Source organism: Melozone crissalis, unplaced genomic scaffold (genome assembly GCF_028551555.1).
Source record: "Melozone crissalis strain CALT ecotype California unplaced genomic scaffold, PUWL_Pcris_2 ptg000034l_1, whole genome shotgun sequence".
Lineage (NCBI taxonomy): Eukaryota > Metazoa > Chordata > Aves > Passeriformes > Passerellidae > Melozone > Melozone crissalis.
The window spans coordinates 9,834,709-10,123,066 of record NW_026535812.1 but is presented as its reverse complement, the minus strand read 5'-3'; the positions used below and the strand labels follow the sequence as shown (position 1 = coordinate 10,123,066).

Here is a 288,358-nt window from a genome sequence, read left to right as displayed (position 1 = left end):
TACCATCACAGAATGCATTAGCTAGCAAAGGCAGCCATGTCAGAAATAGTGACAGAAAATAGATAGCTTCTGAGAAAGTGAAATGTGTTTAAGTTCTTTCAAATAATAGGGGATTTGCTTTCAGCTCTGTGGGAAATAGAAGGCTTGTTAAACATCAGATATGAGCTGAAGCTACAGTAGAATCTGTTTGCATTTCTGTATTTGGATGTCAAAAAAAATTCCAGAGAGTTTGTAACTAGGGACTTCTATCAACTTGTTGTTAATGTGTGACACTTATATATAAACACAGGATAAGAAATGGAACTAAAAATGAATTTAGATTCTGCAAATTGACAAGATACCATGTATCATCCAAGTTACAATATTTATTTCTGGATGTTTTAAGTAAAAGCAGCAAAGGCAAGAGAATAAAAATTTGGATAACCCTCTTTAATAGCAGGCTAAGTTAGATTGAATTAAACTTTCAGTAGGCTGGTGAATATATCCACAGTTACTGTGGCTCAGCCAATTTGCAGTAGCTTGAATTCCTTGCATCATCTGGCACGTGTAACTTTTTTGTTTTGGGTAGCAGGAAGCTGTTGGCTGCACAAATCACAGATATCTCAATTTTCACAGACTAATGGTATTTCTGGACTCGTCTCTACAAAAGATAGAATGTGATATTCCTTCATGGAGATTTTGGCTTATAAAGATACAGCTGTAGAAGTATCACTTATACTTTCTTAAAAGTTAGTATAAGCTTAAAAGGACCCAATTCTGCAAATCATGTTCTGTTAGTTCTTTTCCAAGATATCTCATTGACATTTCTTGTTGTGTTTTTCCACACAAAAAATTTTACTCCAAATCTCAGCCCTGTTCTGCACAAAAGCTATGCATTGAGCTGGCACATCTTTCTTTTGAAAGCATTTGTAATTTCATTTTTGCACGGTAAGGAACATTGCTGCTATGAAAAACAACATCTTCTCCAAATGTAGTTCTCACCACAGCATAATAACTATAATCCCAGCATCAGATTTATCATGTTTTAATTTGACCAGATATGTCAGTAGTTTAGAGGGTTTTGCACTAATAAATTGCTTTAGGTTAATGTGAAGTACCTTCAAATCATTGGAGATTTCATTGTGGAAAATGTTTTGCAAAGCTGCATATCCTAAATGGCTGCACTCCAGAGTCTGGAATTCAAATCTCATTTACCGTAAATGACTGGAAATCAGAAGATGTAGAAGGTTTTTCTAACATACTTAATAGAATATAGGGGAAAGGGGCTGATTTTTCAATTCCTGTGTAATGCAAAGGGGTTTATTCAAGAAATTAGCTGTAAATAAAGGAAATACTTGTCAGATATTAATTGGGAAATGTGCACAATAATTGAAGGCAATACTGTGAGATTTGACATTTTCTTAAGTAGTAGCAGGATATAGAGCTCATGTTGTTGCTTCTGTGTCATTTGGCAATCCCTTTCAGGTGTGATTGCAGAAGGGCTCCATGCTGGTCTGAAACCTCAAGTTACAGAAGCCCAGTGGGAAGAGAGGAAGAGTTAAATGGATGGTGAGTGCTTTTCAAAGCCCACATATGGGCCCCTAATGGGACTTGTGTGCATGTGGGTGGGCTCTAACCTAGGAGTTTAATGTTCAGCTGGAAAATCGATGCTCATTATCCATGGTCCTCCCTACCCTAAGCCACCACCTGGGAATCAAGCAAGTACCTAAAAAAAGAAATTTGGAGTCTAAATATGGGCTCTTGTTTTCAAAACTATGTATTGACTTAGATAACATCTGTTTGAGTGGACTAATAGGCTCTGTTTAGCTCTACACACTTTCAGTCTGCAATTAAAAACACAGTAGCTTCCATCCTAATTTTGGTAACTGACAGTTACAATTATGAACATTGAGAGGAATAATATTTTGCAATAAAGAAGTTTTTCTTTATTGCTTTGGGGGGAGTTATTTATCCATCTGCTACATCCCGTGGCAGTCATTACTTCCCCCATTCATACAAAGGAGCTCCTTCCAGTTTCCTCCAAAGAAAAAGTTTCTATTTTGAGGAAAAAGAAAGCAAGCAAAATAGAACAGAGAACAAATGATGTCTCTAAATATTAATGAAGGACTTGTAGTAGGTCTTGCCAAATACTGTGGACTAATCAGGCTCTTGATGGGCCACAGAGTTCCCATTGCCACAAGTAGTAGACTAAGAAACTTGGATTCTATTTCTGTCTTTGCCATTGACTGGCTGGTGTAACCCTTGGCCAGACATTTAATTCCCCTGTGGTTTTGTTTTCCCTATTACACATAGCCTGTTTTGTCTGTTTGGTTTGTAAGCTTGCCTGGACAAGGATTGTCTCTGGTGATGTTTGTATAATGCCAAGCTGACAGGGCTTCAGTCTTGGCTGGACCTTTGATGTGCTATCTGGGTATAAAATTATTGTCATGTTAGTACAGTTAGCAGTTATGCCAGTTCATGTTGCACTGACAGTTTGCTTCTTTGACTCTTGGTAGTGTAGCGGAACTCAGAATGGGTCTCTGTGTATTCCCACAGCAGGCATTATTGAGCTATAGAAATAAAATAATCATAACAAAGAATTAGTTGGAGCCTTCTGTGCAATCCTGGCACCATTTGGGTTATAAAAACTCTTCCTTTCTTTGGGCTGAGTCAGTTTTGGGTAGAGATTGTCATGCTTGGAATGGAAGCCAATCTCTGCAAGAATATCGAGTGACTGTGGCAGGTCACATCCCTTGGGCTAAACACCTCTTTTCAGAGCCATGGCACTTGCTGGCACTGTGGGGGTGTCATGGGCTGGGTGTGCTCAGACACTGAATTACCCCGGGTCTCACCAGTTCTCCTCTGGGCACAAGAGGAATCCCACTCCCTTTGCATGGGAATGTAAAGGGGGTGGAGATAAACTAGATGTCACACTGTTAGATTGGCTACAGGTAAGAGGTTTCTAGGATCAAAGACACTTGTGGCAATTTTATGAATACAAATAAAGTCAGAGGAATATTCCTAGAAAGACTCAATGTGCTTAACTGTGTTCTAAATGGCTTTGTCCATATCCCTCTCAACTTTTCAAATGCTGCCCTACGTGGGATTGCTTTCACAGGCCCTCTGAATTCAGCCTTGCTGGTACTCACTTGTACTGCTGCTGCTGTGCAGTGTGGCAACCAAGCATGAGACCATCCTTTTGGGCTGTGAGCAGGAGATGTTCTTTTCTGCCCTGAGACATGAACAGGCAGGTCTCTTCACCCACTGCATTTTAAGGTGTGCCTTCGAGAGCTTTCAGAAAGGGAATGGGAATAAAACTTAACCCATAAATGGAAACCCCCAAAACTTTGGCCTAGGGGAGAAGCTGGCACTGTTTGTAAGTAGAAGATTCTGAGGTGTGACTTTAGAGATTGGAGCAATGTCTGTGGCATACTTTTCACTAAGGCAAGTGGTGAGCTGTCCTGGCTGTAGCAGAAGCAATTTCACAATACTCATGGAACAGGAATAGCACCAGGGGGAACAGTGTAGCAGGTAAGAAAATTGCCTTTGTTTTTAAGTAAGTCTCACTTTGATAAATATATTCTTGAGCAGCTCAGACCTTACACATTAAATAAATTATCATGATCAGTTTGGCATGTTCCAGCAAACAGGTACCATGCACTATTGATAAGAACAGTTGTAATCTGGGGAGTAATGGATCGTGTCTGAGTAAGAGATTATTATGGTCATCTTTTGGGAATATGTAAAATCAGGAAATTTGAGAAATGCATATTTGTTCAAACTGTTACAAATGGTGGCTTTTGCTAAGTATGAGGCAATTCCTGTTGCTAAAATGTGTATTTATACTTGAAGTTTTTCCATAGCAGCATGGAGAATTAAATCTCTTATGGATTATATTGACTTAAATTACATTCATTTAGGTAAAAAGTATAGGCCTTTACTTGTTCCATAAAAGTTTGAAACCCCTTGTAGCACCCCATGAAATCCAGCAGCTACTCATGACACTTTCCCCTTTAACTCAGCAGTGTGTGACTGCTGAAGACATGGATCTGTGATCACCTGTTTGCTTATGATGATCTGTTTTGATTCTTCTTGGAGGTGTGTACAAAATATTTGTTTTAGCTGGGATGGCCACAGTGTCCCCTGTTTATACAGCAACCAGAACACTTGTTTTGTGGTTGGGCCTCTGAGGAGCTTGTGCCATTGAAAAAAGAGGGTACAGTAAAGAAAGAAATTGTTCTGCTGATGGATTTAGTGTGGCTTTCAGTGCAAACATACATTAAATGAAATTTGGGCAGAAGTTTGGTTCTTTGGTCTTACTGTTAATTTCCGAATGTGTCCAAAAAACCTGCTTAGGGCTTTGGGAACTCTAGATGTTGCTCAACACTGAACACAAGTTCTTTTAAAAGAAATGGTTGCACTTTGAACAGAGGCAGCTTGGAGTTCCCTGAAATGGCAAATTTTTTGGAAGAGGCATAAATTACTGTTGGCTTTTGCAACACTGGGCTCTTTGGGAACATTCCCCTTGAATAATATTAAAAGCAATTCCAACTTATGTAATTGAGCTCATCCCTATCATCAGCACCAATAAAAAAACCATTTACAGATTCCAGGCTCACCAGGACCTTTCCAAGAGCTGGCATACTCAGAGCCAAGTAACTTATAAACAATGACTATTGATCTCAACAAGTGTGTCTGTTCTTGCAGGATGTTTGTGTGTGCTGAACTGGCACCACAGATGAAGAGCTTCTGTTGCTGTTGTTATTGCTTCATTGCTATCTATCAGAATCAGTACCAAAGTTGCTCTGGCAGAAAAAATCATGCAGTGTCTGAGAGGTTACCCAGGTGTGGTCTATTAATTCCTGCACAATTTATATCTATTAAGTTGTATTTTAGCTTAGGGGCTGTGAAAGTACTAAGAGTTTTATTTGTATTTTTTTGGCCTCTACGTACACCATGTTTTGTTGTACTACTGTATACCTTAGAAGAATTGCCTTTGTGTTACTTGCACATCAGAAGATTTGGTGTGAAGGGAACTATAGCCATGATTTTACAAGGGTAACAAGACCCTTATTTTATAAGGTTTTACCTATATGCAACACAGTCCCTACTGCAGTTTGAGCTCATTCAACTCCACCTTGTAATCTCACTAAATTTCTGTGATCCTATGGTGGACTTCCTAGGCTATTTTTCAATCCTCATGCTATTCCAAAATATGTTCCACCTGCCTCACAACAGTGGTTTGAGATTATGAGATGCCTTTAGTTTCCCTGTCAGGATGGAGGATAGATCTAAGCCACACCATAAAAAGTCTGCCTTTTTTTTAATCTACTCCTAGTTTTTTCCATTCACATAATTGAAGCCTTTGGCTTTTGTACCAGTGGCCAACTTAAAAATATTAAATGTCCCATCTGCTTTCAGGCTGATAGCACATTCATCTTCTGTAGCAGAGCTGTCCCTGTCGTGGTTTGACCGGAAATGGGACATCTGGGATATTTTGTTTTGCTGTGATTACCAATGGGTAATTGGAATTTAAGATGGGCACTTAGTTTGACCAGTGGGACATTTGGATCCGCCTCTTGAGACTACGAACTCAAGGGGTTAAAAGCAGGGCTCTTGGCCTTCGGAGCCCTCTTGGGATTTCCGGCGTGAAGAAGTCTCTCCCCCGGCCCAGTTTCTGGCTGGGCTGGGGGAGGGGAGAGCCACGTGGGCCATCTACGGTAGGCCCGGGTTCGGAGGAAGGGTGGCAGACCCTTGAGCGACCAGTTTATTCCCCCCCCCCCAGAGAATGCAGCCCGTGCTCGAACTGTATATCTTGAAACTTGATATCATGTGCCGGCAGGCAGCACGGCTGGGAGGAGAAAGGGGGGGGGGGGGGGGGGCAGCGGGCAGCGGGCCGCCTGGGAGACCTTTTAACCCTTTGGGGAATGAAGGCTTCGCAGAACATTGCCTTTCCTGGGAAAGGGACAGGAGTGGAAGATGAAGGAAGAAAATTAGGCCAGTAAGGAGGGTCTGGCAAAGGGAGAAGAGAGATGTTGAAGGAATGGAGGAAGATGGAGTGGCAGTTTTTGCTGGACTCTTTTTTGTTGTATTTCCATGGACTGTTTCCTGGTGAGGCAGAGGCTGTATTGCAGGGGGAAGCGGAGGCTCGGCGTCAAGAGAGTTTGGTTTTGAGACCCCTCGGCCCCAGGGGGTATAGAAGACATGGGGGGGACAGAGGTCCCAGGATTGTGACTGTACTCTGCTTGGAACGAGACGAGGCATTCTTAAAAGGCCCTGAAGGCAGGCCCCTGCCCCATCCCATGCCAGGTGGTGAGAGCACCTCGGCATGGAAAGGAGATGTCACGAGGTAGCAAGATACCGGGCGGATTGCTGATTGTGACAAGAAGTCCGTGGCACAAGGAAGGACTCCGTCTATCCCTTATGAGCTGAAGATTTGATTTTTTTTTCCAAAGGGTGGTGCCAGACCGAGTGTGGATAATTTTTTGGGAAATGTAAATGTGTTTGGGAATTTGGTGGGAGGAGGATAAGGAAGTGTTTCTGTGTAGTTTCCATTCTCCTTGTTTTTTTTCCCTGTGTGTGTGTAGGTTAGTAATTGTGTGTGTAGTTTAGTAATTGTGTGTGTAGTTTAGTTAATAAACTTCTCTTTATGTTTAAGTTGGAGCCTGCTTTGCTTATTTCCTGGCCACATCTCACAGCAGATATCAGGTAAAAGGTATATTTATGGGGGCCTTGGCTTTGCCAGGCCTAAACCGTAACAGTCCCCTTGCCCTGTGTCTGTGCTGGCAGGTACAAACTCTTTGCAAGTGGCACAGACCAGGCCTGGCCTTGGCCTGTGCTTGTGTTTGCACCTGCAGGCTGCTTGGAGGGCTGTCCTCATTCCCCTCGGTCCTGTGTATTGCTTAAGGACTCCTGTCACATCTTGGTGACACAGTCATGTCCACTCTTCATGGCTTTCACTCCGGCTGCAGGACAAGTGTCTGTCAAATTGAAATAGCATATAAAGACTTATTGTGAGGTCCTTCTGTGCTTTCTCTCTAGGTTCTTTTCCTGGATCCAAGTCATCTGCTCATCCCAACACGCATTGGACCTTGCTGCTCAGCTTTAGCTGAGAATGGCTCTTCTGCTTCCTTGTGCTTTTTGTTTATTTAGAGCTTTGTTTATTAGAGCTTGTTGTTGTTTCATTTCTGAGTGTGCAATACTCAGATGGCTGCAATCCCACTGCCTAATTGACAACAAAATATCAAGAACATTGCAGTGCTTCTGAATCAACCCTTTCTCTGCATTGTTCTGTCGTGTGACTGGTTTCTCTTTGCAGACACCCATTGCTTGCAGGTGGAGGGTGAACATCACTCAGTTGTCTGAATTAAGGGCCTAAAGAGTTTAGGGAATAGTGGAAGACACTGCAGCGGTATGTAAATACCCTTAAGATGTAAACTCAAAGTAATTTTCTCATTTTCTGAAAGCTGCAGCTTCTATGAAGCTTCAGAATCTCCATTCTCCCAGGCAAAAGACAACAAATAGATTCTTTTACACTGAGCACCATGTGCTGTATTCAGTGAGGTTGTGCAGGGCTTTAAACTTCTTGCAAGAGATCTGCATCTGTGTAAAACTAAAAAAAATCTTCCCTGTACCCTTAATAGCCTTCTAGACTCTAGGAAACATCTTCCTTAAAGACAGAACTAGGAGAAGAAACAACTTGTACAACTATGGAGAAGGAAAAGAAAGGTACCCAGCCTTTGTAATACCCATGCAATATGAATTCATCCTGCCTCAGAAGGGTAAAAAATTGCAAGTGAGAGAAGAGCAAAGATGCTTGTTCTGGGCTTTTAAGTTGATATTTGCCCTTTTTGCATGTTTGCAGGATCACCATCTGCATAATTGAATTGGCAAATGCATAAAGCTGTAGTCAAAGTCTTTGTTTTGTATTGCACAATGAAATATTGTATTTCATTTCTCCTGTAAGATGCTTTATACTATTCCAGAGTGCCTTAGCCAGCTTTTTCTGGCTTGAAGCAAATACTTTTAATAACAGAGACTGACCAAAAGGATGTTGTCTTCTTCTGTAGTTTAGGCATGAGGTATGATAGCTCACTTTGTTACTGTCAAAGAATGGATTTTTTCACTCCATTGGCAACATGTTTAATTCTGGATCTTGTTATTCTGCTCTGCCTCTGCTGCCATTCGCCAGGACAGAAAGAGGAGAGGGAAGAGGAATTTTGCCTTTGAATGTTCTGCTGAAGTCACTAATTTTCATTGAGAGGCAAGAAATATTTGGTCCTATTTGGAAATTAGTTCTGCAAATTGACTGACACATTGCTGGAAGAATAAATAGTAAAATACAGGTCTGCTTGTCTGTATCTGACAATGTTGATTTCTTGTGAAAAATTGAAGTACTGGATAGCACCCAAATGTAAAATCTTGAGCTGGCTAAAAACTGAAGTGTTCTTAAAATCAGCTTCATCTGATTTTGGCTGTAGGCTGAAAGGGCTAGAAGTTCAGACTCATTCCAACAATCACTTGGTGAGATTGCACCTCCTCACCTTTCTGGTGAAACCATCCTGTTCGATTAGGGCTTGATTATCTTTTCAAATCAGTTTTATGTGAAGAAAATACCACTGATTTCATCCAGTGGTTCATGCAGCATTGAGAATGGCCCACGCTGAGAGTCCCTGCAGTGTGCAATTCACAGGCCTGGAGGATTTTGTCAATAGGTCTTTCTTTGCCTGAATACCTGTTGCACAGTGTCATTCTGGGAGCAAAATGTTGCTGGCAGATCCCTGTGCTGCCGTTCCTGCCCTGCTCCACACGGCCCTGCCATGCCAAGGAGCTGTGGCTGTGCTGTCACTGCATCTCTGGGGTCCTGCCTTCCCATTCAGGAGATTTTTCATTTGCGTTCTGGCTGAAATGTCCTGAGCAATGTCTTTGGGAACAAGGGCTTGGTGTGGTCATGGCTTTTCACTTGAGGTCTGTTTTTCAGGGTGTGTGTCCTCTGTGGCTAACGATGGGATGGCACCTGTGGGGATGGAACAGAGATGCACTAAACTGCCTGGGCACACAGGGATCACTGGGATTCTGCTAATGAGGGATTCTTAGTCCCTCAGCCAGGGCTTTCTCACCTTGTCAGCTTGTGTGCTGTCACAGCTACAGTGTGATGCGTGCCTGTGTTGGCTAGATGTGCTCCTGTCCCTGGGAGAACTACAGCACCTCAGGCAATCAGAAATCCCACCTGGAGATGCAGGCTCTCAGACCAGCAAGGTGGGTACTCCATGAGCAGGGCAGCATCCAGTACCTTTGCATAGGTTGCTGATTACCAAAACCCCTCTGTCAAGAAGACTGAGTAAGATTTTGAGACAGGTTAGATCCAATTCATTTTATTTGGGAGTAATGCAATGCTGCCTTTTGGTAGCAATAGTCAGTTTCATGTAACTGTTTGGGAAGGATGGACTTGTCCTGATGGCAGGTGTCACCAGTTCCAGAGGCACTTGGATTCCAAAGCCAGGCTTGGACTACACCCCTCAAATTGCTGAGAAAGTCTCAGATCCAAACATATCCCACCAAGGAAGTGTTTGAAGACTAGGATGTGAATTTTCCAGTTCTGGCCTACTGCAACCAAATTTTGCAATGAATCCAGAGCAGGAGTTGCTGTACATTTTTTCAGATTCTGCTTAGACTGTATGCTTAGACTACAGTGTGTCACTATTCTAAATGGGAAGTCTATGATTCCACAATTTTTGGCTGTGTAAGCCACCTCCAGCTCTGTGCAACAGGATGGTGGGCTCTCTTTGGTGTGTTGATATGCACATATGGTACAGAGACAGTTGGTGAATTCTAAGGGAATGACCTTCAGGACTGACATTCTTCTATATTTTCATGATTTTGGCATGCTGTGGTGGGTTTGTTCATTCCTCTTTCATCTCCTCTGAGTGAAAAACTCTGCGATCTTCCAGACAGCGTCTCTCTCTGTCTCTCTTTCTCTCACTCACTCCGACCATCTGTTCCCAGATTACAGATTTCTCTGCATGAGTACCAGGTAACAGACGTGACTTCGCCCAATAACTACAGCAAAAAAGGCTTTCACACACTCTCCACAATCTGTGAACATATGATCAGTCTAGGATAACATGTCGTGCCAAACACACACCAGAGACATTTCTATGCAGTAACAGAATGAACCCTGAAATCAGGTACTTGGCAACCCCAAACCTGACGTTTCCTTTGCGTGGTTTGAGAAGAGCCCTCTGTGCCCTGTCTGCGTTGAAAGTCTGTGTTCCTGCCCTGGTGCCTTTTACTCAGGGGTAGAAGAATAAAATCCTTCTCTCAGGTTTTGCTTAAAAAGAAGCTGGTAATAGCTCACTGCCCCATGTCAGTCCTTGAGGCTGGTGTGGGAATGAGTCTCTGTTCTCTACTGGCAGCTCCATAATGAGCATTTGCCAAGTGATGAGAGACATCATCATTTTATCCATCTTTTGTCATCTTCACTGGATTCCTGCTCATTCTGGGTGGGAGTAGGATATAGAGACAGACTGATATCCTATACATAAATGTGTGTATGTAATAAATCTTCAGTTGTATATCTGAGCACTTTTATCCCCTCTCCCATTGTCACAGCAGCCCTCAAAGGACCCTAATGAGACTGAATATTAAAGAAGGGGTTTTTTAACTTGAGGAAGCTGCTGCTCACTTACTCAATGGCCATTGAACCCTGAATTGCCTGAACCCTATATTGCTCTTTTAAAATTTATTTTCTGTAATGGTTGAAAAGTTAGGGAACTGGCTTGAAACTAAGGAACCATGTGTGGGTACCAAAGATAGATAAAGCACAAAGCAATGGTTTGTTGAGCTATCACATGATCCGTGGGCCAAGGTTAGTCTTTATCTCTGCTGCAGGTTCCAACAAACTGGTTCCAACAAACTGGTAATATATTTATTTTTTGATAAGTAGATGTGTATGTTAAATGTCTCATGTTAGTCTTGTCTACTCCAGTGACTTGAAATAAGAAAAAGATCTTAGACAAATTAATACTCAAGAGAAACCGTTACAGAAGCTAGAAGGGAATTTGCTAGCAAATATTCCTTTTAAATGCCTTTTACAATATTATTTACTATCCCTTATATTTCTGATGAGAAAAATAATTGGTCATCTGCTACACAGCATTACAGGAAAAAATACTTTGAACAACTCAAGACCTGAGTGCACAAAGTTTTCTCAAAAGTGAGAGAACTTCAATAGGTTGTATCTATGTGCACTGGCAACCACAGAAACAAAACTATAAAATAATGTTCAGAGAGTTGGGATACACATGATGTATTCATGTATTTTTAACCTGCCTCATATGGCTCTGCCTGAGTCTTGTTTCCCAAGAGCCAACATCCATTTTCACAGTTACAATGTGAAAAACACGAGTGGTAGAACAGTAATTTGACAAGTCTCAGTTGGAAAAAGAATGCTTCCTCCTAAATGTGGTGCAAACACAGGGCCCAGAGATGCTGTGAGTGTCTGATGGGTGGGATCCAGGACAAAAGACAGTGAGTGTGTACAATTTACAAGCTGTGAGTGTGTGAGCTATTGCTGTGCGCTTACCTGGGATCCCATACTTGCTGCTCTATGCTTAATTGAGGGGTGTGCTGCTTTTGGGATGAGCTTACATGTCTTTTGACTTCTGTCTACAAAAAAAATTGTTTATGTATTTAACAGACATCAGCATTTTCTGTGCTGCTTTGTGTCTCAAGTACACAAATCTAATGAGGCATTGTTGGTGTTAAGGTTTCATTTTATATTCCATAGTACAGGTGACTTTTATCATATAGTACAGAAGTTACCAGCAAGCTCCCGGTTAAAACACAACCTTGGTCTGATGCTTGACAGACACTTGCCACACTGAAAGAGTTTCTCTTCTGGTTTTGCCCTGTTTGCTAACAGCTCCTATTGGGTCCTAAAGAGGATTTCACACATGCAGGAGATGCAGTAGGGTGATTAAGTGGAGGTTGACCTTACATTTCCTCAAAGTGTAAAAATATTTTAGCCAGTCAGTAGTGCTTGGGATTCATTGAGAAACTGGAGAAGGCTGTTCTCAGAGCTGGGCAGGGGCCCTGGGCTGTGTCTGTGGGGCTGGGTGATGATGTGAGTGCATTGGGTGTGCAGGGCTGAGCTTGGGACACAGTAGTGCCCTGTCTCTCCATGGGTGCACCAAAGGAAGGGCTTTCTCCACTTCCCTCTCTTCAAAGCAGGCATCATTTTCCCAGGGAGTTTGGAATTGTTTCTAGAGACTAGAGGTAAAAATGCAGAGTGCTTCTGGTACATAGCACAGGAAAACTTGTCTATTCCAGGTTTTGTCCAAGGCAATTCTCTTGTGCAGTCAGAGCAGCAAACAGTTGAGGAGCATAAAGATACACAAATATTTGAAAGTGAAACATAGTTATAGACTAATACAAAAGAAGATTTTCACTGTAAACAAATCATTCATTGCTATTCTTTCCTGAAGATTAGCTCTCAATTTGGAAGAAATCTCCATTTATCCAAGGCACCCTCCTGCCTCTGCATTGGAGAAAAGAGGAAAAGCAATTATTTAAGCTAGGTAATATCTTTGTCAGAAGAATTGCTATGTTCTGAAAATCAAACTGATCTGGGTGTGATTACCTCTGTGAAGAGGTTTATGTTTTCAGCATTACGTAGAAGGTGTTAAATAAGTGTTGACTCAGGCTTCTGCCTTTTCTCTCTAATTTCCCACATCTTAATTCTTTACTTTGGGCAACTGCTTCTGAAACTTGAAACTAAATCTTCATTTTAATGTTCTTTTTTGTGCTTCTTTCACTACTTCATCCACATCTTTCTGCTTTAATGCCACAATAGTGTGTAGGAGGATTAGTTACACTGATTAAAAAAAATAAAAACCAGAACAAGAATGAATTAATCTACAAGCCTGACACCTTCATTAAGTAAAGTAGGGAGAATAATATATATAATTAGCAAGACTTCTGCTTACTGTATGCTCTAATGTATTAGCCATCTCATTATTTTAAAATATTAATTGCCTTGAAATTGGTAGCTACTGTTGTTAATAGCTAATTAGGGCTACTCTTAAAAGGGAGCTATTTACTGATAATAATTAAATCTTGGAAAATTGGGGTACTTAGCCACATTTGCTTTCATACTCTTTGTTTATTCCTTTTCAGAATCTATAATTTAATGTTTCTCCCTTTAAACAGAAGGGCAAAGAGAGACAAACTCATGTACTATAAAAAGTATTTACATTAGAAAAAAATAGAGCAAAAAACCTTTTATTCTCCTTTTTGTTAATATAAGTGTCCAAATACTCAGTAAAGCATGTGGTGGAGTGGAAGCCCATCTGTTTACTGCTCTCTGCAGTGCTCTTTGCATTGTACCTGTGCTCCACAGCAACATGATTGATACCAGCACAGCCTCTGCCTTATTCCTGGAAGTATTTTTCTCATTTAATGGTTATGTTCTCAGAACAGAGATCACATTCCTGTTCACCAAGCTCCAGTTCTGCAAAATCTGTTCTCCTGTTTCACTCAACACTTTTGCATCTATTTCCTTCCATATTATCATAAATTGTTATTTATTATAAAATAATAATAAATATATGTTATATATTATATTATTACATGCAGCTTATTGCATGGTGGGTAGGGAGAGGGACTAGAGAAAGCTAATTTTTTTGGCATTTAATTCTGCATAGAGAAAGGGATATACAGAAGTGCCCAACTGTGACTGAGAGCTTTGGCAGCTACGAAGGCTGTAGATAGTTTTCTTTTCTGCTGTCATAGCTGGACATTTACAGAACCTACAGAGAAGACAGTGGCAAAAATTCTCTGAAAAACAGAATTATGGGTTGTTCTGTCATTTTTCCCTCGCTGGTATGCTTGTCCTGAGCAGCAGGATGTGACATTTCCCTGAAACAAGGATATGATGGATACAGGAAATTCAGCACTCCCCAGTCCTCCCTCTCAGTGGGATCCTAATTTAGTATCTCCTATCAATAACTAGTTTGGATGAAATTTCTAAGGAAACTTAGAGAATTAGGGGCTGCTAATGAGCTTCTAACCCTCTTTAGGCCTTTTACAGCCCCCTTGCTCTCATTTCCAATGGCAGTCACTGTCACACAGTGAGCAGTGGCTCTCAGGGTCCCCAGTGAGCAAATCAGACTCCGAAGAAACTCACCAGCAGCTGGCACTTCAGTGGCCCAGTGTTGCCTTGGTTAAAATAGGCCCAATCTGTTAAGCAGAGAGGTTTCCACTTACATTTAATCTGGTTGTTATCTATTGACTGTTCTCTGGTTATGACTAAAATGAAAAGGAAAACTCTTCATACCAGGACAGACTTTGATGGAACATGAACTTTGCTTTGCAAATCTATCAGAGGTCTTTGAAGAGGTCAATAAGAAAGTGAATAAGGGTGAGCTGTTTGTTACACTTGTATTTCTGAAAGGCTTTCCATGAAGTCCTGTGCCAAAGAACGTTAAGGGAAACTAAGAAAAAATGTTATGGTTTCTTCATGCAGCAGGCAGTAGATGTGTACCTTTTTTCAAAGGATGTGGGGGCTGCTCTAACTTTACACGGATTCAAGGAGAGACTGCAAAACCCTCTGGATGAAAAATCAGGTAACTATTACATTGCAGAACTTTGAAACCAGTCAGAAAATCCCTGCAGCTAAAAATAGTTGTTCTGTGGGACAACCTGTGTGAACTGCCATACATACATGCCCTCTTCCTGCTTTTCCCAGCTCAGCTCCTTGGAAACCCTGCTGGGGATTAAACCTGGACTCAGTGGGCATTTGATGTAATCCACTGTGGCTCTCAATATTTTAACAACACTTGTCTTGTGCCTTGCTGGTGTCAGGAGAGGTTTGGGCTGTGTGTGAATGGCTGGGGGATAATGAGACACTTTTCTTTCTTTCCCATCATTGCATGCTGTGATAGATAATCTGTCGTTTAGCCAGCAGATGATCACCTGGTCCTTAACTGACCAAACCTGCCTTGCCAGAAAAAGCACAATTTTAAACTATGCTCTAAAAATGATACACCTCTGCTGTATGGGGCAAAGCTGCAGCAAGTAGGTGTAAGCTGACAGACCTGAGAGACCCAGAGTCTTGTTAGATACCCAGAACAAATCAAAAGTCTTTCATATTGCCCATGAGGAAAAGCTATTAGAAACTGTGATAGTATTTCCTTCATTGTGAATTTATTTCTCATATTTCATAGATAGACCAAAGCAGGATAAAAATCTGGCTTTTGCAGAAATTATATTACAAAATAAGTTGTACAAAGCCATAGGAAGATGAGCTCTGATTGCTCATTCCTAATTTATAGCAATATACTGCTATTGCAGAATGAAAATGTACCTTAGTAAATCTGTACTTTTAAAGCACAAATCCAAAGGAAGGACAGTGTGTAAACTGTACCAATGGTGCAGGACCTGTGCAGGCAGTGATGGGAGCAGTGCTGTTCTTGGGGCTCAGAGAAACCAGCCCTGATATGGCTGTGCATTAGCAAAAAATTAAAACTTGTTTTAGAATCCAGAATGTTAACTTGGGGTGAAATAACATGAAAAATACTGCTGTTATGTTCCAGTTCATCATTAAATCAGTTTGGAAGATTTGGGTAGATTAGGTATTTTGGACCAGGTAATACAGAATTCATGTTTGTTAAATTCTTCATTTTTACTGGTTTAAAATCTCAACCTCAGCAATTTTAGTTGTGTTATCAATGTAAAGTCCATAGATAGAAACAAGGGAAGGTTTATGGTAAGAGATGCTGGTTTTTATGGAGTGTGTTGAGAAATGTTTTGAAAAAAAAAAGGACACTTGAATTACAAAACCCCACAATCAAGTAGAATGAAATTATTTGAATTTCTAAGTGTGATTCCTTACATTTTGAAGACAGAAATGAAAAATGTCCAAACATACCCAGTGGAAGGAAAAAACCAAACAACAAAAATAATTAAACTATACAAAATAAAAAAAGGCAACTTGACTTATGGCACTCCAGTTGCAAAATGTCTGTCTTGAGGGAAGACATATCTGCCATGATAAAAACCACATTATTGGAGGGGGTGTTCCTTAAGAAAAGACAGAGGGAACTTCCATTAGGTTCTGATTGTCATTGTGTTAAGAAAATTACAGATTACTGAGATATTTTATTAAAAAGAATTCTGTCGCTTGAAACATTGATTTCTTGGCTAGTTTAAGGTGTTCTGCTTTTGAGACAGAAGAGGTGACTATAATAATTTTCTCTGACCCTATAAATAAAATGGGCCATAGAAATTCACAACATTATTCAAGCCACAAGTTGAAGTGTGGCTTTTGGAAAAGTGCCCAGTCCTGAAAAGTAAAGAGTGTCTCAAAATACCAATAAAATAATGTCTGGACAATATTTGACACTTATATTTGAGGTGTTAAGGAGAGGCTAAAAGGTCTTGAAGAGGCCCAATCAATTCTTGTAGTTTTGGTTTTTCTTTTTTAATGGTGGTGTCAGTTGGCTGTAGTTGATGTCAATAATGTGTTACCATACAAGACAAATACAGGGAACATTACAAGCATCTTCCCAAAGTTTCCTTAACTCCCAACTTCCTTCACCTCCATGATGTATTACCTGGAGTTGCCTTGGCCCTGGCACCTCTTACCCTTTTTTTGAAATGTGCTTTTTTTAAGTGCAGGGACCCCCTGGAGAATGGAGCTCAGACTATGTATCCCAAACCTGAAATCAGTTGTAGGGAAAGTGAACACGAAGTTCACTCCTGTGCTTAATTCAGAAATCAAAATGGATTTGAATAACTTAATAAAGGAGTTAAGGAAACTGAAATAGCACAGAGCTCTTATGAAACACTTAAACAAAGGTTTACAGACTTTCTCCAGAGATAGAACTAAGGTGGGCACTGTAAATAGGAGTTTGTTTATGAAATGGCTTAAGGGATAAAACTGTAAAACAAATTATGAACTCCTTCCACCCATACCCAAATTTTCATGTGAAAAGGTGCATCAATACAGTTCCTTCTTTCTTATTATGGTATTTATCTTGTCTGTTTTATGATTTCTTCCCCCATAAAGTTGAATTTGGATATTTGGATTATTATTTCCTTTAGGAAAATGCTGTAGCTGTTGTTATACCATCTCACAGGAGAGACATTCATGCAAATAAAGACAAATCGTCTTAAATGTCTTTGCTGTACTCTATGCTTTGTACTTTTGAACAAGTAAAGATTTTTCTAGAGTTTGATCCTGTAATGGCTCATCTCCTGCCTTCCAGGCTCCTAAATTTTAGTATGAAATTTGGGCTTGCATCCTCTCTTTCTCTCCCTGCCCTAAGTACCCACCCTAACTCACTTTGCAATACCTGCTAGAAAACAGGGGTATTACTATGTGAGCAAAGTACTTGGAAAAACGAAAAAAAAAAAACCCCACATTCCCCAAGCTACCAGTATCCAATGAAACCAGTAATTTTTTTACAGAACTAGGACAGTGGAAACCACAAAACATTTCAGTTCCCATTCAGCTCCAGCCCACAAACACACAGCTCAATGCAAGTCCTCAAGTGAATACAACTTACTCTCTTTGACCTTTACATATTGGAAAACCTACTCTTAAATACCAAAATGAATAACCTTTCCAGCCATTTTCACTGACAAAAAAACCACACATGTCTTTTATATGTTCTCCTAGGAGAGAGAAACACCATTTCAGGAATCTACCTGCCTATAATTAGAAAAGATTGCTGGTGTCCAAGATGGAGATAACAAGTAGAATAATGACATGTTATGTTGTACTGAACTGAGGCTATGTGACAGGAACTTAAACTGTGATGGAGTGGCAAAGCTCCTTTTCATCCTTATTGTTAGTGAGAGTACAGCACTATGCTGAAAAGGCTTACTCCTGTTTTGCATTGAAGTGAGGGGGAACCCTAAGGAGCACAAGTTCTCTTTAGAAGATATTACTAATGTTCCTAATGTTTCCAGTTACTGAAATCCAGATTTTTATGTTGTGCCTGCAGCTTGTTGTAGTCGTTATAAATTGTACAGAGCTTCTTGGTCCAAGGTGTGTGTAAACAATATCTGAGCAGCAGTCATGATCCCTGTGCACCCTGGAAGGTGAGCGAAGCAAAGCTGGGGCTCCCACAGACCTGGTCTCCTAGCTGAGCGTTCCTGGGTGGGAGGGCTCCTGCAGGAGCTCACTGGGGAGGGCCTGTGGGGTGCTGTGTGTGCACATCACTGCTCTGCTCCCTGTGTGACACAGGGAATGGCTGATATGGCCATGGTCTCAAACACCACCCCCTCCAACCACCCAACCCCCCCAGCACCAAACCTTGAGAGATGGCTCTTCCTGGTGTACTTGTGACATACAGAGGTGCACAGTGCAGTGGCAGAGGATTGTTGTGCAGCTCCTTCAGTTTTACCTTCCGTACAAGTTCTCTGAAGGACCCTGTGAATTACATGAGGATGGATATTTTTAGGATACTATAGATATCAGGCGACTTAACCCTGATTTATGCTGAAATAAGTGATTTCTCCACTTTACAGTGTGCTGAGCTTGAATTTAATTTGCAGTGAGGCAAGAGCCTTTCAGTAAGCCAGTCCTGCCTTGAAGAGAATATGTCTTAGCTTTTGAGCTTTTGTCACAAAACTGAATTTCCTGAACCATTACAGGGAAGGAAATGCTGTTTTGTAAAAAAGCAGCACTTGCTGAATAAGGAACTGACAGATCTCTCACCTACACGTTTCTTATTTACTCTAAAATCAGTCTTGTTTTGACTTGTATTTCCAAAGACATTTAGAGAGGGAAATAAAATGTAATTTTGCATGTTACACATGTACAAAAATCTTCACATAGAGTAATGTAAGTGCTTCAGCTCACCCAAAAGTAAGAAGAACCTTTCTGAAGACCTGATGTAGAGCTGTTTGCTGTCTGGTATGGTTCCCTGAGGACATGGTCCTAGGCATGGCCCTGGTACACCTCTGTCATTCTTAGCAATAATTACAGATGAGCTGGGGAGTGGGGAGTTGGTGGTGTTTGTGAGTCAGACTTGAGGATCAAACACTGCAGTTTTGCAGCAGGCTTCTAGATTTTGTTGGGAAGGAATGGTACAACTTGCAGCATTTATTGTCCATGCACAGGTCACAGTGTAGCTGAAGCTGAATATTTAAGTGGAGTACATGTATTGTCACTTCATGCTGTGGCAGCTGCTGCTGCAGTGAGAGGCTGGGAGGCCTTTGCTGGGGATGGAGGGATGAACCTTTGCACAGGCTGCATCCAACAGAGCATGTACTGCCCACTTCCAAGGGCACACCTTCTTTCCTGACACTTAAGACTGGTGAAGCCCATGTCCAAGTGTGCTATTTATTACCTAAAATTATATTCTAAGTGGCTTTTAAGCCTGTTGCCAGGCTTCAAATTACAAATTATCTTGGGCACCTAGTGCATTATTACAATGTTTTTGTCTGTCAACAAAGCAAGCAGATTTCAAATCAGCATCAAAGACACATGATTTTGAGATACCAAATAGTTTTTTCATGGTCCTGCTGATGCAAGAGATCACATTTAGCATGTGGAAAGATTAATATAGATATCATGTGACATCTTCTCTGTGACCACTGCTAAAGCACAGTGCTTTGTTGTGTCATCCCTCACCCATTTGTCAGCCATACCTAATTGATTAGGCTACTGTAACATTTTTATTCTGCATGTGAAGTTCCCTCCTCAGCAATCTCTCCCTCCCAAAATTTACATTCATCATTAATTACAAAATCAATCGGAGAGATGGTCTGGACATATACAATTGATAGCTTCCCTCTTCAGATTAGCATAACCTCCCAATTCATTACGTGGAGTGAATAATACAGTTGCTGCCACCATGAAAACGGGCAGGTCACCTGCTGTAAATTTCTTAACAAAACATGGTGTCAGGAGCCTTTTCATTTGCTGAGTGTTTACTATGTGTTTGGAGGAGTCCATGCTCTTTCTGAGCTTCTCTCTTGGCAAAGAAACAATCATAAATTTAGATAAATAAATGCTTAAATGTTGAAAGACTGAGAAGTTCCATCTGAAAGCTCCAGTGCTTAAAGTGAATCCTGCTGACACTGCAACTATGAATAAGATATTAAAAAAAGATGAAAGGATCAAAAAAATTTGGTCCCTATGAACCCAGTAATGTTTCTTGCATGAGAAAGGTAATGGGAATTTAGGCCACAGTGTGCATACTTTCCTGTGTTTTAGCATATTAAAACATTGAAATCTCCCAGATTTTTTTTTATTTTTTTCTTTCTCTGTCCTATATTTGGATTAGAGTCTTCCATTCCCCTTTTCTCAAAGAAAATATGCTTCCAGTCACATTTTCCAAAATAGCCTCTCTGGTCTTTTAGTAGCTACTCACTTATAACTTTACAAGTCAGGTCAATTATGAAATAGATGCAACATTTCGTGTAAGAGTCAGAAATTTAGCCAACATTAAATAAGTATTCCCTTAATACAAGGATAAAAGAATAACACTTTTTTTAATGACAATTGATGATCAGGCTCTGATATTGTTCTCCATGTTGCACCTTACTTCAGTAGCTTCACTAAAATTAATTTGACACCTCGGGGAAAAAGGAGATGGACAACAAAGTCCTCCTGTCATTGCCAGGACACTGGAATCTTTATGCTGAATAAAGCTTATCACAAGATCTACCTATATATGAAGGACATATATCTTAAATGATAAGATAGGAAAGATGATTTAGCCATTTAGGTAAAGGGAATGTATGCTTTCAATTCCCATAAGCATTAACAGAGATTTTACTGGAGTTTTAGGGGGAGTAAAACATCATTCCAAATTAATTGACTGCGAGAGAGCCATTCACCTCAGCAGGATTTGGACCAGGTTTCAAGTGATTTAGTGACTTTAATGGACTTTATTCTAGGGATTATAAAATCAAGCCTTGTAATGTTTAAATTGGGGTTATAAAAAAAAGGTTGGAACTGAACTGAAGCATTATTAGAAAAATGTCATCTGTAATAAATAAATTAGGTACAATACCTGAAGCAAGACTAATACTAGTATTTACAACAAAATTCAGGCCAGGCTATGAATAAGAATATTGATAATTGTCTTCCTTGTTATTAAATGGTATTGTATTTATCTGTGTGTTAGAGGTTAATGGAATATACAGCTGTTTACAAACATGCCTTAACCCAGACATACCTAGTTTGGTGTGAACAGAAAGTTATGATCTGATTTTATTAGTACTTCTGGATTGTCCCTTGAACTAGTTTTGCAAAACTCCCAATGTGATTGCCATCCATGGGTTTTATTTAGATCTCAGTGAGGAAAATTACTGCAATCTTTTGCTCTTCAAATGTACATTCTGAGTCAGATATTCCTTTCCAATAGGATTCACTGGTAACAATCCAATTGCAAAATCAAAGTCTTTGTTAAAATAGTGATGTCTTTCAGCACACAAAATAAGGGCAGAGTGCATGGAATGATTGAAGCCATACTTCTAGTGGTACTTCCCTGTCAAATATGTATTTCTATTATTTGTTTCAGTGTTTCTCATGTTCCAAATCATGGGACTTTCCTGTATTTGTCAACTCCTCAGTCATCTGGCAGGTTTTCCTAGCTGTTGTTTTCCATTAACCAGAATTCAATGGTATTACCAAAATCCTTGCCAGAACCCCTTTGTCTCACTTCAAATGATTCTTGCACAGCATCCTGGGGTGCTCTGCAAACCTCAGCAGCCATGTGGCACCTTTCCTGCCTCACCCAAACTGGAAAGATGGATGAATCCCATCTGATTATTTCTGCAAGAGTAAGGTTTTCTTAGCTAAATAGAGGCCCTTTTCATGTGGAAAAAAATCCCTTGCAGACTATTTGCCTGTGTAACTACATTTATGAAGTTTTCTAAAAGCATGCTATTGCCTATTTGTGATGCATTGTTTCTACATTTTATTATATAAACATGTACTTAGGAGCCTTTATAAAAATGCAGATTATTGATCCAGTCCTATAAATATTTACTCAAAATTTTAAAACTCCAGTTATTTGACCTGATTGTATGGCTATTCATTCTTTAAAAAAAAAAAAGGAAAAGAAGCCCCTGTAGTATATCTGTATTGGGAATTAAAAAAAAGTTCACAATTACCTCAAAAAGCTGTTAATATTACTTTTGGGGCAATTTCAAAGTTCCCAAATTGTGTGTTTCTCTTATAGTCCAATGGCTTACAAAATTTTGTGTTTAAAATATGATTTTTTTAATAACAGGAAGAAAAAAATTAAATATGTTTCAGCTCTAGAACTTGTTTTCTAAGTTTCAGCCCAGAACAAAATTTTTATGGTTGAGCTACAAACCTCTGAAAATAGGGATTTACAATGGAAACACTGACACCACTTTAACTATGGCAGCGCTGGCAGAGCAGTGTAATATACACTAGAAATAGAAAGCAAGATTAGAGATGACATTTAGGACATGAGGCCTTCTCCAGGCTGTGGGAAAAATAACTGTGGTCTATTTTTTTCCACAGCCTGAAAAAGGCCTCCTGGTCTGAGTGTCATCTCCAATCTTATTTCCCATTCATACTATGCATTTAACTAACTCCTTTTTAAATTATTATTGGCAGCAATTTGTTGCAGTTTGAAGTACCAAGCCATGTCCAAATCAGAGCTTCCCTGGCTAGCACAGGTCAAGGTGCTGGGGAGGGTACCAAGGACACCAAGGACTTGGCTGATATTTTGGTCCCCACAATGTGCCACATCTGGCTGTGGGAGCCAGCCCTGCTGCTCTGGGTCAGGCAGGGCAGAGCCCCTGCCAGCTGTGCCAGAGCAGGGCACTGCAGCACTGGGCACGCTGCAAACTGCACCTTCTAAGGGCACAGAGAAGCCTGACAGGCAACTACACTTACCCTGGAGTGTGTGGAGCAGCAGCCAGGACAGGCAGGTACTCGGGTGCAGTGACTCCCACCACTACTTCTGGAGCAGGCCACGTTTCCCACCACCATTTAGCCTTGATCCAGGGTCCTGCGTACTCCAAAGTGAGAATGGCCAGAACACTAAGAAATAATTTGGTTAGATGTGACTCTGGACTAGGCTGTCTCCACCACAAAGCTGGAGTGTTAATATTGTCAGGCAGATCCCTCTACCAGTGGAGCCCCCATGAAAGGAGGGACCTGATACTGTCTCCAAAAGGTAGCTCAGCTCAAGGGATAAGTTTTAGATTTCTCCAGGTTAAACCCTTTTTCCAAATCATGGGACTTTCCTTTATTTGTCAGCTCCTCAGCCATCTGGCAGGTTTTCCTAGCTGTTGTTTTCCAGTAACCAAAATTCAATGATATTACCTTAGGCATCTTCTGGCTCATAGCTGCTCAGTTTTGTATTCACTGCATTAAATGATAATTCCCTGTATACATTTATGGCCTTTTAATACCTACTGTGCCACAGCATTGCTTTGCAGTGATCTTGCAATCTCCATTCTCAGTGTGGGGTAAAAAGGAGCAATAAGGAAAGAAAATGCCACTGCAGAACAAATGCAATTGTAATTACTTCTTGCTCCCACCAGAAGAATGCCAGTAGGAGATCCATATCCTGAGGGTGCTCAGACAGACAGAATGCATCTATCCTGTCTATATTGCTTGAATGGTCAAGGTAGAAACTTATTCTACATTTGAACTGCATTTTCAGTACTCATCTGATCAATTCTTTTTATTGCTGTACTCACAGTAGACAAAGATACTGGCAGCTACTGCCCATTCTCCAAAAAATGTATCCTGCAAAGCAATAATAGAGGCAAATTTATTGCTGAAGCAATTGCCTAGTGAAGGTGCTTCATTCCAGCAGTGTGGAAGCTGGTATTAGTGCAGGATAAACACGACCTGTTCTGTGTGTACGTGTAAGTAGGTGTATAATTTTGTTTGTAAGCATGGTGTCTTTTTGGCAGGTACTCTGCAGCCAGCAATTGCCAGCTGCTAAATGTTCAAAGAAACATGATTTGAATTGTTCTCCACATTGGGAGAGTAGCCAGGAAAATGCATTTAATATAATCAGTGGATTCAATTCTGACAGCAGAGATGTAGAAAAATTTGCTTACTTGCTTACTTAAATCTTTTGGATTTTAATTTTCAGAAAAAGCAGTTAATAACAACTATTCTCTTGCATAAATGATATATCACAAAGCCAGAAAAATTGAAATATTAATTATTTGGTAAAGTTGAGCTTTCATGTTCATTTTTCTACAAGATTTTGACATTGTTATTGGCTCAGTGTTTCATTCTACTTCGTGTTGTTTATAGATCCAGGAAAATGTCATATAGTTTCTTTAATGCTTATAAAATATAAACACTTTTTTAAAAATGTTCTTTTCTGTGGTTAGATCTCTGACTAAACAGTACTTTTTACACAAGCCAAATGCATGATATAGTCATTTGTCAAATAGTAGCACGAAGATTTGAAATGCCATTAATTACTGAAACTGCTGTGAAAGGCTGGTAACCACAGTTCTTGTGCACAGGCAACCACTGGCACACACAATGTTCTTCCAAAAGCACCTTCTTGGTCATACAGGGCTGGGAGTGTGGCACATGAAGAAGGGGTGGATCAAAAGTCTCTGCTGGGAAACCAAAGCCTGCACTTCAGGCTATACTGTGCTAATCCCTGAACATGGAGTGCTGCTCCTATCAGAACACTGTGTTACACCAGCCACTCTGTCTCACTTGTGACAGCCCCTAATCATATTTTTGGCCAGAAGAGCCAGACTGGAAGTTTCTGAGATAATTCTCTACCCACAGAAACTGTGAGGAATTAACTTGAAAGAACTCTGTTACAACAGTGCAGTGGTGTGAGCTGACACTGGTGATAATCTCACCTGGTCCAGCCCAGTGTGAGCCACCGTAACTCTGGTTTTAATCATTACATGGATTTCCATGCAAAATCCAATTTCACCAAGCACACAGTATTGCACCTTCTGTTACCCTGGCACAGCCCTGTGTCCAGGTGATTCTGTCCCACCCAACCTGAAAATTTGGGCTTGCTGTTTCATAGAGGGAAGGAATGTATTTACAAAACAAAGCTGATGGCTGGCAGGCATGGATCTGCAACTTTCAAGATCACACCAGCCATGCATGTCCTTGACCCAGAAAAAAAATTATATTCTCTTTCTAGGGATAGTAAGTGATCTTGGAAGGACTGAGGCAATGGGTGATATCAAGCCAACACTAGGTCTTTTCTCCTGTTTGCTCTTGAAATATTTTGTGTGATGATTCTGAACATACATGGTACTACTGTTTCTCCACATTATCAGTGAGCATATTAACTCTGAGCTGATAACAAGCAAGGGAAGAGAGAACGTGGCAGAATTTGCCTAGGTTTAGCACTAGCTCTGATTTTCCAGCACACAAAAATTTAAAATTCATTGTTGGAAAATTGAGCAAAGCAAACCAGCCTCCTGGCACGATTTGCTGAAGCAAAAGTAAACTAAAGTTCTGAGCTTCACACAACTCTGTGTCCAGCTCACCCAATTCCAGCAAAACTGCATGGCTTCATGCTGCATTTCTTCCTCTGAAAGACACTGTTGATATTTCCTGGTAGTTTATTTCCTTCTTGTGTGCCATAGAGGTGTGACAGTGAAAGCTTAGTTACAGTGTTCATGCACAGCATGGGAGTTATCTCCTCCCTTTATCACTTTGTTCATAGGAAGCATTAGGAAGAATGTTAAAATGCTAAATTGTGAAGATTTACAGCAATATTTTTCTATGATAACCTTATATTTATGCTAATGGGAAACTACTTGGAGTATCATGCTGGTCTTATAGCACTACTACACATAATCCATTTTTGTTTTACAGCTTGGGAGGCCCATTAGCTGGAGCTGACTGAACAGATTTTACTAGGTGATGAAGATGTCTTCCTCTAAACTCCCCTTGGTTGCTTCCCCTCCTTGATGAATCTTTTCCTTTAAGTCACTTTAGGAGCAGCACTACTGGGAAGCAGCAGGAATCCTCCTGCAAGCGATGAGGATTCACGTCAGGATGACACTGCTGACGATTCACAGTACATCAACACAGGTAACACTGTCCTTTTTTTAAATTATATGGTGCCTGTGGATCAGGCTTCAAAGGTGATCATCAGCTCTCATTTCTAGTTGCCCTGACTCGAGTCTGAAGCTCCTGAGTGGCTGGAGTTGGCTTCTCACTCCTTTACTTCACTCTCATTTTCTGTGTCCTACACATTCTCTACTCCACTTTGGAACAGGGATTTGCATCACAATTTCCCAGGTGCCAGAGAGTGCCTTAGCCCATACCAAATAGGTTTGCAGTACTCTTTTGTCTGGTTCAGGGATTGTTTTGCTGTTCAGAGCAGGTTGAGATGCCCTGGCAGGTGGAGAGCTTGGTTCCCTATCCAAGACTGCCATTTACCAGGTGCACCTGGCTGGTGAGGATGTTCTTGCTCTGACTGAGAAGAATCTGCCAGTCATTCTGAAATCCTCTCCCATTGCAGCAGATTTGTTACTCCATGGGAAAGTTTACATCTGAGAAGCTTCTCAGAAAAAATACTGATGTCCCTAAAGCCCTTCTCCATCCACTGACATCTCATTTTTTTCTACTCTCTTTGGTATCCTTTTCTGGAAATCTAATCCTCTCATGCTCTTGGGGAAACCTGCCTTTGGCAAAGACCTTTAATGATCCAGAGTTTCTAATGTTGATCCTAAATCAGTTTTTGCAAATATTGCTGATAAGCTTTCTTATCTTCTCTTGGTGCTGCTCATTGCAAAAGGGACATGTTTTCTCTTTGGTTTTAAGAAAATGCCTCTCTGATTTGCAAGTTAAACTATTAAAAATAAAACAAAAAGCTTAATACATTGTGTCTTAAAAAAACCTCTTAACTATATCATGATTTTGCAATACTTTTATCAGAATTAAGTTATAAATTCTTACATCTGTCTGTTTTACAGACAGAATATTGCCTAAAAAAGACACTGTTAACTTATGGTAGTGGGTAATGCCAATTCCTGCAGTCTGGTCCTAGTCTTCCTTTGAACATTTGTTAGGGAAAATATGTAAAACTGATTAATTTCTTAAGTATAATATTAGCAGCAATATTATACTGTAGTGAAGGTTATTTTGCATAACTTTAAAACATTTGCAGAAGGCTCAACATTTGGTGCCTTAACACAGAAGTATGTTCCCAGAACAATCAGGGTTTGTGGTGCCTGCTGCAGTAGCTGCCACAGCCCTGAGGGTCTCAGTCCCCATTTTCCATGCCCAGGGCACCATCAGTGCCCCCACCTTGGCTGGGGTCAGTCTCAGGGTGTTGTCTGGACAGCTCAGAGCTCAGCTGTGACAAGGGGACAAGCAGGGTGACAGTGTCCAGGGTAATGTCTGCAGGAATTTGCACAGGGGGAGCAGGGCAATGGTGAGAGCACAGAATAAATCAAGGTGTGAAAGCAACTGCAGTCAAATGTCACACCCAAGCCCTAAGGGGCCTGGGATGCTGTTTGGAAATAGGTTGGGTTACCTGTCAGCGTGGTATTTTCTTTCTGTTGCTGGAGAATAATGTTATCTGAAGATAAAACCTAAGGAGCACAGATGGTGGTTATACAGACCTGACCCTCTAAACCATTGTCGTAGCAAATTTTTCCATTGGCGTAAATGGGATTAGTCCTATGTAAAAGATCTCAGTTATATTATCTAGTTCTTCCATTATTGAAGTTATCTGTTGAATACAGTTTTGTTGGTTTGTGTGTGTTTGTGTATGTCTATACATCTGTAATTAAATAACATTATCCATGGGACAAACCCTGTCATAGCCTAAGAGTATTGCAGTCGCAGACACTATGTAGGACTGTAGGACATAAATTCTCACTTAATGAGAAATTAGAAACATTATTTCTGCACTTTGTAAGCACAGAGATATAAACCCTCATTTGACTTTGGAACTTTCTTTGCTTGGAAACCATCAGCCCAGAGTCCAACACATTGTCTAAAGTCCAATGCTTCCTTTTGTAAAAACATAGACATTGAGGACTTGTGGTTGTGGAGCAAGAAGAGTTTAAACTGTAAGGAAGAGTAAAACAGATTAAAATTTAGAATCAAGCCTTCTTTGTTTTTACCTATTGTAAATTACTTTATGTATTATGGTGCAAATCTCTCAGCATTTCTTGAAATTCTGTTTGTTTAAATGGAAATAATTTTTTCAGCTGCTATTTCTGTTGTCAGAGAAGCCTCTACACTGAATCTCTCATGAACAAGGCCCTACTCCATTCATTTTCTTAAGAAAACAGTCCTGCTGGCTTCAGAAACATCAAAATAAGGTAAGTTGCCCTCAGGTGGGAATCTTGCAGCCAAGACATTGACTCAATTGCTTAACTTTACCATGTGCCTCACAATGTCACTGCGCAGTTCGGTTAGAAAATGCTTCTCACTTCCTTTTGTCTATTTAGAACTGAAGCCAAACCCTTGGAAATCCCTTTTATTTAGGAAAAAAATGAAGGAAAATATTGAATCCCTGCCCTCTTTCAGTTTTGAGGGGAAAAAAATTATAATTTTTGTATAAAAGCCACACGGTTCAGCTCCGAGGCTGGCAACTTTCAGTTGTTGTCATAGTTGGGCATTATTTAGACCTTCTCATTTACTGTCTAGTCAACTATTTCTAACTTGAAGATACCTTTTCCCCAGGAAAAGCTGAAATGTTGGAGTAGAAACCATCCCTGGCTTGGGGTTTGAAGCCCTGGGTCACATGGCCACCCGTAATTTATAAATCACGCTGGCATTACTGGACCAGGTATGGCAGACTGGTGGCACAGAAACCTGCCATGTTTTTTGAAAACTGGATTCCCTCTAATTAAAAACACATTGTGAATTCTCTGAGAGGAAAAGAATCACAGCATGGCTGATTTCTATTATAGCTGTCACTGTCACACCATGGATTCAGCTAACTGAACCATTTTTTATGAATAACACTTAGTTTGAATTCTGGCACTTTTAATTGAGTGAGTATTTTTTCATTATTTTACCAGGGATGGATTGCAATAAATATGACCACAATGTTTCTGACCCATTTTTTTTTTTTGATGACCTGCAAATGTTTTGCTTATTTTTATTCTATTTACTCCAGAATTCTCCTCTGGTAGGAACATACTTCTTCACTAAAGGGTGAAAAACATAATGGTATTAGTTCTAGATTCTCACACACAAAGGCTATGAGGAAGAAACATAGAACCATTTTCACAAATGACAGACCAGCCCAGACCTCTTCTTAAAAACAATGCAAGGAGACTTTATACAGCTGTCCATGCAGAAATTCATGTGGTTTAGTACTTTTTCACAGAAACATTTTTGCCTCTGCTATAATGCATCATTCATCACTGCCCTTTATCTGAAGAAGTTAATCCACAGAAATTGTTGGGAGCTAATTTTCTGGAGTTCCACCTGAATCTCACTACGTGTCCATGTGCCTTGTAGTATTACAGACAGTAACTTGTCTGGTGACACCAGAGGAGAGCTCTGTATGTCAAAATGAATAGGCCTGTAACCATAAATGTTAATACAACAGTGCCAGTGAAGCACAGTACAAGCTAATTCTGACATTCATTTCAGAAGCTTCAATTTAATTCACTCATAAGTGAGCTTGATACAAATATTAATTTGAAGTTGCTTATATTTCTCATCTGCTGGCTAAAGCTTGCAAACAATAGGGGAAAGGTCTTGCTATACTGCCACAAATAAGTAAACAATCTTTTCTGCCAAGAAGACTCCAGTGTAAATGCAGAGTCAGGGAATAATTTTTCGACTAATTTATCCTGCATATGGATACTTGGAAACTACAGATGCTACATAACGATTTCTATCTACAAATATTTCCCAAAGGACAAGAGAACTTCAATTGCACCTAGTTTATAATAAATCATTGCCATGGACTGCTGCTAGCCCACATTAGAGAAGCACAGTGGACAGGGTGAGGTGTGGGTGAGCAGTCTGGATCAGCCTTAGGAGCACAGTTCCCACCTGAGGTCAGACCAAGGCAAGGTCAGAATTTGGGAAGAGGACATGAAGAGGATACAGAAGAGAATGAAAACCTCAGTCTATCAGAAAGAAGCTGCAACATAAATATTTCCCTGTAAATATTTGCCTGCCTTCTCTTCTCTCTTCCTCCCCCAGTGCTTTCTGCCTCCGTGCTTTGCTCTGTTCTTGGGGCTGTTTTCCTCCTCTTCCATTATTCTGCGCACACTCCCAACCTCTATCCCAGAGATAGCAGGAGTGCAGGGAAAACGGGGCTGCAAAATTATCTCTCTCTCTGTATTTACATTGGTTTCCAGCTCCTTCTATGAACAGGCATATGGTGTTAATCTAAACTGTCCAACACATTAGTGGGAGGGAAGTAGCACCCAGAGGATTATTACAACATTTTACCTGGCAGATGCCACCATATTTATTGATATGAAAATTTCCTCCCTCCATATCAGCCACTGAAACCTCCCTCTGTGAAATTCTCTTTATTTTCAGCATAGCTCTATTAAAATATTTTTTTAAACTCCTTAAGATTTACTCTGTCTAGAATGTACATTCATTATTCAGGAAAAGTTATCGCTAAAGTCTATAGAATTTTAAAGTAATGAATGATGTGCTTATTGTAGTTGGCTGCTTGAACACATTGCATTTTTATGAGTAATTTCTGTGGGCTCCATATATATGTGTCCATATGTATGCATAGGTATATGTATGTATAAGTGTATATGTGCATATAGATTTTTACCTTTGTGTATATATGTATTTTTAATTTTTATCTTCAAACCTGTGATTTTATATCAATATTCCTGAAGAGAACACTAAAATCCATTAACAATGGTACATCAAAATGCTAAAAAAGGAGAGCCAAAGTAAAGTATCATTGAATTAACTCTCAGATAATCCTGAAATGCATAGTAGTGTCAAGCCAAATCTGGAAAGCATTTATAAAATAATGCAGGATGTATCTGAAAAAAATTTAAAAATTAAAGTTTCCTTATTTGTCTTTTAAAAATAATATTTTGCAATACATTTCGTACAGTTTTTATCAAATAACCAGAGCCAATATAAATATGAAGGAAACATGTCAATTTTAAAGGCATCTTTTGAAAGGGCAAACACTTTCAGTTTGGTTTTACTTTCACAGAGAAAAACTATATTCAATTCCATTAAGCCTGTGTTTTCAAATATTTTGTGGTTCTGGCTTAATTCCAGAAAAGGGAAAAACTTTGAAGTTAAGGATCAAGCCTCCAATATAACAAAGTTGGGTAAAATTAAGGATGGTAACCTGTTGTGATAGACAGTAGGGAGGGAGTGATCTCTGACCCTGGATTTCCTTCCTTTTGCTCAAGTCCCAACAAACCTCAAACACAGATGAATTTCTTTTGCTATTGCAATAATACGTCTTTTTATTTTGGAAGCAAGTAAAGTCTAGAATGTCTGCATATGTGTGTTGGTAATAAAACATTTCATGCCTCTGAGATAGCTACAAAACCTGACTCCCCTTTCCTGGGGAACTGTTCTGGGTTCTTTGTGCCTACAGGGCCTTGCAAACACCCTTTTCTTCCCTTTGGCCAGCATAGGAATGTGATCATAATATCCAGCGACATGCAGTACAGTAGCATGTTGTTCTACCTCTAACAGGACTGGTATTTGAGAAAAGTCAAGGTCCACACATGGAAACATCATTGATAGATCCATTGATAGAGCTTGAGAAACTGGGCAATGTTTTGGGTTCAAAGCCAATCACCCTTAGTGCCATTACCCACAGCAAGGCAAGTCAGTGGATATGTAGAAAATATTGAGGGGTGTGTGGAAACCACACATGTTGCTACATTGTACAGGTTAAACATTTTCCATCTCCATCTGTTCCTTAAAGGAAAAGTTGAGTTTTATGAGCATATTTTTCCACAAAGAATATCTGCTTTCTGTAGAAAATTAGAGCTATTCATCAGGCAGCCAAACACCTGCAAGCCAAATATTTCTGCCTGAAGTATCGATCCCCTCAGGAGAATGGGAGTTTGGTGCTTCGTTTCCATGCTCTTGTGAGGGGCTCACAAGTGCCACATTTCCAGTGACTTGTGTGGCTGAGCTTGAGTGGGACAGGAGCACATGGGACAGCAGTGCTGCTGTGGAACAGAATTTGGGTGGGAGCTGATATCCCACTCCACTCCTTCTGCAAGAGTAGGATCTACCTACAAGCAAGCCAGGGCAGTGGGGATACTCAAGGACCTTGGGCTGGAAAAAAGCTCCAGGATCAGGTTAAGCAGACACAGATTCTGATAAAGCACTGCAGAGAACAGTCATATCTTCAAGCACCTAAACCTACTATTTGCATGGTTAATGTTTTTTACTGTGAGTTTTCAGATGGAACCTGTGTTATTTTACTATTATATAAACAAATATTTTCAGATTTTCCCATTTAAAACAGATCAATAAGCTCAAATAGTTTTTGGAAAGTAATGGGCTTCACTCTGCTCCATTAAACTCAGAGACATTAATTGGGCAGTAGATGACCAAGAACAGAAGCTTGGTAATGCTTGAATTTAGATTTGAAAGAAGTTTTTTACAACAAAGGTGATAAAACACTGGCACAGGTTGCCCAAAGAGGTGCCCCATCCCTGGGAACACTCAAGGCCAGGTTGGATGGGGCCTCTGAGCAGCCTAGTTTGTTGGAGAAATCTCTGTGTCTCTGTGTATTGCAGGGAGGTTGGAATAATAGATGGCCCTTAAAGGCCCCTTCCAGCCCAAACCACTCTCTGAGTCTATAGATATTTCTTAATGGCTCTAACAACTATTTTTTTTTCAGAATTGCATTTTAGTTTTGGTCAAACTGAGTTTTGAAATACAGCTGGCAAAATAAAAAAAAAAAAAAATCAAGAAAAGTATTATTTTTTCCAATCCAAAGTATTTAGTTGTACTTCAAAAGAATGGCTTCATTTTTGGTTTTGAGCTGTTTCATGTATTTAAAAGCTTTTTCTCTTTCCTTTTAAAATTTGGAGAAATTTTAAAATGGACAGATTAAAAGCTTGTTTTGAAAGTTTTTGAAAATGTTTTGGCAGTTCTAAAATGAACCACTCCATTTTGAAAATACTAAAATGAAGTGCTTTGACATTTTAGACTTTTTTCTGCATTGTTTCATCCGGGACTATTTGCTAAATTCCATTCAAATTCATGAAGAGTCTCACTAACCCTGAAATTCATTTGTGTGGTGTATTTATTATTTGTCAGACAGCAGTGGTTCATTAAACTCTGCATCAGTTCAACCTTAAATAATGGGAGAGAATTCTTAATAGGGCCTTGTTCATATACAGCTACCATTCTCACTCCCCTTATAATTGCTGCCCTAAGGGGCACTCAGCTGTGCAGAGCCACATTTACCCCTCTGGGAGAAGAGGTGGCAAGACAGACCTCAGGACTCTGAGCTGGTGCTGCTTCCTCCTCTCCACCCAGGGGAGTCCTCCTCCTGGAGTACCCATATCAGCCTCACAGCTCACACCAGTGTTTCTGTAGCCTCTTGCTAAGCTCTGCCTTCCTCCCATCAAAGGCAGACTCTTTGCTGTTCATGTCACTGTATGTGGTCACTGCACTTCCTATGCTTTATTACCTTCTCTCTCACCTTTCTACCATTAGTGAGGGTTGGTCTGTTTTTACTCCAACTGGTTTAAATGTTTCTAAAAGCCATTCACCTGCAGTAGCAGTCAACAGCTGGCATACCAACATTTTTGTCTTTTCTGGCTGCTCAGCTTCAGCAGGGCTATTCACAGCTTGCACTTTGCTAAGGTCGGTGGTATCACCCTTACACATTTCCTGTATTACATGAAGATCAGGTTCCAGTAGTTAACAAGTCGAAAAATATTCCTGGGGGAGGAGAGGAACTAGGTAGATAAGTATGTTCCACATGTGCACTTTATTTTGGGAATTGCTGCCTTCATCCAAGTGAGAAATAATTGTGATCAAACATGGGTCTGAAATGTGGTGCTCCAGATCACCCAGAAATGTCTTTGTACTCTGAATGTTCCAGTCCAGCAAGGCCAGAGTGTGATGGGACGTCAACTGCTGGCCACTGCTCAGTGCCTGGATCTATAAAAATAGTCTCTGGGTCAAACTTTGCACTACTGTAATTGGGAATAGCTCCAGTAAAATCAGCATCTCCACATTTATTCTCTTGAAATTAAAGCCAGGTTTGGCCCACTATGTGGACAGAGTCCAACTGGAAACTAGGGCCAGCCCAACTTATGGGAGAGGAGATGAGAACTGACTCTCCTGCAGTTAGTTAGCCTCAATCTTCACGTATCTCCCAGATATAACTGTTCTGACCTCAGTGGAATTGATCCTAATTTATGCCACTGTAACTGAGATTGCAGTGTGCATTGTTTGAATTCTGTTGGGTGCGCCTTCTTCCAGATGGAAACTATTTGCAAACTATAACAGCCTCTTTCCTAACGTTGAGGCTTGCCATATCTGAAATTTTTGGTGGGGCAGGGGAGTGGAGAAAAGGATGTAATGCCAACTTTGTGCTTAGTGCTACCTAGTGACATTAAATTCTGCAGTGTTCTATTAAATTATCAGTGCCTAATTAGGGGATTAGAACACTCCTATCCTCTCATCCTAATTACAGAATGTGTTCCAAGATCACCCAAAAGAAGGGAGGAGGCAGCTTTAGGAAATTCAGAATGGTAATGTGGTGACTCCGTGCAGGCCTTTTTTCTTACGTGGGCGTTCCTGCTAATTGATTTTTCTTGCATCTGCAGCTTCTGTTTTTTCCAGCTTTACATATTACATTGCTAAGTATTTGATGAATGGGATGCTGTGCAGCTGAAAGATCACACGTCTCAAATGGCTCACTTGGCGTTCTCAGACTGAACTGACTGGCAGAGTTGCAGCTCTCTGACAAGGGGAATGGCTGCTTTTCTCTCAGAAGAGCACTGTAACTCTTAAATGCACCATAAAGGCAAGATATTATACACACATATGAGTGTGTCTGTCTATATATACATGTATATGTGTGTGGATATATGTGTTTTTGGAGTGAAAAGCCACACTGTCTTCCTGTAATTGCACTGGAAATGTTCAGTTTGTCAGCATGACTTTTTTCCCTGTTAGCAATGAAATTTGGCCAGGAGTCTGAGCATGCCATGAGAAATCAAGCCATGACCACATTAAGCATGAATGGCAGGGCAAGGTTAAAGCCTGTAACACTATGCTGGGGTGACCTGTTGCAGAGTTACAGGCTGAGGTGTGAGGCTGGGTCACATAACTATTTGCAAGTGAAGCACAAAATGTAGCTCAAAGCTGCTTTGACTATTTACTCTTTCAGGAGGCATTTAGTGAATATTTTTATTTTGAAAGCATATTTAGAGAACTTCAGCTGTAGGGCTTGTAGCCAATCTTCTGAAATCAAACCAGAATATTTCTTAATTTTACCTACAAGTACACTCATGGCATATTCCTACTTTAATTTTGAATTATTTGAAAAGCTTTTCTATAAACTCATGTACAAAGAGACTGCTGAGAAGCATCTGAGGAAGGTTGAGTTGTTCAGCTGCAGGGAAATAAAGCACAGGATCACCCAACCAGCAACAGGAGTAGGTTGGTGCATCTTACCCCTGATCAACTCTGGAGTTGTTCTACTGCTCAGCAGGAAGCTAGACATTCTCTCAATGAAGAAAAAAGAGAGATGCCAGGGCATTGTTTGCACTACCTATAAACTTTCTGCCCTAAATCTGTCTCCTGAAATATTGAATTGAATGCAGAGGGAAAAAAGCAAACCAAACCAAAGACGTTTTTTATTTTGAAGCCCTCTTATTAATTTGTCTTTGCCTTTTTTTTTTTTTTTTTATATTATTGATTTATTTTGCTTACTAGACCCTTTAGCTCAAGTGGTACATTTGAATGCAGCTTTGAAGGGAACTTGGCTCAGTGCTGTAAGGCAGGCTAGGGAAGAGCCTGGTCTTAAAATAGACACAAAGCACAGTGCATGAATTGGCTTCCCAGATCCCACTGAAGCACAACCTGAACTTTGCCTTGTAGAGTGGCAAACTTGAAGAGCACGATGAAATCTTTCACCAGAAGCAGAGCTGCAAAGGATCTGCTGTGTCCCACCCTTTCACAGCAGCAAACAGGCTCTGGTGAAGGTCATCCATCTACACCAGCTTTGCATACCTTTTTATGGAGTCACTTGTGAGTTATCTTTCTGTGAGGAGAGGACAATCTGACTTTTTCATGCCTCCATCAGTTGGAAAACTATTCAAACTTCATTGGATATCTCTAAAGCTGATAGAAAAGTAACATTTTGTGTTTGTAAGTTGTGGCTCACAGTTCATGGTAAAGTCTAACTAGGATTGAGGTGTTTGAAAGGTTTGTACTGCAGCCTTGTTTAACAATATAATCCAGAGCTGGATGCTGGACATAGGTGTGAAACTGATGGCAGCAGCCACTGCCCAGGGAAGCGCCACAGTTCAGCAGAATCCTTAAGGAGCTGGGGATTGTCCCAACAGGAAAACCATCTCCTCCTATAGGGCAGAGCATTACAGAATGCCAGTTCTTGCATGAATTTCTGGATTAGCAGCACAGTGAAGCACTTTCTGCATTCTAGAAAACGTAACATGCTGAGGATGTAAAAGGTCATTTAAGGACTGCCCCATCATAGGCCCAGCCATATCTGCTTCATTTCAGATTGATGTTAGTCCAGTCTGCTGTTAAACCCTGGTGACAGAGCACCTCCATAGCTTCACAAAGGGCAAAGGGCTGGTTCTCAGCATTACAAAGATTTTCCTAATAATGTCCAATACAATTCTTTCTCGCTGCCAGTTATGCTGTTTTCACTTCTTTTCTGCCAAGCTAATGCCTTCATTTTATACCAGCCTTTTCCGTATATGCAGACTGTTATCCCAAGTATCCCTTTTTCACACTAATTATCTCTAATTATTTAATCTTACCTTTTAAACTGTGTTTTCTAGATTATTGGTACTTCTCAGAGCTCCATCTATTAGCAATCTGTCCTGTCATTTAACAACTTTCTGGAATTCATGTGCTTAACCTGGACCCTGGTACTTTAGGTGAGGTCTTACCCTGCTTATGGGCCACTGATGGTTCTTTCAGTTCCTCTTGCAGGGCTGCTTTCACCAGACATGCCAATGGCAGCTTTCAACATTTAATTGTAAGTAGCTGAGGCTACTTATAATTAAATGAATTACTTGATATAATTAAATTAATTACTTGAGGCTGAACTGATGCTAAGAAAAGCCAGATACTCATCTGGCATAAAATTGATGCAGTGTCTCGATGTGTCTAAATAATACTGACTTACATGATGTGAGCACAGTGAGCAGGTTTACAAATGCCCTGGCATGGCAACACCTGAGTCTCCTGAGCTGTTTCACTACAGGTGCTGCTTCTGCCAACTGCATCTGTGTCTCAATCTGAAGCTGCTTCACTGCTGTGATGGACATAAACCCCCAGTGCATGAATGATGCATGTTTGCATAATTAATACCAATTGTTAAACCAGAAGCATTTGCTGCATGAAGTGTTAAAATTATATTGCATCCAAATACTGCTGTGTTTTTCTGGTTTATGGATGCTAGTGTTTAAAATGCTAATCAAAATATTATAATTAATTATATAAGTTCTGTTAAAATGTACAAGCAGTGTGTTATATTCAAAATGCCATCAGCTCTGATCAACTCCAAAATTGAGAAACATGTTTGGCTGATTTAAGGCATCACAAAATGATCATAATATTCTTGCAATTAACAATGTAATTAAGATTTACAGGTTGCATAATTCATTTCACTTGTATAACAATTGAAGTTTAATTAATAAAACTTAAGTGTGCTAATTTTACCAGTATTTTCAGAATCAAAAATGTTTCAACAATGAAATTTGGATAATATCTTTTTCCCTTCTTACCATTCTTTGCTGGATTGTTATTCTGCTTCCATATTTTCAGATTTCCAGGTCTTCTTTTTGGTTGTACTTTACTGTAGGGGAAAAGAATGAAGTTTTTAAAAATTGCAGATCTTTTGCTGATAAACCATATTGTTCCATTTTAAATTGTTCCTCTTTTACCCATAGTGGCCATTGTATTTTCTGCTGCATGTTCTTATCTACACCTTGGTCGTATATTAATTTAAGTCATTGTATAGTAGAAAGAGCATGTTATATGCATGGATTTGTAAGATTGAACAGTTTTGGAGACTGCTGTAGTCTCATTTATGACTGTGTAACTTAGCTGGAGGCTCAACTGAAGCTTTTCAAAATGGAATGGATCAGGCAATAATTCTTACTAGAGTATGTTTTACTAAAATCAGACAACACCCTTTTCTGTTACTATTACTGAACACATAGCAATAACATGAAGCAGTTGAGCTCCATTGTTTTAATGATTTTCCAGTCTTATTTAAGTGTATTGGTAGGTCCCCAACCTTGATGTTGTGATGAAAGAAGACAGCTTTGATAGATACTTACTCACAAAGGAGATTAAAGGGCTTAAAATTTGGTCCCTGTCTGAGAGGTGACAGGGTAGATCCTTCTATGTAATCAAAACAGATAAGAGATGGCAGTGATTATTGTTACTGCTCCATGGTCTCTCCTACTGCTGTACCCAAAGTCCTTTAGTAGAATCACTCTTCTGAGCACTGTTACTGCTTTGCCCTGGCTTTGTTGCTAATACCCAGTGCAAAAAAACAACACTGCAGGTGTCTTTCAATGTTGACATTTACTCATTGTCATGGAACTTCTGCAGGTCACGCCTCACTGTGTGAGTGGTCTGAGGAACTGCTGTAAAAATAGATCTTTTTACTTTTGTTGTTGAAGGAGTCCTTAATGCATAAAAGGACACAGCTTACAGGATTGGGCTGTCAGACAGCAGCTCATGACTTGCATTATGTTATATTGACAATGTCTTGGCAAATAAGACGCTGACAAATTGTTTTGCAATGAAAGCATAAACTATACAGAATATTGTGCAAGGCAGACAATATAAGGAGACACCCTCCAGTCTCCAAGGACTTGCATTTTTTTTATTGCTTACCATATTTTTTCTAATATCTGTGCTGATGCAGCGTCTCATTTGGGAAGTGGGTTTTTTTTTCCCTTCTGCCTCATGCAAAGCACCCATCAAGACTCTGAGCCCAACACCACTTGTGTTTGTCAGGTGATGCAAAGGGAGCCCAGACTGCTGTGTTACAGAGGCCAGGAGCATTTGTGTGGGCTAACATCAGAGACTGAAACATTCTAGGTGTCCAAAGAGGTAATATCAAGGAAGATTCAGGTTAGACTTTAGGTCTCCAGAAGTGCAGGTGGATACATTTTATCTGGATATTATGGAATACCCATCCTGGTCTTAACAAAAACCTAAAATTAAGAATAGTAAATAAAATAAAATATCCTACAAAACCCCAACCATCATTAAGTTAAAAGCAAAGGTAAAATGCAAATTTGATTCACTGCTGAGAATACAGATTGTCTCCTGCAGGCCCTTCCACTGCTGCTTTTGGGGTCAGATCTTGAACTGGTGCTGAAATCCCCACTTTTGGGTGGGCTCAGCATGATACTGATTTGTGTTTGCCTCCCTTTGGTAGGAGTGGGGATCTAACTACTTGACAGTCCTGATACTCAATAATGCTCTGTCAATCTTGTATTTATAAAAATTTCCGACAAAATGATGTTTTCAAAATATGCTTAGAGATAGATTAAAATACTAATTATTAGATATGGCTGAGTTTCAGAGTTCAGCCATTCTGGAAAGATGTTTCTAAAGATATTAGCTATGTAGCACCAGTTTACTGCATAGAGAAAGATGAATTTTTTGATTTCTGTCTTTCAAAAACAAGCAGAAAATGAGGAAAATATATTTTCTTTAGCTTGTTGTAATTAAATAAGCTTTCCACTAAGATGACATATGGAAAACAGTGATTCCAAAGAAAAAAATAAATCTAGAAAGGCCTGAATTAGTGAAAAGGGAGATAAAGATGAAAGTAGCCTATAAATAAATGTTATAATAGGAATCACAATAACATAACACTGTCCTTTCTGTCATATTTTTGTGCTCTAATGAAGCTCTATTACATATTTCTGTGGCCCCTCTTTGATGAGCTCTTCAATATTTCCTGCTGCAATAGCCAGTCATCTGAAATACCTGTGGGACTGGTCTCTCCCAAGACACACAGTGTGGATTGTTCCCTAACTACTGATTTCTACCATTTCAATGGCACAAAGGATTCTGTGTTTTGACAGGGAAATCCTTATAACTCTAAAAATGAATTAAGTATTCAGCCAATCATAAAATGACATCATGAAAGCAGCTCTTTCGCTGATGTGGTGACTATAGAGTTGCTTGACATTATTCTGCTAACACAGTTTGACTGGATATATGTTTTGACATCCAGACAACAGGGACACTGATGGAACCTGATGGACTCAATGTCAAAAGAAGAAAAGCTGGCTGCAGGAGGACACCCAGAAAATTAATAGGTGGATTGCAAAAACCCCTTTCTTAAAGAGTAAAGTCAATAAAGTGAGGACTGAATAAACCCCCCCCAAAACTGAAAGAAAAGGCACAGACAAACCAATTATTATAAAAATAGCAAAGACATACAGAGGGATGTTTTGGAGCTCAGTAGGTGCTGGCTGAGAAATAGTTAATTTTAACCTGAGAAGTTGACATTCAATTTTCATACTTTTGTTTCTGTCACAGCCTTCAAAAATAACTGTGTTGATACTGTAGAGAACCTCCTTATTAAGCAACCTTTATCTTGTTCACACTTTTTGTCTTTTCCTTAATTTCCATCATAAATATGTTCCAGAATACTGTGAAAAAAATGCCATCCACAGGAGAACTAGCAATTTTAGACATTTTTTGGGGGACATTTCAATTTAGAAGCCAAGATCTTTTCTTCCATCAAGAGCCTTTGCAAGCAGTTCTGCTTGCACATTTATAATATTCAAAATCTCCAAGATAATAAAAAAAAATCCAGTTTTGGAATCAGCCAGAAACATACTCCTTCACATATTTTGCCCATTCTGAACTGAGTATTTGTATCTATCATAGATTGGTCCCTTTTCCCTGTCATCGAGTGACATATGTTATAGGTAAAGGACTTGTGACAGGGCTCAAGGCAGAACTGTGTTAAATAATGCAGTGCCAAAAATCCAGTATTTGCGCAGTCAACAAACTCCTCTTCTCCAAGAAAATGATAACATTTAAATATTTGCCACCTGATGACATCATGTCTTCCTTAGTCCTGAATCCAGTATCAGACTATTTCTAAAGTCAGAGAGACTTCATTATTCTGACTTTTTTGAGTAGTCTCTGAAGTCTGTGACCAGCAGATTTTGGAAACTGTGAGATTGGTATACCTAATATAATTATATATTTACTGTTGTCTTAAACTCTTCTGTAGGCCTCCAGTGATGGCCACTGTTTGATACAGCACACACATTTGCAAAATGGACCTTTGACTTGCTCCAGAATGGCCATTCCTATTGTTCTGTGCAAAAAACCAAACCAAAACAACCCTACAAAGAAGGTTCAATCAAACAGTCATCCAAAATACTAAATAACAAGAAACAATTCTATTACCAAGATATGATTCTCAGATCAAAATACTGAAAATCAATAAAAAAGAAAAAATAAGGTTTGTGAGAGCGACTTGGCTTCATTTTCTGTAGTTCTTGGCTAGAACATCTCCATTGATAGAGTTGCTAAGTGCATTCTATTTACAAATATAAACACTTGATTTTGATCAGCAAAAATGCATCAGCACACTTGAACAGTGTCAATGATGACATAATTACACTCACAATTTCCTCTCTGTAATGATTTTTAAATGTCAGCAGTCATTTTTTGTCTAATTGTAGCCTGCATGTCAGCACTTCCTCTTAAAACAGCATGTTCCTCTCTGCTGGAATTTCACACCTCTCCACTCACTCACTCACTTCACCAGTTAAGATAATGAAGATGATAAAGGGCTCCAGGGTATTTTCACTCCTGTGCTGCTTTACCATTTAATATAAAGCAGGCAGAATGAGGACCTTTTTTTTTTTTTTTTAAAGTAGAGAGTTTGATCAGTTAAACTATAAATAATTATTTGATTTTAATGAACAAATCAAAAAGCAGTTTTCATTTTTCAGACCCCCTGCTGGTGCTTTGCTAATGATCTGTTAAAAAGCTAGGGTTTGTGATAAAAACATTCTCACATATGGAGACCTGAACTTACTCACTGGAGCTGAGCCTGCAGTGCCAGTCCTTGATCACTTCAGAGTTTAACACAGTGCAATGCAGGTGAGCTTGCCCTTCAAAGGCAGCCTGGTTAGAGATGTCATCACTACCATCTCTTGCTATGACCTAGAAAGTGACATTTCGAATGCTCTTTTGCATGGCTCCAGGCCCCAGAGCCCATAGCATAACAAATAGGTGCTCCTCAGAGCTCTCTTCCTCCTCCCACAGACCACATCAAGTGTATGGAAGTGGATCTCTTGTGCAATGAACGGGAAGCTCTGCACTGGGGTTAGCAGCAAACATTTTCCACTCATCTGAACATACCCTGGAATTGGAAACAGCGGCCAGGGAGGCCTCCTTCAGTCCAATTTGCTTACAACTCATCTTCAACTCTCTGATGATGCTTAACTCTAGGGTTAAGGAGATTAAGTTTATCATTTACTGGCCCATTTAGTATCAGAACAGGTGAAAAGCCAGAAAGAATTCACACTGTGAAATCAAATAATGAAAAAAGGTTGAGATGTCTGATAAAAAAAGAATATGATTGTATATCTCTAATAACAAATACACTCATATAATGACATGTCAGCTAGTTATTTGTCTGAATAGCTCCCTGAAAGCTAGAAGAATGAAAAATGAATAAATTGAATAAACACAGGTGAGAGGGTGGGAGTGTGTTTTCTACAGCCCATGATAACATTCATTATGTCCCTCTGTGGCATTGTCATCACATGTGACTCTTACCTACCCAAATGTCTGTGTACACACAGGTGTGTGGGGACCAGGCACAGATTTGTACAACACAAGTGCAGACCTGGGTCTCGTTGTGGTTTGTGCTGCATTTTGTGCCCTACCCATTGAACATTTTTTAGCTAAACTGGTGCCTCAGAAATCTTCTGAAGCTCTTGGAAAGGGCAGAGCTTTTAAACCTCCTATGCACTTGTGAGATGTGTGAATGCAGAGAGACAATCTGAAAAGAGATGGTTCCACACCCTACTGCAGAGGGATGTCCCCAAGGAAACAAAGCAAACCAAAGACACCAACAGCCAAGCAATCAAGAGCAAAAGAAACCAGTCTTTGAGTACTCCTAGCACTCTATGAGTGCTCAAGAGAGAGGAAAACCTGCCATGGGGAACACAATGTGTGCAGCTAGCTTGCCTGTGCCCACTCCTGAGAGAGCAGGAGTCAAAATCTAAAAATACTAAAAGCTGAAAGACTATGTATGAGATGAACCTAGAGCACAAAGGCACTAGAACTCTGCTCTAGAACTTTTTCTCCCCTGCCCCTTTCTTTCCCAATTTTATACCAAAGAGAAAAGTAGACAATATTGAAATTAGTTTTAAATTTGGTATAATATCTTGTAGGCAAGTCAGCTATACTGGAGTGTTACCACAAAGCTCCCTATGAGCAGGCTCCACTTCTGTGCACTGCACCACAGAAATGATCAACATGTCCTTGCCAGGTTGTTCAGCTAAAGGTAAAGTGAGAAAAAAGTAAGAGCCATTTCTGGATTCTTCTGCAAATCCAGGTGGCAGGCTGTGAAAAGTCTTTTCTTAAAGCTAATAAGGTAAAATGGCTACTTTGAAGAGCAGGTTCTTCTGTTTCCATAGAAAAGCAAAAAACTACCTATACTAGTCAGTTTGCCTCTTTGGGATTTCCTGCAGAAGACAATCAAACTCCACAGAGCTGAGATAATGCTCAATTACCCTGGCCAGGAGCTGTTTTTTTGTTTGTTTTGGGTTTGTTTGTTTTGGGTTTGTGTGGTTTGTTTATTTATTTTTGTTTGGGGGTTTGTTTGTTTTATTTTTTAGGTTTTTTTTTTTTTTTTAGTTTTTTGCTGAGTCTCTCTCTCAGCTGGAGCTGAAACTCCAGCTTTTTAATGAACTACCAAAGGCATATTGCATATTACACCCTTCCACCCCCAACACTTGAACATGAGGAAATTTGCAAAGGGAAAGGGGAAATGGAGTTTTCTGTTTCAATGGACCAAAGGTATTGGGATATTGATATCACACCTGGGAATTGAGCTTATGTTTTACATTACAGTCAAGCATTCCTGTAGCTTCAGACAAATAAATAAAGGCTGCTGAGAGAATGACACACTGTTCAATTAGTGTCTAACAGTGGTAGGTTCAGCCTGTAGCAGCACAGAAACATTCCCCATACCACCTGAAGCAGGTTTATAGCCTTGGAAAAGAACACTATCATGGATTGTGCAGCTTGGCAGATTATTCATGACTCAGTCACTGCATACAGAGCATTGGCTTCTGCTGCATCTGAGGGTGCTTGACATCTCCTAAAGTCATGCCAAAAGTATTGCAAGTTGGCCTCTCAGAAAACAAGGCACATTAAGTTAGAGACCATGTCTGAAAACTTCAGTTGATTTGCTTCACATGAACTTGAATTGAACCTCAACCTTACAAAACAAGGCATATTAAAACATAAAGACAGCTGAATGGTAACCATGACAACACTACTTCCAAAAAACCCATAGGTATAGCCAACATTTATATATATATACTGCAAGGGATAATGCATTCTTTTGTACATTTATTAATACCAGTTCATGCTGTGTGCATGGCTTTTCCTCAGCAAAACTGTAAGTTACACAGGAATTTCCAGATATTAATTTACCTTTGATGTTCTTAGCTACTCTGATAAGGCCCATGCAAAATGAAATTAGTTAAAATGTTCCAAGTTTTAGGCTTGGGTGCAATATGGCCTCAAAATATTGCCTCGATTTTAAAAGTCTATCTTGTGGCAAAATCTGTGCTGTTACTATGTGTGGCATTCCACTGAGCCATAACATTAGTTATAACATTTTAATTTCTTTTATTTTTTAATTGTGACAAAAAGAGTGACTTTTTTTCATTGCTGTATTTTAGGAAAATGAATACCAATTTTTGGAATAGATTATTATGTTAAATGAACCTTTATTCCATCTAGATGTCTGATATTTTTCAGTCTTTGAACTAAAGGATGATTCTTTAATTTGGGGTTTTGTCAGCACTGATGTAAAGTGCTTTATGTCTCATTTTTATAACCCATTTCATCCCAAATGGTGTGCATTTTTAATCCCCTTTTCTCTAACTAAATAGAAGAATACAGCCCTTTCCATCAGTTTGGAGAGGAATATGTTTAGTTTATTTTGAAATACCCTGCCAAGGGACATTTTCCTAAATTAGTATTTTCTAATCTGTAATTAGTATCACAAATACTTTTGCTGTCTGCACAGTGAAAGGTTGTATAGAGCAGTGACTGCATTCTGCATGTCCTGTGGGACTGTGTGAGGAGCTACACACTCCCCTTTCACAAAGTGAACAAAAGCTAAATTCTTGCCTTCTTTTATTTCTTTCTTTTCCTTAGGTCTGAAATGCTAAAACTGTAAGTGCAGTCCTGAGGGCTGAATACTGATGCTCAGACCTTCTTGGGTGGTATCAGAGTAAGGCTTGATGCAGGTCTGTGATTCATCTGCCATCTCTTCTTTTGCAATTACATTGCTTTTCTGACCTGTTATATACTTACTTCATAGCATAGATACAGTGTTTACTACTTCTTTGGGGACATAGTGAATTGCAAACACAATGTCCTTTCCCCCAACAAGACAACAGCATAAATAGTTCAGTTGCTATCAATCAGGAGCACTACACGTATGTAATCCTTGATTCACTTTTATATGTGTATGTATTTTTATAGATATACAAGCTGTAGAACATTGTCCACGTCCTAACTTAGCCCATTAACAAGTTGGGCACATGTCTTTGGCATCAGCCACTTCTATTATACAGCACAGAGAAGCAATAGCAAAGGCAGCCTTAGAGTGCAGAAGTCTTGTCTATTAATGCATGTCATTCTTAGCTCATCTGTGACAAGCTATGTTAAAGTTTTACTAACTAGAACTGCAACCATACCTTTTAATCCACTCTGTGCTTTGGAAATGAGACCTGGCTTGCGTCTAGGCTGTCCTCAATAGCTGTGCCTGCAGTCTCAGAACAGTGGTTTCAGTGAGGTTTATCCATCCTGCAGGGAGAAACCTTAAATATAACCCAGTGTTTAATTTATCTTGACTTTCCCTGTTGGCTTCTCCCAGGCTAAAGCCAGAGTGTAAGCTGACACATAAGGAGTATGGATAAAATGGGTTCCAGGATTTGACTGTAAACTGCTGCCCAAATTAGCACAATGGTATAGTTACTATTAAAACAAATTTCCCAGTGTTGTAAAGAGATCTCCAAAAGTTGAATTTGTAAAGCTCTGATGGTCTTAAGCACAGGGATCTACTTCTTGCTTTTTCAAAATACAGAGCTTGAAAATGAAAATGTTCATTGCCCTTTCCACTTGCCTATTCCAGGGTTCATTTAGTTTAGTTTTAATTAATTTTCAGATAACAGGTCTGGTATTTAAGCACCAGTTATGAGTGACATCTGCAGTGATTGTGGCATCCACCTCCTATTGAGATTTTTTGGTCTAAACTTTCCTTAGTGCGTGGAACTTTGTTCTCCTCTAGGGACAGCAGGAATATGTAATCCAAAACATCCCATCTCCATCTGAATGTTCCCCTCCTTTCTTCATCCAGCTCTTATTGCATGAATGCTACTGTAAATTCATGAGACAGTGCTAAGGGCACAAATGCAGCTCATTAATTGTTCTAGGAATGAGAAATGAAGGAGCAGTGACACCCTGGAGGCATTAAGGACAGAAGAATCATGGCATGAGCAACAAAATCTGTCAATCCTCTTGGTGCAACCCTCCTCTGTCTTTTCATTCACCCTAGGTGCTGCTCTCAGGACATGAGCTCCCACCATGGCAGCAGCCCATGCCCACTGCTGGCACCATGGCCCCTGCCATCAGCTTCTGTGACCAATGCCCACTCAGACTGCTGGGCAGGTAGAAGTTCAGCCTGGAATCAGCCATAGCACTGCTGCATCTTTGGGTGTCACCTGCACTAAATGAAATAGTGAGCAAGGCCCCTTCCATAGCTATCCTGTGCCATCCTTTCTTCTTTACTGCAGTTGGCCCAAGAAAACTTGACAGTGAGAGCAATGTTAGCTGGGACTGATGTTGCTGTGATGCTGTAAAAGCTTTAGTGAAATGGGGTTTGTAGCTGCTAATACTCACTCTCCTCCCAGGCAAGACAGCACCACCCACTGCAGAACTTGTGCTGAGGTACCAGCCCAGCTGTGTGGGGCACTGCCATGCAAGACTCTGCGCTGGGCTGTGCTGCTCACAGTGCCACACCAACCCGTCTGGGACCTGCTCTAGCTGGGCTTGTGCAGAAATCCCAGCTCCCTGCAGTGAGATTTAAATTCTGGTTTGTAGACAATATGGAGGAATGTTCTGTCTCACAGTCTGCTGTGAAAAATTACTGCTTCCCCAAATGATTCAGGTCTTTAGAGGACAATCAACAAACTGACTTATTTCTCCTGTAAACAGGAAAAACACATCCTTTACTGCTGCAGAGGTTCCTAAATGAGGCACAGCTGGATGGCTGCCAGTAAAGCCTTAGTATAGTAGTTGGCTGGGGAACAAGGATGCCCTGGCAACCACATGTTTGTTAGTGAGGATGCTGCATAACTTTTAACAAATGGTTGTGAGCTAAGGCTGGGGGTGGGGGTGTGGTGAGGAGGGAGGTCTGCTTCCCAAAGATTTACACAGGAGCTGCTGCAGAGAAGGTAAGCACTCTCCATGGAAAGCAGTGCTGGAACAATGGAACCTTAGATGTTTAAGGCTAAAGAGCCTTCATTTTGCAGGTGTATTTAACTCTTTCTTCTGTCTGCTTGAAGCTACAAATGTGACAAGGTGCTTCATCATCACAGGACAGATCCAAGGGAATATTACACAGGCTCCTTTTGAAAAAAAAAACAAAAATTAAAGCTTGCAGAGAGAAAGGATGAAAAAGCTGGGTCATGGACCGTGACTGGTTTGGGCTGCACTAACATATGCTTGATCCCTGATTTACTTTTGTAGCTTCAATCTCTTCCCTTGTGTAAGTGCATCAGTACACTACTAGTTAAGGAATAGTTATAATTTTAACATAGGTACTGATGTTTTTTCTTGCTCTCCTAAAAAGCTAGGTCAGGTCCCTTCTTGTATACTGAGAAAGAAAGGTAAGTTCTTTTCAGACAATTGCTGCACATCATTTGTTGATCTCAGCCTGTGGCAAAGGTCTGCAGGGTAAAGGTTTTCAGGCTTTCATAAATCTAAACTTCTGAGGAAGACAATGTGCACAGACAAGTCTCTTAAAGAAATCTGCAGAGTACCATAACAGTTGCAGCTTTTAACTGAGGCCTTGCAAGTATGATCATTAATTCCGTCTACTAATGACAGCACAAAGTCTACAGAAGCTCTTGGTGAGGGCAGGTGAGTTCTGGTGACCTTGCACAACTATTCAGCAGGTGGTTTCTCTTCCAAACCTTTGGACAAGAGGAATGGTCACTGCTAAGGAGCAGATGTGTTTAACATCACAGAAAACTCCAGTTCATTGAGCTAGGGAACAAACTCAGGGGCATATCTCATGTATTTCACACAGATGGTGTAAATCTTATTATTTGATAGTATTGGGTAATATTTACAAAGTATTTTAAATTCCCAGAGAAATAATTATGAAGTTATTATTCCTATTAGTGTCAGGAACAATATTGTGTTTTATAATCTACACAAATGCTAATATTGTTTTGTTTCTTAAGAGTACTTATGTGCTTTATAGAATGTTGTGTATTGTTCTCTGTGTCCTCTGCTCCACGGTAACTTCGTAATGATATGAAACATTGACATTTGGGGATTGCTTTTTACTGGCTTTTTTTCATACAGACTTCCATGGAGGATTTGCTAATGGTATATGTGTGTGTTTGAATTAAACCCTTTAATGCTAGGGGAGGAGATCAGTTTGACATGGAATACAACAGCTGTTGTTTCTTTAAAGAGAAAAGGCCTGCTGGATTTAAGTGTGTTTGAGTATATCTGGTTGACTGAACAGTTTCCTCAAGGAAGTATTCATTCAGTCAATGTCCTGAAGGGTTAAGAAAACAGAAACCCATAGTGTTACTGAGTTGTTGTTATGTACGTTGCCAAGGGAACTGTAGCTGGAATGTTTAAATGTGTTGTTTCTCCCCAAACCCACAGGAGTGGAGCTTGAGTGTCTTGGTGTGCCCTAATCCTCACAATTCGTTCCTGTGTGGTGGAGGGGGAGGCTTATGGGGCTGATCACACTAAATACTTGTAGTGACACTGGGTAACATTCCCACCATGCTGGACAGAGTGACTCTAACATCATACTCATCACTTAAGAGAATCACAACCAAATGCAGAAAAAAGGGGTATATTAAAAGTCTCCCTTTTTGCTTCTCCCTGAACCCTGTGGATTTCTTATATGCATATCATAGAAATTAATGATCTCCATGGAGATCTCCTTAAGACTTTGGTAAGAGAAATCATGACACTGATTGATCTTGACTTAGATCTTTAGTATTGGTATTGTTTTGTCCCACATGGCATTTAATTTGCTTCACCAGTGTAAAGCAGGAGGAGCCTTTGTTGCAAATGACCATTTCAACATAAGACCCAAATTTTAACCTTGTTTCCATGTACAGGCCAGGCTCTTGCACTGCAACACATCAGTCTGCAGAAAGTCTAATCAAGCCCTTCTTATTGTCTTGTTGCCAGATAATTGCTGTAAGAAAAATACCTAAATGTATCTGTAGAGATTAGCTGTGCCATAGATATTTCAAGAACCTGGGAACAACCCTTCCAAAGCCTTCCACTGGGCCATCACTCCCAAATGTTTAGCCTATTCTACCACCATGGCTTTTTCATAGCTGGTTGGCAGCACTCTATTGAGTCAAAAGTAGATGAGCAGCATGCCATCTCTTATTGAGTCAAACATTTTGCCAAGCACAAACTGACCCACACTTTGGCTGATTTATGTATTTCTTCTGGTATGTGGCAGCATTTACATTTAAGGAAATATTTTCACTTTTTGCTTGTACCCCCTCCTATCACTCAACATAAGGTTTTTAATATGGTCCTAGAAAATTATGTCTTAATATTCTTTGAACCAAATCTAGTTGCAATACATGTGGAAAACACAGATTACCTTCTCCTTGCAGCTGCCCCTCAAGTGCAAAAGCTCAAGGCACATTTTCTGAACATCTGATAATTCTTATTGCCTCCTAAGCAGGACCTACATCCTGAGGTGCAGACATCCTGAGACAGAGGAAGGTCTCCAGCTGGTCACTGTTGGGGCAGATTACACACCGTTTATCCACAAAAGTCCTGTATACATATCTTGTTGTGATGTTTCTTTTTTTGTTGTTCTTTTCTCAATATGAAACCACCGATCTACAGGCCAAGATCATTTCTTTCTGCATCCAGATAAAACAGTGAGCTTAGCTTTTGTCATGTCCTGGGGCCCTCATCCTCCAGTTGTCCACACTAGGAGTCACCTGAATTGCAAAACATTGAGGAAGACTGGTTCACAATCAGGTCTTCTACCAGTTGATTTCAAAACTTCTTTCAAGATCTTAGATTTATAAAAGTTAGGAAAATGGACACAGTGATAGTAGAATCCTGGGGAGTTAATGCTTTCCTCAGTGCTCAGAGGCCAAGTGTCCTATTTCCACTAGGATTAGAATGAGAGGACAGTGCTAAAGCTCGGGAATGCTGACACCACACATTTCCCAGCTGGGATGAAATCTTATGATTTAGAATAAAAGAACAAAGAAATAAAAGCCAACTATTGATAAGTGATTTCTGTGTCTCTTTAACTCCACGACTTCTGATATTGTGATGCTAAGAGGGACAACACACAAGCATTATTTTTTTTTTGTTTATTCTACTATCTATTTTTTGCTTTCTGAACCTCCTGCACAAGTTAGTTTGACTAGGCACTTCTGCACAGTTCTGAAACTTTTATGTAAGGCAGCACTGAGGTGCATTGGCAGGAGCTGAATGTGGTTTGCCTACAATCTTGTTGGCTCAGGTTTGTACTTCATCACCCAGATATGACTATGTTTTTATTTAAAATAGTCTCTTAGAAGTCTCTTTAGGTATTCTCAGGTTTTGTAAACTGAATGCAAAAAGAAGCTACAAGATGAGCTGAGTTCACTATGTAAAAGACAAAGAACCTAATAAAAGCCCTATAAAAAGCAATGTAACCAAAGCCCTGCACTCCTCAGAAGAGTTAATCCTGCAATGGGTGCTAAACTCCAGAGCTCTAATGATGGGGCACTCCTTACCTCTCTTCCTTTGCCATTTGCAACCACAAGGTGAGGATGAGCAAAAATCTGACTTTTTCCTTTTATTAGGTGCAGGAAACTTTTGTTTTGGCAGTGCCTCTTTTTGTCATTCATAGAGTTTGTTTTTTCTCTTGATTTTTTGGGCACTTTTTATTTCCTGTCAGAGTGTGGAGGAGAAAGCTGTTCTAGTCTGTAAGTTATGCACCCCTTACAGTGCCCCTTAGTTACACAGCACAAGGAAAAGAGAAACAGAATCCATGGCACCATGCAGAAATGCTGCACTATATAGTTTGCCCTGGTTAAACATTTCCAGAAAGGGAATAACACAACGCTGTGGAGCTCCTGAATGTCTTCTGGCCCTTGTGCTGCAGAGGTGAAGGCATTTAGGGTTAAACTGAAATGGTGCTGGATTCTGGGCAAATTGCTTTTCAGATCTGAGCTGCACAGATCAGAATGATTTCCTTTTCATATTACCATAATATTATCTCCTCCATACCTGAAATAAGTGGCAACTGGAGCCTTGAAAAGCAATACGCAACAGCTGTGTGAGAATTTAATTTGATATGGACACATGCCCCCATCTTCAGACACCTTTTTTGATCTTTCTTCAAACAACTTATCTACAAAATAATGCTGAAAGTCTTGTATGCAAAGATTTTTTTGGTAGTATATAATTCTGTCATTTTTTTGTCTTGTCTTCACTACATGCAGGGAGATGGCAAACTGGAAAAGAAAGAATGGTTATTTACATTTTTCAAAGCCTGCAAAAGGGAAGAGTTGCATTTTTGGATTACATTTGGGATGGTCTCACTTTCTCTTCAGCACTTATCTTGTAATTCACTTTATCTTGCTCTAAAATGTTTTGGTGAGGGAACGTGAGCACTGAATCTAATCAGCTCCTTAGAGCTGCTGGGGTTTTCTGAATTCTCCCTCAGTGCATTCATGGCACTGGTGCCTAATGACAGAATGGATCAAACCATTAGTCTTAAAAAGCAGCTTACATGAAATGTGAAAGTGCACCCATAATTTGTGAATCTTGTGTCATCTGCTTCTTCTTTGCTGCTAATATTTGAACCTTGCACATTCCCACATTCCTGTGCATATGTTTTGAAGATGCAAGACCAAACCCTTTATCTGTTTATACTTATGCTTGTCCTTAAAGCATGTAGACTTTAAAGCTGTAAGGACCGCTCAAAGCTAACTTTGTCGATCAGAGGCTGAGTCCATGCAAAATGCTGGATGGTAGAGCAGGTTCTGGTTGTGCTCAAAATCAACTGCAAGTGGGAGACAACAGGATTTTAACAATGTAAACAAGAAAAAAAGAGTCTATCCATTAAAAGGGTACATTGGAATTACATGGTAGCTGAGAATAAGTTTCCACAGCAAATGTACTTTTAACAAACAGAAAAGCTCTTGCTTATTTGTAAATAATACTATTGTAAACTCTGAATTATGGCTTATCTGCTGTTCTACCTATTAATAATTTTCTATTATGTTCAATTAATTAGTTATTGGAAAAACACCAAGGCCAGCAGTTGTACAGTGAATCAAACCTTTCAGCACAGTCAGATGCTGGGAACGCTGGCACACATCTGCCTTTTCTGCCAACAGAACAACAACAACCCCAGCAGAACCATCGTCTTTGGTTAGCCCCTGCATTTTTACACTAGGATTTGTTCAGTTGATATAAAATGGTAACTTAGGCAGTCCAAGTCAACACTACAGGGGGCCTCTATAGGGGAAAACACAGCCCCTAAACAGGCTTCCAGAGTCCCCCCCCCCTCAGGTTCCAAGAATGCAGTTTTAACCATCCCTAAGACAAACCCCCCACCAACTTTTACAGAGGCCACCCTCTGCTCACAAAACCTAGTCCCTTCCCTGAAGGCATTCAGGATCCTTTGAAATGGAAAATTTATGCTGTACTGAAATAGTTCATACTATAATAAACAACTAGTGCCATCATTCTGCTGGCATTCAGAGCGCAATTAAACCTGAACCTCATGTGAGGACTCCATTTGGGGTGGAAGGTAGTGCTGTGGGGAGGACAGGCTGCTCACCCCAAGAGTCTTTACTACTATAGCAGGTTTTACTGCTTGTCCTCCCCGCCCCTGCAGTGAACAGGCCCCTTCTCCCTCCCCACATTTACACGAGGCATGGGGGCTTGTGGGGGATTATATAACTTACAGGTCAATTTGTTGTTTGGGCAGAAGAATGTGGTATGTTGGCTGAAGCTGTTTGTTTGCTTAAGTTCTCAGAGTTCAATGAGGTCATTTTCTCATCTTCCCTGTGTTTTCTGTATTTTCCACAGACCTGCCAGCCTCAAACAACACCCTCTTTCTTCGCATTAGAAATGGAAACACGTCCTCTGCAGGAATTTTCCACTTAATAGCTCCTGCTTTCCTACCGGGGGCCTCAGTGCACCACCACTGCAATGCTGTATTTCTTTCCACTGCAGTTTGACATTTTGCAGCCAGAACAACGAACGGCATTCACTCCATCCTGATTTTTTGAAAAACATATCTATATAGGCCCACAGAACACACCCAGTGCAGCAATCACCAGGGGAAAATGGCAAAGGTATTTAAACATCATTACATGTCACTGAGACTATGACATTGTCTGGTAAAAATGCTCTTTTATACAGTTGCTTTTCCTTACTCCCCATTCCTCCCCCCTCCAACCCTTTATAGACACACACACACAGACACCAAACCTCTGCCCTGCTCTCCCACCCCCAGCCACTCTCTTGTTTTACACTTGGTTGTAATTGTTTGCCTTTGAGAATTATTTCCTTTACATAATATTTGCAAACTGTGTATCAGGTCCTGACACTGTGAGGAGCAGAAAAGCACATTGCAGATAATCTGAGCAGTAAACAAGGAGCCTGCTTTAAAATGTGCCGAGTGACCTGTCTGAAGGCAGCAATATTTGCAGATTGTTTACTGCTGAGATGCAGTGATGTCGCTGAAATGCAGCAGCTTGAAGATTGGAGCAAAATGGGATCTCAGACACTCGGTCAAGCACAACCTGTAATTTTTTTATTTATTGTTTGTCTTCTGCTTTTTTTAAAGTTAGAGCTGTATTATAAATTATTAAAAGCTATTTTCAAAAAATCCTTTTGCTGTGTCTATGAAATAAAAAATATTTCCTTTACAGGGGGAGAAATGAATGGAAGTAAACATGTTTATTGCTAGAAGGAAGGTTTCCCCTGTCTGCGCAGTGGTAGAGTCTCAGACAGCAAGGTCCCAGTAGGTCAGACTGGCACATTGAATTGCGTATCAAATGAAACTGGTATTCTGGAAAAAGGGTGGAAAGAGGAAGAGGGGTGTTAGTGAGGAGGTTGCTCAGGCCAGGAGGGTGGGCCACTGAAAAACAACAAGTTAAAAAATAGGATTGATGATTTGCAGGACACCTAGGGTATTTCTTTCAGGGGGTATTACTTCCACTTTTAACCAGGAACAAGAGCTAGAAGAAAAAAAAGCGGCAGGAGCTGACAGCTTTGTGCTGATCAAAGGGACAGAGCATTGAATGCCTTCTTTTGCTAGCTATTTATTAGAGAGAGAGAAGGGCTCCTTTGCCATTCTACTTAGGAGAGAAGGGATTAAAGATCAAAAAAAAAAGAGGGGGACCGGCATGAGCTCTTTGTTCAGAAAATATTTCCCTCTTTATTTATGGTGTGCTGTGCTGTCCACTACAAGACAAAAACACCATTTCTTTTTATAGCACTACTCCCTTTCTTTTCTCACTGACCAAAATTTCTAGTGATAAACAATTCCAGTAGCTTTTTTTTTTTTAATATAAAGAAGGCCCCATTTGGGAAACTTAGTTAACTGTCTTTTAGCCTGATTAACCTAGGAAATAAAGTTTAAATGCACTGCTGGGATTCTATCAGGATCATCAGTTCATACAGATAACAGCAAAAGGTGTTAAAATGCACTTCACTGGTGCAAGTGATCTCATGTTGTAAAAATGATTATCCCCAGCAGAACAGGGAAGGATTAAGGGGCCACGTCTACATCTGGGAAACTCCATAAGTGTTTTATTAGCATTAGTACATGTATTAATCACACAGACACACAAAAAAGGCCCATCAGGATGGTGGCAAATGGCAGAGTGCATTAAACCTTCTCTCTTAAGTCAGTGGAATGTTAGCATCTTTATTCCTAGAATTGATATAAAGCTGTTAAGTAGCATGAATGAAGTTGGGGAAAGTCTGCTTGTATGACTGTGGATCATTGTGGATTACCTAAAAAGAGAGACTGCTTCTGAAGTAAGGCACTCCCATTGCAGAGCCTTTGAAGAAATGCGGTGTAAATTTGGCGTTCCAGCCTCTAATCAGTTGAACGATACTGTGGATATTTGATCACAGTGACCTAACTCCTCATTTATATTCTGATTTCTGTTACATAGATCAAAAAGGAAAAGTCTATCCATGTCCCATGCTTCTGCTCCATCCTCTGCTCCTTAGTTCAGGTTGCTGCTTCCCAGCACGAGTGAAAGTCAGGCTAAATGGCTGTGCAAGCAAGGCTGAGGTAACACTGATAAAAACAAATGCTGTTGACCAGACATGTGAATAATTCAGCAGATGATCACCACAGGGTTTGAGATGAGCAGTATTTTCCACACTTTCATTCCATTTCTACTTGCAGCCCCTAAATTTTGTTTCTTCTTGATAACAACCACAAATAAAAAATGAAGCATTGCCAAATAAGTGGTGATTTTACAGCCAGCTTTTTATAAGGCCTATTGCCAGCATTAGGTTAGCAAAAAAGATACATGGTGATGATATTTAGGGTTCTCTTTGATCTCCAACCTTCACCACCATGAAAACAAATGTAAGTCCTTTAGTGGAGATTAGGAATGCAAGTATTTGAGAAAAAAAGGGCTCATGGTTTTGCTGTAGTCTCCTTTCAGCTATACTATGTTGACTATCACCATACTAGAGCAGCATCTAGGGAAGTCTTGATAAAAACTACTTTAGTACCATGATGGATGTGATAGTGAGACATATTATTGACTTCATTGCTAAAAATATTATAGTTATACATGTTGAAATCTTGTCAAGAAGTTGCCTCTTTCATTCCAATATTAAACACTTCTCTTTCAGGGGATATTTGGAATATTGTATATGTCTGTCAGCACAGCAGTGACATTTGTTATTTTGTTCATCAAAATGTCACCTGCCTATCAAGACAGTTAAGATGAGTAGGACTGGGAAACTTTGTCGAATCATCATACACAGGCTTTTTTTCTGCCAGCAGATGTATTACATGAGACACTTACATTGATGTGGAATAGCAACAGAAGTCAGCTGCCTTCTCTGCAAAGTTAAAGAAATTATCATTTGCCTTACAATATATATTTTAGAAATTCCTTCACAGCACTAAGGGGACAGATGGATAATAAAACCAGTCAGACCCTGATAGTACAGAGTTCTTAGAGTACATAGAGTTACAAGGAACTTTGAGGAAGAAGGGGTCTCTGTGAATATTAAGCATTTTAAGTGCCATAGTATTTTGAGCATGCTTGGCTAGCTTACTTGGCTGCCCTCAAAACCTGAAAAAAAACTTAACTGAGGGCCTAGTAAGTAGCCAGGTGACAAAAGAGACAGGAAATAGGATGCTAGAAAAGTGGAAATCAATTTCTAAACAGGGAAACAAAGAAGAAATTAAAAACCAAGCCCATAAAAACACAGAGAGTGTTTTAGAAGTGACACCACTCTGACAGAAGATCAACACTGTTTCAAATATACTGTATTTCTCCACCCACCCCTGAGTAGATCTTAAGTACCCTTCACTGCCTTGGAGTCAGATTTCAAGCCAAAATGTCTGTGTTACTAGTTTTGCAAGTGCTACCACTAATTGAAACCACATAATATTGCAGATCTGAAATAAGGCAGGCAGGGCATCCCTGCTGAAAAGCTACCCAGCAGGACAACCCCTTTGTTCTCTTTTAAAATAAACTAATTCAAGGGAAATGTTGTCTAAATCATTGCTTCTAAATGTATACAGAATTTCCTCTCTGCTCCTCCCCCCACCAACCCCCTTTTTCCTGATGAGCTATCAAAGAGCTTTGCTATTATTGTAAACTGCAAAAATGGTTTTAATATGCACTTTTGTCATTTCTAGGTGTATAAATTTTTCCTTTGCAGGGATTTTACATGGCACATATTGTGATCACCTGTGGGTAGGGTAGTTAATTAGCAGTCCAGGTCCTATTTCATTTAATTTATATTGGAGCAATCTAAACTAGCAGAATGATTACAGCCACACTCAGTAATTTAACTCCCTCCTTTCAAAGCTGTTTTAGTAATTATACTTGGGTTGCAAGTTTTCAGAAAGCTTTTACAGTACTTGTTTTCTGGCCATGTAAGCTCCCTCCCTTCTTAGCTCCCCTCAATCCTGGCTTTTGTCCTTCTGGGTACTGTTGGCTGCATTCCATTAAGAAATTAGAAAGGATGCAGCTGTCATTATTTTGTCAATCGTAAAATCTAAGACATGGAAAAAGTCTTAGGAAGGCAGGGGAGTCATGTAACTTCTATTGAGAAAACAGATTATTCCTCAATACTTCCAACAGTACTTTCACTTGACCTAAAAGGAAAACTTTTATGTAGTGGACTTTTATGATCCAGGCTTGGATTTCCCAGTGGATCACTGAGATATGTGCACATAAACATCACTTTATACTTGGTTTGGAAATTCTCAAAAGCCACCCTCAGCACTCTTGGAGAAGAACTCATTTAATAATTCCATTTTGAGCCAATCATCATTAAAAGTTATGGATCTATAGCAATAATTTATCTACCTATATTGACACCCATGGCATAGACAATATGCCTGCAGCCCAGACCAAACCAAAGCATGTTTCTTGTCACAGTGATTGGAAAAACAATAGCATGTAACTGGTAATGTGGATCTCAGCTTTTCACTTGCAGCTTGGCAGTGGAGGTCTTGCTCCCTGTGTGCCCTTTTAAAATTGATCCTATTTTACAGTGACCTTGAGATTTAGCAAGACTTTCGGGGATGGAAAGACTTTAAAAAATCCTGCTATTGGTTTTCTCTCTGAATTGATAGAAGAAAAATAATTTCACTGTAATGTCAAGATTCCAGAAAAAAATTGCAGTTTTGTCATTGGAATTTTGATTGCAAAATAGCAGACAAATAGGTTAGTGCTCTCAGTACTGTAAGAGAGCTGGCCTTTACAGACGCTCCTAGTATTGCCAGTTAACCATATTCTCATCAGACATGCATCCCAATTTGAAATGAAGTAATTTCATAAATTCCTATGAGTTTCTGTATGTCTGCTACAGATTACACACCAAAGATCAAACTTTTAACATCTGTCATGCTGGAAAATATTTTTGTGTGTGTGTTTTCTTGGCTAAAAATTATTATTTAATTATGTCAAATAATTTGGTACTTATGAAAAATTCCTTCCTGACCAGTGTTCATCTGTTTGTGTGTATGGAAGCACAAATCTCAACAGTTACATCACTTTTAACTTAAACAGCTGGTGGCAGTGTAATTATTTATTTTCTTGAGTCCATGGCCTTTGGAGACACAGATTTCCAGTCACTGGTTAGTTTCCAAGTAGTAGGAAACCTTTTGTAAAATATGGCACTTCAAGAGAAGGAGGGAGGGCTTTTCTTTAGAATAAGAAAAGTGTCTGTGGATTGTGTTTGAAGAGACAATGTATGATTAATGATTCTCTATTCACTGGAAAACAGCAACTCTTATTAAGTGAAATGAGAGTGCATCAGAGTAAAATGCAGCCTGACTGAAAAAAAAAAGAACTGAGCCTAGGAAATCCAAGCATCAACCTATTTTTCTGTGCAGTGAAAAACAAAATGTGGATGTATTAGGCTCATATTTTCAGTGAAGAAGCCAGATATATTTTGTTGCTCTCTCTCTACCTTATGGATTGGTCCTGAACTCTGCCAAGGGTTGCATGTTACTTGTCTGGGCTAATGAGTAAGTTATCAAAATACGAGATTTATGACAGCAGTCAAGGAATTAATGAGCAGAGTTCTGAGGGCTGAGGAAGCCTTTGCAAATCCCCAAAATAGAGAGAAATCTCTGCTTGAATCATCTTCTGTTGTGAGTTGGTATGGCATCTGCTGCTCCAAGTCTAAAAGCGGAATGAATAGACAAAGAGTTTCAGATGTACAAGCTATGCTTAATCACCAAATAATAACAAATAGGAACTCCCAACAGCCCTCTGTGAGATCACGTTCAAATTAGCTACACATTCAAGTTTTAGAGCAACAATTTCCTCACTTCTATTTATGGGAAAACTGTAGTATATATACCAGCCACAGAACTTCAGTATGACATGACATGGATGATTTCCTAATTGACTCACTCTCTATATTGCTTCATGCATGGTCTTTTAGGAGCTTTTTTTCAATGAAGCTCACTGTAGAGCTCTTCTAGAGAGCACCTCCTGGCCATCTTTTAGATGCGAAGAGCAAAAACATTTCAAGGTGCCTAAGAGAAATGTTTTGTCTGTGAGCCTTTGTACATTAGTCCCAGCTATATCTATTTGCTTCCTGTTTTTTCACGTCAAACTGTGTGTCAGATGATGCAGAGTAGAGTTTGATTTCTACATAGTGTTTTTCATACTGGAGTTATCCCACTAGACATAGGCAAGTTACGAGTATTATCAGAGGCTGTTAAGTCTGCTTAGTGGGTAAGCTGAATAGGGAAGTCAAGTTGTGGTTAATAATAATTCACACAAAACCCAGACAATGAGAACTCTTGTTTGAGTGGGACAGTAGGGAAATCTTGGCCATAGACTCAGAGTATATACCGTATCCCTGATTCTTTTTCCTTTCATTCTTTCCTCCCTCACCAAAACTCCCTCTTGGTGTTTAAAACCCAGAGATTAGCAATCCAAAGTTTACTTTTCATCTGCTCCTTAATGTGCCTTTTTCTCATTCTGGCAGCCATAAAATACTGCACTTTGATACTGCACTTTGCTGCATAAAGGATGAAGTGTTTTAGGAGTATATTTCAAAGGTATTAGACACCTAAACAATGCAGTTAGGATCGCAGCAGGATTTTTCCAAGGTAAAAGCAGAAGTGGGAATTATGTGCCCTTTTGCTTTTTCAGCTGCCCAAAAAGTTAAAAAGAAGAAAAACAAACAAACAAAAAATCCTGCATTATTTCCTCTTGAGGGTCACTGGTCCAAGATCCACTTAGAGAGAAGCAGGGCTGAGTCATTAAGTGAAGAGGAAGCTAGAACAGCAATTGGAAACAGCAGAACTTTTAGTATTTCAGAAATATTGGGCCCATTAGAGTTTGTGTGGTGTTCTAAAGAACAAGATGTGTGTCTGTCCCTTGTGATAGAATCTCCTCCAGCACATTTCCACAAGATTGTATCTTAGGCCCTCAGATTGCATTCTGCTCATGACACACATTTACATTCTGGGTACTAATGAAAATAAAGCAACGCTCAAAAAAAACCTCACACCAGCATTTGAATCTATTAATTCAAATAATGTTATGTGAGTTGCTGTCTGAACTATCTCTGCCAGATGGTTTAACACCATTCTATGGGTCTCTCTTGATGACACCAATCTATTTTGGATGAAGCTCTACCTTAGTCAATGACATAAAGAGCATTTGCACATTTACCCAATGTGTAGAGCAACTGGGTGCCTTGCTGCTTATCAGCTTCAAAGCTGGTATGTAGTCAGGTATTGAATACAGAGCCCTGGCCAGAGACCCTGCCACCCAGAATCACCCATAATCTGATGTTAAAAGTTTCTCAAAAAGTAGAAGGCTTAAAGAGAGTTTTCTTACAACATGGGAAAGTGGTGTGGATGTTCCTGTTTTTTTCATTGCTGAAAAGAAATTTTTTCCAATTTCTTGCATGTATAAATCATGCCTTTGCATTTCTACTACTTGGCTTTAAACCAACACAAAAATAATACAAATTGATGCCTGAAAGGGAAAGAATATGCTTTTTAGAAGACTGAGTGAAAACAAATGTCAGTTTTGAGTTGACTGAAACATTTAATTCCACCCAAAACCAATTGGTCACACAAGGCTAAATAAAAGGTGCTAGAACCAAACTATGAAAGCTGTTGCCAGAAGCAGAGCTGAACGTGAGTTACTCAGTGCTCTGAGGCTGTCTGTCTAGCTGTGGTTCAGTCACTAGAGAAGAAATACATATATTTTCAATTGACAGATAGTAAAAACTTCCTTCCTTCCCCACCTTCACTGCAGGTGGCTTCTTCATCACACACTGTCCCACCCTCTCTCCCTGCTTTGAGCCACAATTAGCACATATTTTCAAAATAAAAATAAGCCTCTCCCCTCTGTCCTCCCAGCTGTGCTTCCCACCCAGATTTCCATTATGAATCAAGACAAGTACATGTGTTTAAAATAACAGAAAAATGTGTCTTTCTTCCCTCTCCAGGCTTGCTGTCTTTTTCTACCCATCATCTCAGCTTCACTGAAATATTTCCTGGAGGGCTCCACAGTTTCTGCTGAGCTGAAGGTGCCTCAATGATCTGATTTCTCCTTCAGTGTTTTTAGAGCACCACACGACAATCATTGCCCAGCAACACTGGGCAATAAGTCTCTGTCACACTTGTTTAAGACAGTCAGGAACCAAGGGACAAGGCAAACTGGATGGAGGCTCAAAAACCAGAGGGGTGAAAGCTCTACTTATCTCTGTGATTCCCCAGGGGTTCCACTGCAAAGTCAAGCTCACTGAGAAACAGGCCCTGCAGAAGCACTCTCAGTTTGAACATTAGCTGGGGTGCAGAGCACAGATCTACAGAGGGGTGGGAGAATACCTTTGCTGGGCAGATTCACATAGATTCTGCTAGATGGATTAAAAAATAGGTGCCAAGGAAACTTACCCATGCAGGAGTCCCCTTACTATTCTGGCAGAAAATAACAGGCTTTCCATAGGTTGACATGACACGTCCAGCAACCCTTCTCTAAGATGGAAGCATGTAGGTTGGTTGGAAATATGATATTTTGACCATGATGAGGATAGTTATGTTCAACAGCCTTCTCCATGTGTCAGTTTTCCTCTGAAACACAATTGTATAATCACCTATTAAATACCTCAAAACACCCCAGAACAAGCTTATTTGTATTTAAAGGTTGTCAATAAAAATACTCTACATATTTGAATAATGTATATGTTCTCAGAGAAGTTTTTATTCTGTTTTCGTTCAGTGTTGCATGTTTTCCACGCCAAACACTTGGTATCACCTCTTGAAATCCAATCCATATTTTTCCAAACCAAATCCTGCTTCATGATTCTCAGCCTCCAACATTTGAGCTTCCATTCAGCCTTCAGCTTACTGTTTCATGCAACCAACAAACTGAGTTTCTATCCTTAGGTCCCTTGTGTCCTAGTGGCACCCTTAGGTTCCTGTGTTCTAGTGTAACTCTGCTACAGATGAATAATGTTTGAGACAAGTTTGTTCCAAAGTCCAAAGCTGGCATTGCTCAGACACCTCCCTGTAAAATTTCCCCACAATGAAAACCACTGAGGATTTTCTCATTTCAAGTGACTTGCAAGAAGCTGCAAGGACCCTGGTTGCTTTAAATAAGTTTGGCACACTAATGCAGAAAAAGTTATTTTTTGCCTGCCTAACCCCTAGGATTGCATTCATAAGCAAGGGGCCATGGATGTTGGCTCAGTTTGCTACTGGTTGAAAGGGCATATTTTGTACAAAATTGTTAGAATTTCACATTCTACAGTTGTCTTATCCCAGTATCTTACATCCATACACAGAATTTCAGGCCTGGCTGATGAACATTCCAAAATGTCAAGTATGAGCCCTGTTGGCAGAGCAGAGCAGGTCCTGAACCCTGCCAATCTCTCTGAGCCCTCAGGGTGAGTGGCCAAAGCAAGGGCCAGCTAACAGCCACCATGCACATGCCAAAATCAGACCCTTAGCCCATGGGATGGGCACCTGCCTAGCTTGCTCTGCCCAAGTCAAGCACATGTACTCCAGGCATGTGCATCAGCTTTTTCTTTTCCAGAAAACACAGCCTAACTCAACTACAAACATTCATAAAGGCATTATCCAGCAAGCAAGAGGGGACTTTTAAAGGGCAACTCCTAGTATGTATATCACAATTGCATTACTACTGCTCTGGAGTAATTTATTTATTCAGGCTTCTAAAGGCTGAAGAGGCCAGGACAATAACCTAGCCATAGGTAGGCACCACCTCTGTATGCTGAACAACTTATGACTTGTTTCCCAGTTTTCCATTAAGGGATCTCGCATTCAGTGTACCAGATTTGATGCCTCCACATATACCAAAGAGTTCATAAGGAAGAGGACAGTTTTGGTCCTCAAAAAAAAGGACAATGGATGATTCTGCTACAGAACATTTCTTGCCTATGCTGATTCAGTATCCAGGGGGGTTAATTTGAGAATGTAGTTGTTCCCTTAAGGGCTTAGCCTCCTTCTGCAGCAGTCTTTGATGGAGAACAGCACACAGGTGTCTCCCCTGGCAGAGCTCTGCCTGGCACAGGCCATAGCCAGTTTCAGAGCCAAGCACTATGGATGAAATGCAACCTCTTATCTTCTCATTAACAGAGATCAGAACAGGTCTTCAACCCACTGCACAGTTGTAGTTTATCTTCATTGCCAATACGAGTTAAAACACATTTTTACTCTTCCCAAAGCAGCCTGGCTCCCCATGAGTGTCCCATCCTGGAGGATGAGCTGTCTCTATGGGGGTTGCCCCCCTTCCTGCTCTGGCTGCTGCCTGCCCTGGCCCTGCACATCGGCAGCTTGGAGACAGCTCTCAGCACCAAACAGCAGCTGCTGCAGAGGGCAGCTTGGCAAGGGACACGTGGCCAGTGCATGGGAGGCAAGATGGGCTTGGATGCAGAGGGGGAAAGGGGTTTTGGCTGCCTGTGGCAGTAGAGGTACCATATGCTCAGGGTCAAGCCTGAGCAGCCTGGGTGGTTTGGAGTGAGGCAGTTAATAGATCCTTGATTGCAGCCAGAATTCTGTACTATTTGTACCAGAGTCAAAGAGGCCTTGATCTCCCACAGCTCCTTTGGAAGGAAACTCTGTCCTGACCCTCCTAGGTAAGCTACAAGGTGATGCCCTAAAACTAGAATAAGTGTCTGCCCAAACTATCTTCACCCTGATCTTGATGCTGTGAAGAACCTTTGGTGGTAGGAGTGACCCATGAAAGGGCAGGATGAAGGATTGTAGGATTCCAAGCACTTGGTGGGGTCTGCTGGGAGCAGGGAACCGAAAGTATTGTTGCCTTTCCTCTGGCTATCAGGCATGCCAGAATGCAAAGACTGCAGTAAATGCTTTGATAGTCCTGTAGACATGAGGCATGAACTGCACCAAAGGAACACAAGGAAAACCATACCTTGTTTATGCCATATTTATGCCTGGTGAAAACATCTGTCAAAGAAAACACTTTCCCCCCCCTTTTTTTTTTTGCTTAAGAGTAGGGTTTACATGCATTAAATTAATTCTAGGCAGAGATTGTACCTTAGGAAGATAGAGTTTGGAGTAATAGATTTTTTTAATGCTTGGTTTTAATTTATTGCGTGAGCAATGCTCAAAACATTTTAAATGCTGCACAAGCATGCCCAGGGGAAAAAAAATAAATTGAATCATTTACAGAGAACAGGATGGTGCAGACTTTCTGTTGGGGTAATCGGGCAGGGGAGAAAATATTAATATCTTTGCATTATTAAGTTTTGGTGTGCTTGTCATAACCTTCCACTAGCTTTTGCATTCACTGACTAAAACCTGGCTACCAGATGGCATTATTTGGCTTTGTCTGTGCTTCTGAGACACCCTAGCATCATCCTGTATTCTATCCAGAACCCCTTGGTGTGTTGTTATACAGTAAGGGGGAGTCTGGCACCTTTCATTAGCAAACCATGCAATAAATAGTACGAGATCCCCAGGAACAAGCTGGTGCTGTTTTAATGCTCATTTAAGTCTAGTGTTTTTCTGGCCAGTCTTCTCTGGATTTTAATTTATATCATAATTTCATACTTCTATTTTTGTTTCTGAAAACATCAGGAAAAGGAGGCATAAAAGCTTCAATCAATTAATTCCTCTGCCATTAGTTTTCTGTCTTTATAATTCTAATATCAGTATTGATTGGAGTTAACCCCTAAATTTACTGCTATAAATAAAAAGAAAATTGCCCCAAATATATTTCTCATCACCTTCCAAGTATTTATTTTCTACAGCAATTTTTGTTTCTCTGCCTCACTCCAGTGATGCCTATCAATATTTTTGGCTTTTAACACACATTTTATGAAATTATTCATTTCTTAAAATGAATTTTTCCCCCTATTAAAACTCTATGAAGAAATTTATGACGTTAAGGAGTTATGACATTTCATAATCAGTTGAGTAATCATCCTCACGTATTACTGATAGCTAAATTTTAGTTCTATTAATATTTTTCTTATGGTTTCTATTCTCTGAAGTTTGGGGCAACCCTTTGTAACATTGAGTGGTGCTGTGAGCTGTGTCTTTCATCTCCCAACTTGCTCAAGTGCTTGTGGTGGCTATCTCCAGCCTTAGGCACTGCAGAACTGTGTTTCATAGTTTATAGAGGCTTTGGGTCTTGTTTTTTTTTTTTTTTTTCCAAATCAGTTTAGAGAACAATCACATTAAAAGTTTCAAAGCTCTTTCAAAACAGGTGGTTAGCAAGCCCTTAGCTATGAGGCTTTATCTGTCAATACTGGGACAAAAATCCCTACTTGCAAAAAGATGTTTGGCCCTTCAGCCTCAGTTCTCTTAGGGAAACCATTACAGATCTTGTAAGATATGTGCCTCAGTATGGATTAACTGAAGGATTCCTTTAGACCTGATGTTCTCCTGAGCTGCTTCTGGCTGTGGCCATGTAGATAAACCTGGGCCCTGTGACCTCTCCTGTTTCTCCACACAAAACTAATTCCTTTGAAGTCAGACTGTGACCTTTCTGAACATTGGCTGCAATGACAGTGTGCGTGCATGGGGCATGGACTCTGAATTAGGAGAACCCCTCAGTAGGATTCAGTTAAGATTACATCACAACTGCTTGTTAGTATGCAATTTTAAAGGTATAGAAGGAAAATTCATGGTAATTTACCCATATAAGTGATGAAGGAGAAGCTTGACATCCTGCTGCCATTAGGTAAGTTGTGTAGTAAAGCTCTTCTGATAGGGCCTGGTGCAAACTGCAGAGTCACTGCCCTTGCATACACATTTGCCTCTGAGCTGAATTCTGTTTTCTGTAGCTAAAGCTCAAGGACCTCCAGGTACATTTACAAAATTTTAGGACTCCACAGTTCCCTTTGCCAGTGCCTCCAAGTAACGGCTTTTGTTCTCTCAAGCTTGAAATGTCTTGCAGTTAAATTGCACATCGAAATCTGAAGACAAGGCATTGAATATAGTGAGTTTCCACAACCATTCATTCACTGTATTTCCATAATGGAATTGCTTGCCCATGTGGTTAAATAACATATCTAAGCAAAATGCAACTCTTCAGGAATAATAATCTACATATCAAAATAATATTTGTCACCTACTGTTGGATTCCTCTAGTGATATTACAGTGAAGTGATATGAAGAATAGGAATAAACATTTTTAATTTGGTGACATGTTCTCAGTATTTCTATAGAACTGGGTCCTAACACAAAGACATCACCTGTGTTTGAACATTGGCTTCTTTTTCTCTTTTTGTAACCCAAAGTGGTACATAGGACAAAGGTAAATATTCTTCTGAGTACAGTATGAAGCTATTTCTTGTAAGAGGGAATCACAAATGCTGTCTACTTTTTTTTCTCTAACCAGATAGTTTAATACAATATTTTCTTTTTTTTAGAATCAGAATTGTCAAGGTTGGAAGAGACCTTTAAGATCACTAAAAACAACTATCAACTCAGCATTGTCACTGTAACCCCCTAAACCACATCACATCACCCAGCATTGGACACCTCCTAAATGCTTCTGGGGATGGCAACTCCGGATGGCAACAGCAGGGCCTGGTGGAACGGCCAGCATTCACCATGGAAATTAGCAGACACATCTTCATGGAGGTCAACAAGGCCAAGTGCAGGACCCTGCACAAAGTCCTGCACATGGGTTGGAGCAATCCCAAGCACATATACAGGCTGGGAGGTGAATGGGTTGGGAGCAGCACTGAGGAGAAGGACTTTGGGGTGTTGGTTGACAAGAAGCTTGTCATGAGCCAGCAATGAGCACTCACATCCCAAAGAGCTAAAAGTGTCCTGGGCTGCATCCCAAGGGGTGTGGGCAGCAGGTTAAGGGAGGGGATTCTGCCCCTCTGCTCTACACTGGTCAGGTCCACCTGGATTCTTGGATTCCTGCATGCAGCTCTGGAGTATAACAAGGACATGGACCTGCTGGAGTGATCCCAGAGGAGAATCACCAGGATGAACAGGTGGCTGGAGCTCCTCTCCAATGAAGACAGGCTGAGAGAACTGGGGATGCTCAGCATGGAGAAGAAAAAGCTCTGGGGAGACCCTATAGCACCTAAAGGGGCCTACAAAAAAGTTGGAGAGGGACTTTCCATAAGAGTATGCAGGAATTGGACAAGGAGGAAGGGCTTTAAACTGAAAGAAGGTAGATTTAGATTAGCTGTAATGAAGAGATTCTTTAGTGTGTTGGGTAGTGAGGCACTGGAAGAGGTTGTACAGAGTTGTGGAAGTGTTCAAGGGTTGGATACGTCCCTGAGCAACCTGGTCTAGTAGAAGGTGTCCTTAGCCATGGAGGGGGGTTGGAAGAAGATTATCTTTAAGGTTTCTTCTAACCCAAACTGTTCTATGAGTCTATTTCTTGTGTCTGAAGACCTTGCATTGGAGAAGAAGCTTCTGGTTGACCTATTCTCCATGCAAGAGAGGATAGGTTTGCATTTGTTTATAGGGTTTGTGAATTATTATCAATCAATATATCTGCCATCTAGGATCCCTCAGGAAATCATCAGAGTTGCATTAACTGCATTCTCCAAAAGCAGTGACCTTAGTAAAGACCTGATGAGACACTCCTGCTGTTGGTGAATGTTAATAACAAAAGCAGAGAGAAAACTGTGTGGTCAGGCCCTAGGCTGGAGCCCATATGTGCTAAAATCTTCAGTGCAACAGTCCTCACACTTTGCTTCTCTTTAGAGTCCCTGTGCCATCACCTTTTAGTCCCCTTACTTAATTTACAGTGGGCAGTGTCTCTCATCGTGCTGTCTTTGCAACACAGCTCTCCTTAGAGATGCAAAAGCCTGCTTTGCTGAAGACACTTATACAAACCCCTCATTTAGAGCTGAGGGCTAAGAACATTTTCTTTTGGTGAACTTAATGGAGGCTTTACCACTGATGTCAGTGAGGCCAAGTTCCCACCTCTTTTTCAAGCAAGACTAACACAAAGAGGCCAGGTGACTGGTAGGAATGATGCAAGAATTATAACTCCCAGGACAGAAAAACAGGAGGGTGTCATGTAAATCTTTGGTGTAACAGGATCAATGAGCGTCAATGCAGTTTTATGAGTATACATTTGTTTATATGTGTCTCCCTTTTGAGGCAGAGCTTACGTGTCCTTGGGAAGTGCTGCAAAGCTCCCACACCTCGTTATATAGGTGTATGTAAATATGTCATGCATAGTAAATACACTCATAAAGTTTTATTTTTGAAGCTGCCTTTTCAACCTCTACTAATGTTAGCTCTGAGCAAACAGGCAAACAAAAGCCTCACAACCACACAGGGAGAAACAAGTTGTGAATAGCATTTAAGCCACCTGTCTGGGAAATTGCTTTGGGCCCATGAGATGGGCCAGCAATTGAAAGATCTGAATGAAGATGCTGGCAAATAGGAACAGAGGGTCTATCCTAGCACAGGGTACAGCTGTGTTCATATATTGACCATTTTACTGAGTCCTGAGACTGCTGCTTGTGTTGGAAATGGCAGAGAGCAGCTGTGAAGGTCCTTTCAGCAAGCTGACCTGGGGATGAGGGCCTGAGCAGCCATTTGTGCTACAGGGAGTCATTAATGGACCTCTGATGAAGTGGCAGGAGCAAGGTGTGCTCAGCTTTTGGAGCAGAAAATATGATGGCAGATGAAGCTGGAGGAGGACACTCGTTCCAACAGCTCTGGTGGTCTCACAAAGCCACCCAGATGCACTTGGAGAGAGCACTGACTCCACACAGTGCCAGGAATCTGCACAAACAAGACAATCAAATATGTGGCCAGGAGAGCCCACATTCAGGCAGCAAACAGGAGAGAAATCCAGGAATGTTCTGAGAAAGCTCTGATCTCATTTCTCATCTGGTGAGGAGTGGCATGTTCTAGCATATACCAGGATGAATGAATGGGTTAAGGTTTGCAGATAATTTCTAGAGAAAGGCTCCTCCTGAAGAATCCTGGACTGCCTTAAGTGGGAGGATGACATAACCATCCACGGCATGATACCTTTGCAGTAAAAATTTATGAATAAATCAGAGAGAGAACACACTTAGCAAGCAGATCATCAAAGATTAGAAGTCCTTCCCAATAAACAGACTATCCCCAGTGCTGAAGTAAAAGAAAAGGCCAAAAATTTTTGACTAAGTGCATTTCCTTAGATCAGTCTCCACTACGAAAGCATAAAAATTTATGAAGCTGTACAAATTCAACAAGTTTATAATGTGAATATTCCTGTGGTGCAGATCCCTTCCAAACAGAGAGACAAAAGGGAAAAAAACAGACTATAAAAAAATGTGATCTCCTCCCTCCTTCTCCAATATTTATTATAGACAAAACCAGAACTTCTGTTTTGTGATATTTTCCGAAGATCATATTTTGTGTGTTCTGGAGCAGAACAAAATGAATTTGAGACCTCTAAAGTTATCATGGAGTGGAATTGTTGTTCTAGGGCAAATTATTTAAGCAGACTTGAACTTATAAGAAATACCCTTAGAAATGAGAGATGCAAAGAAAGAAAAGGGCATAAGAGCTGAGAAATCTGACTCTACATTTAATTCAGGGAAAAATGGTAATTTCTTAGATTCCAAGGACAGTAGCATCTTAAGGACAAAACCTAAGATCTTTGGAACGGAATAATGTAGAACAAGTGAGGACACACCCAGAAAATATCTAATAATATCATAACAGAGAGGGTAATTTTTTTAAAGTTGCCTTTATCTCTCTCCAAATAGCCTTGGAGATGCATAACCCAACCCAGGAACTTTGCAAATATTAACACTTGTAAATAGCTGATAAATTCTGCAAAAGCCAATGTCTCTCCTGGCCTTGCAATAAATAGAGGTCAGAATTTTTCAGATTAATAGTTAGAGTTTGGCTATGTAATGTTGAAAGCCAAAGATTTTTTTTAATGGAAAAAAGAATAGTAAGATGGTCCTTTTCAAACATTTTTGTATTTCTGAAGAGAACTTGCATGTTGCTTCTGCACCTCATGAAATCATTATTTCTGGAGGAGCTATCATCACCTAGCTCACCAGCTGGCCAGCCTTTCAGTACTGGCTTCCCTTTAAAACAAGACATCAAAATCAGTGAAGAAAGTTGCAATGATTGTTGCTAGAATTTCCCAGCATAAAAACAAAGAATTAATCAGAATGCAGAGTTCTACAAAATAGAGTAGGACAGAAGACAGGCTGGCTGCCTTTCTTTCAATGCTTATCCTGAAGCCTCTATATCAGCTAGAGAAGCTGCAAACCCTTTGGGAGCCAGGCTGTCTCTTGCTAATGTCGGTAAAGTCCTTGTCACATTTTCAGCTCTGTGTTACTATTAAAGCCAAGTTGTAGATTCTAGTGTTGTACAGAAAATGAAATGTGTATTAAAAGGAAGCTCAAGCACAGTGCCTTATCTGCGTCATCCCATTGAGACAGCATGTCCTTGTGCCTTGTTTGTACAGTGTGGAAAAACCCTGATCTGCAGGTGAACAGCCCTTGCAATTGCCCACATTGCAAAGGAAAGCATTTAGTGAATATTCTTCAGAGGAAACAAAGAGGGAGGCCCTAAATACGTGTTGTACTCTACTGAGAGATAGACGAAGATATGCAGTATGAATTTATTTTTGTTAACAGTCAGAGAAATAATGCTAGTTATTTTAACTCGCCCTTGGAGCTACTGCTCTGAAGGAATGTGCTAAATGCTATGCATTTCTCATGTGTCTATTTGAATATGAAGATTCAACAGCATGAGGCTACATCTGTTCTAAAAAAAAAGATCAGTGCTTGGCATCTTGGTGTGCGCTGTGTACAATTCATTTGATTCCTTGCAATGCAGCTAAGATCTACATTTTTAATATTGGCTAGCAGTGCCTCCAGTTTAGGGTTGTTAGCCTAAATTGCCTTGCAGATGTTGGATGTTCTGGGACTGAGTACTCTGTGCTGCTTTGAAAAGCCTTAAATGAAAAATCCAATATTATTTTGGGAGGCACTCAAGAATTATCAATTGCCTAAATACATGAATATTTCAAGTGCTCCTGAAGATAATAGTGCTTGAAAACCTCATGCAATAATACTCTGAGATGCTGTAGAGCTTACTTCTCATTATATCTCTTTGATCATTGATTAAATATTATTCACCACTCCTTCTACAATTCATGAGAGGCTCTACTAGACTTTAAAATATCTTGAATTTGGAGTTGCTTAGTCAGGTCAGAAGCCCTGTTGCTCCATTTGAATATTTATCAAGTTCAGATTTTTTTCAAAGGCAAAAAAGCAACACAATGTTTTTTTTCCATGGCCTCAAATTTTGCAAGTCATTCCAATGCTTTTAGGTTATGATACTGAAATAGTGTAAACAAGCGCCTTAAGCAGTGCTTAGTATCACACAGAATTAGAGTGTACACAGAAATAACTCCATTTGAACCTGAAAACATCACTTAATAAACAAACAAAAAAATCAAATTTCCTAAGAGTTCCAATTTAACACAGAAAGAACCCAAACAAATAGAGCAACAAATACTGACAACTGTATCCATGTCATGCTATAATTTTCATAACTAGCTTAATTTTTGGGCTGCAAGAGATGCAATAACCAACTAGTGCAACATCTGAGACTTTCACTGTTCAGCTACATTCAATTTCACCCAGTTTAAGTTATCCAAAAATGGCGTGTCTAAGCTGGATATCTACACTGCCTCCCTAGTCACTGCAATGAGAGAGTGATATATCCAGAGATGTCTGAGAGGGGATGCAATGAATAGGCATTTGGAGGTACTATAGCTGGAGATAAATGTCTCCCTAGATTTGCTTGCTAAAAAATGGGATATAATTCAACTTTTAGAGAAAAGCAGCCACTTGGGAAGATCTGCATTTCTATCACAGTCTTACTGTTTCATTAGGTTGGTTCTGCAGGTGAACATTTCCATCTGGTAGAATCTGTGCTGCTGAACTGACCCCAACATGCACAATTCTTGACTTTTAGAAGTCATTTGTGTTCAACTGTTTATAAAACAGGAGTTTCAAAGCTGTATCACAGCGAATTTGTGGAAATAAGATTTTATCCAGCACATGTGAGGAGGAATTGCTTCATAAATGCTTGAATATGTAAAAAGGACTGTGTGACTTTTCTGATGAACAACAACTCAACAGCACAGCTTGACTTTCAAATATTCATAATCAATTCATTAAATAAAGAATGAATGGAAGAAAATTATGATCACAGATATTCCACAAACAGAAAAGAAAGTGAAATGACAGTTCTTATGTGTCCTCTGAATATTTTCATGAGGAAACTATATTAATATTTAATGCATGTATTACCTTTCTCAGCCAGCTCTAATTTAAGTGAATTTCATTCTCTGTGAAATGTCTGCTAATAGAATACTAATACCACTAATAGTTGCTTGCCATACTTGGCGAGGCGGGAGTTAATATTACCGACGTCTGTGTCTAAAGATGTTATTCTTAACACTGAATTAGAGAATGTTGTAACCATGTAAATTTATAAACTAGCACAATAGAAATGGAAGCAGTGTGTCAGAGAGCTATTTAATCTATCTACATAAATACATAACCTCACAGATGGCAAACAACCCCAGATTTGAGAAACAGACTGTGAGCAATACTGATACTAGAAGAAAAGCATGTCTCTCAAATGGCAAAAGCTGGGGTGTCTAACAGCAAAGTCAATACACCATGTTTCTAATTAGCCTGAATTGCCAAAGGCCTGCCTTGAACTGCCAGCTTCTCTTCCCAGGTCTGTGATCCTCTCTGTGGTAGAAGGTGCCCTTCCCTCCCTTGGGACACTCCAGGCTGTGTTCTCCATGGCTCCTGAGCAACACTGCCAAGGGTTTCCAGGCTATTGAGCAGAGCAGGGGAACCTTCCTCAGTGTGGGCTGTTCCTGAGGACACCCAGCTCTCCTCTTTTCAGGGCTGGCACTCCTGAGGCCTTGTTAACTCACAGGTTTCCAGGATTGATGGTAGAACGCGACCCTAGAAGCTTCAGTGCTATCAACCATGTGCAACTCCCTCAGCATACAGCAGTGAGTCTCTCCTAGCTTCAATTGGTTTTCTGCTGGTAGGTTCAGTCCTTGAACTGGCAAGGAAAATCACAGTATGGCTGACCAACACCACAAAGTTGCCAGAATCTGCTCTAAAGCACAGAAAGGGGGTTTGGCAGTTGACATGATCTACCATTCTCCCAAACTTGTACATTTCAGGGGGTGTATGGAGTCAGGATGATGCTACATTTGGATTCCTTCATGTGGAAGAATATCCAAGGAAAGCAATAAACCCATCTCAGAGGCAATCATAAATGTTGCCTACACTGGAATACTGGAGGATATCAGAATTTTCTTAACTTTTTACCTCACTCTAATGCTATTCAAGCATGGGAATGTAAGAAGTCAATGCAGTGAGGGTTAATTCTGGCGCCTGAATATCAGATGGAATGACAGTACTAAACTTTCCTTTTACTGCTATGGACAATTGATCCTAAATCTGAAGAGGAACCGAATTGGATACCAAACCACTTTTGTTTACAACAGGTTAGATTTACAGAAGGCACCTGTACAAATTCCACAGAGCATTAGGAGATTCTCAAGGTGTTTCTTCTGTTCCTCAGTCTAAACACTAGAAAACTGCTTTGGAATTGAGAGGTGTATTTATAGTGTTGTCCTGTTTAAGTACACCCACTTCTGTTTTTCCAACTTCCTTATGGCAGGAACTTTCTGTGCATGGGCCAGTTCCTGCATCAGAGCATGACCACTCTGCCACGTAATAGGAAAGGTGGGACTGGAGTATCTCTCCAAAGATACAAGAGCTGGGACTGTTCAGCCTGAGAAGAGGAGGCTCAGATGATCTTCTGCATATCTGTAGGTATCTGAAGGGATGGTGCAAAGAAGGAAGAGCTGGGCTTTTTCAATGTCAACCACTGTCCATCTGGCCCAGGGTGGCCCTTCTTCGTCAGGGACTTGGACCGGATGACCTCTAGAGATCCCTGCTAACACTAACTGCTCTGCGAGTATGTGGTGCTGGCACAACAACCAGCAGAACTGGGATTGCCTGAAAGGGGCCTGAGCAAATGCAGAAATATGAATCCCACTGCCAGATAGGGTTTCCATCACAGGGTTTGTCTCTGCAGCTTGGGAAGCTCCCAGCATTGGGGCTGAGCTGCTGTCCATACCTGCCTGTCACCTTGGCAGGCCTTGCTTCCCCTGAGAAGACCCAAGTATTGGTGTTAAGATTATGGGGATCCATGTCTGATCCAGCAAGGGCAGCTGAGCACAGGGTGAGCCTGCTCAGCGCAACCATCGCCTCCCTGTGCCTTCTGCCTCTTAGACAGATGACAGTTCTTATGGAAAGATGACAGTTCTTATGCAAAGATGGAAATCTCATGGGGATTTAGATGTGGAAATGCTGGAAATGGGGGAATGGTTCTTTGATACTTTCCAAATGCTTCCACTGAGCAGCATTCTCTCATCAGAGGTCTCAGGCTACACCAGGCATCAGGGTGGCCCTTTCTCTCTTCCCCAGTACTCTAGGGAAGCAGATGGCAGGATGTTTGCAAGCAGCTTGCTGGTACCTAGAGGAAGATCCAGCCCTCACAGGATTTTTGGCAAAATCCTTCCTCGGCACAGCATCTGGCAAAGCTCTGACCCTCACCTGACATGCCAGCAATGAAATGGGAGTGGGCTCTTGTGAGACTCAGATTATTTGCGCCATGTGGTGCTTGTGGAACTGGGAGCCATTTCTGTGTTTTGTCCTATATCACCCCCCAATATCACCTGTGCTGCTGGCACAGCATGACCCAGGCTGATGCTGCAGCTGTACTGCAGGGCAGTGTCAGCTCTTTCCCTGTGAGTGCTGGGTAGCAGCCTGGGTCAGAGGGGTATTTAGAGCCTGAATCAGTAATGGATCCTCACTGCAAAACTGGTGTTTAATGGCTTTGATCTCCTGCTTCTTGATTTTATCCCAGCTCCTTGCTGGAATCTCTCACGTGTAAGTGAGCCTTACTAATCCATCCTGTCCATACCCAGTGGGTGCTGGTGAGGGAGGGAGCACAACCGTGGATGGACAGCAGTGACAGATGTCCAGGCAGCGGTGTGGGCAGCTGGCTGCTTGTGAGGGATTAATGGGAATGGCTGCAAGGAGATCTGAGGGCTTGTCATACTCACAGCTGTAGGAAAGGCGAGGCTTTCTGCACAATGCTTTGGTGGATGACACAGAGCGCTTCACAGTGTTAGGGCATTGCCCATAAGAGCTGAGCCTTTCTCTCCCCTCTTCTGGAGCACATGAAGTGCTCTGCTGTGAGCAGGAAAACAAATTAGGTCATTGACCTTTCCCATGACCTTGACACAAATTCCAGTTTCCATTGACCAGCAGAGTGCCTACTTGAATGGGACCTGTCCTATCCCCTTTCTCACCACGCCTCACCCATTTCAAAGCGGCAGAAACAGAATAGAAAATCAAAGTTCAGATATAAAGAAAGATTTTTTAATAGCAGAACCCTCTTGGGGCTTCTCTGTCTTCCTAATTTAAGGAAACCAAGTTATTTCATTCTAATTCTGATATTTAGCAATGTTGACAGCTCTAATACATTGTAAATGTTTCAGGTCATATTGTTAAACTGGCTCACTTTTACAATTTTATCTGAAAAAAGACAGATGCCATAAATTGTGAAGCTGATAGGTAATGACAATTGTGGCTGCATTTAAATGCAAAGTGCATTTCAATCCTTCTTGTGCTGCACTCTAGTAAGAGAGCACTCAAACATTTTCACAGCAAGAATTGTATCTTAACAGTTTGTTTTATGGGCCACCTCTTGTGTCATGGGAGACCAACACAGATCATTTCTCCTCCCTGTTGGTTAAATACCAGCAGTACAACAGCTACAGTTGTTTATATTAAGTTCTTTATAACAAAAAAATGTATTTAAGTATATCTTCTAAAGTTTATGGCTGTGCATGTAAACAAGCATTCAAGTATGACCACAGCTTTATAATAATTTAGACTGGGCCTGCAAGATCCAGAACACAGGCAGCTGTGCAGGCAGAAGCTTTTTGGAAGCTGTAAGTCTTCTGCAACTAAGACATCTTCTGCTCCCCCAGCTAGCTCTAGTTCTAGGCTGGGAGTAGATAAATGTTTAGAGGGTTTTTCCCAGGAGCAGGTATAAAGCCAGTGCTAATGAGGGGATAAAACCCCTTTAGTTCCACTCCTTCCCCAATGAATCCATGCTTTTGTAGGTTTCCCCAGACATCACACCAGTGATTGCTGCCTCACCAGGAAGAGAGCATGAAAGAAACTGGAAGTGTGGTGTAAAACCATTAATTGCTGAAAAAAAAAATGTAGCTAATCATGACGAAGTTTAATCAATGGAGGAGTACGGTCCAACCCCATGTGCACAGCCACAGCTTTCAACACACTTTAGGCTACTAGTTGGTTTTGGATCACAATTTAAACATGTGTGACAACCCAGAAAAGGTGTTTGCCAAAGCATTCATCATAAGCCTAATTTGGCCTCCTGTAAGTCAATAATGAATTCTTGAATTTCTATCAAATGAAGCAAAGTTAAGTCAGTGCTAAACAGTTTTTAAAAACTCACCCAAAAATCTTGCCTAGTGATTCAATTCCTGTTAAGGATCTGCTTGCATAAATTCACAAGTGATGCAGATACACAGTCTTAACATGGGACTGCTCTCTCCACACAAACAGGATGGAGTGGTTTATGAGCAGTTAGCAAAACTGACACATCCCTCATCCTTTTACAATTGGGTATTCAAGTGTGAACTCAAGTGAGTGCTCAGCACAGGTATAAGCCATTACCCACATATTTTTTGCAGAGGGAAAGAGGGTTAGAATAAACATTTTTTGTTGTTAGGTGACTTTTCTTGTTTATGAAGACGTCTTTCTCCTTCAGCTATACAACCTTAAAGACAAAAAATGGTTCTAGTTCACAGAAAAGCTATGTGCTTTGTTTAATATTATTCTGAAAGTTACTCAGTGTTTTGTTGTTCTAAATAATTATGCCAGCTGCAAGCTATTAAGATTAAATATGTGATCCTATCCTAAGAGGAAGGCTAGTCTCCCACAAAGGGAGATGTGCCAAAGTCTACATCAGCTGAAATAGGGATTTTAGTTTTGCTCCTCAATTTTATAAGGGAAGTGTTCATGTACAACTCCTGGCAGAAAGACAGACGGGTGAGGAAGGTTGATCCACGCATGATCTGTCATGGGAATTTCGGATGAACTGCATGATTTCTCTTTTTTTTAAGTAACAAGAAAGAAAAAACTTGATTAGGAGGATGTTGGAAATCAGACAAGCAACTTTTTACAGAAAGGTTGAAGACTTTTCTAAATTACCTCAGTAGAAATCATCATAACTATTAACAGTCAATACCTAAGTGAGAGATCTTTAGCAATAAATAGAGAAAACAGAAGGAGGTACTTGTGTATTTAAAGCCGAAATTACTCATCTGTCTGTAAGGTGTCCCTGGGGACCTGTGCACTACTCCTTGGTGACCAACGTTTCATTTTCTTATCTGGGAATTTACCCTGACATTTTCACACCAAAGGAGAGCTGCATTTCTTGCTCAGTGTTTGAGCACCTCCTCCCTCCATGGCCCCAGGCTGGAGCTGCTTGTCAGGAGAGCACTGTGAGCTGGCTCTGCCTCACTGTCTCTCCTCACACATCAGAAGTAGGGCTCTGGTTTTCAGTTCCCAACCATTTTCAATAAGCAGCAGAAGTCTGCTGCCATTCAGCAAGAGTGCTTCCCTCAGCCTTCCCCTCTGCCACCACTGTGCCATGCATGCTCGTAACCATTTTCAATCATCATAGCTATAAAAAAGCAAAGCTTTATAGTAACAAAATACTTATTTGTCTCCTTAAGTGCTTGTCTGTAATTCAGTTTAATGATGCTGCACTTTCTTTTGGTCTTTCATTGCCTAGAGGGTACTTTGTATTGATTAAGTCATTGTGTAGGTCTCAGTAAAAAACAACCACATAAAATGCAGACTGGAAGAGAAAAAAACTTCTTCAGGTGGAAAACCTAATATATTAGTGTAATGAAACTTTTGATTTGGAGAAGCATTTAGAAAAACTATGAAAAGAAAGAAATGTAGAAAATAGAAACCTTCATGAAGAGGAGAGGGAAATACCCAATCAGTCTGAGGTTCTCTTTCCTTTCTTAAACTGATCATTCCCATCACAGACCATTAAATACTTCTCTCTATGCACTGTGTCAGGTTCCAGTGAGAGACACAATTGTACTGGGTTTGCATGGCCAGGTTTTTGCAGCTTCCGCGAGAAGCGCTGGAAGCTTCCCCTGTGTCCAGCAGAGCCATGCCAGCCAGCTCCAGGATGGACCTGCTGCTGGCCAAGGCCAAGCCAATCAGGAGTGACGGTGACACCTCTGCGATAGCACATTAGATGTAATTGGGGACAGTGAAGATCAGAGTGATAATATGTGAGAGAAACAACTCTGCAGACCTCAAGGTCTGTGCAGAAGGAGGGGCAGGAGATGCCCTGGTTTTGTTAGTAATAAATTCAGTTAATATCCCCAATTTTGGTATGTTTTGCCCTTGATGGTATTTGGTGAGTGATCTCTTCCAGCCCTTAACTCATGAACATTTGTCTCCCCTGTGATAAAGTGTCTTTGGTGGATGTCTGGCAGCCAGACCCAAGTCAACCCACTATAACAATACACATACACTTATCCAAATCCCAAAACAATGGGGTTTGCCCAGTTGTAGTTCTTAAAGAATTTTTTTTTCCCCAGAGAAAGTAAGTTATGCATGGCCAAACCCCAACTGTTATGTGATATATGCCAAAAAGCGATCCAACTACTATTCTTATACATTTAATCAATGATCTGACAAATAGGATCTATCACTGATATTGCTACGGCTCAAAGTAAAATATTTAAGATCTCTGAATACTTCAGATTGGTAAGAGATAAGAAATTTCTTTTTCATTTATAATGAAAACTCAAGCCATTAGAATTTTTTCCCAGGGAACACATTTTCTAATGAGTTTAAATCTGCCATATAACAAAAAAGTAAAGAAGAAAATATGTAAAAAGTCTCATCAAAATGTGCAGGAACCATCACCAAAGAGCCCTTCAGGTTCCTTCCTCTCCACAGGGAGCAGACCCCATGCCTGACTTCTGGGATCCCCACAGTGAGTGTGGGAGCTCAGGCAACTCCAGTGGGATTGGGATGCAGGATGCCTGGCAGGGAGCTGCCTTCACAGCCAGAAAGAAGAAACATAAGCAAAGAGACTGGGGAAAATTTGTGTTAAACTGCCTTTCGAGTCCTTTACAGGACAATAATCTCCAGTAAAAATCAGTGGCAACTTCAGCTTTCCCTTTTTTGATGGTGATTTCTTGAAACAAGCTGTGACAGACAAATAAAAATATTCTTTAGACCATGTTGTTCTCTTCTTACATCACTGTCAACCCATAACTTTCCAATTTTTGCAAGTTAGTGTAAAACATCAGCTTCTAGCAGTCTCTGTTTTTTGCCTTTCTGAAGCAGAAATTGTTTTGGAAGACACCACACCCTATGTAGAAACTCAGGAACTGCTGAATTGTTTGTCTAAGAACTTCATCCTGCATGATGGCAGCATGTGGGTCTTAAACCTGGGCTTTGGGGTCTCTAGATTGAAATACCAATAAAAAGCTTCTCCCCAAGTGAGTGCTGGTTCTCAAGTGAGAGCAAAAGCCTCCCTTTTCAATTCCATCTCTCTTTCATTTCCCTGTGTTTACACACTCTCGTGAGCAGTCTCAAAACAGTAATAACCAAGGGACTTCCTAAGTATTTCTCACTAGAAGATGGCATTTTGTGCTGTTTTACAGCTTTCATGCTATTAACCACCTGATTGACACAAACTGAAAAATGGTATTTAGGATTGCTTTTGGACAATGCCTAAGTTACTGATTCCTTAGGCACTAATGAGATGTATGTGCTTTTTGTGCAGCACACAGCTACAGACAAGCAAAGTTAATTTTTATGGCCATGCCATTTTATAACCAACATCCGTGTGCAACATTTATCATATGGTAATATTCATGAAGGACCAGAAAACGAGCAAAATAAGACCTACAATTTGAATGATGTTGGAAATAACTCTATAGATGGTTTCCCCAGAACAGCCATCTAGCACTAATTGCCTCAGCCATACAAGAGGAAATATAGTCTTGATTGAAGGCTTGGAATTCTCTTTTTCAGAAGACGCATGGGCCTGGAAACATATTTGTGTTCCTAACTGTAAGCATGAGAATAATCCCATTAGAGAGATTTTGTGACTAATTTTATGCTTGAAGTTAAAATTGCAGTAAGTGTTTAGAGGATCTGTGCCTAAGGCAGATGTCAATATTGAAAGAAAAAAAAGTGGTTAATACACATCAGCTTTTCTATTTTCTTTTTTCCCTAAGAATGATACCATTTTTTAACTTATCTTTTGCTGCAAATTGAAGGAATGGAAAACTCTGTTTTGTTATTAATAAATAAATCATCATTCTTCTGATGTTTTATACTATTTTTTATACTTTTTTTCCCTATGAAATTGCTAGAACTGGGAATTTCTCCCCGTGTATTTTTTGTCATTTTCACAGAGGCTTGATGAGGAGGAATAAGTGCTGTAAAAAAATTGTTGAAGGCTGTTATATTAAAAAAAATAGACTTTGCTTCTTTGTCAGCCATTTAAGACATCTAAGTCAAACATATTTATAACACACAACTTAATCAATTAAATAGATTCCTTAAATAAAAATTACATTTGTAAGCATTCTAGAATTTTTGACTTTTGTTTTTGAGAAGCATTGCTTGTATTCAAGCAACTAGAAATAAACATAATATTCATATACAAATATCTAATGGAACATTAATACTACAGCACTGGTAATAGTGCTTGAAATAATTTATCGCAAATAAACAGCACTTCAAGCATTTTCTTTGGCAGTCTTTAATAAACCATGAACTCCAGGTTTACTAAAAGTCCTCACATCTGATGTATAATACTACATGGTGTTGTAGCTCATCCAGAAGAGAATAAAAAGGTTTCCCCACTCCAGTCTCTTGAGCTGCATCACTGACTCTGACCTACAGGGCTGCTCTCTGGTGTAGGTTTACTGAGGAATCAACAACCATATAACCAAACATTCAGTGTGTTTTCCAGGTTTTAAGAATGTAACCCTCTGTAATTTCAAGCTAAGAATCACAACCAAGATTAACATTTCACTCCAAAGGAGATAGCATGGGTACATAAATTGACAAAAGAATTCAAATAATCTCATGTAACCTATGTAGACCATAGGTTAGAGACAGTAGACACAACTACTCTGGTGACATTTTCTGTTCACACGTAGGACTTGGATCCTGTGCAGCACAAGAAATGCCAGTTTCTTCACAGTGTCTGCCTCCTGTGCAGGATTCACAGACTAAGTAATTAAATTTTGCTGCCTGCTGCACTGCCTGGTGGTGGTGGCTGCTGAAAACAGCACGTTATACTAAAAATATATCAGCCTGAGAGAGTAGCTACAGGATGTTTCCTAAAGCCTAGAGCATAAATGTATCTACAAGTAGAGTTATTTGGAAGATTTTCTTCATTCAAGTCTTCCAAAGGAGATAATCACAGTGTGGCAGATGGAAACACAATGTTGCAGGAGTAAAAGGAGGGTAATAACTTAGGTAACTTGGTAGTTTCAACAACCCTAGAAAGAGAAGCAGCAATCCTATTACAAAAGAACAAAAGAGAAGCTGAAAATCTGCATGTTTGTCATGCAAATCCATGACAATCCTGGTTTCTAGTCCTAAGTAATCAAGCTTTTATTGCAAACAAAAATTTCTCTTACCTACACTTAAAATAAATCCAGCCTCTAGGAACAAGTGATAAAGAAACACTGAGAACAACATAATCAGTTGGCCCAGAGTGATTATGTTAGATGGTATGGTCTGTCTACATTACAAACCCTTACTTTCTGTAAATGCTACCAGGGATCTGTTAAATACTCAGACTCCTCCCTTACATTCACAGGCACTATGAAATCTGGAACTCAAACTATTCACAGAAATTAGTCTCTTCAGTCATTGAAAAATTATTTTGAAATCTTACACCACTTGCTGTATTGTCATCTGGGAATGCCAGGGCCCTCATCTTCAACCTACATCCTACAGGCTCTGCTCTTAAAGCAAGTCCACCTGCTCTGGCTGTAACTTGCACAGGCTGGGGTTGTAGTGGGTCACAGCAGCACTGGGCTCACAGCCTGTTAATCATGTTTCCACTGTAAGATGTCTTACTTTTAATCGACAGGATTAACTGTGCTTTTTCCTGCCAAGAGTAAGCAAAATGTGGATTTCTGACACCAAGGAGCCATGGCTACTGCAGATGTATCCTTGACCTTGAAGGACAATTAGTGCTTCATCTGAGTGTCCCAGTCTACCCACACCCATGGTGCCAGATGATTCCAGCTTGTCTTTGACTTAAGTGAAAGCTGTCAAGAGAAGAAGGCCTAAAGCTGAAGACAGCTGATCCAAAGGGATTCCAACCCCTGTATGAAAAATTAGTATCTGCCTAAGTAATCTTCATTATAATGCTCCAGAAGAGTAGAGGAATCCATGATCCTTGACATGCCTTCTGTGATAGAGACAGGTCACACCTTTGCCTGCTCAGAACACCAAAGCAAGTTCTTCACACAGTGTGCAATAGAACATAGGTGAAGTTCACAAGGATTCCAGTATGAGGATAATCCACCATGGGCTGTAAAATTAATTGGTGCTGCTGTGGCTCACAAAGTTTCCAGTCTGTTTCTGGAGGCTGGCAGAATGCATCATTGAAGTGTGCCTGCCTTGCTCTTAGTGTAGTTGTTGACCACTGTCAGAAACAGCAAATGAGCTAGGTGACACCTTTTGTCTGATTCAGTACAGTTATTCTGATGCTCTTGTTATAAAAAAGCTGATTTGAGTATGGTTTTGGAAGCAAAAATCATCAAAACTGTGTCTAAAATCAGTGGCAATCTGGGTGTTCATATCAACAAAAAAATCAAGCTCTAAGTACTTTAGTTATTGAGACTAACAACCAATTTTGAAATTAGCAACCATTGTGAATATTACCACCATATATGGCACAGCATTCTCCTGGCAAAGTTCTACTTTCCAGGAGCACCTTAGGAATATCCCATAATTTGTGTTCATAGGAAAGCTAAGTAAATGCAGGCTTAAGTAGCACCGGCAGCTCTTGTGATGTTATCACAAACCTGACAGTATTTCATGTTCTCTTCAATGTCTAAAATCCTAGATTTATTATGAGAATTACAGATTAGATGTTTGAAAAGGCAAGCTTCTGGTTCTGTCTGCAAAGAAAGCTTGAAAATCTCAATTTTAAACTCCATAATCACAAGACAGCCACTTCTGAAATATTTCGGAAAAAAAAAAAAAGAAAAAAAAGGAAAAAAACCCTGCTATATACTGTTTGGGAGCCTGATTCAGAAATTGAATGCTTTGGTTGGGAATTAATGCTTAACTTCAGCTTTGCAAAACAGTCATGTTAATATCTAAATCTTGAAGTTTACCATATGAAATTGGCAGGCTTACACATAGTTTAGGAGCTTTAATTTCATGACTGATCAAAATGAGTTTGCAGAGGCCATAAACACAATTCTTTCCTCACACACTTTTTCTGGATTATGCCCCAGTTGTTGGATTTCCACATCTGAAGTGAAGGAGACAAACATTTATATTTAGAGCACATTCATATTCAGAGCATGCTGAAACTGATGAGCCTCTATCAGCACTGCTGGACTTTTGTATCAGCACTGCATTGAGAGCTCTGGCATTGGGTCCAGAGCGACCTGCATTTGCAGCTTCTCTAACTGAGAAGGAAAGGTTTGGTTTCCTCCAGACTGAAATAAACTGTGGTTGACCCTTGCTGGCAGAAATGAGAAAAATGGTTTTAGAAGGGAGAATAGAGAGATTTAAACCTTGCTGAGTAGTTGCTATCTCAGATTTTACTGCAGCTGCCCTGATGTTTGCTTTCAGCTTTCACTCCGTGGCATCTTCTCAGCTAGCTATGGACAAGTGGCGAAGTTGTCCCAGGTCATGCACCTTCCAGACAGGTCTCTGGCATTGAATAACATCAGGAGCCTCTGTCCCAAGCCAGGCTTGCCTGATCTCCTGGGTTGGATTGATTCATAGTCCTCCTCAAGTCTGCATTCCTTGGCAGGATTGGCAGGTGGAGAGAGACAAGTACTGCAGGGTCTGCCCAGTAGTCACCACTGAGTTCAGAGTGCAGACAGAAGTTTGTTGGCTCACTTTTCGATGCTCTGCTAAGGGTTTCTTCTGCCTCCCCATCTGCAGAACTCCTGCAGAAACTTGCTTTCCCTGGAGCTCCCCACCTTGCCCTGCCTTCCAGAGGCTGTGATGTTTACTATTTGTATTGCTGGGAGAGAAAGAGAAAAATTCCATGACCTGCTTTCTTGAGGTAAGAAATAAGTATAACCAAGCACTTTTTCTTTGACACTTGCTTAAGGCTACAGCAGAAGGGATGACATGAATATGATCCTCTGAGGACAGGAAAGGAGAGTGGAGCCCGGTGACACTCAGGTATCTCATTTACCTGAAAAATTGTCTCTGGAAACGATGCTGCATGTTGTTTTCTCTGTCTGTTGAAAGCAGATGGCTTGCAAGGCTCTGTCACAGGGGATTTGGTTGTAGAGTTTAAGCAGCTGCATCCATACTTTTTGCAGGTAACAGAAATACAGCCTCCAAAGAGTGAATAATAAAGAAGACTGAAAATAAACCTGAGTGTTGTGTTTTACAGCTTGAGCTGTGACCAGAAGGAGTCACCCATGCTTGGTGCCTCTCTTGGAAGTGAGTAACAAGAGGCAGTTCCTGATCACTGCATGCCACCAGCTCCAGCTCTGAGCTACCACAACCCCTGGAAGCTGGCCAGGCAGAGCAGGGACTGTGCTGCCCTTTCCCACCTGCCCAAAGGAGCACCACCATGGCCACAACTCTCGAACTTGCATATTCTTCATCCCAAACACAGATTCTTTAACAGATACAATCCAAAATTATTCTCACACCAGTATGCAAGTCTTTTTCCGACCTTCCCCATACACACAGAAATAGTTCAATAGATACTAATGACATTTTGTCAGATTAAGAAAAGAGAAAGAAATGGCAGCATACTGTTGAAACTCATCTCCAGCATGACTGAATGGTAGAATATTTAACTTTTGGTAACTGCTTATTAGTACATAAGAAGTGGCTTTCATCCAAAATATAGCCCTGTTTTATCCCCAGCAGAAAACTAATATCCCATCTAATATTCACTTTTTTTTTTTTTCATGGAGAAAATGAAAAATCTGCACTAAACTTTTCTGGTTTAGGGAGACTGTAAAGCAGGACAGTGCAGTCTGCACAAATAGTTTTGGTGTTTTGTCACCAAAAATTTGAGGGGTGGAGGAGAAGGAAAAGGGTGGAGGAGCCTCCTGATCCTCAAGCATTCCTAGATACCAGAAGTTCCTGACAAACCCTAAATGGAGCTTAGTAGGGAAGAACACAAAAATGCCTCTGTAAATAAGGGTAATTCATATTTTAAAAAAAAAGAAAAATAAGAAATCTAGTAACTTCAATGTCATGCTTTCTGAGATGCACAATACATAGTGATCAAAAAATTGTATGTTTATCTGCACCCCAGCTAGCTAAAATTGGAATGAAGTGGGTTTGAAAAGAAAGGTTATGTAATAAAATAATCGAGAAATACCATTATAAGCAACATGTGGTATTTGCCTGCACAAAAGAACCTTTGCTTTACCAGTCCCAGCCCCAACCACACTTCACACCAGCCCTTTCTTGTACATGAGGTTTACTTGTCTTTGGGGCTAGGGGAGAAATCTCCCAGCCTTACAGATAACTTCATCAAAACTCTGCAACAGGCCCATTGCTATGAACCAGTTAAGAAGGTAATTCTAGAAGCCCAAGTTTGTTTCCGTAGCTACATAACATTGCACAAACATTTTGGTTACAATTTTGTGGCAATGGTTTCACAGTTATTTGATTAAACTGCAGGGCTGTTCTGCTTGGAGCCTGGGAGTGTCTGATATCAGTGAAAGCTCTTTAGAAGTGCTACAATTTAAAATTATAGCTTACCCTGTTTGAAGGGATATTTTTAGTCTATTTATTCAGAGTATAAATATAGTTCTGTACATCACTGGTTTAATGTCTCTCTTGCGCTGGTCAGGAAGACACTTTACCCAGCACCAGACAAAGGTCAACAAATGGGTATCTTTTTTTTCCCCCTTCCTTTCTTTTTTTGTAAAGCTGCATTAAGGGCTTTAGAAAGCAAAGCATCTTGTAAGCAAAGGCTGCACGTCTAACCCCTTTACTGCAGTGACCTACTTATAGGAAATACTCCTATTGAAAGGGGCTTTTTCCAAGATCTAGCATTTCAAACAAAAACATACCTACAATTAGCTGGAAAGAGTTTAAGGGATCCCTGAGCAAAAATAATCGAAAGAATAAAAGGCGAGAGAAGGGAAATGGTGATGAATCACCACGCAGTCAGGAGCAGTGATGTAGTGCATATTTCTATGAATGGCCATTCTCTGGCTTTATTATCTACAGCTCCACGAGTTTTTTATTTCTGATTATTTGTTTGGGCGTCAGGGGGACTTTCGTGCCTGAAAGCCCCTGGAAACCAAAGTTTTATGTACATACAAAAGGCACAGTAGTGACAGTGCAGGCAGTCACATCTCTGCTCAGCTGCTGCCCTTGACCTAAAGGGACCCTCCTTTCCACACAACCACCCAGCAGCACATATTTGGTTTCTGTGTTAATGTAGCTCTGGGGTTTTCTTGAGCTGGGCTTGCCCATTGTGTTGAACTGTGACAAATTCTTCACAGAGCAGTAGGGCTGGGTTGATTTCAGGCTTGATGTGTGCTGGGGAAATGGGGGAAGAGGTAGAATTTCTTCTAATAATGGCCTCTCCTAAACATGTTGTCCTTCCAGCTGGAGTGTACCTAAGTCTTACTGTAATTTACAGAACTGGGCACACAGAAAAGACCACAAAAGTAGGCTCTGAAGTTCACATCTCAGTGGAGTTCCCAGCAGAAAAAATCCACAAGAGCAGAATCACTTTTGTGTGGTGTTTCTCAGCATCTCATTTGGGTGGCACAAATTCTTAGCCTCTTTCATATCATGTGTGCAGGGGGCAATGCATGTAATGTCCTTTTGTGGAGTCAAGGAAGACAGTTAAGTTTTTTTGAGGTGAATACCAAGGAGCAAATGAGCTTGGCTGTGCAGGATCCAAGGAAAGGCAGTGAGATTTCTGCATATGTGGAAAAAGGCTTGGGACCAGGAGGCACGACAGAGGCACATAGATGGACACTGTCCTGAGAAACTTGCGTTGTTTCTAAGGACACATTTATCAAAGTACATAATAGCTATTTGGCCACAACCTATTTTTAACATCTTTTCAAGATGTAATTTTTGAGAGAATTGATTTGTTGCTTACAAAAAGTAAGCGATTTGTCTGGGATGGAGCAACGTTTCAGTGAGGAATATTGTTCTCATGTTTCTTTCCAGTTTTGACCATATATTAGGAAGCTTTTCCCCAAAAATCATGCTCCAGAGAGGCACGAGACTTTGGAAGACATTTCAGTCCTGTTCAGTAAGTCTGGGCATATGTTATGATCCTTGTATGTCTCGTGTTATTCACGAGAAGCATCTCGTGAATCTCCCAGTCTCATCTCTGCAATCTGAGATTACACTCTTACAGATTACACTCTTAATCTACCACACAGACAGTAGTGTGACTAAACAGCACAATTACAAAAAAAAAAAAAAAAAGTAATTAATCCTCACTTCATTACCTGACTCTCACCATTTCCGAAAATGGAGATTTCAACTTTCTCGGGACGATTAAAATGCAAGGAAGGATGTGGAGCAGTGCTCTCCTCCCCAGGCTGCAGCGCAGGGCTGCGCTCAGCAGCCCCGCACTCGCCTGCTGTGTGGAATACATATCCACGCCAAAGGGAGCTCCTCCTGCAGAACAAAGGTGGAATGCGCAGGCGGGAGCGGCCGGGGCACCGCCGAAAAACGGGGGCTGCTCCTGTGCGGCAGATGAAAGATAAATCCAGTCTCCATTGCAGGCAGAAGAATGGAGTGACGTAAGTGGTTTTCCTGCTGATTTTCATCCTACCCCAAAGAAACCTTTGGAAAAAAAATCCCCAAATGCTCAGCATACAGAATGAAAATATTGGGGAATTTGCTTGAGACTCCAGTGAGGTACAGTGGAGCCCCAGAACAGCACAGTAACTTCTGTGTTGGGTGTGTGGTTTCTATCCCCTGAGCACTGTAAATACAATTTGCAGTGTCTGCAGGCTGGGACGGGACTCCCCTGAACACTGCAGTTCTCACAACACAAAACCTGCAAGCTTCAATGTGCAAACAGCCCTTTCTGAATTCTGCTCATGACAGCTGGGTGGGTTTCACTGTGATCTCAGCCACCAGCTATCCTTTTCCATTTCTTTGTGAATTATTATGGACAAAATAAGAAATATCTACTTCAATCTGGATTTTGACAAGTCTTTATGATCTACATTGTTTAGTTAGAGAAGTAAAACTTGTTAGCTCCTTCCCCAAGTTAATTTATATTTTTAATTGCTGCTAAATTAAACACAAATTATCCATGATTATTTTATATGCTTTGGAGTTTTAGGACTACATACAGTAATCGTAGCCTACTGCCCCTAGAAAAATGCCATTTTCTATTCATGGGGCAGAAATACAATAGACAGACAGCAATGTGATTGCTGCATAACGCATCACCTACCCCACAGCAATGACTGCACCTGGAAAATGTTTATTATAGCCAGAAAGACAGCCCTCCCTGTAGATATTTTAGATGTGAGTCATGATAATGACTAATAGAAAGTTACTTTACTCATAAATCTGCCTTGTCCTTAATCCATCTGTTATTCTTGTTCTTACAAAAGACAAAACAATTTAGCAGAATGTTTTTACACAGATATAATACATTTGCATGATTGACTCTCCATTGCTGCTGGAAAAGCAAGCCATTATATCATGAGAGTACAGTGTAGGAATTCCTTTCTGGATAACATTTTTGCAATGGCAGCTCCAGGTGAGCCATCTAGAGGCAAAACCAAGATTTTCTTAGGAATTCTCCAGACTAGCAGTGTAATGAATTCCTCTCAAATAAATGTCTTCAAAAGCTTGAAGCATCACATGTACCAAGGGCTAAGATTGCCATCTGTTAAATTCATAAACCTCTTACATGCTTTAATTTCCTGCATGCTCATACCATGAGTTTAACAGTTTCCTGTGCTTTTAAAAATAATTTCTGAGAGTGGTTTGGATTGCTTTATGCTAATGTACTATCAAGAAAAGCCTATTAATTATAATAAATAATATACCAATTAAAGGAGGGATTGTAGAGTTCAAATAACTTGAAAACTCTTCTTGCTCTTGACTCAGTGTGACACTGGAAAATTCTCTTAACTGGAGTCAGTTTTACCACCCATAATGTACGGCTCATGATTTTACCAGCTTTGTAAAGCACTTTATGATCTTTGACTGAAATACTAAAACACTACAATAAAGATACATGCACAGTAAATACAATGCATGGCCACATTCTGCCTTTACTTCCCTCTTGCTTAATCCTATTAAAACCAGAACTGCATGGTGCATAAATCAGAGCAGAGCAAGCAGCCTTCTTTGCACTTAGCAGTAGCAGCATCACAACACAGCTTATGAAACGGGGATAAAAGTCACCAATCTAAAACACAGCTGGGCTTATCTTAGAATAGGGGCGCACCTGGTGCGCGCTGTGGGAGAGTTTAGAGTGGGTAGTAATCAAAGGCTGATTTACTATTAAAATTGCTAAATTATTTTGAAAACGTTTCAATTCACAGAAATGTTCCCAGTACCATCTAACTCTACTAAAATATGAGATGTTTTTGACAACGTTCTGGCTAAAGCAGTGCAGCCAAGAGCCTGACCTCCACCACAGGACCAGCACTCAAGCTGATTACAGGGTGCAGGCTCAGCAGGGCTGGCCAGACTATTGAGTGGGAGGTGCAGCTTCAGCCCCAGGGACTCAGAGTCCCAAATCAAACTGAGACTACCCTGATTTAGAAATTGCTGGTGTCCAGTGCAGCCACTACTACACCAGATACTAAAAGTAGACACACGTGCTCTGCCTTTGTACAGCAATTGCAATGGGAAGCAGAAGTGAAAAACCTCACTTAGCGGCTTTATTCCAAGCCCACACATGGGTATCTCCACTACCCAGAGTCACCCTTGGGGTCTGGAAGAGTCCTCTCTGGGCTACCAACAAGGCCTTAATGACTGTGTTAAAAAATCTGTATGAAGCCTGGGATGTAATCTGTCTATCATTGAACTTTTCCTGGTAGTACAAAACATGAAACCTACAGTATATGTCAGACTGGACACACACTGCCTCGAGTGCTGCTGTGTGAGACTGGTCTCCCAAGGGTACAGGTTATCGTGGTTAGGAGCTTTGGGAAGCAAGGAAGGATGAGAATAAGGAACAGGCTGGTGATCTCTTCCTTCCCCAAGTTCTCAGGGCATACTGGGATAGCCACTCCAGGAACACACTGTGTTCTTGTCAAAACAATAAACAAAGCAGATAGAGGCAAGGAGCCAGAGTAATGACTCCCACTGGGAGCTAGAATGAATCAGACAACGTCCTATACTCTGGAAACACAAGCTTTTCACGTGGCATGACACTAGGCATGGAAGGGGATGGTGAGGATGCATAGACAAAGGTGAAAGTCATTCTGTGAGAGCACATGGATTTCTGCCTGATTTTTTCCTGCAAGAGCCGATGTTTTACAGGGCCCTCTAGAGACAGAACTGACCAAGTTCACAACCTCGGTATCTTGGCTATTGGGGTGTGATTTGGATGAGGAGATTGACCCCACGCCTGAGCTTCTCTGTACCTCTGGATTTGGTGATCTGTGGGCAGCCCATGCCCTGGTTCACACCATGCTCCAGGTGTGTGCTGCTCTCTTTTATGTAACGGTTGGACTCCAGTCCCCATTTGCTGCAGACAGCTGTGGTCTCCTGGGGCTTCCCTCTCTGACCCAACACCATAATTGAACAGTTCTTTCACCTCTCTCTTTCGGGAATTACAGAGGATTTTGTTAACCATTTAAATAGTGCCAATAATTGCCTGATATCAGCTTCTTAATAATAAAAGAATTCACTGATTTTCCACAGGAATGAACAGGATAAGCCTCATGTATATATCTCAGACACTTATTCAGACAGAATAAATAAATTCCATCCTACAGCTGTTTCCTAGGTAACTGAACCAGGACTACAGATACAGACTGTGCGCAGCTTAGAGTTGAAAAAACAAAATGCAGCATTCCTTTCTGTCTCCAAACTTTGGATTTTGTGGGACTGCAAATACAATGTAAATGTTTCAAAAATGAAATATGTAACTGGAAAATATGCACCTATTCTTATATAGCCAAAACATGCAATTCTGAGAGCCCTGCAATATATCACTTCTCTAAACCAGCCAGAACAATCTTATCTATCATTGGATTTCTGCCAGTGCCCAAAACCCCTGGAAGCTGCAGGGAGCAGTCACCATAAATTCTGTGGTTGTGTTTTTCAAACCTGAAATCCCATCATCTTAAGCAAATAGGCTTAATATGCAAGCTGAGAGGAAGTCAGCCCTGCACAAGGGACTGCTGAAATTTCTGGTGTCTTCCAGCAATCTAAGGGCTTCCTACCATTAACAAGGCAGAAGGTCCCAGTGGATGGTACCACCTTGCAAAGGTGTGAGCATCACACAGCAAAATGTGAGTAAAATTGCTCCTTAGAGAAACTGCATACCACAGATATGCTGCAGGAAAACGCAATCAGATCCTCTGAAGCCCTGTTCTGCATTATTTTGTCCATGAGTTAGACGGGTAAAAATACCCCAAGAAAACTAAACACCCACACTGTTTGTCAGGGAGAGCAGCAGGTGCAACTTTGCAAAGGTATTTCCCTTTTTACACAAAGCTATGGAACAGTATTTCTGCCGTATGAATTAGCACATTTTTGTGGATGAGAATCACTCAAAATATCACTCTAATGACAACAGCCTGATAAATATTTAACTGAACTGTTTTGTTGGCTCTAGGATCACAGAAGAGCAAATATATTTGATCATCATAAGAACTGAGGTGATCTAGTTTGCATCTCTTAAGAGAGTATGAAATACTCAGAAAAATCAAGAAATGTAGTAATTTTAGTGTAAAAAAAATAAAATAAAAATAATAACTCCCTAAGTTCTATTAAATCTATTTTTTTAAAAGATGCAAAATGTGCATGCCAGTTTGGGGAAGGAAACTCTTTAAGGAGCGACACCAAGACAAACTCCAATTCCTGTATAAAAGGATCAGAAAATAATAAATACCAGTGGGAAAAAGCAAAGTCTTCTGTTTTCATGATGAGTTAAATGCAATTTTTGGAAAAGGAGTTAGATCATGTGCCTATCCACCTCACCCAGAAACTTGGGTTCATAGATTGGACTTCAGGAAGCACGGTTTTTTGCTGAATTACATTTGTGGGGTCCTAATGAAGGCAGTGGGGCTATATGAGGTCAAAGTCCATAGAAAAATGGACTCAGCCAGTCCCTCTAGGGGTGTATAGAACCCATAGGGCCAGAGTTTATCTCTTCAGCAGTGATTTGAATGTGTTATGTTAAAGTGTATTGACTTCAGGGGATGAACTGTTAATGTATGCCTATGTAAGTGTAGCTGGAGTTAGATCACCCACAGCTCTATCCGTCCCTGCAGCTGTGAAGCAGAGTCAAATCCTGATGATATGGGTTCAGTGGTTCTGGTCCATTTCACTTCCATATGCAAATTCTTAATCTGCAGGAAAACAAGTTCTCATCTTCTTTGCTTCCCATTTCAGCTCAACAACTCTAAAAATTGCTTAATCTGCCCTTTTGCTGTTCACTAGCAAAGAGGACTTGCAATAGTAACTGTTCATGTACAGCTCCCATTAAACCAAAGAAAACAATTTTTCACCTGTACTTCAAACAGAACACCCTTAGATGACTGGAAAAAAGCTTACTTTTCCTGTTAGTTGGCTGGTCAGAAGCAAGAATTAAAACTGAACAGAAAGCACACTTCATCATCAAAATTCAGAGATTCTGTTTCAAAGCCACACACATCTGTCAAGCAAGAAGGCATTTAGTTGCTGTAGTCCCTTGCCTGAACGTACCTATTTTAAAATTTGATCACCTACATAAAACTAAGAATAGGATCATATCATTTCATTGGCTGCAAGTCATAACCTTTCCAGCTTCTGTGAATACATCAGGCAGTAAAACCCTGATGTTCCCATATATCACCTAGCTAGACACAACAGTCTCCTGGGGTGAAGCTCTTTAGTAAGCATAGCAGGTCCAGGATTTTGCAGCCCAGACAGTTCAATCTTCCCCTGGGTAACAGGGAAGTGCTTGAGGGCCAGGCTAGGCACACAAATCACAGGAGTTTGGTGCTTTCTCTTTTGACATAGCTGGCCAGTCACCGGGACACAGCCTGCTGCTACCTGTTGCCCTGGCACTGCAGATGCAAGGGTGCTAGAGTTACTCTGACTGGTTAAAAGGCTAGGGATGCCTCTCCTGAATAGAATGTCATTTGCCATAGAGAATACCTGATGTGAACAGAAAGCTGCAGCCTGCCAGGATAGTGCAGATGATCTCCACATGGAAATCTGCCTCTGACTTCAGTTTTGCTTCTTCCTGCTGGACAGTCTTACTTACAAAGAGCTCAAAAGCAACCTGCAGAATTAATACTTCAGTGAATTACTAAATCTAGATAGTCTGAACGTGCAAATACAAAAGGGAATGTAAAAACAGACAAGAGAGCCCTGAGGAGTCAGAGTCAGTGCCATGCTGATAATGAACTCCAAGAGCAGAATCTATTAATACTGCCTGATGAGCTTGCTCATCCACTTTATTGGAACACACTGCTAAATGTATGAGAAAGCTGTACCAGAGCTAACCTTTAGAACAGAGATAAGGCCACGATCACAAGTAAAGCTACATATACCCACCAAATTTTGTAATGCAAACTGCATACAGCTTACAGGGTACAAAATGAAGCATATCCATGACTTGGTGTTTATTTTCCACTTAACCTTATTTCTCGCACAGCTGTAATTAATGTTACACTGCAGCACAACCAACTGCCTCCAACTTCTACCAGACTGCTCCTATCTCAGGATTCATACTGGGAGCAACCCTTGTTTGAAGAAATCCAAACCAAAGAAGCTCACTACTATCCAAAAGAGCTGATGGAAGGATCAAAGGCAGCCTAACCCAACCTCTCCCTTTAACTAATACACACCACTTGCAGAGGAAGATGTTTCCCATATTGTATACACTCTACTGTCTTTAGTACATCAGGATGTATTATAACATCAAGCTCAATGCAGAGTCAAAAAGCATATAAGGAATTAAGGTTCATTCATACTCTCTATCAGATCTGTGAACCTGACAGGATTTTTGTCCTCTTGCTTTTTGCTGCTTGTTAATTTGTTTCCATCATTCTCTCCTGGCTCTGTTCTAATCTAGCAGAATTTTTTCTATGCAGTCTGACAGTGAATTGAAAATATAAATCAGAAGGAAGGAGTTTAGCTTTGTTAAGTTCATAAGCTGCACCTTTTATGCACATAGAGAGCACAAAATGTACACCATTTGAAAGGAAGCAAGCCCCAAGTAATTAACCTCAAATACTGTAATTATCAGTGTTGTTTTCTTTTTAATTTAGACTCTTAAGAAATCATTTGAATTACTGTTTTGTTATTATGGAAACCACTTAATACAAAACACCTCAGGTTAGAAATGTTAATAGCAGATAAGCTTATGTGATCACAAAGTCTTGCAGTGATGGATCAATAGAGGGGTGGTGCAAGTGGCAGGCAGCCATCAGCTCAGTTGTTCCTTTGTTATTTTAGAGCTATTTCTTTTAGAATATTCATATAAAACTAAATGAAAGACTGTTTCCTTAGGTTTACTCCCTGAAGTTTTTCCTGACTGATATAAGACTGGTCACAAATACAGAGAAGCTCATGATTTCCCATTGCATAGCTAAACCAAAATGTGCCCTTATTTCTTACTTCAGCATACCCTTTATCTTTGCAGGAATGACAGGCAGTTGGCACACACCACTTTTTTAAGGTGACTGTGCTTCTCTTCCTCCTCCTCCTCTACTCCTGCAGTAGACCTTCCTTGGTCTAGTGCAAAGCCCACTATTAAGAAAAGTTATACTTTAATGACCAGTGGTATTACCCAAACAGCCCTTACTTTGTTGAGAGTTCACTGAGCCAGGCATTCACATTTCTAAAGGAAAATAGTGGGATTTAGATGCTTCAAGCTCAATATCAGTATTTTTCATAAGAAAAGAATAGACACTGTTCTCTGGCTCCATGTTCACAGAGACATCAAGCCTTTTTGGCATGGATAGCTCAATACAATGAGCTATCTGTGCTTCTAGGACCACCTCAGAGCAGGTACTCTGCTGGACTTGCTGGTGTGTAGGCTTTTTAATTCAGTTATAACTGAACAATGAAATGAAAAATAATAGATAAACATTGGAGTCTGCTATAAATACAGTTTGCTGATAATACAGAACATTATAAAGGCAGAACATGGTTGTTACACTCACATGAACCATAGTGTTCTAATTTTAACTTTGAAGTGTGAAAATAAGAAAAAAACACTCCATGTTTGCTTCACAATGGCAAATCACACTTTGGCAGGACATGAATTACTTTTTCCTAGGCCAAATTCTTATTTTTTATGATATTCACAAGTATCTTCACGTTCTTATGGAGCTGAGCAAACATCCCATACACTCTGTAACGTTGCCAAAACCTATTACTCCCTTTTACTGTTTGAAGATAGAGCAGAATATATTGACACCATCTTGGCAAAAGGGGAAGTCTTCAGCAACCACACCAGCAATCTATCCACCCCTAGACACACATGCCCAGGACTAGAAATACCTTTTCCCCCTTACATTATAATAAATCAATTAAATTATTGCTATTAATGATTATATAATGACAAGCAACCCTGACATCCAACCCATCAGGGAACTGCACAAGCAATTAAAAATACAATCCTGCAGAAAGCATCATGAAACTGATACCATAAAATGAAATAAGTTATTAAACTTCCACTTAGAATTCTTATGAACCTATAAATATATAGTGAAGTATATTAAGTTTTTTCTCCCAAATGCAGATTCCTAGCACAGAAACATGTTGAAAAATAAGGTATATAGTGAGAAACAAGGGACACAGGCTTCACTTCAGAGGTCTAAATAACCCATTGCAAAATAAATTATGCAAAAATATCTCACATGCTAACAATAAGAAATTCTTTGCTCTTAGGGATGACATATTCCCAAGATTTAGGATGCATGTTCTCACTTTAATTTTTTTTCCGAACCAGAGAGAATTGTATGGTAATTGCTGATTCTGCAATAAGAGTGCTAGCAATATTGTTAACTGACTTTCCCCTCCCAGTTTCAGTTGGTAATACAGTAATTTTTCCACCTCCAGAATTATATTACCTGCCAACACAACCCCAAATGGCTTGAAAAAGAAGGGAATTTTATTGCACTGCTTTAGGCCATGTCTACATTGGGTAGTTGTACCACTTTAACCATGGTTAGCTTACATTAAGGTAGCTGGTGCGTACATCAGACTGGTTTTCAAAGTGATTTAGTACCTCAGGCTACACTAAGCAGCCCTCCTTAGAGCAGACATTAATCCATTTTGCAGGAAGCCGGTTCCCTGTGGAGTTCATATGGCCCTAGCTGCTCTGCTGCCACAAGTCCTTTACGAACCCTGTGCTAAGCTGCCTTGATATTTCTGTGTCTCCAGTGTGCTGATGCTGCCTTTGCAAGATGCATTTTCTGTTTAAGTATCAGTAGCCCTGCAGACATCAAAATATCAAGCTTATCTATTTGCTCTGGGACACATGCACCCCTCTGGGTCCCTTCATGGATCTGTGCTTAGTTCTCAGACCTGAGTGCTCTTGCCAAAGACACTTACTCAGCCTCACCACAGGAAGATATCCTGCAGTAGAGACGTTTTCAGGGAATTGCTAGAGCAGAAAGGCAAAAGGCTGACCAAAGCTTCACTCAAGGCTGAGTTAAAGTACAGGACTCTGGTAAAAGTGCTGTAAACTAAAGGCCATCCATTCTCTTTCTCTCCATTTGGGACAAACAGGCCAAGTTTACATGGGATTTCTTGCACTCATAACTCAAGTAAAGCACTACCATAATTTCTACAGATGATAAGTCTGCTGACAGTCAGCAGCTATGTCCAGGAGGAACTGCTTCTATTTTCACTAAAATTGACTACAGAATGTCTTCGGCAAGTCCCTGTGTAAAGCCAGTGAATGAGGGGACCCTGCAAGCTTGCCACAGTGCAGTCTTGGGGGAAGCCACTTTTGCTGAGGTGAACGCAGGACCAGGAGTCACTATTTATGTTTTTATGGCTGAGAAACACAACAGACTTTCTGAGTTTAAACAGGGAAATAGCCTGCAAAGACAGGTGAGCTATCAATAGCCCTTATTAAAGCTCTTGAATTCAGACTGCTTCAGTATTCAAATTTCAGAAACAGAGAAGGGCTCTTGCTTCTCACTTCAATTCTATTTCAAGAGAAAAGACTCTTTTCCTTTCCAAATACAACAAACGATAGTAAATTTTATTTGTTCCTACCTTTTGTATGAATAAAGGAGGGCTATAATTTCTAAATGAAAATAATAGATCACTATGTTGCCTTTGTACTCCTCTTTTATGTTCCAAGTTCTTTCCTTTACTCTTGAATTGGCTATGAGCAAAGGGAGTGAGGAGAGCTGCAAATATAATCTTGAGACCTCTGTATGCAAAAGTATGAATCATGAGTGGTTCCTGGCTTATTTGCCTGTCTACAAGCATCTGATGCCAGCCACCTATGCAGAGTAGCCTGCTGGGCTCCACACAACTATTCCTGAAAGCTGCAGCTCTGTCGGAGGTCCTTCACCTTCTCTATGATCCCCATCCTTAACACTCAAATGTTTCAAACTGCACTTGGTGTTTTCCTTTGTTCAAGAGACCTAAATCAAGCCTCTTGCTGCTACTTCCAATATTTTTAATTTCCAAGCCACAGTATAAGTAAATACGCAACACAGACTCATATTTAACATTGTACATGTGAAAAACTTGCTCTGAACAGTCAGAAAGTACATCTAAACCCAGGTCACCTTAGTCCAAGAGGTTCTCACTTCTGCTGTACATTGTGGTCCACATTGTGAGACAGGAGTAAAAAAAAAAAAAAAAATCAGGGTCTGACTGCACATCATTAATACTGTCTTTGTGGGCATAAGAAAAGGAAAACCACTGATTTCACATAAGAACTCCATTAAGCATTGAGCCAGCTTGTGTCATGTTATTAAATGTGTTCCACATCTATCAATTCCAAAGCACAGTACTGCTCCAACTAGGTATAAAGTTCAGCAACCAAACATGGATCCCACTGAAATCAAGTGATAAGACTGCCACTAGACTGCAGCAAGCCAGGGCCTTGCTCTAGAGAGATTGTCAGGACTGCAGTTTTTCTATTTTGTTTTCCTAGGAGAATGAACTTTATGCAATCTTGTTTTGTGTATAAAGCATATCAGTCTACCCCAGTAACTTTGTACCTACTGGAAAATTTCAAGAGACAGTCCAAAGACATCAAGTTTCTATGAATACAATAAGAATAAGAAAATGGGTGGCAGAGAAAGACCCTCTCAGTGCTCAGGAAAGGCCATGTGACAAAACAGTTCACAAATCTTGCCATCTCAGATGAGATAATTCACACAGAAGGCAAATATAGAACCCCAGACTTTAGTCCTGCAACCCCTGCAGCAGCTCAATTTTGTTGCTTTTTTGAGAGTCTAAGCTCAAGATTCAGGATTAAGGTAATTCCAGGTTGGAGTTCTTTTTGTGTGGTTTTTATTTCATCAGAAGATAGAGCATGCCAGTGGCTGCACAATGAGCAGAGGTAACAAGAGTAAGCAGTGATCAAACACCATCAGACTCTCAAATATCCTACCTGCAGAAATAAGAGGAAAGTGATTTGAAAGAACACCTTGAGAGCAGGGTACTGCAAAAGCTGAATGATCCTGCCTTTATCTCCTCTCTGATTCTTGTGTAGTCATAATCCATTACATTAAATCATTCTCATATTTGCATCTCAGGGATTTTCCATGATAAGTCAAGAAGAATTTCCTTCTTAAATACTGTCTTATGGATATTTCTTAGATAAACACAGAGGCCAGCTTCAGCTGTATTCCAGTGATAAAGACATATTTCTAGGGGAAGACTTGCCAGATTATAGCCATGACTGTAGGTTTTCTGCAGTTTTCTTTTAGGCTGAGATAACTATGGGGCTTCTTTTTGTCTCCTTGGGCCAAACTCACCATGGTTAAAAATCCCATGTAACTTAGGAACTCAGTGCCCAGGAAAATTTAAATCTATTATTTTTTTGATAGACTAGAATTATGTAAGACCCAGATGAATTATGACTACCCTAAAGCAGAAAGGTCTGTGACTTTTACTTTATTTTCTGCTGTGCATCACTCACACTCAAAGAGTCCATAATCTGTGTTCATGCAAATGGCCTCTTCTGGGCTATACTTGTGATTTTATTAGAAAAAGAGTATTCTAAAAGTGTTCATTTAAATTCATAGATACTAATAAATCACTAAAAAGCCTATTTTACACTGAAAAATTATGCCACACACATTTTTCTGAATAAAGGAGATGGTATTTTTCAGACAAATGGATAATTTATTCTGGATTGTACATGTAATAGGAGTGTTTTCAGAGTAATTTCTTTATGTCAGAATTGGTGGGTTTTTTTCAGGCTATACTATAGTTCTAGGACACTGCATATTGGGAATGAATATTTGTTAGTGTGCCTAATCCAATAAATATAAGAAATATCTCTGAATGAGTGAGCCCAGATAAAACAATTAAATTCTTCAGTAACATTAAAAAATTCTGATTGTTTTGTACTATGACACAGTTTCTTGAAGATACTACCTCATGTTGACAACTTCCACTGACTTCAGGTGAATTTATATGTAAATCAACGTACATGCACATATGTGTTTGAGCGTGCACACCTGCACATATACAGCTTTGAAGCCTTTACTGCATTACAGTCTGAAGATTTTTGCTTTATTTCCAGTTGCTTCGAGATGTCTTTCCTCTTTAAAGATTCACTTTTAAATCTAAAGGCAGTTTTCCCTTATTTATTTGTTCTATGATCCAATGCTCTACTTCTAACATTAAGCAGTTGCTAGTCTCAACACAAGTTATATCCTTAATATCTATAAAGGTGTCTTCTATTATTGTGAAGCAAGCAGTTTTCTTACTGGATTGTATAAAGTAATCCAGTATTTGAGAACAATATTACTTTCATAAATGGAACAGCTATTTCCTGCCAGATGACAGAAAAAGCAAGAAAAAAGGATATAGAAAATATATTATGAGCAGCGTTTGTCATTAAAGACTTGAAGCTAGATTTTAATCTTACTCTGGGAAGAAAAATTGTGATTACAGCATATATATATATAGTAATTTAAGCCATGTAATTCTAATAATCTTAAGTGAGAAGTTGCTGATATCACAACATGATCAACCAGGGTTATTAGGGAAAGTTCTGTAACAAGTTAAAATGCTACCAACAGAGCATCACTGTTTCTCAGCCTTCCAGAGACAATTTATATTGATCGCAACTGCCAGTCCTAAACACTCTCCATGTTCACTGTGAGGAAGGATAACAGTGAAACAGAAAAGATCTGGGTCATTTGACAGATGTAACAAGACACAAGATTCCCACAAGAAGGATTTTCAACCTTGTAGCTGAAATATTTTAACAGCACTGCAATAGCTGATCAAGGAGGCTTGCAGTGCTCATGGGTTCAGAGAGGATACTCAGGGTCCCTTATCATAATATACCAACAAGGATTCACAAGTACACTGTAGCCAACTTGGAGTTCCAGATCTTAAATTTTTACAACAACCAAGATTCTTATGTTATTTAATTTTTTCCCTTATACCCTGATAGTTCTTCATGCCTACTTGTTATGAACAATGTAATTATATACTTTTTAAATTATAGTAAGTAGTTATAAACCACATAAGCATAGAGTACAATTATTATAAAATACTTGGCTTTGTGTGTATATAGAGTTCTGTATCATATAGAAATTATTGATTGTTGTAAGAAAGCATAAGAAAATGTTCAGCTCTCTTGAACAATGTCTTGGCACCCAAATTTCCAGGTGGATGGTCCAAGCATAGCAAGACAGCTTGGTCAGTTGCTTCCAAACCCTTGTCCTCAGCAAAAGGATCTAACAGTCAAGGGCTCCAACCTAAGCTTATTAAAATACAAAATACAACTTGATTTTTTTCTACTGGAAAAAAAAAATTCTACAGGGAAGTTATTGCAGCAACCATTACACAGATGATGCGACCATGTAGATCCCACACATAACACTGGAAGATTAAAGTTTCAAAGAACTGAGAGTCTTCAATGTCTGACTTTTATCGTGTTTCTTAACACAATACAGAGCTGAAAAAGCTCTTCCTTTCTAAAGGCTGGGGCTGTTAGGTTATTTCTAAAGATTTTGGCAGGGCCAGAGTTCCACACCACCTCTTACTCTAAAATAAACATGCAGCCTCAACCACAGGCAAGAGCAGTTGCAGTGATTTCTGTGATGTTGTGTCATGCTCTATGTCAGAGGCTACTCTAGATGGCCAGAGTGGACCCTTGTGGCCTTATGCAACAATCAGGATTCATATGCCAAAAACATCATCAGAACAAGACAAGACCTTTGCAAAATCAAATCTTATGGATTTATGCACATACCTAAATGCTCTGCAAAGTCCAGCTATTTTGCATTCTTATTTTAATATCAGATTGCTGTTGTCTGGAGTGCTTAGTAATTGTGGTGGTTGCTTGCTTTGTTACAAGAGTACGTGACAGCAATCAGGAACGCCATTTGAAGAATTCACTGCGCCCATTAGAAAAACCAGTGTCATTAAAAACTTTGCACAAGGTTTTAGCAGAGCACCCCAGGGCTGCAGATTGGGAAGAGCAGCTCTCCTTAAAAAAAGCTTACTCTTGTTTTTTTTTACTCTCTTGCCTGGTTTAATATTACCACAGACCAGGCCTTGCCCCAGGGGAGCATAACGAGCTGACAGGAGCTGTGGCACAAAACAAAGCTGGATTTTGCTCCACCACCCAAGACAAAGTGACACTGCGATTGCACAGCCCTGGGCTACCTCTGTGGAACTGTGGTGTTGGAGATGCTTGTGTAGGAAAAAGGCTTATTCTAGATATCAGCTCAAGATGGGCTCTGAACAGTTCATATTCATTGACCAAGAACAATTTTTTCCTTTGTCACCCAGCCATGAAGCAGGACTTTGCAGGAAGGAGGTGACAGTATATTTCTGGAACTGCTCCAGTACCTCCCCCTGTCCCACGCTCAGAGGCCAGGTATCAGTGTGGTCTTAGCTCTGCCCTGCTTCTTGCATGAACCATAGGACTTGTCTGCTGTAACTACAGCTCCTTGCTCACAACTGGAGCTCTCTATCCTTTGCAGGATCAAGAGCTCTGTTCTCATCTGTATAAATGTGTGATGTATGACAATATGTTTAAGACTCAAAGGTAAAGTTGGCCCTAGAACTGCATTGCACACCATTAACTGCTTGTGAACACAGAAGGCTCTAAGCTCCCCTCAATGATTTCACATGTAATTTTTGCATCATGTGCACAGGGACAATTTGGCAATGTATAAATTGTGGTTGCAAGATGCCTTTTTACTTTATTCACTTGATTGGTTTTTTTTTAAAATTAGTTTTCAGACCTCTGCCATGGAAGCATTTTACATAGAAACACAGCCATAATTCTGGGGCTTTGAATTTGCATTGCTCCAATTAAAAATATGAAAACCAAAACCCCAACAAAACAATGAATAAAAAACCTCTTGCTTTGGGCTTCAATCATGGTAGGTCTAGGCTATCTTCACTGAAGAACACAAAACCAAGTTCTGCTTTTCCTGTTGAGGCACATGGGATTTGTTCTTGCACAACTACTAGTGATTAGCTGGTTGGCTTGCACAAGTGGGCACAAAATCTTTTGCATCACTCCAGACTATATTTTTGTTTTACTGGCACATAGCAGAATAGGTAAAAAGAATTTGTAAATTCTAGATAGAATAACAGTTATTTTACTTATGAAAGTCTACTTCCACTCATGTTTGGGGTGTGCCCCCAGAAAATTTGAGGGATTTTAGTATAAAATGAGTCTTCAATCAGGCAACTGTTTGTAAGTTAAAGAGCCAAATATCATCCAGGAAAACCAAAATATGTGTAAGAGTGCAATTCAGACTGAAATAAAATCTTTCACTTGTCATCAGAAGGGAAAAAACTAAACAGTGCTAAATACAGCCATTATGAAGAAGGTTAACATTTTACCAGAGTATATTTTCTGCTCAGGTACTCTAGGGCAGCTTGTTCACTCTCTTAGCCTTGTACTATTTCCTGTGGGGGCTGCCCTGAGAGCTTGTAACATTTAAGAGCAGACCTAGCAGACAGTTTTCATATGCCGAGTGCTACTTTCAAAGCAATCATTGCTGCTTTTAACTAGTAACTGCTGTCTACAAAGAGCTAGAGACTTCATTTGGAAAAGCAGGGGAGTAACATTATGGATATATAAACAATGAAGGAGTATCTTACACCTCTGTGCATGTAAGAAATTTCTGTTTGAATGGCAGTGTTCACCTTCAGCATGGCCATTCATCTTCCTATACTTTTCCTGATTAATTGGTTCTACTAAATCTTAGAAATTAGACCTTTAGCTTAAGAAATAAAATAAAACATTATTCAGCTCAAATATTTGTTACATGGAGTATATATTAAGCACTGATTTATAAGTCTCAAGAAGACAATGCTCCAAAATATTTTCCCCAAAATAGAATGGCTTTAGAAGTTATAACTTTGCTGACAGAGGTTAATTTTTCTGTTTAAAGGGAGTGTTTTCATTTTAGCGTCAAAATTCACTTCAATCTTGCCTGATTTACAAGCAGCTGCTGACTGAGAGTTATAAGTAAGCATGGGCTGAAACTGGAACTAATTTTTAAACCTAGATTGCTTGATAGTTAAATGGCTGTAACATGGCCCAAACAAAATGGACTATGCAACTGAAAATTTTGGTGCTGATGAGCTTTAAGGTCAGGGGTTTTCCAAAATACCTTTTCAAGTTATTTGTAACACATGTTTGATTAAAAAAAACCCAGAGTATACTTTGTTGTAATGTAGTTATTTAAAAATCTTCATAGTAAGGACCTCTTTGGTTTTCTCAGCATCTCAGAAATAATTTTCACTTAACACTTTCTTGAACTTTTACAGCTTACATAAAACAACACCAAAAGAGGAAAATGCACAACTGTCTCAGCTGCACAAGTATAAAGCAAGAGTAGGGATGCTGACTGCAGTACATGAAGATAGGCATTTTCAAGTACATTAGAGGAAATGTTATGCCTGATAAGCTTAGACTTCACCTTTGAATTCATTAAGGGACCAAGTTTGGCTCATAGAGGCTTAAGTGGTCAAAAGAGAAGCAGGGGGAGACTGCCAGAAGGGAAGTGTCTTATTCCTGCAAAAAGCATGCTTTCCCTTGGGACCCTGAGAAGGGCCAGCCAGGAAAATGCTTTCTCTACACTCACTATCATAGGAGAGATTACTTTAATCCTTTAGAGTTGGAGAATGGAAGGGGAAGAGAAGGGCTCTGCGTGCCTTCTTTCCAGTTGAATGCTCATTAATAGACCTTAGCTGAGATCAAAAAGTTTGAGTTGGCTTTATTGAAAATCATTTCGTTCCCAAGTACCAACACATCAACTTTACAAGGCAGGCTTCAGCTGGTATCTTATATGTTGAAGACATCATACTGTCTTTTAACTATTAAAGCTAATCACATCTTTTAATGAATCCTTCCATTATTTTAATCTCTTCTAGGGAGATTTTTTAATGTACTTGTTTAGGGAGTCATTTTTATGTACTTTGTATTTTATAGCTTCTGTTCCGGAATACTCCAGACCTGTGAAGTGAGCAGCATCACTAGTACCGGTCAACAAGAGGTACTGCAAACATTCCTCACTAACATTTGCAAAGCTGCACAGATAAGAGAGCTGCACAGATAATCTAGTCCTGGTTACTAGGCTAAGTATCTTGCTGAAGGACCTGGTCCACTGAGGCTGCAGAAAAATCCAGGTTACAGACAGCATCAGTTTCCATTTAGAGATGGACAATCAAAGTTAACACAAAGAAACTGTTTTTCAGGTTTTATGAAAGGATGAATCCACCATGTCTGTGTTTCTTAAGCAAGTCAGAATCACTTCTCAAGAAGAGCTGTATGCATGTCACAGCTCTGCTCTTCAATAAGCATTCTTGTTCTTAACCTAAAGTCACTTGCAGCCATTTTGATGGCCAAATTCAAGTAGATCAACTTACATCCTTAAAGCAACATACAGAAAGTCTCCTGGCTCATAAACATTCCTTCCAACAGGATTGCTTTAGCAGGAAAATACAGAGCAGCTATAGATATTTTTATTTGCTGAATCAGATTTAATAAAACCTAACCAAGAGTCCACTCTATCATGGACATTGACTAGGCATTCAGTACTATGACTTTTGTTTTTTACAGTGCACAGATCATCCTGAGAGGAGAGAATTCACCTGGGGTAGAGGCATATCCCAAACCCAGAGCTGGGTTCTCTCACATCATTCCATGCTCTGCACAAACTTTAATAAGGAGAGCAGCACATGCCAGGGCACTGTCCTGGCTCAGTCCTTTGGCAAAGCTGTTTGCTGCATCACACCTTGCTAGTGCTCAGGGGACTGTGTGCCACCAGCCTCTGACCTGCTGCCAAGTGCTTGTGGCTCAGAAAAGAGAGCAACAAGGAAAGGAAGGGTGTTTTTGGGCCACAAATGCCAGCAGTTGGTGTCTGCACCCAGCCCTGCAGCAATGCTGTGCAGCCTGGCAGCAAAGAGCCATCACCCACTCACAAAAGCAACTATTTTCCCCTGAGTTAAATTGCATTGACTACAGCTTTGTTAGGGAGGTACCTTCCCCTGCCTAAAGCCATAGCTCAAATAAAGTTTTTCCCATTGCAAAATCTAGGATTAAAAGCAGATACTGCTATGTTTTCACCTTCACAAATCAAGATGATTAGTCATTAGATTTCTTGTTTCACTACCAAATAAGATAAGATAGTTACAAAAAAACATTAACAAGGGTAAGACTTTGATTACTTGCCAATTAATTTAACTGCTTAAGCTGTGTGCAGAAACCATGGAAAACTGACAGTGGGTAATACAATGCAGATGTACATGCTGGCAGACAAATTAAAGAAATTAGACCTTGATAAAGGCGATAACTTACTAATTTCAGTCTTCATGGAGGTAAGAAACAAACAGAGCTCCATCTGCTGAAAATTCACTTCCTAGGAGCAAAATCACAAATTCCAAGTGATCACAGGGGAAATATTATTTTGCCGCTGGACATTTAACACTTAAAATGCCATGATCATTTTAGTGATCCTTTTCACAGTGCTTTGACACAACATCTGAGTTTGCCTGTTAGACTTCAACATTAGCAAACTTACGCCATGAAAGAAATAAAGCAGAGCTATCTCTTAGCAAGCCAAAGGAAGAGTTACTTAAGGGTGAAGTTGAACATGTTGAATGGGAAACTGCTAAAAAATCCAAGGAAAAGATAAACTGTTCCTAACACTAACAAAAAACCTATCATATAGTTTTTTAGTTCTATATGCAAAAAACTGTAATTACACATGCTGTCAAAGCATGACAACTCATATTCAGGAGATTAATAGAAACAATCATTCCTATACAAATAGAGTCATCACTAGACTCTACGTTCCTTCCTCCTAGTTGCCACTCTGAACACCAAGGCCTGCTGATGCACTGCTGTTCCTTTGTCTGCACAGGGTATTGGTTCTCAGACAGACAATGTTCTCCTGTGTGGCTTGGGTAAGAGGTGTTTTTAAAGTGTTCCCCCTCACCTTAAACAAGAGTTAGTGTGCCAAAGCTATAGCAAAGCCCACAGCCGAAGAGAGAGGGGGGCAACAAAAGTTAGGTAAGAAAGATGGAAGTCCTCAAGACTCTTAGTTATGTTGTAAAACACAGAAGGTTAGATTCCTTTTTGCTGAATTAGTGAGGCAAGATTTAATGTTTAAGTAACATCAATGATATGACACCAACCTGTTTTTCCTCACCTGTTACCTAAATCCATACTACAGCCAAAACAAGTAGTAGGACATCAGTTTTCAGGAATGTTCCAAAAAGGACCCAGAAATATTTAGAACAGGAGATTTAATCTTTGTTACATGTCCAAGTGGTTGAAACAACAATAAGGAACAAAATTAGTTAGCATACTAATGTCATGTGTAAGAGTTGAGGGTGTTTTTTAAAAAAGGTTATTACACTGCTCAAGTCTAAGAGTCACTGAGAGATCAAGGCCTCATCTAATGGTATTCTTGAAACTGCAAGAAGCATTAAGGACTCTAAAAGAAACAACTGCTAGAGGATCTATGCAAAATCCTCTCAGAAACTGAAATATTCAAGAGTAAGGAAAGTTACATAATAAAAGTGGAGGTATCAAACTGACTGAGAAATGTATAGAATTTCATTATATCATATAAGCAAGAAAGCAGTAAGAAAAATTCAAAGTAGGATTGTATATGCAAGGAAAATAACCCTAATTCATTGTTGCTTAATTAGCTATAACATGAAATTTACATTGGATTCTATATAAATAGTTATGTGGAAAGTGCATCTTGATGCTCAGCAGCACTCATGAAGGCAAAAAGATGTGAAAGCACAATGAGAAGTGTAATGAACCTAAACAGAAAATGCCATTGCATTGCTCTGTTAATCTATGTCCCCTTCATTAAGGAATAGAGAGAACAACCAAAACATAACTGATCAAAACACTGATTTTCACAAGGGTTTTGAATGCAAGGAACCCAATCAACAGTAACACTGTCTGATTTTGTCCTGAAGTACTGACTGCTACATCCTCCATGAAAGTGACTGAAAGGATATGATTTATGTAGCTTCATTGATTAACAAAATAGGCTATCTTCTCAATATTTTTCACTTGTGGGCTCTTCATTTTTTAATGTTTTCAGAATAATTGACCTCTCCTGCAATCATTGTCAGCTGACCAATCTTTTTCATCCTACCCTCAAGTTCTATAACAATTTGTAAGGATGCTACTGTTTTTTATAGTTTTTGCTGCTAAGCAACAAATGCCTTCTATTATAGTAAGTCACCTGTACAAACAATTTACATATCAGACTTTTGCTTTCCATTTCCAGTTTCTTCTCAACTGCTTCCTCTCCTGTGGACCTATTCTCACAGCGTACCTTATGAGCTGGAAGCCTGATATTTGAACCAGCTATACTGATGTAGATGAATTGGAACATAACTTCACCCTCCTTCTCAAAGTGTTTAATGGTATTTAATTTTTCCCCTGTGTTCAAATTTCCTTTAAAAACAGACTCAAAAAATGAATGCAAGAATTAAGGTTTTTTCTTTAAGTGTATTGTCTTTAAATTAATTTTCAATCTGTTTTACAGAATATGTTTGCCAGCTGTTCTTTTATTGTTTTCATACCTCTCTATATCCAACTTTCTAGTTAAATACTTACAGTTTGGCCCAAATTCTGCTCCCTAATGTGCATGATCAGAAGTCACAAGCATATCCAAGAGCTGGAATTGGCTCTAGCTATTCACCCACAGCCTGTCATATTTTCACTATTTTTTTACTAGAACTGTTTCATTTTTTTAAATGATCTAAGCCATTTTACTGAGGCTTAGATTTTAACAGACAAGTGTGTATAACTAACAGCACCTTCACTGAATTTTAAATTACCCAGATATTGTGTTTTAAAAATTAGTATGAAGCAGGTTATTTTAACACACTACTAACAGAATCCAGTTCTACTCACAAATTGGTGCAATCTTAAATATCACTTCAATTAGGAAGCCAGATCACATGAGTTATAGATTCAATTGGTTAGAAACCTTATCTGATACAATACTTATTTGACAAGTATTATAGCATATAGATGGTATTATTAAATTCCCCTCCTCTCACAGCTTTGTAATATATTTCCAGGCATTTCTAGCACCTCTATATAAACAAAAGATGGAAATCTTTTAGGCAAGCATGGAGTTAGCTTGCCTGTATATAACATAAGATACAGCTGCTATTTAATGAAACACAGAATTTTGAATCTTAATAGGAAAGTATTTTTACTTTAACATGAGAGGCAACTTTGCCATTGTTTTACCATTTATTTTAGAAGTTGACAATAATTAATTCAGAAAACAGAGTATTTTGTTTTAAGTTCTCACACACTAAACCAGAGGTTAAGGGAGAAGATAGTCCTAAAGAAACATTTCTTAGTTCAGATGATTTATATATGCAATTAAAAACTTACAGTAGGCTTTCAGCAAAGTCTACCATGTTCTACCAGCACCAAGCTTTTGCTTAGGCTTTGTTCCACACCTAGTTATAGCAAGCACCTGCTGCTTCAGAGCAAGGTTGAATCTCAGAGCCTGTAAGTTCAGGCCCTTGCAGTAAGTTTTAGACATGAAGTGGCTGTAAGGACTTGAGAATGAGTCAGTCACAGTGAGTTACTGCTGCTGTCACAACCATCCATCACTGTGTCTAAAGATTCCCATAGTTGGCTGTGAAACTTGTAGATACCTTGTAACATGAATGCTATTGCAGCTGTACTCAGTTATATCAACAGATGTTTTAGCAGAGACAGGATGCTGAAAGAAAATATCCCAGCTGGCTTAACTTCAACATGCAGAAAAATACTTGGACTCCTTAGAAATACTTAGATGATAACATGACATTTGACACATCCAAAATGGATGTTACAATGTAACAGAAGGGAATGGGTTGATTTGACATTATTTCTTTCAGATAACAGGTGCTGTGGGCAGAGGAGAAGCAGTAGATGTCATGCCCTGACTTTAGTAAGGATTTTGAAATGGTTTGAAAATCATATCCAGAGAGCAGCTGTCAGCTGCTCTCTGTCAGGAGAGAAGGGTGTCTCAAAGAAGAGTTCTGCACTAGATCTGATACCACTCACTATGAATGTTGGGTGGTCAAAGTTAACTTGAATTCTAGACAAGAAAAAAAAAGTAAACCCACAGATACAAGTCAGTAGGTAAAGAGTATTTTTCTTCCAAAAAAAAAAAATAAAATTTAACAATATAGGATTGTGCATGTAGCTTATCCATAAAGCAGGATCAGGGAATTGCAGCCAATTGCAAGCACAAATTCCATAAAATAGTCACTTTGCTCTATTGATCTTTTATGTGTCACAGGGTAAGGGTTACCTCCTCTGTGGCCACCAGATTACAAGAATGATCAGCTGGAGTGGGGAAAAGAAATAGTTCTTGGTTTTCAGACAATATTTACATCCCATCCCAAAGAGTCAAAAGTTTACCCCTTCACCTTTTCAGAATTTTCAATGACAATTTTTTTCAGTTCATAGTGTATACCTGTTCAACTCTCAATTAATCTAAAGAACTAACTGTGTTATTATAATTATATTTTTAAAGTTACATTTGTTTAAAGTGACAGGCCAAAGTTTTATCTAATTCTCACCAAATTCCTACATAATAATAAAACCCCCTATCCTTCTCTGTCAAAAACCAGCTGCTTCATTCTCCTTCTGCAGAGATAAAACTAACATGCTGCCCTTGGCTTCAGTGACTGTAAGGCTGCATTTCTAGAAATTGTTTCTTAAACTAGATTGCCTTTCTTTTCACTTCAATCCTCATTTTGTCAGATGCTAAAATAACCCATGAATTAGGTCTTTTAAGATGCTAAGCAAACTCATGAATTTAGATTTTTTTGTTTAAAGTGGGCACTGATCCCCATTATAACAGAATGATGACAGTAACAAAAGGTAATATAATTATCTGCTCGACAGCCATGTGGGAAGAGGAAAATCTAACTGTTCCTCTCTCCCCATCTCTCCAGAAAGCAGGTAAGGAAGTGACTGTGAACACACTTATGGCACCAATAGGATCATATACCCACTAAGCACAATTTCCTCTTTAATAACTAATCATCATTAGTTATTTATGATGTTATTTTTTCTTTAATAATGCCTTGCACCTTCATTCACTCTACCATCACAAACTTGCCCTGTATGGCTGCACTGGATGTTGTAGAAACTCACTGCAAGGAGTAATTTGTCCTCCAAATGTGTAATGCAACATTCAGCATTATTAAACGCACTTGGGATAGAATATCTTCTGAGAACTATTGTACATTACACACAGATTTTTTCCATCTATAAGAATGAGTTTAATAAAAAAGTTATTGGAAAAAAAAAGCTGAATAATTGCTTATTCTAGAAATAGCAAACTTACTCCAAATGTTCTATTTACATCCTGTTTACCTCAAATTCCACAGCAATGCTTTGTTTGCTTCAGTCTGCTTTGTGTTTCTGAACACTTGCCACTATGTGCAGGTAACTACTTTAGTTACATGAAATAATATCAAACCCACATTAGCCAGCTTTTCAAACACAATTTCAATCCTTTGAGTTGTTAAAATTTTTGCAATGCTTTACCAGGATTTAAAAAGGAAGTAGGAGAGAAACTGCACTATTAAAGATGCTGTCAATGAAAACTTTAAGGGTGCCATGAGAGTATTTTAAGAGCACACAGCCACCTGGACATTCTTCTGACTTACTGATAATTTCCTTCCTAGGACAAAGGAGCTCATCCACAGTAAAATTACTTTTCCGACTGTCCCTATAGGCAATTTTAGCAAGTCAAACTACACCTTAGAATGCTGCCACAAGCCATGACTTGTAGCCTAGTGTAGGGTTTAGTAAAAGAGCTAATTAGGAAATCTGTCTTTTGCAACTCTGGTTTCCATTCTCAAAAGGCCACTTTCCATCATGGAATAAATGAGTCAACTGTACCCCAGTCCAAGAATATTCTATGCTTTTCAACAAAAATGCCCTGGCCAACATTCTAACACTGCTGCAGGAATCGATCCCCATTCCTAAGCATTTCAAGAACATTTGAACACCATCTATCAATGCAGTTATTGCTTCTAAATTAGTTACAGAAACTCCCACAATGGTTCTTGAAGGAAGTGAAAGAAAACTGTAGTAGGAATGCATTCAGAATTGGCCCTGCTTAGATGTAAATTGTTCTCAGCTTTGGCTGATATGAGCTTCAGACTAAAGATTACCCTGAGTATTCATTTAGAAGTAAATTTTTACCCTTTTTTATAAAACCAAGTCAAGAAAGAAAGGGAACCATATTAGAGGCTACTTGCACCTGCAACAGTCAAGACGAGCAGTTCAAACACACCCTTGGGCTCTCACAGCCACAAGGTACTGGTCAAAAACTACCACACACAACCACACCTTCCCACCTGTGGTACTGGTGCTGCCCTTCTGGGTTTGTCCAGGATAGGATAAAGCTTTCCCCGCTCAGCAGTGCAAGCTGAGCACAATGCAGGCATTGGCAGGGACTCATCCAGCCTGTACAGAAGTCCAGCAGCATGGGAAGTCCTCGAGCCATAAAAAAAGCCCTGTCTCACTCTGAACTTTATTTGTTCCCAGCCATGGCCCAAGGTACCAAGGCCTGTCCCTACTACATGCTGCAGAAGGACTCACAGCCAGCCCTCAGGAATGGGGCAAGCAGGGACAGCAGCAGTCACAAGTGGGCCTGGCAACCCCATTTCTGCCTCCTTTACTGCCCAGCCCTGGGCTCCACCTTGCAGACACCACAGAAAAAAGGATGCAAACCCTGACAAGGTCCAGAGCACTCACTAATATCACCCAGCTGAGAAGGGACAGCTGGCCCCACACCAGCTTTCCAGGAAAGTCAGTTCAAATCTACCTTTACAAAAACATGAACTGAGGCTGTTCTGTATGACCATCCTACAGGCAGCTATTAAATACACAGCTAAGCTAGTCACAAATTAAACCAGAGAATATGACTCCTGCTGGATAGACTACAATAATTTTAGTGAAATACATATGTATTTTCAGTGGAAGTTGACAACAAGGATATGTTGAATTACTAGGATTTAATGGATTTTCATAAGAATCTAGTCAGTTTTGAAATATGTTCTCAGATTTTACCATAGAGACAGTTCAACCTTGACAGATCCCAAGATAATAATCTTTTAAGGGCATTATGTACTTAGCTGACACAAATAGCATATTTTAATTACAGTTAATAAGAGTCAGATTTTGTTTTGAATTCCATGATGTCAAACCTGGCATGCTCCTATAAGGAGTCTGTACAAAGAGCACAATAGTTTTTTTTCCTGTAACTCATCTAGACTTTTTTTGCTCATGTCAGTTTGACCTTGAAGAGAACATGGTGTCCTTTGAGGTCCTTTTTTAAGGAAAAAGTCACACTCAGGGCCAACAATTCTTTCCCTAAAGAGACCTCTGTATCTTTAGCTGGTGAAAGCTGCTGGTCTACCACCAAGAGGCAGTACCCCTTGTCCTCTTTGTTTACAAAAAATACAGCTACAACTGAGCTCTGATTCCAGAAGTGTTCACCACCAGTACAGAGACCTTTGTGCCAGCATTAAGAGTCTGCTGAGATAGAGTGTTAAACATACAGCAGACCTGCACAAGCTTATATACGGTCTGATCTCTTACTTATTTAGGCAGGATAAGAAACAAGGCTTCTGCAAGTAACTAGACAATGTGAATAACCCAATTGATTGCAGTAAGCATATTTATATATCAACCATTATTAAAGTGTCTGTGAATTTGGGCTATTACTCCATCAAGTGTAACTATGTCAGTTAATTTATTACATTTGCCTGCCTGTAACATCTGGTGTTTTCTACTGATATCACAAGCTGTCCTTCAGATTCCATCAGCCTGTAATAGTTTTGCAGCTAGCTGTAAATATGCCAGCAGCCTTACTAGGATTTCACTAGATTGTTCAGTGGAATTAAGCAAACAAGGCTGATAACAACAGAGCTTTTCCTACCATTACTGTTCTAATGGATTGGGATTGACTACAAGGAGGCATTTAGAAAATCCACAACACTAAGTTTTTCCTACGCACAGTGCCAGTCAAGTGCTTGTTTCCAACAATTTCTTTGCCTGATCCATAAAGTGTGCTTACAAAACTCACCAAGCTCAATAGGGACGTACACTTAAGATGGATTTATACCTCCAAATAATCCTGCTGGCAGCTACTTTGTCACAAAGTGTAAGGCAAAAAAGTACTGTTAAGAAACACAGTCTGGTCTCCTGCATAACACAGGCCAGTGAACCTCACCCAATAATTTATGCTTCAAGACCATAATTTGCTTTTGAGTTATAGCATCTCTTTTAGAAAGATGTTCATTCATACACTAAATGGAGGTGAAATTATTACATGTCTAGGTAAGCTGTTCTAGTGATGAATAACCCTTACTGATAAGAGACTGCTTTATCTCTGGTCTGAATTTACATAGCTTCACTTTTCACTATTAGATTCCTCTGTCTTTAACAGCTGAATATAAGAGCGCTCTATAATTTCTCCCTACAAAGACACTTGACCACTGTTAAGTAGCATCTTAACCTTTACTTGGAGAAGTTAATGAACCAAGTAAAATCTTTCAATACACAGCATGCCCTTATAGCCTAATTAATTTTGTAGTTCTCTGCATTTACTCTCATTTTTAATGCATCCTTTCTGAAACTTCATACCAAAAGGGGCCATAGAATCTTGGTGTTGTAAAAATTATTTCTTACTTTTGTATTTAGTGAGCAAACCCTCAGAACCCTGCATCCTCATGAAACCATTAAAAATTACTTATAGAGAAGTTTTATAACAGAGTAATTGAAAACACATAGGCAATTTAAGATGCCTGTAGAAATCTTACAACATAATTCCCACTGACGAGATGAAAATACCTGATGCAATATAAATTTAATAGTGGATGTGACTCAGAATTCAGTTTGTTATCACACAATATAAATTTAATAGTGGATGTGACTCAGAATTCGGTTTGTTATCAAACAAAAATTTCTTGTAACTACCATTAAGTTAAAAGGAGCAAGACCAACTTCAAGTATTTTTAGAACATCCAATTTTATCTAAACTTCATTTTTGGGTGTGTCATTTTTAGCTTAATTCTGCCTTTTAGGCCTGAGAACATTAGAAAAATCCCCTTAAAAACAAAACCATAAACTTTTGTAATTTTTTTAATCCACTCTTACAAAGTCAGTTTTGAGAGGAAAGAAGTTGTTTGCCAGTAAAGTCTGTATTGTTGGAAAATAAATAAATATAAACAAGTAATTAGTTCTACTTGATGCTGTTTAGAAGTGGCATACAGTTAAATAAGCCCTAAAACTTCTGAAAGCTTATGCGTGGGAACAAGCACTCCAAAGAGCACCCACTAACCCATTCCTCTGCTGGAGCCAGGGTTTCTTCTGTTTCTATGTCAAATTGTCTCCCAGGAAACTGAAGAAACCAGTCCCTTCTCAACTCCCCACAGATTTGTGTACCCTATTTTTTCTTCTCTCTGGTTCTGTTGGGGAGCTCAGCGATTTCTCTTCAGCTGTTTATACAGTGTGTGCTATACTTGCAGTTATTTATATACACACATATATGTGGATGTATTCCAGCTGAGCTGGCTTTTGCTGTTTTAAATGGAGAGGATTGGCTATGCACAAAGTTCTCCTCTGGCCTGTGCATCAGCTCACTGCCTAGGCCAAGGCAGTTATTACACACAGCAACACTGCATGAGGCTCAGGGACCATTGAAAATTAGTTGCATGCATAAATCATTTCATAGAAGTAAGGAGACAAATCAACTCAAATTTTATAAAGTATTTATTCTGACTGATTAATAACTATTTGAGACTTAGCTCTTTTTCCACAGTCTGTAACTTAGACTTCAGGATCCAAGGTGACTGCGTTGCATTTGAGAAAAAGACCAAAACAACTAGCACTAGAGAATCACTGAAGACAAAGACATTTTACAGATATGACACACTTTCTGAATACCCTGGCTATCCAGATTCCTATTATGCACTAAACAACTCCATCTTTTTAACTGCTTTACTATCTTCATATAATATTAGATGCATGGCCACCCAAGATGGTTACTGCTCCTATTGATAAGGCAATTACTAGAGCAAATGGGGTTAGGGGATTTCTGTTCTAAAACTGAAACAATATGAGATCAACATCCAGGGCAACTAAGTTCAAGGCTGTCATTAAAAATCTGGATGACTTAATTACTAGCATTTATAGTTAGAAGCTAGGCACTCTGTGAAGATGGTATGCTTAATGAAACCCATGCCTCAGGCACCAGAGTTGGCAAGGCACTTATTCATATTTAATGCATTGCATAACTATCACAGGTTTTGGGTTTCTGCTGTGTACAGGGCACAGGGAAAACACCTGCTCTAGTAGGTGCCTCTGCCTTTCTCAAATGCAGTTTCAGCAGTGCTATTGGCAGCCCATTAGACATCTAGGTGAGGCTGTGAGGGACCAGAACAAAAAAGACCTGACTCTCGTCCCCTACTGAGCAGGCCCTCTCAGCTCTGGGTGTAGAAACATAAGCATAAAAGTTACCATGAAGGCCAGCACAGCACTAGGAACTGTGGTAACAGCTAAATCATTATCTGTTAGAGATCTCCTTTCCACTTTTTTTCTGGTATATTGTTAATTTGTACCCTATAATTTTGAGCTTCATTTAGCATTCACATTTCTCGGTCTCTTATTTATTCATGTGCAAAAATAAAGTACTGTAGCCATACAAACCCCAATGTTTGTATGAGAATTTCCATACATTTTGAAATAAAAAGGCCAAACTCATCAGTACAATCTTGTTCTTGTGACTGGAAGAGCCCTAAACCTGTTAGCTAGAGCAAATTTGTAACTTGATTTCTTCTTCCAAAATTTCTGTGAAATTTCTTTTTCACAAAAAAGCTTGCCTCATTAATATGTACAGGGAGAAGCTATACAGAAGCAACTAGAAAGACACAGTATTATGCTAAGCTGGAAAAAAATTAAGTCACTTTTAGGCCTTTCTACTGCTATAAATAATTAAGGCTTTACCTTAAAGTAATGCTTCCTCCAGATGCAACGGGGAAACCACCAGAAATCTGAGTCATTACTGTGAGTTATAAATCACAGATTAAATCTTGATGAAAGGAGCCATGGAACAGCCCACACAGCTGAGAGATATTTGATGGTATGAACAGCCATAACATTAGTAATTCCCTTCAACTTGATCAACTGAATAAGAGCACCACTTTTCTGAATTACCATATAATACTTACATGGTCAAATAATGAAGGTTTCATTAGATTCATAGAATTATTTAGGTTGGAAAAAATCTTAGGATCATCAAGTCTAACTGTTAACATAGGACTGCCAAGTCCACCACTAAACCACATTCCAAAGTTCCACAGCTACATGTCTTAAATACCTCCAGGGATAGGGACTCCACCACATCCCTGGGCAGCCTATTCTAGGGCTTAACAACCCTTCCCAAAAGGAAAGGTTTCCTAATATCCAATCTAAACCTCCCCTGGTGCAATCTGAGGCCATTTCCTGTTGCTCTACCACTTGTTAAGGAGGAGAACAGACCAAACTCCATCTCACCTCTCTGGTACCTGTAGACAGCTCCATGGTTCTCTTCCATCCTCTATTTCTCCAGATCCCTCAGCTGCTCCTCATCAGACTCATGCTCTAGACCCTTCCCCTGCTCCCTCACTTCTCTTGGGACATTCTCCCTCAAACACAGATATGCTGCCCTCAGCTAACCTGTAGCAAGTCTGGTTCTATTTGAGACTTAGAATTTCAAAGCTTATTTCTATTAATAATAAATAATTTTAAGGTTTCAGAGATTCTCTTATTTTTGAAAGACTACCAGAATGACCTTAGAGTAAGCTTGTTTTTCAACACTATTTTTTCAACTTTTTTCCTTTTCAAGAACAGTATTTTTAATTTTTTTTACACCTGTAATGTATGTTTTTAAATGGACACACCACAACTGAGAACTGATAGCTTTAAAATCCTTTGTGTTCTGAACTAAGCAAAATAAGCCAGAAACACAAGAAATATACAAAAAAACCCCCAACTCTGTGTCCTTCTGACAAGTACAGACAGCAATGATAAATTTTTTTTCCCTAGGAGATCTCCTCGTCAATGATAATCCAAGCAAAAAACATTAAGATGTTTACTACATATGCCCCTCAATGAATACTAAATCCAAAGTATAGATATATGTAATACGGGCTTTTAGATAGGGAGACACCTTAAAGGGTCTCTGACTTACCTTTACGCACAGCTTTCCAGGTACTTTAAGACGTCTCCTTTGTTCTGGAAATAGTTACTTGGTTCTCAGTCCACAACTGTTGCCCTCTCTAAAAGAGGAAAGAAAGATGCCTTAGTAATGGAGATTTTTAGCTTACCACATTTAAGAGAAACACACCTGTGATATTCTTCTAAGCTACACCACAAAACCTTGCCAGCCCTCCTCACCTCCAAGGCACCCATTTTGGCTGCACTCTCACTCCAAGCCAAGAGCAGCCCCAGGTACTCCCTGAGCTCCTTTTGTGCAGTGCCTGGGTGAGGGGAACACTCCTAGAACAGCTGAGTGACTCCCAGAACAGCTGAACCTCGTCACCCTTAACAAGCCTAACTCCAGGGCTCCTAAGTGGACACAGGTGCTGAGGTTGGCACACACAGCTGGGTGTGGTTAATTTAAGTGGCAAGCTGTGGACACACTTAAAGAAATATTGCACATGACACAAAGCTTTTTACTTCATCATAGACAAAGCTGACTTTGACACTGATACATTCAGTTATACTTGGGAGACTTTTATCTGGCAGAACATTTCACAGGTGTAACGTTTTACACTGTAATTCAGCAGGATTGCATGACTCTGATAATTAGTGAGAGGTCTTTTAGCAGGCCCAAACAAGGACCCAGGAAAGGAATACCTTTCAAGAAACTTCTTATTTATCTCCTAAGGATTATATACCAGAGTGAGGAGTGGCTGACCATGAGCAGAAACACCTGGCAACTGCATTGCAAGGTTTCTGCAGAACCAAATTAGACATACACAATTAAAGTTCATTTCATTAGATTTTGCTGTTTAGGAAAGAATCATATGGGAAAATGTACTGGATTAAGAAGAGGCAAATTATAAAAATAATACTATTTGCACTCTCCAGGCATACTTTGAAAATTCATATAGTCATATTGAGAGGTTAAGAAATCATTGTAATATGCACGTTGGTGTTTCTAGTAGGCATTGGTTAAACTGTTAGGAGTTTAAAGAAAAAGATACTTCAAGTCATTACTTCTATAGCATTCTGTCATTGTTCAGCTCCAGTATGATTGTGCAATAAATTGACTGAGGGACCTGTTGTAAAACAACAACTAGTGTCAAGGAAAAGGGGAAAAACCTCCCAAATCTGTCTAAAATGTTTTCAAGCAGCTAAGGACTGTTCTAGCAAACCTCTCTAGATCCATATTGTCCAATAATCTCATTCTTTCAGTTACAGCCTCTGTTACCTTGCAGGGCCTTTGGCATGGGCAGAGCATACAGTGAGAAATCAGTCCTGGACTTAGGAGGATAGAAACACACTCTTCCTCATTTCAGGATGGGCCACCTCTGACTTGTTCCACCTCAGGTTTGTGATGAAGCAATCCAGATCAGTTCAGTTTCTGCCAGTGGCTGAAGGCTCAATATTATAGAGTCAGCATTTGCAGGAAGAGGTAATAGCCTTTATTAGAAGAACAGGGGGAAAAAAGAAAGCTGGGAAAAGCAAAGTAAATGGCAGGCAGTCAACCTGTCAGCCCATGGCAGACCATGCAGAACACAATGTCATACATGAAGATGGGCTGAGTGCCTGGAAATATATCTTTTTCCAAGAATATCAATCTAATAAAAGTGATTAATTCTGCCCACAGATCCTGCCTGTCTTATTCTCTTAGGCTATCATGGCTTCAGAAAAAATCCTGCCAACATCTGGGAGCCACTGCTGGCAGGGACGGGTGAGTTCCAGCAATGCTGTTCCCTGCCAAGCCGCCCTCTCATTTCCCAGCCAAAAATAAAAAGATGTGCTCCCTGGAAGAGTACTCTGAAGGGAGGCTGGCCACCATGTTCACCACAATTAAAGAGCAGGCTTGTAAAAAGTATGCTCTGGGTTTATAAAAAAACAACCTTGCTACATCTATGTCTCTAGTTCAAAGATGCCAATCTGCCTCCCTTTGCTGGAATAAGGCTGGTTTAGACCACAAGATACAGATTGTTACAGAAAAATTGCCAACTTCAGGACAAAGGGACAACAAAATACTCTGTTTAAAGAGGCAGGTAAAGCTTTCAGAGAAATGAATCAACCTTTCCCATTCACCCCTGATCTTTTACAGTGTGTGAAAAGTCAGTCAATTAAAGAAAACAAAAATTTAAAAGGCAAAAAAACCCAAAACCCCACTTTTTTTTTTTTTTTTTTTTTTTTTTTTTTTTTTTACTAAACACCACAGCTGGATTTACTAAAATTATAGTTGAGACCACTGGAAAATTGCTAGGGTGATAAAACAGCTTGTATCATAACCACCACTTTCATTCTGTTCTGTGGTTTAAAAATGCATCTGATTTACTGTCTAGCTTTTCTTGTCTGAAAAACGTAGCTGTACAATCCTTAGTGGTTAAAACTATGGCTAAGTCATTCTACTTTGCCACAGCTGACTCATCCTCCAGAAAGCTCCCACCACGCTGTCTGGAGAGTGATTGGACATGCTTTGGCTGCTGTACAACCGTCCATGGTTGGAGACCATGTATATTCCCAAAGCTTGAAACTGACAGGAAGTTCTCTGGAAGCTAGAGACGAGAAAGGACTAAAAAATGTGTGCAAGGAGAGTCTAAACACAGTAATGGGGAATGCAGAAAATATTCACCAGTTGTTAGACTCTTCCCATCAGAGAGTGATCTGGACAACAGGCTGCTTCCTGCACACCTCAGCTCCTCTGTTGCAGGCTCTCCTTGAGAGAGGATTCACTGGCTGATTGTTCATATGGGAAGGAAGAGCAGACACAAGAGAGCAAGACTGGGAGAAACCAGAAGTTAAGACAAGGTCAAAGGAAATGAAATGGGTTGGAGTAAGGTGGAGAGGCAGAAAGTCTGCCAAATAAACCCCCTATGAGAAGAGCACTTTTGATTGTGTTCCACTTCTGCTTACCAATACTGCCTGGTCATCCCATGCAAATCAGGTAGACCCTGTTACTTCCTGTTTGTGTCAACACAAGACAGGAAAATGCCACTGGTGTGGGAAGAATGTCCCAATAGACTCACCAGGTTTTCATTGTGTTTGCCAAACAAGAATGAAGATCCTGCTTTTCTCCCATGAGCAGGAATTTCTCCCTTCCCCAGCAATTTTTACCAGTCTGCCCCAAAATCTCAGCATCCCCCTCACTAACTTCTTAGGACTAATTGGTTTATTATGGGAGAAGATGCTAAACAGGTGGTGATAGTTAGGCAAAAGAAAACCACCAAATCAAACTAAATATTTATTTAAAACAACCCTGTGATAAAGCCTATGCTTTGGCTTTTGCATCCCCAGAGTAATCATAGCAGATCTTACTGCCAGTAGAAGTTCAGATATAATACAGTCTTAAATAATCAGAGAAAAAAAAAATCAGCAGGCTGTATTCTCAGCTCATAAAAACACTACATTAAATGGAACATATTTACTACAGCCCTCAAGGGTACATGGTAAAAAGGTATATTTTTTTACTCTGCAAGACTTATCCCAAGTCTTTTTCATTTCACTTGGGAGTATGGGTTTCACTGGTTTTAAGTGACTTCCTTCTGATCTGTGCTCAGTGAAAGAGGGAGTTGGAGCCTGTGCAAAAGCCAGGTTTATTTATTTAGTAGCATGTTCTCACTGCATATTGGGATCTTAGAGTGCACATGGATAGACACTTTGTGGCTGGGTAAAACTACTCTCAGCAGGTGGATGTAGCTGATTCCAGGGGCTGGTAAAAGTAAAATTCCTGGAAGGTAAAATTCATGTAGCATACGAAAGGAAAGAAGCCCAGGACTCTGTGCTGGCACAGCAGTGGAACAGCACTAACGGCCAGGGTTTAAATGCAATTTAAACACTGCATCTTGTCCTGGGCCAAAATTGTGCAGAAGTGACTTGGAGAAATTTTTCAGTTCATGACTGCCCCTTGAACAATACAACAGACAGAAGATGTAACCAAAAAGAACTGTTCCAAAATACTGATAATGCCTTAAACATATGTCATCTCCAAATACAAAGCCCAACCTTTATCACAGTATAACTCTGCAGATCCTTTGCTAGCATAAAAATCAGAAGATAAGGTAAATATTTACCTTATAAGTAAACTTTTAACAACAATTTATCACCCGCATTTTCATTTCCAAGTGCAGGCAGAACCCGTGGTTACATTGGATATTTTGTGGCTAACCCTGGTAAATGCTACAGTTCTAATAGCAGATTCCATAAACAGCACACACAATTCTGAAAAAACTTTCCTCAAATATTTTTCTAGGAGCACCTTTTTTTTTATCCTGAAGGGCACAGGTGACTGCAACACTTTGCTTTTAGCTCCATGATGTAAGTTTTGGTCAAGGGCTGGTAGGAAGAGTTCCAGGTAACCAGCCTTGCCAGGGAGGGGCTTCTCTGTTATGCTCAGATTTTTCCCCTGGATTTTGAAAACTCTCAGAGTATGCAAGTCAAAACATGAAAATGTCAAATTATTTTGAAAAAAACCCAACAAAACAGAATTGTTTTCTATTCTAGATGTGTATTAGGCTGTCAGATATGAGCCCATAAGATATAATAGCAGCACTACATGCAGTCTGTTATTACAATCTAAAGATTGTATTGTCATGACAATACAAAGGCAGCACATTTGGTTAAACACAAAATCTTAATGCTATCATTTCCTGATTTTTGACTGCATAACAATGCATTGAAATTTTCTTAATGCAGAATTTTTAGTTAGCATCTTTTTATGCCTTAGTATTCTATGGATGTGAAGTTATTCCAGCATAACACTGATAATATTTTTAGATTCATTGAATTTATAAATATTCAGGCTTAGACAGGTAAAGAAAAGACTAGCTCCTCACTTTTTCTCTTCCCTCATGTACTCTTCAAATACTTTATCAACAGCACATATAAGAATAGGCATTTATAATAGAAAAAACCCAGCCTCAATAAAAGATAAGTGTAGCACAAGAGGAAACATTCAGTTAGTCCCTAAGGAACTGAATAGCTTCATCTACAATAAAAATTTTTCAGGAAAAACCTAACTCTATTTTCTTTGTTGCAGTTCATATTCAGTTTTGTTCCTGTGAGCCAGGTGGTACATAAAGATGCGAAAATCAGATTTTTCAGATAAACCACAAAACAATAGGGTCTGGCAGATGGATTATCACAAATGTAGGAAAAAGACTACTCAAAAAAAAGGTCTCAGAACTAAACTGCTGATTGTTTTTTGAGATAGGAGGCCAGGGTAATATTGATATTCAACTAAGCTCTGGTGCTGAGGAATCCTCTGTACCCTGGGATGGTAGAATGAAAAGCAAACTGTGGAAGGCATCCAAGGCAGGCCTCAGTTGCTACAGAGCTTGCCTGGACCAGATTTCAGCTCTGTACCCATCATCTTTATGCAGCTTCTACAAAAATTTGACTGTGATATCAAATCCATCCCAACATTTAATCTGTGGCAATTGAGTGCATCCTAAAGCTTAAGGAAACAGGTGCAATGCCACCATTTCTCAGAAACTGAGACTTTCGCTTTGTAGCTCCACTTTTGCAGAGCAGGTTTAACAAAACAAGCACATTCTGTCTAATAACCAGTTCTTCACCATCCTTACACAAACACATACCCATCACAATTATATATGTATATGTAAATATATACACAACTGTTTTTACGAGTCTAACATAATATAAAAAACTTCAGTTTCTGAAGCAAGTCAGGACTCAGCCATCCATAAATAGCAATGACCAGTCTAAACTGCCTGGAAAAGCCTCCAGATGAGCAAGCCTCCTCCTTCTATCCTCAAGTTTTTTTGGATTGCTGGGATTGAGGCACTGGTTCTGTTTCACCAACTAAAATTTCTGATAGTCAGGCTATATATTGTTGAAGACAGAAAATTAAATAAGAAAATGTCTCCCAGTTTTTGTTAACTGTGACAAAATTTCAGTAATATAATAACCAAAAATAAAAACTTGACACATATCTCACTTTCATAATTTCCATTTGTATTTTTGATATTCCTGAGTCATTTAATAGGTGTTAGACTTACAGTGATCTGGAAGATTTTGAGGAAGTAAACTCTTCTGTGGCCCACAGAGTAAGTGTCACTGCATATAATTTTTGTCTCTTTCTTTTTTATGTGTTATGTTCAACTTTAACAGAAAAATAATAAAACTCAAAGACTATTTATCCACTTTGTGAAGGCACACAAAACTGATCACTATTTAAAAATCATTATGTAGCTTTGTATTTTTCTTAAAATGTACCTTCATTGAGTAATAATATCTCCCTTACAACCTTAAATTATTTTACTGTAACTATTTAATGCATTTTATATAAAAATATAATTGTAACTACAACCTTGTGGTTTCTGTAAAACTCAATGAGCTTAAGGAAAGGGATTGGTAGATTAAGTTTTATATTGATTTTTTTTTTAAATTACACTGTTAAACTTGTTTTTTTTTTTCCTGAGGACACATATAGTTCACTCAGCTTGCCTTAGTTTACATCCACACGTCCTCACATTTGCTCTGTTGCATAAAAAATAAATATATATATTTATATTATATTATTATATATATTATATTATTATATATATATTTATATTATATTATATTATATTATATATATATAATATAATAATATATTTATATATATTTATGTGCCTTAAAGCCTACAAAGATAAGAAATTATTTTTGACTGATTCTTGAACTTAAAGTATTGTTTAGAGTGATGCAATACTTGATTACCTATTTATATATTAGATGTTGAAAATTCATTAAAAGATACAGAAGTAGTTATGCAATAGAGCATGAAGTTTCTTCACCTTTTTCCTAATTAACTAGAAGCTTCTAAAATGAAGCAGAAAGTTTTACATGAGCCATGTCTTAGCTCAAAATTGAATTTTTAAATTATTTTTTAATTTTAAATTGCAGTATCCTAAGACTCTGCTCCTAGTCATTCAGAGGAGAGTTTCCATTAGATCCAGGGCTGTATGAAAATTTTAAACCACAGTAGCATAGGTAAAAGGAAATAATTTCGTGACTGAATTTCTGTTTAAAAGAGATTCATTCATTATTCCTTTTAATTGGAGATGAAAGTACTCTGCATTATAGGAATCAAATCTTCAAATCTCTGCTCTCAGGAATTCATCTATTACCCTCTCTTTCTTAATCCTTCAGTTTGTTAAAAAGAAAGAGAGAGGGGAGGTGAAATCACAAATCTGAAAATGAGATATAATGGAAAAAAACCCCTTATAATAAGAGAAGAATAAAAATGAGGAGAGCACCACTAGTCAGGGATATCTTTCACTGCAGGGACATAAAACCCCCTAAGTGAAAGAGAGAGCATGAAAAGAGGTTGATATTGACAAAGAAAAGGTGGTGGCATTGTATCACATATCTTGTCCTCTCTGAAACAGTGCCTTCAACAGGTATTTTCAGAGAAGACGTTGGTCGGTCACAGACTTCACTCAAGATGAGGTTTTCCAGTTCCTCCAAGAACACTGGGAAATCTTTCCCAATAAATACATAGTCAGGATTTACATAAATTTGCTTAAGGCAGAATTTGCTCTTTCCAGAGAAAAATATTACAAAATTCAATGTAAAATAACTGCTTGATGTGAATCTCCAATCCAAATTCCACTAAAAAAACCAAAAATCATGACAATTGGATTCTGCCTTCCCAAAGATGCTCACCAGATCCAGAGTAGCTCCTGACATCCTTGCAGTGCTCCCCAGAGAGTAGAACCCAGTGGCTTTGTCCACAGCCTAGAGATAAGAGATGAGAACAATAGTTACATCTTAAGTCTCCATGAAATGAGACAATCAGAAATGTTCTGATTGTCATTTCTGTTTGGAAGCATCAGCCCAAGTGCTACTACAGAGAAAGGTGCAGGGGTGTTTTCTTAGCACAGAATTCCCATGACTCAAGCACAGACTGTCCAGTAACCAGGCATGGACAAAGTGAAAACCAACAGGACAGCAACACTGGGTTGGTTTAGAGTGTTTGTTTGCATTTGAAACATTTCAGGAAGAATGAAAAATAATTTAATTTGGTAAGTTTAAATGAAAGTTTTCCAGGTGCTGAATGAAAAAGTAGAATGCCATCTTGTTATATCTTTGTGCCTAATAAAATTGGACAAAACATTCTTCTAAATATTGTATTGTAATCTGACAGCAAGTATAAAGGAAGTGAAAGGGTTTTGATTCAAACAATAAAATTTAAGCAAGCTCAACTTTAAATGCCTCGTTGTTAATACTTGAAACTACTCAACTCAAAGTACTTTTAGCAGATGGAACTCTATGTGATAGCAAAACCCAACATGATTAATCTTGAATTTAAATGTTATTTAACTCCAAAGTGTTCAAAATGCTGAAGTCAAATATTGTAACCATAGCAAATCTCAAAACAAATGAGAACATTGCAATATGGGTCAAGCCAAGGAGGGAAGCTGAATGTTAAACAACATCTGGGAGCAGAACAGTCATTTAAAGATGCAGTTTTTCTAAAGGAGACTAGCTAGGCAAGATAAACTAATGTATTTACCTGTACCATAATAACTGAGTCCCTGGTGTGTCAAATACTGTATGTGAGGGGCAAGAGACAAAATCCCCTTCAGAGCTGTGATCTACAGTCAAATACAAATGTTGAAATGAGAATTAATATTTCTTTCAAGCTCTGGATGTCACCTTAGTGCATCATGGGCTACATAAACTGCAATACTCTCTCTAAAAGTGTCTAAAAGTTGAATAAAGGATTGTCAGCTACACAGGTCCTCTTGTACAACCTGGATGGAAATAGATGTGTTTCCTTTTTCTCCTGATGGAAAAAGTTATTTCTACAAAATACCAATAAACTCTACTGAAATAGAAATACTGCTCAGGAAATCAGTATTTTAGTCAATCACCAAAAATTTTCACTTAAAATTGCAGGCAGATCAAGCTCATACCTGCTGGGCAGGAGAGCAGGTAGACTTAGACAAATGTGTACGTGCCATGATTTTTCCTGAATTTCTCAAGCAAAGTTTGAGCTGTTATTTGAGGTCCAAGGACTTATTATTCATTTGGAAAGTATCAGGTAAGCATCAGTTCCAATGAATCAATAAAATGAATCCCAGAATAGGGAGAAAATCAAAAAGACCAAAAAGGATCAAGGCCCTGCAATCAAAGTATTTTAGATTTTAAAAAAAGTACACATATTTATATTAATACCTTGCCATTCATGGAGAGAAGAGCATTGTTATTAAGATGGTGCATGCTGTTGTTGTAACTATCATTGGCAGAAACATTCAGGTTGTTCCATTTAATTTAATTATTTTTAATGTACCAGATGGAATGCTGGTGTCACTGTCTAGTTCTTTTTTTCTCTCATATCTTGACAGAATCTTTAGATATAATGAATGTTAAAAATACTGTAATCAGGAGGAAATGGGATTGAATATAACAAATTTCTTGTCCTCCCCGCTCTGGGAGGAAATTTCTATGGAAAGAAATGTAGGGGGGTGATACATAATGAGAAAGGTGACAGAAGTCAAGGGAAGATAAACCAGAGGAAAGATAAGCAGGGGAGAACAAGTGGGAAAAACAGGGATTGATTAACAAAAGTGGTTTCACTAGACAGCTATCAGATTTGAACACAATACTGATTGTGATGTTTCAGTAGAGATTAGAGCCCTTGTAGGCAGCCTCCTTCATCCTGAACCATTGACAATCCTGTGTCCAGGGCCACTGGAAACTCAGAGCTGCACCTGCACCAAACACAACACTTCATCTCATGACAAAACACTCCCTGTGTGCTGCTTCAAAATCCCCATGGGATGTTGGACAAAAATCCAGTGAATGTCTTCAGTAGAATAGCTGAGAAAATCACATCCATTCCTTCAAAAGAGCAGAGAGTTTTGAAAGATTTCTTCCTTCTTGGAGGGGCCAAAAACTTAGAAATGTGGCGTTTTCTCCTTTATTGACAAGGAATTCTAGGAAAAAAATTGACTGTTTTGGAAGAAAATAATGAATTTTCCTGCTGTCTACATGAAAGGATCTTGGGAATTTCACAGGAATAAAACTGACCTGAACACAGCCTAGGATGACAGAAGGAATCCAAGCTCCCAGAAATTTTTGCCTCCCTTAGCTGACAGCTTCAATGGCAGTGAGACTGCAGAGTACTCAGCATCTTCATCCCCCTGTAAGATATTCACAGGAAAAGAGCTTCTCAGTTTCATTTTCCCTCTTCAGACAAAGTTTTCCTGAGGGAGAAATATTTTCTTTCCTGCAAAACCATATTTTTTGCATGGAAAAATAGGTTATTTCACCCAAAAAGGCATTTCATTTCAGAGAATTTCCATGACAGAAGAGACCCATATGATTTTATCATCTGATGAAATTGATTTCACAGTAAATTATTTTAAAATATTTCCTGGGAACAGATTATTAGCTCTTGAGAAATCACTCCACTGCTTTTCTATTCAGATCTTCAAAATTTACATTTTTAATAAATCTATCCTCTTCCAAAGGAATAAGTCTTAAAAATAAGTTTCCTCTTTTTTCTAAGTTAGTGTTTCCCATCTCTAATGCTTCTTCCAATACCCCAGTACATAGGGATAGTAAAAAAAATCCTCAAGTTCATATGGTGAAATGCTCTCAGTGTCTTAAAATGCAGAGATGTTTTGATTGTCCCTTGTGATTCCTGGGAAAGGTTCAAGCCATCAGCTGGCAGATTCAGTTACTGAGCACAGAGTCAGTGAAATCTCACATCTCGGGCATGACACAAGAACGGGGAAGGACAAAGTAATTTAAGATTAGATGGGACCTCCACTCTTCAGAGGTTCACACGGTACAAGCAGCAGCATAGCCACATAAACCCCTTGTGCCCTCCTCACATCATGGGGTGAATCAAGTTCAAGATCCTTTTAACTTTAATAACTCTGCCTTCTTGCTCCATCTTACCAAATTGATCCTTTAATCTCCATGTGCCAAACCAAAGGCTTTGTTCTCACACAGTGCATCCCTTCCCAAAACCTGGCTGGAACCTCAGGGGCCCTGACTATTTTTTGAGACTCTCTGGTATTCACTGCAGTGATTTGTCCAGCACATTCAAGAACTACAAGGCCATAACCATTAACACCTAAAACAAGCTTTGTGTCAGTGTTGGTTTGGGCCATTAGTATTCCTTCGTTCTCTCTTAGATCTGTTTTTGAAGAGGAAAAACATGACATAAGAAGTCCAGTGCTGCCTTGTAAGAATTCTGGCAGAGAGGTGTGGGTTAAAGTCCTGATAACTAGAAACTCTCACACCCATAAGGATCCTCAAGGTACATAGAAGGCTTAGCTAACAATGCCTTTAAATATCAGCTCCATACAAACCATCAATTGAGGAACAGATCTCTGGATAAATGTGTACCTGGAAAAACCTGAACAACCGTTACATGATGCATTTTGAAGCTGAAATTTGCTTTGTGGAGGAAACTTCATTCTCTAAGGTAAGGGGCATTGCAGACCCAGCTCAGGTACTGCAGACAGGACAAATTCAGTCTGTTCAAGTCAAAAATAATTGCTCACACAGTATGTTCAGGAATTACTTGAGATAGTCACACAATAAATGGGGTGACCATGAATGTAGATCATTGGAATGTGATGCCAAGTGACTGTTGCTAGTTCTGGGACAATTTATGACACACTTAACCTGTCTCAGACCCAGAGGCCTGTAAACTCCCTGTAATGCTGGTTTCTGTATGACTTTTTGCAATAGCAGAGTGAATGATGAGTGTTTACTCATGTTTACAGCAGGACCTTCATCCATATTCTCATTCACATACACTTAGGGTAAATCTACAACATTCAACCTGGTACTCAAATACAGAGTTTTCCAGACTTAAGAAGCAATGGGTGTGTAAAATGTAAATAAAACCAGCAGTATTTTTCTTTGTTATAGACTTGACTCCTTTCAAACTTCAGTTGTACTTTTGTTATTTCAATTTTTTTTTTCTTGCCATGAAACATAATTTTTTTGTTATAATTTTTGGAGATGCTGTGTGTATATTGCATTTTAATTATAGTTTTAAGGTACTTGTTAACTTACAATGAGCATGGTGTTAAGCTGAAGGGCTGCCTTGGTTGGGTCCAAAATTTTCTCTAGTAATTTTCTCCTTATTCTCAGCTTTCTAAGCTCTAAGGCTCCAGATTGTTTGATTCCCATTTGGATTTTTAGCCCATCGTGAACTTGACACAGTTGCTAAGATACATATCAGTCTGCACCATGTTGATACAATATTATTTAAACACTTTAAAGGGCAGCCTAACAGTTCTCTGTAAACAGAAAACTCCACCATAAACTGTTCTCTGCAGAAGCAAGCAGCCTGATGCAAAAATTAAATCCAGGGTATTTCAGAGATTACCATGGAAGTGCTCATGAGCATCTGCCCACCACCACCACAGTTGTGGCCACCCTGGTCCAGCTTCAGTGAGCACACAGGTCCTTTGGCCAGTGCCTGCAGCAGCCACCCAGCCTCAGCTCCTGTCCCTGTGCCAGGCTCCCCTGCTGCTGCTGTCACAGGTGTGCAGGGAGTTTGACTTGATGGTGGCAGCCCAGGGCCAATGGCCATTTCCAGGCCTACCTCAGTAGGCCCAAAATCAATCTGACCAGGAGCCCTGCTCATGACCAAAGGTCTAGCCACACTGCATAATGTTGAAATTAAAAAAAATAATAAAAAAATATAAGTTTACCCCTTTAGAAAGAAGGGCCAGAGAGTCACAGTTGGCAGAAAATACAGGCCAAAGTCGTGAGGCCTCTCCGGTAACTGATGTTTGTATTCCACGGTACCTTGTTAACTTGGACAACTGTCAAGAAAAAGGGTTTAAGACTTTCTCAGATGATGCTAAGAAGTCCTCCCTGGATCCCAAAGGAACCCTTTTCCAGAGCTAACCCTTGATTTTGATGTTTTCTCAGTGTTCTTTGGTGTTGGGCCTGTGAGCTGCGTGTCCCCTGTGGTGGCGGCCGAGGCCGTTCCCTCTGAGGCAAGCCCGTGAGGGGAGTGTGTGACAGTGCCCTGCACCACCCAGTGACCGCGGCACAGCCTCACACAACAGCTCCATCCTAACAGCTGGGACACAACCTGGCATCTCCCACGACCATTTCCAACCCTCTGAAGAGAGTGAGGAGCATCTTATGCAAAATGTCTCTATCTGGGACCCAAGACCCAGAGATCATGTCTCATGCTCTGTGTTAACACCATTACCCTTGTGCAATCATCCCCTGCACCATGTTTGCACTGGTAATAATGGAGCAAGTTTTCAAAACCAGAAAAAACTTTCCCAAAACTCTATATTGTTTTCAGATTAAAAATATTTGTATCCACACTATCCCTTAACTCCACAATATCACAATCTTGAGTACAGTTTCACAAGGCCCATGGCACCAATGTGAGTGATGGAGGGGCTAAAAATTCTTTCTCACTTAGTTAATCCCTACTGGGTTTCATTTTTTACTAATTATTCTGAATATCCTTGGGTGAGCCTTAAACTTTAACAATGTCTTTGGCTGTTTTCCTGTACCCCATTAAGTTCAACAGTAGTAAATGTTTATCTTCTCCCTTCTAGTTTTACTTCCTTCACTAAAGCATATTCAGTCTGTTCATTATTTCACATTTTTTGGGTCAGGCTACAAACTTCTCAGTATCATGTCTTCTCTCTTCTATGGTGGTTCAAATTGCTGCATCAGCTTTTCTTCTACTGATTTTGTCCTTTTCTAAATATTCCTGTTAATCACCTCAAAAATTAAGTTTCCCATGATATGGTGAGTAAAAGCAGAACAGGAGGAGTGCAGGTAACAATTCCAATCACCAGCAAAGTCCAAAGCAACAGAGCTTTCTCTTGAAGAAAAATAATTTCAACCTTACAGAACAGACCATGACACACAGTATTTTTTTTCCTGCCTCAGTTTTTAGTCACATCATTTTGTGTGGTCACAGAGACAACCACTTCTCATGAATCTGAGGGCTTGTTTTAGGGTTTTCTTGATATACATGTTGTCCTTGACACTATGCCCACAGGCAGCTCTTCTGAAAGGCCACACTGTGGCTGTCCTGGTGTTTATGGGCCAATGTCATGGATTGCTGCTTCAAAATCCTATCAGATATTTTTGTTGTGTGGATCATGTAATCATTTTTCAACTTGTTTCCAAAAGAAACAAAGTTTCTAGTGTTTCCTATTCCAAGGTCCTAAACTTGAGTAACAGCACCAAAAATGGTGATTTTTTTTCCTTGAGGTTTTTATTAATATGCTAAACTTGCTTAATGGTAAAAATCCATTTCAAAATGGAAAAAAAAGACATTCCTCTTGCAAAATTAATACTAGGGGACTCCAACATTCAAAAATGTCTTCATATTTTTAGTGAAAACAAGAATTTTAACATCTTTTTCTATTAAAATCAAAGTCTCCAGAAAAAAAGACTCCCATTTCAAATTTTCTAATGAACTGTACTTCCTGTTCTTTCATTTATCTTCCTGATATGTCCTATCATTTATAATACACAAAAAAGTTTCTTCCTCTTTCTCCTGGGAAAATGGAAAGTGATCCAATTAATGTTTTCCCCAAAGCCAGGCCTGAGTGTTGCAGTAATATGAGACCACAATTTGCCGTGCTACTGCTAATCCTGCCAGACCAGACAGATGTGAACATCCTTCCCTGCACAGCCATCAGAGACTACCAGCCTGAAAGTCACCCTCAAGCACACAGTGAGTGCTCTGGGCCACCAGAGTTCCAAGAGATGGAGTTGATTCCTACACTCTCCACACGCTGAGCAGAAGAAGAGAGAACAGAAATTATTCCCTAGTCCTACTCTGATCCCATGAAATTCAGAAACTCAGGAAACTGAAGGCTTGTGAAGACACAAGATATTCCATTTAGCACATTCTAGGATCTGTGTCACACTATTTCATATTTACAAGTAAATATTTTCACCAATTTAAAAGAAAAATAAACTAAAGCGCAGGTTTAATATAGAATCCTTGGGTTGACTGTTTTAAGATCCATGCTTGGACGAATACTTCACTAAGTATACCTTTTTCACTCTGAATTCAGAACTGTTAAGTGACCCCACCTGTTCTTTGGAAACAGTGACAGTCTCTAGTTAGGACTTATGAGGAGTGCTATAATGTAAGAAAAATCAATATTGTTATTTTAAAGTGTTCAGCCATGAAAGAACAATCAACGGTTGAAAAGACCAGGAACAATCGATTTCAATGAGCAGCTCATACTGGGTAACAAGGCAGCATAGATATAGATAAAGATTGACTGATAGGAAAGAATATTTAAAGCATTAATTAGATACACTAGAGCTTAATGCCCCCCAGAAGAGTTTTTAAAAGAAGACCCCATCTTAAAGTTTCACATTTCATTGCAGAATTACATCCATCAAATAGCACTTGACAACTGTGACATTGAAAACTATTTTCTTTTAAAACAATAATAATTTGTTAAGCTAAAGCTACTGTTGTTTGAATTCTGTGGGAGCATGTAATGTCATTTCTTCACTCTCTAGAGAAAAGTCACTCACATGTCTAAGTAAATAAGTGCCAAAATCTATGGTAAAGTAAATGACATCTTCAGATTGGGATTCCAAGCTGAAGCTGTCATAACATAGTATGAGACTTCCTTAATGTGAAGGCCCTGAATGCCAAATTGGCACATGACCCTGTTTTCTTGTTCTTCTATAGGAGCACTGGGAACCAGGCACCCATTTTGGTTTCAAGGTGTACATACATACATGAATAGATGTGTGATATGCCCATTCCTTGTCGCAGAAACCCAATTTATCCTTTATTTCAAAGGTTTACAGGAGAGTCTCAGGAGAATAAAAACAAGACTTACAACCCCAAATCCCAGTACAAAAGACGCACAGCTAACTAGCTAATAGCAGGAATGTGGAGAGCATCTGTAAGGTGCACACTGTAGAAAATGGAACTAAATTAATTAATGGAGGTTGAGGTCTCCAGAATTTTTAAATGTTCTCTGAAATAGGGGGATAGGTTGACAATGATCTTTCATTAAAGCTTTGATTTACCTTTGACGGTATCAGACAGCCACTAACAGTCTACCCAAAGATAAATCAAAGGTGTATAAAGTATTTTTGGTCCAGAGTAATACTAAGAGTCTATTTGCCTATGCTACAACAGCAGTAAAAGTACCATTAATTATTCTTCTTGACTGTATTATCTAGTGTTCTTCAGTCAAGATAAAGTTTGAAGGACAAAGAATTTTGCCACAAGCAAAAATCCAAAGTCAGCATTTTTTCCAATTTCCTAATAATTTGTCATGGAAAAAGTATAAAACTTCCCTAAAACATGCCTTGAACTAGCAAAATATGTACATTAAGTGCTATATTTCACCACACTGAGACTCAACAATCTTTCCCTTCCTTAAACTCACTAACCTCACTTGGCAGATGTCTCATTTATCTTGTGGACATACTGAGAAAGAAAAACCTGAGTTTAAAGCACTATGTATTCATTCTTTCTCAGAGAGAGAAGGACTGAAAGGTGATTTATATGTTTTAGAATCCTGTTAACATAAGCAATAGTTTCTCTGTGGAAATTAAATAGGCAGTAAGAAAACTTTCTTAGGGAAGTAAACAAAGCATGAACTCAAATTTGCTTTTCTATTGGATTAAAACTTGTCAGAATTGAAAATTTCTTCTGGTACTGATTTTCAAGAGATTATTTGTGCCAGAATTCCTGAAAAAGATGGAAAATCAAGGAATATTAAAATTTGGCAAAAATAAAAATAAGAATCAGACATCTTACTTAGTTCATTTCAAACCCTGCTATTATGAAGGGCTTTTAGCATTTCTCTCAACCATAGATTCAAAGTATTAATTCAGACAGTGTACTGGAGATTTGTACTTCTGTCTGTGTCTACAAAAATAGACATAAATGATGAAACAGAGGGGAGCTTCCCAGGATAAATGAAACAGCAGCAAAAGCACAAGGAAAAACTCATGATAGCTGGTGAAATTCACCGTTCCTGTCAGTCCACAGCAGTAAATCCCTGGCACAAATGCTGGCAGGATCATTCCAGCACTGTCTGTGGTGACTGTGCAGTACCTGTTTGCCAGGGCTGACAGCGGTGTCCTGGTCACACCTGAAGGCTCATCCACACCACAGGGGTGGGCAGTGCCCTGAGAGGCGGCTGGGATGAGATGCCTGCCTGGGCTTTCCCTCAAAGGTCACCACCTTTCTGCAGGGCTGCAAACCCAAGGGAGGGCTGCCAGGTGCACTGCAAGGGGCATTGAGTGGGCAGGTGAGCTTAAATGACCCTTTCATGTGCTGATTTTTAACCCTTTGACCCTGTGCGCAGTACTGCAGGTTTCCCCCTGCTGATTGCTGCTGCACAAAGAGTAGAAGTCTGGTTTTTATTGAGGCCAATGGCATTGCTTGCAACCTTGAGTACCCTGAATAGGTTGGATCCTAGTTAATTTCAAAATTTTTCCTCTTATTTGGATGTACCACCAAATTAGATGCCTTTTAGGAAGCTAGGCCAGACGTTGTGTCACCATGGACAGGGACAGAGATGGCCAAAGCCTGGGGGAGAAGCCTTACCCATGGTGAGTATGGAAATTTTAAGCAACATAGTTCAGAGGATGAAGGAACAGTCTCAGATAGTGCCTTGAAACACTTACCCCAGGGAATAACTCATCCTGTCAGCTGATTCCATCTACAGCATGTGCCACCACATCCCACACACTGAGTAAGAGCCAGGGAAAGAAGGTGTGGGCTTCTTGGATGGGCCACATAGTTCAGCAGAAACTGAGACACAATTCTCAAACGAGCGTAAAAGCCAGGCAGAAATTGAATGTCTTTGCCTGCTTGGCCAAGGACATCTTAGCCTCTCTAAACTTAATAAATAAACACACCAGCCATTCAGTTGTTGTGTTTACAAGAACAGTAAAAAAACCCTGGAGAACCTGGGAAAGAATAGAGCTCTTTGGTAGGAGCTGGATTCCACAGGAGTTAATTTGAATTTCCCCAGCCAGCTGGAGCCTGGGGAAAGTTGATTTTCCATTGCCCTGCACCTTGTAGAATCATTTACACTTCTCAAGTGGATATAAAACCGCTACAGACACTAACAACACCATTTAACACCCACTTTGCAGAGGTGTTAACGTCCAAAGAAAGTATAAGGTCATGGAGAGCAGGATTCAATCGGGAGCGCTGCTGAGGAAGTGCAGGCTGCTCTGTCCCCCGGGGCTGACCCTCGGGCTGCTTTCCCTGCTTCCCGAACACGTCACACCGCGATGGTCACCAAGATCCTGCCACGGGAGGTTCCTCCTGCTGGTGTCACTTGTGCGAGGGAAAGGGACCCTGCCCGGCTCCCTGCAGGGTCGCTGTGACTGGCCCTGCTGCCCCAGGGACACCCTTGTGCCCGAGGCTGAAGCTCCGTGTTTCCCCACGTTCCTCTTTCCCCAGCCCTCTCTGAAACTTGCTGTGTATAAGCCAAGAACAGCGTTGATAAATCCTACCTTCTAAAATAAAATCAATGGTGGTTCATCCTCCTGCTCTCCTCGTATGTTTTCATGAGGGCTAAGAGAGCACAGAGCTGGCTGAGAACAGACGAGGTAGAGAATATTAATGGGGAAAAAAAAGATTATGGGAACTCTTGTACCTACAAATATTTTTCCCAAAGCACATCATGAAAGGGAGGATGAGACAAAAAGAGAGAAGGAGGCAAAAGAAGATGAAAATATACGATAGGTGGGAAAAACACTGAAACCACCAACCACCCTGGTGCCAAAAATCTCAATTAAAAGGTGACAGATGTGTAACCTTGTTTTAAAGGAAAAGAAAAAGCACCATAAAAGAGATGTTGGCAGGTTTAGAAAATAAATGCCAAATGTGTTTAGTCTTGCCTTTGAGCAGTGTTTCTTTTCAGTTGTCTTCTGGTTTTGTAAATTTTATTTGGTTTCCTGCAGTTCCCTTGCCAGCTCTGTGAGGGCTGGCCATAGATCTGAGAGATGTTGGCCCATCTTCCCTCTAAGGGCTGCTTGACTTCCCTGCTGTGCTCAGAGCAGGTTACTTGTTCCCCAGCAAGACAAGGCCCTCTGTGCTTTAATTGCTTCTCAGCCACTCTGGCACCAGCTGAGGTTACTCCGAGTGACTGCAGGGGAGAAACAGCAGCAACTCCAGCCAGTGGTATTGTGATGGCTTTCAAAATGCAAAAGGAGCAGAGACCCAAGATAGAGGACTGCAGGCACCTTTCCACTTCTAAATAAACTTAGAGAAAATGCAAGTGTAAAACTCAACCGTTCCTTTTTATGGTCTTGTCTCCTTTTAATTTAAACTTCTTCTGTTTAAAAAACAATGGTATATAAAAAGTGTTTTTGCAGTGGCAAAGAAAGAGAATACACATATTTCAAAGAGGAAGATGTCTGATTTTGCCCCATATTTATGCTCCCTGATGCATTTGGCAATGCTTCCATTTAATTCCTTCTCTATTCAGGTGCTGTTGTGTTCAGAAGTGGTCAGGCATGTCATGTGGGGTAAGTTGAATGTTAGAAGTCACCATGGCAATCATTTAGAAATGAGCTAGGACACGGGACTTTGTGAACTGTACCAGTGAAGAACGCAGACATGAATCTGACAAATGGACAAATTCTTTTTACCTCTTTTAGGGCTGGAGAAATCCCTGTAAAACAGTGTTAATTTCTAGTCACCCATAGGGGGTCTTCATACAGAACATAGAGCCAGTGAGAAAAGGCTGGAGTTTGCTTCAGAGGATGGGTCACTCAACATCTGTGTCAGGGGCTGGGGAGAGGAAGAGGAGCATGAAGGGGTAGCAAAGCTCCTCATCCTATATATGGGCCCTGTCAGTGGGATTGCTGCTCAGGAGAGAGGCTGTGTCTTGGGGAAAGCAGGTGACTCCTGGGGCAGCAAAGCAGTTGGAAAGCACCTTCTGGGTCATTTGCAGCCTGTCCCAGAAGCAGGTACTGCTGAAGACAACCAAAAGTTTCTCCCTTCCAGTGCACCTCTCCATGCAGATTTGTACAGACAAGGATAAGACCTTTTTGGTATATTGGAGGCAGCTTTTTGTCATGAAAGGAGAGAAATATGGTCTCAGTGCCACAGCAAGAGCTTTACTGTTTCTTACTGGCTTCTTTATTAACTACTTGCTTGCTTACTTTCTTAGAAACCTTTTAAAATTACAAAATGCCTTCTAAAAATATTAGGGGGGATGTCTTCTTAAAAAAGTTGTGGAATTCTTCTGCAAGGGCTGGGTTTTACATCCTAATGGGACTAAAGCTTTTGTCTGGAAACAGGAAGCTTATGTTTACTTTTGAGCAGATTTTTGAGAACTTTATGGAGAGTATGATAGCTCCCTCTCACATTTGAGGATATTCTGCAAATGGAGATCTTTGAAGGGGGGTCCTTTGAAGTGAGCATCTGCCATTCCAAACTGTGAAAGGTGCTTAGACAAAAATTTATCTGCTCTTCAGAGAAATCTTATCCTAAGGATTTAGTTGAGGATGGCACTCATGGCATTAGATGCAACGAGGCATGACTTGCAAATACTAAACTATTAAAGCAATTAATTAATTTCCTCCAACAAATGGTACGATTAAAAATGTGCCTAGGGAATGCTATAAATATACATCTATGACTTGACTTTTCTTCCCAGGAATCTCTGGCTAATCCCTAGTGAATAACCTGTCTCTAAACTTAAACTATCAAATAAAAATGAAAAGCCAAATATTTTAAACTATTGCTTTTTATTATAATTACACTGGAGCACAAATAAATAAGCACTAAATTATTGTAAAATATTGTCAATGCACTAAAGAAAGCAGAATTGATCTTCAAACAACATCTTATTACTTCAGAAGTATCAAAGTACATTTAATTACATCTTACCTAAAAAAATCAAGTACAAAAATGAAAGAAAATTAATATGTATTTATACTGTGTATATAGAAACGGCTAATAATATATGATTACAGTTAGCCTCTAGCTACTCCTTAGTCCTACACAATCTCAGGCACATACCTGACAATTTCTAATGAAATATAAAAAAAAGCAACATGACATTCAGTTTCAAGATATTGGTAAATGTATTACATTGGAATGAACACAGAATGATTTCATTTTATTTAAAAACCCTGTCATTTAAAAACATAGTGCCATTGTCCACTTAAAAATAAACAACCCAAACCAAAAAACCCCATACTATTTTATACCATTTGCTTTAATTTGTCAAAAGGAGCGATAAAGTAGACATACATTGGCTAATATACGTAAACACATTTTTAGTGCAAGAATAACAAGACCTGTGACTTTACTGTGCTTTCTTAAAATCACAGTGCACCTTACACAAATTGCTACACTATAATGTTTAACTTCAGAAGTTTAAAGCAAAATAAGTGCATACCAAACAATTTCATATATACAGTCTCCATAAGTGTGTGTATATATGTGATCTGTATGTATATACAGATTGCATATTTATACAGACTACAGCTTTAATGACTGTGTAACTAAGCACTGTCATTCACCCTGTGACACAGAAGCTGCTGAGACAAGAGGTGATGTAGGAAATGTGTGACAGCATTGTGATGGCAGCTCTCGGCAGGACCATGTGCCTTTTACTCGAGCCATGGGGTGGGCCAGGTGGGTCAGGGGACAGGGCAGTGGCTCTGTCCCTGACCTTGGGAAACTACTCTGCCTGAGCCTCACGTCCCTCCTCAGTAAAACGGCTCTCGCAAGCATGAGGTTTACTTCACATTTCTAAAGTGCTTTGAAGGTAAGTGCTAAGTTATATTTTACTTTTTCATGTTGTTGCACTTTAAAACAAAAAGCCATTGTTTCCATGGGATACAATGGAGGTCTGGAAGCACATGGGCAGTTATTTAGGAAGGACAACGTAAACAGTGTTGAGCAATAAAAGCAAAACAAGGAGTGTGCAGCGGGCTAAGTGTACAAGCAAGTCTGCTCTAGGACAAGAATGCTTCAATTCCCTGATCATTATTCCTGTTACATGTCGATATGGAAAGGACACGATATGAACAAACACCAGCAAGGACAGAACCGTTCACACTGACACTGCCTTCCCCCGGCAGGTGTGCCCAGGGTCTGCGCTGCCAGCGATGTTCCTGGAGCTCCAGGAGGAAACCAGTGAGGACAAGGACTGGCAGAGCTGACTGAACGCCTGCTTGTGTTCTGTCACCAGTGACTTTGTGCAGCTGGGGGAAAGGGCTGAGCTAAGTGTTTCACACATGGATATGGGAAATTCTTCTCTTGCCACATTACAAGGAAGACAAACCACGAACACTTGCTGAATAATGAACCTGTTATCTCAACAAATTTCTTATGACCAACAAGTCTTCTTCTTTCCAGCAGAACTTTGCGAGATTTCTGGAGTTTTTCTTCTGCAATTTTCTTTCTTTAAAAAAGAGAGAATAAGCAGAATAAACAGTTGGTGTCTTTCGGATGCAAGGTGTTCAAAGATTCCCTGACAGCCTCCAGGTTTTTTCATGTCTTCTGTCATTTTGGCTGTGAGGGGGTCTTCAAATCTGAATTTCAACTCTGTACTTATTCCAGCCTTTGTATATTCCTAACACACCAATATTTAACATATGCAGATATACGTATGCACACATCTATGGGTATATATAGATACATGCATATATACATGTATATGTGTGTACACATATGCATATATACATATACAGTAATGCTAATATACATACACACATATAAACACACACTTCATCTTTTACAGAAATCTCAGTTTGGACATCAAAATATACATTAGTTAATTAGTTATAAAATATTTAAAAACTTTATTTCAGAGGCTGAAAAGAAACTACTACTGATAAAACATTACCGAAACTCAAACTTTAGCAATATAGATTACAAAAACCTTCTAAAATTTGTTATTTTTGGTCTTTTTTGATCAGCAATTGCAGCTGTGGCAATGCTGTCAATATAATTTTAAAGAAAAGCCAATATAACAAGAAGTTTCAAACAACACACCTTTTCTTCTTGGTGAATATAACATTAAAATGATTGTTTTAAAGAGGGAATCTTGTACTACCAAATTTCAGACACATAGATAGAAATTTTAATATACAAAATATATGCCATAGATCTTTTCTCCCCCCCTACTCCACCGCAGTACAATTTTCCCTCGTCCTCAAGAGATCCTTTTGGAAGATATTTCACTGCACAGATTTCACCCTCATAATCAGTATAAGCCATCCCTTTCTCCCGTTAAAACCAGGAGGTCATAATTCTTTGGTCATGACATAATATTCTGTTAAAATGGATGTAATATAATACAGGATTGCAAGCCAATTCCAGAAGCAGCCAGGAAGAAGAAACAGCATAGCCAGGAGAATGTGTTACGTGGGCTTCTGCTTCAAAACGGCATGAAACCAAGAGGGATTTCCCAACAGCCTTTCAAGGGGTCTGAAATCCAGCCCACAGAAACAACACGAGGAAATCTGACACAGCATAAGTAAGGATGTGCTGCTGGATTTAAAAATAATAAACATGTAAACATATTTTGTCGCCTTTATTTTCTGGACCGTCAGTAAATGTGGACGGGGACGGCGGCTGCAGTGGCACCGCCTCACCCCGCTGAGCCGCCGGCTCTCTCCGCCAAGGGCTGCACAATGCTTAGTCACAGTGAACCATGGTCTCTGCTAATCAATGGAACGTCTTCAGGGAAGAGATTCTGTCGCAGGCCGTGCTGCAGAAAATTTAGTTCCTTGGCCAAATCATTTTAGTGAATGGTTCATATAAAACCAAGGACAATTAATCTGGTTACCATTATGGGAAAACAGATGCAGAACAATTAATATTTTAAATGCAACTTGGGCACCTGCGCTGAGCACTTGTACTTTCAGTGCTTGCAGGTTTGCTGTTTCCCCCCAGAACTCTCTCCTTTGTCCATCCCACCCCCCTAGCTAAGGACATCTAACAAGTACGACTCTAGTTATCCTCTACAGCCCTAGCACCGAGTTGTTTTGTACATTGTCCTCTCCAACAACACGTACAACCACATGCTTTTGTACAGAGGCCACATCTAGGCAGGTCAGAGAAATAAAATGGTGGCGGCGGGGGTGAACCGTAGAATAGAACATAGAAAATAGGTAATAAAACAGTATAACAGTAACATTATATAGTAAAATTCTCCATAAATTTTTGAATTTATATATATATATATTTATATATTTAAACAGTGTATTAGTTTGGGTGTTTTCAATATATTGGTGAAATATTTACATTTTGATATCTTCTGGATCCAAAAAAATCCTGGATGAATATGTATGCCTTAATCCAGTCAGAAACTTAAATCTCTCTCTTGATTGACAGGTGAGCACTGTACTGGTGTGTTTTTTCCTAGGAAGTCCACCACCTGCAGATAAGTCTTAGATTAGAGCCTTTGCCTTTTAAAGAAAGCAGGCTACCTGTGCTTGGTGCCACACAGCAGAGAGGGCATCCTCCACAGGCCTGTCAAATTGCAGTGTCCCAGAAAACAGTTTGCTGTTTGGAATAAGGAGGAGGGCTGTATTTCTTGGTCCCAGCATTCTTTTTCCAACTTGGCAAGATAGGCATGCTGTCCTGTTTGCAGAGTCCTTTCTCTGATTTCTGTCGAGCTTTGATCTCTTTGCAGAGGCAACGCTTTTTTTCAATCATGTCCAGCATCGTATGGTCCCCTTGCAACCACTGCATGCACGTCACCTATTGGGGGAGGTGGATGGAGAAAGAAAAAAAAAGAGGGAAAAAACATAACTGTCTTGGTCATAGATTAAATATGCTTTTTCTTTGCAAAGTTAGCTTACTCTTATTCGAAACAGTCTAATTTTATGAATAAAAATCTCTGTGCCAACAACAGAAACAGAGCTAGTCTTTACTTCTAAATACTTCCTTAAGAAAAGAAAGGGTAATAGAAGATCACAGTTTTAACTTCTCCAGAGCACTAAAATCTAAGATAAATGGTTTTGGCAATCTAACACTGGTTGGATTTTAAATGGTACAATAGATCTTAAAAAGGCACATGGATCTTAACAGCATCCTTAAGTTGTGGAAATAAAAAATTCTACACACTGAAACCCACGTTTTATATTGCTTTCCAAATCCAATCTGTCACATTAAAAGCAGGGTGTTAACATTTCTGAGTATCAAGCTAAATATAACTGTTAAATTTTGTTAAAATGATTTAATGAACTCCCTGCAAATTATATGGATTAACCTATCCTACTCTGTGATATTTCATTAACTGGAAGGCACAAGAGTTAAGAAACTCCATGTTTTCATGCATGTGGAATACTGGAGAACGTGATCCTGATCCAAAAGGGGAGGTTAGCATATGTTTAGCTGTAAGTACGTGTCACAGCCCCTCTGAAGCTGAGAATGTGACTTCATTTGAGTTCAGTGGGGAGTTCACAATTGAAAATGTGTCTTCAGAGGCTTTAGACTGGAACAGAAATCACTAATAGTAAATTCCTCTGAAAGGGCTCATTGGTTTCGGACATCACTGTATACCTGCAGCTCAGAAAACTTCCTCTGAACACTTACTTTGCCAATGTGAAGTGATGTCTTGAATGTCCCCACATTTTTTTCCCACGAGTTAAGGATTTGTGTGTAAGTAAATGGACACGGTACCTTCACAAGGGCTGTCCAGGTACATCTGTGCTTTTGACATGAAAATGAACATCTACAGCAATACTTTGGCAGAATTTGAGATTCATGAAGGAATTGTATCTTTATTATTATGGTATTTGAATACATTAAATAATGCATATGCCTTTCATTCACAAGTCTTAGAATGCCAAGCATGGGCATACACCAAGACTCTAGAACTGGGGCCTGGTTTGCCTATAATCCCCTATAGAATCCCTTATAGATCCAACTTCCTTGGATCTCAGTAGTTTTTGTGTTTAGCTTGAAGCCTATTTAGCATTTATTGATAATAGATTAAGCAAATGTTCAGATTCATAGCAGAAAACAAAGCAAAAGGAATAAATTTAGGAAAGCCTACCAGAAAAATAATAAAACATTATGTACTCAAACAGAAAAATTATTAGAATACTGAAATACCAATATTTTTTTGCAAAAAAAAAAAAAGCAAAAGAGGATAAAATACTTTTATCACAAAACCATGCTTACCTTATACACTAGATAGTACTGTGAGAAAAACAAGTTTAAACCATAATATGGATTTTGTCCTTGAATGTTCTTCTGAATTTTGAATTACACCGGTAACTTATCTGCAATGTGTCCTCCTGAGTGGCTGAGCCATTTTTTTCAGGAATTCTGCTGTGCCTGCTTTTTTAATTGGATACTTATCTTTCATTTCAGGCATGATCCAATGTTTACTGTGGTGCAGGTGGGCATGAGGCACAGCATCTGCCATGGCTGAGACTTTCTCTCTTTGGGTGCCCAGGCTTGATCCAAAACTCCCTGTCTGAACTGGAGATGCTCCCTCCCACCCCTTGGCTCCTCTCCACAGATCTTTGGAGAAGCTCTGCCTGGCCCAGATTTGTGCCACTCTGCTCACCAGTGGTGGGTCAGTACTTACACAGCAGTGTCTTCAGCTTGGCTGGGTCCTCCTCCGTGGGGAAGGACAGGGACACAGTCTGCACACAATTCATTACACAAATATTCACCAGCACAGCGGCTTCTGCGCCAGGCTTGACGACACCAGCGCTTGAGCACGGATTTCCTCTCGTGGGCACCGGGAAATACCTTCTCTTTTACAGCCCATCCCGTCACAGGCAGAGCGTGTGCCAGTGCCAACCCGCAGCACGCGTGTGCTCCAGCCACCAAGTGTCACCAAGCAGTGCCCGTGAGAGCCCGTGACAGTGTCACAGCCGCGCCACCCTGCTCCCTGCCGTGCCACAGACAGTGCCGTGCCAACACCGTGCCTCCTGGACTGATCTCCTGCACTCCCGGAGGCACTCGAGGGGACACAAGCAGCACTTTGACGTGCTGAGCTCTAAAATGCCAGTTGCAGCTTCCCAAAGATAGAAATGGAGTTGTAGAAAGTATCAGTTACACAGACACTCTGCCACTCCCTGCAAAACAGCACCTAAAATATACCCAAGAGTAGGCAGCTCCAAAATCCTTTTTTCGTACTGGCCATCGTATTTTGCTATGGTTTGTGAATCATTTACTGTGAAGAATTTGAATTTTCCCACTTTCCCAGATGCAGATTTTCAAGTCTGCTTGGGATTTTTTAAATGTTATTTTTGTTTGATGGCTAAGTCCTTCCTGTCAGCATCTTAGGTATACTCTCCACTGGGCACAATCCTCCCCTGGAACTGCACTGAATAATGGTGTGTTCAGGGAGAACATGTAGAACTGGGATGGGCAAAGTCATTTGCTAAAATATACCTAGTTAACACATACCATGTTGAAAGGCCTGAGGGGGGGGAAGCTTTATATTAAAATAAGCCTAAATACTAAAGTTTTTTGTTTTTATAGTTTTGCCCAGTTGTTTAGTTTATAAGTGCAACAAAATAAAAAATATTAGGAACAAAGTTTCACGGCCACTGGAAGCTGCAGGACAGACCTGAGAGGAAATCCACACTGCGAATCTAGGAACTACAGAAATGACAGTAATCATGTTGATATGAAGGCCCAGAGTGTTAAGTAAATTTTCAGTGTTTCCTTGACAAATAACAGGCACTGAAGCTCACAGGCCAGAACTCAACCCAGCTGCTAATCACAGTAAAATCCCTCAATGACTTCAGTAGGGCTACTAAGGTGTTTAAAGCCAATGTGTTTAACACTGGAGTCTTAGGCCTAATCCTCCCAGTGACTGAAATGATGGCACTCACACTTAGTTCTAGCACTAATTTTTCTCACCTCCTCCCTCCTTTCTGGCTTTAGCCTGCTCCTCTGGCCATGCACCAGGCTGTTAATATCCCTGCTACATCATAACACGGCATTTGTTTAGTGTGAGAGGCACAAAAAATAATGATGTTACAACCTGATTTATGGAACAAAGTAGAGCATTCAAAACATTTTACAGCTATACAGCTCTCCTGGGAAAGATCCCAGCGTGCTTGAGGAATGGTGCACATACTGCAGCCTGTCAGAGCTTGGCTGCACATGTGGATGTACACAGACAGGCACAAAATGCATCAGCACTGGAGGCAACAGCCAGCAAGACAGAGCACAGGAGAGGAAAACTTGGTTCTGACCAAAGAGTCTTGGCCCAAAGCCTGTTCTTATTGAAGAGGGAAGAAAGAGCTAGAAACAAAAGTTAGGATTGCAAGAAGGGACCTCCTGGAGATTCCAGGATGTGAATCAGGTACTACATCCCATAATATCTTTTGGATTACAAAATTTGCTGATTGCACATAAATTTTTAACTTGATGGAATTTTTACTCATTAGATTATTCAAGGTATAGGACACCTTTTATAGTTTTTTTTTTAAATCAGAGCAAGATGGTGAAGAAAAACATCAGGCAAAGGTCCAGAAGTTTGGACATTCACCAGAAAGGTGTGGAGGTAGGCTCAGCTCCTTGTTCCTAAGCAGGCAGTAAAAGCTGTGTGATGACTGGATGTGTAGGAAGCATACAGGAATATAGAGTGGTTGGATAAATTCTCTCACCTGAATGTGACTGAGTGCAAGAGTAAACCAGGATGTCTGACAAGTTCTTGGTAAACACACTCACCCTTAGATTAGTCATCAGTCTCCTGTTTTCCTTCAAAAATCTTCTTCAAAGCAAATGCTTGTACCAAACTTGAACAGCAACAACAAAAAGTAAGAAACTCCTTCCAGTGTACAAAACTGACCTTTTCCATACAGTTTTAATCACCAACTTTGCTATCTTTAGAAGAAACCAGTCTAACGTTGTCTTACCTTACTTGTACTATTTTCTCTCAGTTTTCTGCTATTTTTTATTCCCAAAACATTGGAAGTAAATGTTATTAAGATCTTTTATGTACTCTTGGGTTCTATGTTGGTAGTGCCATGGAACAAGAAGTAATAAACCCATCTTCAACTAAGATAAAACAACTTTGCATATCCTCAAAACAATGCAAAATTAAAATCTTTCAAAGTAAAAAAATATCCCTTCTGGTGGGTGTTTTAATGCTTTATGAAGGTCAAAGAAACAAGCTAGACAAAGAAGTTCTCTTCTCTGCAAAGTGAAAATGGTACATTTTTGTGTGTGCCTACCATTAGCAGTGGGCCTGATCTCGTACCTCATCAGTTTGAAATTTCATATTATTCCAGAAAGATAATTAGCAGTCCCAATGGTTTCCAAATACAAGTATTGCTTAAATTAGATTGCCCTGAGCTAGACCACAGAGCTGTCTTGGAGCAGAGGTTTGATGGGCAGAACACGTCCAGTTCAATCGCTCTCAGAGACCAGGATTAGACGCCAAGGTCAGTACATGTCATAGCTCTCTGCCACATCAGAATTCACTGGGAAAAGCACATAATCCCAGGGAAAACAGAACAGGCTTTGGGGAACAGAGAGTGACTCACACTGCCAGGAAGCCCCTGGTGTCACAGAGGACTATTTCTGTTTTCTATTGCCCAGCCCTGGGGACCCCCACCCCTTACTGCTGGACACTGCTGGCCCTCACTGTGTCATGACACACTGCACCAGCACTTCCACTAAAGGGCTCAAAACATGGGTGTTTGCAGCAAGAAAGAGAAATGTAAATGAACATGGTTCTTTCTTCGTAACCAAGCAGGATAGTTTGGTTAGGCAGAAAGAGTCATAGTTATAAATAGAAAAAGAATAAAGTATTATCCAATGATACAATTAAGCAGCTACTGATGGACACAACTTTGCACACAGGTTAGCTGTGTTCACCAGGTGTCGAAAACATCTTGCATTTTTTGTGATGAATATCCACACTATGAGATCAGACTCTTGGGCTCTTCAGGAGCTGGACTATTGCTATGAAGGGGATTGGGCAAAGTGCATCAGGACAGACCCCAAGCAGGGCTGTGCAAGTTCCTGAGCACATGAAAAGGGCACTGAAAAAAGACATTGTGATACCTGTAAGTTACATACAAACCAAATGATCCCATGTACCATAGCCTTTCCAAATGAAAAACATGATGGCTGTGGAAAGAAAAATCCATGAGCAGAACTAAAAGTATAGAGTGAAACATCCTCAGCACCAGGCCTGGAACTCTCTTAGCTGTGAAAAATTTTCTTATTCATGTGTTACATAAATAGCTACATAAATACATGGATGGATAATGCTCTCTCTTAGTAAAAAGACATTTTGTGCTACACAAGTCCCACACATATCCCCCTTGTCTTGAGCCAAGCCCTAGGTAACCTTAGCCCTGCGCACTGGGCAGGCAGGAGACAAGAGGAGAGTGAGTGCCAGGAGCAACTCTGCTCCTCCAAAGTCAGGCCACTGGGGTGAGGTGTGGTAGGAGGATAAAGCCATGCTAATTCCCAGTGCTAAGAGGTGATTCAGGAATCCTGCCATTGAAGGTGATTATAATTTTTCATGAGTGCCCGTGAAAATATGTGCTGCTAAAAATGCCTCGTGGGAGAAGAAGTACCTGAAATATTGTACACAGGTCTGTTAGTAGTCACTCAGTTTGAAATTGTTGACAATTTTCATTCATTTTAAAGGAATCCTTTCAAATATTAGACGTGACCACAATGTCATGCTCTGGACACATCTGTGAGCAGGGTGTTATTTTATAGTGTATGAACTTTTAATGACCTAAAAAAATTTCTTCCACTATAGTTTACATGAGGGCTTTAGACAACAGCATATACCCTTCAGCTGTTTCTCCTCATGACATCCTGCCTGGTAAATTCTTTGCTTGCCTTGTTTTAATGCTGTTGGCTTATTTGATGTGAAATCAGAAGCTCTGGGCAATAAGAGAGCCCCATGATTCTGTTGGGTTTTCATAATTTTTTCCTAGTAGTGTAGGTTCCCAGTTCTTGTGCTGAAATTCCATAGGTTATGGGCCTCAGGAAGATGCTGTTTGCCTCTGGCCCTTGTGAGCATCTCCCTCACAAGAAGGGATGAGAAGAGGGGCTGACTCTTGAAGAATGGGGGAAAACTGCATTACACATCATGGCTGTTGTATAAAAATATCCTTTTCTTTGTTAGAACTGCATAAAATAGATAAAACAAAAGCCCAATAGCTGAAGTGAGGCTATAGCAAAGTGATCTTAAGCTAACACAAAATACAATTAAATAAAAAAAGGCAGCAGGAGGAGTCTCCTGGATCTGTAAGCAAAGTGATCTCTAATAGTGCAATCTGTGTGCAGTGCTACACATCATTCAGCAGAGCCAAGCATGCTGGTTTGTTTTGGCAGGCTGCAGAAAGTGAAGAAGAAAGGCTTTCTGAAAGCCACTTACCATCCTCTGGGAGGAAAAGGTACTCCCTCCCTCATGCCTGTTCTCAGACAGGAGTTTCCAAACTCTGTTTCCCACTGAACTCTTGACGGCACTTGCTCTGGTGCAGATGGCTCCCAGCCCTCTGGCCGGGAAGGCACTTCCTCTGGGAAGGTGTGAAATCCCACTCCTAGAAGGCAGTCCTGTGCCCCGGGGCAAGCGCTGGAGGGCTATGTTAGGCAGCAACAGTGACTTCGCTATCTGATACTCGGCTTGACGTGCAGGTCCTCTTAGCACATGTTCACAAAAGGGGAGTTGTCCAAAGCAGGAAGGAGTTCAGCCAGAATCAGGTTTCAGAAAATCTGAGCAGAGAGATCCTCACCCATTTGAAGCCAACAGGAATTTACTGTCTGACCTCATGGGTCCAAAAATTTGACTATAGTTTGCTTAAACAGACAGTAAAAATAACCTCAATAAAAACCATTTTTAAATACTTCAGAAGAGCACTAGGAAAATTATGTAGGACAAGATTTCCTTTGCTAACTGTGAGCTGAACCATTGCATTGCTATTGAATGTTACTTCCAATGCCTGCAAAAGTCTGTAAGTCAGCATGGAATTACAGGCTAAATTTGCAGTCACTCCCCTCTCTCTGAGAGAGGCATTCTGGAGGAATATTGCCATGAAAGACAGCATAATTTGGCCCAGGATAGTTACTTGTTCATACAGCTCTGTCCTGCTAACTCATTCTCCTGTTACTGTCAAATTCAAAACAACAGTTGATTATTAATACAAAGGTGATTAAAAGTACCAGTCTGTTCAGGAGCACGCAGGATGTGCAAGGTGGGCTGTGAAAGCAGACACTCTCATGCAGCTTGGAGTGCCTGGGAAGGCTCCCTGGGGACAGTGGGCACCAGAACTGCAAACTCCTCCCTAGGAGTGCCTCAAGTGCTTTCTAGAAGCTTTCCTCTGATGCCAGCAGCCACATTAGAAGGACCCTGTGCATTTATGCAGTTGCATCACAAGCACAAGTGTGCACACAAGGTGTTAAGCACTACACAATCTGCCCTTTCTGACCTTTTACAAATTCTTCTTTTCAAGGGACACAAGACCAATCTCTATTTTCCCTCCAAGAACATGGGAAAGAATTTCCCCATCACACTAATTTTTATTTCAACCAAATGTGTAGGAGTGAACACTTTGTAATCTTACCCTGTATATATTTAACATTAAAAGCATTCACTGGCACCTGCTATTTCAACCTACGAAACAGCATAAGCAACACATTTTAGGGCTCTTATAACATTTGTATTGCTGTGTTTAAAGTTTTGATTTACATTATTCCAAATTTCTAAACTCCTGGAAATATGATTTATTTCAAATGGTACTACTACAGAAAAAAAATGAAAACAAGAGTCCCTGCAAAAACTGTAAAACTAGAGTTCCTGGAAGAACTGCACTGTCACTCAATGTAATTACATGGTGCAGCACTGTAAAAAAACTCTGGGCACCTATTTTCAAACTTACAAGTCACTAAAACACTTGACTACATTGTGGTGCGCTCTACGGCCTGACTAATCCACCACTTCAAAATGACTGACAAGATTATTTGGAATTCCAGGAACAACCAAAGATTCAAGATTATGAGCAATTAATACTGATCCTAAAATTAAATTAACAAACTATTAGTAAACCTTCAGCACCTCTGGTTCCAGACCTCCAGTTTCATGATTCATTGCTTTCAATTACTAAATGTCACAGTTACTTTACTCAGAATCAGCCCTGCACATACTCCTATCCCTCAAGTTTTCCAGTAGCCCTTAGATTATTGCTGAGGCTACTAATAAAGCAAATTTTAGGTGACAAATTCACTGTTCTGCTTTCCATTTTCATACTGGCAGTCAGTCTAGCTACAGATCTTTCTGACCCTGCATTATTATCTCATTTGGAAAAATAATCTTTTCATCGAAGTTATTTTTTAAACACCAAACAACTGCCCAAAATGTACTGCTTGATCACACTCTGTAAATGCTTTCAAAAGAAGAGCCTGTAAATTAATGATATTGGGGATACTGTGGAAAGTAATTTCATGCATCTCAGTGGATCATCACAAAGTGCATTCCTATTGAGATCACTCATTAAAAATCAAAACTTCATCTATGCCTTTGCTAAGGAATAAATGCAGAACTCAAGCAACCCACCATTACACTTCCTGTTAATCACTGTAAAATAGAAAGGAAAATACAGTATGGTATTAGGTCAGTCACAGGAGGGACAAAGGGCACTTTGCTAGAGTTCAGTGATACAGAGATCTCCTGTGTACTGCATTTTGCAGTGCAGCAGCTGCAGGGTGACACTCTCATGTCCCAGATTTCATTGGGGGTCACTAACCCATTCTCTCCAGCATTTCCCCTTGCTGGAAGGTGCTGCTCTGGGGCATGTGTGCCACAACAGCTCCTGAACCAGACTTCACACAGCAGGCTGGTTTGAGCTGTGACCCCAGTGGCCTCTGCAGCTGGCCCTGCCCATGGCTGGGTGGCCATGCCCACAGCACAACCCAGCTGCAGGTAGAGTTTCTTACTCTCAATCATGGCAGCTTTGAAAAGCTGCCAGATTCTAAATCCCATGCAGAGATGAAATGCGCTGAGAGATGTTGTGGACACTGAGAGCTGCTGCAGGCAAGGTCCTGTCCTCCTCTGCATCCAGAGAGTCCCTGTGGACTGCAAAAGCTCTCATGTACAAGGAGCTAAAGGCAGCAGGGTGCATGCTCTGCATACTGCTTGGACCAAGAAGGGCCCAAAAAATGAGAAAGGAAGAATGAAAGTGAATGGAAACAAGACCATAACTTTGGAAGACCTAGGAACTGCAAGAAAGAGGACGTTGAAACCTGTCCTAAAGTTATAAAAAATGTGACATGTAAAACTGTGACAAATGTCAAAAATTCCATTAGTTTCCCAATTTTATTGGACCTCATTGTTTCCAAACTATAAAAAAGCACTTGATCTTCAGCACTATTTTTACTGAAGTCAGTACTTGAACCCAAGATTTAGCTAACCTTTGTTGCTGCAACAGATGAAGAACTTCACCACACCAATTTACCAGCAAAGATCCTAAGTCCTTATATTTCTCTAGCACTTTCAGGAAAATGGCCAAAAAAGAATTTTAAAATTAAAGAAATATAAAATTAGCAAAATAATGTATGCAGGGAAATGCCTCAGTACTGAAAGCTGCTTTACTTTAAATTTACTTACAAGAAATTTTGAAGTATGCTCTTACATTTCTCCATTTTTGATAGTGAAACGGAGTCAAGGATCATTTTCTTAGAGTAAATGCCATTTCTCAAATATTGTACTGATTGTATGGAGGGAAAAATGTTCAGGAAAACATGACTAAAAACCAACACCAAATGTTCAGAGATGATCATATTCTTGTAGGTGGTCACAAGTTCCTTTTAAAAATGTGTAAAAACATTATTAAAAGACAGATATCTTCATTAATCATTTATTTCTAACTCCAATTTGAAGTGCAGTTAAACAACAGCTGCTGAAGTTATAAACCACACTGAGAGTTGCTGAAGAACACAAAGATGTAAGAGCCTGCCTCAGTATGAGATACCACATCTGATGTTACCTCACAGCAACATCATGCAGTTTGATTTATATCAGGAATGGCTGAACTATACAGTAGCCAAATCTAATATAGACAGGATTTCCTGGCACACAGAATGGCTGAGATACAGCAAGAGACTCAGCCTGGTATCTGTGTGCTTTAGAAAATGGGATTCATTGGGTTCAGAGATTCCCTGAACCTTGCTTCTGTTTTCTGTTTAAAAGGAATGAATCTCTGAAGGGATGGTGCTGGCTGACAGAGTGTGTGAATCAGCACTAACACAATAAACCAGAGCAGCAGCTCCTCAAGCATGGAGTGACCTGGCAAACTCAGCCTAGCCTGTGTCGGCAGCATGGCTGTGCTCAAATTCAGGTCTCCAGAGCAGGAAGGAAATTTAAATATCCAGTTTAAAAGGAATAGCTAATGACAGTGCAGAACAAAGAAACATTGAGCTTCCTGTTGACCTATAGGTACATATCACCTGTAGCATAAGCAAACTCAAACAGTAAAAAAAGTGCTGCTTTTCTCTGATTGTGTTTTAAAGTTTGGTGCCAAGGACCATGATCTGACCAATGCTAATTTTAAAAGTGCATATTGCTGTTGTCTTTTCTCATTTTTATTTTTTCCTGTTGTGAATTATACAACTGTGATCAGAAACACCAGATAGCAAATGTGCTTTTCCAGACTGTAAAAAAAGAGAAGGCCAAGCGAATCCAAGAGTCCACTAACTGCCACTGACTTGTAAAGGCTTAAGATCAGGCCACTGGCCCACAAACTCCTGTCTCAATTAGTGGAATATGTCCTTTCTCCAGCCTTTGTTTTGTTGAGGAAAAGCATTCCTTGGACATTCTAGGTACAGCTTAGGAGTAAAACAGGAATTTCTGTTGATGGGTGTGATGTCAGAATTTAACCCTCTAATTTTGAATTAAAAATAAAACAATTCCTATTATACAATTTTCGTTGGGGTGTAGGGTTTTCCTTGCAGTGTATCCATCACCTACAAGGTTCTCAGTATTTCCTGCATAAAGATCCATTTTCTGAGATTGTTCTGAGTAGCTGCTGCCAGGCTGCTGCAGCAACTTATTGCACACTGAGACTGGTCCAGCTGGACAAGTTAGTACAATGATAAAACTAACTGTAAAGGGAGGAAATTTATCACTCATAGGTCTCATAGAGAAACACAGATAATTATCTGCTTATTTAAGCTTCAATTCAATGGATAACCTAAACACATGCTCTACTGGAAAAAGTATATCAGTCATCCTCCTGACTAACAGAAATATTTTGCTATTTAAGATAAGCCAGTGCTTTGCCACCTCAAGGTGAGATAACTGAGCCTACATACAGTTATGTGGTGATTTATTTGACAAAGGGCTAATAAATGATAGTTTGCTGTTTTAATAAATGCCTAATCAATTGGCAATTATATGTTACTGTGAACTGCAAAGGGTAAGAGGTCTGTCAAATAGTCTGCAATGCTTCCATAAAATCCACTTATAAGGTTGGTATTTGTATCCATTCCTAATGCTCACCTGAACTGGAGAAACTTTCTTTCCAGCCTAAGGCCCTTCTATATCCAGTATCTATTCATGTAAGGTGTTATGCATGTGAGTCACCCCTGCACTGACAGCAATTCCCTCATGTGAACAGAGCTGGGATCTGCAGCACAAGAGTCCAGCTGATTTAGGGCATTTCTAAACCTTGGAGCACTTCATCTGCATAAGATACAGACAGCAAAAACTACACAGACTGAGCTGTTTCCAAATATTATTCACCTACAGAAAACTGTCAGGAGAAACACCAATATATTTCCCATTTTGGATCTGAAAAACTGGAAACCTTAAAAATTAGTAAAAAGAATAATCTTTTAAAGTTCTCATTTAAAATACATGATGTTTTTATTTTCATTGTTTTAACAAGACAAAATGAGAATAAAAGTAGGTTATCAAAAGTGGGTGCTGGCATTCATACTTTTTTTTTTAATTGACATACACATAATGTATATGAATAGCCACACATTTCTAGTGAAAGACTATGAACAAACACACGTACATATACAGAGATAGAGAAAGGTCCTATACATACATACATGAGTGAATATACATATTTATGTGCATACAGTATACAGACAAGATACTATACAGGTACAGTCAGTGCAATATACTGTATAAGGCTACACAAACACCGAGAGAGGCTGGTGGGGTGGTGACAGCCATGGGAACAAAGCCTGGATGGTTTTGACTCAATGCAGACGTGGGGACAGCCTGGCTGCTGTGGGGGGTTCTATGCATCAGGCACACACAGTTCCAACAGAAACATGGTACAATACACTCAGCTGAAAAAGGAGGACAAGTGGGAGTGTGTGGAGGAAACTGAAATGCGTATGAGCGGACAAATAAGGTTGTTCTACCTAGGATACAGGATGTTTGGTTCATTTACAGAGAATGCCTATATATAAACCCATGCTTTCATGAATTCATGCCATTTTTTATTTCTATCTTTTCCTTTAAGAATATTACAAAATTCTTGCCCTGAGTTAAACATAAATACACACAGAAAAGGGGGTGGGGAAAAAGGAAATTGCATGCTTCTGGGTTTTTTAAAATAAAATTTTAACCAAGGCACAATGTCTTCAAGAGTGGTTGCAAGACCATTTGAAATAAACTTAGCAAGTGCTATTGTTCTGGAACTGTGGCAAAACTAATTGTTTGCATACAAAAGTCTCAGAACAAGTTTTGAAGTGAATTTACAAGTTTTAGAAGAGAACAAGTAAATTTATTACATATGCCTTAAAGAGAGATTCCCTGAAGAGGAAGGAATGCTACCAATGCTACCAAATTAAATTATTTTATAGGCAACTTACTGATGTTTGGACTGAAATTATTTCAAACAAACAACATTATATATTTTTTTAGCATTGGCTATTACCTATTTTTAGTAGAACCATGTACAGCGCTGTAAGAGCAGCTAAAAATGAGATTAAGAACTTCCAGATAATTTTCAGTTTCTGTGTCAGGCAGTACACACAGTGGTCTCACTGATTCAGCAAGCTGCAAGAATCATAGCTCAGGCACAGCTGATCAAGGGTGGCATGAGACTTTCAAGGCTGCATCTCTCTCTGTCACTGACCTGCATGAGTGTCTTACTGGAAATATTAGTTACTAGTTCCTGTGGATCCCCCTCTGTACATCCATGCCCAAATCTGACTCTCAAAAGAAAGGGTGCAGAGGCCATGCTTGGCTGTTGCCCCCACATTCAAACACTTAGACTCCAGAGACACACTTGGCATCAACTTCCAGGGGCTCTGGATGGTCCCTCAAATTCCAGGGAACAACCTGCATTGTGCTGCATTGGCTGCAACATCTGTCCCCATAAATCTCTCTGTTGAGCTGACTGTTTTTCAAAGTGTTGAAACCATCTCAACTCTACCAAAGCCAGGCACAACATAGCAACCCCCTGAAACCTCTGACCACACAGGTGAGATCTTCTCATGTCTGTCCTGTGCCTGTTCAAGAAACTGTAACTCCCAATCTGAGAAGCAACTAGGTAAGGAGAGTAAAAAAGTGTTGAGCATGAACGTGAAAACCTCATAAATGCTGTGTTATTTCATCCTTTGTCAGAATATCATTGCATTTGAAAGGTTTCAACAATTTCTGTCACTTAGCTCACCTCTTTCTGTTTTCTGCTGACAAGCTTACCAAGTTTGTGCAGGAATAAGATATCAGGGTAAAGGAATGGAATACTCTTTCTTCTCTCTTCCATCCCACCTGGAATAGTGGCAGCCATGCAGGCACTTGACAGCAAGGCAGGATGACAGACTAGAGGTGTGGTGCTCACACCAGTGACTCTGTTCCCACACCTGACACCCTCTTGCTGTGGGGTTACTTTTTCTACAGCCGACCTGCTTTCACCCATTTCTTCCTTCCCCTGACACACTTATTTTATGCCTAAACCCCATGCTATGACCCTTATGGAGAGGGAGAGTCACCAAAGTCATGTTGGGTTTAGCACCTACGGTGACAGCAGGGAGTGCTCAGAGCCACTTGTGCCTGCTGTCCCCTCGGGCGTGGGACAGAGGCTGCTCCAGCAGTGTGGGGCCACACTTAAACCAGAGTCCTGGCAAAGCCATGCACTGGCCTGTTCCTGCTGCATGACCAACCCAGCTGAGTGAGGAAGAAAAGATGTTGGGACAGCAGTAGCAGGCTAGTCTGCCAGCAAAGGACAACTTGGAGACATTTGCTTCTCATGCCAATCAGTCAGGTGTGCCTTGGAGGTGAGGGATAATGGATGTGACAATTCCATCTACTTCAAAGTTTGCATTTTATTTTCCTGTTTCAGAAATTTTATTTTACTGTTTAAATAAGCCTTCTCTATTTGCAATTTGCATATTTAGAAACCATTTGCACTGCTCTGGACCCATGCACTGATTAGGTAAGGCCAGATTCAAGCTGAAACTCAACAAAATGCAATGTGGAGCCTTCCCAAAGCATTAACATTCTTGTTGTTGCTCTCATCCAAAATGTTGACAGCCTGTTTTGCTGCACTGTGGACAGCAGAATTTTGCTTTCATGTGTGCAACAGATTTGCTTTAGCAGGAAAAAACCCGGAACTGTGGAAAGTAATCCAAGCACTCCCTCTTGTGGGCACAGGGTTCTGCTGCACTTTAGAAAGCCACAAATCGTATAAATCCAGAATCCGACAGATTCTTACAGTGCAAAGTCCCCAGAGGGCTGTGTGACATTGTGTGACACTGCCGGACACAGTTCATGCCTCATGCCCTGGCACTTCCTTCAAGGTGGCAGCAGTCAGGGTGACAGATCCCTGACTCTCATCAACATTCTGTCTGAACAAGAAAGTAAAATCCTACGGCTCTGGATTCAGGCTTCTAAATACTCCCAGGACACATACACTGGTCAAATCCAGACATCATCTCAAGGTAAAATTGGCCCCTGTCCCATCAGTGGAGTGTCTGTGCCACAGGCTTCTCTCTGTACCCCGTTGTGGGTTCTTCCATGCCTGTCCATCCTCCCAGGTAGCACCCAGAGGATTTCCTTTCTCCCTGCCATTTGCAAAACCAGCATCCACAGGATTTGGTCTACACCTACGTTCCTTTTTCTTTGCCTACACAGACACTAAAGATTTCTCCATGACAGGGCCATTTGAGAGAGAGACATAATTTTTAAAGTGTTCTGAGTAAAATATACCTGGTTTTCCACTTTTAGACATTCAAATGCATTTAATTTATCATTGACACATAAACAATGTAAAGTCACTGTCACAGATACAGCAGATTGCACCCCAAATAGTTTTTTTGCACTTTCTAATTTCACAAAAACCAAACCTTAAGCAATTCTTGAATTGAGAGTCATACCCTTACTAATCTACTTCCATCTGCAACCTCTTACTTTCTCACCTATTACACTGAATTTATGAATCCTTGGGGCAGGACAGCCTTTGTTCCATGCATACTGTCTACCAACTAATAACTGTGACTCTTGGACACCACCACAGTCAATATTGTGGTGGATCCTAGTGGCCAACATTAAACAGGTTCTGTATCCAGTGACAATCCCAAGCCTTAATAAATGTGATGGCTAAACATAAGGAGTAATTAAGTTCCTTTAAGTGAATATCTTCTCAGGCAAAAATAGAAGCTACCATCCAAAGTAATAAATAGGGTATAGAAAGTTCAGACCAAAGCCCCATGGGGTTCTGATTACAGAGCAAGCAGCATGGGACTGTTCCCACACTGTGGACACATATTTTGGATGAAGAAAAAGATCAAGTATCAAAAAGGAGCAACCGTAAACTTGGCTCCAGGAGCACAGAGACAGACATCTCAGAGGCACTGCACTGGCTCAAGAGGAACACTTGGCATGTACATAGAGGGGGAGGAAAAGGGTTGCCACTATCCCATGAATTGTTTAGTATGTTTTGCTATTCTATGTCCAAAATACACAACAGACTTTCAGAACTTTTGAAAATTAGAGGAGAAAAGAGGGACAGAGAAAATTCTAAGAGTGGCAATTAGCACAGTAGTTAGATATTCCCTTTGAATAGAAATCTGGGAGTGCATGTCCCCTGAGATCTTTAACCAGCAGCTCATGGGGATAATTTTTCCCTTTGGTCCAGAGGGCAAGGATGACAGAAGTTGATTTTTTCTTTGCAAATCCTTGCTCATGATAAGAGCCAAAACAGCAGAATCACTAGAGTCTGATGCTAGCTCTAGGTTGAGATTCATCAAGGAGTGCATGTAGCACAGATTGACAGTACTGAGAGCTCACATGGGTCTGTGCTGTGTAACACACACAAATTCCCTTGTTAGCACAATTTAATTTTTTCCTAACATTTCTCTAGTAATCAAAGTGGATGAAGGACTACTTCAGTCCACAGAGTTCTCCATCTACCTGCACTGTATTTCTTTCATATAGTGGAAGGTAAAAGAAAGACTGCTGTGATCAGATATGGAACAGTGGATCTTGATTTATAGGTGCTCATTTCTCAACAGCAGAATTCACCAAATGCAGAATCAGGAACCCAGCTCTGCTACTGTGCCCCACAACTGCAGGGTGTTTGCTGACTCCTTGAACTCTTGTACACTACTGCTAGGAAAAAATGGTAACTTTAAGCTGAGAATAACAGAAGAGCACAGATGCTTTGTTTATGGTCACAGAGTATTCACTTTCAGATGCACATTTATCAACTAAAGCATGATAATGTCAATTCATTGGGGAAGTACTGTGTCTAGGTGCCTTCAAAAATAATTATACCCATAATGGTAACAATTTGCATTCCTAGCATTCACTAATTACAGGGTGACCACAATGTTTATAAGGCATACAAAGACTATAACATGTTTTGTATTCACAACTAAAGCTAGAGATATTACAAGCTGGGCTTGTGATTTTTAACTGACCCAGTACAGAGGGAACTTAGGCATGAGACAAATATGTAGCTGGTGCTGCTAAAGAGTCCTCAGCACTTGTCAAAATTCAATTCCAAATAATTAGCTTAAAGTTTTTTGTATTTTTACGATGGGCTTTTACTGCACTTAAACAGCAAGGTATTGCTCTACTCATGCATATGCAAAGCAGCTCAAATATGTCTCAGCTTCTTTGTGGTACTTCCCTTCCATCATGATTTTGTTTTACAGTAGAACCATTAGAATAGGTGTTTGGGATTTTTTAGCTTTTCCTAATCCCATGAACACAAGGAAAAACCCTGCATATTCAAAGTAGAAAATCTGCTTACTTCTCTACCCACATTGCTATGTTGGAAACTGTGCTGGAACACTCCTGGTCTCTGCTCCCTGGCTTTGTGAGCCTTGGATTTCCATGTCTGTACCACAGCTCCCTCAGCCTGCCAGCGCCAGGCACGAGCCTCCCCCAGCACTTGGTTATTCTACAAGTCTTTTTTATTTTCCTACCTAGATATGAATTTCAGGAGCCAACTTGTATCTAAAATTCTTGTCTATCAAAGACACATTCTCATTGATGGCTTCACTTCATTTGGTGCAAGACAATGGTCAAGTCCACTCTTGGGAGTCCCTTTCCCTTTGCTGTATTATAAAATAAGTGAGAGCTGTCCTGAATTCTGGAGGGTAATGGTTGTTTGTCCATCTTGTGCCTTCTGTTGTGTTTACCAATGTGGTCATGTGGGGAAAGTAAAATACTGCCTCAGCTTGCAGAAAATTCAGGCAGATACCAGGCAAGCGATGAAGTGAGCTGCAATTTTTCTAAAATCAGACACAAAAAGTTTCAGTGTTGATGCTGATATATTTTCTAGCTTTTTCTTCATTCCTTCCATGCATGTTGAGACTCCTTAATTCATAACCGTCGATGGATTTTCATTCCCTCCTCTGAGTTATTCCTTCTAATCTCAGCATGGCTTCTGAATTTTACTTTGATCATCTCTGTAAAGTTTAAATCTTCTTTCCTTGCTTAAATTGGAGCTAGATATCACTGCCTGGTCCCCCACAAAAATGCCTCAAACCTTAAGAGGCATACAAACCCTCAGAATTAAGATAACATACCTTGAGGTGGCAACAGGAAAGGACAGTGCTGTCTGGCCACTGAAAAGCAAGAAACTAACAGGCACCATGAAGAGAGGCTGCACATTTGCAGATAAGGAACACACTTTTGTGAAAATCTATCTGAAAATAGGCTCTGCTTTGCAGGAAAGCTAAAATATGAAACTCTAGCTATCAGTAGTTTTGTTTTCAAAGAGTGTGGTTTTCTTCAGACCATCTATCTTAAAAACATGCGCTGCTGTGCTGCTATGCAGCCTAGTATGTGGGATTTTCCAATCACTGTCTCCAAATTAATGAAAACAAATCTCACTTTGCAAAGGCCATTAGCAGAAAAAAAATCCCAAGGTGTTCATATGATCTCTTTTTTTCTTAAAATGGAAATTAGTGGGATTTTTCTGTGCTGAAGACTGTTTCAGAGAGGCATGGCAGTGATACAGTGAGGATTTTATGTACATTAAAACTCTGGGTGCAAGATGTTCTGCTCTCCAGCAGAGGGACTTCCACAGTCTGCTTGAAACGTTTTCCTCTTTTGTGCCAGACATGCTCAGTGCGCACCTAGCCCGTATGCCACAGGGATATCTGAGCTCATCGATGGAATGCAATCCTTTGTTACCTCGAGGTGAAGATGTGGAGAACGATGGGATGGCAGGGAAGCATGATTGCACAGCAGTGATACCTGTGACTCCAAATCCTGCTTGCTTTACACAAATGAACAGCTTTGTTCACTGTGGCTGTGCTGTGGCAGGACTGAGCGTTTTCCACTGCAGGGTGAAACCCCTGACTGTGCCTGCTGCAGAAAATCTCAGGCACAGAGGTTCCAGCAAAATGGGTGAGGAGTTATGTACTGGGGCAACTGTGGACCCTGTTTATTGTACTTTATAAACCCCTCAAAGTGGTTAAATTCCACTGTTCTCAGTCCACTTAGATGGCTGCAAAAGACAGTTACTTGTTTTCATTTCCACATAAAGGCCAAACACGGACTTTTACTATCTCTAATGTTATTCACACACTTCTTTTCTCTAAGATATAACTTGCTTTACTTTCTACAACATTTCTCTATTCCCTGTAACATTTTGTGAACAATGTCATACATTTATAGAATGAGAATCACTTAGGCTGAAAAATGCCTTTAACCCAGCACTGAAAAACATGTCCCCAGATGCCACATCTACACATCTTTTAAACATCTCCAAGGATGGTAGAATGGACTCTTCCACTTCCCAGGGCAGCCTGTTGCTTGACAACTCTTTCTGTGAAAAAATTTTTTTCTAATATAAACAGATTATATCCTACAGTGTGTGTCTGAGTGTTAAAGCAGGTCACTGACCATTACCCTGTGGATTATGGGGCCTTCATTCTGCTCCCTGTGTCCATCTTCCAGCTCAGGGGTGGTACCTGGAGAACAGCTGGTCCTGCTTTTGAACACTGAGGCAAAGAAGGCATTAAGTACCTCAGCCTTTTCCTCACCTTTTGTCATTATGTTCTCTCTGCCATCCAAAAAGAGGATGGAGATTCTTCTTAGATTTCCTTTTGCATAGAAACATTTTTTATTGTCTTTTATCACAGTAGACAGATTAAGTGCTAGTCAGGATTTGGCCCTTTTAATTTTCTCCCTCCATAAACTCATGACTCCCTTGTCCTCCTGAGTTGCTTGTCCCTTCTTACAACTTTCAGAAATTCTCTCCTTTCCTGAGTCCCAGCAAAAACTCTGTTCAGACAGTCTGGTCGTCTTCCCTGCTGGTTTGTGTTTTGGCACTTGAGGATGGCCTGCTTCTGCATGCTTAACATTTCCTTCTTTCCTTTCTTTACAAGACAATTCATCCTATCTAGAATACTTCTCTGCTATTTACACCCATCTCTGTAGGATATTTTTATTTAGATATGCATTTAGGAAATACAGCTATGTGGCACTTTTGTTGCTCAAAAATATTCTATGCTTCTGCCATTATTACAGTTCCAAGCCCCCACCTACCTCCTCTGCTACTTCCTTAATTTCTTAAACTTTGTCCTTTCACAATCAATAACTTCAGTTCCAGGATAAACTTATGTTTATCTTTCAGTTTAAATTGAGATAATTCATTACTTCATCCAAGGTTGCTTTGTGCAACCAACACTTTCCAAATGCCCTCATCATTTCCCAGAACTAAGGACAGAAGGCAGGCTCTCAACCTGGCTCAGCATTTTAGTAAATGCTGGCTGTCCCTACACTACAGAATTTTTAGTATTCTCTATCAGAGACCAGCCATATAATTAATTTCTGCTCATAAGCCATTTCTTCTTATTTTTAGGTGGTCCCTCCACTGCTTCCCATCAATATACTATAGATATATTGTGTGAATACTAGCTGATTAATCCTCACCATTCCTACATCAATAACCAAACAAGAAATAAGAAAATAAGACATAGGGGAGTTAAATTACAATAGTTACATAATTATCTAATATACGATTGGAATTATAATTTAGGTTTCCTTAGAGCAGATCAATTTTGAATTACTAAGCATAGTCACCACTTCTTTGAACAACTGCATTAAAAATTATGGGTTTTGAGAACTCAGTTGCAAATTTGTCTTTTTTTTTTTCCCAAATAAAGCATTTTGAAAATCACAAGTCTGGGATCCATGAAGATTTGAGAAAACCAATTAACAGTAATCTGCCCTTTCCCAGATCTTATATTCCTGTTTGAATGTTAGTTGTGCCTATCTGATCAACAAAGAGGGGAATAACACAATACATCTTAATCTTTTGGAAAGTCTAATTTGCTCATTATGATATTGTTAAGGAAAGCAGTATCAATACAATCAATAGCCACAGCACACAAAAATAGATACCCTGTATGCCACAACCCAGCAGATTGAGAATGGGCTAACAGCCCAGCTGTTGGAAACACATTTCACCCATCATCCATTATTTGCACATTAAGATAGAACAGGTGTTGAAAGAACAATCAATGTTTGTATCTGCCACGGAGATAAGATTTTTGTCATTCCTCTGAAATCAGGGTCAAATCCACACCTTTAAAAGTTATGCTATCATAGCAAATGGCAACATAATAGATGGACAGTAAGAGATTGTCAGCTGGAAGGGAAGACTTAGGGAGAGAAAGCTTGTACTAGATTTTCTTGTTTTTCATGAAGTCATGACCGTACCATACATTATTCAATTAACAAGATCACCCTTCTACAGTCACTTGAAAATTCCTCTTATCATCTTTGTTCCTTTCTTCTGTATGAATTGAGGTGGATTTTTCCCTCCATAGTTTCAGTGAACCCTGGCTGCAGCTTCTAAGAGGCTCATTATCTCTTCTATCACATCAGCTTCTGCTTTCAAGGCTTATTGTTTAGTTCTTAGTATAAACTGACAGTCTAAAATCCCTTCAAAACACCCAAGGTGCCTTTGCCACTGAGTAAACAGCAAAGCATCAGGAGTGCTGTAAAACCCATTTAATCAAAAATATATACTGCATGAACACTGGGACACTGAAAACCTTTGGAAATACAATTACCCTAATTTCTTCCTTAGATGAAGGAACACTTGATGTGTTATTTAAATGGGCTGTTATTTTGAATCTCCAGTATAGATTTGATTTTCTTATGTAAAATATGCTTTAGAAATGTGCAGGGTTCTCTCAGTCTTCATGTCTGGCAGCACTCAGAAGAAATACAATCATATCAGTTCACACAGGTTACAGAACTGTAACCTGTACAGACTTGGCTACCCAAATATGACCTTCCTAACAAGTTGCTGGCTGTCTGGAGTGAGTAAATCAGCTTAGTCTTGTGGTCTTTGCTTTGGTCAAGACATTATTGGAGCAACTCACCAAGATACAAACACAAATATCTGATTATTGCAAAGCAGTCCTCAGGGAGATTTCCACTCAAACCTCAGTGACATTCAATAATATTTTGGGGACTAACTCCCTGAAAGCCAGACAAAAATTCTCCATCAAAACAAGGGTGCCTGTGTGTGCATACACATATGCATGTGCTCCTAAATCCATCTGTGCTCCTGTCTCCTTGTGCACACACCCCCCACACGTACACACCAGTGATGCAGTGCCACAGTGCTTTGACAGAAGCCATTCACATGATGTTTAAGCAAAACCTCTTCTTTCAATTGCTACTCTCAGCTAGTTCTGTCAAACTAATAATACAGGTCTGTGCAACAAAATGTTACAATATCAGTATTAGCATATAAAATAAAGGTAAGTATAGGTTTCCCATGTCTTTATTTCTTTTCCATTTTCTCTCTATTGGAGAAATTTGCCAAACCCAAACACTTTCATTTTTTCCTATGTGGCAGTTTTGTTTCTGATGATGACAAAAAAAGTATCTCTGTTTAAGATAAAAGGAGATGTTGCTCCTTTGATTTGTTTTTTTTTTTTTTTTTGATTCCTAAAAATGTACAATAAGTATAACTACAGTGGACTATTTAATAGTCCTGTAAGCATTACATGGTCTATAGCTGAAGAGAGTCTAGCTGCCTCAACTAAACAAAATCACTTGCTGTAAGAGCAGTTTTTAGGACAGTGATTAATCACAGTGTAATACAATCATGCATTAAGCTCCAACCAGATGTGACTGGCACAAATATTAAAGTACAACTGGGCAGAAGTCAAGTATGTACAAGTCTTTGACAACATTGGTGTAAGTGCTCTAGACAAGACATTTAAAAGAAATTTACATAAAAACATAGATTAAATTTATCAAAGTTTGATAAATTTTAAGACAGTAAAAAAGTACAGAAAGCATGAAAAAATAAAAAACCCAGCCAGTTCATACTGTACAGTTTTACTACATTTATATTACAGAATGAAGACAGAAAAAGATACAAGGAATTAAGAACAAAGAAAATTCTGCTGGCTGCGGCCAGCAGAATTTCATTGCTGATGAGAGATGCGCACACACAGATGCACGCACACGCACAGAAAACAAAGACACAAAGCAAAAGAACCATTTACTGTAACAAATGACAGACAGAGAGGTGGGGACATTTGGCATGTTGCAGCACATGGAGTCATTCCCGATTGGCTAAAGATGGTACCTGGCTCGGCTGGAGCTCGCCGGGCTGCCGGAGCGGCGCCACCGACGCAGGAGGCACTCCTGACGTGGATGCGGAGCGGCCCAGCCGGCAACTCGACTTGGACTCTGCAAGGGAGAGACAGAAACACCCGTGAGCAGGAGCAGGGGACTGCTGCAGCAAGCTGGAACACTGTGCATCCGGGATTCCCTTGAAATGGAGACTCCAGCCTCGGTAACGAGTTAAAGTCTTGGACTTATGGCTGAATCATGAGCAGAAGTTGAGATCAGAAGAGGGATTCAGGCAGGACTCATGCCATGTCCTGGCCTCTTTGCTCTGGCATCTCTGAAGGACAGAGCATAAAACAGAGGACAGGAAGAATAAAAAAGAAGCATTCCTGTTTCCCCACTCCCCTGCTCCCCAGCACCTTTTCTACTCCTCATGTAATACAGCAGTGATTAAGGGAGTTACAGAGGCTTCTGTTTTCACCTCTCCATCCCAGAGCTGAGGGACATGACAGCCCAAAGACTGGCTGTGCTGAAGGAAAGCATGAAATGCCAAAAAATATAGGAGAAGGTATGTAAAAGTGGTGAGGATACTGTCACACTTGGGGATTTGGAATGACACCAAAAATACTTGGGAATCTCATGTCAGTAGCAATGAATTGAGAGATACAAAGTAGGAAGAAGAGACAAATCAAAACATTGGCAGTGGAAAAGTCAGTTGCCCAGAATCAAGATGATAACAGAAGCAATGGTTGCCTTGAGAGAAAGCTCCACTTCAGAGAAGAACTTCACAAAAATGACACAGTTATTTGATTTTCCTTCTACTGCTTTATATGGAGTAATTTCTGAGAAGGTTCCCCATTGATTTCCATCCAGGTTACTATTGTACACACTGACACACGGTGACCATGCAGTTCAGGAGGCCTGGATGAAAGTTTTTATACCTAAGCCATGCTGACACCCATGTACTACCCCAATGTTCAGCTGGTCTGGGGGAAACTGTTCTTTCCTGAAAAAGAGATCTGCCTGTTTCTGCCCAAGAAATTCTTTTGTCCTTACATTTCCTTTATATGGCTGAGGAAGCACCTCTCAGCCTATGACTCTGCTCAGATCAATGTGTTCATTCTCCTCATGTTTCATAAACCTTCTTCCCAACCCTGCACCTGCTTTTTTGTATTTAGTGGGCAAGCACTGAAAACATTTGGACTCACCAGACAGATTTGGTACAATAACAGTCTCACTTTTCACATTGACAGTGCTCCTTTACCATGAATAACAAGTAACTTCAATACCATGCTTCATTACAATTTAAAGAATTTTGAGGGGTTTTTTAAAGGTTTGAAGAATTCCTCCTATTCAATTTTATGTTTTCAAGAAGAAAGGAAGGGCCTATGCCTCATGCAGTTGTGGTTTAGCAAGTTTGTCTCTGAAGCACATCTTTTGCCTGTGTCTGTCTGAAATTTATTTTGTCATGCCTCATGTGTACAGCTGCTTTGTCTGTGTTTGTTTTACACTGATTTCTCTATTTCCTGTGTGGATCCCTAGTATCACCACTGGCCACTGGTTGGGCCACAGCTTGAAAGGAAGAAGATTTCTATTGCCAGCATGACCTTAAAGTCACTTGGCACACTTTGGAAACTTGAGGACAGCTGGCACATTACTCCACATACCAACAACATGCTGAAATGGATTCTTCCACTCTCACTGATGCTTTCTCATTGTCACCTTCAATGCTTATTTTCTTCAGATATTTCAGAATTCAATAGGGCATGGAGAAGAGCTATCCACTTATGCTGAAGCACTTAGACCAATGAAAGCATCTGTATGGGTGAATATTCATCAACTAAATATTAATAGGTTAGTTAACATCCAGCTGGCTGAGCAGCAAAAATATTTATGCTGCTTGCCGAATGCATTATTCAATTCACTCTCCAAGTCAGTCTGTAAACACACTAAGAGTCAACACAGCCACAGGCACACAGAAAGGAGCAGACTGGCCTCCTCCATAACCTTGCTTTTGTACACAGTCTGCTGGTTTGTTTTTTTTGGACTTGGGCAGTTACTCTGAAGGTTGATTAGGTTTGTTTTTGTTCTGATTTCACACTGTCTGTGTGCCAGATTTCTGACTGTTCCTTTCAGAAATATAGATACAATAATGGATCTCATTATTATATCTCATCTCTCATCTCCTGGAATTCTGCGGGGGTTTCAGAAAGGACAAGAATTGTGCTTTTTTCAGTTGTTTTTCTTTACTGCTAAGTAAAGATTCTGTTTCTGCTGTGACAAGCAGAATCAGACATTCAGCACATAAAAAACTCCAAGACACTGTCTGAGTATGCTTCTGAATTATTTTCTTTGCTTTAGGAAAGCAGAAAGAAGTGTCATAATTTCCAATTTGGATCTATGAGCAACAGCAAGAGATTACCATTTCCTTGCCAAAGAGACTCCTTTCATCTAGCATCAAAGAAATAAAACCTATCACACACAGATGAAGTATTAGTTCCTTTATCTCCCTGTAATATATGTTCCAGTATTAAGGAAACTATTGTGATTTCCATGGTGATCCTCACCAATAGGTGCTTCAGACATGGCTCCATCTAGCTTTTTTTGTCTCAGTGGCTATATTTTTGGACCAAATAAATACTGTATTCTACTGTAATTAGTGGTCTCAGTAACAGCACACCACTTGGGGAAAAAATAGTCCATTAAAGGTCTATTCTTTAAGTGCTGCACAACTCACTGCTCTGTATTCTGCAGCATGTTATTTTTCAGCTTTGGGCAGCTTATTCACTCTGCTGGGGCTATCTGGATTTTCCTGTTTAATGCCAAGAATCTAAAGGAAAAACTACTGCTAGCAAATATCAGGGATGGTTTCTAGCATTTAAAAATTCATGTTTATCTCTTGTGGATGATACTGAGACAGCTCAGCATTAACATCTGAAATGAGTAGTCTTGGACATCTTGAGAAGTCCCTCAGTTACAGAATTTCATGGTGTGGAGCTGAGTTCTATCAGCCATCCTGAGAGGCACACAGGGAAGGCTCTGTAGGCCAGGGGATGCAGGGCATGTGAGGAGCCTTTAGAGATGCTCTTTGCAATCAATGGGCAGCATGAGGTCTGAATTCAGCAGATTCTTGGGGGTAGCCAGGAGGCTGTGAAATATTATGCATAAAAATGTTCATAAAATTCACCTGGTGTATGTGGAAATTTAGCGGTGTTATTTTGCACAGCTTCCAATGTCACATCTCTCACAGTGACATGGTTTGAAAAATGCACTGCAGGTCTCTGGGAGCCAGGTGCATTGTTAGGGGGGCACAGTGGGTCTCAGTCTCCTCTCATGGCACCCACAGTGGCCACAACACTCTGGAGTGGGACCACAGCCCCCTGACACCAAACCCACAGACAAAATCAGCTGCAGTGGGCTGAGCACCACTGCATTCTTGGGTTTAAGCTCAGTCTTGACAGCACCAGGAGGGTTACATGTGGAACCACGCAAGCATTTAGCTCCAAAGGGCAGCATTAAGGATGAGAATTTTAAGAGAGACTGTGCAACACAGAAATACCGGCTTTCCAAGCACAAATAGGATTGCCTTAAAGTTGTGTATTTAATTATGTGTCTAAGCACTCATATAAATGGCTGGTTTTCCAAAACTGCAGGGGCTGCCAGCATGACTAAAGATGTAGAGGCTTGGCTGATTGTATTTGGGACATGGGGTGTTGTAGGATTTTCTTCAATAATGCACAGTGCTGAAATGCCACAAGATTTTATGGAAATATTTTCAATCAGTTTTATACCAACGTGCTATGGCTTTCTATATTCTCCAGAAGTACAAAAACCCTTCACAATTTTTATTTTTGGATCTTAATGGGAAGAGTTCTTTATCCATCCAAGGAAGCCTTCATTCTGCCTATCCTAATCTTAATTCAAAAAAATGCTCTGGCTGTCACTTACGTTGGAGAAGCTTCTTATCCTGTCACAGTCTCTTCTTTGCACATGAAAAGAGAAATATTGCTTATTTGCTACAGCTGCCAAGAAATGCATTTTGAATTAAACAAGGCAGTGTGACAGGCTGGGAGCAATCACATAAAAAAAAAAAAGAAGAAGAAGAAAAAGAAAGCATGTATGCTGGAAAAATACATCACACCAAGTGTCTTCATACTGGCCTAAAAAGAGATGAGTAAGCTGAAATACAACTTGAAGTTATGAAACATTATGGTGCAATAAACTACATAGTATTATGCTATCTAAAAAAAGCATTTAGTATTTTGCTATTAGCAGAAGCCAGTTAGTGCTAAAATATCACAGCAGCACATCAAACTGAACAGTTTTCATAAGGGGAGCACTGAACCTGTGGAACTCAATGTAACCAGACATCCATAGGTCAAAAGTTTAGCAAGTCTCAAACCCAAGTCAGGTAATGATCAAAACCATGTCTGAAAAGGAACCCCCTGTTTGGGTTTAGGGGATATTTTGCCCAAAAGGAAAAGCTGATAGTGGAATATACTTTGTGTCTTGAAATATGGGTGTTTATTTTCTTTGTAAAGCTTTTATTGTAGGATTTGGCTGTGTTTGTTTGCTATTTCCTGGCTTCTTTGAAATACAAGTAAGTGTTTTGTATTTTTGTTCAGGTTTTTTGTGTGTGTTTTCTTACATGTAGGCAATATTTTTACTCCAGCAGAATCGGTGTGATCCCATATCCTGGAGGTCTCACAGCAGGACCATGGGCATTGGTGGGATGTCCTCAGTGTGCAGCTCCCAGTACTGCTCATCTCATTACAGGTGACAGGCTCTGCTTAGGAGAGCCTGTGAGCAGAGAACATGAATGACAGGTGCAGGCAAGATCTGAGCCTCCTGGGCAGTAATATAAAACCCCAGCATTAAGTTCCTTTCATGTGAAGAATCCTTGTGGGTTTAGGAGCACAGTGATACTGCCTGTGAGGAGAAAATGTAGGGGTTTGTGGCACAGACCTGGCTGGCATGAACTGACTTTTTGCTGCTATTCCCTTCTTACAACAATGGAAGCATCTTGTGCCTTGGGCTTTTCAGGCTTTGTCCCATTCCCAAATAGATGAACTTAAAATATTCATTGCTTTTGGAAATCGACAATGATGGCCAGTAATTGCAATGAAGGGTGGGTATTTCCTCCCTTCCTGATTACCTACAATCTTTTCAGATGGAATATTTATGGCTGGCTGAGTGACAAGCTGGTGGCAATTCAAAACCAGGATGCAAGATAGTTTCTGAGATTTTAAAGGCAGGGCAGTGCCTGTCTCCAGCAGCAGGTGGCAATGCAAAATGCTTCTTTGTTGCTGTTAGGGAAAAAGCAGCAACATTCCAGAAAATACTCTTCAAGTCTCCTGGAGTGAAGTTATACAGATTCTGTATTACAGATTGTGTTTGGCTGTTCATGATAATTGCACTGACTTTCCCAAAACTCAGCATGCCCCCAAATCACACTGCTTTCCATAAGAAATTATAGGATGCCAAGAAACAGAAAGTGCCCTTGACAAATTCTGTCACAGAACAATCAGGCACTAGAGACAGTGATAACTGTGTGCAGCTGACAGCCCAGGCTCTTTGAACAAAATGGACAGAAAGTTCAAGATTCTGTTTGGAGATGGCTCATTCTCCCTTGGATCTTACTAGCAGTTTCAGAGTTGGGGAGAATCCACCAAAAGCCACGGTTCTCACTCAGGTATTTGGCCAGGCCACCCCAGTTCCCAGCTGGAGCAGAGCTGCCTGATGAGTGCCTGTGGGAAATCCATTCACACCCTTTCTCTTTTGCAGCAGAGCAATTCAACTCCATTAAAAAAATTTATTTCAATATTGCCCTAGTAAATGCCTGTACCAGTGTGAACTAGGAGGTAGGTACCAAGCTGCAGTGTTTCAAGGACATGTCTACACCAAAAAAAAAAAAAAAAAAAAAAAAAAAAAGTAGCTTTTTTTCCCTGTTATCTATGATGTTGCAAAGAGAGTAGCAGCAGTGATGACTGTACTGGGGACTGGCTAGATTTTATTTGAGGCAAATCTAAGTTCTATTTCCTAGTGCAGAATTACTTTATCTCCTTGACTCCAGAAAGCATTTGTATTCATATGAAAGTATTAAATCTCTCTTCTTGCATTCTGTTACAGTTTTAATTTAATTGCAGAGAATGAGCTGTTACAGTTCATGTACAAGTTCATTGAGGAGAGCTGTGTACAGCATTCTCAATGCAGTGCCCCACCAAGCAAAGGTAAAACGTGTTGCTCAGGCAACAGCAAGAGACACAGGGGAAAAAATATTCAGGGCAGATGAGAGGCAATATTCATCAAATGAAATATCATAAATCTGCAGGGAAAGAAAAGTTATAATCATCTCTCATATTTTAATCATTGAAAGGAATCAAAATTCAGCCAAGAAAATAAAATTTTCCTTTGACAGTCCTAGCAGTGTAAGACAAAGTCATAGTTAACTAAATCAAGGCATGATTCAACAACTATTACAGTTTGCTGATGCCAAATGGAGACTGAGGCCAACATGTTTTGTCTGCTTTTGGAGATCAACCAACTCTTTAAAATTAAACTGCTGCAGAAATGTTGGACAGCAGTGTTACATTTTGCTAAGAGCTTACTCTTCAGTTTTAACTTCTTTACTACTCTGGTCCATAGTGTCATCTTGCAGAACTGAAAAGGTTGGTACACACCTTTTGTCTAATTTTTGGATGTCCCAATACTTTGATGTGGTAGCTTAAACCCATCCTTTAACCTGCATTAGCACAGATGATGGTCTAAGACACTGGGGACAGAATTTTTACCAAAAGCTATGAGCTTATCTGGAAAATTCCCACCTTCCAGGAAGCTTTGTAAGAAGAGACAAGTAAGGAAATGGCAGTAGCACAAAAGAGACCTGTGCTAGAGTCATAAGTTTTTGCAGAAAAGTCACTTTCACTGCACCAGGAAGGATTGTTTGGGGGGTCTGTAGCAAGCAAAGCTGGACTACATGATTGCTGCAAATGACATTTCATATCAGCAAAGACTCTTCAACTTATACGCTGAGTTTCCGGTGTCATTTTCAGCAATTCAGGGACAATGTGAGTCCCATTATCACCCAAGGAAGCGATGTTCTGGGTGAGCTGTGAGCATCTCTGCTCACTCAGCAGTGTAAACACTCCTTGCTGCCACTCACTGCCCAGCAGATCTCTCAGGCAGGAATGATTTCTTGTCTGAGCAGCTCATTCCTGCTCTTATAGTTACTGAACACTGACCATGAGGCGTCAGCACTAGACATGCCAGCTGTCCTTAGAGGGGATATTTCTCACAGTCCAACTAATAAGCAATGAAGTTACTCTTTTATGAGAGCTGTCAAATCTCAAAAGCACCAATACAGTACTGGCGCAAGGGCCATAAATATCTCTTTATAGATGTCTATTCATTTATCAGTTCCATTTGTCTTGGTCAATTTGTAAACAAGACTGCATTATAATGCCATGGTTTATGGCAATTTACTATTTAATATGTTAATGGTTTTGGATAATAAAATGAATAGGTGTTTATCTGAGACTTCTGAAATCCATCGTCACTTTTCTAGAAATTTATGTACAAGCAGAAAACAAAGGCTGCCTGTGTCCTGTCACTGTGCCCCTCAGTAAGACAGCCTCACTTTTGCAAAGTGTATTTTTGTTACTTCATGTGATACATGAACTTATGAACTTCCTCAGGTGCCATCCTAGGAGTGTCTTTGCCTTTTCAATGTCAGGTGGAATCCTTTACTTCTTTTGAAGTAGATGGCTAACATGCTTACGTGCTGCTATTCCATGCCACCATCCCAGCTGTTCCAGCACAAGCACAGCACAAGCCTTTTTAGTGCAGCACTCAATGGGCAGGGCCAAATCTAGAAGATATTTGGAAATCTAAAGAATCTGGATGCTTACTACATCAGTGTATCTTTAGAGACTCTTCAGCTCACAAGGAGATTGATGAGATGTCCCTGTGCCGTGCTTGACGTACCTGAGCTGTTGCCTCCAGCCAGCATGGTTGGGCTCACAGAGGATCTCCCCAGCCTGCTGGACACCATGGGGGGGCCTGGTGTTCCATCCCATTCCTGAGCTTTCCCTGGCTCCCTGCAGGAAGCTGTCCCATGATGTCCTCTCTCTTTGTTTTCCAGCTTTGGTAGTGGTTCAGTGCTGTGGCTTCTGATCTTCAGCTCATCTAGTGGTTCTACAAAATACATAAATGCACATTTCATTATAGAGTAACTGCTAATCATCTACATCATGCAATAATCTTTTGCAAAATACTCTATATATATCACTGATAAATCCTTTAAGGGCAGTTTATAGCATGGCTTTACCATCTAGGCCAAAACCCTGTAGTTTACATAGGTTTCAGTACACTTTTTAATTATTTAAAAGCACACACCATGAAGCAGATGGATAAAATGTAACATTTCTGTTACAACTTTCATATGCCAGGAAAATAATTTGGAAAATGGTTCCCTACCAAATTGTGGTTTATTAAAAATTTATACAAATATTTGAAATCTTTTCAGCTGTCATTTCATTAGGAACAAGTTCTTCTTCAGGCACTTCCTAAGGAAGCTCTCTCCTAAGGCAATATTGTGCAAGCAACATATCTGTACTTCTCATAAGCTCTAATAAAAGCACACAATCCACAAAACAAAACAGCACAAATCCATTTTGGGTGTGCCCAGCACCACAACCTATGGAATGAAATTGCAGTTGGTTGGAAAAGCCTTGGAGGCAGAAAATTACTTTCTATTACTTTCTGTTTGAAACACCACAAGTCAATGAAAAGAGGAGCAATTCTAAACACAGTTGAATGACTTTTTCAAGTGAAACAGGGATGTCTGCTTTCTTCATGGCTGGTGATTTTCTGTTCTTTTCTCAAGACCCCAATTTCTTGTCTTGCAGGTTGAGCAATGCATGGAGAAAGAATTAATTCCTGCTCCTCTTTCCCATCTGTAGCTATGAAAAATTCACATGGAAAACTAGATACAGAAGAAACATTAGATTGCTCTTTAGTTGTAGGAGCTAATTACTGTGCTACTCAGTTATTCAAAGCTGCTGTTCACCTCATTTTGAAAAAAAAGATCAGTTTGGAATTTTAGATCTCAAACCAAAAGAGATTCTTACACCAGTTCTAGTCACAGAGATTTATTAATCCACCCCCTGATGTACTTTAATTTCTGTATGTATCTACAGTCTTGGAATCCATATTTGACAGAGATAAAAATCTTCCCTTGAACTCTATGTCAAAAACTTTTAGTGGCTTCAAGGGCCTTTGGAAGATTTGAGGGAGCCAAGCCAAGAGAAAACGTCAGGAGCCATTGAGAGGCAGGAGATGCCAGCAGTTCCCTGAGGGGCCTGTGCTGAATGGCAGGACAGGATTTATAGTCTGAGCTGCCACTTCCTCTCCCAGTCACCCTCATGGCCAGGAACTGGGACTGTTCAACCACTCAGATGATACAGCCCCAGAAAAGGACCACATTCAAAGCACTTTGGTTTTCCCATGGCTCAATGCCCCACAGACTGTTACCTGTGGTACAGCACACAGGGGAAGATGCACTGCTAGACAGCTGTGATGGGCAGAGACCTCTCCTATGCATAACAGTGACAAAATCTCTCCTTGTTTTGCGTTCTTTGACATTCCAGTGTGCAGATGACCTTAATGAGCAACAACCCAGCCAGCCTGGGGTTTCCTCAATGAAACATCATACAGAAGACATGTAAAAATATCTAACTGGATATGTGGTGCAAGATGTAATCATTAGTGTATTTTGTTAATTACAATTGGTTAATAGTAAAATTGAATACCGAAGATATCTTACCACAGCCTGCAAGTAGTAACACTGCATGAAAAAATGATTAAACCACCCCGGGCTGGGTGAACTGTAAAATTCATGAATTCTGTAAAATTCATGTGACAAAGACCTTCAAAACTCAAACTTCTTCCATGAACTTTTAAGTCATCTACCTGCTTTAGTCTATGCAAAAAGACACTGCAGTAAAAATCCAGTGTTTTTTTTCCCAGTTGGTAACCCCAGTGGGGTACAAGGTTAAATAACAGTCTGTATCAATACAACATGACATCTGCTTTTCAGGGAACTTTGCTAGGAGGTGTCTGTGACTGCACAGAGAGACCTGCTAATACAAAGAGCTGTGCAAAGAGAGGGAGAGCCCAAATTATTACCAGGATTAGAACTGTTTCAGTTGACAGCATCGAGCTATCAAAAATACTGATGTGTTTTCTCACATAACAGATGCATGCAATCATATGTGATTTTTTTTCTTCACACCAATAACATTCACTTCTTTAAGATACTACTTATCTGGGAAAAGGAAAGTTAAAAACAAAGTTTCAAAATTCTTTGGAAATGCACACAATCTTCTTTCCCACTATTACAGGATTGTGTCTAGACTGCAGTTTATTCTTCACAGCAAAATGAAGAGAAAGCCAGAAAACTAGAATATGTTTTTATAAAGTAAGAATTGGGCTCTCCAAGTGCCCTACCAAATGTATGCATCACTCAATAGAGTTAATTTGCTATGTCATCCAGCTGCTCCTGGAAATGCTGTTACTACCTTAGTGAAAACCTTCTCTGTGTGTGCCTCATTGACACTACTTGAGCACCTCCCCTTGAAATTTCACACACATGCAGTCAGCCCTTGTCACAGTGGAAATGCTCTGGCTGAGTGTGCAGCTAAGGATTTATCTGCTTCAGTTTACTTAACAGAGAAACATTTGTACTTGTTGCCTGATAAAAAAGATTTGTGCATTCTTAGTTTTTACTGTCAGCTGAATCAAAGCACAGCTTTTGCAACCAGCTGGAAACTGTGGAACTATTCAGACTAAATAAAGATTTGGTTTACAGTCTAATTTTTTATAAGGTGTAGGAAATCAGTTTTCAGCTGGCTGTCTAGACTTTGTAAATTTACATTCCACTATCCTTGCTTGGAGATTTTCAGTTCACAGTTTATCTGAAAAGTAATATATCCTAAAAATGAAAAGCAGATTGAAACAGATTATAATGTCATGTAGCCCATCACAGGGCCTGAGTCATTATTATTTGGTGATCCTTATCAGTAACAATGATACACAGACAGAAAACAACATGTCAGTGTTTTCTGTAGTTTTCTGTAATATTACTTTCCAGGTTACTTGCAAATACAGAAAAAAAAAATGAAAAAGGAAATTATTGCCTCACTTTTACTCAAATATTTTGGGGAGAAGTTTAGAACAATTTCAGCTTCTTTAATAAATGTCAATGGGAATCATACTCAAACTCAATTAAAATAAATTAGAAAATTACTCTGCTACTTCTTGGACAATTGAAAGAGCACTTCAGTTCCAATGTGCCCAGGACAGCTTCAGAAATGCAGAATGCTCCCCTGCCAGCTCTCAGCCCATCCCTGGCCCATTTGTTGACTGTGTCAGCCACTTGGATGTTTTTTATTTTGTCAACTACTCCTTGCTGCAAATGTAGCTCCACAGAACAAGCCAAGTGGCACAAATGATTGTGTCTCACAGGAGCACATTCCCTGCTCCATGCTTTGGCTCCTGCAGCCTGACACAAGGCACTGGCAGAGGGCAGAGCACACCTGCAGTTACCTGTGGGGTGGGGATCTTATCATCCCCTGAAAAGCAAACCAGGACATTTTACACAGAGTAACCCTTTATAAAAGCTACAGCAGGACTTAAATGGCCACTTTATCCCTATTGATTCCATCCTGAAAACAGGAACTCTTACCAGTCAGATTTATCTGTGTGTACAGAGACACAGCTGAAAGGTAACAGCAGCTGCCGCACAGCTCTTTTTAATTTTTTTTTATTTGGGAAGTGCAGAAACATAGGTTGGATCTAGGTTATCTTGTGCTGTTAAAACCTGAATGGTGGGAAATACCAAAGCTCAGTATTATGCTGGGAGCTCACTGAGTCATATGGTGACCACCAGAAAATCCTTTTGCAGTCAAGTGCTGCTTTTTGAAAAGCTGAAATTATTATGGAAAGCATCTTTATTGTTCAATAATTCTTCCACCAAAGTGGTACATAAAAATGTAAATTTCAAGAAATAATTCACTGCTTTAAATATTTATGGACACAGTTGGTTAAACTGCCATAAAGGCACTCAAATGTTTCAAGCACTTTCAGCTGTCATGGTATTTCAATATGTAAAGATATGCATTTTTGTATTTATTTCACCTGAATCTCAGACTTTTCCATTTAAAGTATGAGATGCTTAAAATCTCCTATAAACTATATATTTTACAGATAATTGGCATGTACAATCTCCCCTTTAGGAAAGGTGCCCTAATAGCTGTGCGCTAGGCAAGGCTGGCACGTGAGCTGTGGTACAAGAAAACTTGGAAATGCTACAGGAAGTGAGAAACAGAGTCAGTTGTAACTTGGATCTAAGAAAACTGAAATTACAGCTACAGAAAACATCTTAATAAAAAAGCTATCATTCAAATAAGTATGACTCTGTGGCCAGTCTGCCGCTCTGTTCTTAAACACAAATTAATTTCAGGTCCAGGTGGCCTCTTAGTGCATTGCTAAGTGGTAAATGGCAGAACCTTTATTACTGCTTGGGGTTTGGGGGAAGAAAGAAAAGCCATTGTCTTAAGGAACTTAAAATGAGGATTGCTCTCTGCCATCTCTCTCAGCTGTGAGCTGAAATGTATAAGCTAATCCATACATTATTACTTTATTCCTTTTTTTCCTTTGTGTTTGTTATAAACCTAAATAAATAATATATCACTCTAGGCAGAACTCACATACTGCAGGAGCAAATGGTCTAAAATTCAGCAGTCACATGCAGATGCAAACAAAGTCATTCAGGATGGGGTTTAGATGTGAGCCAGAGCTCCTGATCTCCTCCAGCCTCGACAGATCAGCGCTCACCTTGTCTGGCCACAGGGCAGGCATGGCCCTGGCTGAGGGAGCAGCAGCACAGAGCACCCCAAGGGCACAGCTGGAAGGGGGCAGATGCAGGATGAGACTGCAGCCAGCACCTGTGTGAGGGTCAGTGCTACCTGAGACATGGCCAGGCACAGTGCCCCTCCTGCCACTGCTGGCACCAGGGCAGCCTGTGCCTGACTGACCCCTTCCACAGGCACTGCATGTACAGCAATACTGGGCCTTCCAGAGAGCCCCAGAGTTTCTTCTGTCTGCACACCAGGGCTTTTTATTTACCTTTACTGCACATTTAAAAATTAGAGCTGCCTTTTAATGGATTTCCTGATGTCCAGTGCTTTGTCTGATCTGCACAGGTGTAAATTTAGCCCAACCTCTCCCAAAGAAAAATAACCAGCTATTAATACCACATGCAAGAAGCATGGATAATGCTCAGTGTTTCAACCATTAAAAAAAAAAAGAAAGAGCATATTATACTGTCAATGAAACCCATATCCTCATCTTTATTAACTATAGTGGTTTGTCAATTCTGACTTCATCCGCTTGCTAATTAAGCAGAAGTTTGCTTTGCATATCAATTTTTAATACCCCTTTTTTACAGTTAAGTGAGAGTTGCAGCAGCCAGCTTGTTCAATTAAAAGCAGCTCTGACCTAGTTCCATGCAAAATCAATAGAAAGCCTGAAATTCTCACAAAACATCTAATATTTAGGGAAGACATGGCTGAACTTCTTCTTAGTGTTCATGGAGCATGTTTCTGTGAACAGTGTAGGGCTTTTTTCTTTTTTTTAATGTGGTGAAATCCAGGGAAGATCACAGTGGTCTGCTACAGACAGCCAAGGGAGGGGAAGAAGGATTGATGAGGAAAATGCATTTAGTTGATTTTCTGTGGCTGTCCCAAACCTGCTAAGTGTGCAATCCTGCTTAGCAAAACAAGACAGGAAAAGAAAAAGTAACAGTACAACTAACTGAAGACTAATGAAAGAAGGGATAGATTTATAGAAAAACATTTATAGCATAGATTTATCAATCAAGGCTTCAGAATAAAAATATTCAATGAAAACAATGGAATTTATAATCTGGTTGAAAAAATAGAATGGAAATCTTTATGTTCCAATAAACTTCAGCTGTTGGCATTAGTCCCTTTAAAGACAAATTTTAAAAAATTCACCATTATAAGATACATTCAACGTTATTTGATGTCATATAGTTCGAGGAAAAATCCTCTTGTATATTGATTAAGATAAAGCAAATGTTTTACTATTAAATAAAGAGAGACATTTTTTATCCCTAGAAGTGTTCGAAAAATGTGAGGATATGGCACTTGAGGACATGAGTTAATGTTGAATATGATGGTGGAGCTGGGCTAACAGTTGTAACTGTCTTAGAGGTCTCTTCCACCTTTAATTCTGTAATTCTATGACTGATCCAAGATGATCATATTTTGACATTTATTACAGAAGTGATGGCAATCACCTGTTTCAAACAAGGCCATCATTATTTCTTAATTATTCACTCTGTGCTTGATCTTTTAATTGTGCCTGTTCTGCTGCAAATCATATCACAGCTCCATCATCTGACCAAAGAGGCCACATCTGGAAGATATGCACTGTACAGATGTGCTACTAAAGCAAATAAAAGCAGTGTCCTGGGACTCAACATTACATCAAATGGCAGTCTATTAACAAGTTTTCTACTTAATTCACACTACTCACAATTACATAATTAGGCAGAACACTTTATTATGTAACATTCACTGCTCTAATCTTTTTTATAATTTTCCTTTCTGACCTTAGAATGCTGGAAATTGCTGACTTGGATCTAGGAAAACCTTAACAGAAGCCTTTGTCTTCTGGTACCTTTTTGGGCAAAAAACCTAATTACAACAAGTCAAAGGGAATTCTGTTATTGCCTTCAACAGAGCAAGGGTTTTCCTTGCAGCAGTTATTAGCTGATTCATGTGAATGTATGGAATAGCTGATTACGGGGAGTTGCAAACATTTCTCTTACAAGTTTGTGAACCCAGATATGCTGATAATCCAGGCTGTGCTTTCAATTAAAAAACTAAATGTGTGCACAAACATTTCATACCCACAGGTGGGTATGAACAAGGTCTATGGCTGTTTGCAGCAGATAGGATTTAAGTAGGACAAGGAAGGAGCCTGAAGAGCCTGAGTGTGGCAGGCTTGTGAAACTTTGGTTTCACTGCCATGAGCCTTGGGCTAATTAGCAACACACATTGCACATAAGCACAGACTGCCATGCCCACCCCAAACTCCATAATGATCAAAGAAAACTCTGTTAATGAAACCTGTAATCAAACTGTGAAAATCAGTCTCTGTAAAGGTGGCCCAACAGTTACCTGGCACTTGATTTGAAAGGATAGTGCCTACTCTCACTTAAAGGCTTTCCTTCTCAGCCCCATTCATTTCCCCTCTCATTCACTCTGTTATTCAAGTTATTGAAATACATCCTTGATCTTTGAATGAGGACACAACGGTTTGATGGGTCCTTCACACAACCCAGCACAGTATGGCAAGAAATCATAAGGCAAGAGTGAGCCAAAAGTATAGAGACATTTCAAGAAAAATGTTCTGTAAAAAGTTCATGACCTTATGTTTCAAAGCTTCACTTCAAAAACATCAATCTTTCATGGAAGTCCTGACTATATTAAACTTGTCAACACTCTTCTGTCAACGTTTCTACTGAAAAACAGCCTTTGAACTCTTTCAGGAGTTTGAATGTAAGGTTTTTCCATTTTCTGAACACTTTAATTTCTTCTAAAGAGTATGTTTCTATCCAGGTTCAGTAGTAAATGTTAGTCAGAAAATGAAGATATAGTAAAGGATATAGATTGTGGAAACTGGGGACAGAAACTCCTCCTTTTGTATGTCCACATAAAGATATCAATTTCAAAGTTGAAGTGAAAATTAATTGTTTCCTGACTATTTTGTCTAGGGTTTAACTAGCTGTATGAAAAATATTTTCATTAATGCATTTCTCTTTATTTTCTTCATTGATGAATTTAAAAATTTGCCTTTCATTATTAGAGCAGACATGCCAATTGCAGAGCTCTCCTTTCATCTATTATGTTACCTATAAGAGAGGATCTTGACACTTCCTGAACACTGACCTCATCTGAATTTTGCTCTCTCTTACAGAGCCAGGCACAAGCACCTAATGCTGCTGTGCAGCCTCTGTGCCTGGCTCTACGTCAGGATCCCAAGAAATTTTTGCTCTGCAAGTAAATGCTTAAGATTCCTCTCAGTTTCAGAATGAAACCTTTGCGTCATTCTGGCTTTCTATGTATTTTATCAGCATTAATTATTTTAGGCCCTCCCCACTTTCTAATTAGAGGCTTGATTTTGTGAACTGGTTTTATTCTTGCTAGAAAAGCAACTGTGGAGCCATGCCAGCACAGACTTCCGATATTGAGGAAATAAGTAGAATTGCAGATGGTCTTGTAACAGCTCTGGCTGATGTCTGTGCTTGCAAGGCTTTACAATTATTGCCTTCACAAGTGTGCAGAGCAGCTACTGTGGCTGGCACAATGCTGTGTCTTTGTTACAGCACATGCAAACTACACACAAATCACACAAACATTGCTGGAGCAGTAAACTAGCTACAGATTTCCTGGAAGAAGGTACTTTTTGAGTCATGAATTCAAATTCACACACAAAAATAAAGTAATTGCCATCTTCAGTAAAATTAAACACACAGCTTCTCCCTTTCAGATGAATAGTTACAAGAACAATGGTTCTCCTTACTCATTCTTCAATGCCAGATAAAGCACTAATTGCATGTTACTGTTTTAATAATAAAATAATTATTAGGAATGGATAATTCTATTCAAAAGAGTGAAAGGAACGTGAACCTTCACATCAAATTGAATGTAAAGGAACCTGATTCTTTAATATGCTTGATTATCCTCACAATTATTTCCTCAGTGTTCCTGTACTTTTCACCTTATCTATACCTAGCATGTTTGTACACCCCAGCAATTTCATCGTTTGATATTTGAATCACTTACATGTATAACCTAAATAAAACCATTTCTAACACTTACATTTTTCTTATTACTGATAGTCTTGGAAGGTTGAGAGAAAATTTCAGGGGAAGCATATCTACCTCTCCTCATTAAGAGCCCAAGAGCCTTTATCAGAATATTATCTCTTCTCCCGGGCAACTAATGAAAGCAAATGAGGAAATGGCCTCAAACTGGACCAGGGGAACTTTGGGTGGACATCAGGAAGAACTTTTTCATTGAGAGAGTTGTCAAGCATTGGAACAGACTGCCCAGAGAAGTGAGGGAGTCACCATCCCTGGAAGGGCTCAGGAAATGACAGTATATGGTTTGTTTAGCAAGGTGATGTTTGGTCACAGGTTGGACCCCATCTTGAAGGTCTTTCCCAATCTCAGTGATTCTATGGGTAGATTAGAGAATACACTGACAAAAATGTGCAATATAACGTGTTCATTCACTACTCAATGTTTATATTATTCACTGCAACATTCTAGAAGCCAAAGTACAGAGTGGTCTTGCAAGGAACAGCAGCCTGGGACAAAGAGAGGACTCTCTTGTCATAATTTATAATGGGATCCCCTGAAGTAGATCTTCAGGGACCTTTGGACTGGGTCTTTAAGGATGGGGTTTAAAAAATGAACTTTTTCAAGCAGGAACCAAATCAGTCGTGCCAAAAATGTGTGTCCTTTTAAAATGGATATAAAACCACTCAGGCCCAGATATTGCCAGTGTTTGTTACACAGTTTAGTAAGGTAAAATAATTTTAAGAAATATAGAGAGGAGAAATAACAGTCAGAGATATCAGATTTTACTCCCCACAAAGTTCCCACCATCTTCTCTTAAATCACAGAAGTTCTACAGCTGTGTCACTGTAAGAACAGATAAGGCATTTAATTAAACCTTTTCCCTTGTAAAGATGCAATAACAGCAGCTCAAGAAACCATTGAATCAGTTTTCAGATAATATGCTGGTGTGCAAGAGTATTTAATTTAACAGCGACCTCAAGCAGCTATGATGCAGATATTCCAGTTAATGAAGAAAAAAATAATGCAAGTTTTGTTTGCAAAACTGTTTTTTTCTCTTGGGATTAATTTTGAGGAAAGTGTTATGATCTGCTCTTTGAAACTTGTACAGTATTTCACCATCCTAAAGTTGACAGCCTTTGGTTTGTTGATGGTGGTGTGGTTTGGGTGGTTTTGATTACTTTTCCTAAACAACACTGCAATCTCTTTCCCTGTAATTTGCTTTTTTTGTAACTATCTCCATACACTTGCCTGTGGAAAATGTCAAATAGGGTTCAAAGTGCTTTATGAACACTGTGCTTTACACTAAACCCAGACCTTCCTACTAATAATCTCTAGTTTTACTTTTAGGACTTAACAACCAAAAATGCACTTGAATCCTAATGCAAAGAAAATCTGACTCTTAATTCAGAAAAAGATTTCCAGGCCCAATGTTTGGTTGTAAAGAGAAGTTCTGAAATAGCTGGCAGCTCGTGTTCTCAGGTCACTGGCACTGCCAGCCCATCCAATGTGTCTGTGCCAACTTCCTGAGTGGAGGAAACATAAATAACCCTGCATCATTCTATTAAATCAAAGCACTTCCATTCCTATCCTCCCTTTTTTTTGCCTTAATTCTTTCACAATAGGACCTGATACCCTGCACTGACACACCATCCCCTGAAAAAACTGCAGCAGGAAATTTTAACAAAACGTATTTAGCAGTTTTTTTGAAGCCAATATATGCTTATGGAAAACATGACCAGATTAAGCATTTCTTGCAATTAAGATTGAGCACCCATAAGTTGGTCATAAATTGTGTGGTCCTGCTTGAAACAGAAAGGCAATAAACTCTCCAATTCAGCATCCTGCTGTACCACTGCACCATTTTGAATACAAGTTGTTCTAGTCACAAAGGACACATTTATTTTCTTGAAGCCAGAGACACAGATGGTATAAACTGGAGTACCTCTCCCAGTTTCAAATAAAAAGCAGTGATTTATAAGTGCTGAGGATTTGGTCTAAAGGTCAAGATATTTCTCTGGCTTAGAAAGCTCTGTTCAGGGGAGTGGGGAAAATCAATGGCACTTAAAACTGAGAACCTATTATCATTATCCACATCCTTAAGTGCAGCACGTGTTCCTCTGCTTATTGACAATATAGTGAACTGGGTGAATTCAAGGCATTTTTCACCCTCTATTTTTGACAACTTTCAGACATCTCACATCTTACTGTACGTTAAACCTAAAGAGAAAGTGTTTTTCATTTCTTTACCTGAAACCATCTTTTACTTGAAATATAACATAGAGAGAATACCTTTATCTCTTTTTCACCCCTTACAAGTTTATTTCTTCTTCAGAAAAATAAATTTTATCAAGCAGTCAAGTAATGTAAACAGAAGGAATAAATAAATCTGTATACATCAATCAGAGACAGCAGCTGTTTCCAGAAAAACCTGAGCAATTATTTATGAAATTATGTCTTCTTGAATGCTTCTGCATACCCTCAGAATCCCGGGAGGGCCTGATTTCCTGATGAGCCTAAATTGCTGAATTAGAAGATGAGACAATGCCATGGTACCAATTAGCAAAAGTATTGCATATTGTCTCAAAATGTTTGTTTTCTGTTTTAATAATTGCATCTAACAAAGACATTCCTTCATCCTAAGCATGGAGGAACATCCCACCATCGATGACTTGGATGATTAAATGCCCTTAAAGTGGCCATACTCACTTTTGTGTAAGAGCAGCAAGACAGTAAACACACCGCATGTATTTCAATCAAGGAATGCATGTCCGTTGATTTATCCATTAGAAACAAGTTCTTAAACCTGACATTACCCTTGGTGCTGAGGAAGAACAGAATCACTGTCCTGCAATGCAAAATGGGGCAGCGATGGTGGAGCTGTTGGATGGAATTATCATGCTGGGATGTGCAAGGTGTCTCAGGGCTGCCATGGGTGCCTCCACACATTTCCCCTTGGCACATTTGCTTTGCAGATCACTGCTCCCCCTTTAGACTAAACAAGTCCAGGTGACATGATGTTTTCCTGCCTTTTGTGGGCTTAGCTGAAAGACCTTACTGATACATCAAGATTTTTCTTTCCAATTATTATCTGTGATTGCTAATTGTTAGCTTCAACAAGAGTAACAGCTAACATGTTAGCTTCAACAAGAGTATCCAGATGGCTGGATTAGTGATCAAGCCCAAAATACTTAGTCCAGTGCACTACTTCCTTTGCTGGGGACCTCAGGACTACTGTGGAAGCACAACAGCAGTCATGGCTGAAGCAGCACTCAAGACCACTGAACTGCAAAGTGAATATTGTTTTACCCCGTATCTGGTCATCCCCATGTGTACACTTCAGGCATTTTCAGTGCTGTCCCTCAGCCTGGCACAGCCCCCAACAGACCCGTCCCTCAGGGGAGGACAGAGCTCCCCCAGGTGACCCTGGCAGATCATCACCTTTGTGGGTGCAGGGGTCTTGCCCCAAATGTGCACTCACAAGGAGCACCTGTAGAAAGTGTTTCTGATGCTGCAACTCCTTGGCTTGCTGATATTTTGGTAGGTTGGAATAGATGTAGCAAGGTAGGCCTCTTGGGGTTTGACTAAATGGAATTAACTGAAGTAAGATCATATCCTTCCAGGGGTGGTCAAATGTCATTCTCTTCAAAGCTGGTGTTCTTTTTGCCTTTTCCTCTGGCACTTTCCCATGAAGTGTTTGCTTTCAGACCTACTTTCAGGACTGTCAAATGAGAAGTGACTGTTTTGATCACCTCATTTAATCCCACACATATCATGGCTCATCAGATTACAAAATCTTACTGTTATGGAAATGGATGCTTCTTCAGTGATGGAGAAATGAGTACACCTCTGGCTCAAAGGTTCAGGAATAGCTGAAAAGCTGTAGCTGTCTCGTTAGACTGAATATAGCATTCATACTGCATGGAATCAATTGCTACATTGCAGAAAAAAGAACAGAGAATTAGGCTGATATCCCTTTGGATAAAGGTATGGAAAAATATTAACCTAGAGGTTAGAAATGAGGTAGGCATTCAAATAGTCTCTAATGCTAAAAGTAGTGTAGCAGTGCAGCTGTGCAGTAGTTGAGCAATGGATGTAATGAAGTATCTATAATGTTTTTTATGGCCAGCCTCATCTTGCAGGCAAACTTTCCTCTTCAGGACAACAGAGGCTGAGCAGGCATACAAATGAGAAGGCATGCACACAATGCCATCCCAATCCCACCCTGCTTTGGCCAGTGTTTCTCATCCTAACTCTGTTAGAAATACATCAACTGAAATCCTGCCCTGTGCCCCTCATTCCAGACTTAATGTATGAAGATAGAGGTTAAATGGGCCCATGTGGGGTGAATTTTCACTTGCTGCATCTCCCAAACTCTGTTCTCCATCACACTGTTCTATCTAACAAGGAACCCAAAGCTGACTGAGAAACACAGAATCACCTGGATTTAAGGGACCTTAAAAATCATTTAGTTTCAACCCCCCTGCTACAGGCAGGGATGCCGTTCACTAGATCACATTGCTCAGGGCCCCATCCAATCTGGCCTTGGACACTTCCAGGGATGGGACATCCAATACTTCTCAGGGATTTCTAGCTTCCTGGAAAGCAGTAGCTTAAAAAAAAATATTCTACTCTAAGTCTCAGCTGCCTGAAGTCAGCCTAAAGTCATTTTGAACAACTGAGCTACTTCAGACTCCCTCCTCTCCTCACACTATTTGATATGTTTAGATTCTTAATTCAGTATCAGCCAGGAACAGGAAATGTTAATAATTACCCCAATTTTCAATCACTATAACTGATTTTTCAAAGTAGCACGTTCACGAATTTCCTCCCTTTGTGTGACTAGAAGCTGAAGAGTGAAACTCCACGCGAGCAAACACCAAAGCAGCTCTGAAGCCCCGCAGAGCAGCTTAGGAAACAAAAACCTGAGCTGCATCACTTGCTCTGATCTCACACCTCATGCTCATCCAGAGTCAGAGCACACAGCTGAGGTCACTGCTCTCCTGTGCAGTTCATTAGGGTGAATGTTTGCAATAACCACTCCAAACTGGCACGAAGCTCCCAGGAAACTATGAGGAAACAGAAGCTTTAACAAATGGAAACAATCAATATAGAGAAAGAAAGGCTAGTCCTGACAAGGATTTACAGGAACATCTCACAAAGAAAGCCTTGGAGCCGCACACAGCCTGAAAGCCAGTGCAGAAGCACAGCAGCCTCTGCCCTGCTCTGTAGGATGTGGGGATGCCTTCAGGCACATGAATCCAGTGCTAGTTCCTCATGGAGTACAGACTGTTTCTGTGGTACAGAAATGACAGAAGCAACAAATACAGCTCCAGAAAAGCTTCAGAGCATTCCCTTCCTCTCTCTCCATAAATCCCTCTTTACTGAAGGTCACAGGGGACACATACATTCAGGGTGCACAGTGACAACGAAGGGACTGTGTGGTTCCATGCAGCTGGATCGAGTGGCTGTCCTTCAACACCTTCCAGCTGCTTCAGAAAAGGGCAGAGTGTGGCAGCCCAAGTGCTGGTACCCTTTAAATAGTTTCCCTCTAACCTCTGAGGATTGACATTGTATTTCACAGGGGTCTGCCAAGTGTTAAGGCACACTGCCATGTTATCCCACACAAACACAGAAAGGATTAAGGAACAGTCAGTGACAATTAGTAATGTTTATCTTTTCCACTGTTTCACATTCTTCACGTTCTACATCTTTCTTCAGTTTTTTGTAGGGCTGTCTCCACTTTTTTGCAGGCTTTTTTTTTTTTTGCATAATGTTCTACCAATATTTTTCTTCATTTCTGATTTGGCCTTACAATTTACTTTTCTTTGTTATTTCCTCCCCACTTTCATAATTGTCTGTAATTAATATTTAAAATGTTAAAAGCATGCAAAAGGGTTTTTAGAAAACAGGACAATAAGGACCAAGGTTTCCTTACCATATCAGATGAGTAGCCCAGCCTCCCCTGTCTATCACCATGTAAATCATGACATGTAAACGTGGCAGTCTGGTCAAATGCCATGTCCAAATCTCCCAATTTAGATTCTTTATGGTGGATCATTTCAATGTAGAATTGAAAGACATAAAATGCCAGACCTGTATGTGCTTTCTATAAATCTTAGAGTGTCTTTTACCTCTGTAATATCTGAACACAAACCTGATTCTTGCTCAGGGCAGTAATCCCATAGGATTAAGTCATACTGTAAATACCAGACAAATTACAATCGGATTAGATGGGCAGTCTGTTCATTTACTCAACACAGCTGTACTCCAGAGTCTTTTCACCACTGGTGTCTATTTATAACATGAATGTGTTTTTCTTAAATAAATGAACACAAGTTCAATTTCATATCTCTCTTGTTCTTACTATTTGTGGCCAATAAGGAACAGATTTCTATTTCCTAAGGAGCAATGAGAGAGTGCTCCTTGAGAGGCCAACAAGGCTGCTCTTGGTACAGATCTGCAGGACAAGATTTAGTTTAAATTTATCAGTGAAAAGTCTTTTGAAAATTTTGCATTCAATTTCAGTCAAGCAGAATTTCAGAATATAGCAAATATATTCTGGAGATAGGTTTGAGACAGCAGCACAGACATGCTGAAATTACCCAGATTTACAATATTCACGGCAGGAATTTCTCCAGGTTCCAAACTTGCTTATACTGGTGAAAATACAAACCTCACTGAGTAGAACTAGTGTAGCTTGGGATTTACAGGGGATTTCTGCTCGCTTATGAAAAGGAAGCATATTTAATAATGTTTGGTATTACCTGCCAAAATCTTCCTAGCATTTCACTGAAATTATTTATAAATGTCACATCACATCCTTCATAATTGTTCCCAATTACAAGAATCATCTTGCCTTTTAGATACAAACTTACTTCCATCCAGCACACAAATCCGGTGTTACTGTAGTTTTACTACTGCAATCAATTAATGAAACCCTACTAAAACATGGAGTTGAGACTTCCATAAAACAGGATTAATGACTACAGGCCATGAAAATACTAAAGGCAAATTAAGCAAACTGCTGCACCAACTAGTATCCTCTTGCTAACTCTGTTCTCACCTTCACCTTCTGATTCCAGAGTTGTTATTCCTGATGTGCACAGAGATAAATAAGAATAACACTGAGGCTGTAGAAGTGGAGCCAGTGAGTCAGGAGGGATGAGTTGTAGGCCAGCCTAACCCATTGCTACCAAGCTTCTCCATTCTTACAGACAGGCATGTCCTCACTCAGCTGCAGAGGTGAGGCAGACAACTCTGCCCATGGAACCCCAGAGGGGCTGTCCTGCTGAGCACCCTGAGCATGCCCCAAAGTGCTGTGACCACACTGTGATGGGTGACACAACAGAGTGGCACAAACACAACCAGAAACAGAGTGTGGTATTCACTTCCCTTTGGCAGTGATACAGTAACCTGGAAACCAGAACACTCTCTTTTATCAGGAATAAACCAGTGCAGTTTATCATACATAGAGCTGTCAATAGCTGTAATATAGTACCTACACAAACATGAGATCAGCTGTTCTCCAAAGACAGCTTTTTCATTAGGCAGGTGTCAACAATTCAAAGTCATAAACAGATTTTACTGAAGTGGAGGAGAAAGCATCCCAAGTCTGCTTTGCACTGAGACAGGAGGTGTTAGAACGACCTTTTACTGCAGGACACCCACTGAACAGGAACATTTTTGCAACAGAAATACTGGTGCCTGGTTCTGCTTTCACACATGTAACTCCCGTTGATTTCAAAAGGAGTTTCCATATTTCACTAGCTCAGAAGTACATGGTGTACATGGTGCAAACCTGAATGCATACAGAACATTGATTTTATGACACAGCATATGACAAGTGAATATTGGCTTAAGGTTTTCCTGCACAGCCTCCTTCTGTGCATTCCTTCCTGTGTGGGTTTATAGGTTATGTGCATTACAGGTTTGATGGTTTTCAGATCAATTCACAGCACAACCTTCCAACCAGTCACACCAGCCCAGCTGAAAGAGATATTCCATGGCACAGCATGGAAGGAGAGGAATGGTTTACACAGAATCACAGAATCATTCAGGTTGGAAAAGCCCTCCAATATCATCAGACTTAACCTTTGCCCCAGGCTTAACCGAGGCTAAGCTGGTACCTTTGGTTGTCATCATATTTTCTAGGATTTCTGTTCAAGTTAAGGGCAACCAGTGGATCTCTGCAAATAACCCTCAACAGCTACTGTTTGGTTATTTTGCTACAAGCTGCTTAGCATCCATCAAGAAAGGAAGGATGTGGCAAGGGTGGAAGATTCCCAACTCACATGGAACCTTTACAGCTGTAGAAAAATTAATGAGAACTGACTCTTTTTGCAAGACCAAGCCATGAATTGTACTTCTAAGAGCAGTATGGATACTTAAAAACCTTAGAAATATAAGAATATGAAGACTAAAGCAATAATAATTTTTCTTTTCATTACAGAAAATTTCCATAAGGAATTCAGAACACTGAATTATTTAATTTTTGCGAGCATTTGATTTAGTAAAGTAGAGTAGCAGATATTATTACACAAAGATGAGCAAAAATGACATCAAGGACTTACTTTCTGCAGGTTCCTTAGATCTTCTGCCACTGGAGGATTTCCTCAGGAGACTTCTTCCTGAGGTGAAGAGGCTGGTTAGCTCCTCCAGAGGACTGGTGGGTGTCCGAGAGCGGGAGCTGCTCTGAGATGATGACCCGTAGGTGCTGACTGACACACTGACCATCTTCCCTCCTTCTTGCAATGTGTTTCTGGCTGTAGAATGAGGCACTGATGGAGAGCTTCTTGAGAGACTTCCTGAATGTACAGAGTCATAAGGTGGAGGTCTTTTGAGGCTTAAGGGGGTAAGAGACCTACCCATGCTGACAGGAGAAGGTGAGGCAGAGTGACTTTTAGGATAGCCATGTGGAGACTGCGTTCTGTATAAGGTAGAAGGATGAGGAGGTGAGGAGGTGTGCCCAGGGGTGCTAGTTCCATGAGATACTGTCTGGTCTTTCTCCAGTTTTTGATGGCCTGGTGTGTGAGGTGGCAGTGAAGATGGAGAAGCTCCAGCTTGCTGTTTGATGTAAGACACATTTTCTAGGACGGGAAGCTTTGTGACCTCTAGTGGAGTTAGAGGAGACTCGTCAGAATTCGGAGAACACTGCACTGGCGCTGGTGGGAACACCAGCAGTGGAGGTCTGTGAGAGAGCAGGTTTGGAAATGGTGGGGGTATGTCACAAAGCAAGCCCTTGGGAGTAGATGGCACTGGAGACTTGGTGAAATCGAGGTCAGGCACTGTGGGAGTAGCACACTGAGAAGAACAAGTGTGATGGTCATATTCACATTGACATTTTGAGTCTTGGCCTACATCATCAAATATAGGGTATTTCATCTCCTCATAGACAGCTTCGCTTTGGTCATCCTCATCTTTTTTGAAGTCTCTGAGAATATTCCCAACCATTTCAATATAAACAGGCTCCTCTTCCTCTGTGTCTGGAGCAGGACTGCTGACCTGCGAGAGCGAGGCATCCCTAGTGAGGGTTGCCTTCATAGGGCCATGCTTTTTGATATATGTTTCATCAAAAGATGTGCTTAGCTGAGTGTTTGGGTTTCGTTTCGGCTTAGGAGGTGGAATCTTCTTTGTGTACTCATCACTGTGAGGTCTTGGTTTGGCTGACACTGAAAACAGAACAGAACACAAACTCATCAGAAGCTATAACACACCTTGTCAACCATAGGGTCTCTGTTACAGTGCCATAATTCTGGAATGGATTTCCTGGGACCAGTTTATTGCTGGTTATCTCTGGTATTACATCAATAGAACACTATAAAAATAACAGTCAATTCAAAACACTCCTAGACTTCCCCCAGAATGCTTTGACACTCCAGGATTAAGTAACTAGTGAGCACTTCCCTTCCTCCGAGACATCTGTTCTTTCCCAAACTCTTTGGGACAGGGGAATTTCCATTTTTAAATATTCTGCTTTTCAAATATCACTGTGGGATTTTAAAGACCCAAAGAGTTGCGAACAACATAACGCTAAATATCAAAGTGAACTCCCTTTGACTCCAAGAGAACACTTAAGGTCCTGGACAGTCATAGGAATGACAATGAGGTAACTGCAGTAACAAAATGATGAATCAAGACCTTTTTATTCATAGTAACTTCTTGCATAAAGCACCACAATTGTCTCAGTACTAACAGAGAAGCAAAATACTCATACACAAACTGTAAAATCTGTTCTTGGGATAATTCTAGTGATTTATCTGGACTCTATTACGTTAGAATCTCATGAATCTCTTAATGAGATTTCTGTGAAGTCAAGGAATAACAAAGTATCTCACAGATTTGGATCCTTTCTACACTGGTAACTTACAGAAAAACCTTGTCTTTGAAATTATAAATCAAAACATTGTGATGAAATTCATTTGAAATGAGAGGTCAAGGGTTTCTTGGAAATTATCCTTTATGAATTAAACAATAAGAAAACTCATGCAAACGGCATTTTGTTCACTTTGCATAAAGAGCTAATAAAACATCTCATTAAATGTTAGTGTTAATAAAATGCCTCATTAAATGTTTAAGTGAAGTCAGCTTTTATCCTAAGCAGACTCAACAAACTTGTTCAGAAACAAAATTTATCACATACACTAAACCTAGCTTATGATTCTAGAAGGCAATTGATACCTCACTGCTAAGTTCCCCAGTTCAAACAAACAAACACAGAGACCTAAACTAGTGGCCAGGTTAGAACGGCAGCTTTCCTGCCTTTCCAAATTTTGCTGCTCCTTGTAATTCACTACTGCATATCTGCCAGTTTGAGCTCAATGCTCAGAGAAATCTCCAGACACCTTCTGCACACCCATCAGCAAACAAACAGCAAATGTCAGTGCTAACCCAGGCAGGCAGCACTCACAGAGCTGAAACCTCTCCTTTTGAAACAGCCATGAACACATTCCTAAAGCCAGCAGTGAGGCAATGCTCTGCCAGCTCAAAGACAGAATTTTGAGTCTGCAGGATGCTGGCTCAGAGCTGGATTAAAGCACCTGCATTAAAGCACCTTACTAACGTGGTTTGGTCACTATCAGAGGAGGATTCAAACAGTGTTATCACTTTGTCAAACTCATGCTTTGATCTGCTAAATAACTTCTGTTCAATTCCCACAAGGTGTAGCAGTAAAGGCAGATGATAAACAAGTTTTGTTCAGGAATAAGGAGCTGTGAATGTGTACATGTACAAAGTAATGAGACTACTCTTTGTTAGTAGCATTTTTTTTAGCTTAACACATAACTAAGGTACAACAAAGCAAAAAGGAAATGAAATCTTGCCAGAACTAAAAGGAACAAAAAAGACTTAAAAAATTATATTATACTTTCATGATGGTTCCAATTAATATGTTCCACTTTGCAGCAGGCTAGGGACATGCAAAAGCTACCACAGATAAGAGTGTTTGGTAGCTTGATAGTTTTTCACCATGTGGATATATCCTAATGCATTTTAAATTTGTCTTTTTAATTAACCCAAATTAATTTTCTTGAATGTATTAGGCTAGACTTTTGGGAATAAGATGTAGGCTACCAGAATCATTTGGGCTTTGCAGAAATATTACTTGTGATGTATTTGACAATACTGGCAGATTTTTCTTGCCTGCTTCCAGCTAAATCACTATTTCATTTCTGTTTAGTGTCTTATTTGTATATTATGTTTTTATATATTCTACAAGCATAAACTTGATCTCAGTCCTCTCTCCAACCTCTGCTAATCTGATTTACAACCCTGTCAAAAGCAATCTTATTCAGACTGCTGTCATTAAAATGAAGAGACAGCCAATGAAACTGGCACAAACTGCCTGATCATTTGTGAACATGTTGTACATGACCTGAACTCTACTTCAGCTACATTTGAAAATTCTGTGTTTTGTAAACACAGGCTTCTAACAGTCTTCAGTTCCCTGTGCATCACACTGCCATCACCAAAGGGTACCTGAGAAAGGAACATTTCCTGCTCCTCTGCTTCCTCAGATCCCTGTTCCCAGTGCTGCCTTTTACATCTTCTGTGCCACAGGTGTCATGCTGAGAATGGCTCTGTCATACAGCCACAACCCCACTCTTTGATGTCTTTATCAGGATGGATGTTAATGATCACAAAATAATCAAAAGCTGAGTTACTCTTGTGCTGTGGTCATTCAAGGCTAACTGATATTTTTTCTAAAACCTGTCAAAAGTCATCAAAAGTACTGTGGTTTTAAATTGCTAGAAAAAACATATTCTCCTCTTCCCTCATTCCATTTTCACAATTTTTATCCAGCTGAAGAGGTTCTACTACACTGTCTAAACCTGTCCTTGGCTGTTGGAGTTCCTATATACAACATCCACAGGTTATTACATTACAAATGAGGAAATGAGAAATGTCAAGGAAAAACGATTGACATTCTGCCATCCAGTCTTGTATTTTTGCATGGGTTGAAATTAAGTACCACAATGACACACAGAGCCTCATCTGCCATTGCATGATATGTAGCGCTAGCCTAGAATATATTGGTGACATTATCAACAAAAAGGTCAAATGACCCAGTTCTGCTGTATGAGACAGGGTAAAACATGACAAGGTGATTTACTTTCCATTTGCGATTTAAAGCATTTTTCTTCTGCTGTAGTTTTTTTACTAAACCATCTATTTCCAGGGTGTGTTACTGAGATCTTTTCCCCTTCATGACAAATTGGGCTTTTCAAACTAAAATTTTAAACTAAATTGTTTAAATATTTTACAAACCTTAAAAGTTGCCTCCTATATGGTCCTCAGAGCATGAACATCTGTTGCTATAAGACTCACTAGAGAAAGTACACCGGTAAATGGATAGACTTAATAACAAAGAAAGCTTTTTTATCATTACTAGGAACAGAGGAACTGTTCAAACCCACTAGGAACTCCCTCAGGTGCAGGAGGACATTCAGGAGGCAAATTGAATTATCTTTAAGAAGTCTGTGGTGCAAGACACTTAAATTTATTTAACAACAGTTTCTACTCTGAAACGCAACTCCCTGGCAAGGGCTGAACTCTATAGCACACCTGTTAATGGAATATGAACCATGAACTACTGCTCCAGCCCAGAACAACAGAGAAAAGTAGCAGGAATCCTGCAGCTAAACAGAGCTGTGCAAAGCCAATGAAAGGAGCAGGAGTTTCCGGTGTTACCAACATTTGGCAGGGATAGATGTGCATGAATGCAGAAGCCCTGGCAGGATCCCAAACCCAATGAAAGGAAATTATTTGGCAATCTCCAGAGAGGAACAGGCAGGGTTGCTTAAAGTACTTGACATTGATCAGGCAGAAGATGCATTCAGTGCCTGCTGGGAACATAAACTCCTATGAAAAGTGAACCATGCTGGCATGTTGGTGATACACATGCTGCCATGTTGTCTGCTCTAAACATGGAGTAATTAAGTGCTTTCCAACATGAATTACTATATCCTTGATGAACCTTGTAACTTGTGTTGAGACTCTGCCACTTGTATGTGTCAGAGCACATGAGTCCTGCTCCAAAGCCAAGTGGAAGAAATCAAAGTGAGAATTGTTTCTTTCCCCACCAGGTGCAGCTTTCCTCAAACATCCATCTCAGAGGGCACCACAAACCTCTTGTGAGTGCTTCTATTACAGACACACAAGCACAAGAGAGCGCCAGGCCTGTGGGGAGGTTGAGCACAGGGGACGTGCTCAGAGGATGATGCTCAGCACCTGCTCCATGGGCCTCTGTCCCCACTGGAGCCGCCCTGGGAGCTCTGAATGCTGTGCCAGCACCTCCTTGTTTGCATCAGAGCCACCCAAAATACCACAGCTGATAACCTGGAGGCACAACAATCCTTGCAAACAATCCTGCTGCTTGAGCAGGAACTCTGTGTGCTCAGTAGGGCACTATCCAAGCAGCTATCTGGCTCTAACAAGCTTTAAGGGAAACGAGATGCAGCTCTGGTAACTCCAGGTCTCATCTGGAAGCAAGAAGCACAGTGCTTAAAATAGCCTCATGGAAGCCCTACTGTATAAGGAGAACATGACATTTTTGAAATGAGATATTTGTAGTGCAAAGGTTATGCATAACTCTCAGACATACACAGATAATCTCCCTTTCATAGTTAATTTTAGAAATACAGAATGATTCTCTTATTATCCTTCTGAAGTATATTTTTTATTCTTTAAGGAGAAACTGAAATATGAAAATATGTTTTTAGATTGTTGTTTATTATTTGCTCACTGTATAAGGAATGAGTGAAAACATCTAAAAATTAAAATTTGTCATTTTATATTGTCTTTTTTGTATTTTCCAGCTTTTGCATTCCACAGACCACTCCAGTGAATTTTTCTGTTCACTGTAGCAAACAGAATAAAACCACAAACAGGAAAAATGTTCCCTTTCAATTTCCATAAGAGATTATACATTCAATGAAGGAATGATTTGGGGCCTAAAAGTGCTTCTACTGAGTTAGATTTCATTATCTCTGTAGATGAAGTTTGAATAGTCTTAGTGAAACAAATTTTTAAAAGACACAGTTGTCTGAACTGCACAAAAGATTGACACTCAGGAGACCTAAGTTTAAATCATCTCTTTTCACCTATCATTTTACCTCCTAATGCCACCTTTCAGTATTTCTCTTCTGCCTTCTTATACTTCTCTTATGTTAGGCTCTAAGGTATTTTACACAAGGTTTTTATTTTAATTTATTTGTTTATATCAAAACTTGCAGAGCAATTCCTATAATTGGAAAACAACAGTAGAAAGCAAAAAAATTTAGTGTAGTTATTGGAGACATGCAGTGATGAACATGCATCTTTTCTTCTCCAAGAAATATTTATTTGAAGGCAAATATTCCTACACCGTGAACAGCCATAAAATATACACACAAAGATGCATCTTAGCAAGTGATTATTGAAACATCATCAACAGTTTGAAGTAACATCAGAGAATGCATTTCTCTCAAGAAAAAAATCTGGTTCTCAAAATAGCATTGTTCTCATGGACACAAGGCCCTTCCCTGCAGGTTACCTCCTCCTTTCCTAAAAGATGCTCTAAAAGAAGGGAAGCACATGGGAGGAATAAAAGAACCATCTGATTAATTCAAACAGACAATAGGTGGTTTCAGCACAATGGTTTCAAACAGCACCTATTTCTTCCCCCTCCTGAATTTATTAGCTCTTACTGGAAATTATTTGGGCATTTAAAGAGGACAAAACTATACTGAAAATGGAAGGACTAAAAGTCAGTGTCATAAAATAATGCTGATGTGCTACTTGCATGTCTCAAGGCTATGATTAAGGACATTTCCTCAAAAGTATTCAGGTCCCTTTATTTTGGCTACGACTTCTTTTGGCTTTTAAAATGATTGATTTCTGCTCTAATTGAAAGTCGTGGAGAGCCTGTGGCTCTGGGAGTGATAGTCCAGAATTAAACATCTGTACAAAAGAGAGCAGAATCAGGGCCTGCAGCTAAAGCCAGTTCTGCACTGCTCCAGCACTACAACCCCTGTTGCAGCTGTCTCCAGCCTTGGTGCCTGTCATTCTGCTCTCAGGGACAGCTCAGGGCCACAGAACTGACCAGCCCCAGCACCACAGACTGTGCCCATGCCCAGGCTGCCATACCTTCATGGAGCTCACAAAAGCCAGCCCAGAGCACCAGTGCCTTGCTGCCAGAGCTCCTCTCAGCACAGCAGGGACTGCCTGCCCTTTGCTCTGCAGCATCAGGACAAGGGCAGACCCAGAGGTGCCAGGATATGCCAAAACCTTTGTAGTAGCAGCATGGTGCAGAGATTCCCTACCTAAATTGCCACACTCCAGAGCAGACTGGTTTTCCCCTTCACAGCTCTCACTTCTCTGTACCTCCACCTGGCCAATTAGCCTTTCCTAGAGTGCAAAGGTCTCCAAAAACTTATGAAAAATTACAAAGTGAATGTCTCCTCCTGAATGCCCAGACTTCTGTTCTCCTATATTTTGAATTTCACAATCTTGTCTTTTAAAAGAATAAGTAATTGATGTCCTCTATTTTTCCAGATGACATTGAATAGGCAAAGAAAAAAAGAAACTGGTATTTAGGAAATAATGACAAATTATTTGTAATCAAGCTGTTCTGTACTATTCACTGAGGCTAAAAGTTATTGTCAGATGGCACAGGCCTGGTAAGGCAGAAAAACTAAGACTTTGGATGATTAAGGAAAGAATAGTCAATTTGAATCACTCTCCTTTTACAGGAAAACTGATGTGCTGAGTGCAAGTGGATGCAAATGAAAATCTCACAGTAACTTCGTTCAGGTGACTCTCTGAGTACCCTCTGACAGATACACTCTGGGTACCCATACAGAAAAATATCCTTCAACTAATATGACCAGACACAAAAGGCCAGATCTCTGGAAATGCATGGGTTTATGTTATAGAAGTTCGAGAAGAGGCTCTGAGGACAGAGAGGTGGGAGGATTACTGGGGAAAGATCCTCACGCTGCCCACACATGCAATGAGTATTTTCGAAGTTCTGGTTCATTCTGAACTCTGCAATATGCAAAACAGGTTTTGCAACCAGTGTTACAGTGACAATAAAAATTTCTGTAACTCTATATAGTCTGGAGGAATTCTAGAGAAAGGCAATTGGTATTGAAATTTCTCTATCACAAGCTTCACATTCTATCTCTATCACATTCTTCACATTAGTGAAGAATGTGGAAACAGAACTAGTGAATCATGCATGCAGACAAATTAATTTACAAGTCTATGTGCCTGTTTGTTGGTGTCTCTCATGTAAGAGCCTGTACAGGGCTGGAGTACTGAAGGGTTAAGCATGTTCACAGCAGAGTACAGCAAGACAGTAAAACAGCCACAGAGCAGAAACATTAGTAAAGTCCTTCTAAGTTTATAGCACTATTTATGGAGTCATGACTGTCATTGTGAAAATGAAACCTGAAGAGTTTGCTGGTTTACTGTGAATTAACTGCTACTGCTCTATTCTTATAGCTCCCCATAAACTGACTGCACTTCACACAGAGAACAATGGGTGACACCAGCCTTCCCCAGCCCCCAAATCAGCATTTTTATTGTGGTACAGTTCTCATGGAGCTGTCACGCTGCACTAGCTGCCCCTTCTCTCTCTCTGCAACTACCCTGTATCCTTAATTATCTTATTTCTTAAGTATCAGATTTCCTGACTACCACACCGAAGATGGTGATGCTCTGAGCTTCTACAGGCTGAGCCATGGGATGGCTCAAGTGCAGCAGCACTTCTGTTTGCCTTAGAAAGAAAAGATCTCTCCTCTGTCCATAAAGGGAAGTTTCTGGTGGTGCGTGAAGAGCTAAGTCCCATCAGGACATGCCTTATGTCACATGAGCTTGGTGTGTAAAGGACACCACAACAGCAGTGACACTTTGAGGGCTGAGCTGCTTCTTCCTGCTCCCTGCTGCCCAAAGGCACTGAAGCCTCTGTGGCATTATCTGTTGGTGCTCCTAGTAACAGAGGCAGACCCCAGGCTGATTGCAGCTTCCCAGGAACAACACTGCTATCCATTGCTGCCTGTGACAGCTGAGGGCAACAATGTAGGAAATAATTTGCTGAACTTTCATGAACTTCTTGGAGAAGGTAACTGCACACAGGCTCAATGACCCAGTGCTCACTGAGACACTGAATGAAATAAATCTCTGCAAAACTTCCTGGCTCTGGGGGATTTCTAAAACCAGGACATGCACCCAAATAGTGGACTCCAACATTATTTAATGAAAAAATGGTAAAAAAGAAAATCAAGCTAGATTTAGATAAATGCTAAATGAAACAGGAAGTTTTACTCACCTACTCTATTTATCTAGAAAAATAGCCTTATTTGCTCACTTGATTTGTTGTTTTGGTTCACAAACAACCAGACCAGAAGTCTAGCAATTACTATATGCAATGACTTGAATAATTTATCCAGAGATATGAGACTCCTTATTTTTCAGATCCACAGCAATGCCTATCTTCTATTTACAGCTAACATAAGTAGGTCAAATGCATTATTTGCTTATATAAGTAACAATCTGTTTGCCAAGCTTCTAAAATAATTGCAGTCCATTAAATCAAACTGGCAGGCCTACCAAGGTGGTATTGTACAGAATACTGGGCTCTTGGGGACTTCAGCAGGAGATGTGCTGTGTCAAACTATTCCACAGGCACAGCAGCCCCACAGAGGCTTCTGTGCTTCCTTGGTTCCTGCACCAGGGACAAGGAACCTACAGATTTCAACAACCCCCTGTCCCCCAGAAGTCCAGTGGACTCTGCACAGTTCTTTCCTTGAGGCACTTGTACAAAGCTGCACTGACTGACACATCCAGCAGGTCCTTCTGCCACCACTGAGCTCACATCTCAAAACAAAGCACAAGGTTGATGGCCAGGGTCAGATGAGTCACCACAGCAGGAGCAGCAGAAAGCAAATGAGCCACAATGAACAAGAGGTCAGTGAAAGGGGCACTCTTTCCTTTATCAAAAGGCCACAAGGTGACCCTGCAGAAGCAGTTCCTGTAAGTTGTCACTGAACATTTTTGGGTGAATATGATGACAGCTGAAGTGGAAGAACACTGAGCAGCTCATAGTCAGGCAGCAGTGCCTGGAAATGTAACAGCAACAGCACTATGGTCAGAGGCTGAGTGGTATGAAATACCCACTGTAATCTGCTTGAGGAAAAATGCCTCCCAGCTATTAATTTTACTTCCATCTCCATAGGGGTGACTCCTCTCTCCTCAGCTCTAAATAAAGTGTTGACAAAATTACAGACAGGCCACACGTTATCAGCTGCCTCACATTCAGGGCTTCTCTGTGTGACTGGCATCTATCATTCCATCCTGCATTTATTTGAAAATAGTGTAGTGAAACTAGTAGAGCCTGTAATAGTGTTGATCTACAAGGGTCAAGCAGCTGGGCCTAATCCCCATAAATTCAGCTGGTATGACTGCAGTGGACAGTGCCATTCTGACAGAGTTTTGAGCAGTTCCAAATAAGCTTTAGGAGAAGCATCTCCTGTTTCAAATGTCAGGCTTGACTTCATTGTTCCAGCTGAGAAGCAAGATGGAGGATGAAAAGGCAAAGATGGAGCAGAAAAAGGAAGGGGAAAGCAGAAATTACTGCTATAACCTAGTGTTCACAGCCTGTTTCATTGTGTTGTTTATCAGAAGTGAAGCTCTTTGCAGGAATTCACCCCCACCATGAAGGCACAGTCTATGGCAGAGCACAGCTCAGAACAGCCTGAGCTCTGTGGGGGTTGTTACACACCATCTCCTGGGACTGCCTGTTCTGTAAACCCCTGGCATTCAGCATTTCTGAGCTGCACCATAAAGGCAGCTCAGATTTTGCCATCCTTATTCACACACTGCAGCATCAGTGATATCCACAGGAGGCTGGGGAAGGGAACTGGAGCAGTTCCTACACTGAGTGGCTGCTTGGACTCTTGCCTTCCACAGTGACTGTCCTGAGTTCACAAACTAAACCCTGCCAGGTGTGTGGAATTCCACATTAGCAAGGACAGTGTTTTTCACATATTCCCTTCACTCAAAGTCTTCTTTCTACAGTGCTGCTCACAAAACCAGTGTCCCATCAGCTCAAGCTTTCAATGTGAGAACAAACATTCTCATCATAAACTGATTGCAAATTACCTCTCTAAACAAAGGTTTTATCATTATCTGTGTGTTACAAGGAAGGAATCTGTGACACTGAGGGACAAGTGAAATGCTCAAGGTCATGTGAGCCAGTGGCTGTTCCTCCACTTACACCCCTGGGAGACAATGCTTAGTATTATTTTACAGAAGTCTCCATTTGGCTTAACACTTACTGACATGCAAGCATGCATTTGCAGAACTGGGATCATATGGCAATGAGTCACTGCAGATATTTGGCCACACCACCAGTATAAATTATTTCACCTTTAACAGAAAATAAATTCAGAATCATAGAACATTTTGAGTTTTCATGCCTTTGCTTGCAAACACTCATAATTAAGAAAATAAGTAGGCTAGACATATTATCAAGCTTTTACATCCACACTAGTGCTTTAGCTTCAAGTTTGTGCTTGGCATACTTTGGTATCTTTGTTTTTGTGGCTGTGGATATTTTTTTTTTAATCAAAAGATTGCTTACCATCCTATTCACCAAAATTCAAATGTTAAGAGACTTGCATTGTTATAAACAAAATCCTAACCCTATTGAAACTGAGACTTCTGGCACCACCTCAATGATTCTAAGGCAAGGTTTATAGCCAGTCCATCCTTTGGTATTCTACCCAGAGGAAATAGGAGAGAGCTCCATTTGCAGTCATGCATGAAGGGGAGAATGCCAGAAGTCTCCTTAATCCCACAAGGCACTAGTAGGGCCAACAACCCAAAGGCAATACTGCTGGCTTTCCAGGCATGTTTATACTCTGAGAGTCCTGTACTTGTAGTATTGGTTTTACCACTAAGAATAAGGGGAGCTATAAGTCTTCAATCATTATATGCAGGAGGGTTGTGAATTTGAAGGTAGAGTACTCTTTATGAACATCTCAGAGAAATTATAGGAGCCATGGCAAATGTTATACCACTGTAGTGGAAATGGATATTAAGCTCTTGCTGATGTCAAGTACACCATGCTGCAGCTTTTTACTGCCTGCTTCTAAGCCTTTCCCCACCCTGAACTAGCAGCCAGCTACAAACCATCTCAGACTTTGGGATATGCACTTCTCATTTGACATGCCAGCAGTTTAAAGTTACAGCCACTAAAATCAGCACTAAAATTATGTGTGCATCATTTTATATTTTCCCCTACTGCATCTGTGAGAAGCCCAGGCTGGTACACTGTGACCTCCAGGCAAGCTGATGGCAGTGCAAGGAGGGAGCTGTGCTCTGTGGAGCTGTCAGGGCCATGCACATTACCCCAGCACAGCAGCGTTCACACATGGACGGACAGACGGACAAGCATGACGTGCCAAACACACTTGCAGCATGTCAGGCATATGTTGCCTGATGTCATCCAGCATTAAGCCAAGTGGAAGGATGAAAGCAGCAAAGCAGTGCACCAATCAGGACTACTATATTCAAACAGTCATAAGAAAGAAAGCACCAATGGAACAGAGGCTGGCCATGACAGGATCTCACCTGGAGCTAGACTTTAATCTCTTGGGACGTGATTCTGTAAGCACTGTGCATTCCCAGTAAAGCCAATGTGAGTGCAGGGGGCACAAAATGTTTTAAGAGCTCAGTCATGCTTCTCTCCATAAGGATTTGTCTCATTTGGTTGTTAAAGTGAGAAGAGAACTAGGGCACCAGTTTAAAAAATAAGGTAATACAGAGGTGGAAATCCAATGTACTTGTTGTATAATAAAAAGTGCAGCTGTTTTGTAGCTTTTGTCTTTAGTTCCAAATTAATTTTGCTAGACACATCTATTACCACAGACCAGCTCTGAGAGTAAACAGGGGCTTTAGGATTTCAGTCTGATCCCTCAAACCCTTACTTATTTGTCCACAATGCCTTTAACAGAAAACATGCCAAAACCACTATGCAAAACAGAAGTGTAGTAGGAGTATTCTCAGATTGTTATTTTTGCAGTTTCAGAGGCATTTCATTTTACTTAACAATTTGTGATGTGCTGTCAAAACAAGGCAAGAGAATTAACCTGGATTTCTCCTCCCCTCCTCTCCTGGTCTTGACTTCAGAGCCATTCAGTGAAGCAAAATAATGCAAGAATCTAGTATTTCATAGTATTTCAGCTCATAATATTTCAGTATTATGGTCCCCTGAGGTATAAACAAAACAAAAAATGAAATAAAGTTACAAATATGATGACTTACGGTGACCTGCTGACAATGAATAGTTTTACTGATATTTTAACCTTACAGTTACATAGGGTCTGTCTATGGAGGCTGCAAATTAACCATGCAGTGAACAAGACCACCCACACTTTAGCATTCTTCAGAGACTCCCTCCTCAGTCTGCTCCTCCTGGCAGAGATTATTGATTTGGACACCTCAAAGAGCACATGTGAAGTACTTCCAGGAGTGGGTTGGCTCTAAAAACAGCCCACTGACTTTCATATGATGTGAAACCCACGCTAATACTCTGTCCTAGATCCCAGATAACTGCATGAATGAGTGGCTCATATTTCCTTGCCTTGTTGGCATGTCCAGGGGCTACAGTGACCTGTACAGCTGGAAGACAGCAGCCTGAGAAAATCTCCCATACACTATGCCTGCATTATGCCCAACACTGCTCTTAGGTCTGAGGTGGTCCAGTTAATTTCAGGGCAGAATGATTTGAATTCACCAGCAGTTTGGACCTGGGCTTGTGACCAGGTTTATAAACTCCCCTGAGCCCTGGAGCACTGGGGCTCTGCACTGAGAGTGCAGAAAAGCCCACATGCTCACAGCAGGAGTCACAAATGTTTAGCAGAGCTTGCTGGCCTCAGTTGAGGGCAGGCAGCTCCTCCTAGACTGGCTGCATTTGCAGTTAATCTGGTAAATCAGCACAACACTCCCTGAACTCACATTATTAAGGCTTTTCCATTATCAAGAACATCAGAGCTTCCATCACTCTTGAGAGCAGAGCAATAGCTGTACTGCAGGGGAGCTGCACACTTCATTTTGGGATTTTTTAACTCTGGTGCAGAGTCTCAGCAAATGAGCAACATCCTATCGTGAAAAGAGCAAGGAGGAATACATAAAGCAACTTTGTTAAATTAAGAAGAATTTAAAAAACATCATTAAGTACACAGGCTAGACTAGCAGAACAGAGCTAAAGTACCAGCTGCCAAGTCCTGGGCACTGTGTGATTCCCAAGTGGGTAACAGAGCTTTGTGTCTTTTACCACTGCCTGGTCTATTTTCTGTTCAATGCTTGCAGCTTCCATTAACATTAATGAGCCTGCATATGTGCCTTAAGGGTAAGAACATATTCCCTCTGTGGCTTCAAAATTTGTTTATAAATCCCTCCCAAAATCACATTGTGTTCATTGCTCTGCACAGAAAGCTATTATAACAGCTATGAGAGCTGCTATGTTCATTCCCTTCTTTCCCCTTGCCCTTGCTTCTCTGAGGGTTGAGGAATCAGACCTGGAAAGATGAAGGGCTGAAGAAGGTGATGCAGGGAGGTAAGGCAGCTCTGGAAACTGCAATCTGAAAACTGACTTGCTGCAGGGAGGGGCAAACTGAAGTCTCAGCAAAAGCAGAGCAAACCAAATCCCAAAGCACTGAAAAACTACTCCCACCAGCACCACCCAAAAAGCAAAGCCTTTGAAAGTCTCTAAGCTATTAAATACTAGAGAACAGAATAAAATCTTCGCCATGTTCTACCTGCTTGAATGCAGGTCAGTGGGAACAAGCTCCTGGGCAGAATCCCAACAGAGTCAGGCCAGGGCTGCCCTCCACCCTTCCAATCCCTGGGGCAGCAAGGAGGCTGGGAGGGGCAGGGCAGAGCAAAGAAAAAGACATGCCAGGGTTCCATTAGGGGCTGCATGGCTCTAACACTGCTCAAGGCACCATACTCATCCCCATGCCAGCTGGAAACACAGGGCACACACTTCTCTGGAGTCAGGCATGGCAGCTGAAAGCCAACTCCACCTCACTCTACTGACAACAAGGCCTGTGATTTCTGACTTTTCTGCCCTTGACTTTCCCCTTCATCAGTGCCAGCCCTTCTCCCAGTGTTCACAGATTGAAGTTAAGCTCTCTCAAGCCTCACAGGCTGCAAGAGATACAGTGCAGCATACAAACAATTATGGGTAAGACAGCACTGAGATCAAGAATCAGATTAAGGTATGTGAAGGAAAACACCTTGCTCTACACATGGCTGCTCAACAGCAGCTCACGTTATACCTATATAGCTAATGTGAACTAAGCTGCAGCTTCCCACAGGGAAAAACTGTGCTCAAATTGTACAGGCTGTAGGGAAGAGGAAATGAGCTGTAAAATATAGAGTGCACAGTATGCAAGCACTGAGGCCTCAGCACAATGACCCACTGCAACTCAGACAGCACCTGGCTGAGGAGCCCCTGCCCAGGGAGGATGCCCTAGGGCTGGAGCTCAGGAGGCAGCATACCCTTGTGCTGCTCTGCCATGCTGCCCTTTCTGCTCCCAGGCCACATCCCAGCACTGCAGCAGCACTGTCACTGTGCAGCCACAGTGACAAGTGGCCCAGGCTGTGAGGGAACTGATGGCATGAGCCATGGCACAAATCTGGTGCTCCCTGCACAGGGCTCTGACAGGCTGCACTGCAGGATGCTGCTCGCCAGGCCTGCCTGCTCACTCCTCTGCCACAGCTCCTGTCACAGGGTGCAGCAGCACTCACTCCTCAAAGCCACGTCCCTAAAACACTGCACTGGGCTGTGTCAGCAGGAGCATCTTAAACTGCCCACAGGTCAACCCACCAGAACCTATCTGTCAGTCCCTTTACACTGGTTAGGCCTGAATAGGGCTCATTAAAGACATTTCTCCCTTTGGTAGGCATGGATGAAAAGATCTGGGTATAAGATCTGGCTATAAGGAATGACATGTCATGGTTACCACAGAGGACACTATTTCCAAGTTCAGGTTAAATACATTATTCACTAAGGTAGGAAATAAAAGGAAACCAGCTCTATGTAAAACCAGCAAAAGTGCTAAATCCCTTTAACCCAAACTCTGCTTAATGAGAGCAGCAAAAGTTCAAATTTACAATGAAGAGCCACCAGTCTAGCTGACAGAAAACTGGATTTATGAGAGAGACCAACTGGACTGCAAGCCCAGTTACAGTTACTGTAATTGTTTTGCTCCTGAGAAAAATTTTCCTTACAAGCTGCCCACCCTTAGAAATTGCTGAGCTCACTGCAAGGGCTTAGAAGGCAGCAGCAAGGAGGATATCTTCTTTCCCAAGACCTTGGAAGGAAAACACTAAACAAATTGAGTGGGTTCAAGAGGTGGGTCTCCTGCAAGTATTTTCTCACATCAGTGATAAATTTTCCTTTGCTCTAGCAGCAGCAGCAGAATTACAACCATGAATAGCATTGTGAAAATGTTATTCTGAGTTTTAACAGGTATCTGTGTGCATGTTTGGATGTACATGCAAGTATATAGAACCTGCTTTCTCATTACACATGTATTATGCAGACATAAATTAAATTTTATAATCAAATTATGTATTTCATGTGTATTTTTATATAATGTAGTACTCCATATGACTAAGCAGAATTTAATAACAAAAATGAACTTTCAAAATGCAGTTTACTTATATCTTTTCATTTTTATTTGCACTGCAGCAGATCTGTAAACCTTTCCTGTAGACATGCAGTGATCATATCAAAAACCCTGCTTGAGGCTGGTTACATCAGCCAATTATACTGCTTTATTACTTCCTTTTTCTGTGAGACTGGGCACTGAAAACAAATCAATTAATTATACTTCTGCATTTCTGCAATAAAGAGCCTTTCAGGATGAAGATTAGATATGCCTTCTATGCTGAAATGTTATTTTAAATTACCCTTTTCAGTTCACTTCCCACTTCCAATGTGTGATGCATGGGGCACAGCTCCATTTGTTTGCTGTTCCTACCAGAGTTTGAAAACCCTGAAGAAAAGACAACCCACATTTTTAAAAAACACTTTCTAGAAATCTGTCACAGAGGAGAAATGCATTGGGTGGAAGGCGTTCAGTGGGTGCATAGGAGAGGCAGCCTGAAGAGTGAAAAATGGAATATTAAAGCACAAGAGAGGACATAGAGTTTGGAAACACAGCAACAAAGCTAAAGTCAAAGAGAAGGATGCCTTCAGGCTGGAGAGGGCTCTTCCAGGCAGAGCCAAGGTAGGCTGGGATGAACAAAAACCCAGTGCTGCTGCACAAGACAGGGCCAATGTGTGTCACTGCAACTTCAGGGAAGATTCTCACACTCCCACAAATATGGGAGCCAGAGCACTTACAGGAGAAGTGCACAGAACCAGTGGGGGTGTTATTGCTGCTATTTGAGCTCAGGAGGAAAAGGTCCTTCAAGCTCATGACCAAATTTATTCTGCCCCTTCTGCAGTGAAGTCAGACATATTCAAACCAATTTAATGTCATGGCAGATATTACCATGGCATAATATTCAATGTTTGATTTCACCATGATCAAAAAGAGTATCAAAGTTACTATCAGTTACTGGTTTTGTTTGTACAAACCGGATCACTATCAAAAAGCAAAAAGTAAACATGTTTAATAAAAATGAGTGATGAGGCTGTCCCTGGTTGTCTAGAAAATGTAGCAAATTCCTTTTCAGGAGTAGCCACCAGGTCAGACAATAGACATTATAGTCTGAATTATTCTGCACAGCCATAAAAATTTAGGCTGAGAACAATTTTGACTAATCCTTTGTAGAGATTCCATGGTAGTTGATGGAGAAACAAGAGGGGTTTTCATCATTATCTCCCATAGTTCCTAGAAAAGGCTCCAGTCATTTAACCTGCCAATACCACAAGTACATGCAAATGTGTGAGACACATGCATATACAAATATTTGGGTACAATATAGACAACGGTGACTGAAAGTTAAACCTGTCTGTTCTTGGACCTGAGCTTTCAAAGACATCCAAAAGAAAACATGAATACTGTATCCTACAGAATTTCTCACCTGAAATTGGGAAGAGGCAGACTTACAAAATCTCAAATTCAAAGTTTGCTACTAGAATGAGAATTGTTACATAGGTAAAAACATCAGTAATGACCTACAAAAAACAAGACTACTAGAATCAGGGTTTCACAGGATTCTCTGAGCAAAATTTCATATACTAAATTTGCTGGGAATTTATTTTTGGGCAACAATAATAATTTCATATTCAGTGACAAAGCTTGTCTAATGTTTGTATCAATCAATACTGCAGGTAATGAACTTTGGCTTCCATCTGTTCTGCTCCTCTTTAGAGGTTCTAATCAATGTATGACCATGGATTTTATATAAACATTCCTATGTTAACCAGATTACTGTGAAAATTCATCAAAAAAAGTTACCTTGGAGTGCACAGCTGATAACAAAGCCTCTCCTAGTGAGAGTAAAACATCTTAGAAGTCCAGTTCTGTTCATCTAAACACCATATTGTACCACCCTTGAATATATCTGTGCTAAAATTTGACTGCTTCCTTATAAAAAACCCAATCCAAACCAAAACACCTACAATCTGATATTTCTATGTATTAAACACTTTGATGAAACCCCAGTATACATAGAAGCAGGGCAGACATTCTGAACGCACAAAACCAACTAAGATTAAAGGGTTCTGTCAATTGAAAACCTCCAGGAACTTCTTCATTTTAGCCTGAAAGTGCCCATTGCTGCTCTACTTGCAAAGCAGCAGAATGAGCATAATACATGTCATAAATTAAACATCAGAGATATTCTTAATGTTCCATGAAGGCATTTATTCACACTGAAAAGTAACATTTAGGTATTATCTTTTATGCTGGTGATGGAGTATTACTCATTCATCAGTTCTTCCCAGAGATTTGCTATGAATATTCAGCTCTTGATGACAATAGTGAGAATCAAGGTGCTCTGCAATCCTTGGACTCTGGTATGGCACCATTGTCATGCAGAGGAGCCAGAGTGAACAAGGCTGCAGCACCACACATGTCACTCATAACTCGTGTGATGGGATAGATCAAGCTCAGCCTGCACAGAGTGGAGGAGGAAAAGTGTCTTTGGAAACAGAAATGTCAACCAAGTTTGGACTTTGAAATCTGTCAGAAGGGACATGACTACATATTCCTTTCTTCAATTCAAATTTCAGATGGCAGATGATGATGAGGGAAAGGAAACAAAATTGTCAGAACCTTCCAGAATGACAATAATGCTGAAGAAAATCTAGTTCTGTGAGGACAAAAGCTGTATAAGGGGTCTGCCATGACTTCTGTGAGGCTGGCAAAATACTTGGATGTATTTCAGTTATCACTGTTATTATTGCTACTTCAAATCTGTAAAGTTCTCTTGGTTCTCAGCAAATGAGGAAAAGGGCTGGGTTATGGATGTAAAACAGACTCCATTCCTAACCATCCTAGAGATGGTGCTGAGGTCAGCTGTTCTGAACAGCACCATGTACTGTGTGACTCAATTCACACTTGCAGGAAGAGTCATTATACAAATTAAAATACATTAAACCCTTTCCTACTACCCTGTCTGCAAAACAAACTTCATCTGGTCTTGGTGATTCTGGTTGGACAGATTCAGGGAAAAAGAGTGCTAAGAGGCATATTGAAGAATTATAAAAATACTTTAAAATGTTGTACTTTTAAAAAGAGGTTTAGAGTAATGTAACAGCTCCTGCCTTTCACCTCAGAGCATATCAGACCAAGTTTTTTGCCTCTTTTGATAGTAAACAAAAATTTGAAAGACTTTCTGATAAGAAAATTTAAATGTCAAAGTTAAATGTTTTCTGTGTAGGCTTTGGTCCAGTAAAACTGTGGAAATCTGCTTTTGTTAAGGACAGTTACTTAATGGTTGCATTTGTCATGTTAGTCTGCATGGAGTTGATGTCATGGTTGCTGAATATGACAAGATATGGAAGTAATAAAAAATGTCATAAGCACAATAACTACCAAGAGAATAAATAAATCCACAGCTGTGCCCAGCACTTGTGTTCAGCTTCACAATCATAGACATATGTGCCACCATGATTTACACATTCATTGGCATCTTTGTTATCAGTGACAACTTTTTAAAATCAGATTTGCTTAAAGGGAGTCATAGCATGAATGTAGCTAACAAGTATTTCTGGCCCCAGCACCAAGCAAAGGGATACACACTAGGAGGACAACGTGCTGCGTGAGATGTCAAACTGATATGTAACACAGCAGTGGGAGACACCAGCACTGATCAAAACCATTTGTTCTTATGGGTTCCTTCCTACAGTTCACACTGCGATGCAGAGTCATCCTGATCTCTCTAGGAGAGAGTACAGCTGGTCCTACTGCTGCACAGAATGTATTTACAGCATGGAATAAAGGAAGGAGATGACCCCTACAGTGTTAGCTCATCTTTAGCAGTGCAGAGTAAGGAAGCAATGTCTTTAATAAAACTATTTGTTAATTCTCTGGCTGAAATGTAACTGGGAGGAATGGGAAGAGAAAATGTAGACTCGGACACAAACAGAAGCTTTGGGCTATCCATAATATCATCCTGGCTAAAATTTTTACTGTTGGATGATATTTCCTTGCTGAGGAGTTTCAGGGCCATGAAGTATTCTTTTTATTAATTTCTATTCTTCACTCCTTTGTTGACAAGAGCCCTTTCCAGAGCTGTGGTTTGCACCATGCTAATTGCATGGTCAGTGGTCCTTGGCTGGTGGGCAGATAACATTGGCCTAACATTCTAACTGACAGCAATCTTTTCCCCCTTCATTTGGAATAAATTCAGCTCATTCTCCAGTATACATCCAGACCATGTAAGTGGTGCAGTTCTGTGATAAATGTCAAAGGCAAAACTACCCAGAACAGTTGGATAGTTGGTTCAACATTTAGACATCAGTGGTCTAGGATACCTGTATTGACACTGTTACACAAATAGAGAAACATACAGCTAATTCTTAAATGCAACAGGATAATCTTAAGACTGGCTCATCAACCCCCTTTTTCTCAAAGAATTTCAGTGTTACCTTCAGTCCTGTCTGGTAGTTTCCCACTTTTGCTTGTTGTTCCAGTGTTGACAGTTTCAGACGAGGTGCTCAGTTTGGTGTTGGGGTCTCGCTTCGGTTTTGGAGGCGGCTGCTTTCGAGAGCTGCTGCTTTCATCATCAGTTCCTCCAACTGAATGAAGAGACTGGGATCTGACAGTGAAGCCACTGGAGCAGGGGTGTGGCAGTCTGTCCTGAGGAGCAGGCATTGTCATAAATCCCATGCGGAAATGTTTCCCCACGTAGCTGCCTTCATTTCCTCTTGCTACTTCTCCACCTATGCTGTAAGAGAAAATAAAAATATAAGCAAAAGGTCCTCCTTTGCCTGAACCACATCTGGAACCAGGGTCTCAGTTCTGCCTGTGACAAGCAGACCATGTTTTTGAATTTGAAAACAAGAAATGCTCTTCTCTGGAAAGAAAATGACTACTAGAAAAGTCTATTTTTCAGTATAAGCTGCCAACAACTGAGATATAGATACACTGCTAAGCCCTCAGAATTTTACAAAAAGAAATCAAGACAAGCTTTTGTCAGGTTTCATAGTATTCTAACTAGAAATTTTCTACAGAACAAATTTCAAACATTGAAAGTCAGAGCTGAATTTTCAGGAAAACAGGAGACTGAGTAGGGCAAAGAATAACACTTTAGAAATACAACAGGGGGTATTGATCCACACCCTCTGACACATCTTTGACTACAGATGCTCATGTAGCTTGGGAAACAAGGCTCATGGCATCCAATCAATCTTTTCCCTTGAGACTAAAGAATGGTAGAGAAGAAATATTATAAAAATTACTTGTCCATAGGAAACTCAACATCACATCAAATCCACGTAAATCTGCAACACAAGCAGCTTCAGACTGGTAAATTACAAGTGTAGGAGATGAAAAGGCCATGGACACCAGGTGGGACACCAGGAAGAAAATAACCTCCAGGCATTTAGAAACACAGGTAAAGAAGAAGGAAAGTTAAGTTGAAACAAGTGCTACCATACCAATCACTGCATTTTTCTGAGGGTGGTATGACTGAGAACTTGATATTATTCTTGTTCCACTCATGCTTATCAGTTCTGAAAAACAGCTCTTACTGGTGTTTATACTGCAAACCAACAGCACATTTCAATTCAGGCAAGTCAGTGACTATGCAAAGAAACTCAGCAACACACACAGGTCAATGTGGGCCTGTTTGCAAGGAGGTTTGAAATGGTACCACTGTGGGCATACAGAAATGTCAGCACAGGAACTGTGAAGCATCAGAGAGCTCTAATTAGCTCCTGTTTCCCCTTCACACAGAGTAAACCTCTAATCTGGGTAAATCCTTCTCTGAAAGTTTCTTACTTGATCTTGCCTTGGTCTGGTGAAGTTTATTTGGTGCTGGTACACATTTCCTTTTTTAAAAGAGAAGAACATTTCTCAGAAGTGTGAAGAGTAAGCAAGGCCACCTCATTTCCACCCCATCTTCACTGTAGGTAAAACACAAGCTGTATCTAATTGTCCTAAAGGCATCAGACTGGCAATAAGCAAGTCTGCATATATATAACTTATATATATATATATATAAGCTTTGTACCTGATAAAGCAGAACTTTTGTTTGCTTATTACTCTCCCTGCATTTTTATTCCATTTCCTCTCCACTTTCAAAACTGGTTAACAACAGAACAGGTCTAACTGACCGTGTGCCACTTTCCAGGGACACTGACACCTACCCACAAATGTAAATGCGTGCACACATGCCTGCCACACATGTGCACACACTGGTCCATGCTCATAGCCAAGTTGTTACTAAATCCTAATTGGCATCAATTCTGAAGGGATTTGCAGCCAGAAAGATCAAGAGGTAGAACTCATTCATTTGAATATTCTAAAAAACCTGTAGTTAGTTCGAATGATTAACTATGCCTCCACTAATCTTTCATAAATTGTTCTGAAAATAATATAATCCTCTGACACTGGACTACAGAAAGGGCCTGTCATATTATTTAAAGAAGATTACTATCCAAACATGATGAAGAATGCAGGTGGGGAGTCTGCTTCCTTTCTTAAATCTATTGGATAATCATGTTTAGCAAAGAAAATTTCAGTTTGCCATGTCTCCAATATTACAATTCTTAACAGTTTACATTATTTAATTACTGCATTTACTTCACTGCTGTAAGAAGGTGTTTGAACCATCCAAAAAAAACAGGTTCTTATGCCAAGCTGGGTGGACTTGCACAAATCCCTCTAAGGTGATATATTTCACCCTTTTCCTAAGAAAACACAGAACTGCATTTATATGAAGTGTGGGGGTGTTTTTTTGCCAAACTGCTGCATCTTGTATTTCAGAAATTAAAACTTACAAAATGCAGTCCTGGTGTCTAAATGCATTGTATCATTAAATAGTTAAATCAAATCCTTCCCTCCACCTTAATTTTTCTTTCTTTACTTAATTTCAACATAGATGAAACCCTCACCTGCTTCCTACACTTTCTCCAGAGCAAAGAGCCTAGAGCCAGGTGAGAGAGAGGTTGTGGGTACAGATGGGAACAGAACTTGCTGCTGTGCAGCATCACAGCTGGAATAGATCTGGTCTTGCTTTCCTACATCCTCTGCTCAGCTACCAGGGAAAACCAGCACAGCACCATTTTCCTGTTTTCAGCCACATTTAAAGGAGTATTCATTTGTATTTGAATGCAGGAGCCAACACTCAGCTGCTGGTGAAGCTCTGTAAGCCAAAAACTGAAGAAGACTGCCCTCCAATCCTTGGTCCTGGGCCCTGGTCATTAACCAGGATCACAAAAGGCTTAGGTTTGTTCCCTACACTGGTAGCAATTCCCAGGATAGGGCAGTGGGTGTTTCCCAGCTGGCTCTGACCAGTTCACACCACCACAACACACAGTGGGATGCCAACTTCACACCTCAGCAATGCAGACCAAAATCTCCTGTGTGTAAAGAGAAAGGAAGAACTCCAGACTCGCATCAAGAGCACAAAATCAAAAGCAGGATGTCAGATTTCAAATGTAGCATCCCCTGCCCTCAGGTAGCAGCATCCTGAAGGTCCATTTAGACTTGTGCAATGCACAGTCTTGCTGTTGTTACATCATGAACCCAAACAGAATGAAAGGATTTATTTATACACTCCTCCTGCTCACAGCCACAGGAATTGGCTGGGGCTAGCATGTGTCCCACTTCAGCACAACAAGCTGACAAAGATTTACACATAACTTGCTGTGCAGCAGTGACTACAAAGACAGTGAGAGAGAAAGGAACTGTGTAGGTCTCACTCCATTATTTCTGACAGGTAAGACTCTGTGCTCTTCATTGTACTGATAATGAGTTCTATCTCATTTCAAAACTGTATTATGTGAGTTGCTGCCAGTATTACATAGTTTATTAATATATATGGAAATGCAGATTTGGATTATTCTTCTGGGAAGTTTAAATTTGAACTTGGCCAGGATCAAATGCTTCTCTGACAAAGAATTATGTACAGCATTAAATAACTGTTAAAAATGCAAGACATTTGTCTGCAAAGAGAGCCATGATTATATAACAACAAAGTCAATCACATGATAGCTTGCGTTAAACACATCAAAGCTGACTTGGTGCTGAAAATGCGCTTCAGTGTTTGCCCCGGTCTAGTGAATGATGTGCCACAGGTGGAGAAAAGGGCAATGCCAAGTGTCAGATACCTTTAAGAAGATTGTTGTTTACCATCTCTCCCTTCAGAACCACATTACACCTCCAACCCCAGCTCAGCAGGCCCATGCAAACCATTGAGTGCTACCAGGTTACACACTCTCTCCTTGGGGGCACTGCAAGGGAAGCAAGACCCCATCCCATCCCTCTCCCACACAGTGATGGAATTAAATCATTACAGAAAACACCAAAACTGTCAGATCAGTCTTAAACCAGTGACAGCAGATTTCAGCTTTCATTTCTAAAATATGAACAAGAGATCTGACTGATGGAGCCAATGAGTCTCATTACATCTCCACACAGGTTTTGTCTGTCAGCTGAGATTTTTGAGGTCAGAACTGGGCTAGCACCAAACCACACTGGCCTGGCTGCTCCTGCAGCAGTGTCAGCCTGCTGGCACATAGGCTGTGGTCATGGCAGGGCTGCACACTTCACAGCTCACTTCTGGTGCTCTGCCTGCTCTTTTCCACCAAGCAGATACTGGAGTACTGATGTAACTACAGCAGAGAATAATGGAATAACATCTTTGAAGAACTACAGAGGAGAAAGTCTTTTATATTATTAATTTCACTACATATCACAAGAGTGAAAGTTACAGAGAAAGACTAAACATTAGAAATGAACACAGAAAGCAGTCTAAATGTAAACAGCATGGGGAAGGTCACGTCCACCTTGCTTTGCCATGAGTCATAATGTTCCTGCTGACTCTGAACATTTTTTCAAGTTGTTAAGTTAGAAAACTATGGCAAGTAAATTTTCATCACATTGATGAAAAATATATGGCAAACAATAAGATCCAGAGGCTGTCTGCATCAATCAGTGTGGTCTTTTTAGTTTGCATTGTTTCTATTTAATATTGCAAAGAACAATTTTAATTTGCTGTGCTGTTTCATTACTTGGTCCAGATAGAAACAGAATTAATTCCTGGAAAAAAAATTAATAGTTGTATGAAAACTTTAATTTTACTTGGTGTCACTGTTTAACTATAAACAAAATAGAATTAAATTATTAAATTCCTCAGTGCAGCTGTAAGGAGTAGAAATCTTGGACTGAGACCATAAAGTCAGAATACCCTGGAGATGGATTTTCTTCCTAGCTATCTATCAACCCTTGTTCTTTGGTTTTCATGCAAAAAATCTCCTATCAGTTTAAATTTACACTGGATTATTTTCATCCCTCAGGCACTAAGAACCATTTCATAGTTCTCCTCATCTTTGCATGGTTTCCTTTTTTCTTCCTGTGCTGCTTTACATTGGATTTTCTGCTTTTTTGGCACAAGTCCAAAAAGGGAGCTACACCTGATTAGGAGATTTGACCTCCAAAGCAGGAAGAAGGGGGATTTGCTCTGCTGGGTATGTGTCATCTTTGAAGGCATTTTAATTTCTTTGTTGTGATGCATTCCAGTCAGGGACCACAGAAAGTCACCATCCTTCTAAGTGTCGGAATTCCAGGTAGCCAAGAGAAACCATTTCAAGAGCAGCTGCTTCTCCTCTTGTACTTGAAGAAGATTGACCACAGACACTGGTTCATTTGCTGGCAGAAGCTGAGCTGGGAGTCTCTGCAGGCTCCTCTGTGGAATGGGGAGAGCTGGGAGTTCCAGGGCAAGTGAAGCACATGGATGGCCAGGTTCCTTCCCTGTGGGGAGCTGCAAGCCCACGCTGAGCTAATCCCCCCTGACATGCTTCTAATCCACCAGGGAAGCCATCTGAGTCAGAGACAGAAGTCACTAAAAAATTAACTGATAACATAGGAAGAATTTTCTGCAGAAATGACTAATCATCAGCAAAACAAAAGGAATAAAAATACCTAACTCAAGGATCTTGTACAAGCTGGCTTGACTGTGCAAACAACAGTTTATCCCATGGTGTATTTATATTTTCTGGGTTAAGACAGTAGCTACTGCTGTTTTAACCATTTCCTTGCTCTTCCAGCAGAGAACACCCAGCTGCCCTGCTCATATCAAATGTTCTGCATATGAAGGGCTGAAATGGCTTTGAAATGTCTATTCCCCATCAGAATAAATTATGCACACATATACTAAGGATGACACATTTTACTTTGTATCTGAGAAGCACTTTCAAGATTAGCATAAATTATATTTGTAAATTAGAGGTTGGATGCCAAAACAACAGAAGATATACTATTTTTATCCCCCTAAACATGATTTCAACAGACCATGAAATGTAATACTGAAGAAATAAGGACAGGATCACAATCATGGATTCAGGAACTACACTGTAGGTATGGTTTTGCACAAATCTATAGCATTTTTATCACAAAAATTAAACATGCAAATTACACACATTTATCTCTAATTTTTTATAACACTTCAGAGTTCCCCCTTCTTATTCCCAAAGAACATACACACTTTTTTTTTTCTGCATTACTTTTCTGAACTACTCAAACGACTCACCATGATCTCAAATCAAGATCCAGAGAGTAATACTACCATCCTTTTAGATATAGGCTAAAGCACAAATGAATTGTGACAAAGGTCAGATTTAGAGCCATTTTGTGCACCTGGAGGACTGCCTAAAATGAGCAGCCAATATGCCTATGCACATCAAATTTCTTCCCTCTACCATATGCCTCTGCTTTTGAGGTAGGAGATCAGGTGCTGCTAAGAAGTCAGTCCTCTCAGGATATACAGAATACATTAGTGCTACAAAATAAAATTTATTCTTTTATCCCACCTGTCAAACCCACAGGCCCAGGGTTTGATCCTGCAGACATGCAATGACAATCCTGCTCTGAGTACCCAAATTATTGCACTGAAACACCCAGGAAGCTTTGTGGAAATTGCTTGTGCCTCATGAATCTCTTGTAAGCAACACCACTCACAGATGTGTATCCACTGCCTATTTTGACACTAGGTTATTTCTTTGAGCCCTTTGTGCTCTTCTTGACAGTCTGCCATCCCCAACAGGACTCACAGAAGATTCTCCAGAAGAAACTGAACTGCCACACCACATGTTGTGGCTGCACTGTAAGATTAACTGAATCCCTGGGGAGCAACCAAAAGACAGCTGTAATCCCTCTGCAGTGCACAGTGCATAATAAAAGCAAAACTAACCAAGACTGTCCACAGCAGGTTTTCCATATGATGCCAGAAAATCTGATTTCAAATGATGATCTGGTATGCTCTGCAGTGAACTACTTTTATAATACAAAACATTGAAAATTCTAGCAAGAGTTGGAATTTCAGGGAAAAAGAAAAAAAAAAAAGAGCAAAATCAAAACAATCCCAAAACACTTTATGAGAAACTCTGATAAATTTATAACTTTGTTTGCTATTTTTAGAACAAATCTAACATAAGCTGGACAGTTTGGAAAGGAGTAACTGAGGAGTAAGGACCTTTCAGATCCACAGAGAGCTCAACAAAATTGTTTCATGAGTCTGAACAGAAGTGCAGGTACTAGTTCTATTTTCCACTGGCACCGCTGCTATTTATAGCAGACTAACGATGCCTGCATTGGGCTGAACATCCCCAAAGGCCTGGCACTGCTCTCTCAGCAGCAACAATTGTCCCTGCTGTTCCTGGGTACAGGGACCCCAGTGCTGCAGCCCACCTGTGCCTGGTGACCAGCTGATGCACGTGGGGACATCTGTGGGCTCTGAATACACAACACTGGAGAGGCTGGAGTGAAAAGTGCTCTGCTGTTATATGGATACAGTTATTTTTAATTTTGCATTGGGGGATGCACAGCTAAAAGCCTGCAAATGAAAGCTCATATGTTCAGAGTCACCTAGAATTAGACATGGAGCATATGCAATGTTTAAACTGAGTGCAAATGCATGTTCACATTAATGGAGTGGGGTTTTGCATCCTGTCAAAAACAGGTGGAGCTCGACCAAGGCTGTGTTTTTATCACATTCACTGGAAAACCACATGGCTCAGACTCCATTCTGCCTGAGCAACTGCAGCTAAGTAAATATTTCAATGAGATATGGGAATAAATTAACATGCAGAATAATTCTTGGGCATTTCTGGAAGAAAATGTTTCTTCAATTTTGACTCAAAGTTTCAATGGAAAAAAGAAGTCTTTACAGAGTATAAAAAACACTTTTTGCGGATCAGATGCTGTGAAAAGTTAAAACCTGAAGAAATTAATGAAATGTGGTGAAACTCTAAGACAGAGACCTGTAAACCAAATGCTCTGTGTGGGCTGAGATGTTACACTGGGTCTAACCTTTCCCAATTCAGGCTTATTTCAAACACTGATTCACTGATTGTACAGATGCTCTTCCCAGTCCCTCAAGAAAATGTGGCACTGCTGCTTTTTTTTTTTTTTTTTTTTTTTTAAATCTGAGCTTACATTAAGTTGACAAGGAAATTATAGTTTTTAAAAATGCTTCCTATGGTATCCAGTTCCAAAGAGAAAGGACTCTGAAAGTACTCTTCAATCCTGAGTGGCAGTGAACAGGAGGAGCAGCGTTTCAGTTCAGAGGACAACCCCTGAAACACAGCACTTTAACATAATCTATAGCAAAACATACAGATTATTTTTTACACACCTGGTCACCTGAAGGTCTAGTTATTCCAACATTCTTCTGGTAGTATTGTCATTCACAATTTGCAGTTCAAAATGCATTCCCTGAGCTTAGAGGCACTTCCTGGCACACTGGGAGAAGGTCTCAGTGGCACAGGTACAGCAGGGATGTGACAGGGATCCAGGTCACACTGAAGGGACAGTTTTATGCAACAGGAACTACTCCAGATCTATTATATTCATATGGGGCAATTTTGCCTCCAGACATCTTAGCACACGACAAAATTTGGAAGTTTACATTCTCTTGATCAGGCATTTATCTGATTACAATTTCAGGCACTGTTTTTATTGACATTCATGGTCATTTAGTAGTTAATAAAAAAAGCATCTGGACATTAGCAATATAAACAAAATTTAACCTACAAATTGTATGTTAAAATTTTCATTTTAGAGGAATGCACACTTACAAGGACTCTGGGTGCTGGACTGGTCTTTGTACAGAAAACAAAAAAAACCCCATTTTACTGCAGTTTACCTAGCCTAGCTACATAAATGTTCTGCTGGATACTTCACTCTGCTATCATAGGTTGTGGAACCCATAGAAGTCTTCATCAGAAAATCCTTTTTTACCTGGAAGAGCCCTGCCTGGGCCCATCACTTGACTTTACAGCTAGAATTAACTATCCTTGTGCTATTAGGTATCACCATCTCTCTGTTCCTTCTGATGTCTGAAGGAAAGGTTTCAGCTCTTTTGTCAATCACTACTCTGTATTTTAAGTGGACAGCAGTGATAATCTCTGCTTTGCAAAATGAAACAGACTCAAAAAACTAAGTGAAATATTTTTGATAAGTGTAATAAACCCAGGAAACAGGAAAGGGAATCATTCCACAGATGTGTACATTGGTGTCCCTCCCTCCTTCCTCCCAGGACAGTCTCAATCTGCTAAATAAAACTACATTAAATCCTGTACATCAGTATCAACTGTTCCCCTCAGAGCCTGGAGAGGTTTTTTCACTAAGATACAAAATTCTCATGAAGATCTCCCTGCTTATGTCACTTCTCTATTTGTAACAAAGTGATCATTATTGCCACAACAGAATATTAATGTGCTTCATATCTAAATTTAGAAATAATACTATAAAAAACTCTTTCCTTGTCTTGATGGATGTCAGTTTCATAGCCAGGGTTGTCAGAAGCTACTTATTTGTTCATAGAAATAAATTTAAAAGGACATTTTATTTTCAGAAACACAGTTAATTTAATATTGCACATCAGAGCATGTGACAAGCAAGTGTAGCGGGCACAGAGGTGGTCAGGACCCAGTGATTTGAGTGAGGACACTGACAGAGGCCAGCCAGCAAACACACATCTGTCCCCACTCATGTATGTACTCAGCACAACCCTGAACCCTTTCCACACTGAGGTTTTCCAAAACATTCATTGCATCTCCATTCCCTTTAGAAATCAAGGTGAATTGTCCAAATGCAAAGCACAGAAACTCTTTTCTCCTCTGTATCCATGAACAGATCTAATGGGTCAGACCCAGGAACTCCAGCAGTCTATTAAAAGGTCTTTATGTACACAGGAATTTAACACCAGAGACAACTGGCTACAATAAAAGCTGCCAATAAACCTCCTAAGCTGCCAGAAATTAGCACATGCTGATTTTCATCACTCACAGAATTACTTTTGCAAATGGGATGATCAGATAATTTTGGGAACTGCTGTGTTGTGCTTTTTTTTCCCCTTCAAGAGTAGCTTTTTGCCAAATTTTTGAGCAAAAACCTGTGTCCAACAAGCTCTGACAGCAAAGGAAGATAGTGCTTAAATGTTCCTTTAGGGACATGTACTTACATTGCCCAAAGGGTCATCACTACAACCTATGAAGCTGCAGTGAAATGCAATTTTGCTGAAGCAACAGCTTGTTTTCCAAGCTGTGAAAGTCTGTGTGAGGATTTGTTAGAGAGCTAAAACATTAAAACAAAGAGCAACACCCTTGTAACCTGCATTTAATGGTGTAATGGTGAATTAAATGGGGGATGTACTAGTTTAGTTCCCTGCATGAGAGGTGATCAGCTCTGTGCTGTTCACACTGAAAGTATGTAAATTCCCTTTATTCCTCAGGCAACTCTTCAGAGCTGTCATTTACTGAATGTTATGTTTCAAGAGTCTCAGCTTGAAGGAATAATGCTGTGTGTGCACTGAGGTTGTGAGCTGTGGCAGCCAGGGTCACACAAAGTCTGGACCTGATTTTATGTAAAGATGACAAACCACAAATAGTGCGCTGTTACTTTCCTTTGCTCTAAGAATTATAGTTAAAACCTGCAAAGCTGCTGGTAATAAGTTGTAGCGAATGTACATTTCCAGGTTGCATAAACCCCTTTGAAAATCTTCTATCTAGGAACAATAACCCTGGCATCAAATGAAGCAGATTTGCCTCTCCCAAAGCTACATTGCAGGCAGCAGCCCACTTTAAAACAACTGAAAGGGGAAGGAGCTCAGAGACAATATTTGTGTGAGGTTCCAGCACTGAAGTCCAAATCAGTTATCTGCACACCAGGCTTCACACAGGGGCTGTTTCTGTCACTCAGAAGAGCAATTCAGCTATGCTTTTTAATTGTTTATGTATTTTTAAACCCAAGAAAATAGTGTTCTCTGCTCCAGAATGTGATACTCCTTTCCCTGCCCTGTGGCCCAGTGCCCACACAGGACACAGCAGCCTGTTGTTCTGTCCTTACTGCACCAGCCAGCCCAGAGTTTGCAATTCTCACATGCTAAGACAAAAAAATTCCTTCAAGGTGGTCTCATGATAAAAATCTGAAACCAGAGCAGCCTCAATTCAAACATTTTGGGTCATTGTGTTTAAGACTGGAACAGTAGACTTTCAAATCCTACAGAGAAGTCGTGACAACATCTTTTAATAGGCACTTTCACCCACTTATTAACTGGTGATGCCCTACTGAGCTTTAAGAAATAGCATCTCTGAATCATGGAAGTTGGAAAATATTTTAAAGATCATCAAATACAACCATCAATCCAGCACCACCACCATGTTCACCACTAAACCATGTCCTCAGTGCTAGAAGGATGAACCTTACTGGGCTTTGCACACACACTTCTGTGAATTTGCATGTGAAATGATTTTGTACCCTACCTAGAATTGCATACAGAAATGTTAATGTTCCTGGTGGTGAGCAGCTCATTATCCTGGTTTCTAGAATCTCCATTTTATTTTTACCTCAGTAGAAAGTGAAATATAACAATTGTTAAATAAGAGCTAGCAGCACCTAGTTATTTAACCAGTGGATACATTGCTTTACAACAAAAGTAGGTGATTACAGGTAAGAAAAGAGATTCAGCACAACTACATTATTGCAGCTCGAAAGTGCCTTCTAGAAACTTTGTGGAGGGAAAGGGTAAAATCAGCATGTTTCCCATGGTGGGTTTTGAGTTAAAGGGCTAAATATGACTTGTCATATTTTCAAGTTTTGCCTTATATCCACAACATACTTAAAATGAGAGCCAAGGCTGTTTCATAGTCCTGCTGTTGGATTCTGGAATGGAAAACTAAATGCAATCTAAGGTTGTAGGACACAAAGCTTGGGAAGTCAAAACTATGGAGTTTCACAGACGTTTGTGAGTGATCCAAGCTGACACTTTTAATCCACACTCAGATATTAGAAAAGGGATATTTCATAGGTGTATCCAGTAAAATTAGGATAGCTTTGATTCAGGACCCAGAACAGCATCAAAAGGGCTCACAAAATAATAGCATCAAGAAAAGAAATATCTCCTAAGGAGAGATTCCCTTCCGTGACAGTGACAAAATTGGGTCATCTCCTAGATGCTAGCATCTATAATTCTTGAAATGCAGATAAAATGCAGATAAAAATAAATACAAAATATAAACGTTCACAATACATTGGAGTTATTTATGCATATACTTACCAATCTGTGTTTACTGCCCTTCAAGCTGCATACAGAAACAATTAGATGCCTGTTTAGAAGGGGTAGTATGGAGCATGCAGATCTATAGCTTTGATTTAAAGAGTATGACAGGCAATCAGTGTGTGTCAGAGGAAGCCCACATCAGCAAAGAGACATGTTAAAGCCACATTTAAATTTTCTTTTTTAGGACTGAACAGATGAGTGTTTCCTTCATGTTCTGAACACAGTGAGATTGGGAAATATTCTGAATTTCAGGCTAGGAGAAAATGGATTGCTTCAAATTATAGGAAAATGAACAGCACAGATTTTATTCCTCACTTTCAGCAAAACTGAGTAGTGCATAGCAGAAAAAGAAAAGCCAGATGCATTACTAAGTCTGTTATATATTTCCACCAGAAGCACATAACAACTAGAAATTAACTATTTCACTACATTTTTCAGTCTCATGAGATAAACATTAAATTCAGCTAATGAACTGGAAAGAAAAAAAAGTCTATGGATTAATATTTTTTAAATTATTAAATGAAACAGGAATACAGGCAGGAAATTAAAGGCTGTATTCCTGTATTAATACTGATGTACAATTAGAGCAGCTAAAGATCCCTTTTACAAAGATATCAATATCACTTCCAATGTAAAAAAGATTTACATTGCTTGTTAGAATATGAACTGAAGCTATTTCAGCTTAGAAGAGTCTGATTGCAAAGCCAGAAAACTGTTAAAATGCAGACTAGTAGAAAGAAGACAGCTAAGCTTAGCAAATGGGTTGCATTTTGTTTTTGAAACCAGAGACTCAAACCATCATGTATTAAGTTTGAAAGAAGGCACTACAAAATCGAGAAACCTGAGCAGGACCCCCAGTCCCTTCTGTCCCATTTCCACGCACAGTCTCCTCACATCCTTTCTCAAAGCCAGGCTCAGATCTGTTCCTCTGTGCTCTGTCAGGACTACAGAGCCAGAGAGATTATAAACAAACTGCTCTGTTTCCTATGCAAATATACCAAGGTCAGCTTTTTCCTCCCAAGTGAAGTCACTCAGTGACCACAGTGAATGTGGATGGCTGGACAAGTGTCTCAGAGTGTCCCTGCAGAGGAGCTCTCTGTGCCCTGTGCTTCCTGTGGCCAGGAAGAATGTGAGCCAGACAAGTCTCTGTCCTGCTTTTTAACTGCAAAGTGCAAGGCAATTGAGAGTCAAAACAGAGCCTAAATCACCCAGAAACCAAAGTTCTTGAGATTAAAGCTCCCCAAAACTTCCTTTAGAGACAGTTATACACACACGTGCCACTCACACAATCTCATGCAGAAAGCTTCAATCTCAGCTAGTGCTGCTCTCAATGACAATGTTCCAATATGTGGTTTAATAGTTCCATTGGTATTCTTTGAGAATAATGACTGTTCTTGTTCCTTTTTGTTTTGCTGCATTTTTTGTCATTTTGCTAGCTTCCATCCCTAATGTGTTATATTATTATGCAGGTCCTTGCCCAGTCTATCTGTTACCTGCTCATTAGAACTCCTGTGGTAGAAAATGTTCCTGCAGGAACCTAATTCTAGTGCATTCCAATTTATTTTCAAGCTGAGTGAGTCTGAAAACTCAGATTATTAAGGTGAGTTTGCAGTGATGTATTTGATAGACTGTGTTTTGTTGTGTTTGGGCAAAGGGAAATTCATCTATAGAGTTTTAACTTTATACTTATAAAGCTAAACAAAAAAATAAGTAAATCTAGATCCTCAAAGAAGTCTGCATCCACTGGGGCTTAAAAGTGACTAGGAGATCAATGGGCAAAACAATTCAAGGCATTTCTTTGTAAGCTATGTGAGAGGGATATATGGCAATTAGCGATACAAGCTTGTTCTGATGACATTTTCACCATGCAAACCTACTTTGGAATTCTCCAAAATAGCTTGGAAATTTCCAAACAAGTGTTTTTAGTTTAAATTGCTAATAAAACCACTGAGTGGATCAGTGAGTTGAACTTACAACAAGATCCAGCAGCACAAAATTTTTATGTGCAATTTTAGGGCTGAGCTCCCTACAGAATGACCATAGAGCTCTTACTGCACTGCAGTAATGGCTATAAAATATTAGCAGTGTTAAGTAAATTACAATATATTATATGAGAAAGGCCTTCCACCAGGTAACATCTGGACCTCCAAACTATTCAGTACAGGCCTCATTACTTGTCTCCAACTTATTTTAAAATCATTTATTTACTAAGACTTAATTTAAAGCAAAAGAAAAAGGAAAAAGAAATTCTAAGAGTTTAATCATAGCTAAAAGGCTTACAGCATGCACATTTTCTTCAATTTATTATTAAAAACAGCAGCAAAAATTGACTGTGGTATTGAAAGGGCAAGAGAAAATTAAGCAATGCCTCATCTACTACTTCCAACTCAATTTTAAGCACTCTGGGCCTTTTCATATAAATGGCAATTTTATTGCTGGCATTAGAGAAGTAGTTATCCTACTCTCTGAAAATGCCTACCACTTTCTGAGCAAGTCTGTGGAATATGTGTAAATGATTAACCACAGGCCAGGTCAGCTCAGACACAGAGCAATTACAGACTGGTGCAGAGCCCTGGAAAACTTTAAAGCCACAGGCCAGCAGAGACTCCTGATTGAGAGATGCACACAAAGCCACTGGCCAGCCACTGCTGCCAGAGCAAGGTGGTGTCAACAGCCTCTTTCCTGTGCCCCTGCGCTGATTTTTTTCTCATTTCCTGAGGCAAGCCCAGTGTGCACACACCCAGCAGGCATCACAGCCACCCCTAGGAGGCTCTGCTCTTCCCAAGAGCTGTAACAGCCCAGGAGCATTCGTCACACCAGCCAGCCTGAGCAGAGGGGGCCTGGTTCTAGCCCAGTCATGCCTTAATGAGAATATCATCTCCCTTGTAATAAAAGACACCAAATGAAACTGGATATTGAGGACTCATACTGTCACGAGAGGGAAAACTGCTACTAAATATTAGCTTATCACTAGGTATCCAACCAATTTCACAGAAGACTAGCAGCATCTCGTTAGGTTTATATATATAAACTGTCATCTGTTCAGTCCATTTATAAAATGTGGGAAGGCAGCAGGAAACCTAAGGATTCATGAGGAGTTCTTGGAGAGAAACATCCACTGTTCTCTTTGTCATTTCTCTCAGCCTTTGATTTTAGCCTCATCCTTTCACAGTTCTTTGTCCTCCTTTCTGCATGCCCCCTGCTCCAGCTGGGCCACTAGTCACCCTGGGTGCTCCATGTTAGACACTGAGAGAGCTTCTGTGTAAATGTTCAGCACCAGCAACACTGTGTGCAGGCTCTGACATTTTACACCACTTGCTCTTAATCTAGGGACAAAGGCAAAGGATGGCATGAGGTGCACAGGGGAAAGCAGAAGCCACCCTACAAAGCTTGTTGTGACAAAGCAGAACTGGGCCCACAAGTGGAGCTGCAGGTCAGCAGGAGGGCAAGGACTTCAGCAACCCCACTGAGTACACAGGATCCAGCTATGGGCAATCCTGCACAGTGATATAGTCTCAGGGACTTGCTCTACTTTGGCCTTTCCTGATCATTTCCTCTTGGATAGCTGCTGTTGCTCCATTTCAAAATTTGACAGATGATGCAGAACAATCAGCTGAGCCAAAACCTGAATTCACGTGCCATGGTTCCCAAGCGGCAACCTCAAACCCAGAACCACTCTTTGCACGCTTCTGCATTTCTCTGTGTGCTTTGAGTTTCACCTCTGAAATACACAGAAACACTGGTCTGAACAGAGCTTCAGAGCCCTCAGAGCGAGGGGAATCACAAGGTACCACACATCAACTCAGGAAGGAAATGTTGAGGCTGTGATGACCCCTCCAATACACTCTTATTTACACAAGTGAAAATGGCATTTTCTCAGAAGGCGGCCAAGTCTTTGGCCTGAGAGCACAAAAGGGGTTTGCAGTGAGGCCACAGACCTGGAAAGCAAAGCAGAATGTGTTCTTGGCTTATCTACAGCTGCTATCTCATTATTTCCCACCTTGCTGTCCAAAGTTCCCCAGCACACTAGCAGGAGAAGCAAGTCTGTAAAATACAATATAAACACAAAAAATGATAAAATACCTCATGTTGTCAATGCGATTTAGCCCTTGGCCAGCAACCTGTGAACAGATTTGAGTAATTGGACAATCTGTTCATAACAAAAGACATGAAATGCAGGAGTGTGTCCAGTAAACATGGTGAAGTGCCAAGGCTAAGGGGATCAGTAACAAATGGAGAAAAACAAGTTATTTTGTTGTCCACAAGCCAGAGAAACAGGAAGAGGAAGATGAGGAAGAAAGGGAGAAGTCCTGCCCTGATCATAGTAGATTCTTCATGGATGGCTGCATATTTGCTGCACTGCAGGTACACTTCCACATAATAAACCTGAATTCATTAATACTAAATATTTATGCTCAGCTTGTAACTCATCCAAAAAAGTAATTATTATACATCACGTTGATGGAGAGAATAAAATCATTAAAATTTGGATCACTCACACAAGATACTGTGTCAATGCACAATTAACAGTAAAATCCCTAGTAGAGTACATTCAGTGGGAATAGTCCAATGCTTTCTAATAAAGCAATGCAAAATCTGTTTTGCTGTAACACTGCCCCGGTTCCAGGTGGGATGGAGCTAATTTCTTCTCAGTAGCTACTGCAAAGCTGTGTTTTGGATTTGGAATTAGAATGGTGTTAATAATACAGTGATGTTTTGGTTATTTGCTAAGTTGTGTTGAACCTAATTCAAGGACTTTTTTCTTATCTCATGCTCTGCCAGTGAGGAGGTACACAAAAAGCAAACAAAAATGAACAAAACCCCAAAAACCTCCCCCCCAAAAAATTTAGCATAGCTTAAACTAAGAAGCAGCTCTTGGGACTGAACTTTGTAATATTTTCCCAGCAGCCCTGGCATGTTACAGGTGTCATTCGTGGGGGGACTAAAAACACAGAGGTGAGCTGGTAGCAGCAGCACCTTTCACCTCATCATGACCGGTGAGGAGAAGCTATAGAAGAAGAGACTCTCAGTGCCCATCCTCAGCCTGTTTCCAGTCCACTTGAATATCTTTGAGAAAGGGCTAAACAACAGAAACTCCTTGGCTGGAAATGAAGAGCAGAGCAATCAAAAGTCATACCTTGAGATGTGACAGTCAGAGTCCTCTCTTTCTCAAATAACACTTGTCAGAGATTAACATGTGGCCTTTTAAAAGGCAGCACATTCCCTGCAGAAGTCACTGTCCATGCTGGATATGGCTTCCAGACAGCACAGAGGCCTTGGAATCAAAGCCTGGTTGGAGATTGTAGGTCTGTCTTGGAATTACCAATAGCTACTTAAAAGATATGTAGGCTAAAGCACAGTTCAAACACACTGGAGGGACTCTGATACAAGCCGATGACAGACACAGCTTTTAGGGGAAGTGGCTGTCCAGTTTGGCACTGGGAATACATCACTACAACATGACCTACACAAGTTGTGGGTGTCCCTTTGGATAACCCTGTATGTAAACACATGGTGCCAGTGGTAAAACATCAGCTGGCAGGATAAACTGTAAAAGACATAGTATTAAATCAGGCATTTGCAGGGCTCAGGTCCAAAGATACTAATCCTTTCATCAGGATTCAAACTGGCAATATTCCATATAGGAAGACATTTGTTCTCTCTCTGGACTGGATATAAAATTTTTCTGTTCTAGAGAGCAAACCTTCTTCTATTCTACTCCCAACTCCACTTCTGAGGAAAGGCATAAAGCCTTGTTTGCCTTCTATGTGTCTCAGAGAGTGACCATGAGTGCAGTGACAAGGCGATGACACTATTTGGGGAGGTGTAATGCTCAGATATGACTTTGTATTGTTTCACAAAGCCCAGCAATGGTACAGGAGCATGCAACATGTTTGACACACACTAGGATCAAATATCCTCACTCACTGTGTTCTGATACAGGCCCACCTTAGTACATGACTTGATCAGAGCCTTAAGTTCACAAACAAATCCAAAGTTTGTATTTAGATCTGCTGACATGGGTCTGTTACTGTGTTCACAGGGGTCTTAGGATGAGGGAAGAGATGAGGATCTGACTCCATGTGTCAGAAGGCTTGAGTTATTATTTTATGTTATATATTACATTAAAACTATACTAAAAGAATAGAAGAAAAGATTTAATCAGAAGGCTAGCTAAGAATAGAAAAAGAAAGAATGATAACAAAGGCGTGTGGCTCAGACTCTTTGTCCGAGCCAGCTCACTGTGACTGGCCCTAAATTAGAAACATCCAACGTGGGCCAATCACAGATCCACCTGTTGCACTCTACAGCAGCAGATAACCATTGTTAAAATGTTGCTCCTGAGGCCTGTCAGTTTCTCAGGAGGAAAAATCCTAAGGAAAGGATTTTTCATGAAAGATGTCTGTGACAGGTCTCAATGCTGGCACAACAATGGTATTCAAAATTTCTTTGTTTGAAAATAATTCCAGCATTCTAGATACCACATCATGAAACTGCTGACTTTTTTGTAGCAACGGCCATTCCCTCACAAAACTCATCTGCAACAAGCAGTTCTCCAAAACTAAAATTGCCATTCTGATAGAGAAAGATGATCTGAAAATTTAAGCCAGACAGCAAGTAAAACCAGTTGGAACTACTTCAGAATATTCAGTCTGTGATCATTCCCTTGAGTCTCTGTTTTGCCATTTTGTTTATTCTTAGGCTGAGCCTGAGAATTTATATCTGTGCTTAGATCAAATTGTGTCTTGCTAGATTGGGCAACCACATATAGGAAATATCACTATATGTATAAACAATAAAGATGTCTTACAAATTTCTCAATTCCTATGCACTATGATATTTACAACGTGGCCAGGGCCAAATAAGTAATCATTTTCTGTGGTAGCAATAAAAGCATGATCATTATCTTGAAGGTTCTATTTCACTGTAATACCATGGGACAGGAGTGGGATACTACCACTGAAAATAAACAGGTTTATTATTTATGGAAGTGCTTCATTGATCCAAACACAAATCACAGTTCAGGTTTACCCTGCTATAGAAAGCCCAAGGAAGTATTAAATGAAAGGTTAAAATAATGCCTGTGTTATCTCTCAGGTAATTTAATTAATTATTGCTAAGAAATTTCTCCAATTCTGTGTTGGCCATCATATATGGTAAGTGAAAAATCTCAGCTTGTGGATTTCTATATGTTTCAGCAGAGCATTTTCAAGGTCAAGTTTTTTCTACTAGTATGTGTTAATGCATCTTATAATGTGTGAAATATAGTTCAGGCAACTCAGTCTGAAAATCAAATAACTTTTGCTACACATACTCCCCAGGCCAAGATGGTAAGTTTTGGGATAATAACTATGCTTTAAAAATAGATTTCTATAATTTAAAAATAAAACCAAGGCTTGATAAACTGTGTTTTACCAAAAGGAGAAAACTACTTGTTTTCTAAGGAGAAAACTACTTGTGAAAGCATGATGTAAAGTATTACTTACCATCAAACAACTGTCTATTTCCCCGATGTTATATAAAGCACTTTTGTGCACAATACATAAAATGGCATATTTAGCATTAACATCATTATTAGAACTTATGGTCCTAGGATAGTGTAATAAGCATCAAAATCCACAGCCTTAATAACTTTTTATCCATTAATTTCAGCTCAAAAAAGTGTCGTGGAATCATGATAAAACATGTTTACTCTTTTTTCAAAGTCAAGTAATCCCTGTCTTTTCAGTTTTTTCTTGTGTTGCTCCTAGATGGAGTTACCCTGTCAACAAAATGTCATAATATTTTTTGAAAGTATTTGAAAATAATTTCTAGATATGTTCTTTTAGGATAGATTACAGCACAATAAGCCATTCCATTGCCTTGGTAAAATTATAGCAAACTGTTGTAAAGCCTAGCATATCAATGAGGCCTGATTGCACACTGCAGCAATTAGCAAGGGGATACATCTCATTTAGCCATCTCCAACAGGAAGGTGAGGAGGATGGGTGAAATAACTCATTCAAGCCTCCAAACATAACCCACAAGCTCTCACCTTGTTTTTGGACAATCAAGACCCTTTCATGCCAGTCTGCACCATATAAACCCCAGAAGAAATGGCCAGGGGGAAATGTCAGTGAGACAAGCCAAATAGAGCACAGATCTTCACAGAATAACAAAAGCACTTGTTCCATATGAGCAACTCTATTTTGCTAGTTAAAGTGGCCTGAAGGAAGGGGAGCTGGTCAGGGAGTGGAGTTCAGTGCAGCCTGGGAAAGGCAGGGAAAGTGATGAAACTAAAGGGCCTGCAAAACTGGTGCAGTAGTGCATGAGGCTGTCTCTGGGAAGGGAAAGGCTGATAGCATCCTTACCCTTTTTCCTCAGGTGTAGAAATGTCCCCCTCGAATGGGAATTTTGCTTTATAACTGAAGGAAATACCTCTGGATCTATGAACTGCCAACTGCCACCAGCTTTCTGGGATGCAGCAATACAGCTCTGAGCCTTGCCTCCTGCCCAGTCTGAGGTCCTTGGGCAATCAAGCCCCACAGGTGAGGTGATGACCTACTTGAGGAGTTTCTTCTGATGAAATAGGAGCTTCCTGTTGGGAATTTCCTAGTTTTGTCTCCCCAAACCAATCTGCAGTGAAATTATGTGCCTAATTTCTGATTTTTTAAACACTTTAACTCCCTTGTCCTTCATAAAATATCTCTGACTGACCGATGTATAACCTTGGGTAATTAGGTAGATTCCTAGATGGCAAATGCCCAAGATTTATCTTTAATCTCAAGGAAGAGAATAGTGACAGAGCTTTTTAAAGATTTTCAGGTAATTCACAGAGACATTACATCCCTCATTACAGTCATCTTAAATGCAGCAGAACTGACTGACTTGGAGTTCCTGGAATGAAATGAGATACAACCTAAAGCATGCTGAACAGCCCTTTCCTAAGCATCTCCCATTTCCTACTCAGCCTCCTCAGACAGGTGATAAATGCAATCTCTCCATTTATTGGGTCATATTTCATCAAACACAAATGTGTGTGTCACTGTACATGTGTGAGTGCCCTGCATGGCCTCTCCAGACTGTGCTAATGGGGCTGCAGCACAACAGAACCTGCTCAAGCCTCTCTGTTAAGCACAACTCGGGACAGCAAGGCATGCTGACACAGGGAAACAGTTTAATCTGGCATTTAATTCAGGGCCTATGCAGAAAGATAAATGATCCACTTCTTCAGAAGACCTCTCTAATTTAATTCTCAGCTAAACAGGACAGCAGTTTCTATTCTTTTCTGATCTCGGAGATCCTGGGGTGAGCAAATCCCTGAATCAATATCAGAGGTAACTCACCCCGATCTGGTATCGGTTCAGAGCTGGTTCAGGGCTAAACAGTAGAAAATACTCCCAGACAGCAAGATTCCAGCTGGGATGGTCATACCAGACATCCAATACATTGTGTTGCTAAATCAAGCAAGCTGAAGTCACTTTTATTTCTATACTGCTGCAATTACTCTTAAAGGTCCTGACACCCACCCTACAGGCCATGAAAAAGCAAGAACCCAGAGCTAGTCAAGAACACAGTGAACCACCTACTGAGAGCCTCTGAATTCTAAATCAAAAATCTCAAAATTAAAAGTAAATAGCTTATGAACTATTTAGCAGCTCAAAGATTAGCCACAGAATTATCCAAACAGTTATAACAAATTTATAAATCTATGAATAAAATCATAAGCCCCCCTTAAGCAATTTATAAAGCAGAAAAACAACATGTCAATTATTTGCTGCAAAAACTGTTTTCTACTTTAGCTTCTACTTAAGTAGCTGCAAAAATAAATAGCTTAACAGCCTCCAACCATGTGAGTTTGGCAAAACAGCATTTAAATTTAACTCTTAACAAAAAGAATTTATGATTTACATTCACTTTCATTTCAGAAAAACAAAAGAATATACTTTTTTTCCTGACTTTACATTTATAAAGTAGAGGGCATGGACCTTACAGAGAACAGCCTACAGCATGCAGATCTGGACTGAGGAATTTGCAGAAATGGCCCAGTAGTCCCAGGCTGATCACTGGGAATCAGTGAGAGTCAGCTCAGGATTCAAAAACTGCTGCCTATCAAGGATGAGATGTTCATTGGATGTGACCTATTTCAAAGTTCAGCAAGGTTCAGATACAAATCCAAACTTTGTCTCAATTGTGAAAACAGAGTAAAATACTAAACCCAAACTCATTTCACAACTGGTTAAATGTAAGTTTTGGGCCCACCCATCAAAATAAACCTCTTGGGACAGAAGTACAAACTGCAGGACTGGGTGTTCTGATGAACAGGAAAATTGTGAAAATAGATAGGAAGCAATGAGGAATTACATCAAGAAGTAGCTGAGCTTCACTTAAGAAAAAACAGCTGATTTCAAAGAGAAAAATAACGACAAAATGAGCTATGTGGGCAAACCTGAGAGAAGCTTGGTAACTTTCAACACTTGTGACATGGTATTCCTATTGGACAGATCAGCTCTACTACATTTGCCTTACAAATTGAACAATTCCAGCTATAAAAATGGGTCAGTTTATTATACATGCATATTTGTATGTAAAATAGGTAAGAATATGTAGTTATTTTTCAGAATATGGTCAGATCTATGGTTCTGGAATAGCTGATAATATTTCTATGCTTTAGATATGCAGCAGAAAACATGTGGACTGATTTTACTTAATCAAACAATTTAAAGTTTGAACTGCTTTCTCATTTAGCTAACAGCATATAATAACCATTAGAATGTGCCATAAAGTTATCATCTTATTTGCATGAATACCATACTAGAGGAAATGAAAGCATTCCAGATTTACACAGCCATTGAGAGGAAGATCAAGTCCACAGTGTATAAACATTAAAAAGACCCTAATTAGAATCAAGTTTTTTTGACAATTTTATTTCCAGCTAATTAGCACTGATGTTTTAGTACTAGGACCTGACTGCACTGTGTTCTGCAATAACGATGATTCATACCTACATTCAAATAAATAATTCAGCAAAGAAAGATGCATAGAAGTGCTTTTGTTTATAGTGCTGTCAAAATGAAATACTTGGGGAAAAAAAATAAATGTTAATTGTCATCCACTTTGAACAGGTTGAGACTAGACTAAGTGCTATTTACAGGGAATCAGCTGCCCTGCAGACTGGGAATAATTAGACACCAGAGCAGGTTCCTTGCAACCTGACATGTAAAGGCCAATTTCTAGTGTGTCCACACACTCCCACGCCTGCAAGCACTCTGTGTACAGCTGGGAGACTGCAGCTACAACTGTGGCATTATGTGACATATTTGGGTGGCAGTCTAGCCCAAAACTCTCTTACAGGGAGAGGAGGTTCTGCTGGCAGTATAGGGAGAGCCCTGCCCCATATCCTGTGGGAGAACAGGGTGATGCACTTGCACAATCCAGCACCCAAAACCAGAGTCAAGTGCCAGGGCTGTGCTCCACCCTGGGGCTTCTGCCATGCTCCCATGCAGGGAATTTTGCTGTCAGAATACCCCACACCTGCTGTAAGACTGCAAAGATACATGGAATTTGCAGGTAGAAACACAACAAAATAGGATCACTGTGTTTGGAAATGGGTATTTTCACGTCCAAAATCTTCTGTACACATGCAAAACTGTAAAGATTACAAGTACAAGCCTTAATATTTAATGCAGAATCTGTAGGTGAAGCAGCCTGGAAGTACATTAACCACAGAGAGAGACACTTCACAGCTAAACCTCAGAAATATATTGACAGTAGGAGGCAGGGAATTCTAAATCACACTCGTGCACAAAAGAGTTAGTACATCTAAGGTCATTTTAAGAAAGAAATGATCTCTAGGCATGGCTGGTATCAGAAATGGCACAGAGAAAAAAAAAATAAAACATCAGAACAGTGTAAGATTGCTATGAAGGAGGGGACAGGCTATTCAAAATATGGAAGACCTTCCTTCATCTCTTTGCTTCACCACACACACTGCCTAAGATTGGCTTAATCCTTCATATTATCCTTTACAAAAGCATTCATCCTTTAGAGGCTCCTATCCTTCCACAGCAGGTGCCCAGGCCATTCAAATGTGTAGTTATGGACATTCAAGCCATGGACTAAAATGGGATGGGTCATGGAGGGGCTGCCCCCTTTTGCAGCTACAGTGTTGGCATCAGGGGCACTGTGGATCAGAAGTTGCTCCAAGCAGCAGCATTCTGGTACTTCTACATCCTCAGGAGAATGGGGCACTGTAGTTTCCATTGGTCCTGTTTGCTAACAAAACCAGCTTAACAGGTAACCAGCAGCTGCTGCAAAATGGAACCTTATTTCTTACTCCAACTGTCTACCACTGTGTATAAACCATCTCAATGAGTACACACAATTGTAATGTCTTGTTTTGCTCCTCTGTAAGTTGCAGTGCACTGACTTCAGCCAGAGTAACAATCCAACATGTTAATACCTTGGAGGTTTCTCTTCCCTTGTCCCAGCCCTGCTTTGTGCCAGATTCCCAGCAGATGTAGGCTAGAGAACTTCACAGGACTAAAAGAACGATGCTGACTTATAGCAGCTAAGGATTACTGCTCTGTTAAGTATGAGGAGGAAGAAAAGGAAAATTTATTAGTGCAGTTACTTTAAAAGGCCAATTACAATTTTATTAGAGGAAAAGCTTCAGCAGTTTTAGTTATTTACAATTTAACAACCATGCTATGAATTTAATTGATATAAACTTCCCCTCCCAAAAAAAATAATTAACACTATAAACAATAAAAATGAATTGAGTATGGATCAAGACAGTTTGGAGTAGACTTGGTGGTATTTTCCATTTAGTGAAGCCTTTATTATTACCACTTTAATGACCTGAGCTTACACATTCTGCTTCCTTCTACCATATGTCACTTTTATTCTGGCCCTTTGGATACACATGTGGAAAAAGCAGGTCTGATATATACTGGAAAAATAAAGCCATTCAATTAATTAAAGCCTGTGTTTTTACATTGCTATAATTCATGAAGTGGGAAATAAAAAATAGATTCTAAACAAATAATAAAGAATCAACAGCATTAATTAGACCTTTAATAATGAGTGACAATAATAACCCCAGAGAATAAATTCCATTTTAACCCTGTTAGATAAAAGCTGATGCAATAAACTTGTGGTTTTGGTTCACTAGTAGAGATTGATGTACCTCACCTGGTATCTCACCTGAGGACAGTAAAGTCCCTGCTGAAGTCTCAGACAAGGTACCAGATTTACATGCAGTGGCTGATTCTGTTGGATTAAAGCAATTCAGTTCCTTCCTTATTCCCAGAGAGCTGACATGAGTAGCCAGAGTCTGATTTCACACCAGTTTAACACATCAGTAACATTTCAGTAGTATAATTCAATCACAAACTATGCCTTCACTTACACAGATAGCCAGCCAAGGTGAAAAATCAGGCCAAAAAGACAATTCCAGAAGCAAGGTTGCTATTGCCTGGAGACAGAAAGGCACATACCTCCCACATATCTGTGCTCCACAGAGAGATTCCTTTCATCTATTCACCCAGAACAAGCAAACCCACAAATAGAAGAAATGAAGCATTCTGCTTCAGGATTGGATCCACAGCATAGCTGAGCTAAGGTGCATCCCCTCTGCCATGGACCTATCAGGAAGCAGCTCCTACTGCCTCAGGGGAATAGGGAAAGTGGGGCTAAGACAGCTCCACCACACCCTCACCTACCTGCTGCACCAGCAGGACAGGCAGGACCAGGGCACAGCAGGACTGGAGCCAAGACATGAATTGGTTCTGCTCTATCCACCAGCTAAACTACTTCTCCTTTCCCTGACTTATTTCTGTAGCTGTTATCTAAGCTGCTAGCCCAGGCTTGTGTTTTGGTAACGCCATCATGGATTAGGAGGGAAGTGAAGGCATCTCAGCCCTGTGAGATGCAGCTCCTCCCCAAGCAGAGCCCTTCCCCAAGCTTCCCCTGGCACAAAGCAGTTTAATCCCTGAAGGGAAGAAGAGCTTCCAATCCCCAGCTCTGAAGCAAAGGCACATTTATTTTGAGCAGGCTCTAGACGCTGCAGAGCTCCATCCTTTTTTTGCAAGATCCAGTCAGTCATTAAAACTGACTGGTCCTGGCTGCTGGATTCTGCTTGCTTGCATTTTACAAAGCAGCCATGGCAGTTCCTCATGCGCTCCTCTGTGCAAATGTTAGCAATTACAGCTCACACAGACATGAAATGTAGGTATGCAGGCTTAATTAGAGCTAAAAAGATTTAAAGACAAATATTTTCCTTAGAGAAAACCCATCTGAAACCATACTTCAGACACTTGCTTGGACAGGTTCTTTGTGCTACAAAGAGTTATCCACACTGCACTGTGCTGGAAATCTTTAAGGAGAATAAAAGAATCAAGATCTCAGAGCAAGCTTTAATTCCAAATGCATCACTGATGTCTATATTCCTGTGATCCCTTGACAGGTTTCTTTAACCAGCCAGCTGGGATTGCAGCCAGGCCAGCAACATTTAGTTCCAGACTGGAGGAAAAGCTCTTTGCACGTTCAGCCCCCTGCTGCAGATCAGCAGCACTAATAGTTATGGCTATGTTATATATAACAATGAATTAGAGCTCAAACATTAACGAGCTTTTAGCAGATGCATTCATTAGACCCTGCTGCAGTGAGTCTGAACCCAAGCAAAATGCTGAGCTGCCTGCTGCAGTTCTGTACAGTCTGCTGTCATTTCAATAACAGGAGAGATATTTTTGAACACCTTTGATCAGACTTTTTTTTTACTTTTTGCAGAAATACCTGAAAATAAGGAGTGTCTAGGTGCCATGTCATCCTTTCCCCTCACCTACCACTTGCACTGACTGATTCCAGAGAAGAAATTCCTTGGCTGATGGCAGAAATCCTGTCACTTCATCAAAGCTGGTGGCACAATCTGAGTTTACACGCTCGAAAATTTAACTCAGTAAGGATTTACCTACCATAGCAAAATGTGGTCCTGGATAGCAATTTGCTTCCGCTAGCTAAATTAAAAATCCAAAATGAAATTTGTTTAAAATATTAAAGCAGAAAATTTATTTTCTTGAACAGACCCCATGTGGAAACTTCAGAAATCTGAATTTTTATAAGCAGATTAACTTTGGCATCTCCCACCATGAAACAAGAATATTTAAATCTAAAAATAGTATGCTAAAGCTGTTTTAAGTTGGATAATTCAGCCAGAGGTGGCTTTCATTTCATCTAGCTCTACCTAATTTGCTACAGCTAAAACCTATTTGAGACATGCTGAGCAAAACAGACAAGCAAAGCATCCCCTTGTTACAGCTCAGAATTCCACTTTAAATCTTGCAAGTCACTGCACATATCCTGTCCTATATTTAAAAGGTCACATTTGACCAAGCTATAATTAATCATACATCCTCACAATTTAATCAATTGGTAGATAGATTATACTAGTAGGTTTCTGTAGGAGCATGCAAATCTTTTTGCCCTAGTTCAGCTTCTTTCCAACAAAGCAAGTCAGTTTACAGCAGAAATGTGAAAAGCTAATGCTCATCTGTTGGAGGAGACAAACGCAGGAGATGCCTCTTCCTTTTGTTTTCCTACTTAGAGATCAAGGAGAATGTACATCGTTATGGGGAGGCTGGTGTTTAATTATACAATAGCTGTGGAGAGATAACAATCTCTTTGAAGTGCTTTAACTTCTGTGCCACTTTCTCAAGTGCAAAAGGAAGGAAGATACTTATCACTTTGAATGATGCCAGCTTGGATGTGGGGGAGGAGACAAGGAGGAAGAAAGTCACACTAAGGAAAATATATATTCAAATTGATTAATAAATGTAAACACATCATTAGATTAAATAGCAGGTTAGTTTCCTGACAGGTAGGTTGTCAGGAGGAGAGAAAAGAAAGAGAAGGAAGATCACAAAACCCAAACAGGTGCTAAAATAGTGGAGCTATTTGGAGCTTGATTCTGTTTCTATTTGTGTGGGTGAGAATCCTTCCATCAACTGGATGCAGCAGGAGTGAGCCATAGGTTGTTTTCTGCAGTTCTTTGGGTCGGTATCAATTAACCAATTCCTACTTTATTCAGCTTATACACAATTAAAATCTAGATTTAAGCCACAAGGTGATTTGTCTCTATCCAGGATTAGGTCTGAAGTCCTTTTTTGTGGGATTTCTTGTTTCAAGGAGGATATTCTGGTCAGGAATAGGCAAGGATACCTTGGTGCTACCTGCTACCTCTTTTTGGAGGTAGAGTAGGAGTAATCAAGAGGGAAAATTCTGTAAGTGCCTTGAACTGATCAAATCTGGCAAAATAAAAAGGGATAGATTTTAGATTAATAGTTTTAGATTTTAGATTATTGAACAGGGAAGGCACACTACAATGAAAGAGTTTCTCCTTCCACTACCATCCTTTATAAATGGGTACTCTTAGTAGGTAGAATAGAAAATCTAAAACAAATCTTTAGCTAAGAGAAAATCTATACCAAGAAAACAAAGAAGAAATAAAATTATTTCCATTCTCTGTTATTTACTGAGGGATTACAAGTGTCCAGCTGTGAATTTCTGTTCAAAAACTCATAATTCTTTTAGACGTAAGGACAGCAGAATTTAATAAAAAAGACAGACTGATAACCTAAGCAATGAAAGTGTTGCCAATTAAATTATACAGTTGATTAGTACCCATTAAAGCAGAGGGAGAGGGGAAGTATGGTAATTTAAGCATGGTGTGTGAGAAGACATATAAACTGGTTCCCTTTTTGAGGGCTCCAGATCTGATCACATAATCTTGTTATTTCTTACAGAATTTTGGCCCTCTCCATGACACATATATTTATTTAATCTTACATACCAGATATATGATATACAGGTAAGCTCATACATATTTTAAAATTAACTCTTGCTTAATTTAAGCTTTTATATTAAATAATATATAATTTCCATATGGCATATGACACACATGGTTTGATTATCATAGCAATAACATCCACTTATCTCTGTGTACTTGCAAATACTCCCTAGAGACCAATAAAAGGACATATGGCTTAATGGCATCTCTTCAACTGTAATCATTATTACTGGTACATATTAAAGTAATAAAGGTGAACTGAGGGCTTGTCAAAGATGAGCTGTTCAATACAGACATTTGCTTTTTCATTCAGACAAAAAGCCTTTCAGTTGGGCTCATGTTACAGTTTGGGTTAAAAACAACTCTCTTATTTGGAGGCACAACAGAAATTTCTTCTCTGTAAACGTGTGCTCTGTTCCTACCTTGGAAGGTTTGCTTTTGGAACTATCTCATCCCATTCCAGCAGAACAACTGGTTACCTCCTATTTGGAAAACACAGCTTTATTTCTGTGGCCGAGAGACAGGCAAAGCATGAAACAGGCAGTGAAAATTGAATCCAGAATTAGAGCTTCAGTTCAATTTTTCCAAATTCTTGAGAGCTGTCTGGATCCAGAGAGTTATGACTGTAGGCCAAACATCAAGGTTCAGTGCCTAAACTCACATATGGAATATGCTTTTAATTTAGAAACTGGGCCAACATCCAATGATGGCAGCGAGGACACTCAGTTCTACTCTCCTTCCCAGGGAAGAACCAGGGGGTGTAAATGAGGGAACTGTTTGTACTACAACAATTGCTGTCTGATGCAATCATGGTAAGAGGTTACCAGCTTGTGTCTGATACGAAGTAGGGATTTTCATCCCAAAAGTACAGCTTTACGTGATAGCTGAGTCTCCAGCTCTCATCCTAGCAGGTCAGAGGCATCCAGACCCGCTGAACAAATCATCCAGACTCTCCTCCCAACATCACAAATCCACCCAGAAACAGACCCTGCCTGAGGATTGCAGCTTGAACATCACATACCTCATGTGTGATCTTCAACTTAATTCTAGCAACCAAATAAAAGCTCAAACAGTCCATTCCTCATATTTTCTCTGCAGCTGCACTCAATACCCAGGCCTTCAGAAATGGCATTCAAGTGTGAAACACAAGGTTGGTTTAATCTTCCTCAGAGCTTCTGGATGGTGCAGTTGTACAAATATCAGACAACATTATTATTTATTGTTTTCCAAACAGGAATAATTAGGATGTGTGTGAGTGTTTTTCTCATCAAGATGCACATTAGTAATTCTGGGACTCCACCACATTTACCTTTGTGTATACACAAAAAGTGGAGTTGGCTTATCACTCCAGATGTCTGGTGCAAAAGACATCTGATCCCAACAATAACCAAAGACCTGGGACATTAAACATGCAGATGTAAGTAGCAGTTTTAAACCATATTCTACTGCCCTCCAAACAAACCAGCTCAGTATCACTTTGAATCACACTAGAATTAACAAGCTGTCAACCCAAGCTACTGACAAAAAGGCCTTTTGCATCAAAATTTACATCTCCACAGCTGCTTAAGGAGTACCTTATTAACTCTTTTCATAGCTCATCTCTCTGTCTCTAATGAAAACTGAAAACTTGGTTCCTGTTGTTTCCCTACAGGTAATGAAATTATATGGCTTCTGAACTTTAGCCTGTCTGAGAATCTGCAATTAAGGAATGCTACCTTCATTTTATACATAGAGATTTTTCCATTATTAAAAACTGAAAATCAGTCTGAGACTCCTAAAAGGATCAGCAACCTCTGACCCAGCAGCTTTCAGCTTAAGGTGATGAAGAATAGAAGCAAGCAGCCTCACTCAGGAGGTGCAGAGGATACACCCCACTGCTCCCAAGGAGGCTGAGGGAAGGGTCTGCAGGCAGGACACTCCAGTGCTGCTGCCCCAGCATCCCTCACACGCCTCCATGGCCCCATTGTGGGCACAGCCACAATGAGACATGGTCACTCCTGCTAGGAGCTCATGGTCTGGAGATAAGAAGCAGGCAAAGCAAGGGGGGAAGCAAAGGAAAACAGGTTTAGTGACTTTGTTCAGGTTTCATTTTCTAACAGCAGAGAGAAAAGAAAATTCTTCTCTCCAAAGCCCTACTTTGGTAACTTTTTGTCCTCCAAAGTGCTGCTTATGGCAGGGGAATTCAAATGAGTCTCTCCAGCCTTCTTCCTCTGAACAACAGGATACCCCCCTTTAAGCTCTTGTCTGACTTATGAGGAGCTGAGAATTTATTTACATCAGTTCAAGTCCTCTTGCTGGAGACTTTTGAAACATATATATAATTTTCAGATCTTTTTTCCTGCTTGCATCTCCTACTCCTCACCCTTTCTCCCTTCCTCAATATCCACCTCTCCTGCAAATCAGAAGATTTGCAATTTTCACAAAAAGGAAAGCAGCAAAGAAGCACATGCAAAAATTCTGTTGCAGGGAGAAAATAAAAAAGCAAGCAAACAAAAACCACAAACAGGAGGAAGAAAAGACAGAGTTAGGAAGAAAAACATTTTCCAAGAAAACCCATGCAGAACCAGACACTTGATGTTTGGACTCCCAGTTTTAAGCCCAACTGAACCACATCTGTGTGGCCTTCTGCTTGAAGATGTAAACAGCTCCAGCCCCAACAATGCTTTTGTGTAAAAATCAGCACTGGCAAAGCATGACAAATATTTTTTGTCTCACACAGGAAAGGAATCCATTTGCTTTGGGAACAATTCAATGTTATCTACTACCATCCAACTTAAAAGTTTTGTATAGTATGAAAATAAAACCAAACACCACGCTCGCACACAAAGAGTAACAAGCACAAAACAACTCACGGGTACTCTATAGGCTGAAATTTGTTTGCACAAATTATTCAGTGAGCCCTTATGAATAATGAATGCATTGTGGAAGCCACGACTAGCTTATGAATTATTTATTAACTGAAATATGGGCTGAATTTGTCAGATAACCTTATTTTCCACAAATCATTCAACCATCTCCTACATTAAATGGTACCAACTGGTCTCCAAATAGCCCTACCTGCAAAATATAATCTTTGTTTTCTGTGGCAGGAGAGGAGCTTTTAAAATCAAATTTCTGGAGACCTTCCATAATATTGTCTGTCAAAGCTTTGCTCAAAAAACAAGTAATTATCCAGAACCAATATTAATGCCATCCTATATTTTAATTACCAAAGGCTATAATGTGACAGCTTGGCACCTATCCTATCAATCCCAAGTCGGAAAAGAGAATATGGGTGGAAATTACCTACCACATAATACTTTAGGAATAGTCCTGCCAATCACAGTGCCTTTAAAAGGAGTCATTATTTTTGAGTTGTCTGGGAGAGAGAGAATAACTAAAACACCCCAGTAAGTGAATGAACATGACCAGAAATTTAAAATATTTAATTTTGAAGTGTTTTAAAATGCTTGGGAAATTAATTCCAACTTGACATTTTATAACATAGCCTCTTTTTGTGAAGATGTTGCTCTATAGCCCGTTTAACCAAGGACTCTGGAAGTAATTTTATCAGTATGTGTAAAAATCTTCCACATGGGAGGTACTATTGGTACATGGAAATCGTCCTACTGGGTTGGACCTGAAGTCTCTTCGGTGGCACCCAAACTTTACAGAAGCTTGCAAGAAACCTGCAGCAAGCAGCCAGCTTTCCATCACGCTCACAAACATCACAAGAGCAAGCTGCTGCTCTTGACCCAATTCCTGCTTGGTGCCAGAGGCACAGGGAGGCGTTATCACTGCATCCCTCCAGATGCAGGCACCGCGCATCCCTGTCCCTCCCGCAGCACTCATGAGGCACAAGGAAGCTCCTCTCCCTGCCCTCATTTCCCGAGCATCCCAGAGCCAGATGAAACTTGATCGAGCGTGAAGGAGGGACCATCCCCTCGAACAGCTCGGTGCTGTTACAGGTGACCTCTGCAAGGCCAGTGTGTGACACAGCCCTGCCGTGCCGAGCGCTCCTCGCCGTGCAGGCGCCGCTCCACCGTCGCACGCGATGGCAGCAGCGCCGGTCGGGGCTGCTCGTCCCCAGCCTGTCACACCTTCCAGGACAGCCGGGGCTGCTCGTCCCCAGCCTGTCACACCTTCCAGGACAGCCGGGGCTGCTCCTCCCCAGCCTGTCACACCTTCCAGGACATCCGGGACTGCTCCTCCCCAGCCTGTCACACCTTCCAGGACAGCCGGGGCTGCTCGTCCCCAGCCTGTCACACCTTCCAGGACAGCCGGGGCTGCTCCTCCCCAGCCTGTCACACCTTCCAGGACAGCCACGGAGAGCATCGCAGGCCAGGGCTGCTCGTCCCCAGCCTGCCACACCTTCCAGGACAGCCGGGGCTGCTCCTTCCCAGCCTGTCACACCTTCCAGGACAGCCAGGTGTCCTGGGGTGACGTTATGATGCTTGTATTCCCATTCATCTGTTCTGTGCCTTTAAGACCGGCTCTGAAAAGTGGAAGTTTTGTTTGGGTTTCTCTTATCAGGGATACAGAGACGGGCAGTACATAGGGCTGTTTTGGCTTCTTGCTTTCAGCTTGCTGCTTTGCTTGCTCGCTTTTCTGCTCTTGCTTCTGCTTATTAGCTAGTTTAGCTAAACAGTCCAAATTCCTTCCTGGACTGTTTCTCCTCTCCTGTTTCTGTGACCATCTCGAACCTGCTCCGGACTGGGACCTGGGAACACCGAGGGTTTGCACCGTTTGGCTGCAGCAGCTGCCCCAGCGCCGGAGGGACTGAGAACAGAGCAACCACCCCCGAAAGAGACTTTCTGATTTTGTCATCTTTCTCAGAGCGGTGTCAGCTGGTATTGTTCATTTCGTGTGCTGGCGGGGGGGGGGGGCTGTGTCTGTCAAATAAACAGGTTCTTTCCACTTCTCTCCGAGGAATTCTTCCCGAACCGGTTGGGGGAGGGGCCATGTGGGTTTTGCTTTCTGGAGGGGCCCTCCTTTGCAGATTCTCTAACAAATTTGCCCTAAACCAGGACACCGGGGCTGCTCCTCCCCAGCCGGTCACACCTTCCAGGACAGCCACGGAGAGCATCGCCGGCCAGGGATGCTCGTCCCCAGCCTGTCACATCTTCCAAGGGCGGCCATGGCGAGCAGCGCCCGGGATGCTCCTCCCCGGCCGGTCACAGATTCCAGGAGAGCGGGGGCTGCTCCTCCCCAGCCTGTCACACCTTCCAGGACATCCGGGGCTGCTCCTCCCCAGCCTGTCACACCTTCCAGGACGGCCGGGGCTGCTCCTCCCCGGCCGGTCACACCTTCCAGGACAGCCTGGGCTGCTCCTCCCCAGCATGTCACACCTTCCAGGACAGCCGGGGCTGCTCCTCCCCGGCATGTCACACCTTCCAGGACAGCCACGGCGAGCAGCTGCCGCCTGCATCAGCCGAAGGAGCAGCTCAGGTGGGATTCCATCCCTCTTGGGCTGGAGCAGCCCCGCACGGCAGAAAGCCGCTAATGATGGCGGTGCCGGGCGGAGGAAGGCGCTGATTGCGCCGTAATTGCTACTCGCTTATGCAATTGTAAGGAAGGATTGCTGCAGCAGTGCCAAAAATCCTGGGATGCTCGTGACCTTTTGTTGTGCTTGCTGCGGTCTCTGGCAGCTTCAGCAGCGCGATGGCTCATGGAAAGCAGCAGCTACTGAAGTATTTGTTCGGGGTACAAATGAATAACGAACAGGAGCTGAATCGGGACCCCCTACATCAGCATTCTTACCCTAAAAATGTCAAAATGCAACAGGCTACTCATAAACAAACATGCAGAGATGAAAAAAATAGCATTTCCCCAGTGGTTTATTGCAAACCCAGTTCAGGAATGAGTTCATCCCAAATGTTATTCTGGTAAACAAAGGAAGTTGATCTAGATTTATGTCAGCTTTCACTGCCTCAGGACAAATTGTGAACTTGGGAAAAGTGGGAGAATATATTAATTAAAGACCTATTTATTAATAGATCCAATTGGAATCTATCTCTAGTTTCTCATCTGGACAAATACAATGAAATAAAAGAATGAAGAAAATGTACCATTTTCTGCAGTTGTGGGTACTTCATTCTCTTTTTCTTTATAGCTACTATGACAATTCAACAAGTATTCTACCATAGCTGAGATGTGGTTATTGCCATAGGATGTGTTATCAGCATGGCCAGGAAATGGTTCACTTGAGGCAATTAGAACTGACATACAAGCCTTCATTACAATTACAAAATTGGGAGGGTTTATGACCACACAGGCTTTTTTCCTGTGTGGATATAGTGTGACCTGACTACAGAGTCACCACACATTCCCATTAAAAATCAACAAAAAACAAATCAAAAGCATCAGTCTCCAAGAAAGAGGATAAAGACTAAACAGTCTTAACAGTTTCCCCCATGAATAGGCATAAAGGCCCTAAAAGAATAGCAACACAGATGTTACAAGTGGAAATCCCATTTTATGAAAAACAGTCACAGCCTGTCCCTTGTTGAGAAGACCTCTCTCCTTCTGATGCCTTGAGACACTTCATATATAAAAAGAAAATAAAATTTTAATAAAAATTCAGAGGCTGAGAACTCTACTTCCAAAATTACTTCCTTTAGGCTGAAAATTAAATATTTAATCATGTATGCAATGTGATTCTAAAACTGCAGTGGGAGAAAACTGGCTAATTTTAGGATTAGGATAAATTTGCTCCTGGATGCTTCACCAGATTATGAGAGACATTTGTTCTAAAGAATGCACCACTCCATCTCCTGTTCCCCTTCTGTGCTCAGGTGAGTGGGCTCAGAGTGGGCTCTGAGTGCATCCTGTAAAAGCCTTACCCACCACAGGCTCAAAATGCTTGGATTAGAGTGTTCCACTGTTTCCTATCCACACAGAGAAAAAGATGAAAAGGACTGGGAAAAGAGATTTGCATCTCTTTCAGCAGAAAATATTGAAAAGAGACAAATGAGGACACAGCAGTGAAAGCAAAGCAACTACAAAGCTTTAGGTGAGGCAATCAGAGTATGAATCATCTGAGGAACTTTGCCACTGCTTGTCAAACAAATTATTCATCAAATTACATCTGCTGGTCTTTGACTGGTTCTAATAAATATCCCAAGCTTTAAAAAGCACAGTAGTAAACCAGCAAGATTATATATCTTTGTATCATGTGGTCTCATAAACATGATGAAGAAACTGGAAATTCTTGCAAATTGAAGATGCCACTGAGGAGGCAAAGAATCAATTTTGATTAAACAACCTGAAATTTATTTTAGTTCAAACTAAAATTAGATCAATGCTTTGACTTCACAGAGAAGGGGAGAAAAATAGCATGCAATGCATTTCTTTGTCAAGCTGTCATTTCATGTTCACCCTTCTAAACAAGTTCCACTCACCTCAGCTACCTTAAGGCTTCTGCAGACTTCTAAACCAACAGCTTTGGCAGGCCTGCACCATATGGGCACTGCATCCCCTTGTAAATTCTAAGTTACTTACAGCCATACAGTAAATATTCAGGCAATCCTGCTCATCCAGGCACCTTCTGCTACAACTTTAACACCTGGGTCATATTGGTAGAGACATCTATATTGGGGCATAGTGCAAAATTTAATCTGAAAGTGGCTGAATCTGAGCCCCATCTGCTCATGGACACAGCTGTGGTCTACAAAGTTAAAAGATCCCCAACTCAATGAACCCAAAGGTGACTGCTGTGTGCTGTGAAACCTTGCCCTCACCAGAACTGCAGTGCTCAATACACACATAAAACTGCCAACACAACAACCAGTTCATCTAAACATTGCAGCCTGCAAGTCTCCTGAAGCACTGGGATTGTAGAAAACCAGTCTGTCTAGGAAAGGCTACTTTAGCAAACAAGCATCTCAATTTTTTTCATGTGTACATCTGCTCTCCTGATTAAACAATGGGAAAAATATAAATTCAGGTATGCAAACAGTTATATTAACAGTCCTGGACTTCGGTCAGGAACCAAGGCAAAGAACCAAAAATTAAACGTTTTAATAAAACAAAGTTCAATTTGCTCTTTCAATGAAATTAAAAGGCCTTCCTCAATGCACAGCTCAGCACTATAACTTGCTAAAGAAAGATTAATCTTAGATCTTCTTAGAGATCTAGCACTTTTTCTTTTTCCTGAGAATTGACAGAAGGATTCCGTATGCTACAGAGTACACAGGAGAAATGGTTTCCAGTTCCCAAACAAAGAAATGGAAAGGGTGAATTTTGGGACTGCAACTTGCTAACAACACACACTTACAACTAACCACCCTGTTCCTTTTGTTTTGGCGGAAAACAACTGAGAATTCCAATTCCTCTGCTGCCTCTCTCTGTTCTATTTCTGCTTCACTGCCTCTGGTCATGGAGAGATTCTTCCAGCAGGTTGACAAGCACTGTGGAACAAGTGGCACCTTAAATCACTGGTGGTTCACAAAGCACATTGAAATAAACATGGATCAAGCATTTTGGCCTTCAGACGATCTCAGTCTGTGAAGTGTCTCTACTCAGGCCCCCTTTTACTGCCCTTAGATTGCTCCTTATGCACTTCACGGAAAGCCAACACTGGCACATTTTCCTGCTGTCATCAGCACAGAAAGCACAGTAAAGCCACAGGACAGAACACACACCCAAAGGATCTGGAGGTCACAGCCTTGCAGGGACACCAGACATGGGTGAGTATTTTAAGCAAGCAGGCTTAATGTTTCCAGTAGGTTGGCTGGTTTGGTTGGGTTTTGGTTTTTTTTTCCATCCCACTCCTACATTTTACCATATTTAATCTGGAATCTCACCTTATGTGAGAAGATGATGAAAGATGTTGCTGAAAGCCAGGCCATCTGCAGCCTGTGCCACTTTTGGTAGTGTTTTAGGTCAAGAAACAACTTAGAAGTGAGAATATCCATTGAATCCATATTCAGTGGTCACATTTGAAGTTTTTAATATGTACATGTTTCAACATGAAGTGACCTTTAATTTCAGTATTTTAAAAATATATATCAAAAGAAAAAAATTGGACTTGGCCTTTTAAATTCATTTCACAGGGAGAAAAACCAGCCAACCAAAACCAAACAACTCTGATTCTGGTTTTAGTTGGAAAGTAAAATTCAAAAAATGCAGAATTTCCTACAAAACAGAATTTTAAAAGTCTACATAATGCTTTTTCAGTTCCTCAAAATTATTTTGTAGGAGGAAAACATAAATGGGAAGCAGAGAAAAAAATTTCTCATGGCGTACATAGTTATTACTTAATGATCTGTAGAGCAAAAAGGCACAAAGACAATAGGTGCTGCATTATTATTTGATGCATTTGGAGGTATTAGATCAGGAGAATTCTAAACACTTGGAATATTTTTACTTTTGCATGATTTATCTTCTGTGCCTTGCTTTGATCTCATTCTTGAGTTCAGTAAACAGGAAAAATTGTGGGGATCTCTACCCACAGATTTCAAAGCAGGCAGCTTCTCACTCTCAGCATGTTCTTGCCTGCTGCTCAGATTAGAAATGGAAAAAGCAACATTATGCAATATTTCTGCTAGAGTACACAAAGGCCTAATATGCTCTTTAGGTGTTATAAGAAAGCAGGAGATAGACTGACAGAAATTTCTAGGGAAGGTAATTGTTTGAACAAACAAGAAACTAAGATGGGAAGAGAAAAATATTCCAGCCTTAACAAATTTTTTCCCAATACTTCATCCTCTATCAATAGGAGGAAATAAAATAAACTCCAGATGCTAATATGGGTGTACCAGCTCTTTACTAAAAATGCAAATATGAATTTCCTTTCCTTTTACATGGCAGCTCCAAAGTTTCAAAGGCTAATATGCTGAGAGCTATCATATTTTATATAGTAAAGATCATTGCACAAACACTACTGTAAGTAGCCAAAGCTGTGCTCCAATCACCCAAAAACCCTTCTGATTCTTGTACCAAGTATATTCCCTTAGTTTAAACAGAACCTAGTAGCCTCCAACAGACACCTGAACTCATCTGCAATGCTTGTTCTATACAGAGTGAATAAGGATTGAAAGAAAGCTCCTGTAGCTTTGTACAAATGCCTTTCCTCAGGAGCTGCAGGCCCATGCCAGGTGGCAGCAGCTCTCTTCTGGAGCACAGGGCAAAGCTTGGCTCTGACACTGAGAAAAGCCACTCTGCCTTGTGCCCCAGGCTCGTGCTGCGATGGGACCTGCAGCTGCCAGAGGACCCCAGCTCTGGAGCTTCCCACCCAGGCCACCTCCTGGGTCACTGTCCCCCAGCCTCTGCAGTCCCTGCTGTGTGGCACAGGAAGCACCACAGCACTATTTACATGCACACCAGCCCCTGCATAGCAGTAAACCCCAGTTCTGAGCAACTGCTGGTTATTCTGCCCCATAAAACACATCCAGGACAGACTGACAGGGACAGAGAGCACTGAGGCTGGAGCTCAGGTGAACACCTCTGCTGGTCATGTGGAATTTGACCTCACACCATGGAAACCCTCCAGGCAGGTTTACTACAGCTGTGTGAAATCAAACAGACACACTCAAGTACCAAAAAAGCACAACAAACGTGTCAAGCATACTAAAGGCCAGCAGGCATACTGACAGATTTTTCCACCAAAAGCAGAAGAATTTTATTCTGTCTTAACGCAAGACATAATTTTACAAACCAACATATGGAATGATAAAATACTTCCTAAAAATTATTCAAAAAATAATGGCAAAGTGTTGTTTATTTTCACACAGAGGCTGAACTATAAGCCATTTAATCATGGAATTGACCTTGCAGTTGGAGGTTTAGTGAGACTGTACAGCAGGAGACGTGCTAGAAAAAACAATGCTTGCTATGCACTACCTCAGGAACTGGACTACTGTGGTTAATGTGTGTGTGTGTGTGTGTGTGCGTGTGTGTAAACTAGCTGTTACACACAGGCTCTGAACAATTTCTTTAATTAATAAAAACCACAAACAGCCATATATTTCATTAAAACAAATTGTAAGGTCTCTTTTGCAAGTAGTATCAATTAAAACCAGTAAACAGCATCACCTTGTGTCAATAACAGCACTAGAGTGTGCATTCCAGTCATTTACAAGGCACTTGATGATAGAAGGTCTACAATAAATATGCAGTTCTGATGGCCTTGCCATTAAAGACTGAAAATAGCTTTTTCCATCCCCTTATTTACATGAAATGGACAAAAAAAGGTTAGAAATAACCAACCTCCCTTTCTATTTTGCTGTCACTGCATTTCACTTGCTACCAAATGCTCAAGCATTTCACTTGCTCTCAAAGAACACCCCAAAATAATTCTGAAAAATTAAAGGAAAAACAATATAGAAAAAAGTTATGAGATTCTGTACAAAGAGGAGGGGGAAATTTACTGATTCAATTGTTTTCCATCTCAACAGCTGGGCACCCAGAAATTAAAATGTATAAGGGAATATAGTTTTTCTTACCCTATTTTTCCTGAATATTCATTTATTTTGAAGTAGAACAAAAGTTGTCAAATGAAAACAAACCAGAAAGTTTGCAGCAAACCCCTTCATGGCATGGCATTTCCTTACATTAAGGACTTCTGCAGCAAGACAGATCCCTTGAGGTGTCAGTGTGGTCACAAGAGATCACTTGGGGATCACAGACTTCACCCCCTCTCTTTAGGCAGTTCCTTGGTGTCACATGTGGGAGCCAACTGCAGATCCCTGGGACCCCGTGGAGAGAAGAAGCAACCTCCAGACAGCCCTTGCTGAGCTCCCATGGCCTGAGACAGCCTTCCAGAGCAGTCAGAAGGTGGCAGAAGGAAAACTGGGACTTCATCCTTTAGCTACTCACTAAAGTCTTCTGCTGCTGAATTTCCACCTTTGGAAATTAAAATATCCCGTAACCCAGGCCAGTGTGCCTGCAGTCTTCTTGCTTCTGATGCAGATTTTAAAACATGGATTTCATCAGAACTAAACCAAAACTACTACTGCAGCTACAAGGATCAGAGAATGAGCCAGAGTGACACTGAGGGGCCAAAGCTATCTCCCTAAAACTCCTGTGCTTCCCAAAAGAGCTGGCTCAGAAGGTAGAGGCCGTCAGCCTCCACAAGGAAGGGCTTGCCAGATAAAGTTGCTCTGGGACAATTTTACTGGGGAAGTGACCTGCAGTTTGGCTTTGCTAAGCTTGGTAAAACCATCTACATTCATACATCCCAATGAATTTCAGCAAACAGGAAGATTCCCAGCTCTTGCTGGGGTGAGGTGCAGAGGCCAAAGACCACAATCCAGGACAGCCTGTCCCAACCTTTCCAGAGTAACATCCCACAAAACACTAATGCACCTGTATGGACATACTTCAGCACTACACTCTCAGAGATCCTGATTGAACACAGACTCAGATTTGAGCTCAATATTGGGCTGATGAGAACTGCTTATTCTTTTTTTTGTATTGTGGGAGCTCTTCAATTTTACAGCTAGGGTTTCACATTGGCTAAATTTTTTTTTCCATTAAAGAAAGAGCAATGGAAGAAGCTACTATTCTGAATACAGGGGAGAAAACTCTGCTTCTCTCTGTTTACTGCCATATTTAATTTGCCAGATTCATGCCTTAAAAACCAAGAAATTTAATAGCTTAGGATGGCATAAATCTTATATAGCCATTGTGACACCAAGAAATGAAAACTTCATTGTGGCACAAACTACGTTTGCACCCAATGTTAATTGCAGTATTTATCTCAAAGTGCAAACCAACAGAAAACATTTTAGAGAAAAAGACCTAAGAAGAGTAAACAACACATGCTGGTCAACCTTACATTAACATCAGCATACATTAATAATGGCATCATAACACAGGAACACTGAATGCTGCTACTTTTAAAGAATGGATCATTTTCAAGCAAGCACAGTTGTTAATACCCTTACTAGAAAAACCACATATTTCTATACATTTCTTTTTTCAGGGTTTTTTTTTGTATTATCAGTTAAAATGAATATTTGGAGAGTGAGAGGGAAATGACAATAACAGATATTAGACATTTAGGAAGAAACCACAGGTCAAAGCTCTCCTGTCACTTCCAAATGCCCTTAAAACTGCATTTGACAAGAAAATGCATTCAGCTTATTTTGTGCATAGCTTAGAATTCAGGGCAGCCCACAGCTCTCCCCCTTCCAAGTGTTTGGGAATGGTAAACAAATTGGCAGATAATTACATTCCGTCTCTTAGCAACCCTAAATGTCTTGCAATGAAGTTATTGGGCTGTTTTCCTGATCTGTACTTGTAATGACATTATTTCCACAAATTTTAGACCCATTCCAACAAACCCACTTCATACAGAACCTCCTATATCAGCATTCAGTTTAATGGTAGCAAAGATCAGCTAGTGAAAGCTACCATCTTGTTTGTAATCTCTTGGGAAGACAATTCACAATAAATACATACTGAGAACAAACAAATGACTAAGTAGGAAGAGGCTAGTCAAAATATTTTGTCATGAGCCTAAATAGCCTTTTCCACTGCCATAACTGCAAACAAACAATACAGAAACCTGTGGTTTAAACTCAAACCTTTAGACAGCAAAGTTCATTAATTTACTGAATTAATGAAATTTGAAATTTTACAATAGAAGAGAGGTTTGGGCCAGTTTCTCAGGAAAAGAATTGAATGTGGTAATATTTTCTGAAAATGCAATCCTACTTGTAGACATGAAGGAATTCTAAAAAGCCAGTTCATGAAAGGGGAAATATTGCTGCCACTCCTCCCCTTCTGCAGACACAGCACAACAGAGCAGCAGCAGACTGCTGGGAGCGGTTGTCAAAATCTTCACTACATTTTAGTGGAGTGGAGAGGGCCTTTGTTCAGTGCCTTCCCTGGAAAGACATAATCTCTAAGTTTCCTTTCCCTCCTAATAATACATCAGAACAGATATCAATAACAAAAAATAAGATGCTGAAAAATCAGTACTGTCACATAAATACAATAAAAACACTAACCTAGAATACCTTATTCTGCCAAAAGAGTTTTACTACACATTCCCTTACATGTCTCCTTATTTAAAGGTTGATTTTGTATTAGAATCTGTGTACAATCACTGGCAGAGATGCATGGATACACAATTTGTCACTGTGTCCCTAGTAACAAAGATAATATTGCCTCTCTGTTTAGTGGCTGATTTAGGTACAAGTATCTCTCTAAATTAATTCCCAAAGCAGGTTATTGTTCCCTTACCATAGATCTTCCCCAAAATGGTAACCAAATAATAAACTCATCTGAAGCAGGAAGAAAAAGCAGTCTCTCACTGAATAGTGTTAATTATCAGTATTTGCACCCTAACTGATTACTTAGGAAATGAAGATGAAAATCTGACAGTCTGGAACTGGACACTGAAAATAGATTTTCCTCAAGTGCAAGAGCAACACCATAAATCACAAAAATTAACTTCAGCACAGGGACTTAGGAGTTGGTCTCTCTATAATGCTTGATAAATTACATCTGCATAGCAGACAGGAGCCTAAATAACTTCAAGGGGTTTTGGCAATAACTAAGACAAATGAAGTATTTCACAGTGTTTTGTTGCTGTGCAGTGTTCTCCATTTCAGTCAGGCACCTGGTGGTGTAACTGGGCTCACCACAAAGTTCTTGACACAAAAATCTCAGCTTCCAACTAGATGAGAAACAAAAACTGCATCACTTTAGTCAGGCATCTGACAGAGGAGAGGCAAAGAGAAGAAGAAAGTGATTCCTTTCCATTTTTTTAGTAAAGATCAGTTTTTCAGGAGCTCCTTTCCAAGTACAAGCTGTGCCAGTGGGCAGACACTGACAGCAGCATATGCTGCACCTACCCTACAGCAAAGGAACCAGGGCAGCTCTGCATTGCCCACCACCATCCACTCCTGGGAGACTGCAACCCTCCAGATTTCCTGATCAAATGCCACACATAAGTCCTTTTAAACAAGCTAAGTCAGGGAAAACTTGTATCAGTCTATGTTTTGCTGGGGAAGGAGTCAGATCAATGCCATTGTCATCAGGTCTAAGAGGAAGTATAAAGGAAGAAAGGTGGTTTTGGAATGCTTTGTTGATAATGGAATGGACCTGTGTTGGTTTTGATTTTTTTTGCTCTGTCCTCATTTACTCTTCTGAAATCTAACAGAATCTAGGAGGTGACAGCAACAAAGGTTTCCAGGAAAAAAATATATTCAGTGTAATTCACTCAACTGCAATGGGCTCCTTAATATCTAATTTAAAAAGTCATACTTAAAAACCCCACTTCTTTATCTTCCCACATAGATTTTTTTTTTTCCCATTGAAAGACAGACAGAAGGAAAAAAAAAAAAAGCTATGAGCCAAGCCTTTTCAACCTTCATCCATTTTTTTAAAAGCTCAAAACAGCATCTAAGAGGAGAAGCAACACAGGCAAGATGATGCAGGTGAAAGCAGCGATGCTCAAAGCCAGTGTTCCTTTAAGGAGCTGCCTGGGCTGGAGCAGTCACATTGGCACTGGTGTGTGTGGCTCTGTGCTCAGTAAGCCATGCAGCTCTTGGCTGCACCAGCCAAAGTGTGTCATGTGAGCCAGGGGTTGCCATGGCGAGCACAAATGCGGCTCCCATCCGCTACAGCACCGAGGCAGCGCAATTCAGATCAGCAATGCACAAATGTGATTTCCTAGGGGAAAAAAACCTGCACTTTGCTTTGCCTAACAGTTTGGATATAAAGCTGAAACAATTAAAATTATCTCTGAAATTGTATTTATGATAAACTGCTGAAAAGCCTTTTAATTTCAGAACAATAGCTATGTAACAAACACTAGCAGTTCAATCTTCGATAGCAGCTGCATTTTGGCATAAACTGCAGTACATGAATTTCAGAATATTTTTCCATTTAAATACCAAGAATGTTGAATTTCTTCAGAAAAGAAGTGGAGATGGCTGTTCCAGTGAAATAAAAATCATGGCAAATCAACTCTAAAATTCACTCTGCATTTCTTAATGTGGTAATCCACACACAGGCTGACATTCAACTCAGGAAATTTCTGTGAAAGATGTTCCTGACACTGAGGTAGCATTTTATCATCAGAGTCCTAACATCTGCTACCAAAATTAAGCAGCTTGCTAATACAGCAGGCTAATGAAGACCTGCATCATATGGGCTGCCATTGCTGACTTGGTGATGGAATGCAGCTGGAGCTACTTGCAACCCAAAGGCAAGTTTATTGAGGCATTCTGTTTCTGTGGGGGCAGCCATAGGACTGCCAGCTTGAGGTGAATTCCAGCAAGGCCCTTTCAGGAACCTCACTATAACACAAGGATCTAACATAAAGTGTTCAGAGACCTCTGGCATACCATGGCCTTGAGTGTTTAATACACATACAGGGGATATTCCTGAGTGCTACTGGTTTCAGAGAAAAGATATTCAAGTCTTGAAATAATCTGAGATAGAGACTCTACACAATAATTTATAAGGAGCCTAACCATAAAAAGTGAGTGCCCAAGCCTCTGAGAAATTCTGTAAAAGCAGACAACCTCAAAGTAATTGAAATTTTTAATGAAAGTCAGCTCTTTGTCTCCATGTTTGTAGACGTGCCTGAAAAGGGATAACTTGTATTGAAAAAAAATTCATTCTCTCAGTATTCCCTTCCCACAAGAAGACCAAATAAAAATTCTATTTTATTTAAAGCCAGATAGACTCACCATACCCCTAACTGTGCCCATCACTTACAAGGGGCTGCTCTCAAGCCTTACAGCACCATTCAGCCTGTAATTGCTACCAGCTCAGGGCACATGGACAGCTCTTTCAGCACAGGAAGATCATGGTGTTGTCTTTGTTCTTTCCCCTCATTAGAAGATATTCTGTTGAGGCTTCATGGGTTAATTTCAGGGTTTCATGGGTTAATTTCTTCTCTTTTTTAACCTTATGCTTTTTACTGCACCCTTACACATCTCTCTTCCAGCATATACTATAGGGATTTTTCCCAATAGCAATAAAATCCATTGCAAATCACTTGCTGATTTAAAGGCATCAGAGTACTAAAGCACAAAGTGATGTTCTAGGATTTCCTCTCCATTAGAGTGAAGAGCATTTAGCATCAATTGCTATTATTTTTAATCGGATGTCCGAAAAACTGAAGATATACATCACTACTGATCCAATCAAGATGCTTCTCCCACAACAACATTACATAACAGATTACATGATTTTTTTACTGAATCTACCTTGAATCTCTCTGCCTACAGCGATGAATATAAAAATCTAACTACTAAAATACTGGATGTAGTCTCAGGATGAAAATAATTGATTTTGTTGTGCTACTGAGTTTTCTTAATGACAAAATTGTTAATATCTCAAATTCATCTCATCACCAAAAATTAGAAAAATGAGATCACCAGTCAGACTCCTACTAATGTGCTTTTGGTGTTAGCAGACTGTTCTTAATTAGCCTCTCTTGGTTTACTTATTGTGGATGGCTGCAGGATTGTCTCACATCAGAGTCACAAAACTGAGCATAAGATAAATAACTTCTCACACTCCTCAATACCTCTCCTTCAGCCCTGAGCATTCTGCAAACAGCAGGAATTTGCTACCCTATAGCTGCACCCAGAGAAGCAAAACAAACTTTGTGTTTAATTATAGAAGATTATTCTCTAGATGGGCTACATTTTTAAACAATCTCTCTTTGCAGTAGTAAAGGGCTCAGCAGTTTCCTTTTGTCTTTAAAGATTCAATTAAAAGTATGTTTCCGAAATTAAATTACAGCATGAAATTAGCTAAGGGTATGAAATACGGCATTTGCCCTGGCATTCAGGGGAAGGCTGTTCAAAGCAATTCACTTAATGGCTCCAACATGTGATCTCAACTTAATAACTAAAGTGCCCTCAGCTCACAGAGGATCTACTGGTGAGATGTGCCCTGTATAATCCACCAAAAAGAGAAATGGATTAAACCCAGGTAAATCTTATTAATTTATGGAAAACCCTGCAGTTACTCTCATTTTTGATCTTTTAAAATGTTACTATTTTGTCAAGAAACGCACTTGTTGGCAGGAATATTTCTGTGGGTTTTAGCTGACTTTGGCCTTGTCAATCCTGACACATTCCAGAAACATCTGCTGGAGTCCATTGGAAGCATTTCTTCCTCTGCAGCTTTCAGAGAGAACTGCTGGATGTAATTCATCACAACCACTGGGGACACACTGCAGTTTATTGTGCGCTCCACTAATATAAGGAAGGAAATGAGCAGTCCCCTAACTCCTCAGGTTCCCCTTTAGTCACCTGTTGGGTGCAATTTCAGCTCATGCTGGGAGCTGTCCTTGCTCTGTATGCACTGGGTAGTGTTTCAGAGCAATTTCCATTTGGGGTCCTTGGGTACTGTGCAATAAAAAGGGAAATGAAAACAAATTCCACTGACACTCAGCTTCTGTGGGACCACAGCAGCTCTCTCTGCTCATTCCCAGGCTCCTGGCAGCTCACAGGGGGCTGCAGCACCTGCCCCAGCCCAGCAGGGCTCTACTCTTCCTCAAGGGAGCCCTGAGCTCAGGATACACCACACAAAAGTCTTTTTTAGTTGGTTAGTGTCGTGGGGGGCTTTTGGTGTTGAGGGCTTTGTGCATTTATTTGCTTTTATATATATTTTTAACTGACTTCACTTATGATTGCAACTTTAATTAGAGTAGAAAGCCAGAAGGAAAAGGAAAAGCATTCTCAAATTAACTATAAAACTCACAGCTAATAATGTCTCTGCAATCCATTTCTTCTCTAATCTCTTCTTGCTCCTATTTTAATCCAATCACACAAAAATCTAATAGTGCACATACATATTTGTCTTTTCATACAAATTTTAGCCACTGATACAGCATAACTTGACAACAAGATGCCCTTCATCTGATGCTTCTGTTACATTCTCTTTTTCCAGGGGCACACCCAAGAACAGACTCTCTACTTCTGGCTAAGGAAATAAACATCCCAATTAAATAATCAAGTATCATGCATATTTACCTCTGAAAGAGCAGAAATAAATAAATAAAAGTCTGCATAGCCTGTCAGGAGGGTGCTGAGGAGAACATGCAAAGGGCACAGATGCCTGCCAGCTGGATGGGGCTTAAAGCAATCTTTATTAATATTAAATCCAGCCAAATACAGCTGTGATTCACGGCCCTGAAAAGAGCAATGAACTGAGCTATTTTGCTCAAAGGAAACATTTGTTTTTCTTCAACTTTATGAACAGTTATTGTTTAATGATGGATTTTCCTGAAGATGCAGAAAGATTCACTCTTACTATTCTAATGCTAGCACAAGGCATCAGCTCTGCTGGGTTCTCAGACTGGGGCTGTGTGTTCCCTGTGTCTAGGACCATAGCTAGCTGCAATTTCGCTACAATGGGCTGTAAGATTTCTTTTTACATGTTTTTTGTTCAAGTATCTGTCCTCCAGGTTGCAACATGTGCTCTAAATTTGGGTCACAGGCAATTACAAACTTTGTCAGGGGTTAATGAACTTCAACATGGAGCACTTTTTGTAACTGGAAAACTTGATCTATGCTTTTAATTTGCATATGAACTGTGCTGTATTACTGAATGTATTCCTCTATTAATGAAGTCCATCCTGAAACAGTTAGAAAAAATTCATCTGGGCATGCTTGAAAACAGTCTTCCCTATTTTTTATCCAGTCTTCATAACAACAGTTTTAATTAAATTCTGCTTTACTCTTTGCAATTTTGTAACATGCTTGAAGATATTTTCCAAACAAATGCAAACCTTTGATTCCATATAATGGCACCACCAGAACTTTACAGGATCATGTAAAATATGCCTATTTCTACAGCTCTACATGCATCTCTCCTGCTGAGAGGGCTTTTGGGTTAGCAGAAATGCAGGATAATTTTAACTACATCCTGTAGTTGATGAGTAATCAAAAGATAGTGAGAGAAGAGACTGGAAATAGAAGTGGGAACAAATGGCTACAAGCTGTCCATTAACATCCACAGAGTCCCAGCCTCTCTCAGCAGCAGTGAGCCAAGGGCTGTGTCCAGCGGTACAGCACACCTCCAGGGTGACTCAGCCTGATGGGAGCACGCACCCAGATGGGCTCAGAGCCAGGCCAGCTCACCCGCTGACACAGGTGCTCAGGCAGCCCTGTGAGTACCAACAGCTTCCAGACACTTCCACTGGGTTTTAACAAGAATAGGGGACTGGAATCCCTTTAGAAGCCTTCCAGGCTGTCTATGACCCCACACTCCTGACATGCTTTTAAACAGAGCAGATGAATCCTGAGAGAAAAAAAAAAATGCACCCACCATAGTGGATCAGTTTGAGCAATTAATGGAACAGTGAAGGGAAGGAGACCATGTAAACTTCCTGAGAAGAAGTAAAAGTTGTAGGCAGAAGCCCTAAAAGGGAAGAGTTTGTGAAAATAACATCAAGATTTAGATAGGAAACTGGTAATGATTTCTGCTTTATCTCCTTGGTCTTTTGGATTGTGAGGCTGGATATCAGCCTCTATGGTAAATTTTAAATGACATTAGTCACATGACTGTTCTAAAATAAAACTTCTCAGAATAACAGCAATATAAAATAGTTTGCATTGTGTCTGTTGTTTATTTTGTGTGGCAATAACACAGGCAGCCATATGAATATGAGCATTTGGAAGGGAGGATTTGTTGGCTAGATCATCACATCTGTTTACTTATAAAAGCAACAAAAATACATTTGGAGGTCAGTCACTTCACAACCATTTTTCTTACTCTCGATGAAAAAAACCTATTAATGTTACCCTTTCTACATTGAACCAATCACAAAAGATACCCCAGGATATTTTCATGAGAAAAAGATTTTGAAATCATAGAAAAATTAGTCTCTATCACACCTCATCAGCCATTTCCACCATAAAAGTGGTATCAGAGCAATAACTTAATCTAGGATGAAATGAGCATGCAACATGTCCAGGAGAAAGATAAAGAAAACAACAGTGCCCCAGTTAAGCTTCCTCATAGCACAAACCTTTTGATCAAAGGAGCATGTACCACTGACCTCATACCCAGAAATGACATTCACCAAGTGAACTCAGATTTGAATTTAAAACAAAAACAAATAGAAAAACCTCAAAACAAACAAACCCAAACAAACAAAAAACTCCAAAAAAAAACCTCCACAACTTACATCAACACACTGAGACAAAAACAATGGGTTAACAAGTTTGTAATGTATAATATCTCAACAATTTGTTTACAGGTATTTCAGCTGAGGCTCTCACCATGACCCCTAATATTTAATGCACTTCCTTCATCATTTTTTTTGAGGTCAGGCTATAAGCATACTGTAATCCAGCAAGCATAATTATTCCTGCAAATTTAGAAAGGCACAGCTTACTGCCCAGAATTTTCAACTACAGACAGATGTTCAGAAAAATAGAAAATACTTTCACCTAAAGTATTGTTCTGATTTCAAGACAAAATCATAAAAATTAATTCCATAATGAAATTATTTTTTTATTCTGGTAAAAATACTTTGGTAAAAGCTCCTCAGCATGTCCATATAGTCTAAGATTACACACATTTTCTCAGCTGAACAGAGCTTTTGGCAGTGAATAATCCCATGCATAGAAATCTTTTTATATTTTCTTGCTGTCACCCACACTTGATAACACAACTTTTAGCTAAAGGACACATAATTTACATCTTGTTCACAAGGGAAACTAAGGATAGGAATGACAGAAAACTACAGAAAGATAATACCTGAATTCAATTACTTCCATGATCATTTCAAAGCAGAAAAAAAAGCAAGAGAAAAATATGATCTTACTTTTGCTGATGGGTCAGTCTTCAGTACTCGGTTTGCCAAAGAAAGGAGAGGTTATGTTGACAGCTGTTCATTACAATTCCTTCTTTACTACAAGAGCTTAACTCTGCCACTGGCTGGCTGGCCCATTTCTGCTAGCTTTAGCACACAACAGTGCCCCTAAAAGCTCCTCCTCTTGACAGCATCTGTCTGGATACAAGCACAAGCAAGGCTTTCCATAGAGCCATTTAGGTCCTGGGAACGAGCTACAAGTAAGGGAAACCATTAGAAGTAAATATTTTGATGACTAAGTCCAGGATTTGGCAGGCAGAAATTCATGCCCACTGATACCACCAGCTTTATAGTAGAGAAGTCACATCTTCACAGTGTTACAAGTGAAAATTACTTCCCTGACAATAACCTGAATGATGCACAAAAAATAGAAGCCAGACCTTTGAAAGCATGCACTCTGCTTTATTCAACATGTCTGAGACTTCAGAGAAGGAGGGTTCATTATTTGTTTCTTACCAAGCTTTTGTATTTGTGCAAGTAAAAAGGGAAAACATTGGTGAAGTATCCACACAAAACATTAATAATGTATCTAAATATGTGCATGTCAGTTATGGATGAGTGAGAAAGCAATTGCTAATTCCAACAGATGCCCTGTATAAACTCCAAATACTCACCTTTTTTCTGGCATCCATGATAGCTGAGGCAAATCTACCTTCTGTTGCCAGAAATGCTGCCTACAGCTGATATTGTATCTTGTCAAATGTATGTCCCATGCCAGTAAAAATGATACTGCTCCATAACTTTATTTGCAATTTATAGGCTCTGTGGGCAATATGCCAGTACTTTCTCTTAATCTGGACACAGCTCCCTGAATAGACAATGATCATGTAATTAGACCAGATGAATAAAAGATGGAAGAAAAATCAAATATACGTTAGGTCCTATATACCTACTTATTTATTGTGCCTTACTCTCATCTACTAATCAGCACATTAACCTTGTTTTCTCCGCATGAGCGCTAAGAACCATACTAAAATTAGGTCAGAAATTCAGATCAGATCAGCTGACTCAGCCCAGCAAGATTAGACAAAGACTAGTTGCTGTTATTTTTCCCAATCCAATACGCTGTGTTTATCCCGCAATGTACAATGGATCCATACATTTTTCCCCACAATTAACCTATCAGAGCCAGACACCATGAGACAGCAATCACACTGAAGGTACATCAGTGCTACTGAAGAAACACAGACCAATGTATCCTTTGGAAAGCAAAGTGTACAATCAAACAATTTTTTTAAGGTCATTTTTCAGTTCTTGTTTCAAACTGCTCAGACTAATGCATTTCAATGAACTTCAGTCATTCAGCATAGTTATGAGATGATTTAGGTAAATAACAGCTGCTTCTAAATAGTGTTGTGTGTGAATACCACCACTTTATTAGACAAAGTATTACTCATTATTATCTTGTTAATATACACAAACAGACTTCTTCTAATAGAGGCCATCTGAACACTAAAATTGAATAGCTTCTAAATAATTCAATAATTGGACTAGCAGGTAATTCTCTGCAGGTGCCAAAGGCTTCTGGCTGCTTTATTTTGATTCTCACATGCAAAAGAAGAGTATTTGTGGGAAGCCCCTCTCCTTCCCAAAAATCTACCTGCAGTTAATCACCCGAGATGGCTCCCTTGTTGCTAAGGAGATTGTTTTCAGCTACTGGGAGTCTCCAGACTGGTAGCAGTTACCACTGCACATGTGCACCACTTGCTATCTAGGCCACGCTCTCAGGAATTAGGGATAATATAAATACCCACCAAGACAAGGTAAAGACATAAAGAATATAGTACAGAACAAAGAAGAAATCAGTGATCCTACTTTCCCTTTCCTGACTGCTGCATTTCAATAGACAACACGGTCTTGGATGAATCCCTGGAGGTTACTAGAGGGGGCCGATTCAATTTCAATCAGCGTAAGTGACTTCAGACATGAAGGGACAATACCTGATTTGACTAAAGGAACCATGGTTTGCCATTGCTTTTAGTTTTTCCAACCAAAGGTTGACCTCAAGTATATTTTTTTACCTCTCCAAGTTTACAAGGAAGCAAGCAAAAAAGACTTAAAGAAAGTGCATTTCCTGAGGTAAGATTTCCTGAGGTGTTTTCCTACATTGTTTCCTCAAGACCTGATTCCCCCCTTCAGCATTATTGAGATAATGCCCCAGTGGAGATGGCCATGACACAGAGCATCATCACACAATTTCAGAAAGCTTTAAGCATTCTCCCATACACAGTAACACCATACCTCATCAGAAGGCTTCAGGCTTCTGCCCACACAGAGTAACATCAGGTTGCTTCAGAAGGCTGCAAGCAACTGCCCTTCTCATTCTTTAGCCCAGCATTTTATCCCCTGCTGTTGATGCCCTGCACCTGTGTGCTCCTCACTGTTAATGCCCTGCACCTGTGCGCCCTCTGTTCCCTTTGGTGGTTGGTCAGTGCCCCTGGGCACTCCATGGCTCATTGCTGGCAGTGCTGCTCACCTGCTGCTCACAGCTGTGCCCACTGGGGATGAGGCTCAGCCCAGCCCCATCCTAATTACCACAAACCGTGTGCCTACAGGGAGGAATCAGAGGGGATCACTGCAAACAGTTTCCCACAGAAGAGCACTGTGCTGAGGAAATGTTATCTCCAAACCACATACAAATACAGGCTGTTCCTCTAATAAGCCCACTCTGTTGGTAGGTCCTCTACCTCCTGTCTTCTGGCTCTGTGACTGAGGATAAATATTCTGTTCTCATTGATCTCAGTTGAGTGTGGGCAAGAATTTCATGGTTTGGCTCAGCCCTAAATCATCTGTACTTCTCCAGAGCTCTTCATCAAATCGGTTTGCCAGGATCAATGAACAAAACCACACAAACCAACCACATTGTAGGAAATACTGTCACTACTATTCAAATGTTGTAGAGAAACTTGGCTAGAGGACTATAAAGAAACAGGTAGGTCCAAAAGTTACTCTCTCATGTCCCAAGAAACCTAGTCATAACAAAATCTGTTCTGGTATTTAGTAACCTTTATGGTCACACATATAAAAGTACATGCAAGCAGATTAGCCAGAGTACAGCCTAATTAGCTGTATTCACCTTAATTTCACATTATTCTTTTAACTCCAATGAAATTACTGACAATCCAAATAGTTCCACTTCCTGGAACATAAAGTAGCCATATTTTTGCTTTAAATTCCTTCATCTCCCTCCTCTCTCAAACTGTGTGTGCTGCTCTTTTCCTTTTAATGTTCCATTAAAATTATCCGACTACCGCTCAAGCATTCACAGCACAGCATGTCTGTTATACCTGGGTGTACAGTACCCAAGACATAGCATAAAATTTAATCACTTAAACTGAAATACAGAAGATTCATGCTGGGGGAAAAGATTCAAAGGACCTCCTATGAGTTTATGTTCAAGCCATCCATTCACATAAATGTCAAGGATTTGGATGGAGGATTTACCTCTATTACAGAATTTTGCCTTCACCTCTAGAAAAACAATTTTTTGTACTGGCAAATGTGTATGCAATAAATATTTATATCTATTCCATTCAACCTATTTTCCTCTCCAAGAGGCTACAGAGATTTCATTGATATCCATTGGCACAAGCAGCCAGGTCATGCAAGTGCTCCTCTCATTAACTGTCAATTAAAATCAATGGAATTGTTCAAGAAGAGCTGTTATAGGGTTCTGCCCATCAGGGGCTTGATCCATTTTCCTGTAAGTGATTGCAATATTGTTACTGACTTCAGAGACCACAGAATTGAAAGGGAAATGTAAATAATAGACGGTTTTTTGAAACAAACCTCAGACACCAGTTAGAAGGCTTTGAAAATTTACCAGATTTAAAACATCAGCTCAAGAAGAGTCTATTTTGACCTGTGAGACTGTCCCTGTCTTGCTCACACACAAATACATTTTTGCACAAATTATAAACTGTTCATCTAAAAGCACTAAGAGGATGACAACCCATTTGTCACTAGATCTACATCTATTCCAAGCACCCAAACTTTTTGTTACAAATCACTCCTGCTCAAGATGCCGCACATGCTGCTCAAGCTATGTCTACACAATGTAAATCACATGTGTTAGAGGCCTGACAGAGGCCAATGATCTGTACTGCTTTTGCCAGCAAGCTTCTTTGAAATCAACTGCTCTACACATATTTACCATATCTGAATCCCTTGCTTTTCATTACTCTGCCAGACCACTCATCTTTTTATCAAAATATTTACCGTTTTATTGCTTCTTCTTGTTTTCGGCGTTTTTCACTCTTTTCTTTCAAGTAAGCCAGGTTTGTTTCATTCCTCATGCGATCATTCTCTCGAGCAATGTCTGATGCATTCTGTATAACCAAGCCGTCATAGGCCTTCATCCCCATATCTTCAATATACTGGAGAAAAGCGCCCAAAGTGACCTCCTCCTGATTAGAACTCATCATCTTGCAGGAGATAATGAACAAAGGAAAGCAATGTTTCCTGCAGGTTGAAAAACACATAATACCTTAATCAGTAGGAAAATAGCTTATGGTTTATGACAGCAAGATCATGTCAGTTGTAATTAACATCTCCGTAAGAGACAATTTTTCAGACTTTCCCATTTAAAGGATAATAAACAAAGCAATTCAGAGGACAGACAACATTACTTGAGACAAGAGGAGACAAAACCAAGAATCTCTTCTTTCAGGCAATGAAGATGCAAAAAATTACACTTTTTAAATCCCAAAAACATTTCCTTCCACCCCTTCCCATTTCCTAGTACCCAACAGTTGCATAAACACTGCCATCCTGAATCTCAGTTTGAATTGAACTGAGAAGGTTCCATCACAGGACAAGAGGTCTTCTTTTACAGTTTAGATATGGCTGCAACAGAGCAGATTTCTGGAAAATAAAATTCTATTCTGTCTACCAGAAAAAGTTCCTAATATCTGCAAGATATTGTAAAGTTCAGGTGAAAAGCATTGTTCCATTTTTTGAAACAAAAAACTTAAAAGCATTCTTCAGGCTCAAAATTCAGAAAGAAATATTGTGAAATATTTCCCTGTATTTCTTATTAATGTAATATGAGCCCATAAGCCATGGTCATTTGTTGCCCAACATCCTGAAGCTCTAAGAATGGACATGAATGCCCAGCTGAGCTGGGACCTTCAGAACAGACCCAGAGTCTGTATTCCAGAGGTATGACAGACACTGGGGTGTACAGCATCCCCAGCTAAACACCTTGGAGCAGAAATACTTTAGACCCTTGGGTCATTCCTGGGTCTGTGGCAGGCAGCCTAAAAACTCTTCAGAAAGGCCCCAAAGGTTTTCCATTCATCAACAGAACTCCAGGGAGTTGCAAGAGCTCTAGTGTATAGACACATCAGTAAATACTACAGGAGACTAAAGGCAAGGTAGAATTTCAAGAGACAGACTATCTCTGAAGTCTGTGCTGGATAGGACTGGATAAAACTTATTAAACTAGTAAAATAGAAGTTAAAAAAATAGGATTGTTCCATCTTATTTTAAATACTGATTATTGTAAGGTCCAGAAGCATTACAAGCTTGAGTGGCATTACCTGCACACAGCTCCTTGAGAAGCCCTCATCCCCCAGCCAGGGAGCTGGTGCAGGAGTCTCTGAGTGCCTTGCTGGCAGAGCTGGCAGCTGAACTCAGCTCTCTAAGGCACCTTTGCTTATTCACTGCTACAGCCTCCCTCCCTTCCCTGAAGAAGGATGGCGTGGCTTCTCGGAATCAGCCTCAGAACATGCCAACACTACAGCTAGAAAGGATCTTATTGAATAGGCAATAAGAATCCTGTCTGCACACAGATTTTAGGGGCAGGGCTCCTGTGGAATCAGTGAAAAAAATCTTTCCCTTGTTTCTTAGTACAAGGTTATATTTCTAATAATCATTACATAACTGGAGAAGTAAAATTCTGATCTAGGCTAGCACTGGTTAAAAAAAAATATTAAACAATCTTAAGGATTCTATAAATCCACTCGGGGCCTTCAGATCTGGGCCCTGACTCTGAAAATACAAGGGATGAAAAGAGTAGAGAAATATATTTCTGCCCTTGAATGTTTTCCCCGTTTTGATTGGGGGAAACTTTTGAAGTGACAATGGCAAGAACAAGCAGCTAGTTTCAGGCACTAAATACTTCAAAAGCACACTGATAATTTCCCCTTTTTCTCTCATGCCTGCATATCAAAGTAATTTCTGTACAATGGTAACACAACTTTTAAAATCGTAAAGACTCAGAGGATGCAAAGGGTCTTCTCCTATTACCTCTCCTGTCTTCCAAGAACAACCTTTTCTATCAACTAAGCCTGAACATGAAAATAAGGTTGATGTTGAGGGTCACTGAAGTGATCTTTAAGCATTTTCAAGCATGGGTATAAGCATCTCCTGCAAATCCCTGCAGGGTAAATGCAGTGAAGGAGGTCTTAGTGCAGGCCAATGGTCCTGTATGCCATTTCACACAGCTCTGACACTGGAGCTGGCTGGAACTCTGCTGGGCTGGAATATGCATTCAGCCATTCTATATGTTCACCTTAAGTAGCACAGTCTGCACAGGAGGATGCTGGAAGGCTGGCAGTGAGCTGAATAGACTCCATGAATGTTATGATTCTTCAGCAGACATAATTTCAGACTAATTCCTAACCTTGGTGATCAAGAAAAGTAAGGCCAGATATCAAAGCGCCTTCCTGAGTCTCCCTCTACAGCATGAAGGCTACAAGATTAAAAGCAATGCTAACAGCACAGACAACTCTAACTCTCCTTTCTCTAAACTCCTCAAATGAGATCTGCTTTTTGATGGTTAAAATCTGGGTTGTTTCCCCAGTAGATGGTTATTTTATTGTGTATTTAATTTTTGACTTCTAGTAAAACCTTTTTTCAGCATATGTTGAATTAAATTCAAATAGATCTGCACAACAGAGAAATCTCACCCTAGTGACCTGAATGCCAGTATTGTCATTGACTTCTACAGTGACCATGGTTTATTTCTGAAATATACTAGAAAATTTTATACTGAAGATAACTTCAACAGGGTTTCAATAAATGCAGTTCTCATCCATTTTTCCCCAAGACACATGGTATGCTTTACATTGCCTTTTGTGACTATACCACATTTCTTCCCCTCATTTTTTCCTTTTTTTTCAGAGGTCAGAAATGAGCTGAGAATTAAGGATGTGCTGAATCTCCTTGTGTTATGATGTTTATTTTTTTTAAACAGGAGGATGAGGTCAGTCCAGTTGCAAAAGAATTAAATAAAAAGACCTTTTTCTGCTTCATGAGCTGAGGAGAGACTTTATATTCTGGCTTGCTACAGATTTTTTTAATTACTAAACACATGCAAAAATTTACTATTTATTAAATAGATCAAGATCTCTTCTTTGTCTTAACAGGGGCCCAATCTCACAGCAGTACTGAGCAACTGAACTCCTCCTGTGACTGTTGATCCTCGTGTGCTTGTGACAGCAAATTCAGTTTGGGGTACTCCTGGGAGTAGCAGGGGACACACTGATATTTCAGAACCTTGAACCTACTCTTATGGCACTAACTCCAAAAAGCCTCTGTGCAAGCAGCAAGCATCTTCTGATTCAAACTCCTTGTACCTCCTGTATATGTGGTATTTTACAGTCTCACTATGGTTACTAATAGTGAACAGTTGTGCATGCTACACTTAAGCAGGGATTAAAAATGCAAATAGCAGGGGCAAAAAGCTTAATTAATTACTGTAAACATTTTTATAGTCTTAGTATTCCTTGGGCAGCACACCAGGACCCATTTTACTTACAGGTATTAATGCCACTTCAGAAAATATGTTACCTTGATAAAAGTGTTCAGTAGCTACAACAGGCTGCAATCAACACATACAACCCCTGGAGTCCCATGCAGTGCCTGCCTGTCCCCTCCTTGGAAAATGGCTGGACAGCACTGATCAGCTTTTGAGCAAAGGTTCTGATAAAGAGTAAACTCAGGCAGTGAGCAATTCCTAACCATTTGCCAGGGCAGATACAGGCACAAGCAAGGGTTCTATTTGAGTACATTCATATTTTATTAAAACTGTGCAAACGAAAATGGCTAAATAAGTCATGTAAGCTGAGGCCCCATAGTCCTGGTATCCCTGACATGCACACTGTAGTCAGGGACATTGTTAGCCAGTAACAAGGACTATATGCAGTCACCTATGTATTTGTAATCAAAGCTGATTTCAATGCATTTTATTTTCTGAAATCAAGCAGTCTTGGAAAACTCTAACTGACAGTTGTGGCACTTGAGAAATTCTTTAGACATTCCTTTCTTTTCCCCTTCTCAATGTGAACGAACAAAAGGAGACAACAGGGCAGAGGAAAAGCCTTGGAGTTCAGCTATTGAAGCTAACATACTGAGAGGTCAACAAAAATTGTTTGGAGGAACTTGATTCTGACTGTTCACTGAGCATCTTTGAAAATCCATCTGAGCACTAGGACACAAAGAAGGAGTTCTCCATCATGTACACTTTGCTTCTTAAAGACTAGCACTCTGTGAAACCTCACTGAGAAAAAGCCACCATCACACCCATCTTGCTCACTGACACCTGCCCCTTCAGGTACGCCTGGACCAGAGCTCGCACTGGCACAGCTCATACATTCAGCTGTCAGCATAGGAGGAGTAAAGCAACAAAGATTTATTTTTTTTTCCTCCCCTTCCAATGCATCTGGATTACTGGCAAGGGCAAGCAGTCCCCTTCCTGGTTTGCCTAAAAATATTTGCATAACTAAATTCAAGATCCTTGTATTGATTCAGGTACAATTTCTGTGAGAGCAGAGTGCATTGTGTTTCACAGGACATTTGCATACCTTACTTCTAATCTAACCCTTTGCTCTGATGCCTCACACACAGCATTTTGGATCAAACCACCTCCTTTTCACATGATCAGTGTGCAAAAATATTGATTTCAGAATATGAGTAATCAGCTGAATATCACAGTATCCAAGCAGTGCTACATGTGAAGATTCTGACATGCCATTCTCTCTTATTCACATCAGGATCCCCAAAATATCGTTGCTTTTCAGCTTGCTTGACAGCCATAAGCTGCAGCTGTGCTGCATTGAAAATTGGCAATGCTGACATTAAACTGAAGGAGCTTTTTGAAGTAATGACAAAGGCACTGATTGCCTTCTTCCAAACCAGAGAGATTTTTTTTAAAAAAAAATTAGCATAGAAGAAGAGACCATGGAAAAACAAGTGTGGGCTTGCCCAAAGTCCTGAGTCCAATCTCAAATGTATAAAGGCCTACTACACACCTCTCCAGTACTGCCTGATTCCCTCCCAAACACAGCCTCCTCTCTTTGAAAGAACATCTGCTTTCTCATTACCTTTTAACTCCCTCCACTAAATTCATTACATCAGAAGGATTCTGCACAAACAGGGATAACCAGCCATTCAACCCTCGAGTCTGAGCTGTTGTATTCTAGCTTCTTGCAAGAATAAAAGCAGACAGGCCAGCCGTATCCAGTTTTTACAAACTGCTGACCACAGCAGCACTAATAAGGACCTAATGGTATTGGGTGTAAAAAAAAATACTTTCAGTGAATCAAGAAAAAATTAATGAGAGAAAAATATACAAGAGACTACTTTGCAGAACTCTGTCTCCTATTATAACTGTGCTTTATATCAAGTGATATTTTAAATACCCAAACAAGTGAATGTGATGAGACAAGTTGCTAAGAAATGCCTTTTAGAGATGTATTCCCTGCTCATTCTTAACAATAAAACGACATTTCTGTTTTCACATACGTGATGCCAGAAACTATAATGTCAAAGAGGAAGACCTTCTGAAATAGGTTGCAACTTTCCTACTACATATCATTTGACAACTACATATGCAGCTATTTAAATAAAAACAATCAAGGAATCACTACTGTCATTTGAAAGTAAAAAATACGCCTAATATTCTGGCTAGGATTGTAGATTATATACCTGGTGCTCATTGTATTGCACAGCATGAGCTCTAGCACCTGGGTGAAATCACTACAGCTAAGTGGTGCTGAGCCCTTCACTTAAAGAGGTTAAAAGTGTCTCCTTCAGTAGACTGAAATTGCTACTGCATGGGTTTAAAGGAATAGTCAATTTCTGCAGATGTCCTACCCTTCATAGGGGAAAGCTGTGTTCCCCATAGTTTTAAGAACTAAAAAAATTAGCCTGGGCCTTGAACTTTGGCCGTCTTTCAAGGTGCCTTCTGAAAAGGAAAAAGGTCTTTGTTAACAATAACCCCTCTATGACTCCAGGATGTAAAAGCTGTTGTTTACTTTGCAATAAAGCACTTCTATCACTTTTATTCCCAGAGGAAAATAAGGCTTCCTCCTAAACGTGTGGATACTGGACAATAGCAAACCTAGATTCAGAATGGCTAGCACTAAAGTGCAATTATGACTTTTTATCAACCCATTATTATGCAGACTACTTATAAATAACAACAAGAAACAAAACCACACAATAAGCAGACATATACACACATTGTCTATGCAAATAGGAGTGCATTTGGACTCAGAAAAAATCATGAGCTTGTTGCTGATGGACTTATTTTTTTCCTCCTCTTTAAGAAAATGAAATGGAGATTTCACTACCAGCAGCATCATGTTAAGATGCTGTAAAATATTAATGTTGCAGTGGGTCTGATAAGTGACTATCCTAGATGTTAGAAATTATTTCAATTAATTCATCTGAAAATACAAAAAGAATGGTTTTAATTATTTAACAGCGCTTTTTACAAAAAAAAAAAAATCAGCTGCAAAATATCTTTATTGCAAGCACAATCAACATGTGAAGTACACAAAACCAGTCAAATAGACTTCAGCTTTTAGTTTAGCAATGGCTTGATTAATACCTTCTAAAAATACATGCAACCTCATCACTATGCATTCTGACAACTCATTATTTCATTTTGTAATGGTTTTTTTTTCATTCTAATTAGCACCATATTTTATTAGCATGCTCATATGATGTATTAAAACAAGTACGTACCAAAATTCAAGTCCACGGGGACCGCTATGTGCAATAATCAAAGGTGACTTTTGCCTGTAAAAGCCCTTTCCTGTGGTTATCTCAGTGCAGTCGGAAGGGATATTTCAGCACCATAAGAAACAGATTTTCAGTTAGGCTCAGTTTTTTCTTCAGTTAAAGTGCATTAAATCTTGTTGGCAGAATTGCCCAGATTGTAGAACTCGACATCACTATAAGTCAATGTGTTATGTTACAGATCTTCTTAACATACGATTAAAATGGCATGGAAAGTTTGGCTTTAAAAATAAAGTGGAAAGAAAAGACAGGTGCTTGCTTCTTTAAATCCACATTCAGAGAGGAGAGGGTACGGATAATGGGAGGGTATAAACAAGACCCTGCGTTGAGGTCCAGCAGAGAAGAAACTGGATGATTTTTACCCACTTTACAACACAGACGATTACAGCACCATCATATGCACTAACACAGAGATTTCTAAGGTGCCTCATTTGAATATGTTCTGTGGAGACAAAAAGAAAGGAATATAAGGAACAGCAAATATCCAATCCAAATGGCTTCTTGCAGCAGGAAAGATGCTTGCTCGCTCATTGCCACTTACAGAAGGTCTGAAACAGTCTGGCTCGTGGCATCGTCTCTGTCTCTCCCCCGTGACTACAGGCAGGCTTGCTCTCTCCAGCTGCCCGGGTCCGTGGATGCTGCTGCTGCTTAATCAGGGATTCTCAAACAAAGAGCAAGCCTACCTTCGGGTGCCAGCAGGACTGTGGGGCTCCTCTCCCGCTGCAATCCGGCTGCAACCAGCATCCTAGCACCTCGGACAGCTCCGCCGCGCCGGGCCCATGGACACGCGGCACGCCGGAGCTGGGGCGCGCCGGAGCCGGCGCGGCAGCCGCGTCGCTCCCGCCGCCGAGGCTCGGGCGCCGGCACAGCCTCCTAGCTAGGCAACAGTCTCGCCCTTATCGCCACTGCACTGAGGTCTGATTAGCAAATAATCCAGTGGGGGGGGGGAGAGGGGAGGAATCTGCATGAGCAGCACTGTACATCACATGGAGTCTATAGGTAGGAAAGAATATGAAACAACGCCCTTTCCCCCTCCTTCTCCCTTCCCCCCAAAAAAAGAGAAATTGTTCTTCCACGGACAATGTATTAGTTAACCTTTAGCCCATATTATGGCTCAAGGAAATGAGTAGCCACTTAAAAGCAACACCTAAGCCTCGGTTTGATACCTCACATTGATGTATCTTTTGCACTCACCCTCACTGAAAAGCAGTGCAAGGCACACAATTACTGCTGACGCAGATGAGAATGCTGCTTGGGGAAGGAGGGGAGGAGCTTCTCAGCCCATCAAAACAACCTCCCACCACCTGCTTCCATTGCACGAGAACAAAACTACGCAGTTCGGACAGACTGAGCGTGACATTTATGCCATTTGCCTTATATTGACATGCACACTCTGGAAAGAAGCATTCTGTTTGAAAAGCATTCAGGGTGAAACTACACAGTTTTATGCTCATCCAGAATTTGTGTAATGGTTTGGAAGAAAACATTTCCTTTCTTCTGAACCAGATCAATCTGTGTTATAGCTCCTCCTTGCAGAGTATGTGCAGTTTTGCTTTCTCTCCCCCAAACCTGCAGCCTGGACACAAAGCAAAAGCGTTCACTCCCTGCGCCAAAGCCAGGGAAAGGAGCGATGGCTGAATGTGCAGAGATTGCATTATCCCACTGTCAAATGACATTTCATTCTTTCTTCTTTGAGTTACAGGCATATTTTTCTCTAGCATAAATCTTGATTCTGATGTCACAGTAACAGATGAATTTATTCCTAAAACTAATAAAAGAAATTATGGTCATGGAATGAAATCCTTTCAAAGTAATGCATGTTTGCATGAAAAACTCTGCTGGTACATAAATAAGACCTCACCTTCAGAGCACAGGAGAACTCTGCAGATTTACTACCCCACAACTGGAATATCAACATTACCCCACGTTCAACAGCATTCAAGATAACCGACTAGACACATTGAAAAACACAGTGAGCACCTTCATGCATTGGAATCACAGCCTGAAGAAAGCCTGATGCTAAAACTGTCTCTCATATTCACTGCTGTTTCATTCCATATGGTTCACTGCAATAATAGTGCATGTCCCAGTACACCTCTTGCAACCCCATGAAACAGGGAAGTGAATTTTCCTCATGACATCCCAAGAGACCATTTCAAAAGAAAGGGTTACAAAGCCAGAAGAGCAGGGTTTGAAAATATGGAGCGCATTTCTTTGTGTTAAGGAAAAAGATCTGGAAGGGAAGTACCTACAGTGTAGAACTAGAGGCAGTCCTGTTAAGAGAGCTCCTTCCCTAGCCCAGAGGCTAGACCCCAGCTCTGCTTCTGATTTTTTACTTCCTTCAAGGATACCTTAAGAGCAGCTGTGGCCATATGGTAATTGGGAAACTTTTTAATTTTCATCAGCTGGAGATTCCTGTCACATAATAGCCTCTTATTCCCAATACTTTTCCAGAATTAAAGACCTTCTCTATCTCTGCCCTAAGTCATGCACTGAAAACAGAGAAATTGCACAGTCAAACTTCTTTCCAAGTTACTTTAACAAGACTATCACTAAAGTCATTACAATTTCATAAGCAACCTGAAGCACTACTACTCTTAAAGTGTGAAACACTTGCCTGTGTCTTCACTGCATGGTTCATCCCTGTAACTGGATTCCCTCAGATACAATCCTGACTACCTATGTTATTGCATCTTTTGGCAATTTCCATATCTTCTCATTCTTGCATCTGGGAATCATGGGTTCCTAGGAATCATGTGTCCATCTGCTGTGGAAAGAAACATCCTTTTTTCTTTCCAGTAGAATTGTGGGAAGGGCACTGGAGTTACAACATCTGCAAGACTGGCAGTTCCATTCCTGGTATTGCACATAAAAGTTTATGATTTAGGGCACAATCCAGGAAAAAAAGCACCTACAGACTTGAACATGGCATTTCCTGCATCAATGACAGAGGGGCTGGATCAAAGTTCAGGTAACATGTTCTGTGTTGATCATTGATTTTTCCACAGGTTTCTGCAGAACAGTGCTACTCACCTTTAAACATCTTTAACAACAACCCTAATGAACCCACAAATGACTTTCACTCCTTGGTTATAAAAGAAGCCTAGTCAGCACAAATATATGCACCTCCACAAATTACTGCCTGTGTTCTCATGCTGCAGAGGCCAACACCTGCCTTCCTGAGCTCCAAAAGCCAGCAGTGGAGAACCATGCATTCCCCACAGTATCTGCCAATCCTCTCTTCCTATCTCCTTTGCTCCACATCCTTCCCAGAATTTGCAACCACTCAATTCCAGCAGATTCCACTTGCATTTTCTTTGAATTTCTGAAGAACATGTTCAAGGCTTCATTACATACCTGAAAGATTGACCCATTTTATTTCTGTATGTGTCTGCACATGCTCACACATATGTAACAAATATACATAGAGAGAGATGTGGCTTGACCTGTGGTTGACGTTTGCAAACCAGAAAGAGAACATGCAAAATGTGCTGTGGAACTGCTCATTGGCAACTACTCAAAATTGTTGTGGGACACCCCAGTCTCTGCCTGGCCATGCTGGCAGTGGGCTAGAGCACAGAATATGTAATGAGGAGACAGCAAACCTCTGCAGGAGGCTCCTTTGTCCAGGGCATGACAAGTCCTTTCAGCCTCAGTGACAGGTTGAGGATTTGCAAGGCCTGAAGATTACAGGCAGCACAGAGACAAAGGGCTTTCAGGAGGAGGAGTATACTCATTTAAGATCCTAACTACCACTTAGTGACTGAGAAAGACAGTCTGCCTGTCCCTGAAGTAAGAGAAGCTTGAGGACAAATGGATTACCATCAGTGCCAGTGATTCAGTTTCTGCTTGACTGGTGAATGGAGGAGAAAGGTTCTCCAAATAAGCAAATCCCAGGGCTGTTTCCAGGCCTGAACCTGATAACATCCGAGTTGATACACAGACTGTTATGTAATTATTTACATTTATGAGGGTCAAAAGGTGCTTAGATTTTTATTTGGATTAAAACAGAGTTAATAAATACTTTTGAATGGAAATGGGTTAATTTTGTAAGCCCAGATCTTTCCATAACTTGGACCTTAAACAGACATCTCTTTTGTTTGTTCATGCTCTTAGTACCCACCTACCATCATGCTAAGCAAAGGGAAAACTTAAAGATCTATTTGCAATTAGTTTTCAACCTGACACGCTGAAATACTAAATGGAGCCTTCAAGGCTGCTTTTCCCAAATTGTTTCATTCTATGCCCCAGATAAGCTTTAACATTCATGCCTTTCCCCCTCAAGCATTCTCATAAACCGTTGAAGTTCTGCAGTTGCTCCCTCTCCCACCCTTCTGCCCTTCTCTCACTCCTCACACACACACTGCTGCCATGGCAAGTAAAACTACTCACACAATGAGAGAAATGGAAGCTCTCAGTGCTCCATTGCAGCATTTGTTTCAGCTATTTCCCATCTCTATGTAGCATTCTTTCACTTCCCTGGAGCACACTAGCTCTATCCCTCCCAGCAACAGAATATCCACCACCACCATGCACATTTCACTCCTCAGAGTTCTGAGAGGATTCTTCTAAAGGTAAAACAGTAGAGGGGTCCCTACTCATGTAAAAAGCCAATTAAAGTTAAATGCTTAACTGCCATCTGTGCCTTTAAGAAAAATCTCTTAATTTTCCCCAGTGATCAGGTTTTTTCACATGGGACCAATTTTGCTGTTATTGCTTAGGCAAAATTCCCATTGAAGTCCACAGGGAACTTTGCCTGAATACAAAATATGGAGCAAAACCTTGTGCTTATTTGCATAGACCACAAATCACAAAGATCACATCCTGATGCAAGTGATTTATTCTACATGACAGCTAGCACAACTAGGCTATTTTTAACCATGATTTTTTGTAAAATATTTCATGATATTTACCATTCAAAAAAGAGTCCATTGATTCTTTTTTCTTAAACTGGATTAGATGGAAAGATTCTGGCTGCTTTCCAAACCCCTTAATTACTAAATGGTACATTTTCCACAGAAATGTTAAGCTATAAGTAGTTCTTCTGGAGCCAGTTAGCTCCTAGCTAAAATCAATTAAAGCTGGTAAAGATACATTCTATGGTCAGGTCCCAAATACAGACATCTGTATTTATAGCACAGTGGATGCTGCTAAAATCCCCCAACAGAGATGCAGTTGCACTGGCAAAACTGTGGTTTCACTGTTCAGCTCATACAGGGGGCAGTAGGTGGGTTTATTACTCCAGGATAATCCCAGCTGTGCCAGTAGAGCTGTACTTACATGATGCTCTATTTCTGCTCTGGTAGTCTCAGTTTTCTAGCCCCAGAGAAGCATTCTTTTTCCTGTGGAGTACAAAGGCCAGGCAGTTTAAGCTTGTTTGTCACCTCCCCACCCTGCTGTTCATTCCCACTTGTGAGGGCTTGCAGGGAACTGGGTCATGGAAATGATCCAGAACAGAACTAATTTTGGGTGAGAATGAGGGAGAATCTGAAAAAAACAAAAGGATGGTGTTCCTTTCAACCAAATCACTTCCTTGCACTCCACAATGCAGAGGGCACTTCGCAGCGTGAGAATGGTACCCCTGCCAAGGTGATTCGTGACTTTTACTGGAGTGAAAATTCCCCATGCTACAAACACTGCTTTGCTGGAAATGAGTCCAGTGACCAGGCACTGGTGCACTGGGACTCAGCCTGCTGAAGACAATCCTGCAGGCGGCTAGGTAATACTCCCTGTCCCAGAAACCACAACTCTGGTGAGTTTATGCAACCACCCAGCTGCCTTAAGGCAGAAAAGGGTATGTACACAGCACACAAATGTGATCCTGCATGTAAGTTGCAAAGTGCCATACCAGACACTTGACAATCTCTGTGAATTCCAAATCTGTATAAACCAGCACTGCAGCCTAATAAACAGAACCAAGAATGGAGCTCTGCTTCCCTGCCACCCTCAGCTCTTCCTTTGGCCTTATTCTGGCACAAATGTCACTTGGCCGTGTGGTGAAGCAGATTGGGAAGCTGATCAAGCTGAGAACTAGCCTGGGATTTTGGCACCACATGGATGTTGTTATTTGTGAGAGGACCACCCTGCCTATGCAATCAGTAGGAACAGAGACTCAGTACATGCCAGCAGATGGAAGGCAGACCAGTTGGGTCTCATTCAGGAACATCCAACTTCTTGCTTTCATCCAAGCTGGGGAGACACTCAGCTGTGAGCAAGGAGCTCTAGTGAGCTACAAAATGTCCTGAACTCTGAAACAACTGATGATGAAGTCTAGAGCAAGAGGTCTTGGAATCAGAGATGAGAAATTATCCAGAAACTTGAAGTCTCCTATCTGCACTTATTGATATAATCTGCAGGGTTTTTTCCCAGTACTACAGAAAAAGCAGTCCCATAAATCCATTAGGAAATGGGCAAAGACAGGGAAAGTCAGCTTTATTCACGTTCACAAGAAAAGCATCTGGAGCACTAAATAAAATCCCAGTAAAGATCTGAAGACTGGAAAGACTCAAAGAAGAAATTGCAGTTTATACTTTAGGACTGACAAAGTGGCAAATTCATCTATTAAAACATAGATTTGCTATGTACATTAAGATGGTATTTATGAGTAAATTGCTGCTGTTGGTTAAATTCTTTAAGGCACTAACTGCAAAGAAACTGAAAGATGCTATTTGTTCAATGAAATATACTTTGTACCTATAAGACATACAACTATATAATGTATTTTTAAATGTGTTTTCCTTCAGTACTTAATAAAAATCCACATGAAAGGTTTCTTGCTATATACTTCAGAGCAAGACAGGAGGGCAAGTGAAATATGAATGAAAAAGCTGTTAGACCTCTAGAGAAAACATGCACAGCTCAGTGAACACTGGGGGAAAACCAGAACTGAGGAGATAGGATTTAAAAAAAAAAAAAGAGAGAGAAATTAGAGAACATTGGGAAGATGATGACTTTGAGCCAAAGAAGAAATAGCCACAGCAGAAGAGACAGAGGGCATGCACATGTGCTTGTTTCTTTGTTTGCATTTCCTAATGAGACAAAGATGGTCTCAGTAACTCCTGAGATGAAGAAAATGGCCTCAAAGAGGTTTTCAGGCAGGAAGGCTTCATAGAGGGGCTGTAAGTGGTGAGGAGGGCTGGGTACCTCACCCTGCTCACATCGCCCAAACCAGTGAGTCCCACTCGGAGAGGCAGCAGCAGTGTGAGGAGCTGGGTAGGCTCAGAGCTTCCTGAGGGGCTGTGGGCAGCAGGGTGGGGAGGTGCTCAGGCCCTGGAGCCCAACCCAAGCGTGAAGAGCTGCAGGTGGGTGATGGAGATGGGCTGTCATGTAGGCAGAAGGCACTGCTGGCAGTTTGCCCTGGTGGCTCATGGCCAGCCCTCCTTGGCTGCTCCTGACCTAAACCCTGCACAATGATCCAAGCTTAACCAGCACCAGGAGAAGATCTTATTGTCAGAACAGGCTGGTGACAAGGTGAGAGGTAATGGGGTAACCTGTTGCCATCAGTTGACCAGTTCCCCTGGTCATTGACCAACCAAGATCCTGTGAGGTCAACAGGGAGCAAAAGCCCAATTTTTTCCCATCAGCTCAGGGAGATAAGCCTCACTTTAGGTGTCTGAGGGACTAGACAAGGGCTATGTTAACAGTAACTATTCTCTTACATTCAGAAAGTCCTATCTCCACAGAGAAAAAGGTTGAGGTTTGCAACATGTAAGTCACAGTAAACACTTTGACCAATATGAGCTATTTTTTCATGCCCAGATATAAACCAAAATTGAAAAAATCAAATTCTTCTAATTACTAATAAAAGAGTAATTTCATGCTGGCACTCCCTTAATAAATTCTTAGGAAAATCAGTTTTTTCCTCAGCTATGGCTGGATAATCATCATATGTCAGTTAATATATTTCTGGTTTTCCCTCCTGCATATTTTCTTAGAGAAAATATTATGATCCTTCATATTCTCTCAGTATGAAAACCATTCCTATCACTGGATGAGCGCAAATTGCCACCACTCAGGAAGAAAGGAATGTAAATGAGGAATACCAATTAACCCCTTTACAATTAAAAATATCTCTCTCTATTATATCACCCATTAGTGATACTCTAGTTAATGGTCTGTCGACATTTCCATTAGACCTTTTCCCCCTGCTCCCACACAGAACTAAATCCTGGCTAATCACCTTGAATATACCTCTGTGGATTTACACAATACATAGACACGGCTGCAACAAGGCAAAATATAGATTTCACTGTTATCTTGAGCCATTAGATTCTCCCAAGTACCTGTTTTCTAATGTATCATGCTAAATACTCTGTACTCCAAATACATTGGATAATTTTGTAGGATTTTTTTCCAGTGTTACAAAAAGTTCATATACCAAAACCTCAAAGTAATTGCACAGACCTGTACTAAATATACACCATGAAAATTGTGGACTGAAGCTCAGTTCACAGCAGATTACTTTTGCCCAGTACACTTCACATTATACCATGGTTTTTTTGCACTAGATGTGAGACAGTGTGTTACATTTGGTGCCACACACTGTAATATCTAGAAATGACAGGGTGAATTAAGGACAAAGCTCCAGCCTTAATAGCTTAAGATCCCCTGGCATCCTTATGATCAAACCACATTCTCCACACTTCTGTAATGTATTTCTCTGTGTGAGTGTCACATTAATTACAAACGTTTCACATTCATATATATATATTGCATTTGTTAGTCCTTTCAACTCTCAAAATACACTGAAGCATTTTACAGTGCGCTCATGATCAACCATACTCAGTTCAAGAGCTGGCATACTGGAGAGAATAAGAACTCTGTGCCTGATAGGCAGATGGAAGAAGGGAGAGATATACAGTGTGAATCCAAAGCTAGAGTTTAACCCTTGTTTTCACATGAGATTTCTCAGTACATTTATGAAGGCATTGTTTGGTGTCTATAAGCATCTTGGCACTATTTTTAGTCATGAGCTTGCACACAGCAATTCAGCTCTGCCAGATTTTCCTGGCTTGTTTTTAATCCCCAAATAGAGGATCCATAGCTCTGATGAAAACTAATTAAATACCTCTTGTATACAGACTACCCTTCAGAAACAAAACCTGCACTCTTGCTCACCACAGTTAAGTATTTAATACAGTGTGACTGGTTTTGTTTGGAATTACTGTTTGCAAACTCTAATTAGACTAAATGAAAATGACTCATATTTTATATATTACAGCTGATAAAATACTGGTTGAAAAAACTGTGTATATAAGCATGCAAACCAATGCCACCACACACAAGTGCCAGAAACACTGATCCCTGGCAGCCAGGGAAAGAGATCCTTTATTTTAGAGACTATTTGAATTTACAATACCCTGGATTCATGAGGCTACTTAAGATCAGACCATTTGTACATGTACCATTAATACAAATTTTGTTTAATCTATATTTTAAAAAAATCAATTTTCTGCAACATATATGGAATATTAAATTGTTTATCCTCTAAACTGGACCAAGTATTTGCTAAACTAATCTCATGCAGAAAACAATAAGCAAATATGCAATGGACATTGCAGTTCACATCTTCAGTGTAAAACTCCTGTAAAAAAAACTTCCTGGAAAATGGGCCTGGCACTGCTAAAGGCCAAGCACAGAAGTACATCTTTCTGTGACAAAATTACCTGTCTGTAGAACAGCCCTAAAAACAACTTTTTTGCCTGGTCATATGGATGAGAAAAATAAATGCTTTTTTTTTCATAAATACTCAGCATTACACATAATATCAAGAATGATGTGTTCTGCATTGGTGCAGGGTAAATGAAAGAAATAAACAGGAATAGCTTGACTGCCTTAAGTTTATATGTTTAAGGGCCAGTTACTCTGTCATTGTAAATATCTAGAAGTAAAAACCTACCAAGCAACTAAAACACAGGCTGGGGAAGATGGAAGGATGGGCAGAAGAACCAAAAAAGAAAAATATTTGTCTTGGCACAATCATGCACAGAGCCAGCAATAAACTCTGAAGGTGATTGAGACTTTTTCTCCTGCTATCAGTGTAATTTTATTTTCTGTGAGAATGGATTAATAAACCACAGGTGGTATTAAGAACAAAACTTTGATGCAAGTGCTGTTACCTACCCTGGTATGAAGAAACTGCAACTCCACCTTCCTGCTGAGAACAATGCCAAGGGTAGGTGATTGTTAAGGGTGCACCAATCAGAACCAGTGAGAAATTCCATGTGAGAAAGTTCTTCAGTGGGAAACGGTCTCAACCCTTTATTTCTAAATTAAAAAAAAAAAACAGACATCAACATTTCCAGAAAGAGTGTGTTAGCAGACAGAAAATGAAATGCAGGCTTGACTCAGTTTCCCAATCTTTCTTGATATTGAAATTAAAACGGGAAAGAGAAAATGAAGCTTCTTCCCTAAAGGGGAGAGGAGAGGGCTGAGAAAGGACAATTGGGAGTATTTGTTGACTTAAGAACAGACCCCATAGCAAAAGAGATCTTGTCACCTAAAGACATTTAAAGAATACATATTAACTTGAAATAATTAATCCTTTCTGAATTAATCCCTGGGAAAGAGGATCAAAAGGAAACATTTGGAGTAAACTTGTGGTTTGTCTGATCTTATTTCAAGTTTCTGAGATATAAAATAGAATCTTTTTTGAAAGCCAGACAGCCACCACAATGAAAGAAATTACAAATCAGCTCATTTCCCCAAGATGTTTTGGCTTCCATGGATCAACATTTTCTGATTGAAAAAGCATTCAATTAAAATGACAACCAGATCCAACTTTAATGAGGTATAGGAGGTCAGGAATATGTCTTGAGCATGAGATGTCTTGGTCTTGTCCAAGGAACATCTTTCTCTATCAATAAAGCAAATTACTGGGGCCCAGTGGGCAAAGTTAAAGAAATGTAATGATACTTCTTTTTTCCTTCATTATCAGGAGAATTCCATATCACTGATGTTTCAAGACTTACTAGTGGCAAAAGCTTGAGCGAAAACTTTTTCTGCCAGTAACAAAGAAAAAAAGGAGGAGGGAAGAGGGGAAAGCAGAAAATTTGCTTCTACTCTAACCCAAGAACAGCAACAATGGCATATCTCCAAAAACATTCCATTACATAGGTGTCCTGTATTCCAGTTACTCAAAAAGTGGCAGCAGGCACTAAATTTGCCTTTGTCTGAGTTTCTTTGCCCTACCCAAGCTGCCCTTAGTGCTGAGCAGACCTAATACCTCTGTATTTCTCTCACTGCATCCCTGTCCACTGTGACTTACACAAACTTGCCCCTTCAGCACACTACACAAATATTCAATAGAATTTTTATTCCTGCTCTCCAGATTGTTAAAAGCAATGCTAAGTAAATAGCACAAAATTAATGTGCTATTCACAGTATTGCATATCAATGTTGCATATTCACAGTATTGGCAATTTTCAGTGACAAAATGGAGAGAGATCCATACAAAAGCAGAGAAAGATCCACCGAGTTCCACAGCTCTGAGATGTTCTTTGCAGGTGGAAAAATACACAAGCTAAGAAAGCTTCAAGGAAAGTCTTCAGATCTCTGCAATCTCATGCTCATTGTTCACTAAACTTTATTTATTCTATTTTTTACAAAAGTGCATTATCCATTAACACAGAATTGTCCCAGGCTAATATCTGACAAGAAAAAAAAAAAGAAGACAGCTTATAATGTTGTGTCAGCTCTATTCACACACTGCTCAAAATGGGCAAATCCAAGAAACAAAGCACAAGCATGTCTCCTCTTTCCTTCATCCACACACTTCTCTAAGCTGAAGTGCATTAGCAGTCTCAGATAGCTAATTCTTAATCTTCAGCAAAAAAGGCCTTGAAGTTTTTCATTTCCATAATTTAAACAAATCTGAGGACTCTTCTCTGGTAGGATTTTTTCCCCCCTTAATCATTGCTATGACTCATAAATAGGATACAAAACTGTAAAAGGTGCTGTGAACTCCTTGCCAGAATAGGCACTCCAGAATGAAGTGGCATTACTGCTTCTTATCTTGTGCTTCTCATTATTCATCTGTTTCATGCCTCTTCATTGCCAAGATAGTCTAACATTTCTGGTGCTTCACATTGCACTGAGGTTTAATTGCAAATAGCTTCAAGGAGGAAGAAAGGCAATAAAGACAGACATGAGCTAAGGGATTTTGGCTTAAAGAGTAAATGTTGTCACTGTACAATTTAGACAAATTAACTGGGAGGGTGACACAAAGGATGGAAAACAGACCTAACTGTAGGGATATACATGGAACAGACAGACTGACTTTCACATTAAATAAGATAGAGCCAGTGAATACATTTGCATCTGGTAAAGTGGAAGGGTTTTATAAATATAAATGAGAATGTAAGAGGGTTCCTCAACAATGGTCTCAACAAATGAAGGAAGGAACACAGTAAAATATCTAGATTAAACTTGAGCAGTGGGAATTATCGGGAAGTTCCATTATGGATTCATACAGAAATTCTAGCAGCCAACTCAAGAAAGCCCCTTCTTTTGTACCACTGGTCAATATGATGCACTCAAATAGTACTCTTGGCCTCTTAAAAAGCAGTGCATTGGATGAGATCCAGACAGTGGTGTCTGAACTGAAGTTACTGCCATTCTCTGCTGTATAAGCACAGGAAGCAGTCTGCAGTCTAACAGGACTGGCCCAAATCAGCTCATATAGATCATGATAGCACTGGCTCACTGAAGAGCACAGAAATTCCTTCCCTGATACGGATTTCCCACAAAACTTGCACCTCTCTGAACAATTAT

The 288,358-nt window shown here is 40.2% G+C and overlaps 1 protein-coding gene across 4 annotated transcripts; it reads right to left on the bottom strand.

Annotated features, from left to right (window-relative positions):
• Nucleotides 1-140,037: 140,037 nt before the first annotated feature.
• Nucleotides 140,038-276,849, bottom strand: NYAP2 (neuronal tyrosine-phosphorylated phosphoinositide-3-kinase adaptor 2). Of its 4 annotated transcripts, none has more exons than XM_054283096.1 (8): nt 276,782-276,849; nt 275,534-276,029; nt 268,778-269,020; nt 213,820-214,118; nt 192,794-193,891; nt 175,253-175,462; nt 167,286-167,389; nt 140,038-144,009 (listed from the first exon to the last, which is right to left on the bottom strand). In XM_054283096.1, the coding sequence occupies exons 3-8, from the start codon at nt 268,981-268,983 to the stop codon at nt 143,782-143,784; spliced, it is 2,145 nt and encodes a 714-aa protein (XP_054139071.1). In that variant the 5' UTR covers nt 268,984-269,020; nt 275,534-276,029; nt 276,782-276,849; the 3' UTR covers nt 140,038-143,781. The 4 variants fall into 4 exon arrangements, with proteins under 4 accessions (XP_054139071.1, XP_054139072.1, XP_054139069.1 ...); XM_054283097.1 differs by lacking the exon at nt 276,782-276,849 and adding an exon at nt 276,271-276,378; XM_054283094.1 differs by lacking the exon at nt 276,782-276,849 and adding an exon at nt 276,129-276,243.
• Between the last annotated feature and the right edge of the window lie 11,509 nt (nt 276,850-288,358).

What these genes read in the sequence shown, in the direction of transcription:
- NYAP2 (XM_054283096.1), bottom strand. Translation starts at nt 268,983, where the DNA reads ATGATGAGTTCTAATCAGGAGGAGGTCACTTTGGGCGCTTTTCTCCAG. An exon ending in ATCTAAGGAACCTGCAGAAA is followed by an intron (nt 175,463 to 192,793) that starts GTAAGTCCTTGA and finishes TGTATTTTGTAG; the next exon opens with AACCACTAGATGAGCTGAAG. An exon ending in GGCTGGAGGCAACAGCTCAG is followed by an intron (nt 167,390 to 175,252) that starts GTACGTCAAGCA and finishes TCTCCCTTGCAG; the next exon opens with AGTCCAAGTCGAGTTGCCGG.